Source organism: Nyctereutes procyonoides, unplaced genomic scaffold, assembly GCF_905146905.1.
Source record: "Nyctereutes procyonoides isolate TBG_1078 unplaced genomic scaffold, NYPRO_anot_genome, whole genome shotgun sequence".
In the NCBI taxonomy this organism is placed as follows: domain Eukaryota; kingdom Metazoa; phylum Chordata; class Mammalia; order Carnivora; family Canidae; genus Nyctereutes; species Nyctereutes procyonoides.
The window spans coordinates 16,784,928-17,028,720 of record NW_026575135.1 but is presented as its reverse complement, the minus strand read 5'-3'; the positions used below and the strand labels follow the sequence as shown (position 1 = coordinate 17,028,720).

The 243,793-nt window shown below is 40.1% G+C and overlaps 2 protein-coding genes across 4 annotated transcripts; both read left to right on the top strand.

Annotated features, from left to right (window-relative positions):
• Positions 1 to 11,989: 11,989 nt before the first annotated feature.
• TMEFF1 (transmembrane protein with EGF like and two follistatin like domains 1) lies at positions 11,990 to 130,777 on the top strand. Of its 3 annotated transcripts, none has more exons than XM_055302522.1 (10): positions 19,105 to 19,555; positions 72,840 to 72,949; positions 79,906 to 80,035; positions 84,150 to 84,176; positions 86,496 to 86,592; positions 104,903 to 105,051; positions 107,076 to 107,141; positions 120,799 to 120,922; positions 127,012 to 127,170; positions 130,642 to 130,777. In XM_055302522.1, the coding sequence occupies exons 1-10, from the start codon at positions 19,138 to 19,140 to the stop codon at positions 130,724 to 130,726; spliced, it is 1,365 nt and encodes a 454-aa protein (XP_055158497.1). In that variant the 5' UTR covers positions 19,105 to 19,137; the 3' UTR covers positions 130,727 to 130,777. The 3 variants fall into 3 exon arrangements, with proteins under 3 accessions (XP_055158496.1, XP_055158497.1, XP_055158495.1); XM_055302520.1 differs by lacking the exon at positions 19,105 to 19,555 and adding an exon at positions 48,686 to 48,998; XM_055302521.1 differs by lacking the exons at positions 72,840 to 72,949; positions 79,906 to 80,035; positions 84,150 to 84,176; ... (4 more) ...; positions 127,012 to 127,170; positions 130,642 to 130,777 and adding exons at positions 11,990 to 12,090; positions 26,324 to 27,379.
• A 243-nt stretch (positions 130,778 to 131,020) lies between these two features.
• Positions 131,021 to 140,378, top strand: CAVIN4 (caveolae associated protein 4). The gene is made up of 3 exons (XM_055302523.1): positions 131,021 to 131,080; positions 132,223 to 132,678; positions 138,006 to 140,378. The coding sequence occupies exons 2-3, from the start codon at positions 132,271 to 132,273 to the stop codon at positions 138,681 to 138,683; spliced, it is 1,086 nt and encodes a 361-aa protein (XP_055158498.1). The 5' UTR covers positions 131,021 to 131,080; positions 132,223 to 132,270; the 3' UTR covers positions 138,684 to 140,378.
• Positions 140,379 to 243,793: the final 103,415 nt, after the last annotated feature.

Here is a 243,793-nt window from a genome sequence, read left to right as displayed (position 1 = left end):
CCAGGCTACCTCTACCATCAGAAAGTGGACTACAAATACTTTTAATACAATTTATCCTGATATTTGGTTCAGAAAGTATGATTTCAGTGCATCTACCCATCCATTCTAGCTTCCCACAGATACCCCACTCTCAGTTCCTGCCATGCTGGGTGATGATTTTTGTCCTGGATGATACCTCCCTTTGTATCCCATAACTGCTGATTGAGTCAGAAGTGGACTTCTAGTCCCAAAACAGTCAATTCATAAGCTACCAGCTTGTTTCCTGGCATGAAATGAGATGGGCCAATCACATATTTTTGCATGGGTAAATATGAGCCAAGAGACAAGGAGGAGGTTTCTACCATAGGCCTGGTTTAGCCATGATCGTTAAGTACAGGTGAGTAAGCAGAGAGAGCAGCCTGGGAGATACGGGAGAAGGAGCACAGGTACAGAGGGAGGCAAGGGTGGAACAGGATAAAGAGAGGGCACTTAGAGACAAGAGAAAGTCAGAGAGGCAGAGACACCAAAAGACACACCTTGACATGCCTGAGTGGCTCAGTGGTTGAGCATCTGCCTTTGGCTCAGGTCATGATCCCGGGGTGCTGGGATTGAGTCCCACATAGGGCTCCCCTCAGGGAGCCTGCTTCTCCCTCTGTCTACGTCTGTGACTCTCTCTCTCTGTGTCTCTCATGAATAAATAAATCATATCTTAAAAAAAAAATAAAGACACACCTCAAACAAGAGAAAAAAATGGGTTCTTATTGGCTTTTAAGTTCCTGTGAGGAACTTAACCTGCTCAACTCAGGTTCCTGTCTTCTAATTCACCTACAATTCAATGAACATCTTTTTCTTTAGCACATTTGAATGAATCTATTCCTTGCCACCCAAAAGCCAGATGAAAGTTGTCTCTATGTCTATACTTAATTAAATTTTAGGGAGATTGGATATGGCCGGTCAAAATCGTGACAGTCACATGGATAAACCAAACACCAGAATATTAGTTTGCAAAGATAACTGTATTTTCTTAGGACACTGGAGTGTTCAGGTTGGATGATCAGTCTATTTTTCCTCCCGTAAGAAAACTTTTGACAGAAACCAACTCCTGTGTCAAGACTGCTTGGTGAGACTGGATCTGAGCAAAAGGTAGATCATTTTCAGAGTTGTTCTCAACAAGCAATCAGAATGCAATGCATCGTGCATCTCCAACGCGGGGATGAATTGCATGAGACAAGCATGGGGAAGGGATAAGTCAGTCACATGAATGTGTTTTCTCTATGGCTTCCTATTATTAAACTCTGTGTGGTCTCCACTCTCTTGTTCACATTTTTAAAGATTTTATTTATTTATTTATTTATTTATTTATTTATTTATTTATTTATTTATGAGAGAGAGAAAGATATCACAAGCAGGAGGGAAGGGCAGAGGAAGAAGTACTCTTCTCTGAGCAGGGAGCCCAAAATGTTCCAGGATCCTGGGATCCCAGGACCCTGGGATCATGACCTGAGCCAAAGGTAGATGCTTAACTGACTGAGCCACCCAGGTGCCCCTGTAACATTTTCTACAGAGAAGTCAGAACAACTTTATTATTAATAACGAAATAATAGTTAACATTTTTGAGTATTTTTTAATGAAGCTTGCATTGTGCTAAGCTCTTTACAAATATAACGTGTTACTGAATCATCAAACAACCCTATTAAATAGGTATTGCTACTTTACTTTCTAGAGAAGGTTCAGACCGGTTAAGAAGCTGGTTCAAGGCAAGGAACATGGAGAGCTAAGTTAGGAACAAGGAGAGAGCTGAGGGGGTAGTGACCATGTTACAGGTCTGAGTAGATACCCCGGTCATGTTAGTTTTGGAGATTGTTTACTCTCTTGATTCAAGGAGGAGACTCGCGATTAAATATGAGTTTTCTGTGTTTCCTAAGCAGCATTTTGGTGTGTGTGGCACATGTCAATCATCATTATTTTAAATAAACAAAAATAACAATAATGATATTGATCATTTACTGAAGTGAAGACTAGTCAGTTAATCTACCCTGCCAGGTAGGTACTATTATTCCTACCTTAGAATGTGAACACTGAGGTTCAAGGAATTTAATTCAGTTCACGAAGATATAGGCAGCAAAGTCAGGATTCAGACATCTGTTAAATCCACTGCTTTCCCCATACTGTCCCACCTATGGATCACATTTCTAATCTCAATTGGTTTTCTATTTTCACACACCAATAGTTTCCCCTGGACAACAGCCTCATTTAAGAAGGAAATATGCATGAATGTCTTACATGGCACGAGGGTGCAAAACTATGGGTAGTGATGGCGTATTGCCTTGGGTTCCAGTGAGGTGATTTTCACAGAGTTTGTTTGTCAATAGCAACTCCCTCAGGATGGTCTCAAGGCTCCAGGTTCTCTGGACCTGTTTATCATTGTTAAGGTGATAAACAAGGCACAGTTAAAACTCTTAGTTACAGTGTCTTTATTTTTATTGGTGCTTCTGGTCCTGGGAAGCATTTGGGTATTTCTTTGTAGTCAAAGAGCCTGGCTCAGCCTCTGTTCTAGGGCTAGAGGTGATGGGAGCTAGGAGAACATCCATAGCCTCAAATCTGTAACAGAAAAAAAAAAAAAAAAAAAAAAAAAAACCCAAATAGTGCATGTTACTGGTGGTGTGGAGAATATGGAACCCTCGTACTTTGCTGGTGGGACTGTAAAATCATTCAGCCAAGAGGAAAAGCTTTTTGGCAGTTCCTTTTTGGCAGGTAAACACAGAACGACCACAGGATGCTCAGCCCTGGGTATATGTCTGGGAGAACTGAAAAGCGATACTCAAGACAAATACATTCCCAGGCATGTTAAGGACAGCACTATTCACCAAGGTTGGAAATAACGCAAATGTCCACCAACGGATGAAGGTATTAACAAACCTTGGTATACAGACAATGGAATATTACGAGTCGTAAAAAGGAATGAAGTACTGATGGATACATGCTGCAAGAGGGGATGAACCTAAAAATATCAAGCTAAGTGAAAGAAGCCAGACATAGAAGGCCACATATTGTGATTCCATATATATATATATATATAAATATATTTTATATTTTATATATTTATATATATATATAAAATGTCCAGAATAGGTTATATATATACACACACATATATATGTATATATATAAAATGTCCAGAATAGGTAAATCCAAAGAGACAGAAAATAGATTGGTGGTTGACAGCGGTGGTGGGGGGTGGGGGGGTGGGGGGTGGGCAGGGAATGGGGAGCCCCTGCCTCATGCCACCAGTTTTCCTTTTGGGGTGATGAAACTGTTTCAGAACTAAAGATGCTGGTTGCTCAACGTTGTAATAAATGCCACCGAATCATTCATTCTAAAGCGGTCAGTTTTATGTAATGTGAACTTCAGCCTAATCACAACGGAAAGTTCAACCGCCCCTTCGGCCCTTCGGAGCTGGGAACCCCCCGCAGCCACCGTCCGGGGGCAGGCGCGGTAACAGGCCCGGGTCCCGCGGGGCGATCCGCGGCGCGTCCCTCGACCCCCGCAGGTATCTCCAGTGACGTCAGCACCGCGCGGAGGGGGGGCCGCGGGGAGGGGGCGCCGCGGGGAGGGGGCGCCGCGGGGGCGGGGGGCTGCGGGGGAGAGGGGGCCGCGGGTACCGCGGGGAGGGGGGGCTTCGGGGGAGGGGGGGCCGCGGGGGCGGGGGCCGCGGGGAGGGGGCGCCGCGGGGAGGGGGGGCCGCGGGGAGGGGGCGCCGCGGGGGCCGCGGGGAGGGGGGCCGCGGGGGCGGGGGCCGCGGGGAGGGGGCGCCGCGGGGAGGGGGGCCGCGGGGGCGGGGGGGGCCGCGGGGGCCGCGGGGAGGGGGCGCCGCGGGGAGGGGGGCCTCGGGGAGGGGGGGCCGCGGGGGCGGGGCGGCCGCGCGCCCGCCCTGCTCGGCGCCGCCGGACCCGCAGCCCGCGGGCGGCCCGCGAGGGGGCGGCGGCTCCCAGGCTTTGTGGCCGCGGCGCGCGCTGCGGGGCCTGAGCGGCCGGGGGCGCGCCGCCGCCGCCGCCGCCGCCGCCGCCGCCGCCGCCGCCGCCGCCGCCGCCCGGCGCTCGAAGCCCGCGGCCCGCCCGGCCGCCCCGCCTGCGACAGGAGCCGAGGCCGCCCGCGCCCGCGCCCCGCCGGCCCCTCCCCCGCCGCCGCGCCGCCGCTGCAGGTAGGAGGCTCCCCCGCCGCGGGGCCGGGGCCGGGGCCGGGGGCGCGGGGGCCGCGGGGGGCGCGGGCGGGCGTGCGGGCCGAGCCGCCGCGACCCCTGCCCCGCAGGCCGGCCTGCGCCGTACAAAGCCCCGGGGCGCGGACCTCGGGCGAGTCGGCGGCGCACCCGGGGCGGGGGCGGGGGCGGGGGCGGGGGCTCCGGCCTCTGGGGCCCGGGGAGCCGCCGGGGAGGGGTCGGCGCCCCCGCGGCGCCCGGGTCCCCCCAGCCCGGGGGCCCCGCGGTCGGCCGGGCACTGCGCTCGGCGCTTCCCCTTACTTGTGCCTAAGACCCCCGGGGCCCCGTGCGAGGCTGCGGTGCGAGGGCCGCCGGGTCGGAGGCCGCGCGAGCATCACGCCGGCGCCCGCCTGACCTTGGGAGAGCTGCTCGCCCCGAGCTGGGCCCTCCGCGGCTGCGGGGAAGTGCCCGGCGCAGCACCACCCCCCGGTACTATTGTGAGAGAAAATGCACATCGGTGATCCCAGAGCCACATTCCGAGCACTTTCTGGGCACCAGGCCCCGGGCACTAGACAGTTGGCCTGAGTTCCCGAGATCGTCACCCCGGCGCTCGCAGGCAGTGGCTACTGTGAATGGCCCGAATCATCTTTATTTCGGAGTAGGAAACAGGGAAGGATTCAGTTAGCCTCCTCCCTCTTCCGATCCAGGAGATAGGTCGTTTCTTGGATGTGGTGACATTTGACGTTACAAATGTTCCTGCGGTGCAGGAGAGGGTTAGGGGATGCAGGGATGTCTGTTTGTCACAGTTAAAAAGGGGGGGGGGGAGTAGAAAAATATCGGGCCGGGACTGTGGATTTTAGCCTGTCGGATGGGAGGCTGTTGTGTTACCAAGGAAATTGTTGAATATGAAATTCAAAACCGTAGTTCCCCCGAGTTAAGATTGAGGGCTCTTGTGGGAGTTGGGGACCGTGGAGAGAAAGGAGGGGAGGACCTGGAGAGGGGGAGACAAGGAAGACTTCTGGAGCTCTGGAAGAAAATGTTGAGGGAAGGGATCAGGGTTCACCACCCCAGGAGTATTCCGGACCGGGATTCCATCCTGTCCTTAGAGACCAGGCACCCTGCCTGGGGGAGGGGAGAGGGATGCTGGGATGAGATCACAGGTTGTCTTTTCTTACTCCCAAGCCACCCCAAAAATATTTGTATGGGTTGAGAGTCAAAAGATTGGTCTCCCCAAAACGTTGTAGACCCTTCTTGTGATTCCTGAAATTCTTTTTTTTTTTTTTTTTAAGATTTTATTTATTTACTCATGAGAGAGAGAGAGAGAGAGAGAGAGAAGCAGGTTCCATGCAGGGAGCCCGATGTGGGACTCAATCCCAGGTCTCCAGGATCACACCCTGGGCGGAAGGCAGGTGCTAAACTGCTGAGCCACCCGGGAATCCCCTTGAAATTCTTTTCAGGTGTTAAGGAGATTGGGGTGCTCATGGACCCTAAAGGTTGGTAAGACTCTTAAGATACAAAGGTCTGACTGATGCAGTGAAGGAGTGTGTTTTGAACACAGTTCACTTGTTTAGAGGAGCCATGGGCATGAGGAGATTATTTGGGGGTTTAGTTTGGAAGGCTTTCAACCCTGAAGAAGTCAGAGAAAGGCAGGAAGGGCCTAGGGACTGTACCCCGGAGAAAGGGACTGGAAAGGGGAGCTGAGGACCTCCCAACACCATCTGCAGAATATTATGCACCCTTTCCTCGCCCAATTTGTGGCCATTCCTTACTTGAGTGTTGTGGAAGGTCTGGGCTGGATTCAGGCTGACTTTTCTCCTGAGTAAGTAGGAAGGGCTTCTTGGAGAAGGGTTCTTTTAAAACCAGACCTTGCAGGAGGGGGTCTTTAGGCACATACTGGTGGTGAGGGTAGAGAGCCTCCTGTGCATAGCAGAAAGAGCAGTTGCTTTGGAGAGATTGACAGTTTGGGGTTCCAGTCCTGGCTCTGCCATTTCTCAGCTGTGTAATGTTTCATGAATATAAAATAATGTTATTTCAGACGCCTGTTAAGGAGCTCAAACAACACTAGTACCTTCTTCCCTGTCCATGGTGACATTCATTCAACAAATGTCTGCTGAGCACCACTTGTCTGCTGAGTCATATGCTTCCTGCTGGGGATACAGAGATGAGTCAGAAATGATGTATTCCCTTATGAATTTCCCAGTCCAGTGAAGGAGACGGACACAAAGAACAAATTACAAAAAATATAGGAAGTACCATAGTATAGTCGTATACAACTGGCAGGGAGCTCACAGAGGAGTAACTAATTCATTCTGGATAGAAAATTCAAGGCCAAATTACCTCTAACAAGAAAAGTCTGAGACATTATGATGGAGATTTTGAATGCTACACCACTTCATAGCTTCTTTTTTTATCCTTGCTTTACCTTTGCCCTGATATTCTCTCTCTTAAAAAAAAAAAGTCAACAGTGTGTGCATCCTTTGTAAGCTACCTCAAACTCATTTTAGAAGGCAGCTATTGTAAATAAACAGCTCAGGCATTAGTTGAGGGGTCATCATAAAAATGTCCTAAGAGTTGGATCTTGAGGTATGAATATGAGCCCTTTGGGGGAGGGGTGGCACATGTGACTCTTGATCTTGGGGTTGTGGGTTGGAGCCCCATGTTGGGTATAGAGATTACTTAAAAATAAAATCATTAAAGAAAAAAGAAAGCATTTGGCAGACCTTGGAGTTAAGGATTTCAGCCAGAGGAAGCCCTGTATACAGAGTCATGAGAACACAGCAGGTTCAAGGCCATGATGGTGAGTTTGGTCTGCTGGGGTGAAAAATATATGGAAAGAGGATTTGGGATGGGGTGGAGGGGGCACCGATCTGGAAAGGCCTTGAATGCTATGGCCGAGTTTGAACTATATTATTGAGGATGAGGGAGATCTAAGAGGATTACACACAGGACAGGGACATGATCACTATGTTTTAGGAAGAACCCTCTGGTAGCTGTGTGAAAGAGAAGCTGGAAGTTGGGAGATCATTTTGGGATACCAGGGCCTGATATCAGAAATATAAGGCAATTAAGGATGAGAGAAGGAGTAATAAATACTGAGGTAAAAAGTAGGAGGTCTTAGTGATTGGTTACTTGTGATGGAAGTGCCTGCTGAGTTTTCTGCTTTTGAGCCCAGTTAATTTCTGAGTTTTCAGAAATCATCAGAAATCAGGAGGTTTGGAAATGGGAATAATTTGTTTGCTTTTGGCAAGTGAAGAGTTGGAGATTTTGGGGCACCTGGGTGGCTCAGTCGGTTAAGCAGCCAACTCTTGGTGGCTCAGGTCATGATCTCAGGGTTGTGGGATTGAGCGCTCCCCCTTGGGCTCTGCGCTCAGCAGGAGTCTGAAATTCTCTCCCTCTGCTGCTCCTTCCCTACTCTCTCTCAAATGAATAAGTAAATCTCAAAAAAAAAAAAAAAAAAAAGAATTGGAGATCTCTGAGGTGCCCACTATGGGCAGTTGGACATGGTTGCTGGTGGACAAGTGGGGATGTGTGTGCTGCTGAGGAGAGAGAACGGGGCCGGGAGAGAGGATCTCCCTGACACCCTTGCTATCTTTTGAACAAACACTGAAAATCTGCTGTGTGCTAAAAATACAAATAAAACGTAGTTCCCAGCCTCAGGAATTCACCCTCAGACAGTGGCAGCACTTGAGAATACAGATAGATTGCGGTTCAGAGTAATTCTGAGCACTGCAGAAGAAGTAAATACTTGGGACCCCTGGCCCAGAGATCGGAGGGAGCACCCCAGGTTGTTCTGCAGCAGTGGGAGGGGAGGAGGGCTTACAGGCAAGAAGTGGGCTGGAGAGGGAACTTTATTATGAAAGTACTTTCTATAGAGAATACTTTAATGAAAATGATTCCAAGGGAATTTTTGGGGAGCTTGGGGTGGGGAGATGGTTTAGGATGGAGCCATGGGGGAAGGGAAGAAGCGTGGGAACTTTTAAGAACCTTCATCTGGTCTATAGAGGAAAGCGTGAGGGTGGAAGGACAGGAGGTGAGAGCTCTTGCCTTAAACACAAGGCTGGTTCTGGTCACAGTCACACTCAGACACAGATGGTAAAAATAAACACTTCCAAGTTACAAGGCCGCCTGGGGTGGGTGGTGAAGGGAGAGAGGAGGGAGAGCATTGGAGGAAGTTCAAGTTCATCTCAAGGTTTAAGACTGCAAAGCCCTCTGAGGGAAGGAGAGATGATGGAGAGGGCACAGGTGAGTGGCCATCCTGGCTGGTCAGGTTTGAACTTGCGAGGGCAGGTATACAGTAAGGTGGGCACAGGCACAGTAATGTCCGATAACTCTTCCCTCTGGATAAAGTGAAATCATGAAGCCGTCATTGTCATAGTGTGGCTCTTAAGAATTTGGTATATGGGGGTGCCTGGGTGGCTCAGTTGTTAGGCCTCTGACTCTTGGTTTTAGCTCAGGTCATGATCTTGAGGTTGTGGGATCGAGCCCAGAGTCGGGCTTTGTGCTCAGTGCAGTCTGCTCTCCAGATTCTCTCTCTCTCTCTCTGTCTCTCTCTCTCTGTCCCCCTCCAGCTCACTCTCTCGCTCTATCAAATAAATAAAATATTTTAAAATTTTTTGGCCAACAATACAATAGCATTTACAAGAAGAAGCCAGGAAACCATTTCTGTTATAAAATCTTGGTCAAAGGAGAAGTTTTAGATAGAACTGTTGGACCCTGGCTCACGGGTGCCAACATGGCCCGGTGGACGCCCCAGAGACCCAGACCCCAGACAGGCAGATGCAATTAGCAAGAGGGTTTGTTGAACGTTTGCGCAAACGGGCTCTCCGCCTCCGAGGAGGAAAAGAGCCCCGATTAGCAATTACAGGGATCTTTTAAAAGGCAAAAGGAAAGAAACTGCCTAAAGACAAAAGAAATGCGGGAGTCGCATGGCATCCAGGTTGATTTCGGGGAGGGTCAACATGAACCTATTCAGGGACATTCCAGTCAGGGTGTGTGTGTGGGGGGAATGGTTTTCTTATTGTAAACAGAATGCTTTTAGTTGCTAAAATTTCAGGAAGACGCCTGGATGGGCTGCCTCTGGATTAGGGCTGGCCCTACTTACAAGGGGGGAGGTTTCTTCAGAACAACTAGATATAATTAGTAAAAAATGCAAATGGCAAGCAGGTTAGTTTCAACATATATTCCACAAATATTTATCAAGTGCCTTCTGTGTACCAGGGCCTCTTCAATTTGCTGGGGCTGCAGTAATGATGAGATGTGATCACCTGCTTTAGACATTTCACCTGAAACTAACCTATAGGTTAAAGCTGTGTGTGGGCCTTACATGGTCTAAAGTGCTGAGATCCCTTTATTCTGTTGCAGCGTTCTCTTTCATTGGCCAGTAGGGCCACCAGCTTCATAAATTATCAGAAGATACCATCTCTGCGTATTTGGCAGAGATCTGTGGAAATTAGGTTGCAGAAAAACCATCACAGCCGCAGAGTTCTACGAATTCCCCGTGCTGGATGGGGCTTTAGAGAACACCCACTTTAGCTTTATAATTTAGAGATGAGAAATCGACAGTCACGGAGGGAAGGGGACTTGCCTAATGTCAGAGATTTAACATCAGAGTTGAGAGCAGGGCCCTTGGGGTTCCCAGCCGGGATAGTGGGGAGGGCTTGAGGACACCTCACAAGAGGGCATCTTGACTGTGAGAGGATCCCAAAGGGGAGATGTTGAAAGCAAATGAGGAAGCTTTGCTTTTAGGTCCTCCTTTGTTGCTGGAATCCCAGGGAGCCCCTGATTTTGCTCTGAGCCCCAGTTTCCTCATCTGTGGGAGGATTGGACTTTCACCATGCTAGGATCAGCGTTGCCTTGAGAACAAGGTTGTTTTGGGGATGCTGAGTCAGGGAACAGTCAACAGGCCAGAATAAGAAATAATCTTTCATCTCTTCAGAACAAATAATCACCCATAACGTGTTGCCAGGCCCGCCTTCGGGGAATGGGTGCCACGTTTCCTTGCGCTCACTCATACACCGCCGTGCATTCTTTCTTTCTTTCCCAAATCGTGGTCTTCCTTTTGTTGGGGCCAGGCGGGAAGAGAAACTCCTCAAGATGGCGGATACCCCAAATGGCTGAGGTTCCTGTCACCACCTCCACCTGGGACGCCAATGGACCAATGACCTGCTGACAGCTTGACGCAGACCCTTAGACCTCTCCTTTGAACTTACCCAACCAGACCCAATGCCCTTCAAACCCCAGAGGAGGAAGTCACCTTTGACTGGCCGAACTGCAATCCTTCCTTTGCATAGTAAGGGTCACTCTGACTGGTTGGATTGCAATCCTTCCTTTGCATATGAGCCGACCAATAGGAAACCGTTCAGCCTTACAACGTTATGTAAACCCCCTGCCACCTTGTCTTGGCGCGACTTCCCCGACTCACTCTTCCCCTCCGTGAGTCACTCACTCTTCCCCTCCGTGAGTCGTGGAACCTCGCCCGAGGGCGCCTGCAATAAAATCTGTTCTTGGACCCTCGCTTGCCTTGGCGGTCTCATTTCCATTTAGTTACCAAAAAACCTAACACCTTTGCTGCTGTGCTAATTCTAATTCCAGTCTATTCTAATAGGAATTAAGGTTCTTAATCGAGATCCTCCCAATCCCGGAGTAGTGTCCCTGAGCACATTTCTGTCACTGTGCTTGTCACCCTGCCTTGTCACCAGCCTGCCCTGCAATATCCTATACTGGGTTAGGTCTTCGTTGGATTGTGACCTCCTCGATCTTAAGGAATACCCCCTCTCTCTGCCTGCACAGAGTGAGAGTGGATGCTCCTGGGTCCACTGCTTCCTCTTGATCCCCCCACCCTAGTGTAGAGACACGCACACAGATTTCTCGCTTTGAAGTCTCTGGTGCGCACCTTCTCCTTTCCATTAGCATCATCACCACCACTCAGAGTGTAGGGCCTTATTGATTATCTATTTGAATGGTCTCCTTCAACTCTCTGTGTTCATATCCTCTACTTTCTTAAAGATCTAGCTCAGATAGCCTCTTGTTCATGAGAATGCAAATGAACCTCTTCTCTCCTCTGACTGCCCAAGGGGCTTTGTCCTCCTTCATAGTATCTGTTTCTGTGTGCTTCTCTTTTTGTTATCATTTTGTGCAGGCCGACTCGCTTTCTAGGCCAGAGGGTCTGGCTTGCTTTTGTGCCTCCCACACAGTTTAGGATACTACAGAGCCTTTGGCAGGTGTTCAGGACACATTTGTTGAATCCTATGTCTATGCAGTAAGAGAACCAGTAAGTATCTGAGTGTCTTGTATATAGCCCACTCTTCTATTTTTGGAAGCAGTTTAATATGGGCCAGGTGGGGGGGAGGGGAAAGAACCGAGATTTATTGAAGCTTTAGTCTGTGCTGCTTCATTATACTCGTTGCAGAGTGGTTGTGCAGATGGAATGAGGTAGAGTCGGGGGTTTTAGCCCTGTGTTACAGATGAAACGCTGGAGATGAACTGACGTGGTCGAAGTCACACAGCTCAGTGAGGGCTGAAGTCAGGATTCGAGGCCAGGTTTTATGCACTCAGTGTCTTGCTTCACTTCACTTCACGAGCAGTCATTCATTAAAGTTTAAAAGGTCCTGACGCCTGTCCCAGATCTCAGCACTACCAATCTCCAGTCACGCTTCCTATTCTGAGTATTGACTTCAAAGAGCTCCCTTCCCTTTTCCATGAAAGGCAATAGAAGTAAAATCTGGCCAAGTTTCTCTAGTCTTTGCTCAAATTTTAGGACTTAGATTGACCCTTGGGGGACTTGAAATGTCATTAGATGGTGTGTTAGCTTGGACTGTCATAATAAAATACGGCAGACGAGGTGGCCTGAACATCAGAAACGTATTCCTCACAGTTCCGGAGGCTGGGGAGTCCACGATCAAGGTGGTGCCAATGAGGTAAGTTTCCTTCCGAGTGAAGCTGCTTCTCTGGGCTTGTGGGCTGCTGGTGCCCAGTGTGCTCATGTGACCTCTTTGTGAGCCCTGGGGAAGATAGGAAGCCTGGGAGAGGGGAGGAAGGAGGGAGGGACGGAGGGAAAGGGAATGTTGTCTCTCATGTCTCTTATAAGGACAGTAAATCCCCTTGAATCAGGGCCCCACCTTTATCATCTTCCTTAACTTTAATTACTTAGTCTCTAGGTACAGTCATCCTGGGGGCAGGACTTCCACCTAAGAGTTTTGGGGGTAGGGCAGCCCAGGTGGCTCAGTGGTTTAGCTCCGCCTTTAGTCCAGGGCCTGATCCTAGAGACCCGGGATTGAGTCCCACAATGGGCTCCCTGCATGGAGCCTGCTTCTCCCTCTGCCTGTGTCTCTGCCTGCCTCTCTCTCTCTCTCTCTCTCTCTCTCATGAATAAATAAATAGAATCTAAAAAAAAAAAAAAGAATTTTGGGGGTGTATAAGCATTCAGCCCATAACAGATGAGTCTTTGTTTTAAAGTCATATTAAATGTACTTATTACAATCTTCTGGTGCTTTAGTCAGTGTTAGTGTTTGGGGAATTGTGCCGTTTCCTCTGTTCTTGTTTGGTATTCGATTCATGCTCTTTTATTTAGTCCTGTCTGCGAGTCTTCGCCTGGCACAAGGGGAGTTTTTGTTTGCCATTTTTTGGACGATTTTTACTTTATTTTTTTTTAATTTTAAAATTTAAAAAAAATTTATATTTTAAAAGATTTTATTTATTTATTCATGAGAGACACAGAGAGAGGCAGAGACACAGGCACAGGGAGAGAAGCTGGCTCAAGGACTGGACCTACGACCCTGGGTTCATGACCTGAGCCAAAGGCAGACACTAAACCACTGAGCCACCCAGGTGCCCTGACCATTTTTACTTTAATGCAGCTTTTGATGTACAGTTTCATGTGTGACACTCATTGTGTGCCTGATGGTCAGTTTTATGCCTATATCAAAATGTATTCACTCATTAAATGTTTAATGAAGGTGCACTGTTTTGAGGGTCCCTTGGGCTGCCAGTTGAAGTACAACCATGCATAAGGACCAGGAGCTGTATCATCTTGCAGAATGCCAAAAAATGATCTGTATTGGGCATCTGAGTGGCTCAGTGGTTGAGCATCTGCCTTCGGCTCAGGTCGTGATCCCCGGGTCCTGGCATCAAGTCCTGCTTCAGGCTTCCTGCAAGGAGCCTGCTTCTCCCTCTGCTTATGTCTCTCTCTCTCTCTCTCTCTCTCTCTCTCTCTCTCTCGGTCTCTCATGAGTAAATAAAATTAAAAATCTTAAAAAAAAGAAAACAAAATGATGATCTGTATTGAGCAGAGTGTTGAGGGATGGGCAAGGCCTGTCTTTTCGCTAATAAAAGCTGATGCAGGGATCCCTGGATGGCGCAGCGGTTTGGCGCCTGCCTTTGGCTCAGGGTGCAATCCTGGAGACCCGGAATCGAATCCCATATCGGGCTCCCGGTGCATGGAGCCTGCTTCTCCCTCTGCCTATGTCTCTGCCTCTCTCTCTCTCTCTCTCTCTATCATAAATAAATAAATTAAATATATATATATATATATATATATATATATATATATATATATATATATATATATAAAAGCTGATGCAGCCGGAAAGGCTTATTCTGTTATCATCTGTAACCAGTTATGGACCTCGCTGAGTAGTTTTAAGCTAGAATATGCTTTCTGTCCTCGAAGTTCCTTTTAACAAGCTTTGCCTGGAGATATCTTACTTTGAGAAGTATTTGTTTTCTTAGGACTGTCAGGTGCTCAAGCAGAGTGTCAGTGTTCCCCTGAGGCGTGGACCATTTTAAAGCTCCCTGTCTCTACGGATTCATTCTCATCAGATCAACAGCAGAAATTATTTCAGAGCTCTGGTTAGAGTGAGAGTGGTTCACCTTGGGGTGGGGTGGCTGTGGGCCTTAGCTTTGAGACATGAAGGCCCAGGTGATGGGGGGATGGGGGACGAAGAGCCACCAAAAGGAGATGGACAGAAGCAGGAACAGCTCCTCCCGAGGAGTAGCTCTGCCCTGGGAACTTTCCCTGCTGACCCTTAGATTGCTCGTTGACATGTAATTTGAGCAGGGACCCAAGTAGTCACCAGGTCTGAAAGATGGAGAACAGTGAGGGCATTGGATCTGGGTTTGAATCCTGGTTCTGCCACTTACTTTTTGTGTGGCCACAGGCAGGTGACTGAACCTCACTTTTCTGATCTGGGAAATGGAATTGGTTAGTGGGAATGAACAGCTTCCCTCATGAGGCTGATGGGAATCCATAGGGGACCTCTAGGGGTACATTGACTCATACCAGAATTCCTTTACAGCCCTGCAGAATGCAACCACATGGCCCAGGGAGGCCTGCTGTTCTACAAAATTAAGCAAAGTAAATTGGTAACTCTGGATTTACTTAGCTAGTGATTAAATAACAGTTTAGTTAATAGGCTATTAATGGTCCCCAGGTGTTGGTAATTCTGAGTATTTGCTTTTGAGAGCAGTTGTATAATTTCTTCCGGTACTTTAATAAAGTTTTTTTTTTTTAACAGAAAATACTGTGTGTAACAAATGGTGGTCTCAGGGGCTATTTTTGGGAGGATTAAGTGATATGGTGCATATTAAGCCCTTCCTATAACGTCTAACCCACACTAAGTACTCAGTACAGGTTATCTGCTACTGTTCCGACTGAGACTCAATTGGTCACACAGGTCAATAGACTCCACACGAACTCACCACCACCTAGTGGCAGCTAGTGGTTCTGCATACATTGTGAGGTAGAGTCATTTAATTGCTTGAAATTAATTCCTTGTAATTTGAGCTCCATGAAGTATCACAGAGACTTTTTTCAGAGTGTGACTTATTTGCCTGAGAGCAGGAATTTATGTTTCATTAAACAGTGAACTGACATTTTTCAGCTCCACGGTTGGCATAGAATAAAAAAAAATGTTAAGGGCACCAGTAAATGAAGTGGGGAAGCAGAAGTGCTCATGTGTTATTAGTAGGAATGTGAATCAGTGTACCATTTCTGGAGGAGTCTTCAGTGTTTTCATCTTTTGTGGCGACTATTCCTCTTCTTGGAATCTATCTTGAAGAAGAAAAGTTAGAGGGGCACCGGGGTGGGGTGGGGGGAGGTGCTCAGTCAGTTGAGTATCTGCCTTTGTCTCAGGTCATGATCTGGGGTCCTGGGATGGAGTCCCATGTCTGCTCAGCGGGGGATCTGCTTCTCCCTCTGCCTGCTGCTCTGCCTACTTGTGCTGTCTCTCTCTGTCAAATAAATAAATAAAATCTTTAAAGTTAGAAAAAAATCTATGTAGGAAGAAAATGTATATAAATAAGTACATATAAATAAGATAGCATTACCTATAATAGAAAAGTGTAGGGAACAATTCCTTTCATTTGTTAATCAGATTTCTCTCTCTCTCTCTCTCTCTTTTAGATTTCTCTATCTTTATAGCAATGATTCTTCAAAAGAGTGAGGGTGTAAGGGCAGGTAGGCATATTGACATCTGGTGCAGAAGAGCTGGGATGAGGGATCAAAATCTGCTCTAGGAGCTGTGTAGTTTAAGAACATGTAGTTGGACATAGATATCTTGGCAGCTAGAGATAATACAGAAGAGCTGTATTGTAGTGGATATGTGCTAATAGATTTCTGTTTGGGGTATGTTGGTTAATAGGGAATAGGAATATTGATGAAGGCAAAAAAATTTTGGACCTTTGAGGAGGAAGGGGCCTGGACTGGGTTATTTTAGGGACATTAGACCAACATGATTGAAATACAGGCCTGGGAATTAAGGGATACAGAGACACATTCCCAAAGGTAAATTTCTCCTTGTTTAGCTTTGTCCAAGACCTGAAGGTCAAATTGCCTTGACATGTATCTAAATCTCTTGATCTCTGATGCTGATATGCCCACAGTGAATGTGGGGCAGGGAACCTCGTACGTGGAGGCACTAATCACACTAGTGATTAGTCTTTCTGACCTTAACTTTGGGGATGAGGTGGTACATCACGAGAGAACCTAATTGGGTTCTGTTGCCTTCATGTAAAGCTCTTTCTCCTTGGCCTCAATTGCAAGGCTCTCTGATATGGCCTGGTCCCTTCAGGTCTCACAGATTTCAGCTCTTCACAACTATAGTAACCCCTCTCCAAGCATAGTGTGTGAATAGCTGGCTTGTAATCATGTAATTTTAAATTAGTATACCATTTATTTAAAAGTCACAGCCTTTTTCCCCATAACTTCTTATTGCAGAACTTTTTCAAACATAAACATACACGGAGGTGGAGAGAATAATTTTTTTTTTAATTTTTTTTTAACTTTTATTTATTTATGATAGTCACAGAGAGAGAGAGAGAGAGAGGCAGAGACACAGGCAGAGGGAGAAGCAGGCTCCATGCACCGGGAGCCCGACGTGGGATTCGATCCCGGGTCTCCAGGATCGCGCCCTGAGCCAAAGGCAGGCGCCAAACCGCTGCGCCACCCAGGGATCCCTGGAGAGAATAATTTAATGAATCTTTGTGTACCTGTCACCTTTGTTGATTTTCAGATGTTTCATTCCTTTCAAGTTGGTTCCTAATTCTTTTGATCAGTTTTAAATGGACTACATTATCATCTGATGACTGCATCATCAAGAATCTTGATGCTTGCCTGTTATTCCAAAAAATCAGAGGCTTGGAAAATATAAAGACTGAGGTGTGTTGGTCCTTCCCACAGAGGGAAACATGCAACACTCAATTGCTGTATTCAGTGTTGCTTAGCGACATTCTTGCTCTAAGATATTTGAGTGATTAATTGTGTAGGAAACTTCCTATGATGAAGAGATGTCACAAATGTGTGGGTTGACAAAACACACCTAGGTTCAGGGGAATAAGACATTTACTAAGCATCTTTTGCATGAAAGAATGGTGGTTCAGTACTGGGGAGGATGATAAGATGACCTATGGGAGTCATGGCTACTTGTAGTTTGGAATCACCCAAGGTGAGAACCCAAGACATAGTTGTGAAATGATACTAAGAATACTAGACTGGGGCGCCTGGGTGGGCTCAGTTGGTTAAGTGTCTGCCTTTAGCTCGAGTCATGATCTTAGGGTCCTGAGATAGAGTCCCGTCTTGGCTCCCTGCTTAGCAGAGAGTTGGCTTCTCCCTCTGCCTCTCTCTTCCCATGAGTGCTCTCTCTCTTTCTCTCTCAAATAAATAAATTCTTTTAAAAAAATACTAGAGGGGATCCCTGGGTGGCGCAGTGGTTTGGCGCCTGCCTTTGGCTCAGGGCGCGATCCTGGAGACCCGGGATCGAATCCCACGTCGGGCTCCCAGTGCTTGGAGCCTGTGTCTCTGCCTCTCTCTCTCTCTCTCTCTCTCTCTCTCTCTCTGACTATTGTAAATAAATAATAAAAAAAATAAAAAAAATACTAGACTATTTAACTCCTAGCAGTAGATTATAGAACACAAGTTACCAGGACTGAGGTTAGGGGTGGGGGAAATGAGAATCAACAAAAGGTACAAAGTTGCAGGTATGTGGAATGAACAAGTCTATGTAATACTGTATTAAATACTGGAGATATGCTGAGATAGTAGGTTCCAGGTGCTCTTAGGGCACACACAAAGATGGTAACTGTTGGGCCGCCTGCTTGGCTTGTTGTCAGTAGAGCATGCGACTTTTGATCTTGGGGTTGTAAATTCAAGCCCCATGTGGGGTATAGAGATTGCTTAAAAAAGAAAAAAGGTAACTATGTGAGGAGATGATATGTTAATTAGCTTGACTGTAGTAATCATTTCATTATGTATATAGCTATCAAATTAATATGTATTAAATATATAGTTTTCTTTTTTTAAGATTTATTTATTTATTTCAGAGAGGGGGTGGGCAGAGGGAAAGGGAGAGAGAATCCCAAGCAGACTCCCCACTGAGCGGGAAATCCAACTTGGGGCCTGATCTCATGATGCTGAGATCACGGCCTGAGTGGAAATCAAGAGTTGGACGCTCAACTGTGTGAGCCACCCAGGGGCCCTTAATATATATTTTTAAACTAAATGTATAAAAAGATATGTAGACTTATTCTTAAAAGATAATAGAGATATAAAGTATTTCATAAATTATAAATAATATACAATTGATAAGTTATTATAATATCTGAACAAAGACTTTAAAGGAATATCCATAATAAAAATGAATATTTGGTGTGTTAAAAAAAAAAGAATGCCAGATTATTAGGACAGTCCAGGTTCTTGATTTCCAAAGGCACCATCTTTGTGATTTTGAGCAATCTACTTGCTGGCCCTTGGTTCCCTCAATTGAAAAAAGGGCTGTTGGCTCTTTCACCTCTGAAATTATATGAATTATTTATATCAGACTGTACACTTAAAAGTGACCCTCAGACCTTAAGAGATCACAGACTCCAAGCCCTCATTTTAAAGATGAAGAAACTGCGGTTTCTTTAGGAGCATGCCCCTATCCAAGATCACAGACATAGTGATGGAAATGTCGAGTCTTTTGGGGTGATTTCCTGATGATTCCGAAATCTCAGTGTTTATGTTACCCATTCTATTTGGTTACACTGTGGCTTTTCTTGACTTCAGCTGTTACAAAACTTTGAGAAAGTTGTTTAGTTGAAAAGCTGCCTAACATTATGAAGGTGGGGGAGTGATCAGTTCCCCCACACTGAGCAGAAATAAATGAACAAATTAAGAGTACCCCTAGATGTTCACTTTTCTTTTTTTGCTGTTACAGACAAGATATCACAGAATGGCCAAGACCCTCAATTAAGGACCTACTTGAAAACCTTCTTTGAAGTAAAGCCCCACTCCTAGTGACCTTCTGAATGTTTTCCTGAGACTATCCTAATTCACTATTAATGGGAGAGAAAGTACTGTATCTCAGGCAACGGGATCAAGCCCGGGATTCAGCTTAAGTGGCTTGCAGACATTTTCATTGCTGGAGTTAGTAATTATTGTTTCAAACTTCCTTTTACAGGATAGCTAACAGCCAGAAGAAATATAGTGGAAAATGCAAAACAACGAAATTATAAAACCTGCCAAATACTTCTCGGAGTTGGAAAAGAGCATCCTACTTGCTTTGGTAGAAAAGTACAAATATGTGCTGGAATGTAAGAAAAGTGATGCGCGAACTATTGCACTCAAGCAGCGTACCTGGCAGGCGCTTGCCCACGAATACAACTCTCAGCCAAGCGTGTCACTGCGGGATTTCAAACAGCTGAAGAAGTGCTGGGAGAACCTCAAGGCTCGGACCAAAAAGATTATGGCCCATGAGAGGAGAGAGAATGTGAAACGGAGCGTCAGCCCTCTCCTGAGCACGCACGTCCTGGGGAAGGAGAAGATCGCCAGCATGCTGCCGGAGCAGCTCTACTTCCTGGAGAGCCCTCCAGAAGAGGAGCCCGAGTACCACCCGGACAACGCAGCCCAAGGTATGGCTTCCAGCAGGCGTGGTCTCTCTGGGTGCCTGCTTGATGTTTTAGTTTTAAGATCTTTAATTTTAGGGAGTTTGTTAAAGATAAACTTTTCATGTCAAACTTGATTTTCCCAATTCGAAATCTCCAGATTGCATAGAACATAAAAACAAGAGGACCAGGATCCCTGGGGTGGCTCACCCTGCCTTTGGCACAGGGTGTGATCCTGGGGACCTGGGATGAAGTCCAGCGTTGGGCTCCCTGCATGGAGCCTGCTTCTCCCCCTGCTTGTGTCTCTGCCTCTCTCTCTCTCTCTCTCTCTCTCTGTGTGTCTCTCATGAATAAATAAATAAAATATTAACAAAACAAAACAAGAGGACCTGTTGATATCCTTGTTCTAGGGTCTCTCTCATCTTTATTATGAAGAATAAGGAAAAATAAGGGGCTCTATTAATACAGCTATTAATAAAGTACCTCAGTTGTTTATCTCAGCCTACGTCATCCATATTAAAGAAAAATTATTTGAGAATTTATAGTTATTCAATCTTATTTTTTTTTAAGATTTTATTTATTTATTTGACAGAGAGCACACACAAGCAGAGGGAGAGGGGAAGGAGACTGTGCTGAGCAGGCCTCTCCTTCCCTAGGATCCCAGAACCCTGAGATTATGACCTGAGCCAAAATCAAGAGTCGGAATTTTATTTATTTATTTATTCTTAAAGATTTTATTTAAGATTTTATTTAAAGTTTGCAGAAGACACACTGTAAAGCAGAGAAATATTTCTAGGGAGGCCAGAGGGCTGCTCCCAGGACCCAGCAAGCGCTGGCCTAGGAAAACTATGATCTTTGGCTTGCAGGATGAGAAATTCACTTATTAGCGTTCCCAGACTAGACTGAGTTCTGAGGGAGTGGTTAATTATAAGTCACAAGAAACTGTCTAAAACTATTTTCCATGTGGAGTGAAAAAGATGGTAACCAAGTGAACTGAATACATGTTTTCAATTAGCACATTTTTTCCCACTATAGGCAGATCATCCTGGGGATAATTAAAAATTTGTTTGCTGATCATTTGACCAAGATTAAGTCCAGGGAGCCATTTGGACAGCCATAGTGTCATGAACATCACATATTGTTTTCCAGTGCAGAAACCCTGTATGAGTTTTGATTCTTGAGTTCCCAAGCCAGGGTATCCCCCAGCAGATAGTGTTTGGGTGGACACTGCCAACTTTCTCTCTTACCCCTCCTTGTTAGCATTTATTGTGGATGGAATGCACTGCTAATTGACAGTGTCTGTCTCCTGGCCTCAGAGCCATTCACTCTCCGCAGGCAGTGAAGGGAGTGGTGCTGAGGGAGGGAGGCAGGTGAATCAGCCCGGCTGCTTTTCAAATTGCTTAGTTCCTTGAGAGATGTTGCTGAAGAGGATGCTGGTATAGACTGCTTTCACTTAATGTTGCAAATCTTTGATCTTAATTATTGTGTATTGACTCATAGGGTTATTCTAAGGGGACAGTCGTATTTCCCCACTTTCAAATTCTAGAGTAGGATCTGGAAAGTTCATTCCAAAAACTTTTTTCTTTCTTTGCAGAGGAAATGATGTCATTCATTTACTCATAAACACAATTTATACATTACCAGTGAGAAGGGAACAAATATGGATTCTCAGTGTCCTTCTGTAGTGACATTTCTAGGGATTCACACTTGTAAAAAAGATTGATTTTAAATTGAATGTTTGTACCTATATGACATGGGAGACTTCTCTTTTTGCTGGTGACGATCAAAGTACAGCCTATGCTGACTATTCCTGTTTCTAGGTCACATCTGGAGGTCAGTGGAGAACCGTGGTGCTTTGTCAGTTGGGAAGTGTGTCCAAAGTAATGTGTTAACACTAGTAGATAAGGTACTGGAATTCTCTTTATCCATTAAAACAGCCTTGAGGTTACCTCATTTTGTATTTCAACTTATTTTCAAGAAAGAAGAAGAAAGCTATAATTGTCATTTATCCCTTCTGGGGCTTGGTGGGGAAAAAGTTGAAAACTTGCATTAGGATATGGCTTTCATTTTGTGGTGTGTATTTTGTTTGACACATAGATTGTGTGTGTGTGTGTGTGTGTGTGTGTATGTGTGTTTTACTGTAGTCTCTCTCTCTTTTTTTTTTAATGTAGTCTCTAACTCTATGCTATCTAGTACAGTAGCCCCAAGAGGCTAGTAAACACTTGAAATGTGGGTAGGCTGAATTGAGATATGCTCTTGCATATACACTGTATCATCAAGACTTAATACCAAGAACAGAATGTAGAAAATCTTACTCATAATTTTTATTTTGATTACACGTTGAAATGATAATATTTTATATTGGATAAAAATATATTATTAAAATTAATTTCACCTCCTTTTACTTTTTTTAGGTGGCTATGAGAAAATTTTAAATTACACAAGCAGCTCGTATTATAGTTCTATGGGACAGTGCTGTTCTCACACCTTACAGAGTAGTGCCTGTTACAGAATTAGATGATTAGAGATTTGTTGAAATTTGTTGAACAGGATGGAGCCTGGCAGTATTCCACTAGAGGCCTCCCTCCAACTGTTTCTTGTGTGAGATGGTTTCGGCTGTGTCATTTTGATCACCATCCCCTGGATATTCTTAGCTTTGTCCATGACTTACTTGAGATGTGCATCTGTATTTGAACATGGTAGTCTTAAATTTTAACTGTAAGGAATGTATTTGCAAAAAACCCCAGCATTTTCCCCCTTAAATATATTGAAACAATTTGTACCCTATAGATTTATAATATGTGATCATTTGACTGTGATACATATCTCTTGTTATCGTGGGGGAACAGGTTTGCAGAACAAACTAAGGGAGCCAACAAAATGTGCTAGAGGTAGAAAGGAGAATAGGATGACCAAATGTCAAATACATTTAAGAAAACTAAGCTTTCAAAAAAAAAAAACCAACTAAGCTTTCAAGTAGTACTCAACTATCTTAAGAAAACTGATATTTAGTTTCATATGCTGTTATATAATAGCTATTATTCTTCTATTATAAAGCTATAAGTGAATAATGCAAACATAGGTACACAAAGCTATAATTAAATAATGCAAACATTTATTAGTAAATTCCATGATTAATCACTTTTTAATCTAATCCTCTTCTTTTGGGGATGGGAACTCTAGTACAGGGACTGAGTTATAGTTCTAGTCATGGCACATTAACATCATTGGTCTGTGTAAAGCCCCCCTTTTTTGTGTTATTTATGCATTTATTCCCTTGTTATTATCACCATTAACCACGTTCATTCTTTTCTTCTGCCTTCTAATCATTCCAATGTGCTTGTGTATTCTCTCACATGTCCTTGACAGCAGGCATTTTGTATGCATGTATTTTAAATGTGCAAAATCTGAACTAAAATCAAGAGTCAGATGCTTAACCTGACTCAGCCAGGTCTTCCTATCCATTTTGCACAAGATTGAGTTGTTTTCTACTTCGGGTGACTTTGTTTTACCTGGGAGAGAGATTGCATGGTGTGTGTTTGCAGCAGGTTGCCATTCCCAGGATAGCCTTTTTCCAATTAAGAGAAGATTCTCCCCATCTGAACACTAGCTTCCATTCATTGGAGCTAATATTTGTGTGAAAGTTAATTAACTACTCCATCAGGCTCTTCTAGTTTTAAGCTTCACCTTCTGCCAGAGTTTTCTTAAGAGGCCTGAATTGTTTTTTCTTTAAAATTTATACGTTAGCACACATTTAAACTAAAAAAGGACAGTTAAAAGTAGAGTCCTTTCTCTGCTCCCAGACATGACCATACTGGTCTTCGTGTTCACAGTTCTATAGAGACAAATTTGGAGATCAACATTTTAACTGTGTGCTCATATTCTTAATAATAGAGCATTTTGTAGTAAATACAACGTGGAGGCAGCATTTTTAAGATGCATGAGTGATCAGCTGAGCAAGTGAGGCAGGAAGAAGCTGGGTGTTGTAGTAGTCGAGCTTGGATTTTGGAGTCACACAAACCTGGATTAGAGTCCTGGTTCTTTCAATTAGCCAAATGACTTTGGATATTGTGTTTGGTTTTCTTTTTCTTTTTTTTTTTTTAAGATTTTATTTATATATTCATGAGAGACACACAGAAAGAGAGAGAGGCAGAGACACAGGCAGAGGGAGAAGCAGGCTCCATGCAGGGAGCCCGATGTGGGACTCAATGCCAGGTCTCCAGGATCACACCCTGGGTTGAAGGCGGCACTAAACCGCCGAGCCACCTGGGCTGCCCCGTGTTTGGTTTCCTGTAATACCTCCCTCAGAAGATTGTTGTAACAATTAAGTGAGGTGATGCTGCAAAGCACTAGCCTTGTGCCTGGTTAGCTACTCAGAAAATGGTAGCTGCCTTCATCATCATCATCATCATCATCATCATCAGGCCCCTAAAGCCTGGAATAGTTGAGATAAAAATTTAGAAATGGGGAGAGATGAGCAGCATCGTGAGGGCATGAACGTTAAAGACTTAGAGGATTGTGCAGAACTACCCTCTGGAATGGAATCAAAGAAAAGAAGAGGCTAGAGGTCCCGAAAAATGTCTCTGTGTCCAGCCTTCAAAGAAGACACTTTCAGATCTCATAGTAGATGGGAAGCAGGTGAGGTAATCCTCTTTACAGTTGTTCATATCTGAGGGACCCTATTCTCGGGGGCAAAGCCTTTCCCATTCCCTCGTCCTGTGCCTTGGCTCTCCACTCAGAACACGGTCCTGTCTACCCCGTTGTGCTGAGTTGAGAGAGATGTGACCCCCTGCAACCAGTTCATTCCCATACCTTTTGGACATGGCAGGCAGTGTCCAGGCCATAGTGGGTTCTCCTCGAGGACGAACAATAGACAGTTTCTGTCTTCACAGTAGGCAGAGACCTGAGGGGGACATAGTTAAGCCACCAGTTTTAACAAGTGCCGTGCCAGAGGTAGGCTCAGGAGGCAGCAAGAATATGAAGGCAGGCCATCTAATTAAAGCCATAGCCCTCGGAGTTGGGAAAGATTCCTAGGGAGACATCTTCACTATCTCTGGATGACACAGAAGTACTTTTAACCTTCTCCTTCAGAAGCGAGACATCTACCTTTCCTTTCATCTTAATTAGGGACCAGTTATGGTAGTTGCATAACCCCTTGGAGTAAAATAAACCAAACAGAAGCCATTTCCCTTTTATTAACAGAGTATTACGAGTTAGGTTTCCCCCAGCAGCCGTTAACATTCCCGGCATCCCATCTTCTGGAATAATGGAGTGGACTTATAACATAATCAACTCTGTTAATAAATTGATATTATTTTTCTCCAAGGAGACAATTCTCATTATTGGAAACATAAAGCATCCCAAGAAAGCCTTGGAGTCACAGCTGGAAAACTCCATAGGTTAGTGGAGTTATTGTCTTCCTTATTGAAACTCCTTAATTGATAAAATGTCATTGCCCTATAAAACTACTAGTGCAAATGTGGCACCAGCTAAAATGGCAGCCTTTTGTATCCATAAGCTCTTCTCCCTTTGTGTTCAGAGCTTCAGCCAATAAATATTTACTAGGCATCCTCTGTGTACCAAGCAAAATAATTGGTACCCAAGGATAAAAGAAATGAATAAGCATGGTCCCACAGTAATACTAGGATGTGGTAAGTGCCTTAACAGTAGAGTACTCATAGAGAAAGGAGAGATCTGGGGTTTCACAGGTGCTGGACAAAGTAGGGGTTGGGGAGAGGTTAAAAGGGAGAGTCTGGAGTAAATGCAGGTTTAAAGGAGCACAGGGCCCCGGGTTGGGGGAGAGAGGGGAGAGATGAATAATTAGCCCAGCTTTCAGCTCAGCTGAAGGAACAGAGGCAGAATTGTGAAAAAGAGCTTGGCTTTTAAAGAATATGAAGCCTGTAGTAGGATTGCAGGGCGCCCAGGGTATTTTTGAATAAAGGAAGCCCAGAACAATGAAAACAGAGCCAAATATGGGAACCCCAGGGGGATATTAAAGGTGAAGAGTAGATGCAGCAAGAGGCTTGAGAAGGAGCAATCAGAGAGGAAGTGTCGAAAACTGATCAGAGAGCCATGGTGCAGAAGCTAAGGAAGACATTTCAAGGATTGTTAAGTGCTAGGGAGAGGTTACATAAGAGGGGCACTGAAAAGTATCTTTGAGATCTGGATGTTGCCCCGCAGATGGCAGTGCTAGAGGTAACAGCCAAATGTTAGAGATTGCAGAGAAATGATGTGCTAGGATGTTAGGCCGGGGAATGTAGACTCGCCTTTCAAGGAACATCCGTGAGGTGGCTCTCCAGGGGTAAGACCCATGACCAGGAAAAGGAGCAGTGGCACCGTTGTGGAAATCGAATGTAATAAGTGTTCACGGTTGGATGAGAGCCCGAGATGGGGAGATCAGATGGAGGGAGAACTTAATCTGAAAACCCACTGTTGGCCTCGTGCCGTGGCCTTCTGCTCCCTCAGAGTTGTGCACATTCTCCTTTAGAACTTAGATCAACATAACAGGGTCTCCACTTCTGGATCAGCATAGTCTTGAGCCACTGTTCCCATAGTTCACAGTTCTATAAGTGACATGACAAAACTCTTTATCATTACTTCTGAAGGGAACGCTGGTTTTGACTTGTGGGTTTTTCAAAAGTCAGGCATGGCAAGGGTACCCATAGACACGCAGGCTCATGCAGACGCTGTTTCCGCTACATCCTGTGACGGGGGACCTGTCATTTGAAATAGGATTAATTTACTCTTTGCCTGTAAAATCTTTGAATGTATATGTTTTCTGCTACTGTTTTTCAGAATCATTTGCTGTTTCAAATAGAGAACTGTGCGATGATGAGAAAGAGTTCATACATTTTCCAGTGTGTGAAGAGACCTCTCAACCTGAACCCTCATGTTCAGCTGTCAGAATCACAGCCAATAAACACTACAGGAGCAAAACCTCTCAGGAACGTGCTTTAAAAAAGATGCATGAGGAAGAACACCATCAACAAATGTCCGTCTTACAGCTGCAGCTGATACAAATGAACGAGGTGCATGTGGCCAAAATCCAGCAGATAGAGCGGGAGTGTGAGATGGCAGAGGAGGAGCACAGGATAAAAATGGAAGTTCTCAATAAAAAGAAGATGTATTGGGAAAGAAAGCTACAAACTTTTACCAAGGAGTGGCCTGTCTCCTCATTTAACCAGCCCTTTCCCAATTCACCCTAAGACTGCGGGGGTCGGATCCCTTGTAACCAGCCCATGTGGGCAAAGAAAGCCTGGAACGTGAACTTGCGGTCAGGAACTTGTAACAGAGCTACAACTAGGAAACTTAGAGCGGTAGTAGTCGCGTATTTAAGAGTACATTCAGGTAAACAGCCAGCCGCACCCTGTGTACCCCTTCAGTGGCAAAGAAGCTGTTCCAGTCTCCTGAAGATGATCACTACGAGTGCTATAATTCTGAATGTAATGTCTCTTAATTAGAATTCATACAAGAACCATGTGCGAGTGTTGTTGTTGTATTTTTTTAAATCAGATCGCAAGTGTGACTATAAAGAAGTGTGGCTGATTTTTTTTTTTTTTAAATAGACAGCAGAACTTTTCTATCCAAATGAACGCGCTCCTATTGAAAGCAGCACAAAGACCCAGGAGGCCACACATTGTTTTTGCAGTGGTGGTGCTGTTGCTCAGAACTTGAGGGAAGTCGTTAGGGAACCTCCCTGAGAGCCGCACACAACACCTCTCTCATTGTTTTTTTGTTTTGTTTTGTTTTGTTTTCTTATCAGTGTCGTTTTTTGTTTTTTGAGTGGCTTTTCTGATTTTAAACAGTCCAGCATTTGGAAGGATATTTTCTAATGTGGCTCATAAACTGCCTTTTAAGGCCTTTCCCCCAAAGAGGAGTTCCAAATAGCAGCTCCAACCATGATAGTTTTGTTGGAACTAAGGATGTAACTGCTTTGAGGGAGAAACGTTCATTTAGATTTCTACAATCTGTCTTGTCTGTTTTATTAAAAGATAAGACTTGCAATTTTATAGTCACACTGTGTATGTTTTTTAAAGGTGCTGCCTCCCCCCCACTGTGCTCGTCTTTGCTTTTCTTCTGTAGTGTCCTCCCAACTTTGTGCTACTGAGTTCATGGGAGCCCTGTTTTTAATCTCTAGCCACCTAGGGAAAGGCCCTTTGGTCACTGTGCTCATGGTGCTAGCTGATAGTAATGCTTTGTAGTTTGCATTGCACGGGTAGCATTGGGCTTTTTAAGAACCCATTACCAACATATTTGGAAATATGGATTGGCAAATGGATATTTGGATTGGGTTGTGATATAACTTCTCCTGTAGCCTAGTGTTGAAAACATTTCTGGGATGTTGGACACAGCAGTAGCTGGAACAGTCAAAGTGACACTTACGTGCCAAGGCAGGTCAGCAATTTCTGAGTGTGAAATATCAAGGCCATGTGATGGGGAAAGAAAAGAATGTGTGGCAGAGGCTATGTAGGGAGTGTAAGGCTAGGACTCAGGGCCTGAATTCTGATCGTGGCCCTGCCTCAAAGTACCATGTGACTTAGTGTAACTCCTTTTAATCCAGGCTCTGGTCTTTCCTGTTCATACAGCAAGGAAGTTGGTCTAGCTAATGTTCAGAATCTGCTACAACTCCTCGACTATAATAGTCTGTAGAGTCTTGGATGGGTACTGCCAACATCATGGTTGTCCAGAGGGCATGGGTCAACAGGCAGTAATTGACGACTTGCATTGGCTCAGCTTCCTGCCTTCATAATTTTGGGATTTGGGTCCTGGGAGCTATAAGTTCAATAAGATAAACAGACACTTGTTAGTGATGCACTGCATAAAACTTGAATGGATATCAGTTTATTCTCTACCCTGATCTCTTAATATAAGGAACTAGTTATTTGAAGGAAAGCTGTGAAGACTAGTCTTTGAAAGGAAGGATCCTTTTGGAAGAATTTGTGTTCTTCATTTCGTTTTTACCCAATGGACTCTTCAGATAAGACACATCTGGATAAAGTCCCAAGCTTAAATGGTTTATGGGAGACAGGACTTGACTCTCCATGCCCTCTCACCCCCTCAGGATTAGGGCAGGGAACAGCAGGCCCTCAACATGGATGTCAACTGAGAGAAGTGTCACTTTGTTTCACCTACTGATCCATCTGGAAATCTTGTTAATATGCAGCTTCTGGAGTGGGACCTGAGATTTTGCATTTCTTACAAACTCCCAGGTTATGCCAGTTCTGCCTGTCTGATCATCACACTTCTGTGTAGTAAGGTTTCAGAGGACTCCAAGAAGATTTTACTTATTTCCCACCCCCTACCCAGATTGGGTTAGGTACACTTTGTGTGCAGCTTTGTGCTGGATATTATCCTCTCTCAGAATTTATCACTTAAGCACACAAACAACCATTGCAGAACACAACACAAAAAAATGCTCACACATAATGAAACTATAAAAACATGGAACTAATTCCTAACCAAACAAAGGATAATGAAACCAGCAGCCTAAAGCAACTTGCTCTACTGTTAATGATATTTATGAGTTTTTAACAGTTTTCCACTTGGGCTATGCATTAGAAATAGTATTTTATAAATAATTAGTCTCACCTGGTTCCATTCTCAAACGATTCTAATTCAGTTGACCTGGGTTGGGGCCTGGTCCTCTACATTTTTTGAAAACTTTAATGGAGATTATAATACGTCACTGGGATTGAGAACCAATGGAGTAGAGCTCACAGATATGTCTCATTTGATCCTTAATCCTGTGAGGTCCTGCAGAAGTAAGAAAATGATGCTCAGAGAAGAACCATCTGGTACCAGACCAGTAGCTAATAAATGGCAAAGCAGAAGCTCAGTTCCCAGCCTCTTGATTAGAAAACAAATAGTCCCACCTGCCTGCCCCTGCCCCATCCCTCCAGGTTATATCAGAGATTTGTTTTATCCTGAAAGCCAGATCATGCCTATGGTGTACTTTGGTGTCTCCATTCATGGACAGGTATATGTTCATTTCACCGTTGAGTAGTTCCCTAACTGAGGTGGAAATGCAAAAGCATTTCTTGATAGATGTTGTAGGGAACAGACAAAATTTAAGACAGTTCACCATCGCCCCAGCCAGATCACAGACACAGCCCAGTAAGGGAGGGAAGACTTGTACACAGCTGTCATGTACTCCATTAGTGCATATCTTCAAGTGCATTTGTAGCTCAGAGCAAATAACCACCTCCTCCAGGAGGAAGGAAGCCTTCTGGAGGAGGTGGCATCTGAGCTAAGTCTTTAGAGTTGGCATTTGGACAGGTAGAGATTCAGAAAGAGGAGAACCTTTGCTGGATGCAAGGTCCTGTTGAAGATTCAAGAGGATGAGACACATGATTGGGAGGCAGTGAGAACATGGTGGATTTCCAAATTGGGCAGTAGCATGATCAAAACTGTGAGCCAGGAGAAAGAAGAGAAGGTGAAACTGAGTGTAGAGAAGATGAGTCTGGGAGATGAGGTAGGAGGGTCTGGCACTGGTTAGGACGAGATGATAAAAGGATCTAGAGGAGGCTCTAGTCAGACTGGGGGAGACCAATGTCAAGAGCACTGCAGAGGGGGACGCAGTCAGGTTTGGCGGTGGATTGCTTTTGTTGGAGAGGAGGGGTGAGGTGTTAGAGCTAGCTAGATGCCTGAAAGAATAATCCTGCCAATTGAAATGAAAGTAGAAAGAATGCATTTCTGGCTCTGACTCAATGCAGGAGAGGTCGAGAGATGAACTAATGCTGTTGCCTGCCACTCAGCCTCAAACACGAGCACCTGCACCCATCTCTGCTTTGATTGTCCCATCTTCACTCTGGCTTTTGTCTCTTCTACCTGTCTGTCAGACACAGTAGCCCCTCTTTGGGTCTTTGTCAGCCCCCTTGTTTTGTGCTGCCTCTGCCCCCCAGTACCTCCAGTGCAGCTAGCAGTGCATGTCACCATCTCTTATCACGGTTTTCTGATAGAAAGTTCAGAAAAGATTCTTTAGCGTGCCATGTTGTGTAAAAGGGCATTGGCGGAGGGGCTGGTAATCCCCATGTAGGCCTATCACGGCCCCTTTACAAAAGTCAAACATGGAAACCTGCCCTCTTAAGCATCAAAATTTTAGGGAATGTTTTATGAATTTTGCAGAGAATCTTAAAATGCATTGGCTTTTTTTTTTTTTTTTAAAGAGGAAAGAATAAAGGAAGAGAGGTGGCATGGTGGCAGAGTGCGTTTGAGTTGTCAACAGCTTCTGCAGTGTCAGGTCAATTACATCAGCACTTGGTCTGGAGCAGGGGAAAGAAATGGCTCTGCCTTCTGGGAATGTCAGAAGGACCTGATAATTATATTTGGCAAAGCCACAAGGAGCGGTTCCGTAATGTCATTGCTAAGAATTACCCTTTTAATAGCATTTCTGGATGTCTGAGCTTTTCAAATGAAGTGACACTCTTTGCTGCCGTGGCTTTCCTCTTTGTTGGGCTGCTTCCAACTGGTCCTCCTGTTCCTCCTCGCCCTTGCTTTGATATGAGTTCATATTTTCTATCTTCTGCCTTCCCAGCCCTGCTCCTCCAGCCCCTCCTTCTGCACCCACAACAGCTCCCACTCTCCCCTATTTTAGAGGTGGAGTCAGGTGAGAGTGTGTGTGTGAGGGAAAGGGCAGCACATTCAACAACATCTGGTATCGAGGTGAAGCGTAGCCTTAGACTAGCCAAACCGTAGACAACCTGCTTCCGTGCTGCATCTGCCACCTTGGTGTTGGTGGGACTCAGAAGTCATGGGAAAGATCACCAGTGATCCGTGACAGCAACATATTCTTTTCCTAATCGTGCCATATATTATGCCCTTCAACACAATTTACTCATCTTTGCCTCTGTTTCTCCATCCGTGAAAGTGGTGTAATACTTATCTACCTCCCTTAAATGTTGTGAAGATTAGTCTATGTTAGTAAAGCACTTTTGAAATAAAGAGTGATGTAAAGAATTTTAACATTACTGTTGTCATTGTGATATGGACGCCCTCCTGCAGAGAAGCTGCCTTATAGGGGAAGTACCCCAGGTACACTGTGGTTTAGGAACACCCAGTATAGAAAACTTCCATAACAGATACAAGAGTGGGATTATTTGCTTTGTCAAAAATTTCAACATGACATTTTCTTAAACAGCCTTTTGATGCATTTAGAATGAGATTCAATTTATAGGAGAGTAAAAAAAAATTTATAGGAGAGTGATTGAAGGTTTTTTTTTTTTTTAAGATTTTATTTATTCATTTGAAATAGAAAGGGGCAGAGAGAGAGAGAGCCTGAACAGGGGGATGAAGCAGAGGGAGAGGGAGAAGCAGACTCCCCACTGAGCATGGAGCCCAATGTGGGGCTTGATTCCAGGACTCTGAGATCATGACCTGAGCTACCCAGGTGCACTTGAAGTAAGATTTTTAAAGAGCATATCTATTGAATCTCCATACATACTGTCTAACTGTTGGGTTTGCAAGCTGATTATTACCCTAACAGTGCAATTTATCATCACTAGGTGGAAAAAGTCTAGTCCTACATTATCCAGATATCCAGATTATGCATGAAGGTTCTCTCACTGTTTTCACTCATTGGAATGAACAGAATGGTGATCCTGCTACTTCTGAAAGAGGATCAGAAGCTCTAGTTCTATTTACAAAATGCCCTTACAGCACTGCCAGTGTGTGTGTGTGTGTGTGAGTGTGTGTGTGTTGTGTGCGTGTAAGATTAATCATGTACCTTCATTAAAGGGCTCAGAGTGGGGAGCACCTGGGGGCTCAATGGTTGAGCATCTGCCTCTGGCTCAGGGTGTGATCCTGGGGTCCTGGGATCGAATCATGCATTTGGTTCCCTGCAGGGAGCCTGCTTCTCCTTCTGCCTATATCTCTGCCTCTCTCTCTGGCTCTCATGAATAAATAAATAAAATCTTAAAAAAAATCTTTAAAAAAAATAAAGGGCTCAGAGTGGGACGTTCTCTATCCATAAACATGGGCTCTCTTAACTCCTGATGACCGTCAAGAGATTTAATTGGGTTCTGGTTTGAGTCTTCTTTTTATGGGTTTGTTGGGGGAAAAAATTCCAAACCCTATTATTTAAGAAGTTGTGTTTTTTTGATAAAAAGAATATTTGTTACAGAGAAAATACTGTAAGTAGACATAGAAGTTAAGGTTTTAGTTTTTTGTCCCATCATCTGTTCAGCTTCCGGAGTAACGAAGAAGGAAGCTCAGAGGTTGGTGCTCTGCTGGTGAGGTGCATATGGATCTAGATTCTTATCCTTGAGTCTCAGAGAGTGTCTTTGGATGGGCTAGTATTAGATCTTCTGAAGGATGGGAGGGTGGTTACTCCAGCCACTCAACCACTGGGAAGTCTGGGGGTAGCTGGGCAGATGTACTCAAATTCTTGAGCCCGAGGCTAATGGGCCAGGAACTATCATTCAGTTGAAGCTCTTCTCATTGTGACAGCAGAAGTACAAGAGGACAACTCCAGGTGCAGAAGCACATTTCAAATTTCAACATTAAATCTGCTAATATTGGGAAGGCAGCCCTGGTGGCTCAGCGGTTTAGTGCCACCTGCAGCCCAGGGCGTGATCCTGGAGACCCGGGATCGAGTCCCACATCAGGCTTCCTGCATGGAGCCTCCTTCTCCCTCTGCCTGTGTCTCTGCCTCTCTCTGTCTCTATGAATAAATAAGAAAAATAAAAAAAAAATTAAAAAAATCTGCTAATATTTCGTTGGCCAAAACAAGTCTCATGGTTGAGCCCAACATCAAGGAGAGGGAAGTAGAGTCCTCCTAAGAAGGTCTGGGGCTTGATCCTAGGACCCTGAGATCTCGACCTGAGCTGAAGGCAGACATTCAACAGACTGAGCCACTCAGGTGCCCCAAAATAAAAAAAATCTTAAAAAAAATTATAACACACAGTTTTTCTATTCAGAGCCTGAGTTTAAAGCTTAGTTTTTAGGGAGACCTGGGTGTCTCAGTGGTTGAGCATCTGCCTTTGGCTCAGGACATGATCCTGGGGTACTGGGATCAAGTCCCACAAGAGGCTCCCTGAAGGGAGCCTGCTTGTCCCTCTGCCTGTGTCTCCACCTCTCTCATGAATAAACAAATAAAATCTTTTTTAAAAAATCTTAGTTTTGCAAAGAATGTGACCTCCTGAATATTAGACTATCATCTGTATAATATCTACTTCCTAAGATTGCTATAGTGATTCTATGAGAATACAAATATGGAAAAGCCATATAAACTATAAAATAAAAGAAAATTTTAAAGGAGTCCCTAAAATTCTTTTCTGATATTCTGTGTTACAAGAGAATCCCAGACTCTCTTCTGACATCACAGAACTTCATTTTAATCTCTTCTTCCAGCCTCCCCTTTCTGACATTCCCTGTTTCAGAGCCTGTCTCTGTACAATTACTTCCATTGATCCCTCTGGCTGGAGTGCTGTCGGCCTCTCCACAATCCCTTCCCATCACCTATGCTGCTGAAGTGTCACCCATTCTTCAAAGTCAGATGACACCAGAACACACTCCTGGAACCTGGGCTCTGGTCCCAGGTTTGCTGGTAACTCATGAGTAACTTGTCATGGGGACAAGTTACTAGGTCTTTCTTGCTATTAATTTCCTTATTTGTAAAATAAGGAGGTTGGAGGAGAGGATCTCTAAATTCCTTTCCCCTGTTCTCGTTAGTCTAATTCTCAAGTTAAAGTAATCTTTTCAATTTACTGCACATAATCCAAATATTCAATTTAGCATTCTCTTTGACAGATAATGTGCACATAAATGGAATTCAAATATTACATCCAAATGGATCACTCCCAAGGTTGAAAGTCCCATTTGTAGAAGCTAATGATATTGGATCATTATTGTACTTAAATTGTTTCTAAAACAATCTAAATACAGTCAAATAAGAATTTCTGTATAATGGGGGGATCCCTCGGTGGCTCAGCGGTTTGGCGCCTGCCTTCGGCCCAGGGCCTGATCCTGGAGTCATGGGATCCAGTCCCACGTCGCTCCCTGCATGGAGCCTGCTTCTCCCTCTGCTTGTATCTCTGCCTCTCCCTCTCTCCCTGTGTCTCTCATGAATAAATAAATAAAATCTTTAAAAAAAAGATGATTAAAGAATTTCTGTATAATGGGCACAAAAGATTTGCTGCTTCCTAAAATATAATTTTCGCAACAAAATATAACTGAGTACTGTTTCCTTTAGCTGTTTCAAATTGTCCAATTCTATAGATTATAGGATACTTCTATTTTACAAATTGCCCTGTTCTAAGACAATAATGTGTAGATTTTTTGCATATGTTTTAAAAAATCTTAGCAGTTGATTTCAGTAGATGATATCTGTTATAAAACCAGGGGGGTCTGAAACCTAAATCAAGTGAAGGAAGAAGGAAGGGAGTTAGCATTTGTTGAACATCTTTTGTGGTCCTAGGCATGTTTGTATATATTATCTAATTTAATTCTTAAAATATTCTGTAGGAATAGGTAATATCATGTATATTTTATTTTTTTAATTTTTATTTATTTATTTATTTTGGAATATTTTATTTTTTTAAAGATTTATTTCTTTGGGATGCCTGGGTGGCTCAGTGGTTGAGTGTCTGCCTTTGGCTCAGGGTGTGATCCCAGGGTCCAGGATCGAGTCCCACATTGGGCTCCCTGCGAGGAGCCTGCTTCTTCCTCTGCCTATGTCTCTCTCTCTCTCTCTCTGTGTCTCTTGTGAATGAAGAAATCAAATCTTTAAAAAAATTAAGATTGATTTCTTTGAGAGAGAGAGAGTGTGTGTGTGAGCGCGGTGGGGGCGGGAGAGGGAAAGGAAGAGAGAGACTCTCAAGCAGACCCTAATATATGTGGAGTCCAACATGGGGCTTGATTTCAAGACCCTAACATCATGACCTGAGCTGAGACCAAGAGTCAGATGCTCAGCTGACTAAGCCACCCAGGTGCACCTTGTCTATATTTTAAAGATAGTGAAATGAAGACTTGAGAGGTTAAGACTTGTTCAAAATCATATACCTGAACTGTACACTTAAAAATGGTTAAAATGGGGGATGCCTAGGTGGCTCCGTCGGTTAAGCACCGGACTTTGGCTCAGGTCGTAATCTCAGGGTCCTGGGAGTCCTCTCATAAAGCAAATTCTAGGACCAATTCAGACCTCCTGAATCAGAATCCCTGCAGGCTGGACTGGAAATTTACACTTTTAACAAGCTTCCCATTTGCTTGTTAGGTATCATAAAGTTCCGGAACGACTGTTACTAGGATGTCCCCATGGCATGATAACAAAAATGACTTCACTTGCATGCTCGTTTCCAGGTGATAAAGCTTTTTCACATCCTGTTTCTCCTGTACCTGTACAGCAGGATGACGAAGGCAGTACCATTAGCCCCACATTGCTGACAAGGAATTTAATCTCCTGTGGTTAAGTGCTGGACCCAAAGGTCTTCTGACTCCTAGGAAAGTGTTCTTTTGTTATTTTGTGGCTCTCTCTCCCACTTTACTATTCTTCACTTATACTCCTACACAAATTAGAAGTTCTTTTATGTCTAAAAAGCTTTGCAGAACAATTTTCTTGCTATGATGCTTTTAAAGATTTCAATCTAATTTAATTTAGCACATTAAGAAGTACAGTTTATGCTTATAAGCATAAAGCTATCCAAGGTCATGGCAAAAGAAAAATTAAGTAATGAAGAAATAGACTGTATTGAGTTTTTTAAAAAATCTTTTTTTACTCTCCACCTAGATTTACCAATTGTTAACAGCGTTTCTCTCTTTCAAGCGCTTGAAAGCTGCAGATATTATGACACTTTGCCCCTAAATTATTCAGCATGCATGTGCTAAGAATAAGAACATGCTCCTCCATCACCACAATCCCATTATCACACCTAAGAAAACTGATATTAATTCAATAATATCATCTATGTGCAGTCTACATTCAAATTTCTCCGGTTGCTTTAAGAATGTTTTTTATTGCTGTTGATTTTCTCAGATTCAATCAGGGTTATTACATTTGGTTGTTTTTGTCTTTTTAGTCTAATTTAATCTAGAACAAACCTCTCCTTTTTTGTTTTTCATGACATTAAATTTCTTGTAAAGTCCAGGCTTTGTCAATGTGCCTCATACACTGGATTTATTTACTTCCTCATGATTAGATTCAGGTTAACCCTCTTTGGCAAGACTATCATGTCAATAATGTCATGTACTTGTAATTACATAATTTTGGAAGTCACGTGGTCAAAAGCTGCCCCACCATTGGGGAAGCTAAATTTCATCACTTGGTGAAGGCAATATCTGCTAGCTCTCTCCATTATAAAGTTACTTTTTGGGATGCCTGCGAGGCTTGGCAGTTGAGAGTCTGTCTGCCTTTGGCTCAGGGCATGATTCCGGAGTCCTGGGATCAAGTCCGGCATTGGACTCCCTGCATGGAGCCTGCTTCTCCCTCTGCCTGTGTTTCTGTCTCTCATGAATAAATAAATAAATAATCTAAAAAAAAAAAAGACAAAAGATTTTACTTATTTATCACGAGAGACACAGAGAAAGAGAGGCAGAGACACAGGCGGAGGGAGAAGCAAGGAGCCTGACATGGGACCCGATCAGGGGACTCCAGGATCACGCCCTGGGCTGGAGGCAGACACTCAACCACTGAGCCACCAGGGATTCCCCCATCCAATGGTTTTAGCATCCATTAATGATCATCACTCTGATTAGTTATTTCATAGGGATTGCAACATTATGATTAATCAGTCTTGATAATTTGCCAGCATTCATATGGAAAGAAAGTATGCCAGACCTGAGAAAAATCTGAATTTAGTTCACATTGATTACTCAGAAAGCAAAGGGTCCACTTTGTCCCAACCTTCTTAAGGAGCTACCTTAGAACTCCTCTGCTGGAGGTATGTAGTAAGAGGAGTAGTTTCTCCCCCCACAACAATATTAATAAATGCCCACGTGAGAGAAAGGGCCCCTAAATTCCTTCTCTTAAGCACTCCTGCTTCAAATTGCTTCTCTGCTCTCTGCCTCTGGTGCTATGGATCGATCTCTCCTGAGCTCTGCTGGGAAAAACACATATTTTCTCTCCCTTTAACATCATTGACTACTCTTCTCAAATCTGACCAAAATTTCTCTGTAGTAGGGACTTGGGCAGTAATCTGGCTAAGAGGGAGGGCCAGGGTACTGGCTATGGTGTCTATTACATATATTGCATATTTTATTTTATTTTATTTGTAATTATTGGTGTAAGTTTTTCTTTTTTTCTTTTTAGATTTTATTTATTTATTCATGAGACACACACACACACACACACACAGAGAGAGAGAGAGAGAGAGAGAGGCAGAGACACAGGCAGAGGGAGCAGCAGGCTCCACGCAGGGAGCCTGACATGGGACTCAATTCCGAGTCTCCAGGATCTCGCCCTGGGCTGAAGGTGGCGCTAAACCGCTGAGCCACCTGGGCTGCCCTATATTGCATATTTTAGATCACTTAAAAACAAAGTAATTTTGTATACAAGGTAGGATGCAACTGCCCACATCAATGATGGTGATGAAGATTGGGGTAGAAAAGCTAAGAGGGAGCTGATAGGGATCACAGTGGGGCCATAGCTACCTTAAGCTACCTTTTGACCTAGCCACTCCCCCCACCCACCATCCCCACACCACCCCTTTCTCTGTTTCTCTCTGGAAAATATCAAAGCCAAGATCCAGGAATTTCCTTGGTATCTCAATACCATATCTACAAACCCGTTTGAGTCAGCCTCCATCTCTCTACCTTCCCTCTAATTACAAAGAAAGTGTCTTCTCTCAAGGTAATCCTTCCATCTACGCTTTGAATTCCACCCTTTCCTGTCTTCTTAAGTTACTTGAAATTATCCTCATCCTACTACTGATTTACTGATTATCTTTTATCCTGTATTGTGTATTCAACTCCCCCACCCCACTGGATCTTTATCATCATCAGTTTTTTGTTTTGTTTTTTGACGGGGGGGGGGGGGTAGGGGGAGAGTGTGACAGGACAGGGAGGGGCAGAGGGAGAGGGAGAGAGAATCTTAAACAGGCTCTGTGTGAGCCCAACTGTGACACAGGACTAGATTTCATGACCCTGAGATCATGACTTGAGCCGAAACCAAGAGTTAGACGCCTAACTGACTGAGCCACCCAGGTGCTCCATCATCATTGTTTAAATATTACACAGTCTCATCTTAAAAAGTCCCTCTTCCACCCATAGTTACTTCTAGCGTTGTTCCTCTTCTCTTTATAGCCAACCTGTCTAAATGATCAGTCTCCACTTCCTACTTATGTCTCAACATGCTCTAATCTGGATTCTACTCTTACCACTTTACCACTTAACAGGCTCTTGCTAGGATCGCTGATGACTTCAAGTGGATATATACATTGGACACTGTGTAGTACTCATCTTGCTTGATCTTTTTCAGCAGCATTTGAGCAGTTGACCACATCTTGCTTCTTGAAACACTTTTTGGTCACAATGACATTGTTTTTTTCCCATTTTCCTCCTAAATTTCTGGCAGTTCTTTCATAGTTCCCTCCATTGGAGTTCCTCAGGGCTTCAGCCTAGGCCCTCTTCTCATTGTTGGTCACTTTTAAGTCATCACACCTACTTCTGTGACTTCAATTAATTTATCCTTTGATGACACCTACACTTCTATGTCCGGTTTAAATCTCTCAAGAACACCAGACTTAAAAATCCAACTGGCTCGATACAGATGCCTCATTGGCCATTCAGACTCAGTAAGCCTACAACTGAGCTCATCATCCTTCCTCCAAACCTGCTTCTTCTCCAGAAATGGTTATTTTAGTAAATGCCACTAAACCAAGGGATAACCCTGGCTTGACAGTTTCTCCCTACATCTAGACAGTCACCAAATTCTGTTGATCACTGCCCCCACCCCTACAATCTAATTCATTTACTTGTTACCATCTTCCCTAGTCCAAGCCACCATCATCACTCATCTAGACCACTGCAATAGCTTTCCCACGGTTTCCTTGGGTGCATTGTACCTTTCCAATCTACTCTGTAGATTGCAGCCCAAGTGATTTTTTTTCAATAGCATCACTGAGATATAATTAACATACCTTATGGTTCACACCTTTAACTAAGTGATTTTTAAAAAAAAAATTTTTTTAAGATTTTATTTATTTGAGAGAGAGAGTGTACCAGCAGGGTGAGCAGCAGGCAGAGGGAGAGGGAGAAGCAGGCTCCTTGCTGAGCAGGGAGCCTGATATGGGACCTGATCTCAGGATGCTGGGATCATGACCTGAACCAAAGGCAGATGCTTAACTGACTGAGCCACCCAAGCACCCCTAACTAAGTGATCTTTTATTTTTTTTATTTTTTTTTAATTTTTATTTATTTATGATAGTCACAGAGAGAGAGAGACAGAGAGGCAGAGGGAGAAGCAGGCTCCATGCACCAAGAGTCCGATGTGGGATTCGATCCCGGATCTCCAGGATCGCGCCCTGGGCCAAAGGCAGGCGCCAAACGCTGCGCCACCCAGGGATCCCTAAGTGATCTTTTAAAAACACAAATCTGAGCAGGCAATTTCCTGTTTATAATTTTAGGATGGAATCTGAATACTTATTCTGGCTTGAGAGGCCCTATGTGATCTGGCCTATGCTTCCTGAAGTCTCCAACCTCATTCTTTATGTCATTTACCTGCTCACTTTCCAAAGCTTTAGGCACAGCTGGCTTCTCTGCTTCTAATCTTGCCATATTCTTTTATTTTTACATGTTGAACTTTCTTCATGGAATACTCTTCCCTTTCTCCTCCCTCCTAACTCTTCAATCTTCCAGCCTTAGCTTACATATGACTTCTTTGGAGAAGCTTTATTTGATACCCACTGCCCCTGGGATGTTAAGGATCCCTGTGTGATGCTTTCACACATGCTTTGCAAAAATCTTTCACAATTATCATTGTTTAAAGTCTGACTCCCTCTTGGACTATAGGACAGGGACTGTGCCTATCTTGTTCACTCGTGCATCCTCAGTGGCTAATGTGGTTGCCTGGCACATAACAGGCAATCTCTAAACACTTGTGGATGAATATGAGATGAATGGTGCTACTGTCACCACTCTCCATACCCTGCCCTGACCCTTGCTCCCACTCCCATCGAAACCACCATAGCTGTCCTAAGTCTTATCATGATTGTTCTGTGTTGGGAGAAACAGCTTTAGAATGTGGTCTTTGTTTCAACTTTATAAATTCCTTAATTAGGAACCCAAACTAAGTGCCAAGTCTAACTGTATTGATCCTGATGCTGAGTCCATCAGACTGTAGGAAATAATTTTCAACTAACAGCCAAGGAAGGAGAATTAGAAAATGGTTGACTCAATTTAAGCTCACATGTACACATATAGATGAGTTGCTATATACAGTGCATGGATACATACATGTAAATCTGCATGTACAAACACAGAGCCCAGCTGTCACACTCAAATATGCATACATACACACTCTCAGAGAGGCAACCTGATATATACTCACTCATTCCCTACATATGTACACAGAGAGTAAAATGACATATGCTTGCCACTTTTGCATATGTACAGAGGCAAGCTGACACACTCATTACATATGTACACACACAGGCAAATGACATATGTTCTATACGTATGTATACATACAGAGGCAAGCTGACATACTTAAATATACAGTGGTAAAATATAATTATTTAACTCCATTGGGCTCACTCTTAATTCCTCTATGTAGTTAGCTTCTTGCTTTAGCTCTCTTTCATGATTCTTGGCTCAGTGGATGCCATTCTCAAGTTCCTAGACTCTTGGCTATAACCTCGTGTCCTTCCCTTTGACCCACCTGGCTGTTTGTCACCACTTTTCCTGCCGCTCAGCAGGCTGCCCTCCTGCAGGTCTCTCTAGCAACCTGTCAGCTCACATGAACTGTTTTGACTGCTGACTTTAACTCTTTGAGTTTTGTCTTAGACCATAGGCTTTCGAGTCAGACAGACCTTGATTCAAGCACCAGTCCTGCTGCCTCCTCGCTGTGTAACCACAGGCAAATTATTTAAACTCTCCAAATCTCAGTTTTCTCAGCTACAGAATGAGGATAATGATAGCACCCTTCCCCATTAGGTTTTTGGGAACATTACATTAGATAATACACGTGACGCTCTTAGCCTAGTATATAAATGCAGTTAATGGCTACTGCTACTAATAATAGTTAGCAGTTATTACGTGCTTACTTTGCCACTACTATTCCTAGCTAATTATTTATTGAGTACTTATAAACTAAGCATTACTCTAGGCATTTTACCCATCCAAACCCATTTTATCCTTACAATAACACTTTGAAACAAATAGAAATTTTATCTTCATATTACAGATTATGAAACTGAGGCATCCAGAAGTAACTTGCCCAAGGTCATAGAGCTATAGTGGCTGGCAGAGTTAAGATGCAAAACCAGATGGTTTGGTTCCAGAGCTTACACTCTTAATTACTATGCTATACCTCTTACTACCATTTATGTGTGATTGTCTTTGTCAGAGAAGCTGTTTCTTTGGTACAATCCTTTAGGAGTTAAACCCTTGGAGAAATTTTTGAATTGCAGCTGAAAATTTCCATTTGCTGAAAGATGGAGAAAAATCTTACTTCTGTATTCAGTGCAATACCGAACAATTGGAAGACAAGAAGACCTGCAGGAAGAACCCAGAGATGCCTCCTCAGTCTCCCTACCCACTCATGGGGACTGTTTGGGTGGGATGCTTTTCAAATTGACAAAATTACAGTGGTGAAGCCTGTTCTTCTCTAGGCAGAGTGAGGCTACTTCTCTGGATCCCTATAGCACTTTTTGCTCAGATATCTACAACCCTTGCCTCCTTGGCTTCTGCCCATCTACGTAATTGAGGACCATTAAGGGGATGTGGGTAACAATCATAGTGCTTTCAACCAGAGTTGTAATTACAAGCAATGTAATCACATTACTGTAATCCCTGCCTGATCACAAGAAGCCCCAACAAAAGTCTCCTGACATGCTGGCAGGGGGCTCAGGATTGTTTGTGCACACTTTGTGGTGGCTGCAGTCTTAGTGGTGCCAATCTTTGCTCCGTTTTGTATCAGACACTGCTGCTGCTCTGTCTACTGGCTCATGTGGTGGAACTCTGGCATCAGAGTCAGGTGATTCCAAATTTGTAGCTTTGGGGTTTGAGTTGTCATTTAACCTCATAAACCTCAGTTTCCTACTTATAAAGTGGAAATAATGCCTACCAACAGGGTGGGTGGGAAGATGAGTGATGTAAATACAAAGTGGCTGGCAATACATGGCATGCAGTAGGTCTTTGGTGAATTGTAGTTGCTGTTGTTGTGGCCTGATCCAACAATCATTCTCCCCCACCAGGATTACTCTGATGGGGTCTCCTCACTAGACCCGAAGTTCCATGAAAAGCAGGGACTTTGTTTTGTTCACTGAGGTTTCTCTGCATCTAGAACAGTGCCTACATCACAGTAGGTACTCAGTAAATATTTGTTGAGTCAATGAATGAAGTTTAAAACGAGCTGACTTTGTCTTTACTACCCTGGCTGGCATTCAGACCCTTCTTACTCACAGGCATTTGCTCACGATGTCCCCTCTGCCTGGAATACTTTCTCTTCACTTGGCCAACTTCTACTTAGCCTTCTAATCTTAGCGCAAGCATCACTGTAACAGGTAAACCTCTGACCTTTCCCTTCATAGCATTTATCAACATTGTTGCAATTTCACTTTTATTTGTATAATTGTTTGATTAATCTTTGACTGTAAACTTCATTAGGGCAGGGACTAGGTCTGTTGTGCTCACCATTGTGTTCAGCAAGGAGTAGGCCTTCAGTACAAACTTACTGAATGAATGACTGAAGAGTGAGTGACTTCACTCACTCTTTCCATTTTTTGAAAAGACTGCTTTCTCTAGGAAGGGGGCTCTAATTTCCCAAGATGGGCCAGAGGTCAATCTCAGGCTTGTGTCAGTGCTGCATCATAAATCATTCCAGTGTTTCTGGACTGAGCTCAAGTGCTGTGACTCTCTCCTACCAGGGCCAATTTGTCAGTCCCAAATTGTCTCATTACCATTTATTAGGGCTTCATTATGCAGCTAGACCCTGCAGCAGGAGGTCCAGAAAAGCCAGAATTTTGGCCAACCTGGGAGTGTGGAGTAGGATTTGCCATTTACTCCTACCCCTGCCCACATGCTTCATTTCTATTTAGTGTTTATCACACTGAGTTGTAATTGTTAATTTTCAGATGTCCTCCCACTTTCCCCCAAGACAGCAAGGCAGAATGATCACTTGCCCCTCCAAGGCTACTGTGGTGCCTAGTACACAGTGGGTGCTCATAAAGATTTCTTGAAGGACTGCAATGTTTTAAACATGAGAAAAGCCTTATTGAGGACAAAAACCAACTCATAAGAGAGGGCACTAGCTTTTGCTTTTTAAAAATTTAATTTTAAATCTGAGCCAATGAATCTCCTCTTCAGTTAATTTGCGTTGGTTTTCTGTTACTTGGATCTGAAAATATTCTTTTTTTTTTTTTTTAAGAGAGGGAAGGGTAGGGTAGGGGCAAAGGGAGCAGGATAGAGAGAATCTTTTTTTTAAAATTTTTTATTTATTTATGATAGTCACACACACACACACACACACACACAGAGAGAGAGAGAGAGAGAGAGAGAGAGGCAGAGACACAGGCAGAGGGAGAAGCAGGCTCCATGCACCGGGAGCCCGACATGGGACTTGATCCCGGGTCTCCAGGATCGCGCCCTGGGCCAAAGCCAGGCGCTAAACCGCTACGCCACCCAGGGATCCGGATAGAGAGAATCTTAAGCTGGCTCCACACCCAGTGAGGAACCTGACCTCACAACTCTGCGATCGTGACCTAAGCAGAAATCAAGCTTAGAATGTTTAACCAACTGAGCCACCCAGGCACCCCAGAACTGAAAACATTCTGACGGAGAATAGATAATGGCATTCAAGTATAGGATTTATGATAGTTCATTGTTCAAAAATACGCACCCTGTAGTCACTCCCTCTCTCAATCACCTCCAGAAGAATAGAGTTCCCTTCCCCCTTTCTTTGGGTTCAGCTATGAGACTTGATTTAGTCAGTGGGATGTTAGCAGACATATACAAGCGGTATGAAAAATGCTTACACAGTTGGGCATGCCCCCCTGCACCAGTATCAACTCCATAAGAGTTCCCCCTGGGTAGCCTGCTGCCCCTCCAGCTGGGGCCCCCCAAAAGCATAATACTGGAGAAGATCAGAGCTCAACCTGCACACAGGAGTCAAGCCCAGCTGAACCTGCCGCTTGAAGCAGAGCCATTCAGCCAAGCCTAGCCTAGATTAATCAACCCCCAGACCTATGAGAAATGAATGCTAATTGTGGCACACTGCTAAGGGTTTGTGGTTGTTTGTTACAGAGCAGTAACTGACTGATTGAGGTTAGGTCAGTGTTTTCCAAACTGGCAGTGCATCTGAGTTACTAGAGAACTTTAATATAAATAAGGGATACTTGAATACCCACCCCTCAGCATGTCTGGTGTGGTGTTCAGCAATCTACATTCTTTTAAAACTCTGGGTGATTTTCATTTAGCAAGTCCCATACTCTTGCTACCTAACACTTTGGGGTCACCAATATTAAAGCATGTGATGGGGGTTGTAGTAGATGACCATTAAGACCTTTTTTCCTCTCTGAGATTGGATGATTGAAATCGGAGAAATCCTATTTCTGTAGTAGAGTCCCTTTTCAACTTGACAACTTTTGAGAAATCTATGCTGAATTTTTCCTACCTAATTTGAAGAAAGATGTAGATGCAAATTAATTTGTGATTTATGGGCACTGGGGTTTTGCGTTTTATTTAAGGGTTGTCTCCTCTAGTATTTCTGCCTAGGCTATGGTTAGCAGTCAAATGAAAATTAAATGCACAATACTGGGGGTGGGAGAGCCAAGACAAGAGGGTGGGAAAGAAGCACAAGAAGAGGTCAAGACTAGCAGAGAAGCTGTTGAAGGAATGCTCTGAGAAGGAGCCTTTAGCTGTGGCTTAGCAGTCAGAAACCTGGGATCACACTTGAAACAGAAGCCAGAAGCTGGATTTTCATTTTACCAATATCCATGCTAGCAGTTTAAAGGTTTGAGGCAAATCTTAACAAAAAGTTAACATCTGAATTTACATAAAAAGCCCGTGGAAAATATAATTGAAAAGAAAATAAGAGTTTTAAATTATAAATGTAAAAATTTTCATTGAAAAACAATTCAGACAATATAGAAAAATATAAAGGACAAGTGTCAATTACTCATAAGCCCCCTTTCAGAGATAATCACAGTTAATATATAGCTGTATATTTTTCTTGACATCTTTCCTAGGGATGTGTACACACACATGTATGTTTTAGAAATATGGGATTTTCTCAACTCATCAATATTTTTCTTTTTTTTTTTATCAATATTTTTCCATGTTATCATCATAAATAAAATCGCAAAATACTTTGCCATACAAAGAGGCACCATACTTTATTTCCCACAGATGGACATTTAGTTTATATTTACTACTACAAAAAAGTAATGAACATCCTTACATACATATTTGTGTGCTTGTACAAGGATTTCTTTTTCTTTTTTTTAATTTTTATTTATTTATGATAGTCAGAGAGAGAGAGAGAGAGAGAGAGGCAGAGACACAGGCAGAGGGAGAAGCAGGCTCCATGCACCGGGAGCCCAACCTGGGATTCGATCCCGGGTCTCCAGGATCGCGCCCTGGGCCAAAGGCAGGCGCCAAACTGCTGTGCCACCCAGGGATCCCTGTACAATGATTTCTTTAGGATAAATTCCGATACCCGGAATTCCTAGATTTAAAGGGTAAACAGGGGGTTCCTGGGTGGCTCAGCGGTTTAGCGCTTGTCTTTAGCCCAGGGTGGGATCCTGGGGTTCTGGGATGGAGTTCCACATCAGGCTCCCTGCATGGAGCCTGCTTCTCCCTCTGCCTGCGTTTCTGCCTCTCTCTCTCTGTGTCTCTCATGAATGAATAATCTTAAAAAAATACAGGGTAAACATATTTTAAAGGTTTTTGATATAAACTCAAATTGCCCTCCCAAGATGTATAAATTAATAGCACTAGATTTTGTTAATTCTTTTAACTATTGTTAATTATGTTGAGGGAAAAAAACCCTTGTGGTTTCAATCTGCCTTTTATTGCTAGTGGGTTTTTAAAAAAATTTTTTTATTGGAGTTCAGTTTGCCAACAAATATAGCATAACACCCAGTGCTCATCCCGCCAAGTGCCCCCCTCAGTGCCTGTCACCCAGTCACCCCAACCATCCCCCCCCCCACCTCCCCTTCCAGTACCCCTGTTTATTTCCCAGAGTTAGGAGTCTCTCATGTTTGTCACCCTCACTGATATTTTCACTCATTTTCTCTCCTTTCCCTTTATTCCCTTTCACTATTATTTATATTCCCCAAATGAATGAGAACATATAATGTTTGTCCTTCTCCGATCGACTTACTTCACTCAGCATAATACCCTCCAGTTCCATCCACGTTGAAGCAAATGGTGGGTATCTGTCGTTTCTAATGGCTGAGGAATATTCCATGGTATACATAGACCACAGCTTCTTTATCCATTCATCTTTCGATGATCACCGAGGCCCCTTCCACAGTTTGGCTTTGCTAGTGGGTTTAAATATGCCTTCATATATATTGTCGTATTTTATGTTATTTATTTTTAAAAATACTTATTTATTCATGAGAGGCACAGAGAGAGGCAGAGGGTGAAGCAGGCTCCCTACGGGGAGCCTGATGCAGGACTTGATCCTGGGACCCCGGGGTCACCACCACCTGAGCTGAAGGCAGAGTCTCAACCCCTGAGCCACCCAGGCATCCCTGTATCTTAAGTTAAAAAGACAAGTCAGCTTCTCATTTTTCTGTTATGTCAACGTTTTCCTCTTGATTTATATTCTTCATATTGAGTATATTATCTCCTATTCACACTGAAAATATTTTCCCCGATGTGGCTTTGCTTGTGGTGGCTTTTCGCACATCTAAAAATTTTGAGGCATATTTATCAATTTTTCAACGGGATTAAAAAAAAAAAACCCCACAAAAAACTCCAAGGCGAGAAGCCGCATAATGTACGGAAGAGGCAGAGGACCTTCGAACAATCCAGTCCATAACCTTACTACCCTAGGTCTCCTCTACCAAGATGTGATGGAGAGAGCACCGACGGGGAGGCCGACCCCATGGCCTCTCTGGGGCCCAACTTCCTCATCTATGGGATGGGGATGAAAATGAAAACTCCCTTGCAGGGCCGCAAAAAAGAATTGGGGAGAACGCTCGCTCGTGACAAGCTTCGTCCAGGTCTTGCATGTGGCAAATTGGCAAATGCATATGCAATATGAGCTCTTATGGGGAGTGGGAGAGGGCAATATGGATGTTTAAAAGGGTCTTTTAAATTCAGTTGGTGTTTGTGGGGAAGGGGTGGGGGTGAGCAGCCTGGCCGCTCCCCGCATCTCTAAGAACTGCACAGCGGGAGTTGGAACTTGGGTCCCAGTCCGTGTGCTGTCCAATTCTTGGGGTGCGACCTTGGGCCAGTCACCTTCGCCTCTCCGCGGCTCAGTTTCTTTGCCTAGAGCAGAGATGGGTGACGGACCACCTGCCCTTCCTTCGCAGCCTCGCTGCTGGGCCGAGGCAACGCTCGAAAACCGCTTGCAAAGGGCGGCAAAGGCGTCCGGCCGGGCAGCGCCCCCCGCGCCCCCGCCCCCGCCCCGGCCCGGGCCCCGGCCCCCCGCGCGCCCGCCCCGCCGCAGGAACAATAGCTCCCCCGGAGGCGGCGCCGGCCGCGGGCGGGGGCGGGGCTGCCGACGCGGGCGCCGGGGGTGTGCGCGGGGCGGGGTCGCAGCCTCCCCTCCCGCCCGCGGCTCTGTCACGCGCCCCTCGCCGGGCGGGCCGGGGTCTTTGTGACGCGGTGGCGCCGGCCGCGGACACAAAGGGAAGGCGAGCGGCGAGCGAGGGGCTGCGCCCGCCCGCGCCCCCGCCCGCCCGCCCGCCCGCGCCCCCCGCCTCGGGCTCCCCCACGCGGGCGCGCACCCCCGCGCGCACCCCCGCGCGCACCCCCGCGCGCGCCCCGCGCCCCTCCGACTCCGTCCCGAGCGCGGCGGGCCGGGGCCTGGCGGGCGCGGCGGGCGGGCCCGGGATGCCGAGGGGCTGCTAGGAGGCGCCGAGGCGGCGGCGGGGCTCCCGGCGCGCGGCTGGATGCCCCGGGCCTGCGGCTCCCTGCGCTTCCCGCCGTCCAGGGGCGCCAGCCATGGGCGCCGCGGCCGCTGAGGCGCCGCTCCGGCTGCCTGCCGCGCCCCCGCTCGCCTTCTGCGGCTACACGTCGGTGCTCCTGCTCTTCGCCTTCTCCCTGCCCGGGAGCCGCGCGTCCAACCAGCCCCCGGGCGGCGGCGGCGGCGGCGGCGGCGGCGGCGGGGACTGTCCCGGCGGCAGAGGCAAGAGCATCAACTGCTCAGGTAGGAGCGGCCGGAGCCCGCCCTTGCGGCCCCTCCCTCCCTCCCTCCCGGTCCGGCGGCCGCGCGGGCAGGGCCGGGGCGCGGGGAGCGGGGCGCGGGGCGCGGGGCGCGGGGCGCGGGGCGCGGGGCGCGGGGCGCGGGGAGCGGGGCCGGGCGCCGCGTGCCTTGCGGGCTCGGGGCCCGGCGGGGTCCCGGGGAGTGGCCGCGCGTGTCGAGCGTCTGCGCGGGAGCGGCCCGGGGCGCCGTGGGCTGCGGGGACGGGGCCGGGCGGGGGGCGGCGGGGGGCGGCGGGGCTCTTGGTGTGACCGCGGGTGTGCACGCGGGAGCGTGTGTGTGTGTGTGTGTGTGTGTGGTGAGGGCTCCGGGGAGGCCGGGTGCGTGCGTGTGTGTGTGTGTGTGTGTGTGAGTGTGTGTGTGTGTGACGCCGAGGGGCTGCTGCGGGGGCGGGGGGCGAGCCTCAGGGCCCCGGAGTGACCCCGGGACCGTGGGGTCTCGGACTGTTCGTGCGGGCAAAGGGAACGGGCGGCCCAGAGGACGTGGATCGACGCTGTCCAACTGACTGTGTGTGTGTGTGTGTATTTGTCCTTTGGGTTCAGAGTTGCCGTGGGGGGGGGTGGAGTGACCGCGAGGTCTGTGGGTGTCTGCAAGGAAAAGTCCTGGGGCGCAGGAAATGACCCTGTGCATTCGTGCGATCTGCGGGGGGCTCTGGGATATACCCTGGGGCTTGCACGGAGGGGGAGGGATGGGTGTCCTGGAGTGAACCCCGTGGGTGTCCATTCAGAGGGAGGGAGCTCTAGGGAGTCATCCTGCGCAGGGTTTGGGTCAAGAAAGCTAGTAATTGGATTTCAGGAAGTGCCTCTCTGTAGCTAGGTGTGACCCTGGGTTTTAAAGGTGGTGTGGGAAAAGAGGGAACCGGTTCAAAGAGCATGATCCCTGTGCGCGTGTTTGTGTGTTTTGCGGGAGGGCCTGGAGATTGGCAGCAATGGGAGCAAGGGAGTGACCTCTCCCCTTCTCCAAGGCCTTCCCCCTCCCCCCACCCCCCTTCCCCAGGTCTTGGAAACAAAGAGCTTGCTGGGGCTCTAATGGAAGAGACTGGAGATGAGGGTATCTGGGCTGTAAAGTTCCTTCTTCCTTTCAAAAGGGGTCCCAGAGGAGCCCTGGGGCAAGGAGAAGCTTCCAGGTCTGATTTAGGGGTGGGTGCATCCTCCTAGAGCTGGCCTAGCGGATGGTAGAGATCGTAAGCCACAGCCTTGCTAACTTACCTTTTATCAATTCTCAATTCTCCACTTGTCTTCTCTAAACCCAGAGGGCGGGAGAAGAGGCTTGGTGGGGGGGTGGAGGGTGGGGGGAGGGAGGAGGAGGGGAAAGGGAAAAGGAGGATGGACTTAAGGCCACCCGGGGATCCACTGGCCTGTCTGCCAGACAACATTTGTACCTTTGGGCTATTGAAGGGGCATTGTTTCTGGGGGAGTGAGGAGGGACCAAGGGGGTCTCAGCACAGATGCTACCCTCCGTGAAGAAAACCTTTGGCCTGCTGTTTAGATTTCAAGGTCTAAAATCCTTAGTAATTTTCATAATGGTATGTTTTATGATGGGGGAGGGATTTTGAGCACCGTAAACAATGGCATGTCCATTAAAAGCTTTTCCATCCATGTAATAACTTTCACTTTATTTTTTTAATGTTAAGTGGGATATGGGATAATGCTTTAATAAATAATCACACATTCATGGTTAAGAATAAAAACCATTTGTATATTGGAGTGCCTTTTTGTAGCAAATATCTGTTATTATCAAACTTGTAAGTGATCACACCATGTCAAAATATTTTACTGGCTAATGTGCTGTGATTATTTGTTCTTGCTAAGCTAATTTGTCCTTAGGAAAATACAATGTGTGTTGATGGATGTTTCTGTGTATGTTTTCTGACTCTTCAGTGCAAAGTACAACTTTTAAGTAAGGACACGGGGCTGGAAACCCTCATGGTGTAGGAAAAGGGGACTGATTTGGAGATCCAGGCCCTTGCTAAGGAGCTGGGCTGTTTGGAGCAAGTTACTTAATCTTTCTTAATTTCCTCTTCTGTTAAAAGAGTGACTTGGATTTGATAATATCTAGCCATCTTTCAAGGATATATTGATATCCATGTAAATAAATTAGGCTTCTCAAATAAAATGTTTTCTAATGCTAAGATCCATGTGAATAAAGCTATTCATGTGAATAAAGCTGGGTCTAAAGCTAGAGCTTTAACTAAATGATATTTGTAGATTCTTGTTATAACTTTCTAGAATGAAAATCTGAGAATGATTCATATGGAAAAAGGTAATTTTTTAAGAACTGTAGCAATCCGATCTGGGCATAGGCATCTATTAATGCATCTTGAGATTTTACATAGATTTTTTTTGTAGTCACTTTTATTACCCAGGCATTTCCCACATAAACTGAAGATTATTCCTTCCTGTATTTTAGTTTCAAAATCTAAATGCTGGCCTTGACTTCCTGTTACTTTTCTTTTTAAAATTTTTTTTAAAATTTAAATTCAATTTAATTAATATGTACTGTATTATTTGTTTCAGAGGTAGAGTTTAATGATTCATCAGTTGCATATAACACCCAGTGCTCATTACTTGAAATGCTCTCATCCCCCACCCACCGCACCTCCAGCAACCCTCAGTTTGTTTCCTATAGTTAAATCCCTGTTAAGGGCAGCCAGGGTGGCTCAGCGGTTTAGCGCCCACTTCAGTCCTGGGTGTGATCCTGGAGACACCAGATGGAGTCCCGTGTCCGGTTTCCTGCATGGAGCCTGCTTCTCCCTCTGCCTGTGTCTCTGCCTCTCTCTCCCTATCTCTCTCTCTCTCTGTGTGTGTGTGTCTCTCATGAATAAATAAATAAAATATTAAAAAAATCCCTGTTAATTTTCACTTTTAATTTTGGATCATCATTTCAGCCAACTCTGACTGTTCTGGAATCTGATTCTATCAGGCTTTCTGTATTTTGGTCACTCACAGTATTGTGGCCTTTGCAAATCTGAAGAACAGGTCTGTGGCTTTATTAAGAATAAAAATCAGTTTTTATTAAGAATAAAAACCTCTTAATAGAAGTTGTCTAGATCATGGAAAAGGATGCAGCTCTGTGATATTTTACTGGAGACTTCCTTCCAAATTGGTTGTTGTTGATACATTAATCAACCAGATGTTCAGCCAGCTATGCATCCTCCTTGTAGAGTTTAACAGATTTTTGAACTTCTGCTGTCCAACATTTTCCCATTTTGTTCACTAGCCTATTATTTAAAGATTCTGTCTGATTGTCTTGTTAGAATCAGTTATGTATATGTGTGTATCATTCTCCCTTTTTCCGTTTTAATAATCCTATCTGATAGATAATGTTGTATAGCCTGCCCTTAATTAAGATCCCAGCTGGCTTTTGCATTTTATCATGTTCAGAAACATATTTACCCATTTCTAGACTTTTTCAGGGGATACGTGGCATGTTTACCCATAGATGTTTTTCTGGATTGGCATTTCTCCTTTTTTTGAAAGTTGAGCATACATTTCTGGTCTTCTGGCATTGTGTCAAGATAGCTTAGATAATCAGCAGTCAGATCTTAAAGTTTTTTCAGTATCACGGATTGTGATTTGTTTAGATCAGAATGCAGATTCTTTTGAACTAGCTGTGTATTGTTATTGTCCTTTCTTCATGCCACTTACCTCAGATGTTAGCTTCCTTTTATGAGAGTTCTTTTCTTCAAGATCAAGCTCCTTGATGTTTACCAAAGCAAAGAAGAAACTGAATGGGTCTGTATTTGTCCTTGTCATCTCTTGATATTACAACATCTTCCCAAAGCACTGGGTCCTTTGTTTATTTCTTCTTTTTCTAAACAAGCTTTTTTTTAATTGTCTTCATGCCTCAGCTCTCCAGTCATTCTGGACTTTATAATTACTGTTTTGGTGTTTTGGATCTTCTTATTTGTACTTATTTTTAAAAAAATAACTTACCAGAAAGTTCCCTGTCATCCAAAGAGAAAAAAATTTGGAATTACATGACTTCACATTACATGTGAAGAAAGATGAACTTTGAACCTAAGGGACCAGGTGATGTTAGATGTGGCATTTTATCCTCATTTGTAATATGAAGATAATGACGATGCTTCGTTTTGACTCTAGGTTGAGAAGAACAAATGAGGCTAACTATGTGAGTATTTCTATCTTAGGAATGCGGCTAAAGAAGTGGAAAAACATAGTGAGAGACCAATTAGTGGCATTTGGTGATAGATATAAAGGTGGAGAATTTGAAGTAGGTTTTAAAAGTCATGGAACTGCTTTATTCCAAGAGGTTATTTAAAAAAAAAATAAATAAAAGTCATGGAAATTAGAAGTGGGTCCTTTGGACTGTGACAGAGTGGTAAAGATGGTACAAATGGATGTTATGAATTTCATATTAAGAGATGTGTCTTATTAGTGGCAATTCAGAATTTTGGGGACTAAAAAGTGAATTTTTAAACATCTGTGTGGAATCTTGATCAGGACTTCTAGATCCTTGGTATGTAATATGTGGGTCTTTATTAATTTATTTGTGAACCTTGATTGAGTACCTGCTTAGGGTACTCTAGTATGCTAGATGTTAAGGGAAATAAATGAGAGGCCATCGCTGCCTTCAAGGGTTTTATATTCTAACAGAAGTAGTTAGCCTTTTATAAATCTATATAAAGAAATTTCTGTTTAATACGTCTGTGCTTTCTCTCAACATTCCCCCTATTAGTAAGCATTTATTGAACACTGACAGCACTGGAGTTTTTAAAAAGTGTACAATTAAGTATATTCACAAAATTGTACAACCGTCATGACTATCTAATGAGCGAACATTTTCATCACCCCGAAAGAAACCCTATACTTATTTTTTTTTTATTTATTTATGATAGTCACAGAGAGAGAGAGAGAGAGAGAGAGAGAGAGAGGCAGAGACACAGGCAGAGGGAGAAGCAGGCTCCATGCACCGGGAGCCCGATGTGGGATTCGATCCCAGGTCTCCAGGATCGCGCCCTGGGCCAAAGGCAGGCGCCAAACCGCTGCGCCACCCAGGGATCCCCGAACCCTATACTTATAAACAGTCACTTCATATTCCTCTCTCCGCACAACCCCTGGCAACTGCTAATCTACTTTCAATGTCTGTGGATTTATTTTTTTGGACATTGCATATAAATGGAATCCTGCAACAGGTGGCCTTTTGTGATTGGCTTCTTTCAATTAGTGTAATGTTTTCAAGGTTCATCTGTCTTATAGCATGTGTTAGAACTTAAGTACTTTTTATGGTTGCATAGTATTTCATTGTATGGACCACATTTTGTTTATCCATTCATCAGTTGGTGGACATTTGGGTTATTTCCACTTTTCATCTATTATGAATATGCTGCTATGAACATTGATGTAGACATTTTTGTGTGGACATATGTTTTCAGTTCTCTTGGGTGTATACCTAGGAATAGTTTCTGAGTCACATAGTAACTCTGTGTATAACATTTTGAGGAACTCCCAAACTGTTTTCTAAAGCAGCTGTACCATTTTACATTTTCACCAGCAATGTATGAGGGTTCCGATTTCCCCACATCCTGGCCAACGCTTGTTCTTGTCTTTTTGATTATAGTTATCCTGGTGGGTGTGAAGTTATGTATCAGTGTGGTTTTGATTTCCATTTAACTAATGACTAATGATGTTGAGCACATTTTTATGCATTTAGTGGCTCTTTATGTATCTTGTTTGGAAAAACGTCTATTAAGACCATTTGCTGGGTTTGATTTTAGCATTTTGGATTAGACATTCCCTTAGTAAACATACTAACCAATTCCCGTAGCACCCAGATGCTCAAGCTGGTAAGTTAGCTCTTGTTTGCCTGTGAATCATATACTTCTCTGCTTACCAAGAAAGAATCAGTTGTGTTTGTTCTCAAAGTTATACGAGCGATCCTTTGAGTATAAAATAACAAAAATTACTCAAATTGGTGCAGTATTAATCCAAAAAGTTGTCTTTTAATGAAATGCTTTGCAAAGACTTGATAAAGGTTAGAGAGAGAGAGAGAGAGAATTGCCTTTCAGTGAATTAGATTGTGGTCAAGACAACTGAAACAGTTTGGGGAAACCTTATAAATCTCTGAAAGGATTCTGCTCTTAGAAAAATTTGTAAGTATTTTTAAGTATCTCTCTTCGTTATCTCTACACCCAATGTGGAGCTTGAACTCAGGACCCTGAGTACTCTCCTCACTGAGCCATCCAGATGCCTACGTCTCTTAATTTAAAGGAAAGGAAAATGGACATTGTAGTTAATAGGTTGTAGGTGTAGCTTACCTAAGAAAGGAGGGCACTGCATTTGGTGCTATACAGGAAATGAATGAATGTTTGTTTAGATGTGTGAAGTTCAAAATGTGTATATTTCGTTTCTTTTTTTTAATTTAAAAATTTTATTATTTGAGAGAGAGAGAGATCACAAGCAGGGGGGAGAGGGAGAAGCAGAAGCAGACACCCTGCTGAGCAGGGAGCCTGATGTGGGGTTCCATCCTAAGATCCCAGGATCATGACCTGAGCTGAAGGCAGACGCTTAACTGGCTGAGCTGCCCTGGTGCTCCTTAAGTCTCATTTTTAAATTATTTCCTCCTTTACCTGACTCTTGATTAATTGCTCAGTGGTCACTCATACATGTTTAAAAAGAAAGTTTTTACTGTAAGGTGCCCTAAGGAAGATATAAGTATGGTGTTGAGGGAATGAATAATTCTGATTTGTAGGAATCGAAAAACGGTGTCTCTGAGTAAGTGGCACTCAGTTGGGCCCAATAGACAGAGTAGAATGTCAGCTTGAAACAAGAGGCACGCTTTTGCCTGAGGGCTTTGCTTTGATACTCCTTTTGCCTGGAACCTTCTTTTCCCAGTTATTTATCCCCTCAATGCCTTCAGGTCTTTAATGTCACTTTCAAAATAATGCCTTAAAATTGCAGCCTTTTCCAACTTCCATCCTCTCTGCCCCTCTCTCACCTTAATCTTTCTTAATGCTTTTTTTCCTGTTTCCAAGCAACTTTTCCTGTGTGACCTACTATACTTGTTATCTGTCTCCTCTATATACCTCCACGAGGGCAGGGATTTTTGTGTTTTATTCACTGCCCTATTGACTGTGCTTAGAATAGTGTCTGGCACAAAATTAGGTGCCTCTACATATTTATCTGTAGAATGAATAACTGAATGGACATAGAAACTGAGGAGAGCTGGGAAGGGTAGGTATTCTAATCAATTGTTTTTTTTTTTTAATTTTTTATTTATTTATGATAGTCACAGAGAGAGAGAGAGACAGAGACACAGGCAGAGGGAGAAGCAGGCTCCATGCACCGGAAGCCCGATGTGGGATTCGATCCCGGGTCTCCAAGATCGGGCCCTGGGCCAAAGGCAGGCGCCAAACCGCTGCGCCACCCAGGTATTCTAGGCCGAGGGAATGGTGATGGAAAAGGCCCAGGGGTGCTTGGGTGGCCCAGTGGTTGAGCATCTACCTTTGGCTCAGGTTGTGATCCTCGGGTCCTGGGATCAAGTCTCCCTCTGCCTATGTCTCTCCCTCTCTCTGTGTGTCTCTCATGAATTAAAAAAGACAAATCTTAAAAAAAAAAAAAAAGAAAGAAAAGAAAAGAAAAGAAAAGAAAAGAAAAGAAAAAAACAGGGAGGGGGAATCTTGGGATATTTGGGGTGTGGGGATAAAAGTAGCAAGTGAGTCACATTGCCTCATTAGTGGAAGGCCTTGAAGGCTGAGGTTTGCTACTTGCTCTGAAGACAGAGGGAGACTTTAAGGATTTGAGCAACATCATGGTTTTAGAAAGCAAAGGCTGGAATTGGTGAAGGCGATCTGGAGAAAAGAAACTGGGAACACAGTGATAGAGGACAACTGTGGACATGGGGAGAACTAAGAGCATTTGTTTGGCCTGCACAGTTTTAAAAATTTGCATTGGGAGTGCCTAGGTGGCTCTGTCCATTAGATACCTGCCTTTGGTTCAGGTCATAATCCTGGAGTCCCAGGATGGAGCCCCGCATTGGGTTCCCCGCTGAGCTGGGAGTCTGCTTCTCTCTCTGACCAACCCCCCTCCACCATGCTCTCTCTGTCTCACTCACTTTCTCTCTCAAATAAGTCAAATCTTTAAAAAAAAAAATTGCATTGGTTACTAACCATTAAAAATCTGGAGGTTTTCCTTAAAAATCTGGAGTTTGATCACCCTTTCTAAACTTGGGAGGTATTGGTAACATTGGGCTCTTGTTTCTAGATGGCAAAAGTCACCCAGAGCTGTCCAGTGGGGCATGAGTACTTCTCTTTGCCAATCCTTGCCTAGCTAGGCTTTCATTGATCTTTTTCTCCCTTGGCTTCTGGATCTTATGCTGTAGGAGGCAGTGTGAACTGTGTTGCTTTTAATTTGAGATGGAGAGCCTGTTTGGAAGAGAGTCAAATTGGTGCATATATTTCTTCCCTCGTTCCTTTTATTCACAATGACCAAGTTAGATGCAAATCCTTATTTCTGCAGTGCTCAGCCCTTCCTGGCTGGAGACCTCTCCTGCCTATGCTCCTTGCACCTCCCACTGTACTCTATTCTTTTCCTTTTCAACCCTTTCCTTGAATCCACCTTCTACCTCTTCATATTTGAAGGCTACCCTGCTTCTGATTATACTGTTTTCCTTGAAAAGCTCTTTGATGATGTTTTTATCATATCTAGTTTTCCTTTATTAATTTTATATCTTAGTATTACATCTTTTCCCCTTCAAGTTTCCATTTTTTTCTCTTTCAAGTTCTTTAGGTGAAAACTGATCATTATATGTCTTTTTCCTTACCACAAGAGCATTTCAGATAAAATTCCTCTTGTCATTCTTATAAAACATGTAAGTGTAGGTATGTTACAGATATTTTGTTTTGTGGTTTTGCATTATGGTTTAAGAATGTGTTGTAGAGGGTCACCTGAGTGGCTCAGTGGTTGAGTGCCTTCGGCTCAGGGCATGATCCCGGAGACCCGGGATCGAGTCCCACACTGGGGTCCCTGCATGGAGCTTGCTTCTCCCTCTGCCTGTGTCTCTGCCTTTCTCTCTCTGTGCCTCTCATGAATAAATAAAATAAAATCTTAAAAAAAAATCTGTTGTAGAATTTGTAGCTTTTGGTAGGAAAACTAGGTGTCTGTCTGCATCCCAGCAGGAGAACAAATTTTGTGTAAGATCCCTGTAGTCCAAGAAAGAAAGTGTTATATCCTTGGCTTCTTGGTCCCCTATTATATAACTATTAATTTTACTTAACATTTTTTATTTTGAATTAATTTCAAACTTAGAGAAAAGTTCAATAATATACCCAGATTTCCCAGTTAAGACTGTAGCATTTGCCTTATCATAGTCTCTTTCTATATCTATCTGTATGTATCTGTCTGTCTAAATCTTTTTTCTTGCCAGATTGGGTCCTACCAAGGAGAATAGTTTATACTTTGTCAGTTCTGTGCTTTTTAATTCTTTGTTTTGTTATCTCCTGTTAATGAAATAGTGAAGCCTCCAATTACAATGATAATAGGTTTATTTTGGATGGTTTTTCAGTTTTTCTTATATTTTTGTTACTCTGGGATATATACATTGAATTTTATTTATTTCATTTTTTGTTGTATTTTTATTTTTGTAGAGTAGATTTAAAGTATCTCCAATAGCGGTGCCTTGGTGGCTCAGTTGGTTGTCTCTGACACTTGATTTCAGCTCAGATCATGATCTTGGGGTTATGGAGTGGAGTCCTATCTCAGGCTCTGCACTGAGTGTGGAGCCTGCTTAGGATTTTACCTCCCTCCATCTTACCCCCCACTCACATATGTATGCATGTGCTCTCTCTCCCTCTCTCTCAAAAAAAAAGACCCTCCACAAAAGTATCTCCTGAAGTCATGATGATATCCATCCTTTCTGGATTTGTGTTTGTCTTTTAGTTTTTAAATGTTAGGACCATTCATTTTTTATAAGCATCCACCCACTTCTACTAAATGAAGTAATTATGTTTGTGCCACCCTCCATCATCATCATTTTTTAAAGTGTATAATCCAGTATTTTTAGTAGAATAGACACAAGATTGTACAACCATCACCACAATCAATTGTAGAACATTTTTGTCCTACTCCAAAGAAACTTTATAGTCTTCAGCATTCCCCAAACCCCAGCCCCCCAGCTTGAGGCAGCCACTAATGTACCTTTTGCTGTATATTTGTCTATTTTGGACATTTCATATAAATGGAGTCCTATAGTATGTGGCCTTTTGTGATTGGCTTCTTTCATTTAGCATATTTTCAAGGTTCATCCGTATTGTAGTGTGTGTCAGTGCTTCATACCCATTTTATGTTTCAGTAATATTAAAATACATGGATATATATGTATACCACATTTTGTTTATCCATTTCTCACTTGATAGACATTTGGGTTGTTTTCTTCTTTTTGGCTATTACGAATAACGCTTCTCTGAACATTCATGCACAAATTTATGTGTGGACATGTTTTCAGTTCCCTTGGGTTTATACTGGAGCAGAATTACTCGGTCATATGGTAAACCTTACATTTAACATTTTAAGAACCTGCCAAACTGTTATCCAAAGTGGTTGTGCCATTTTACATTTCACCAGCAATGTTCTAATTCTCCACATCCTGGTCAACACTTATTACTGTCTTTTTTTTTTTTATTATAACCAATTATTTCACTTTTTTTGATCCTTTATTTCCCTTGTATATGTAGTTTCTTTAATGGAATTTATATTCTCAGTTTCTTTTAATCTGGATTGGGAGATAATGTCAACCCATTTATCCCCTTCCTCTTTCTCCCCCCTTCCCCCTTTTTTCATTGTTAGAAACATTGTTTTAACAGAACTATTTTCATTATTCTTAAAATTAGTTCCATTATTAGCTTCTCTCATGGGATAAATGAGCATTTAGGAGTTGGCATACATTCTCTTCTCATACACTTTGCAATTCTGTTTAAATCTTAAAATTCTCTCACTATTTGCTTTGAGTTTATTAGATGCTTTACTGTTATTCCTTTGTTACTATTTGAATAGATTTCTTTTTTACAGGTGTCATGTATTTTTCATGGCTCAGTTGTCTCATCATTTTTTGAAAAGTCATTTCAGGTTCTAAAGTTCTTAACACATTCTTCTGCCTTCAGAAACTTTGACAGGTATTATGTTTTCAGCCACAGCTCCATTTCTCTTATTTTTGTGCAGATATTCTGAGTTTTTCTCTTCTATGGTTAAAAAGAAAAACTCACACCTTTTTTTGTTGTTATAAAGGCAGTATTTGTTTGATGTAAAAAACTTGAGGAATATAGAAAGATACAAAGAAGCAATCTGTGATGATTGCCATTCTCCTGTGTTTATGCTGTAATTGCTTCATTTTATACCATAAAAAATTTGAACTTTTTTCTTGATATTCATATTTGCTTTGGCATTTTCTGTTTAATCTGGTGATCTTGTTCATAAGTGAGATCACCTTTTGGGATTAAAAAAAATTATTTATTTGTGGGGGAGGCAGAGGAAGAAAGAGAATCTCAGGGCAGACTCCCTGCTGATCGCAAAGCCTACAGAGGGTTCCATCTTCTGACCTCAACATCATGGCTTGAACCAACATCAAGAGTCTGATGCTTAGGGACTCCCATCTCCTGACCCTGACATAATGACCTGAGCCAAAATAAAAAGTCTGACAATTAACCAACTAAGCTACCTAGGTACCCCCAATTTTTTTTTAAAGTGTTATTTATTTATTTTAGAGCGAGTGTGAGCGCAGGATGGGCAGAGGGTGAGGGAGAGAAATAGACTCCCTGCTGAGCAGGGATTTTTTTTTCCCCATGTGGTACTCGATTACATAATCTTGAGATCATTACCTGAGCCCACATCAAGAGTTGGTCACTCAACTAACTGAGCCACTGAGGTGTCCCTCTTTTGGGAATTTTTTAAAAATTTAAGTTCAATTTGATAACATAGTATAACATCCAGACTTTTGAGATTTTTTTTTTTAAATTTTTATTTATTTATGATAGTCACACAGAGACCGAGAGAGAGGCAGAGACACAGGCAGAGGGAGAAGCAGGCTCCATGCACCGGGAGCCCGACGTGGGATTTGATCCCGGGTCTCTAGGATTGCGCCCTGGGCCAAAGGCAGGCGCCAAACCGCTGCGCCACCCAGGGATCCCAGACTTTTGAGATTTTTAAGTTTAGTTGGTCTTGTTAGCTTTCATCTAATACTGTTTTGCAAGTGAATCTGTATTACTGATATTTCTCTATCAGTTCAGTTGTTTATAGTCTAAATGATACATTTAGATTCCTCATTCTTCACAAGTCAGTTTAGTCTGTGTGTAGTGTCCTGTGTTTATTTTTTTCATATATTTTTCTCTTTAAAGTGGTTTAAGGTATTTTTTAGGTGGTGCTATGTGTTTACCATTATTGGTCCCTTCTTTTTCAGATTGTATTTCGTGATTACCATTTAATTAGACCTGGGATTGTTTTGTTTTGTTTTGAATTCTTCACTATTTTACAACAGTCCTGGGGTTGTGATTATGTCTTTATAAAGTTTTGGTTTTGGGAGTGGCTCCGGTGGCTCAGTCAGTTAAGTGTCTAACTTTGCCTCAGGTCATGATCCCAGGACCCTGGGTTGGAGCCCCATCCGGGATCGAGCCCTGTGTGGGGCTCCCGTTCAGTGGAGAGTCTGCTTGTCCCTCACTCTCTGCCCCCCCGCCCCCCGCTTGTGCTGCTTCTGTCTCTCAAATATATAAAATCTTTAAAAAAAAAAAAAAAGGTAAAGTTTTAGTTTGGGTTGTTTCGTCTAAAGAGGAAAAGTATCCTGTATAGTTTCCATTGCTCTTTTGTAAAGATCTCATTTACTCCTTGAAATTCTATGAGAGATTTTTACTCCAGGGAACTGGAGAGAGATTTGGTGCTTGCCCAATATCATAGCGTTATCTAATCAAATAATTGGAACTACAAGTCTGGAACTCTTCCTAATGCAGCAGAGTTTTGTGAAATCCTTTTTAAATGTGCTTTTAAAATAATTTTAGGTTTTCCTTTGCCAACTTGTAGCTTGTTTTGTAGATTTTTGTCTTTGTGGGTGACTTTCCTGGATTCTGGCTACCTCCTATTTTACTTAGTGTTGCAATTCTAAGGAATAGTGGCTAGAAATTGAACCAGAAGGTGATATTGTTGTGTTTAGATTTATTTATTGATATTTAAAATTTTTTGATGGAGAAAATGTGTTAATTTTACTTGCAAAAATCCTAAAATATGGGACGCCTGGGTGGTTCAGCAGCTGAGCCTCTGCCTTTGGCTTAGGGCGTGATCCCAGAGTCCCAGGATCGAGTCCCACATTGGGCTCCCTGCATGGAGCCCACTTCTCTCTCTGCCTGTGTCTCTGCCTCTCATGAAAAAATAAATAAAATCTTAAAAAAAATCCTAAAATATGTGTGTAAATATGTGTATGTTGTAAAATATAAATTGGATTATAGCCCTGTAGTTTTATAACCTGCTCTTCTTTACTTCACCATGGATTTTGGTCTTTCCATATCAGTTTATGTGTTTCTACTATATACTTTAATGGCTACTAGTATTTCATCAATAATGTATTTAATTAATTCCCAACAGATGGATACTGAGGCCGTTTTCTACTTTGTTATAAAAAGTGCTGTTGGGATCCCTGGGTGGCGCAGCAGTTTGGCGCCTGCCTTTGGCTCAGGGCGTGATCCTGGAGACCCGGGATCGAATCCCACGTCGGGCTCCCGGTGCATGGAGCCTGCTTCTCCCTCTGCCTGTGTCTCTGCCTCTCTCTCTCTCTCTCTGTGTGACTATCATAAATAATAAATAAAAAAAAATTTAAAAAAAAGTGCTGTTAACAATCATGCATCCATACACATGTTTTTTCTTCTCTCCTTATCGTAATTTCCTAGAAATAGAATTATTGAGTTAAAGGATAAATATTAATAAAATTCATTATATACCAACACATTATTTTGTGAGAGGTTCTACTGATTTACACTTTTTTTTTTTTTTTTAATTTTTTTTTTTAATTTTTTTTATTTTTACGATAGTCATACAGAGAGAGAGAGAGGCAGAGACACAGGCAGAGGGAGAAGCAGGCTCCATGCACAGGGAGCCTGACGTGGGATTCGATCCCGGGTCTCCAGGATCGCGCCCTGGGCCAAAGGCAGGCGCCAAACCGCTGCGCCACCCAGGGATCCCTACTGATTTACACTTTGATGGTTGGTTTGAGTGCTCATTTCCCATAGCCTCTCCAGTGCTGGTGTAATAATAATAAGGAAAGCTAACAGTATAGCACTTATGATGTGTCATGTAGTGCTGAGTGCTTTCCTTATCTTTATTTAATTCTCTGCCAACATTATGAGATAGGTACTTTTATTATCCCCATTTTACAGGTGAGAGAATGGAGGTAGAGAGTGGTTAAATTACTGAGGCACAGAGCTGATCAAATTAGTGAGGCACAGAGCTGATCAGTGCAGAGCCAGGGTACTGATCTAGGCAGTATTGTCTTAGGGCGGCCTGCCTCTTAGACATCAAATTATAATGCCTGTTCATTTTTCTTTGTTTCATGAAAAAAATTTTAATAGGATTGTTTTATCTGATTTTAAAAATTATGTTTTTTGAGATATAATTCATATAGTATAAAGTTTACCATTTTAAAGTATGTAGTTCAGTGGTTTTTAATATATTCAATAAGTTGTGTAACCATCACTACTGTCTACTGTATAATTATAGAACATTTCCACCACCCCAAAGAGAATTTCCATATCTATTAATAGTCAACCCTAATACTAATCTGCTCCTATCTGCCACAGGTGGCAGCCATATAGACTTTGTGTCTTTATGGATTTACTTATTTTGGACATTTCATATAAATGGAATCATACAATATGTGGCCTTTTGTGCCTGGCTTCATTCACGTATCATAATTTTTTCAGGATTCTTACATGCTATAGCACATATTTATTTTATCTGATTTAAGAAGTAATACAAGTTCATTATAAAACTCAGGCAGTTCAGAGAAATATAGAATGAAGAAGAAAATTCAGATTCTACCAAGGGATAACTGTGCTTCATATTTTTATGTATATACCTTTCAGATTTTTATATATAGACATTAAAAATAGTTTGTGTCATACATTTAAAAAAACCTGCTTTTTAAAAAACTTAATGTGTTATATTAGGAAGTACGGAGATTCTTCATCATTCTTTTTAATAACTGAAATATAACAGTTTATGGATCTGCAAGAGGGAAAGCACGCAGGCTTGCCAAGCTAGTCAGAAAAAGGAGGAGAGAGTTTTCCAGTTTGGAAACTATAATTAGGACTCTGGAAAGGCCCAGAGTACCTTTAATACCTGGCTCAGGATCTGGTTCTTTTCTTCTTTCTGATCCTGTAGTAGACTGTCCTTCCCATCACCTTGCCTGAAGCAGAGGCATTAAGAATTGAGGCAGCAGGGAATGATTGTAGGTGTTGGGTGGAGGATTGACACTTTCAAAATGGTACTTAACAAAGGGTGGTTTGGCAGTAATATGTAGAATGGGATGAAAAATACCAGTCAGATAATTGTGTGGCATATGTGAAATTTCTTTTGTTAAATATAGCTTAGAGAGTTTTAGTCATCTCTATCATTGATACTTTTTAATATTAATGTAAACTACTTTTGGTTTTGTATCATGAAATACTGAGTACAGTTTATTTTCCCTCTTATATTTTTATGGTAGAAGATAACTATCATAATATGGTTAATAAACAAGTTGAAGAGAATTTAATTTCTAATTTATCTCATTTGCTTGGTCTCAAGTCAACATTTACTAAATCTATTATTTGATTTTTACCTGGAAATGTATTTTCAGTGATTTGTGTCATTAGATTGGTCTGGAGAAAGGAAGAAAGAAAATTTTTATTGTATACCTACTTGTTCTAGGCACTGCTGCTTTTTAGTACTCATCTAACCATTACAATATCTAAGGAAGGGAAGATGTTATTATTTTAAAGGTGAAGAACTAGCATATGAACCTGGCCCTTCTCTACATTCAAACTAGTGCTTTGTCCAGAATAGCAGACTCTCTTCTGGGGTTGGGTTTGAAATCACATGGAGTTTTTTTCCCTGTTAAATATAACCAGTATAGAAACTTGAAGAGAGTATCATCCATTGCTCAACTGGTATAAACACAGTCCCTTAACCATTTTTGTTTTTTTCTGGCTGGGTTTTCTTATATGTGTTTTTTTATACATAATCATAGTGCATGTGTATAGTTTTGTCTTCTGCTTTTTCACTTGACATTTATGAACATATTTCCATATTACCACATAATATATACAGCTCTACAGTATTCCTTGGCTGTACCACACCGTTTTCTGGTGTGGGATATTTAAAGTATTTAAATATTTCTACTGTTTACAGTGTAGAGATTGTGGTTTTTCTCAGAGAAATTTTCTCATAAACAGTTGGATACGGGGTCAGGAACATTCTTGCCTTGTTTTGTGAGTGAAACCATCCAGCTGGGGATCCGGTCAGTTTGGATTGGTGTGTTTTTCCAAAAAAGGAAATACTGTTAACATCTAATGTGTATAAACCCATTGAAATGAGGTTATTCTTAAGAAATAAGAACAAGGTAAAGAGTTTGAACATGTCCTGTGGGGAGTCAATAAGGAATCAACTAGAGATGAACTAAAGATGCCCACATGTTGATAAGTACTTCGCATTCATTATAGGACATCCCCCCTGCGGTGCTCTGAGGACTGGAAATGGCAGATGAGATGGCTTTAATGCAGTTGGAGACTGAAGTAGTGCAAGTGGATGAGAATGCTGAGAGAGATGAAGCAAGATGAGAGGGTACAGTGGGATGACTGAGGGCAGAACATTTTTATACCTAGTAGGATCCGCCTTGTCTTGGTGCCTGAAGATTGTTGTAGTTAGTGGTTAATCAAGAAAGTTTTTAAAGTAGACAGTCAAAAAATGTTTTATAAATTCATGCAACATTTTATTTGAACTTAAAAACGTAATATAGATTTATTAAATACTATTTTGTTTTTGTTTTTTTATTTTTTTATTTTTATTTTTAGAGAGAGAACAGGGGGCAGGCAGAGGGAGAGGGAGAGAGAGAATCTTAAGCAGACTTCCCCCAGCATGGAGCCCAACCAGGATCTTGATCTCAAACCCTGAGATCAGAACTTGAGCCACAATCAAGAGTCAGATCCTCAACTGACTGAGCCACTGAGTTGCCCCTATTAAACACTATTTTGAAAGAGGGCCCAGAATTTATCTTTGAGAATAGTTGGGATTTTCCCTTTCTTGAATAAGCATACATTGGTTATAAATTCTAGTTTTAATCCCTTTAGAAGAACTTAAAGACTTGTGGATGCAGAATTGTAGATTTTTCTCTTGCCTATACATAATGCAATAGCATCTCTTTAAAAGCAACTCACCTTAAGTCTTTCTATAGCATTCAGTTTTGTTTTCCTAACAGTTTATTTTATTTATCTATTTTTAAAAAATATTTTATTTATTTATTTATTCATGAGAGACACACACAGAGAGAGAGAGAGGCAGAGACACAGGCAGAGGGAGAAGCAGGCTCCATGCAGGGAGCCCGATGTGGGACTCGATCCCAGGTCTCCAGGATCACACCCTGGGCTGATGGCAGGCTCTAAACCGCTGAGCCACCCGGGGATCCTTTCCTAACAGTTTATTTTCATTCTTATGAAATGTTGAAACTGTGTAATTACAATAACAAACACATGGGCTGGATGAAGCACAAGACAACTCTCCTGGTTGGAGCTAAAATACTTATGAGTCCTCCAGTGAACAAGATGGCCCCTGCAGCAAAGAATTATCTAACCCAAGATGTCAGTAGTGTTGAAGTTGAGAAGCCCTGAGTTCTGTTGTAACATCTTACAAAGTTTTTTCAGTTTTGGCTCTTTACTGGTGTTAGCTCTCTCACAAGATTCCACAGACTGCCTTCTATTTAATGGAGGGGTGGTAGAAAGGTCGTACCATTCTGGAGGGCTAAAGGGTCTCATTTTGAACTGTAGCCTGAACCTAGTTACTGCTGCTGATAGTTGGGGATTTTGGCAGCTCAGGTTCACAGTGAGTAGAGTTCCTTCCTCTTTTTTTTTTTTTTTTAAGATTTTTATTTATTTATTCATGAGAAACACACACACACACACACAGAGAGAGAGAGAGAGAGAGAGACATAGGCAGAGAGAGACATAGGCAGAAGGAGAAGCAGGCTCCATGCAGAGAGCCTGATGTGGGACTCGATCCTGTACTCCAGGATCATGCCCTGGGCCAAAGACAGGCACTCAACCGCTGAGCCATCCTGGCTTCCCAGAGTTCCTTCCTCTTGTGTATATTGTTTCCTAGCTTTGAGATCTTAATAAAAATTGAGATGAATTTTACATTTAGAAAATCGTATGATGGGCACATTTGCAACCAGAACAAAATATTTTTGTTTTGAGCCACCGTTCAGAGTGTTTCTTTGTGTAAAATATTTCTATTTGAAGAATTGAAGTTTGAGGGCCTTTATAATGGCTCATCTGTTTTGCTGAATTTCCATTTTGGGTTCAGGAAGGCAGCTGTGTAATCATACTCATCACTGACAGGTAGTACAGTGCCCTCTTGATGCCTGGTACTATATTAAATACTTGAAAAAAAATAATATTCAGAAGATGATCCCAAAATAGAATTCCTTCTGTATTGAGTTTGAGCTAAGGCATTGGTTTTCAGTTTGTGAGAGAAGTAAGAATATCAGGAAGTCAGATGGTCTTGATAAATTTATCATGTGGATGATGTAGCACCAAATTATTTAAGACTTTTGCTTAGAAGTATTTATCTTAATTAAATTTGTGTGCAATCAATATGTCAGGTTTGTGTTTTATTACATGTATCAGTGATCTGACCAATAAGTGGCTTAAATGATAAGGGCTTTTTTAATTTATACGTTTGTTTATTTCTTATAACAGTTAAGTCTGAATGGGTGAAATCCAGGATAGGTGTGATGATTCTATAATTATTCTCTCTTTCCATATTCTTGCTGTTGTCCTGGTCTACCATCTTTAGCTTGTAGCTTTCATCTTTGTACATGTAAGATGACTACAACCTTGGGCAACGCTTTTACTCTCCAGGCAGGACAGAATGGAAGAATGAAGGAGGAAGGGACAGTGCTTATGTATGAACTGTGATACATTGCAAGGGAGTCTGGGAAATACAGATTATTTAGCTGAGCTTGCTTCCCTGAACAAAATTGAGGTAGTCTATGAAGTAAGAATAGATACAGGGTAGGCAGTTAGCTGTGACTGCCGCAGTACCAAAACAATTTAAAATGTATGTTTATGAGCTTGTGGGATTCGTGATCTTGTGTTCTCATGAAACACTTGGATTTTTTCTATTAATATTCTTTACTTATTTGTGGACCATTAGTTTTGTTGTTAACTAGCAAGGAAGTAATCTCAGATACTGAAGGTTTAAGAAATATGTGAAAGAAAACTCTTAAAATGAGAAAATTCTTTCCATTGACTTTTTTTCCCTTGCAAATGAGAAAATGAAGTTCTTATTTGATTTTAATGAAGGTACACTCTAGGACACCAGTTTTCATAAGGGGCATAATTAGGGAACCACTGATATTAATATTTATGTGTACTATTTATTTGTGTCTACTTTCACTTCTATTATTTTTCTAGATAAGAAAATTCTCTTTTAGTTTTATATGTTGTAGGCAATGAAAACATTCCTTTATTTTTATTTTACCTTTTTAAAGATTTTATTTGAGAGAGAGCAAGAGAGTGCATGTATGCCTGTGCATGAGTGGTGGGGAGGGCAGAGGGAGAAGCAGACACCTGGGAGAAGGAAGCCCCATGTGGGGTAGATCCCAGAACCTCAAGATCATGATCTGAGCTGATGGGAGATGCTAACTGACTGAGTCACCCAGGCGCCCCTAAAACATTCTTTACCTTTTAAATGTTGTTTCTAGGGCAGCCCCAGTGGCTCAGCGGTTTAGCGCCGCCTTCAGCCTAGGGCTTGATCCTGGAGTCCTGGGATCGAGTCCCACATCAGGCTCCCTGCATGGAGCCTGTTTCTCCCTCTGTCTGTGTTTCTGCCTCTCTTTTTCTCTCTGTGTCTCTCATGAGTAAATAAATAAAATCTTAAAAGAATAGTTTTTTTTAAATAAAAAAATTTAAAAAATTGTTTCTAAATTCTGTATAGTGATCCTATATTAGTTTTTAAAAATATTCTATCAGTTTTATAATCAGCCAAAATGTTTTACTAATTTTTCAATGTCAGTGCAAGTCTTGCCATCTTTGACACTGTATATTCTGCTTCAAATCCATTTTTATCTCTATCTCCTACTTATTGAAATTCCTAGAGCAATCATAGCCTGTAGAACAGCATTTTCTCCTTTAGACTTTATTGAATTCATCACTAATTGTTCCATATGTTAGCAAGAATCGTAGACTCCATTATATATTTTTCTGTGTCCCAATTTTTTTAGCATAGTGTTAGATATATAGTAGATAATTGTTTCCTGATCAACTAAATAATCACATTTAACACGTCATACACATGAAAATAGCATACATTTATTAACAGGATAGGCATAAAATAAAACATGACTAATAACCAGCGCAATCAGAATTTCATGACTTTTACCTTTACCTATTAATGTAGGATCTCTAGCTCCCCAAATTACTCCCCCCTAAGTTTATTCTTGGAGTCACCAAAGGGTGTTTGTTTCATGTGGGCTCACTAATGTATTCTGGCCACTACCACATAGCACATCTTTTTCTTCCTGCCATGTTTGCTGCCCCTAAATAGCAGAGGTGTATCTCTGTGCCTGATTATCTCCTTGGCCTTGTGCTGTCCTGCTACATATAATGCTGATGCTGGGGCTGGTGAAGTATCCCATCCTCTATTCTCCCCTGCTATTATACCTTGTGTGGACATCAAAGCAGAACTCTTCATATCTGCTGTTTCAAAGCTTTTAGTGAAAGCTGTTATTTAGTTTCTCATTATGGCTCTTCTGATGATGAACTCTTGGGGCTGGGCTAGGGGAGCAGTCCAAGTGATAGACACCAACCTGTGCATGGGACCACTCCTCCTATTCAAGCTTTGTTTATTGGGCCAAGCTTTTCTGCCTCTCTTTAGTAAGGATGATTATTGTGCCAGAATGTTTCTTAGTACCTCATGCAAACAGATGCTTTGAACAAACTCAGTCTTCAGAGATGTGTGAATCTTAGTGACAGGGATGATTTAGGTTCTAGACTGCAATCCCATCATACTTTTAAAATACAATAGGTACAATACCTTAAAGTATCTCAAGCCCGAGTAGCAAGTCAGAGTAACTCAGAGCAACTCAGAGCATAATCTTGGCCCATAAACAGAATAAAAACTACTTATTCTTATTTTATATGTCTGATTGTATTGGAACCCAGTTTGAACTTTAAGGGTACAAAGAAAAGGAGGAAAAATGTGCTAAATTTTATTTCTTGAGTTGTACAATTATTTTTATTTCTGTGGCCCCTAAAACTGGTTAAGCCTGTAGTTGAACAAAGATATTATGCATTCTTATTCTCTTCCCCAGAGCAGTTCTTTATTAATATTTAGTTAATCTTCCTTAGGTTTCAAGATGTACATATATTAGATAGTAATTGGAACTGGACCTTGTGCAAGTTCCCAGTAGGAATGTAGGTAGATAAAAAAAAAAAAAAAAAGCAAATCCCACACCTAGGATTGAGCCTCAAGTGCTAATGCAAGTCATCAAGGGGAAGAAAGATAAGCAAAAATTGGGAGATATGGGAAACCAAGAGCATAGAGCCTCCATAACCAAATGGCCAAGATGAAAGAATAAAAGGATGATCATCTGTGCCTGAAATAGTTTGTGAAACAGTGAGAACAACAAAATAGCTCTAATAGTTTCCTCCTAAGTTTCAGCTCATGTCTTTTTTTTTTCAAATACCTTAAGTTTCATTTAAGGAAAAGAAAAAAATTTGTAACCTGTAGTTACATAGATGTATACTACACCTAGTTGTGGTATAGTATTTGGTTGAGAGTGGTTTTTCCGATAGGTAATGTTGACTTAACTCCCTTGGGTATTTAGGTACTTGACTGCCAGTACCTCTGAGGGTCAGCTAGGAGGAGTGGGAGACCCAAGACACTGTTGCAGAGCAGTGAGAACAAATGGGGCAAAGAGAGGCAATGAAATGTCACCAGGACAGATGTGACTAAATACAGAACCTTCTTTTTTTAAAAAAATTAAAAAAAAATTATTCATGAGAGACTCACAGAGAGAGGCAGAGACATAGGCAGAGGGAGAAGCAGGCTTCCTGCTGAGAGCTTGATGTGGGACCTCGCCCCAGGACCCAGGATCACAACCTCAACCAAAGGCAGACACTCAACCGCTGAGCCATGCAGGTGTCCCTAGATACAGAACTTTCTTGACTCAGTCCACTGGGTCCTCCTTTGAAATCTAGAACTAGAAAATAACCAGGGATGGGGGACTGCTGGAGAAATGCTCTCTGAGATCTGTTTGCCAAGACCTACCTCATCATGAGCCACAGCTGCAGGAGACCTTGTGCTCTTCCTAGAGTCCCTCAGCTACTGGGTGACGGAGTCAGAACAAACTGAGGCCTTCCTGTCCCTAGTCTCATTTGTTTACCTCTGCAATGGGCTGAGTTTTTAAAATAATCTTTTGTTTTTTGTTTGCTATTGTTGCTGTCATTTTATTGTTTATTGTTTGTTGTTGTATCTCTCATTCCCAATAGGGAGGATATAAAAATTGCTTTATGGTGTTTTCCACTCAATTCTGTGTGATTCTAGAAAGCTTAATTTGATAGATCCAGAGCAGGACCAATGGTCTTGGAGCAGGAACGAAATGACCACAGAATGCTAGTATTGTTGATTGGCTCTGCTTCCCCTGGTAGAGTATAATTAAATTAGTCATTTAAAAATTTTAAGAGTAAGATTTTTAATCTTTTAAATTCTGTGCACATAAATGTTCCATATGTATCTGTATTGTGTGAAATTCAAGTTTACTTTATAAATTCTTTTATAATTTGTTTGTCTAGAGTGAATTATGATCATCTGAAATTTATTTGGGTAGCAAAAGAATTAAAATTTCTTTTAGTTATCCTTATTTGTTCTCCTTAAAAGTAACTTAATCCTTAGAAAAGTAATCTAAGGGAGTGTCTGGCTGGCTCAGCCATAGAGCACACAGCTCTTGATCTGGGGGTCATGAGTTTCAGCCGCATGTTGGATATAGAGATTATTTTTTTAAAAATCTATTAGAAAAATAATCTGTGGGGGATCCCTGGGTGGCGCAGCAGTTTGGCGCCTGCCTTTGGCCCAGGGCGTGATCCTGGAGACCTGGGATCAAATCCCACGTCAGGCTCCCGGTGCATGGAGCCTGCTTCTCCCTCTGCCTGTGTCTCTGCCTCTCTCTCTCCCTGTGTGACTATCATAAATAAATAGAAATTAAAAAAAAAAAAAGAAAAATAATCTGTGGTATTAAGACAATAGTAAGAAGACGGTCTTAAGCTTTTGGCAGGCCAAGTAGAAAAATTCTGTAGATTTACCTTTGAGAATTCTGTGGAATCCTGAAAATTTGAGTTTTATTTTAGTTTGGATTACTGTTAGGCATACTATTCTGCAAGATTCTCCTTGGGGGAATTTTGAACATTTTGTGTCCTATGGGACTTGCTTTTTGTATGTTATGTCATATTATTATACTTGTGAGTGAGGTTATCAACACATTTTAAGTTTTTTTTTTCCTTTTATATATGTACATATATGAAACATTTTTTCCCTTCTTTTTCAGAATTAAATGTGAGGGAGTCTGATGTAAGAGTTTGTGATGAATCGTCATGTAAATATGGAGGAGTCTGTAAAGAAGATGGGGACGGTTTGAAATGTGCATGTCAGTTTCAGGTGAGGAAACTTATTGAACAATTTTACATTTTTAATATTTTATTCTACATTCTTCAAATTAAAAAAGAACCCTGGAAAGAAGTTGGGTTCACAGTCTACTGAGTTTTTTTTGTGGTGAAGTACTATTGATGAAGTACTATTATTTGTACCTTCCATACTTCTTTCCTTGGGTTAAGAGGACAGACTGGCAATAAATAGGTGTGAAGATGCTTTGGAAAAAAATTAAAGTTCTATTCAAATATAAGTTCTAATTTACACTGAAAGGAAATGAATTTCTTATTTAAAATGTTGACATTTTTGGGAGGGCACCTAGGTGGCTCATTTGGTTGAATGTCTATCTCTTAATTTCAGTTCAGGTCATGGGATCAAGCCCCACATGGGATCCATGCATGCTTAGCAGGGAGTCTGACTGAAATTCTCTCTCTCCCTCTCCCTCTGTCTCCCCTCCCCAAAAAGTTTGCATTTTCCCTCCTTTCCTTCTCTTTGTAGTCTTTTTCCTGTTCATTAAATTTTTTAAGTATAGTTGACCCACAATGTTACATTAGTTTCAAGTGTGTATGTAACAGAGGGATTCAAGTTCTTTGTGTGTTATGCTCTTCCCTTCCTTTTTTATTTGCTGCTGTCTCATCTTTTTAGGCCAAAGAATATGGCTGACTTGGTGCCTCAGGGTAGGTCAGGGTTAGAGATAAATTAGACAGGGGAACCTCAAACCAACATCTTTGCTTTTAAGATGCTCTTTTAAGTTGTGATTCTGTTTCTTAAAAAAGCTAAAAAGAAAGGAAATGTGTTACATTCAATTCTTCCTTTTTACTGTAGTGATTAAATTATAATCTGGCTTCAGAATATTGCTCAGGAGAGATGGTCCCTGATTCAGGATTTGAGATGAAACAAAGAAGAAACTGGAATTTTTTCCACTCATGATCTTATTCTAATTGTACCCACCATTTTGGATTTTAAGGGAAGGAAAGGATACAGAGATTAGGGATAAAAGCATAGGACAGTATTTCTAGTAACCCTATCACCTCAGGAAGTTCCTGTATGATCCATTTGAAAAGAGAAGGCATGTTTTCTATCCTTTTCTATGATATTGTAATGAAAATCAAAATTAGAGAGCTTACATATGAAATCTCTTTGAAAACTATAAACTGTCAGAGGAAGAGTAGGGAGTTATACTATTGTCAGGGTAGACAGGCTCTTCTTAGTCAAAAGGGACTTTGCAATCCACTATTTACTCACAATAGTCACCTTTGACATGGCTTTAGCCGACCTTGTGCCCATCCCTACATGGTTACTCATGCAATGAATGTTTTGGCTAGTGTGTTGTGTCTGTCTTCCCTCCCTGCACCCCAAATCCTCTTAAAAGGGATAGCAACTAAAGTGGCTTTCTTTCCTTAAAAGAAGGTATTGGTGTACATAGTGTATATAAGCCCTTGTGGACTTTTACTTTTTTCTGTTCTTCACGTTAGATAATTTCTTATGGTCTGTTTCCCTGATCCTTTCTTCTGTCCTCTCCATTCAGTCCATCCAATGAGTTTTTATTTTCAGATTTTTTTTTTTTGAGAGAGAAGGAGGGATTGGGAGGGGCTGAGGAAGAGGAAGAGGGAGAGAGAGAGAGAGAGAGAGAGAGAGAGAGAGAGAATCTTAAGCAGGCTCCATGCCTGGTGTGGAGCCCAGTGTGTGGGGCTCGATCTCATGACCATAGGATCATAACCTGAGCTGAAACCAAGAGTCAGACACTCAACTGACTACACCACCCAGGCACCCTATAATTTTGATTTCTTGAGATTTCCTGTCTTTTCACTCATTACAGGAATATTTTCCTTGAGCATAGATGCTATTTCTGCTTTTAAATCTTTCCTAATTTGAGCATCTAGGACATCTGAGGGATCATCTCTGTTGATTTCCCATTTGAGAATGGATTATGTTTTTCTTTTTCTTTGTATTAGAGTAATTTTGAATTTATCCTACACATTGTGAATGATATTTTAAGGTGTTTGAATTCTGTTAGATTCCCCTGAAGAGTATTGTCACTTTTGAAACCGTTACGTTGGCTGAACTCAACTGTCGTGGGAAGCAACACAAATATTAGTTCATTGCTTTTAGCCTTAGCTGGGCTACTTGGAGTCAGCCCCATGAGTGGTTTGGGAGTCAGCCAGAAATTTGATCTGAATTTATAAACAGAATCTGGAGTCTCTTCAGACTCTCTCCTTTCTGAGTTTTTCTTTTTAGTGGCTCTGATTGCCCTGAACTCTATCTTTTGTTTTTAATCCAGAAAGATTGTAGATTTATTTTTTTTATTTTTATTTTTTTATTTTTTTTTTTATTTATGATAGTCACACAGGGAGAGAGAGAGAGGCAGAGACACAGGCAGAGGGAGAAGCAGGCTCCATGCACCGGGAGCCCGACGTGGGATTCGATCCCGGGTCTCCAGGATCGCGCCCTGGGCCAAAGGCAGGCGCCAAACCGCTGCGCCACCCAGGGATCCCAAGATTGTAGATTTTTAATCCAGAAAGATTTTTTCTTTTTTTTAAGATTTTATTTATTTATTCATAGAGATGTTTGTTTCTTTTTTTTTTAAAGATTTTATTTATTCATGAAAGACACACAGAGAGAGGCAGAGAGATAGGCAGAGGGAGAAGCAGGCTCACTGCAGGGAGCCCCATGTGGGACTTGATCCTAGGACCCCAGGATCACGACCTAAACCGAAGGCAGACGCTCAACCACTGAGCCACCCAGGCATCCCAGATTGTAGGTTTCTTATTGGTGTTTTAGTCACCCATGTATTGGGAAGACTGAAGCTGTTCCTTCTTCCAACTGTCTTAAATTTCTTTAGGTTAAATTCCTTGCTGTGAAAATTGTTGAGCCAATGGGATGCTCATGTGCAGATAACATTCTTACCAATAGCAACATATCTGACTGCTTGTTTCCCCTTGGCCTCTTGGTAGTGGATTTTGTTAATCCTTTTAAGTTCTGTAAATCAGTAAAACAAAAAAAAAATTAAAAAAATTTCATTTGATTATTAGAGAAGTTGAAAAAGTGCTATATATTTATTGATCATTTATTTGATGAATCAGTATTTCATATTCTTTGCCCATTTTTTGGAGTATTTTCTTTTTCCCTTGTTTGATTTGTAAACATATGTACTTGAGTATATATGTACATATATACAGTACACTATTTGAGTACTTACATGTTGCTTATGAGGAGCATTATATCCATTAACAGTTCTAAATATATATGTACAGGGACGCCTGGATGGCTCAGCAGTTGGGTGTCTGCCTTCAGTTCAGGTTGTGATCCCAGGATCCAGGATCGAGTCCTGCATCAGGCTCCCTATGAGGAGCTTGCTTCTCCCTCTGCCTGTGTCTCTGCCTCTCTCTCTCTCTCATGAATAAATAATCTTTAAAAAAATATATGTATATATGTATAAAAGTCTCTATAACTCATAAACTCTCATGAGAACCTATGATGTAGGTACTGTTTTTATGTTTTTCAAAGAGTAATAAATGTCCATATTAAACAAGTTGAACATTATATAAGAAGATATATAATACAATGAAAAAATGTCTTCCTTTCACTCCAGACTATTGATTACTCTTCTCAAAGGCAACATAAGTTAATTGTATTTCCTTCTAGAAATATTGTGTGTTATATAAGCATATATGGTTGACCCTTGAATAATACAGGCTAGAACTGTGTGGGTCCACTTATACATGGATTTTTTACAGTACTGTAAATGTATTCTCTATTTTAAATGATTTCTTAATAGCATTTTCTTTTCTTTAGCCTACTTTATTGTAAAAATATGATACATAACACATCTAACATACCAAATGTGTGTTAATTGACTGTTTATGTTACTGATAAGGCTTCTGGTCAACAGTAGGTTATTAGGTTATTAGTAGTTAAGATTTTGGGGACTCAAAAGTTATGCATGGGTTTTTGACTGTGCAGGGGTTTGTCATCCCTAACAACAACCTTCATGTTGTTTAAGGGTCAATTGTAGGTGTTTTAATTTCTCAATCAAGTACTAGATCACTCAATAGTATTTACCTTAGAGAGTGTTTTTTTTAAAATAGATTTTATTTATTTATTCATGAGAGACACACAGAGAGAGAGAGGGGGCAGAGACACAGGCAGAGGGAGAAGTAAGGCTCTATGCAGGGAGCCCGATGTGGGACTCGATTGTGGGACTCTAGGATCATGCCCTGGATCGAAGGCACATGTTCAACTGCTGAGCCACCCAGGCGTCCTGACAGTGTTCCTTTATACAGATCATAAAAATGTTAAAAAGATTAGTGTCATTTTCATTTTATTTATAATTTTTGATATAAAGAAGTTTTAAATTTTCATATCATATTTATTTTTGTCTTTATGGTTCTGCTTTTCGTTAATTGAAAGTCTTTCCCTGCAACTCTGAGATTATAAAGAAATAGCCTTTTTGACCTGTTTAATGTATTTGGACAGCTAGAAAATCCTCTCATGATCTGTCTGGATTTCTTGCATTCTTACATGGTGGCAAAGCCAGAAAGAGAAATAAAAGTCAGGAGTTGAGATCACTAGACGTTTATCCAGTGCTTGCTTTGTGCTCAGTGCTAGATGCTGAGGATATAAAGATGTTTGAAGACAAGTTGCTTGCCCTGTAGGAGCAAACTGCCTAAGGGCTTACAGCATGATTTGATCCTGCTGCTGAACGAACCTTCCTTTGACTACTCTGCCTTCTTATAATTTATAAATCTATTCAAGTTAGACTTAGGTTATTGCCAGTTGAAGAAAAATCACCTCATATGTCCATTAAACACTTCTCTGCTGGGCGGTTTGGCAGTATTTTTCAATTCATTTAAAAAACTTGCTTATGATTCAGCATGCTTTTAGTGTTAATATGAGCTTTCTGGCATATAATTTAAACACATTTTAACATCACAGAATTTTAAATAAAGTCTAAAATTGTTTTTTTCAGTCTGCTAATAAGAGCTATTATATCTTACCACATTATATAAACAAAGCTACTTTTATTTTGTAACAGTATAAACGATCAAAATTGCATCTTTCCATTAAAACTTGGGTTATGGGGGTAGCGTAGTTGATTATGCATCCAACTCTTGGTTTCAGCCTTGGTCATGATCTCAGGGTTGTGAGAGTGAGCCCCTCGTTTTGTTCTATGGTCAGCGTGGAGTCTGCTTAAGACTCTCCCTCTCCTTCTTCCCTTCCCACTTGTGCTCTCTGTCTCCAATAAATCTTTATTTTATTTCATTTTATTTTATTTTTTTAAAGATTTTATTTATTCATGAGAGACAGAGAGAGAGAGAGAGAGAGAGGGAGAGAGAGAGAGAGAGAAAGAGGCAGAGACACAGGCAGAGGGAGAAGCAGGCTCCTTGCAGGAGCCCGATGTGGGACTCGATCCCCAGACCAGGACTACGCCCTGAGCCGAAGGCAGATGCTCAACCGCTGAGCTACCGAGGCGTCCCTCCAATAAATCTTTAAAAGAAAAACAAAAACAACAAAAATCTTGGGTTATGTACAATGAGGAGTTCTTATGACTTTTCTCCTATTTTCTTTCTTCCTCTTTGATTTTCTCTTAGAATTCTCTGGATTATGTCTTTTTTCCTGAATTTATCAGTATCTGTTCTTGCTAGGTGTCATGCCCTCTTATAAGATCTTTGTATTAGGGTTCTCCAGAGAAATAGAACCAGTAGGAAATAAATAAATAAATACACACACACATACACACACACACATAGACACACCCAGGATGAGGGGTAAGTGGAGCATGTTTATATTATAAGGGATTGGTTTGCTTGATTATGGAGGCTGAAAAATCTCATAATCTGCTGTCTGTTTGCTGGAGGTTGAGGAAAACTGGTAGTTTAGTTCCAGTCCAAGCCTGAAGGCCTCAGAACCAGGAGAATATGCATGTCCAAAATCAACAGGAAGGGAGACCCAATTCTCCTTTCCCCTGCTTTTTTGTTCTACTTAGGCTCTCAGGGATTGGATGATCCCATCAACATTGGAGAGAGAGCTTACTCAATCCATTGATTCAAATGAAAATTCATCCAGAAACACCCTCATAGAACATCCAGAAATAATGTTTAATCTGGGAACTGTGGGGCCTAGTCAGGTTGGCACATAAAATTGACCATCACAACCTTGTTATTATTTTCTTATTTATTGTATTCAGCACAGTTCCTGACTGTATTAAGAATTTACTGTGACCAGAAATAAATGCTAAAGATGGAGTTCTCTTATTTCTCACAACAACTTTAGTAGGTAGATGCTTATTATAATTACCATTTTACATGTGGGGAAAATGGTGATGATGCTAGTCCACAGTCATATGGATAGTGTGTGGTTTTTCTTGTGTGTGTTTTCTATAGTGTTTACCTTGGGACTTTGCATTCTAGAGGTATTGAATAAATGAATTTTGCTAATAATAAAATGACATTATGGGGCACCTGGGTGTCTCAGTCGGTTAAGTATCTGCCTTCAGCTTAGGTCATGATCCCAGGGTCCTGGCATCTAGCCCCATGTTGGGCTCTCTGCTCTGCTTCTTCCTCTCCTTCTGCCTGCTGCTCCCCCTGCTTTTGTGCGCTCTGTCTCTGTCAAATAAATAAATAAAATCTTAAAAGGAATAAAATGACATTATATAATTAGTGTGTCTTAGCTTATTGCAGACATTGCCAAGAATTTCCCTCTTACCTGTCTCGATTTTTATAGGAAGCAAATGAAGTAGATAGCATGAGATTTTCATTCTCATTTTAATGGTTAGTTGATAGTTATTTTCATTATAAATGTGAAAAAAGATGTGATAAAGTGATAGTTTAAAAAAAACAAATAAAAGAACAAATGATTCTGTAGTGGAAGTATGTCATAATACTATGGTATTACATTCATGAATATGAAGTAAGCTATTAATATTCATGCCTAGTTTTGAGAATTTATTTTTGTTTCTTTTGCAGTGCCATACAAATTACATTCCTGTCTGTGGATCAAATGGGGACACTTATCAAAATGAATGCTTTCTCAGAAGGGCTGCTTGTAAGCACCAGAAAGAGATAACAGTAGTAGCAAGAGGACCATGCTACTCTGGTATGTGCGGTATTTTTCTGAATAAATGTTAGAAATGATTCCACCATGATTTCTAAAAGGAAATTTCCAGTCAGAGGTGTATTCTCAGAACTGCTGTGTGGATCAGATGTGTGGGGAGTGAGGGAGCTCTTCCTTGTTTGCATTTCATGTTGTTGCTTTTTAACCCCAGATGGTCTAATACGTTACTTCTCTTACATTGTTAATGTTTCCTGCCATTTTCGTGGGGACTTTGCTGCGTATCTTTTGCCTTATGGTTTGAATATTAGAACAGGATTTGGTGTGGGAAATGATATCGGATTTGTTTTGTTGATTTTTATTTTCTTGGCATGGGAAAGGGTGGAGAATATCCGTAGAAAGCCATTAGTGGCATTTCAGGATGTGTCTCTTTCCAAGCTTGTCTCTTTTTATATCTTTTCTATTCTGCCTGCCAATCCTTGTCACCTATCTTCCTCCAGTTTTTCTGCATTTCCTTCCTTCTCTTTTCCTTCCTGAATCTGTAGTAGTTAATTTTGGAAGGCACTGATGTAAGTTTCTTACTTGCATTTGTATTTGGGGACAGGGATATAGGTGAAGTATTATAATTAGAATTACTGGATGGAGGTTAGTAGTAAAGGTGTAGACACTTCTTATATACTGTATTTCTTTCCCTATATATTATAGTGCCCATGTTCAGAATTTTTACTGGGGCTCCATTACATAAGCATGAGGGATCTATTGTCCATGTGGTTGATCTCCAACTCCAGGTCCGCTAATACCATGTGAATGAGAGCTCCCCACTCTAAGGTTGGTCCTTGTGGTGTGCCCAGGCTTCACTCTAGGACTGTTGAGTGTGGCCAGCCTTCACCCTAAGATCTGATATGGTCAGCACCCTCCTTAAACATGACATTTCCATTAGGTATGATATAAAATAGATTACCCTTCCAGAAGTTAAGGGCAAAGACCAGACCTGTCTTTGGACAAGGCCATATTCTTTTCCTTATACCAAATAATTAGGTGCTTGGTGAAATGATTGTGTTCTTAGGCCAATAGGCTATCATTTGTTGTGATTCTTATATATTTCTCTAAGTACCTTGTGTTTCACAGACTTGGTTTAGAAACTAAAAAAGAACATAGACCTCTTTATAATTATGTATCCCTTATACCCTTATGAGGAGCATGTATTGAAGACACAAAGTATTTTGATAGGCAGTGAACATTAAACAATAGAAGAAGGTGGTAGATTGGAAAGAGCACTGCACTGGGGTTGAAAGACTTGATGTTAACTCCAGCTCTTATTTACTATATGACCTTGGACAAGTCACTTAGCCCCTCTGAGCCCTAGTTACTTAAATTATTAAATTGGATATCATCTCTTGGGATTGTTAAATGAAGATTGAATGAGTTAAACTGTGAGGTGCTGTATTGATCTCATTAGTTGCTTGGTGGGCCAGTGTTGTTCCTCTCATTTGCTCTTTTTATTGGTCCTGGTCCCTGTGCTAGAAATAACATTCTCCTTTGTTTACTTGAAAACTCCTTTCTTTTGCCTTAAGATTGAGGTTTAGCCTTTTTTCCTCTGAAATTTTTTCTTCTGTGGTATCTCCTGGCAGAGTTTGTTCACACTTTGTGCATATCTCTCTGTATATATCATACTGTATCTCATTTATCTGACACGTGTGCCTCCTGCCGCCAGAGCAGTTGCTTCTCAACAGGAAGGCAATTTGCCTGCTGAGGGAGGTATATCATAGTACCAGGGTTGCATGGAGTTGCATGGATGGGGGAAGACATGTGTGCAATGAAAATATAATCTACAAGAAGAACTCAATCTTATCAGAGTAGTCACAATATTTATTTATTTATTTTTTAGAATTTTAAAGGACACTAAAGGAAGGTATGAGGTATTATATTTATTAAAATTGGGCATGGGTTGAAAACAGATTGTGAGTAACTCATGCACTGGGATTTTCTTACTTATCAATTTATTTGTGGAATTTATCATGTTGCCTAGCACATAATATGTACCCAGCCAATGTACATAGAATAGAAGGAAAAGTTTGGTCATAAAACAATTTTAAATTGAGTTCCTTTCTTTCTTGTCTTTCTTTTTCTGCTCTTCCATTCTTTTCCTCCTTACTCAGATGTAATTATTTATGGTTGATCAATCAAAACTGAGTGCAATTTAAGACTTTATAAAATCCTATGAAGATTTTATAGTGGATATTACAAAAAATATGTATTCTTCTAGTTCCTTCTGTTTCTACCATGTTTTGGGGATTTGATTATTGTCCGAAGTATGTTAAAGGGAAAGGAGTGATATTGTGAAGGGTGTTGTCTCTCACTCTGGGGAACCATTTGAAATATTGGAGTGAGTTCCTGAGCCTGTGTCTCCCTCATCCCCTGAAAATGCTGGGTAAAGTATGTCAGGTTCTTCACTTGCCGTCTCTGCTTTTTTTTCTATACCATGCTGGTGATACTATAGCCTTACTCCCTTTGTAACGTGCTCTGCACCATATGTTGGCCTTTTTAGGATTGATAGGGTAAATACTTGATATTAATTACATTTTAGGCTGACTTCTTGCTGATAATTTTGAGGCAGCCTCTTTAATTTTGTTAATAATGAGTGTCTCACCTACCCTGGTCAGAGTCATTCTGGCTAGGTTTCCTAGAGAAAGCTAATTTTATCAGTAACATGAAAACCTCAATTCTGAAGTTCTTTCCTTTTAAGCCTTTAGGCTTTTTCTTACCTTTTGGCTTTTGGCATTTATCCACAGATTTCATTAAGATTTTTGGAGCAAGACCCAAAGCTCTTTTCCTCCCTTTCTAATAAAAGTAGCTTATTCATTATTCCTCTCAAGCTTTGACAAAATTAAATTTTTTTTTTACCTCTTAAGTGAGTTAATTAAAATTATTTTTATATAGCCATTTACTTTACAGTATTTATTGTCCTTTACTCTGTGCAAGGCACCTGCATGTTTCCTAAACGGGCTACAAAAGTTGTATCAGGTATAGATGAATTTATGTCCAAGAAATTTTTATTTGGAGAAAGACATGGAATAGGTAGATAATAGTAATTTAGTTTAGTTCTAGATCAAAAAAATGAGAAAAACGCTACATGAGAATTGCTATCACAGTTTGATTTTTTTTTAAAGATTTTATCTGTTTATTCATGAGAGACACAGAGAGAGGCAAAGACACAGGCAGAGGGAGAAGCAGGCTCCCTGCAAGGAGCCCGATGTGGGACTTGATCCTGGATCCTGGGATCATGCCTTGTCCCGATACAGTTTGATTTTTTTTTAAACACAAAGTATCTTTTTATTTTTTTTTTAAAAGATTTTATTTATTTATTCATGAGCAACAGAGAGAGAGAGAGGCAGAGACACAGGCAGAGGGAGAAGCAGGCTCCTGCAAGGAGCCCATGTGGGACCTGATCCTGGATCCTGGGATCATGCCCTGTCCTGATACAGTTTGATTTTTTTTTAAACGCAAGGTATCTTTTTTTAAAAAAAGATTTTATTTATTTATTCATGAGTGACAGAGAGAGAGAGAGAAAGAGAGAGAGAGAGAGAGAAGAGAGAGAGGCAGAGACACAGGCAGAGGGAGAAGCAGGCTCCATGCAGGGAACCTGACGTGGGACTCGATCTCGGGTCTCCAGGATCACACCCTGGGCTGCAGGCGGCGCTAAAACACTGCACCACTGGGGCTGCCCCTACAGTTTGATTTTTTAAAAAAGATTTATTTTTTTAAAAAAAGGTGAGCAGTGGGGATAGAGGTAGGGAGGTAGAGGGAGAGAGAGAGAGTCTTGAGCAGACTCCCTAATGAGTGTGGTGCCCAATGCTGGGCTTGATCTCACAACCCTGAGGTCATGACCTGAGCCAAAACCAAGAATGAGATGCTCAACTGACTGGACCACCCAGGCACCTCTTCACAGTTTGACTTTTGATAGGAAATTTTCCTGTTGGGTAAGATAAAATTTTCAATGAAAATGTTTTCCCCCAGTGAAAATATTTCTTTCTTTCTTTCTTTCTTTCTTCTTTCCTTTCTTTCTCTTCTTTCTTTCTTTCTTTCTTTCTTTCTTTCTTCTTTCTTTCTTTCTTTCTTTCTGAAAATATTTCTATTCACTGTTTGTTTTTCTTCTCAGATAATGGCTCTGGATCTGGAGAAGGAGGTGAGTTTCAAGTACCCCTTTAAAGGACATTTGTATTCTGTCATTTTCTGTTTTTAATAGCTTTATTGAGTAAAATTCACGTACCCTACAGTTCACTCATTTAAAATGTACAATTTAGTGGCTTTTAGTATAGTCACAGAGTTATGCATTCACCACCACAGTCAACTTTAGAACATTTTTGTTATTCCAGAAAGAAACTCTTAGCCATCACTCCCAACCCCTCTGTCCACTAACCCTAGGGCACTTTGTTTAATGCAGTTATTTTTCACTAAAGTTTTGTTGACACACAAAGTGGAAATGTTGTACCTCCCATTAAACTGAGATTGCACAAAAATGCCTTCTCCTTGGGGATCATCCCCACAAGTGATTTTGGATTGGACCAAAGTATTGGTAAATCTCTAACCCCTTGCTTACAGATTTTTGCTCATAAGGAATTTTCAAAAGGTACAGGGTTATAAAACTCTGAAATGATTTGTACACGGCAAAGAGAAGGCTAGCAGAGAAACTATAGTGGAATCTATGTTCTTAATTTTATTTTACAAATATATAAATTACTTCTGTTTAAAAAAGTAATGACTGGTAATAGCATTTAACAAGAGTTTATTCTAAATGGTCAGAATTAAGATTGATGATTTCAAGTCTAATGAAGCTGTAATACTGTCAACTGTATGCAAAATAATGCTGGAATTACCGTGGGTATACATACACTCAAAGAAAACTTACTCTTGTTAAATTCACATTTAAACAAATGAAAATTTACAGTCACGATCCTTCCAGTACTACCTGAAACCTTACTTCAGATTTCCACATTTCATAGAATCCTAAAATGTCAGAGTTAGAAGACACTTCAAAGGTCACTTTAGAGAAATGGAAGAACCATCCTGAGAAGTTTAGTGATGACAGTTTCAGGGGAAAAAAAATTAAAGCTTTCCAACAATTAAATATGATTTAAATGGACATGTTCAAGCAGAAGCTTCAGGATCACATGTGAAGGATCAGACCATCAATTCTAGATCTTAGAGCTGGAAAAGATTTTAAGAGAGATCATGTAGGCTAGTCCCTGTGGTCAGCCACTCAGTAAGGAGATTGTCATTGTTTTTATACTAGGGAAGTGGAAGTTGACCTTAAGATTTGTTTATTTAGTGTAAATACTGGATGTCTTGCTCTGAGGATGTACATGGACAATTTTTTTTAGGGAGTATGAGTTTAGAAAGGCAAAGGGGTTTGCGCAGATAAGTACATAAACTTAAGTGAGCTTGTGGTGACTGTACAATTTCCTGATGTTTCTGAAGCCTCAGAAATACATAGAATTGTGATTCCTGGTATCTGGGAATGTTCATGAGAACTTGGGAACGATTTCTACCTAAAGTGTAGACAGACACTAAAAATGGAAAGTTCGGAAATATTACCAAACAGGCATATTAGGTTTATGGAGTCTTCCTTTTAATATCTTCTTTACTGAGTGAATAATAAAAGGTATTCTTTTCCAAACCAGAATGAGAGATCCCTTGAGTAAGCTGAATCCCTAAATTGGCCTCAGAACACATCTCCCTGCCCAGTTTGAGAGTGTCAGGCTAGGATTCATTCTAGTTGAGCACCACAAATGTGTAAGCCCTTAAATGTCAGATATGAGTTGGCGACTTAGTGGTATGCAGTTTTGTTTTTGTTTTTGTTTTGTTTTGTTTTGTTTTGTTTTTTGTTCTTGTGTGGATGATAGGAGACCACACACTTCTGCATTCTGGATATTTCTGGCTGTGCTAAGTGACAAAGTAGAAAAAGAGGCAAGTCTTTTGTAGGGAGACCCCTTTCCTTTTACAGATTTGGAGATAATTTTTTTTTTTTAATTCTGGAATTTGTTATGTAGTAAGAAAGGCAGGTATAAAACTGATGTGTGAGGAAGAAGTGGTTATACTCTATTGCATTTAATCATCTATTTGCTGACCAGCATCACACAGGCAAATATTTCAATATGGTAATCACTGGACCAAATTTATTATCCATGTTTTATTTTCTCTCTTATTTAATGTTTATGTGGTAATTCTTAAAAAGGCAATTAATTATCAAAACCTATATTGCACCTCTATACATAGGTTAAGGGATTATTTTGCTAGCACTAATACTTGTTTTCCTCATAGAATATGTTGTACTCTGTATTACAACATTTTTGGGGCACAAGCATTGATAGATTTTGAAAGTGATTGTTTTCAAGAACTCAGGTACATTTTCCCTAGAAATAAGATAATGGCTGCTGCAAACGTGAAGCTTATCTGGAAAGGAACCCAACTTTTGGTTGAAAATTTAATTTTTCTTTTTAAACAGAAGAGGAAGGGTCAGGGGCAGAAGTTCACAGAAAACACTCCAAGTGTGGACCTTGCAAATATAAAGCTGAGTGTGATGAAGATGCAGAAAATGTTGGGTGAGTTGATTGAGGGAAAGGGATGCACTTACTTGGAGGTTAATCATCAGCCCTATTATATTGTAGGACGTTATCTTTGAACCTGGTTCTATATATTTTGTGTGTGCCTTCTATATTTTTTTGTTTATTGTTGGTCTATTAATTTTTCTCTTATGTTGATATAATATCATAGCTATTTAAGTTAAAATGTTTGTAGTTTTAGAATGAGAATCCATGTTTTTTTTTTTTTTTAGGTTTACCTCTGCCTTTATTTTTATTGACAGTTTTATATATTTTATACTAAGTGGTAATTTTATTTTTCAAAAATACTTTTATTCTGAATTATCCTACCATTATACTTTCTACTAGTATCAATAAGTTTCTCTTTTCTTGCATTTTTATGCAGAAACTTCTCATATATTTCAGTGTATTAAGAAAAATCCAACACTACTTCAAAATTTAAGAAACAATAATTATTATGTGAGAGTACAATATTTTTAGAAATCCCAGTTGCACAGACATTATGTTTTATTTTCTCACTCATGTTCAGCCTTCAGTAAGGTGGGTTTTGTAGGTGACAGCATTGTCTGTTCAATTTTCAGATGGTATGTGGTGAAATAGCAGCAATATTGACATCATCAACACAGTCATGTTTGTTTCTTCCTTTCCCCAGGTTCCTGTTTATTTATTCCCAGTCTTAACCTCTCATTTCTGTATGGTGGTTGCTTTTGTATAGTTGATTCTAAAAGCTTTAATGCTGACTTCAGGACCTTATAGCACAAATGGATCTTCACTCCCCCAATTTCCCCTTAGTGTGTATTTTTAAAGCACTCATTTCATAGAGATTTGTACTTTCTTCCTTACTCATATTTTTACTGTGTGTTTTCTGGTCCCATGTTTTATTCAGCCCTTAAATACATAGGTCTTTCACTGAACAGTAGTAATATGGTTCAAATAGCTCAATGCCCAAAGTGAGTTTTTACAAATCAGGATCACACTATTTTCAGGATTATGGTTGAAAATCAGCTATTTGGATAGTACATGGTGAAATTAATGTCTGATAATTTACTTTGTATATATTTTAAAGTTGGTGAGAATTGGCACAAGATAAGTTTAGTAAAAAGTGAATTTAGCAAAACTTTAGTTTGTTCTGCGCCTACATTTTGGTCACTTGGATTGATATGTGTCCATCCATTTCAGTTAGAGTGATTTGATTTGGAAGTACATGTTTTCCAAAGTAGATATGGGTCTACAGAACAGGAAAGAAATGAGTCTATGGACTGGCAGAGAGAACAGTTAATAGTTGTTATGTTCTCTTCTTATTTTTGCTAGTTATATGGCATGATGAAATACTGGGGTGTGTGTGTGTGTATGTGTGTGTGTGTGTGTGTGTGTGTGTGTATTTTTGTAGAGATTTAGTACTTTTTAGGGTTTTCCCTCAGGACTGTTCTATAAAGATGTTCAGAGTCAAAGTAGTTGTCAGTGATTGATTAACTTGGTCTGTTGATCTGTTTTTATTCCTTTGATGGTATTTCTATCTAGTCCTGCTTTAGACATTTCTCTGCTCTCATTTTTCATCCCTTCATTGAAAGAGATAAAGATCTTTTACTTAGAAGAGCAGATTTAGGGGCAGCCCCACATATGATATCTGTATGGTAAAATATACATCTTTCTATGAACACCACCTCATGATACAATATGTACTCTATGCTCAGTCACGGTAACTTCTTTGTTAGGTACTCAGTTCATCTTGTGTGTCTGTTTGAGAGCTTGCAACCATCATTTTGGCAGATACAGGCTTTAAGCACGAGGAAGTGGACACAGACCAGGGAAGAGCTTACCAGTAGAAAGGAGCAGGCAGGCTGAGGTGCCAGCCGGGGAGCATATAGACAGGACAAGCAGCCAAGTCCAGGCGAGGAAATTGGTGCAATGATGGGAAAACACTATGAAAGCAGTTAGTAACTACCTGAAAGTAAGTGATGAAGCTAAAATGGCTGATCCTACTATGAAAGGAGACAGAAGGGAATTTTAGGAATATTAATCTTTTTTTTTTTTTTTTTTTTAAATTTTTTTAATTTTTTTTATTTATGATACTCATACAGTGAGAAAGAGAGAGAGAGGCAGAGACACAGGCAGAGGGAGAAGCAAGCTCCATGCACTGGGAGCCCGACGTGGGATTCGATCCCGGGTCTCCAGGATCGTGCCCTGGGCCAAAGGCAGGTGCCAAACCGCTGCGCCACCCAGGGATCCCGAATATTAATCTTTTAGTGTATAAAACACTTATTACTCATCAGGCATCCCTGCAGGGAGCCTACTTCTCCCTCTGCCTGTGTCTCTGCCTCTGTGTCTCTCATGAATGAATAAAACACATATTACTGATGATAGTTGAGTTTAACAATTAGACATACCTCAGTGGTTGCTGTAATTTTTTTTTTTTAAATTTTTATTTATTTATGATAGTCACAGAGAGAGAGAGAGAGAGGCAGAGACATAGGCAGAGGGAGAAGCAGGCTCCATGCACCGGGAGCCCGACGTGGGATTCGATCCCGGGTCTCCAGGATCGCGCCCTGGGCCAAAGGCAGGCGCCAAACCGCTGCGCCACCCAGGGATCCCGGTTACTGTAATTTTTAAAAAAACTTTTAAATGGGCCATGGTACCAAGGAAGCTATATGGATGCTATTTAACTCCTTCAGGTCTATGTGCTTTTCATAATTACTTCCAGGTGAATAGTGGCATGATTGCTGATGGGTAATTGTGACCCAGCCAGCTAGACCTTTTCAGATGGAAAATTGAAAGATGCTCATATGTGGCAATAGTTATGATGCCTTGGTTTTTATATATAAAAATCTATCATTTATTAGGAAGATGTTATATATTTTTTTAATTAAAAGATAAAACTATAGTTATTAAACACAGAAGGTTAACAAAACAAGTACTCATGTCAAGGCTTAATTATTATAAACTCTACCAGAATCAGGGAATGTTAAGGTTGAGTAGGATCTTAAAATGTATCTTCTAGTCTAGTCCTCTCACTTTACAGATGAGAAAATTAAGGATTACAGTCAGAGGGTTTTTATGGGGCAGATTTTCCTAAATTCTAGTAGAGCTTTTTTTTTTTTTCCTATGTTGGCCTTTTTTATTCCTAGAAAGAGGCTGTTATCCTTTTCCCGCTTGAAGGGCTGCTGCTTGATGACTTTTTTTTGTATATTTTTTATTGGAGTTTGATTTGCCAACATATAGTATAACGGCCAGTGCTCATCCCGTCAAGTGCCCTCCTCAGGGCCCATCACCCAGTCACCCCATCCTCCCGCCCACCTCCCCTTCCACTACTCCTTGTTCGTTTCCCAGAGTTAGGAGTCTCTCATGTTTTGTCACCCTCTCTGATATTTCCCACTCATTTTCTCTCCTTTCCCCTATAATCCCTTTAATGACTTTTTATATTCCCCGAATGAATGATGAATGCTTGATGACTTTTTAAAAAACACTGCCCTCTTCCCCCTGGTCCAGCTGAGATTTCTTGACTTTCCTTATTTTCTTCTGGTCACTCTGATTACTAGCTGCTTTTAAATTCCTTGTTTACTCCTTAGCTGCCATCGAGAATGGCATATGCCTATCTGTCTGTTTCACAGCAGTGACTTTCAAACTTTTTTTAACTACGATACCATGTAAGAAATAAATTTACTGTGTGACCTACTTGTGTATGTATACATATGATAATAATACATATTAAATAAAACAAAATTCTGTGATGTAATACTTACTTTTGCTAAATGCAAGACACTCTAATATTTTCTATCCTACTTCCTTAAAAATTGCTGGAGTTGACTTCTTTCTCCACTAGTGATTATGACCTACAGTTCGGAAAATATTCTTCTATAATATAACTGTAATGAATATTGTATTTCATGTTATATTTTTAGGTATGGGTATTCATTAAAAAATACTTTGCTTTTTCTCATTTTGAAATGTCTTTTCTGTTAGAAGAAATGCTTATAACCTATGTGGTTTCCAAAGGGCAGCTAAAATCTTTCTTTTGCTTTAAAGCTCTCTTTTTCTTGTTACTAGTTAAAAGAAAAACCCTGGCATTTTGCTGGGGGGGATCAGTGTTATCCCGTAACTTGATTTTTTTGCTATTAAGAGAAGTGCTGTTTTTTAATTTAGCCTTTTAAATGGAAATGTATTTAAATGTATTGTCCTAGTGTTACATATGGTATACTGTGTTACGTTTTGCAGATATTGTTACATAAATTGTTTTTTCAGCTCTTTGTGGCAGTTCTGTCTGGTGGCAAGATTATCTTGATTTTGCAGGTGAGGCTGAGCTCAGAAGAGACTGAATGGCTGGCAGTTACACAGAACACGGGTCCATTGACAAGGGATTTATCCATTGCATTGTGCACACACATGTGTAAATACCCTGATGTTCTTCAGTGGTGGTTGTTTCGTTCCTAAGCTCAAGGTTCCATTCTGTGCTGTGTTTTGAGTTCTTTAAAAATAATTTTTCTTTTCCCATCTCAGGCTCTTAGCTGATGCTTCTGGGTGCTGTCAGCATGCCTTGATAATGAGCCTGAGTGTAGATGACCCCAGCTTTTAAATTTGCTTCTCTCCTTTCCCAGAATCTGAGATAATACACCTGTAGGAACTGTATCTAATGTAGGAATAAATTCTAAATGTAAATTCAGAGTAAATAGGTTCTTCTGAGTGAAGTATATGAACTTTATTTATTGCATGTATTATATTTCTTATCTGCTCAGTGGCTGATTTATTTTTAATTAATTAATTAATTTTTTAAAAATTTTTATTTATTTATGATAGTCACACACACAGAGAGAGAGGCAGAGACACAGGCAGAGGGAGAAGCAGGCTCCATGCACCGGGAGCCCGACGTGGGATTCGATCCCGGGTCTCCAGGATCGCGCCCTGGGCCAAAGGCAGGCACTAAACCGCTGCGCCACCCAGGAATCCCCTGATTTATTTTTAATTTAAATCATTTTTAGCTTCTGAAAGACTTTTCCCCCTTCCTTCTTTATATATATATTTTTTTTATTGGAGTTCGATTTGCCAGCATATAGTATAATACCCAGTGCTCATCCTGTCAGGTGCCCCCATCAGTGCCCATCCCCCCATCCCCCCACCCACCTCCCCTTCCACTACCCCTTGTTCCTTTCTCAGAGTTAGGAGTCTCTCATGTTTTGTCACCCTCTCTAATTTTTCCCACTCATTTTCTCTCCTTTCCCCTAATCCCTTTTACTATTTTTAATATTTCTCATATGAGTAAAACATATAATGATTGTCCTTCTCCAATTGACTTACTTTGCTCAGTGTAATACCCTCCATTTCTAACCATGTGGAAGCCAATGGTGGGTATTTGTTGTTTCTAATGGCTGAGTAATATTCCATTGTATATATAGAGCACAGCTTCTTTTTTTGTTTGTTTGTTTGTTTAAAGACTTTATTTATTCATAGAGACACACACAGAGAGAGAGGGAGGCAGAGACACAGGCAGAGGGAGAAACAGGCACCATGCAGAGAGCCTGATGTGGGACTTGATCCAGGTAGACCACAGCTTCTTTATCTGTTCATCTTTCGATGGACACCAAGGCTGCTTCCACAGTTTGGCTATTATGGACATTGCTGCTATAAACATTGGGGTTCAGGTGTCTCAGTTTTTCACTGCATCTCTAACTTTGGGGTAAATTCCCAGCAGTGCAATTGCTGGGTCTTAGGGTAGCTCTATTTTTAACATTTTGAGGAAACTCCACACAGTTTTCTAGAGTGGCTGTACCAGTTCACTGTCCCACCAACAGTGCAAGAGGGTTCCCCTTTCTCCACATCCTCTCCAACATTTGTTATTTCCTGTCTTGTTAATTTTCACCATTCTCACTTGTGTAAGGTGATATCTCATTGTGGTTTTGATTTGTATTTCTCTGATGGCAAGTGATATGGAGCATTCTCTCATGTGCTTTCCCATGTGAAATTTCTGTTCATGTCTTTTGCCCATTTCATGATTGGATTGTTTGTTTCTTGGGTGTTGGGTTTAATAAGTTCTTTATAGATCTTGGATACTAGCCCTTTATCTGATATGTCATTTACAAATATCTTCTCCCATTCTGTAGGTTGTCTTTTACTTTTGTTGACTGTTTCTTTTGCATGCAGAAGCTTTTTATCTTAAATCCCAGTAGTTCATTTTTGCTTTTGTTTTCCTTCCCTTCATGGATGTATCTTGCAAGAAGTTGCTGTGGCCAAGTTCAAAAAGGGTGTTGTCTGTGTTCTCCTCTAGGATTTTGATGGATTTTTATCTCACATTTAGATCTTCCATCCATTTTGAGTTTATCTTTGTGTATGGTGTAAGAGAATGGTCTAGTTTCATTCTTCTGCATGTGGCTATCCAATTTTCCCAGCACTGTTTATTGAAGAGACTGTCCTTTTTCCAATGGATATTGTTTCCTCCTTTGTAGAATATCAGTTGACCATAGAGTTGAGGGCCCATTTCTGGCTGGGTTCTCTATTCTGTTCCATTGATCTATGTGTCTGTTTTTGTGCCAGTACCACACTGGCTTGATGATCACAGCTTTGTAGTACAACTTGAAATCTGGCATTGTGATGCCCTCGGCTCTGGTTTTCTTTTTTAATATTCCCTTGGCTATTCAGGGTCTTTTCCGATTCCACACAAATCTTAAGATTATTTGTTCAAAGTCTCTGAAGAAAGTCCCTGGTATTTTGATAGGGATTGCATTGAACGTGTAAATTGCCCTGGGTAGCATAGACATTTTCACAATATTAATTCTTCCAATCCATGAGGATGGAATATTTTTCCATCTCTTTGTGTCTTCCTCAATTTCTTTCAGAAGTGTTCTGTACTTTTTAGGGTATAGATCCTTTACCTCTTTGGTTAGGTTTATTCCTAGGTACCTTATGCTTTTGGGTGCAATTATAAATGGGATTGACTCCTTAATTTCTCTTTCTTCAGTCTCATTGTTAGTGTATAGAAATGCCACTGATTTCTGGGCATTGATTTCGTATCCTGCCACATTGCCGAATTGGTGTATGAGTTCTAGTAATCTTGTCCCCCTTTCCTTCGTGAAGCACATTGTGCTTCTCCAGTGACACTGGTGTTTGCATGGGTTTAATGATGGCTGTCTTCATTGATGTTTACCTTTTGAATTTATACCTAGGGCTAGGTACTGAAGTTCCAAGAAATTTGACTCCCACCTGGGTGAGGTTTCAGTATTCCATTGTGAATTATAGTGGATAGGCACTCTACTTAGTCTTTCTTTGGGGGGGTTGGTTAACAGAAGTTTATTTCTCATTCCCATAAAGTCCATCACCATACTGTGGGACTCTGCAGAACAGCTGCTCTCCACGTGGGGGCTCAGCATTCCAAACTACTTTGTGTTTCTGGCCCCTGTTTCTGTATGGGTTTCGGTGACTGAGGAAGGAAGAGCACTAGCATCTTGCACCAACAAAAAGGCTTCAGCCCAGATCTACTCAGTCTTAAAACTTAGAAACAGCATCTGCTTTATAGCACGTCATATTTCTTAAACCATGTGTTTGCAGCAAACCTCTCTTTTTCTAAGCAGTATTTGTAATCTGACCACAGCTAAAGTTACTGCTGCAAGATGGCCATCAACTGTTTGCACAGTGGGGCCAAATAATCCTAGAACTCCTTCACATCAGTACCCTTTATATTCCTGACCTAAATCTCTGCCCACGAATGGTTTGAGGATTCAGTAGAATCATCAGACACAATGTCAATGGAGGTGAGTTAGCAAAATCCTCGAATTATTTCTTTTGAACTTTGTGGGTGATGCTTTTTATGGAAAATAGCCCCTGCTCTTCTGCCTCTTTGATGTCAGTCTTTTGGAGATGCTGTTTGATTGAGTGATAGGAGATTTCACAGTTTCTCAGAGAACCATTGTAGGTATGCAGTGTGACAGACAACATTGATAAACAGTTAATCTACCTGCTTGGACATCTTTGTCATTTGTGGGATCATTTTCTGTTTGACACAGATGGCTGGTCAGTGTCACAATCTGATGAGTCTGTCGCTTAGAATGAGCAGAGAGTAATGCTATACGTTGTGTGTTCTCCATTATGTTCTCCTTCCTGATGCCACATAGACTTTTTAAAAAAAGAACCAAAGGAAGTTCCTTTCCTGTTGTTATCTATTCTTTATTTCATCCTAATCAGAGACGGGAATAAGTTTAACAAGTCATTTAATAAGTCATTTAACATTGCCTTACTCTGGATATATAATACAGACTTTTGGGCAGCCCTGGTGGCTCAGCGGTTTAGTGCCGCCTTCAGCCCAAGGTGTGATCCTGGAGACCTGGGATCGAGTCCCACATGGGGCTCCCTGCATGGAGCCTGCTTCTTCCTCTGCCTGTGTCTCTGTCTCTCTCTCTGTATCTCTCATGAATAAATAAATAAATAAAATAAAAAAATACAGACTTTTAAAACTATTTAGATTTAATAAATTCCTATAAGGTCCCTTAGATATAATGGAAAAATAATTGTATGTTGTTCTTTTTCTTCTGATCACAGGAAACAACACTATTAAACATTATTTTATACAAAGCATAAGCCGGAGTTAGCAATGAAAGGCTCCTTTGTCCAGAAATATTTTCCTGTAGTGCTATATAGCTGCTAGTAAACGTTTCTTTTGAGAGGTCTGTTTTTAAAATGCATAACACCATATCCCCATAACCTTTTGCAGTTTTCTGAATGCTCTGCTACTCTTTGATAGTTTGCTTCTTATTCCTTCTGCCTGGAGTCCCATTCCTATTTATCTACTAGTTTAATTCTTACTCTTTCTTCTCGACCTGGATGAAGTATGACAAAAGTCCCAAGTCAGTGCCTCTTCCCTAAAGCCTCCCTTGCTCTCTTCCACAGTCCCTATGAATTTGGTGACCCTATTCTGTGTTGCTTCTTGTTCTTGAGAAATACCTTCTGTGTTGCACTTATGCTATTGGGATCACTAGCAGATTGTTGGTCCCTAAGGTCAGGGACTTTGTCCCACTGATTTCTAGACTGGGTGAACTTGCCATAAGGTTAGGTTGTAGTATCCCTCTATAGGTCTTTGTTGAACTCATGGCTGTTCACAGTAGGGCTGTATTAATCAAGTAGAGCTGCACACAGGATCATTGTATGGATTTAATATACGTGAAAAAGACGGATATAATACTGAACTTTTTGCAGGCTTCATAGGTGTTTTTTAATCTAAATAACGTCACATGAATTAGTTTAAACCAGTGTTTTCTTAACTGCTAAATAAATTTACCATATCAAGAAGGAATTACACTTTCTTTATGGAGTAAGGAGAAGTAAAGAGAAGTAAAGATTTTTTTTTTCAATAATAATACTACTATCTTCAGATGTACATAGTATTTTATTTCAAAGGGCTTCCTTTTTTTTTTTTTTTTTTTTTTTACAAAAGCTTATTTGGTTCTTTAACCAGTATTAAGAGGTATTATCCCTATTTTAAAGACTCAGAGTTGTGATTTGCAAAAATCATAGAAGCCATTGAATTTATTTATGTATGTATGTATGCATTCATGCCTTTGAAATTTGCAGTGTTAGAAACTCAAAAGCTTTAAAAGGTTCTACAGTAAAAAGTCTGTTTCCTAATTCTGTTCCCCAGCCATTCAGTTGTCTTTACTAGAGGCAGTCACTGTGATGTTTATTTAATCTCTCAGCAATTATTTTATGTATGTACAATCAAATGTGTACATACATTCTCTTTCTTTTTTAAAACTAATGGCAGCAAACTATATTGTTTCACATTTTATTTTAGAACATGTATTGTAAAATGTATGTTTGCATTCATATGTATGTAATTTAAAGAATACTACATCTGTGTATCTAACACGTAGGGTACAAAATAGAAAATTGCCCTATTACCTGAATGGAGCATTAACTCAGCCATGGAAGGAAAGGGCAATAGTGCTATGATTATATGAAGGCTTACAGAAGAAGATACATTGAATGTTTTTTTTTTTAATTTTTATTTATTTATGATAGTCACACACAGAGAGAGAGAGAGGCAGAGACATAGGCAGAGGGAGAAGCAGGCTCCATGCACCGGGAGCCCAACGTGGGATTCGATCCCGGGTCTCCAGGATCGCGCCTGGGCCAAAGGCAGGCGCTAAACCGCTGCGCCACCCAGGGTTCCCCCACATTGAATGGTTTTTGAGTCAGAGTCCAGCTTTCAGGTTCCCAGAGAGTTTACAAGATTCCCTTCTGGGGACATCAGTGGACAAGAGCATGACTGAGTCATGAGGAACCTAGAGCTCATCACAGTTGAGACATCTGCTAGGATTCTAGTGTTGCCAGGTATGGATGACTAGCAGGAAAGTGATCAGAGAAGGGCCTATTGTGTGTTTCTCCTTACCTCGCCATAGTTGACCTCTAGCTCTCAGGAGTCAATTAAATGAGTGTGTTAATTTGGGTCAGGCAGTAGGACATACAGGGGAGAGTGGGGGAACTTCCTCACTATACTAAGACAAGCCAAGTATCAAAATCTGGATCAAGCTTACCTGGGCATTCTGTCCCCTGGCTAAAAAGAGCATAGTGGCACTAGGCCTCTTAGTAATCAGTAATTACAGCCATCAACAGGACTGTCTACAGAGTGAAACTATTTCAGTGTGGACTGTTTGCAGTGTACATCTTGTATATAGCTGTCACCCTGGGATCTTTCTTTATTGTTGTATCTTTTTCAACAACAACCAGTTCTCCAGTTCTCCTATACCAACCACTTCCACTCTGATACTGTCTACTTGGAGTTAGCACAGATGCCATAGAATGAAGGCACAGACCCACAAGACACTACTTGTAAGTGAGGCTCCCTGCATTTCCTCTCAGCACATTACTAATTTGGAGATTCCCACAACCTCGCCTCAGGTTTGATAATTTTCAAATAATGATCCACAGAATTTAGGAAACTGCTATGCTTACTCTTAATTATAAAGAATGCAAATGAAGAGGTGCAGAGGTGCAGGGTCTGGAGGGGTCTTTGAGGAGTTTCTCTTCTGTCTCCATGGTGTCAGGTGTACCACCTTCCCAGCATTGGATATGTTCACCATCCTGGAATGCTCCTGTTTGAAGTTTTTTTTATTGTAGTTTCATTTTTGGTTAAATTATTGGCCATTGGTGATTGAACGCCATCTCTAATCCCTTTTTCTCCCTTTCCCCAGAAGTCAGGTGGGTTGGTGGGGTGGGGAAGTGGATATTCTGACTTTAACATGGTTGGTTTTTCTGGTGTCAAACTTGTGCCTCCTTGCCTTCCCTCAATGAATCATTTCCTTAGCATACAAAATATTCTCCAGTCAGACAGTTTCAAGGGTTTTAGGTGCTCTGTGCCAGAACAGGGGACAAAGACCAAATGTATTTTTTGTTATAGCACAAGCATCCTAGTTATTCATTTACCTCTCTTCTATGTAGGATAGTCTGTTTCTTGTATTTTTGCCTTTAATTTCTTGGTTTTATTCTCCCATTTTAGTCTATTTTTCAGTAGCTTCTTGAAAAAGGGTACAAGATGTTAAAAAAAAAAGGCCAAGAACTTTTGAGATGTAATGTTTGAAAGTGTTTTTGTTTTTTTAATATTTTATTTTTAAGTAATATCTACACCCAGCGTGGGGCTCAAGCTCACGACCCCGAGATCAAGAGTCACACACACTCCGCTAGCTGAGCCAGCCAGGTGCCCTGAAAGTGGTTTTATCCTATACCTAATTTATCACTTGATTTATCACTTGTCAAGCACATGATTCTAAATGGGAAGTAATTTTCTCTCAGAATTGTGAAAGCATTTGCTCTCTTGTCTTCTAGCTTCCAGTATTGCTTGTAGAAGTCTGAAGCCATTCTGATTCCTCATTTTTTGTGTTATAGAATCTTTTGATCCCAGTAGTGGAATTTCACAATGTTACACCCTTTCTTAGAAAGTTACTTATTTCTGATTTGAGAAATTTTCTGCAATTAGTTCTTTTTTTTTTTTTAATTTTTTTTTTTTAATTTTTATTTATTTTATGATAGTCACACACACACACAGAGAGAGAGAGAGAGAGAGGCAGAGACACAGGCAGAGGGAGAAGCAGGCTCCATGCACCGGGAGCCTGATGTGGGATTCGATCCGGAGTCTCCAGATCGCGCCCTGGGCCAAAGGCAGGCGCCAAACCGCTGCGCCACCCAGGGATCCCTTTTTTTTTTTTTTTATGATTTTATTTCTTTTAGTAATCTCTACAGCCAGTGTGGGGTTTAAACACACAACCCTGAGATCAATCATCACATGCCCTACTGACTGAGCCAGCCAGGTGCCCCTTCTTCAGTTAGTTCTTTTTTTTTTTTCAATTAGTTCTTTAATGATGATGTCCTTTCCTGTCTTTTCTGTTGGTATTTCTGTTATTTGGTTGTTGGACATCCTAGACTAGTCCTTTAATTTTCCTAGATTTTCTCTCATTTTCATTTTATATATATACATATATATATATATTTTTTATTGAAGTTCGATTTGCCAACATATAGTATAACACCAGTGCTCATCCCGTCAAGTGTCCCCCTCAGTGCCTGTCACTCAGTCACCTCATCCCCCCGCTCACCTCCCCTTCTACTACCCCTTGTTCATTTCCCAGAGTTAGGAGTCTCTCATGTTTTGTCACCCTCTCTAATCTTTGCCACTCATTTTCTCTCCTTTCCCCTATAATCCCTTTCACTATTTCTTATATTCCCTGTGTGAGTGAATCATTTTCATTTTTTAAACAATTTTGCTGTGCCTTCTGAGATTTCTTCACTTTTGTCTACCAGGCCTTTTTTGAGTGTTATATTTCTGCTATAATTTTCTTTTTTTAAAGATTTATGTATTTGAGAGAGAGAGAAAGAGCGGGCAAGTACCTTGGGAGGCAGAGGGAGAAGGAGAGAATCTCCAGCAGGCCCCCTGCTGAGTGAGGAGCCTGCTGCGGGGCTCAATCCCAGGACCCTGAGATCATGACCTGAGCTGAAATCAAGAGTTGGATGCTTAACTGACTGAGCGCCCCTGTAATTTTAATTTCTGAGAGCTCATCTTTGTTCTCAAGGTGCTCCTTTTTTCAATCACATCCTATTGTTTTATGATTGTGATATCTGTGCCTGTGCAGTATTAGTGTTCTGCCATAACGATGAATTTTTCTTTTATTCATTTTTATTCAGTGAGTTATAACCTGTTACTTTTGATGATTTTTTTTTTAATTTTTATGTGGCCTTAGAAAGTGAGTTAAGGAGTGTTCCTTCTAGTCTCTGGATGACTTCGTGAAAGAATAGAATGATTTATTTATTGAATGATTGTAATGAGTGTGTTCATAAATTTTCTTTTTAAATAGCGCTTGGTTCTGAAGCTGTCTGAAGGACTGTTTTTGTTTTCAAACAGGTTAATTTCTTTAATGCTTAAAATACCATTCAGCTTCTATGTCTTTTTTGGTTAAATTTGATAGTTAATAGTTTTAAAAATTACTCATTTTACCTAAGTTTTCAAACTTGCTGTCTTAAAGTGGCTTATAATAACCCTTCATTATCTCTTAAACCATAATTCCTGCCAAGTCTAGTCTTTTTCATTCCTGATATGTTTTTCTCTTTTTCTGGATTTATCCTCCTTTGTAGATTCAAAAGTCTTTTCAAAGGATCAGCTTTGGCTTTATTGATCTTTTATGTTGTAACTTTGTTTTCTGTTTCTGCTGAGATATATCTATATATCCATATCTATATCCCCATGTATCTGTATCCATTCCTTTGTGTATCCCCTTCTTTTTTGTTTTCATCAGATTTATTTCATTGTTCTTTTCTTAACTTCTTGAATGGATACTTAGTGCTTTATTTTTCAGACATTTTTTTAAGACTTGAGAAAAAACTTGAAGTGAGGGATCAAATGTGCTGCGTGTCTGAGGGTAGTGTTCCAGGGAAAGGGAAGGCCCTGAGGAGTGTCCATGGTGTGTTTGAGAGAAAAGTGAGGCCCATGTTGTGAAAGGGGCACCTGGGTGTCAAATCAGTTAAGCATCTGCCTTTGGCTTAGGTTGTGATCTCAGGGTCCTGTGATCAAGCCCCGTGTTGGGCTCCTCACTAAGCAGGGAGTCTGTTTCTTCTTATACCTCTGCCCCTTCCCACCATTTGGGCTCTCTTAAAAAAAAAATCTTAAATAAAATCTTATTAAAAAAAGGAAAAGATTAGCCACATCAGGGGTACCTTGGTGGCTCAGTTGGTTAAACATCTGCCTTTGGTTCAGGTCATAATCTCCGGTTCTTGGGATTGAGCCCTGCATCAGGCTTCCTGCTCAGCAGGAAGTCTGTTTCTCCCTCCCCCTGCTCATACTCTCTCTCTCTCTCTCTAATAAATAAAATCTTTAAAAAATACTAAAAAAGATTTTAAAAATGTGGAAAATTCGTGTCTCCTTTCATTTGTCACTTTCTGTGCAGAGATCTATGTTTTACACAACAGCTATAATGAGTAGAGAGAACACCATCCCAGCCACGTTATGTTTTGTGATCTTGGGCTTTTTTTTTTTTCTTTTTTAAAGATTTTGTTTATTCATGAGAGACACAGAGAGAGAGGCAGAGACACAGGCAGAGGGAGAAGCCAGCTCCCTGTGGGGAGCCTGATGTAGGACTCGATCCCAGGACCCTGGAATCATGACCTGAGCCAAAGGCAGATGCTTAACCACTAAGCCACCCAGGTGCCCCTAAGCTCAAATTTAAATCACTCTATTTTTAAAAAATATTTTATTTATTTATTCATGAGAGAGACACACACACACAGAGGCAGAGACACAGGCAGAAGGAGAAGCAGGCTCCATGCAGGGAAGCCCGATACAGGACTTGATCCCAAGACCCCGGGATCACGCCTTGAGCTGAAGGCAGATGCTCAACCCCTGAGCCACTGAGCCTAGGTTCTCTGATCTTGGGCTTTTTAACTTTGTTCTTATTCATCTTCCTTTTTTATAATTATTTGTTGTCAGGATTAAATAAGGCAAATGTGAGCATTCTCACACAGTAGGTGCAGAGTAAATGGTCGTTAAATGTTTTGAATTTGGCATATTTACTGAAGTGATTTCTTTCCACCCCGGTGCACACTTCTATGCTTTGGGCATCCTGCCCTCTGTGCCGTTGACAGTGTGCCAACAGCTGTAAATGCTATAATCAGGAGTAGCAGCCTCTAGAGTCTAATATTTTCCTCCTCTGCTTATAGTTTCACTGAGCTGGACTTTCCTTGGCATGGTAATTTCATTTTCTTTCCTCATGTACCATTGAGGACAGTAGCTGTGGTTTGTTCTCAGCATTGTTAGTCTGACATGCAGTGGTACCATCACACTGAAGAATGCGGACTTTCTCCTACACTTGGTCACAGTTGTGCTCAGTGCCCACTGCCAAATCATTTCCTGTATTGCTGTGGTATCTTCCCTTTGTTGTTGGGCCTTTTCTTGTTCCTGAAATATTTCTATAATCTTCCCTTAGCCACGTTTTCTCATTTATTGTTATTCCAGTTTTGCTCACTTTATATCCTGTCAAGCTGGGGTCAGCAAGGATTTTCTTTCTTTCTTTTTTTTGAAGAATTTTATTTATTTATTCATGAGAGATGCAGAGACATAGGCAGAGGGAGAAGAAGGCTCCCTGTGGGGAGCCCAGTGTGGGACTCGATCCTAGGACCCCAGGATCACAACTGGACAGATGCGTAGCCACTGAGCCACCCAGGCGTCCCTCAGCAAGGATTTTCTGTAAAAGTCCAGTTGATCGATATTTTACACTGCAGACCAAATGTGGTCTCTGTCACATTCTTGTTTTTTTTTTTTTTTTTTTTAAGATTTTATTCATTTATTCTTGAGAGACACAGAGAAGGGCAGAGACACAGGCAGAGGGAGAAGCAGGCTCCCTGCGGGGAACCCGACGTGGGACTTGATCCCAGGACCTCGGGATCATGCCCTGAGCCGAAAGCAGACACTCAACCTCCGAGCCACCCAGGCGTCCCTCTGTCACATTCTTTTGCCCCCTCCCCCAAAATGTAAAAGCCATTTCTGACTTTAATAAATACGAATTTTTAAAATTTTTTTCTTGCTTTTTCTTAAGTTTTAAATTGTGAAATGAGTATATATTTAATTCTGTCACTTCTGTCTTCATGTTTCTTAATCTTTCTTTCCTATGTTCCACCTCTTTGACTCTCTGCTATGGTCTGAGTGATTTCCTTTGACATATCTGCCAGTTCCCTAACTCACCTTTAGTTTCTTAAATCTGTTAAATTTGCCTATTGAATTTATTAATTTTTAATTTTTAATTATTTTTTTGAGAGAGAGTGCATACATCATGGATAGGGGGAGGGGCAGAAGGAGAGGGAGAGAGACTCCCAAGCCGGCTTCCCACCCAGCACAGAGCCCAATACACGATTTGATCTCATCACCTGGAGATCATGACCTGAATGGAGGGCAGACGCTTAAAATGAACCCAGGTGCCCCAAGCTTTTTATTTCTAATAACACATTTTTTATCTATTAGAAGTTCTGTTTGGTTCATTTTTTCCCCCTTCCTTCTTTTCACTTTTTTTTCTTTCTTTTTTTTTAACGTTAATTCTACCCCTGATGTGGGGCTCAAACTCATGACAGGGAGATTAAGATTGCATGCTTCACTGGCTGAGCCAGCCAGGTGCCCTTGCTTGGTTCATTTTCTTTTCTTTTTTTTTTTTTTAATTTTTATTTATTTATGATAGTCGCACAGAGAGAGAAAGACAGAGAGAGGCAGAGACACAGGCAGAGGGAGAAGCAGGCTCCATGCACCGGGAGCCCGACGTGGGATTCGATCCCGGGTCTCCAGGATCGCGCCCTGGGCCAAAGGCAGGCGCTAAACCGCTACGCCACCCAGGGATCCCTTGGTTCATTTTCAAATCAACTTGTTCGATTCATGGTATTTTTGTTTCCTTATTTGTTGTAAACATGACTGAGTGTGTGATCTGCTTATTTTTCTCAGAAGTGTATCTTGGAAAATGTTTGAGGTCAAGGATAGCAAAGTTGGTTTCTCCAAAGGAGATTGCATTTGCTTCTGTCATTTGCTTAGGGCCCCTTCTAGTCCTTGGCTCTTAAAATAAATTCTGGGTTTGAGGTTTTTCAGAACACCCAAGTAGTATTTTAAGTTGTAATTACCCATGTGAGGGTTGGCTTGTGGTTTTTAATTCTCAGGGGAGATGTTTTTCTTCCCTCTCTCCAATGCCGTGGCTCAGGGCAGCACTCCCTTACCCCCTTTAAATAGTCCCTGTGGAATATAGAAGCTCATTTCTAGTTTATCTACATGCTGAGAGTTGTAGCTTTTTGAGGTACCAGCTTTTCAAGGGTCTTCAAACTCCCCATCTTAGGTAGGTCAGTATTGTTTGTCTTCTATTCCCAGGGGCCTACAAGGCTAAAAGAGTTGATAATTGAATTTATCCAATTTGGTAAACACTTTCAAGGTGAAAATCGGCTTTAGCCAATGCGATTGACCTTTCTGTTCCTGTCTTCATTTAACTTTTGTTTAGCTTTTGTTCTGAATATTCCTTTATTTCTTGTCAACTTATGAATGCCTTTGAGAGAATATTTTAAAATACTTTTCCTGTATTTTTTGTTGTATTCAATGGGAAATTTAGCTTCTGAGTCTACAGTGTTGCTGGAAGCAAAAGAGTCTCTATTTTTTTTTTAAATTTTTATATTCCCAATTAGATTTTATCGTTCTTGGTAGGAGTGACCATGCCTAGGACTTTCTTATGCAGTCTCAGTGTTCAGTGTACACTCAACGATATAGGTAGATGTTCAGCTAAAAACGCTTTGGAAGGCCTTCATTTTACATGGCTTATATCAAATTATGTTTTTTCATCTTCCCAGTTATTTGTGGGGGTCGGTATATTATTATAACCTCTATCTTACAGATAAGTTAACTAAGACTTAAGGGAAGAATCGGCACAAATCTAGTAATTATTTGGACTAGGATTTGGATTCATGACATTTGACTCATAATTTTGTGTCCTTTCCACTACACCATGTTGCTTTTTAATTAACATTGTTGACATTTGACATCTCTTGATTATTGTATATAGATGATAACAATTCTTGGGAAACCAAGAATAATAATATATCTGGATGAAATTCACTGGTTAATAATATCTGGATGAAATTATCTCTAAATTATCACCTGAAAGAAATTGTTAGACGGGTGTTCGGGTGTTTGCTTTGCTTAATCTTTTATCATAGTGACTTAAAACGAGATATTGACTTCTGTTAACAGAAAGCAGAAAAGAAGAAAATGAAATACAGCATTGTGAAATACTTTTTGTTGTAAAATATAGGTAATTTTTGTCTTTTCCAACAGGTGTGTATGTAATATAGATTGCAGTGGCTACAGTTTTAATCCTGTGTGTGCTTCTGATGGGAGTTCCTACAACAATCCTTGTTTTGTTCGAGAAGCATCTTGTATAAAGCAAGAACAAATTGATATAAGGCATCTTGGTCATTGCACAGGTAAAACCCATTCTACTCATTGAGAGATCTGTCTTTAATATTCTATGTCTGAAATCTTATTTGTCATTTTGGTAGTGTTCCAAAATTTGTAAAATGAGAAGTCTTTGATGTTCTTTTTGTTTCTTTTCTTTATATTTTTGAATTTCTTTGTTTGGTTACTAATTTAGATTTTTTTCCATTTATTTTCATTTTCTCAGTACTCGAACCATGCTTTTTTTATTGATTATGTAGTTACTAAGCTCTTCCTAACATAGACTTGTAGATACATTTATAGTTCTTGTAGATACATTTATAGTTCTTGAGTTCTTCTCAAATTTAAAATGATTATAGTTGTTTAATAGTTAACTTATCTTAATTATAGTAAAACTACAAGCATTGCCATATATTCATCTTTTTTTTAGAGCATAAAAGTTTACTTTATTTTCACATTCTCACTGTAGTTTTCACCCCTACACATTGTGTACTGTTAGAGATTTTGGTGTGAGGTTATAGAATGTAAGGAAAAATTATTACCTTCAATTTAAAATTCTTTTTGCTCTTCTGCTTTTTTTGTCATAGTTCATTTATTTTTTAAAGATTTTATTTATTTATTCATGATAGACATAGAGAGATAGAGAGAGAGAGAGAGATAGAGAGAGAGGCAGAGAGAGAAGCAGGCTCCATGCCAGGAGCCTGATGTGGGACTCAATCCTGGGACCCCAGGACCACACCCTGGGCTGAAGGCAGGCGCCAAACCGCTGAGCCACCCAGGGATCCCCTTGTCATAGTTTAGAGCCATGATACCAAGTAAGAATTTGATCTTGTTTTCCATTTTGACTAGAAATATCCAGTCACTATAGGCAGAAATTCTCTATCTTCTTACCTTAGTAATATACATATGAGCTAGGATAATATATCATTTCCTAGTAATATACAGCGTAGAAGAGCCAACACATTTTCATGGACTTGTAGATCTTTCCTGCTTGTAAGGTCCATCCCTCCTACCTTTTTTGGACTTACTAAGAGATATATTTTTATTTAAGCTAAGAGAAAATGTTGTAAGCCAAAGTTTAGTACTTTATATTGTAATAAATTAATTGTGAAATACTGCACAAGGGATTCTAGTACCCTGGTCTAAGCTACCAGAGGATATTCAAGAAGCTCATTAGAGGATTTCCAGGTGGAGGCTAGGAGAGCAAACCATTTGCTGATAGACCCTTTTAGGTAGATAGTTCACTTTGCCTTAATCTTAAAAAAATTTATAGTTTGTTTTTCTTTCATAGAGTGGCATTTAGAGCCTAAGTTGAAACAGTAGCTTAGAGAGATAATACTTTTTATGAAGAACTGGTTCATCATTGAATGGTACTATCTGGAATTTCAAACTTCAAGTTGGTCAAGCTTGAGAATTTTGTTAAATTGAAATTCTATGTAGAATCCTTTGGAGTAGTTGGTCCTTAACTTTTATCTTGGTCCTCTTGATAATACTTCCATTCATACCTAACTATACCTTTGCTTTCCTCCCTCACTATGTAGTAGGAAGCTGAAGCTTGTGCTCCCAACAGGCATTTGTGGTTCATTTACAGTCTTCCCAGTCCAAATACAATTCACCAGTCTGGGGTCATTTCTGTCCTAAATTTTGTCTGATAACATAGCCGAGATTCTACCTTGATCTTAAACTGATAGGTTTCCAGGGAAACAGTGGTAGGAGAGGTAAATCCTGAGACCACTGTCTCTTGGAGAGAGGATTAATCCTTTCCCTTCAGGGTAGGTGTTATTTTAGTTTGCACAGGGAAGACTTTTTAAGGAGATGACATTTGAGCTGAACTCTAAATGAAATTAGATTGTTCATCTTGCAGAACATGTATATATTTGGGATGCCTTGAGGCCTAAGATAGAAATGGCACAATAAATCAAGAGAGTGGTGGGAAACGTGAGCAGGATAAGTGGGCAGAGTTGGGAAGGACCTGCAGCATTTGGAATATTTGTGAATTTCATGGTATGACTTAAACGTCCTATGTCTTAATTTGAAAACTCTTCTCTTATAGACACAGATGACACTAGTTTGTTGGGAAAAAAAGATGATGGACTACAGTATCGACCAGATGTGAAAGGTATTGAATCATGATTTTCCAAATTTTGGCCAACTATTGAAATATGGTCACTAGCTGTCCTTAGTAATAGTGATCCTTCCAATTTTGCTCTCTATGAGAATTTATAGGATATATTATTAGTAATACTATGAAATGAAATAGGTAAGGTGCTTATTCTCAGTTTATAGAATACTCTCATGTATGCTTTTTTTTACTTAAAATTTTTATTGAGATAATTGTAGATCCACATGCAGTTGCAAGAAATTATACAGAAAGATCCCTCATCTTTGCTATTTAAATCGTCCTTACTTCTTTAGAATCTACTATTAATGCTTGCCCTCTTTGCACCAGTCTTTGATCCTTCTGCTTGGAACTTTTCCCTTTACTAGTATTCATCCTTAAAACCTTAGCTTAGAAGTCATTTCCTCTTGGGCAGTATTCATTGATTCCTTAAGTTTAGATTAGATGCCTCTCTATATACTCTCCTATCCAAACACTTACCCTATGTTAATTATAATTCTCTTTTTTAACTCACCTGTATCTCCCTCTAGTACCTGGGTTTTATGAGGACAGGAGACTGTATCTCTCTTGTTCACTTTTGTATTCCTAATTCTTGGCAGAATGTTTGGCACAGATGTAGGTGCTCCATACTTGTCAAAAGAATGGATACAGCTCAAAGAAACTGTAGGATTTATTTGTACAGAGTGTTACATGTAGTAAAGGTCAGAGTAGCAGGGATTGAATTCCTTGACCTGAAGTCCAGTGCTCTTTGATTAATTTGATTCTTACAACTACGGTGAGGGCTAAGGATCAAGGGGAACATTGAGGCTCTGTGAGGTTCTATCTAGAGAACTGAAGCAGGTCTAGATCTTGAGACTCTTATTTTGAGACGTAAATATAATTGCTCTTTCACACATGCATCTTCTATCCATTTGTTGGGTTATAATAATGAATTGTTTTTAGATGTGTAATCCACCTTTTCTGCCTAATTTCTTTCTTTTTTTAAAAGATTTTAAAGATTTTATTTGATGGAGAGAACACACAAACGGCGGGGAGTGGTAGGCAAATGGAGAGGGAGTAGCAGGCTTTACATATTACATATTTACATGTTTATATTTTACATATAAAAAATATGTAAGGGACGCCTGGGTGGCTCAGTGGTTGAGCGTCTGCCTTCGGCTCAGGACGTGATCCCAGAGTTCCGGAATTGAGTTCTGCATCGGGCTCCCTGCGATGAGCCTGCTGTTCCCTCTGCCTGTGTCTCTGCCTCTCTCTGTGTCGCTCATGAATATATAAATAAAACCTTAAAAAAATTTTTTTAAATGTAAAATGAGAATAATAATAGTACCTATCTCATAATTTTATAAAAATGAAATAGTACAGGGGCGCCTGCCTGGCTCCTTTGGTTAAGTATCCGACTCTTGGCTTAGGCTCAGGTCATGATCCCATGGGTCATGAGATGGAGCCCTGTGTTGGGCTCCGTGCTTAGTTCGGAGTCCGCTTGAGGATTATCTCTGCCATTTTCCCTCTGCCCCTTCCCCCACTTCATGCTTACACACTCTCTCTAAAATAAATAATTAATCCTAAAAAATTAAATAATACATGTCAAGTGCTTAGAACAGTTTCTGACATACTCATAAGTGCTTAATAAATGGTAGCTGTTATTATCATTGAATAATTTGTTATTTCCCTCACTAGAATCATGTCACACCTGAATCATTTATATCTCATGAGCTCCTGAAATATCAGTTTCCTATGTTGATACAAGTGCTGTATTTAAAATAGAAATCTTCTGTATTCCCGTAGGAGACATAATAGATCAGCCCCGGTTTTATTCTCTATACTGTTAGTACATGACCAGAATATGAAGGCTGTTTTTCAGTAAGTAGAAACTCATACTTAATATTTGGGAAATTGTGTATGCCCCAAATACTTATCTGCCTTTGATAAAATTACAGGGATAATTTAGTGGCTAGGCCACTCTTGAGATACTGATAATTCTTTACACATGAGAATTGATCCATAGGGGCACCTGAGTGGCTCAGTTAAGTGTTTGCCTTTGGCTCAGGTCATGACCCCAGGGTCCTGGGCTCACCCATGTTGGGCTCCTTGCTTAGCAGGGGCCTGCATCTCCCTCTCCTCCGTGATCATGCTATTTTTGTTGCTATCTCTGTCTCTCTTTCAAATAAATAATATCTTTTTTTAGAAGAATTGATCTATAACTCATAAAATTATCATCAATAGATATAATTTATTATGTGCCTACATTACACTGGTCATTTCATTAGACTGTTGATGGATAGAAAGATATCAAATACATGACATTCATCTTTAAAGAGCTTTTGATATCATAAGAAATGAATATAACGTAACAAAGTAGAAATTGGTTATTGTCATCAGTGTAGAGTGGTTAAAAGTGCAATGGGCATTCAGAAAAGAGATTACTATTTGGTGGACGATAGTGAGGATCTGAGAAACTTAATGGAAGAAGTAGATTTTGGACTGAACCTTGAAGGATCTTTGGATTTAACAGAGGTCAAAAGGATATTTAAGGAGAGTAGAAGAGTATGAGCGGAGGTGTGGATGTAAATGTTATGATAGAATGGTAAGGAATCCTTTTTCGGCTGGAGAGTAGGAGGCTTAAGAGTAGAAGTAGAAGGCGAGAGTAGACTAGAAAGCTTAGGGCCAGATTGTGTAGTATCTTTTTTTTTTAGATTTTATTTATTTATTTAAAATTTTAAAATTTTATTTATTTATCTGAGAGAGAGAGAAAGCATGAGTAAGGATGGAGGAAAGGGGCAGAGGGAGAGGAAGAGGCAGACTCCCCACTGAGCAGGGAGCCCAGTGTGGCTTGATCCTAGGCCCCAAGATCATGACCTGAGCCGAAGGCACCCAGGTGCCTCAGATTGAATAGTGTCTTTTTTTTTTTTTTTTTTTAAGATTTTATTTCTTTATTCATGAGAAACACATACAGAGAGAGAGAAAGCCATAGAGACACAGGCAGAGGGAGAAGCAGACTCCATGCAGGGAGCCTGATGTGGGACTTGATCCTGGGTCTCCAGGATCAGGCCCTGGGCCGAAGGCAGTGCTAAACCGCCGAGCCACCCGGGCTGCCCAGTATAGTGTCTTAAATGCTATGTTGTCCTAGGAAATTTAAACTTTATTTGTAGGCAGTGGAGAATCATTAATATACTTGACAAAGACAAGGCTGCAGTTACTAGTTGAATGAATGATACCTGGCAGGAATGTTGCAACATTATTATATATACTGGACTGGAGGCAAGGACATCAGTTATGTAGATTCAAAGGGAATAGACTCGGCTTAGATCAGAGGGACAGAGAGTTCAGATGACTTGGATGACAGATTCGATTTATAGAACTAAGGATGTTGGGAGGGGAAGGTGTTTCAAGTAAGGTAAGGGAGGAGTTGATGGTGGAGGTGATTAATTTTGGAGTTTGAATTGCTTGTGGAATTCTCCAGATGACTTTATTTAGCATAAATTTACAAGTCAGTCCTTGGAAATAGAGGTGATAGGTAACTAAGTCTTGAGAATGAGTAAGAGACTATAGAGCAGATTGTTAGACTCTTGCACACCTGAAATAAGGCTAGCATGATCAAGAAACAAAACTTTTCATATCATTTCAATTCATTTATTTTTATTTTTTGTTATTTATTTTTTTAAAAAAGATTTTATTTATTTATTCATGAGCGACACAGAGAGAGAGGCAGAGACACAGGCAGAGGGGGGCGAAGCAGGCTCCATGCAGGGACATGGAGCCTGACGCGGGGTCCTGGATCCCCAGGATCACGCCCTGGGCCGAAGGTGGCGCTAAACTGCTGAGCCACCGGGGCTGCCCTCATTTCAATTAATTTAAATTTAAATAGCCACATGTGGACTGTGGCTACCATATTGGACAGGGGAGACATAGAGCATAATGAGAGTTGCAGAAAGTTCTATTAGAAAGCATATTACAAAGGAGAGGAGGCTTAACTTAGGATGAAGCAGAAGAAACAGGATCCAGAGACAAACAAGATGACTAGGGTGGCACAGAAGCCAAAATGGAGAGGTTGCATAAAGATATCAGAGGATGAGCTTGAATCTAAAGAGAAGGAAATCATTGGTAATCTTGGACCAAGGAGTTTTTCTTGAGTTATAAATATGAAATCCAAATTGTGAAAGAGTTAAGACATATTCTAGTAGTGAGTAGAGGTAAAAGGTAGTTGTTTTGTATTTCCCCCCATTTGCTTCAATTTTTTTGTCCTCACAAGCATTTATAGGAGGCCTTTAATAAGTAAGTATTTGTGTCCCTGGTACACAAACAAGACTAGGTAGGTAGGGATCTAGGGATGGAGGTTACAAAGTGAAAAGCAGGAATACAACATCAGCAAGAAACTGGAGAAATTGGAAGATCATACTCGGTAGGGAAGAGTTTTTAAAGTCGATCTCTTGGAGAGTAGTGCTCATGAAATGGAACATTTGAATGTCCATGGTGGCTGAATTAGTGCTCTTCTTGAGCTGTTGGGAAACCTGTGGTTAATATTGAAATTATAGTCTTGGAAACTGTATTGTAGATATTGAAGCCATACAGGGTATGATGGTTGAGCATGAGGTATTTAGGAGATGGGTATGTGATATTTAAAAAAGTTGACAATAGAAAATTTCAAACACCATATAAACAGAATAGTGTAATGAACCCTCATGTACCCAATATCCACTTTCAACAGTTTTAAGCATTCTGTCATTCTTATTTTCTCTGTATACCTCTACCCACTTGATTATCATTATTCTTATTTTACAGGTGTTTTTTTTGAGGTCTAACTTACATTCAGTGAGATATACAAATGTTAAGGTATCAGTTTTGAAAAATGAATACACCCCATGTATACTACATTTTATCATAGTCTCTAACATTCTGTCTATCCAGGAAGTTCCTCTGTGGGATGTGACATTTCAACGTGGCGGCCACTTTTATCCAAAGGATATCTTCATACAGCCTAAAATCTAACCTTAACAACCTTTTTTATTTCCAAGACATTCTTGCTTCATTCCTGAGCTTCACTTCACCCCAACCCTCATCCCCTGTTTGGCCTCATCCTCTAAATAGCCTCTCTTCCTGCTGACCAGCGCTACCAGAAATACTGAAATACTGATATTATTTTACCCATTACTTGGTGACTCTTGTTTATATGTTTTAATATTCTTTTTTTTTTAAAGATTTATTTATTTTGAGAGAGAGTGTGTGCGAGCAGGGCGAGGGGCAGAGCAAGAGAGAATTCTCAAGCAGCCGCCCCTCTGTGAATGTGGAGCCTGACATGGGGCTCGATTCCAGGACCCTGAGATCATGACCTGATCTAAATCAAGAATCAGATGCTTAAGCTTAACTGATTGTGCCACTGAGGTGCTCCTTATTTAAATATTTTAATACAGCTCTTTTGATAAGCTCTTTCTGAGGTGGTCTTTATAAATTGCCCTCATTGAAAGGTAAGACTGAGCCAGTTGCTAGAATCTTGGAATTCTGAGAGTGTGTGTTATGGAGCAGGTAAAGGGTGGGATTGATGAGGATTGATGAGCATGATGAGGATTTTTAGAAGGCCGTCTGGGTAGATGGCACAGATGCCTAAGAGATGAAGGTCATTGGGAGAGGAGAATGGAATACTGATCTGGAGATGACAGATGGGAAGCACATCAAGGGAAAGTGGAAGGGAAGGGGATATAGGAAGTAATGTGATCCTTGGTATGTCAGGGAAAAGAAAGGAGTACTTCCTAAGGGAAGAATGGCTGAGGAGGTGGATGAGTTTATTTATATCAGAAAATGTATTTCACTGGGCAGTGTGGAAAGGGTAGGAAAGGAGGAGTTAGGTTTGTATGGAAAATAGAGGGATTTAGGAATGACAGTGGGAGGTGTTGGAGGGTAGGCAGGCTTTTATACTTACATAGGTAGTTTAACCCCATAGGTTGATGGGGTCTTGGGAGACTGGGGTTAGGGAATGCTGTATGGAGGAATAGTTAGTGACAGAGCTTGGAGTGCAGGGTAGTATAGGGGAAATAAGAGAGAATATACTGAATTACTTAACTGTAGGAGTTTGTAGAAATGAGCCAGAGAGTTACTGATGTAGTGGTGATGTGGTTGTTGTGGCCTCAGCAAATGATCTACCAGGTGCATGTCTTGGTTGTTAATAGCAACTCCTTATGCTTTATTTAGGTTGTTCATTGATGCACCAGGACAGCCAGCCAGTGGAACATGCCTTTTGCAGATAGGCCATCTGGTGCTGGGTTTTCATATAACATCATCGCTTAGAACCATACTCTCCTTTGTATTTGAAAACACTGCTGCTGGTGGTAGATTTGTTTCTGAATGCCTCTGTGGGTGGAAGGAGCCACTGGGTGACCAAGTATACTTTTTATATCTCACACACACAAACATTGTTCAGAGTCGAGCAATTGCAGCTATTGTTCACGGAGCCTGTCACCACTTGCCTAAGGGCATTGTTTGGAGAAGGCCATTCTGTGCCCAATTCTTGCTGTGCGAAGCTACATCTGTGCTCTGGTTTCTGAAACTGTGCTTTATTACATCTTTAAAGCTTTTTTTTTACATTTCCTTTTTGAAGTTAATCTAATTTACTTGGTCCAGAGAGCAGGTGCTTGGACATTCTGCTTTTGTCCATTCCCTATACATCTCCCAACGTAGTTTGGTGAAATAATAGTGTGATGGTTAAGAGCTTGCTCTGTGGAATCAGACTTGGTCTACACTTAAAGGCTGTGGCTTGGTTTCTCAGAACCTCAATGATCATGTCTATACAGTGGGGGGACACTAATATTTACTGCCTAGGATTACTCTGATTTTTAAATGCTATATCTCTTTTCGATGTTATTATGATGATTGTCAATATTTTTGTTTTCTGTTTTCATTGTTGGTACCTGGCTGTGGTCAAAGGTCCCACCATTGGTGAGTCTACCTGTAATCTACATCATGTTTAATGTGGCTAATAAGTGGTATCAGTAGGGTATTCATCCATTTAATAGTTATTCCTCATGCGCCCTTCTTGTGTTAGGTACTTTCACATGTTTGTGTTATTATTTGATCCTTATCACAACCATGTTATTCTCATTTTGCAGATGAAGAAGCTGAAGCTGTGGGTTTGTGGCACGTAGAATGGCAGAGCAAGGACTAGAATTCAGGCTTTCTCACTCTAAGCCCTGCTGCTCTTTTTCTTATATCACAGCTATTCCAGAATACGCTTCTGCTCCTTTGCTTTCTTTCTTTACTTAATTTCCTTTGGAACTTTAATGTACTCTCAGCCATCACCTTGGTGAACATTTGTTCTCTAGCCTTGATTTAGAGCTTAATCTTAAGTGTTTGTTTCATATATTCATATGTAGTGCCTGGAATATAATAAGTGCTTAATAAATACTTTGGATGACTAGAGGTCTCAATTTGAACTCAGCTTACTACATTTGCTCTACTGAACCCTCCTGTCTTTAGACTCATATTTAGAGTCATTTTTTGCCAATTTTTAAAATTCTGGTAAAATGTATAAAACAGAATTTACCATTTTAACCATTTTTAAATGCACAGCTCATTACTATTAAATGCATTCATGATGTTGTGCAACCACCACTACCATCCATTTCTAGAGCTCTTTCATCTGTGTTTTTTAAAGATTCATTTATTCACTTCAGAGAGAGTGCGTGCACATGGGGGCAGTAGCAGAGGCAGGAGAGAGAGAGAGAGAATTCTAAAGCAGACTCCCCACTGAGCATGGAGCCCCAGCTGGGGCTTAATCTCATGACCTTGAGATCATGACCTGAGAAACCAAGAGTCAGATGCTTAGCCAACTAAGCCACCCAGAGGCCCTAGAGCCCTTTCATCTTGTAAAACAAGCTATACTCAATAAATAATAGCTTCCCACTTACTCTTCCTCTCAGCTCCAGCAGCTATCGTTCTTTTTGTTTCTATAATTTTGGCTACTCCAAGTACCTCATACAAGTTGAATCCTATAGTGTTTGTCTTTTTTGTGACTGACTTATTTCAGTGAGCATAATGTTCTCAAGATTAATCTGTGTTATAGCATAAGTCAGAATTTCCTTTTTGAGGTTGAATAGTGTTCCATGAAATGTATGGACTGTGTTTTATTTATCCATTCATTCATTGATGGACATTTGTGTTGGTTTCCACATTTCAGCTATTATGAATATTGCTGTGAATATGGGTATATAGTTGCTCTTTGAACCCTGCAGTTCTTTTGCGTATATCCCCAGAAATGGAATTGCTGGGTCATATGGTAATTATATATTTAATTTTTTGAGGAACCACCATACTGTTTTCCACAGTGGCTATGTCATACATTCTCATCAGCAGTGCACAAAGGTTTTAATTTCTTTACATGCTTGCCGACACTTAATTATTTTTATTTTTTGATAATAGTCATCCTAATGGGTGGGGGTGCTGTCTTGTAGTTTTGATTTGCATTTGTCTAATGATTAGTGATATTGAGCATCTTTCATGTGTTTATTGACTTTATTTTCTTTGAATTCATGCATATTTTCTTTCCTTTTGCATAATTCTGTATTAAAAGCATCTTCAATGAAGATAGTTCTGTTCTGCTAAATGCCTAAAGTACATTGAAGGAGTTAATGCTGGATACTACTTGTAAAGATGGTTGTTGCAAACTATCTAAAGAATGGGCTTGGGGAAGTTTGACCTTAAGAAAAAAAAAATTGTTGGATGGGGATGTTATGGGGTAAACAGATATGGGGAAATCAGTAGCTAAAGAAAGATTTCATTTAACATAAGGCACATTTGAAAATATTGGAATTGTGTTGAGTTCTTTACCTCCAGAAAGTGGTAAAGTAGAAACAGGATCTCAGGGTTGTAACTAAAGGGATTCCTTTATCAGACCAGATGGCCCTCAAAGGCTCTTCCAGTTCTGAGTTGCTGAGGGCTCATTCCAGAGCACCTTCAAGCTGAATTTATTTTTTCTCTATCTCTAGTATTATTCTTACTGCTAAGCTCTAGCTCAGCTTTTCATTGCCACAGGTTTGGATTATGTAGTAACTTCCTAATTGGTCACCTGGTCTTTCTAGTTACCCTGCCTCTTTATCTTGCATGCTTTTATACAATTACATTTTTGAACAGCTTTTTGATGTATAATTTTCATAATTTTCATGCCACTAAGTTCACCTGTTTGAAGTGTGCAATTTAGTTTTTTTTTAAGACACACAGAGAGAGGCAGAGATATATTTATTTATGAGAGACACACTTTCTGTGTGAGAGGCCGAGATATAGGCAGAAGGAGAAGCAGGCTCCCCACAGGATCACACCCTGAGTCAAAAGGCAAGTGCTCAACCACTGAGTCACCCAGGCATCCCTGAAATTCAGTTTTTTAAAATTAAAAAAATAAAAAATAAAAAAATCTCTACACCTAAAGTGGGCTGGAACTCAGCCCCCAACTCTACGGACCCGGCCAGCCAGGTGCCCTCAGTTTAATTTTTTTTTAAAAGTATATTTAGAATTACATAAGCATCTCATCAGAATCAAATTTTAGGCCATTTTCATTATCCCCAAAAGAAACCTGACACCCATTAGCAGTCACTCCCCATTCCACCTAACACCAGCCCTTGGCAACCCCTCTCAAATGATATAAAACATGACTTTCATTGTGTTATTCTCCAGCTAGGCGGCCTTCAATATCTTCCTTGACCATATGACTGAGAACACATTTCTCGGGGTACCTGGGTGGCTCAGCTCAGTTGGTTAAGTGTCTGACTCATGGTTTGGCTCAGGCCATGATCTCAGGGTTATGGGATCAAGCTCAATGTCCAGCTCTGCACTCAGCAGGGAGTCTGCTAAAGATTTTCTCCTTCTCCTCCCTTACCTCAAATAGATAAATCTTTAAAAAAAAAAAAAAAGAAAACATTTATCACCTGGCATTCATAATTTTCCATAATCTGATTTCAGCTTATTTTTCCAACTTTGACTTACACCCTTCCCCAATTTGAATATACAGCTCTGGACTAAAGTTCATCTACTTCCTGTTTTTGTTGAGAATGCTGTGTGCATTTTACCTTCTTTTTGGTTTCCACTCTTCTATCTAAATAAATCTGATTATATAAATTCCACTCTTCTACCTAAATAAATCTAAATATATGTTGAGACCTTACTTGAGTCCTATCCTTTCTATGAATCCTTCCTTGAGTAATATCACCTACAATAAGCTCTCTTTTAAACTTGAACCTCTCGTAGAACCTCTCGTAGAACCCTGTATTGTAAAAAAAAAAAAACCTTTTGTCATTTAATGTTAACTATCATATAGGAACTCTTACATTGTATTTTTCAGCTTTGTGTGTGTATATGTTGATTCCCTGAATTGATGATAAGCTTATTAAGGGCAGGGACCATGTATACTTTTTCTTTATATCTTCTGTAGCTTAGCTGAGCATATGGCTGTGCACAGAAATAGTATGTAAGAATAATGGAATGAATAAAGCCAGCATTGAGCGGAATGCTAAATTTGGACTCTGTGACAGCCACAGACTTCACATTCTTACTGGATATGTCTGTGTTTTTACCAGCTGAGCTATCTGAGCTCACCTATGTCCATGCTTTTACATGGCTTTGCTTTGTCTAGAGCCTGATGCCACATTCCTTCTACTGGTGCTATACTTTGTTTACTAATTTCTCAAAATCCTGTTCTTGATTTAGTTAACTTTCTCTTATTCCTGTGATGTAGCCGCATTCTCTGATAGCTTTCAGTTCTGCATTCTTGAAATTTCCTGCTGTTTATAGGGCTTTCTTATGGTAGCTTAGTGCACTACCACAGCCTCTATAGACCTATAGAGTACCATTATTATATGCATTGTAAGATCTTATTATTATAGGTTGGTACATAACCTTAGTCTCTGTAGTCCTATTATTATGTACTTGTGGTGTAACACACCATGAAAGTATCATGTTCTGAGAAGATGCAGGATGATGAGTGCTATGGGAGACAGTTGCATTCCTCAAGTCACTTATGGGTTGATTGCAAATGTAGAGCAGCACTTTTAATTTGAAACCATGGCAAGAAAAGTACTGTTTTAAGTGTTAGGAGTTATACAGAAATGAATAATACAAACATCTAGATTCTTAAGGCGCTCACAGTCTCATGGTGTAGAGACTGAGTTTAAAAACCCAAATGGCCCAAAACAAACAAACAAACAAACAAACAAACCCAAATGGTTGTAAGACAATATCACGAGTATTGTAGTGGAGAAGTGGATGCCCAGGATTATAGCAGCCCCAAAGGATGGTTTGATTTCTTCCGCCAAGGCAGAATTAGTTTGGGAGCAGGAGGAGACCTTATGAGCCCTTCAAGGGCAGGATATTTTTCTGTCCCCAGCGCCTAGCGGAGTGCCTGGCATATGGAAGACAGTCAATAAAGGATAAATGAGTAGTCATCTGTACTGTTGCTGTCTTATATGGTGGCTACTAGCAGCATGTAGATATCGAGTACATGAAACATGGCCAGTTGAAATCGAGATGTGCTGGAGTGTTAAGTACTCATCAGATTTTAAAGATTTAAAGACAATGTAAAAAGAAATCACAATTTTTTATATTGATTATATGTTGAAATGATACTTATTTGATATTAGATTAAATGTATGATTAACATCAATTTACCTATTTTCTTTTTACTTTTAAAAAATATGTTTACTAGAAACATATTTTCATATCAGACAATGCTGATCTTAGCTGCCTTAGAGAAATGATGTGATTTGACCAAGGTTGCAAAATAGCAGAGATACCTTAAAGTTGAGAATTTGCATGTTGGATTTCTTGACTTCTGGTTCAGCTTTCTTCATAGCCATAAATTAGTACAATGTAAATATATAAATTTTGAGGTAAAATGGCATCAGTTTGGTTTTGTTAGAGATGACCCAATCTCTCTGCTTTAGTTGTCCTATCATTGAGCCTAATAATTGTTAGACATTTTTTTTTGTTTGTGTGTACATTTCAGTCTCCAGAAAACTTGCATTTTTCTGTTTTATTCACACTTGGTACCTCTATTCCCACTTCTCCCTTGTTCTTCCCCTTTTCTACACATATACATTCACACAGCCTCCTATTGTATTCCTTCTTAATTTGTTTCCATTAGTATTTTTCAAATTATATCAATACCTTTATTTATATTTGGGGAGATAGCCTTTGCTCTTACAAGATGTGCTTTATAGACAGCTGATTGTTTTAGTGGTCTTGTACACGCATGAATTATCTCACATAATCCTCTCAACCCCATAAAGTATAGGTCCTGTTATTATCCTGACTTTATAGTTATGGAATCTCAGTCTTAGAGTGGTACACTCAAGGTCACACAGCTAATAATGCACAGAATTTAAGCTAGAACTATGAGAAACTGACAGGAAACCTGGGAATGTTTCCTACAGAAGGACAGGCCTATCAACATGGGGGACTCTTGAGTCTGTAGAGCTGAGGATAAATGTATGTATGTATGTATATACCAGAAAAAAAAGTTTAAAAATCCATTGCAGAATGTGTGAGTATATGAATGAGTGAGTAGTATGTGCGTATGCAAGTACAAGAGGGAGACAGACAGAGGGGGTGGGGAGAAAGGGATAGAATGAATAAATGAAATTGATTTTGAGGACTAGGTCTTCATCCTTCCATCTTTCCTGCTCTTTCTTTCCTGATTCTTAAAATTTCCTTTCCTTCCCTTTTTCCTTCTTTCTTCTTTCCTCCTTCCCTCCCTTATTCCCTTCCATCCTCCCTTCCTCTCTTTTCTCTCTCTCTTTTTTTTCTTTCTGCGAGAAAGACCAGATGGGGGAGGGACAGAGGTAGAGAGAGAATCCCAAGCAGGCACCACGCCTCAGCCTGGAGCCCCACTCAGGGCTCTCTCTCATGACCTTGAGATCTTGATCTGAGTCAAAATAAAAACTCAGATGCTCAACCGACTGAGCCACCCAGGCACCCCTCTCCTCCCATTTCTGACATTGAAATTACTCACCATACTCCCATTTTCTTTATTCAGCTCAGCTCAGTTCAAATTGATATACCTAAGTCTGAACAGATGTTCATCCACCTGTTTACAATGGTTCTCTTTTGATAGAGGGGTTTCAGGTGATTTAGTTTTATTTATTTTCTATATTATTTGAATTTTTTATACAATAACATATACTAAGAAAACCCAGATTAAAAAAACAGCAAAGCTATTTTTCATTTTGAAGAAAAAAATCAATACACCTGATAATTTTCATTCCAAACATAAACCTTACATCCTAAGATTCCCATAACCCACTCTCTGCCATTCCAGTCTTTTTGGCTTCTATTTCATAATCCTCAGGTAAATGATTAGAGTAAGTCTCCAAAGACCAATGCTGTAATATTCTTGGTCATAGAAATGAGCTTTCTTGTAGAGGTAGTATTTATTTCTTTAGCCAAGATATTTATGTTTTCTGGGGACAGATTGTAAACAACAGTAGCTCATCCTGCAACTGTTTTTAAATGCTTTAAATCTAAATAGTGTATTTGCTGTGTTATGTCATAATGAGACCTTGGCCCTATCTGATAATTTTCTTTTCCAAATTACCCTGCACATTTATTTGTTGTCAGAACTTCCAAGAAGTCCCTATTTTTCAGTTTGCTTTTCACTGTTTATTGACCCAGTTTATGTTCTTTTAAGATGCTAGTGATCAAAGAGAAGATGTTTATATTGGAAACCACATGCCTTGCCCTGAAAACCTCAATGGTTACTGCATCCATGGGAAATGTGAATTCGTCTATTCGACTCAGAAGGCTTCTTGTAGGTAGGTCAACACCTCAAGGTCAGAGGTGAGGAATATTTTCCTTCAGTCACTGCCCTGTAGAAAACCATGAAATATGGATTAAATATTACCAAAACATAATATTTATTTGCAGTTGAGTCAAAAAATAAATTAGCATCATTTGGAAAAAGGTGGCAAGTATATGCAAAATCAAAACCAGATGTCATATTAGGGTTTTAAGATTATAGGCTTAACATTTTTAATACATTTTTTCATATAAAAACAGGCCATATTCCAGCACTATTTTGGTTTTTAGGCAATCTGTCACAAGGTGATTTAGGGACTAAAGAATGTGTTAAGAATAGAGCACATGTAACTCAAATAAAACATATACGAAAATAGATTTCTAAAAATAAGGGGATGGGGATGTGGAACCAGGTGTGAGGAGAGAAGTGAAATTGGGAAGAGTGTAAATCTTCTACTGTCTGATGCCATAGAGGTTATGTGACTTGTTCAAGGTTAGCCCCAGCAAATCTAGATCTCAGATTTCCTAACTCTCAGCCTAATGATTGTAATGCTCTTTGCTGTTCGGTGTCTGTTTGCTGGTAGTACTTCTTGGCTGCTGTTGGGAGCTCATCCCCTACCAGGTTGGTCTCATTAGCCAGGTAATGTTTCCACAGACAAGGGGAGATTGTTGTTCTGCTCACTCCTGCCTCCTGCAGTTTGGCCAGAATCTGTTTTTTTCCTTTTTTAGTCAAAACATCAGTGATGTTTATACTCAAAGTGTGGCCTACAAGCTGCCTAGTTAGCATTCTGCACTGCAGTCCATTCATTCTCCTTCTGTCCTAGATGCCTAGATGCCTTTTCACTGCCCCTCTTCTTTTACATTGTCAGTACCCCCCCATCTTATATCTGAGTTCACAGAGAACACTGAAGCAATATGAAGAAAACTCCCACAGACTTTTTACTCTCACCTACCAGAAATACTCCCCCCTTTTCTGTGTTTCATATATTCTTATATAAATACATACCTATATATATAATTTAAATATATTAATATTTTCATTTCTTCTATCTTGGAAAAAAAAAAAACCCTCACTCTCCTATAAGCCACCATCCCATTACTTTTCTTTGTAGAACTCAAAAGAGTTGTCTGTGCTCTGTTTCCAGCTCCTGACTTCCCATCTGTCTTGAATCCATCCGAATAAGCTTTTCAACAACCAGTAACAATTGATAAGGTTGGTTGCTCTCTTGTGTGTTGTGATATGCATTCTTCACTTGGCTCTAGGGATTGCAGTCTCTCTCCGTTTTCTGCTACCTCACTGGCCATTCCTTTGCATCTTCTTGGCTGGTTTCCCTTTGCTGCCTGACCTCAGAGTGTTGGAATGCCCCAAGGTCTAGCCTTGGTCCTCTTCCTTAGTGATGCTATCCAAGCGTTGAGGCTTTCCATGACATATGCTGATGGTTCTACTTTGCATAAATCCCAGACCTGTGTCCTCAACTTGAGACTCATACATTCATAGACTCTCCCTCCTTTTCGTTTTTGTGTGGATGTTTTGACTCAACTTCAATAGGACCTAAGCTGATCTCCTGCTCTGCCTTTTCTCCCCTAAATCTGTTTTATCTGCAACCTTCTTCATGTCACTTGATGCCAACTCCACTTTTTCCTTTGTTCAGATAAAGCACTTTTTTTTTTTAAGATTTTATTTATTTATTCATGAGAGACACACAGAGAGAAAGGCAGAGACCTGGTCAGAGGGAGAAGCAGGCTCCATGCAGGGAACCCGACATGGGACTTGATCCCAGGTCACCAGGATCAGGCCCTGGGCTGAAGACAGCGCTAAGCCACTGAGCCACCCAGGCTGCGCCAGATAAAGCACTTCTGATAGATCTTTGACTTTTCTCTCTCATACTCCATACCCAGTCAGTTGAGAAATCTTATTGTCTATATTTCACAATATATCCAGAATTTGAGTTCTTCTTATGATTGCCCCTGCTATTCCTAGTCCAGGCCACCATTTTTTTTCTCTCTGGCATTATTGCAACAGCCTCCCCAGTTGTATTCTACAGTTCATATTCAACACAGCAGCTGGATGGAGACTTTGCAAACGAAAGTCGTTTTAGGTCATTTCTCTGCTAAACCTTCTCAGTGGCTCCTCTATCTCACTGAGTGCAGAAGCCTTACACAATTTGGCTCCTTCACCTCTGTCTTGGTCCCCTGCTTCCCTTCCTCTTGCCCACTCCATACCCACCACACTTTCTATTCTTGGACATGCCTTGTGTTCATGCTTCCTCCTCAGGGTCTTTGCACTGACTCTTTTTTTATCCGATATGTTCTCCTTCCTGTTGTCGACATAGCAGATTGCCTCACATCCTTCATATCTTCACTCACATGTCACCTTCATAAGGAAGAATATCCTGACCATTTGTTAAAATTGCAACCCTCCCTTCCTAGCCTATAACTGGCACTCATAATTTCCTTAACTATCTCTCTTCTCTCTCTCTGTGTAGTACATATCAGCTTCTAAGATAACCATTACTTATCATGTTTATTGACCCTCCCTCCCCCAATTAGAGATTAACCAGATCAGGGTTTTTCATTTGTTTTGCTTACTAATGTATCCAGGTACCCACTACAGTACTTGGCACATGTCAGATGCTCAGTAAATGGATGGGTGGATGAATCAGCACGTAAGGCCATAGTAGTGAATGAGATTATTATGGAGGACCTGTGGATGTAGAGGACCAAATGCCTGGATCTGCCTTTAATCAATAACAGAAGAAGTAGTAATAACCTAGAAGTTATTACTTCAGATATTTGGAGAGCATAATCCAAAAATCAGTTGCAGAAAATAATATCCAAAAGGATTGCCTGAATGATATATGGCCTATGCATTCTTCTTGATATTCTGATTTTAATCTTTGGATTAAACTAAACTGTCAGCTGCGTATCTAGGACACTGTTATAGCTCCCTTTAGAACTGTTTTTATTTTATTGAGCTTTGGCTTTTCACCATTAGCCTACCACAAAAGACATTATTTCAAAAATCCTATAAGACTTTATTATATTGTTGAAATTATTATACTTATATTATTGAGGGTGATGTTCTATGTATCAGAAAGTACTCTCTTTAAATCAGGACCAATGAGATAAAATCTCCTTGAATCTAATAATAGTAGTCACTGTGATTTTTTTGAACAACTGGTTTGATTTTATTTTGTGGAGATTGTATTTTATGTTAATAAGTTTACCACTTTTTTTCATTTGTTATTTATTTATTTTTAGGATTTTATTTATTTATATGAAAGAGAGAACATTTGCATATGTCAGTGGAGGGGGGCAGAGAGGAAAAAACAGATTCCCCTTTGTGCAGGGAGCCCCACTTGGGGCTTGATCCTAGGACCTCAGGATCATGATGTGAGCTAAAGGCAGTTAGATGCCTAACCTGACTGAGCCACCCAGGCGCCCCTCATTTTTTTTTTTTTTTAAAACCAGTGGTTTTAGGCGCCTGGGTGGCTCAGTGGTTGAGTGTTTGCCTTTGGCTCAGGTCATGATCCTGGGGTCCTGGGATCGAGTCCCACATCAGGTTCTCCATAGGGAACCTGCTTCTTCCTCTGCTTATGTCTCTGCCTCTCTCTCTCATGAATAAATAAAATCTTTAAAAAAAAAAAACAGTGGTTTTTTTAGTTTTTAGTATTTTTTTCAGTTTTGCAGTCACCACAATCAATTTTAGAACATTTCATCACCCCCAGAAGAAACTCTGTGTCCTTTAGCTATTACTCCCAAATCTCCCTATCACCCTTCGTCTTAGACAATCACTAATCTATTTTGTCACTGTAGATCTGCCTGTTCTGGACATTTCATTTAAGTGGACTTGTATAACATGGTCTTCTGTGTCTGGCTTCTTTCACATAATGTTTTCAAGGTTTATCCACATTGTAGCATGTGTCAGTATTTTGTTCCTTCTAATACCACATTTTGTAATCTGCTTACCAATTGATGAGTGTTTGGATGGTTTCCACTTTTTTGGCTATTAATGAGTGATAGCCCTGAATAATTGTTTGCAAGTTTTTGCATGGAATTGTGTTACTTTCAGCTGGGTAAGTGTCCAGGAATGGAATTGCTGGGCCAAATGGTAACTCTGTGTTTAACTCTTGAGGACTGCTAGACTGTTCTCAAAAGTGGCTTGGCCATTTTTCATTCCCTACAGTATCTTTGCCAACCGATATTATCTGACTTTTTGATTCTGGCCATTCTAGTGGGTATGGAGTGGTATCTTATTGTGGTTTTGATTTGCATTTCCACAATGAATAATGATATGTTACTTTCTTTTCATGTGTTTGCCATTTATAGTTCTTGGTTGGAAAAATGTCTGTTCAGATCTTTTGCCCATTTTGTAATTTTTTTCTTTTTGTTAATGAGTTTGCAGTAGTTTTTAATTGTTTTAATTTTATTTTTTTCCTAAAGATTTTATTTATTCATGAGAGAGACAGAGAGAAAGAGAGGCAGAGACACTGGCAGAGGGAGAAGCAGGCTCCATGCAGGAAGCCTGACGTGGGACTGGATCCCAGGTCCCCAGGATCAGGCCCTCGGCTGAAGGCAGCGCCAAACCACTGAGCCACTCGGGCTGCCCTGCAGTAGTTTTTAAATATATTCTAGATACAAAGCTCTTATCAGATAAATAATTTGCAAAAACGTTCTCCTGTTCTTTTGGTTATCTCTTCATTTTCTTGATAGTGTTCTTAAACATAAAAGATTTTAATTTTGATTTAATCCTGTTTGACTTTTTATTGTTTCTTATGCTTTTGGTATCATATCTAAGAAATCATTGCCTACTCCAGATCATGAGGTTTTACTTCTTTATTTTTTTCTCAGAGTTTTATAGTTTTAAAAAGCTCTTATATTTAGATCTGTGAGCCATTTTGAATTTTTTTGTGTATGTTGTGAGGAAGAGGTCCAACTTCATTCTTTTGCATGTGAATGTCCAGTTGTCCCAACAGCTTTTGTTGAAGAGATTGTTTTTTTCATTGAAGGTCTTAGCACCTTATAAAAATCAGTTGACCATAGATGTATGGGTGTATTTCTGGGCTCTCAATTCCATTCTATGATCTATAAATCAACCTTACTACTTTTTTTGTCCTTTTTTTTTTGTCTGCTAGTAAACTTAAAAGCCCAATGCGAAACTTTCTGGCAAATGTGTAGGAACCTCAGGGATGGGATTAGTGTACTCACGTCCCCCTTAGCTACCTAGTTCCCTACTGGGTTTCTTTCTTTCTTTTTTTTTTTTTTTTACTTCTGGGTTTCTTTACATGTGCTCTATTAAAAAATCTTTTTTTTGAAATGAAGAGTGGGATGTTAATAACTATGCTATCCTTACACTTCAGGTTTTATTAATCAGTTCTAACTGAAGGGTGGCTAATTTATACATTACACTTTTGTCAGCTAAAACATGTGAAATTTCTGTTAAATATCATAAATGTTTCCCCCTGTCAAATTATTATTATCAGCTGATGTTGTTGCCTTTTTATTTACTTTGAATTCAGATAATTTCTAAGATTAGCACCTATTTGGCTGCTTGGCTGTTTCTGTCATTAAAAACTTTATTTCCCCCCTGCATCTTAAATGATTATATTTATGTATACTAAAAGTGTGTTGAATATAATTTGGTGCTATGTTCAGAGAACTGTAAATGTTTATACCTATTTATTCAGTCATCCCATTTCCAAGTATCTAGCCTAAGGAATAATGCTAAATATAGAAATGTGCACACTTACCAAAAGTTTACCACACCTAATTCATAATTGTAAAAAATAGAAAATAATTGGCATGTCTTAGAGTGAGGAATAGATATTAGCTATATTATGGCCACTGAATGTACTATTCTGTACCTGTTTTTTAAATGAAGGTAATAATGATCATTTAGTGACTTTAAAATTAATGTCTTATAATGATAGGTAAAAGAAGCACTGTGTGAAACAGACGTACTAAATAGAGTTTAAGAAAATACACAAATGGCAATTGTGTTTAAGTATAAGTGTATCATTCTTTTGTATGTTTTTGGTTTTAAAACCTGGGATTATTGAAATTTTTAATTCTCATAGGAATCTTTCTCTCCCCCTCCCCCTTTCAGATGTGAATCTGGTTACACTGGACAGCACTGTGAAAAGACGGACTTTAGTATTCTCTATGTTGTGCCAAGTAGGCAAAAGCTCACTCATGTTCTTATTGCAGCAATTATTGGAGCTGTACAGATTGCCATTATAGTAGCGATTGTCATGTGCATAACAAGGTAAGTAATGACCTAAGAAATACCAACCTTCAGTTAGAGATGTGTAGCTATTAAATTAAAGAACCTTGAAGCACACTGAAAATGATAGATGCTTTAAGTCCTCCAGTCTATTAGGAAAAAAATCCTAGAATTAGTTCCCTAAGGTTTCTGTGTAGAGGTCTGGCCTCTCCTTTTCTTGCTTCCTTAGAATATGGGCACAAACTCATTCTCAGGGTTACATGGATAACTAGGCTGCAGGTAGAAGGAGCATGAGAATATTCAGTGGCATGCAGGAAATTAGGGATCTTAGAACTGCATGAGGGATGATGATGGTAGTAGCAGAAGGACCATGCCCAAAATTTTTAAAGCTCTGAAGAACTGGAAGGTGTTTATGCCCTAAGAATATACTTTATCCACAGTAAATATAATAAGAAAGGAAGAAATCAGAGATAAAAGAAAACTACTTTTTTTATTCTATCATTGTCTTAACATTACTTCATTTTCTGGAATACAATCGTAAGGAACCTTTAAAATTTTCCATCATAACTAAAACCATTGGTGTTTATTGTAACTAAACTCCAAATTAAAAGACATATTTGGATTACAATGGGTGTAAAATGGGTATTTTCCAAACTGAGTGGAAACGTGTAAGTCAGAGATGAACAGGACCCAAGAAGAGTCAGACTAAATCCAATTCATATTGTTCTGCTTCCCAGTGTCATGTCTTTTCATCTTGCTTGGCTCTTCCTATCCCCTTTAAGATTTGGTTCAGAAGTTCCATAAACATCATCTCTGTACTTTTCTGCATTATTCTGGGCAGAGAATTGGAGCATATCAAGCACAGATATTGGCAGGCCATCATGGATTTATGGCTCTTCTATCTAAGATCTGGATAGAAGCCAGACCTTCAATACTCCAAGCCATCTGGAGCTGAAATGATAAATCTAGAAATGATTAAAAAAACGTTCTCTGAGTAACGGGTATTTTTCATAAAATTTAGGTGCTAAAGTCAGTGGCTTTATTCCACAGAACAGATGATCTGCCCTTAGGCAAGACTACTGAGAATAAAATTGGGCAATAGATTAAAATAAGGATGTAGTGATGTGAAAAATAACAGTAGAAAGGGAAAATAGAAGCAACCCATGTAACAGCTGAGCTGCCTGTGGCCATTTAATATAGGCTTAGAGGTTAGGTAATTTGCCTGTGGTCATCTAACTAGTAAGTGGAAGTGCCTGGATTTGGATTAAGTGCTGCCTCATTTCCAAACCATTCCTCTTTCCACGGAACCATCAAGAGGATGGTCCATGTTGAGTCTTTTGAGGAAGTATATTTGCCAAGTATGACCATGGGAGCAAGGTTCAAACTTGATTTTGTTAGTGACAGGGCTTTTGGATAGAGTTGAGGAGATAACTTGAAATGAATCCTTTTTTTCCAGACCATTGATCTGAGTGTCATCTGCAAGATATTACTGGAGGAGAGAAAAAGAGAAAACATGATGTCAGGGGAACCATATAGGTTAATTATTCTAGTAAAGCAGGAGTTGAGTAATAAATTATATGGAGGGTGAGAGAAAGAAATAAGGTAAAGATGAGGAAAGTTTTTGAGGTTCAGTGAAAGTGCCATCTTTAAGAAGATCAAAGGATGTTCGAATCAGCAGGAAGCAACTTTGAGTCAACCCCTTCCATTCTAGAGAAGTAAGGAAATTTAAAGGTCTGGATGGGGGAAGTACCTTACTCTAGATCATGGAGGTAGTTAAGCCGTTTTACAAATCCTAATCCAGCCTTTTATCCTGCTCTTTGCCTCTGTTCTCAGTGTGCTATAATTTTCTACATTCTAATTCTACTAAGTTAAAATTACTGACAGGAATTTTTTCAAGTTCATGCCTTCTAGCTGATATCCCAGATTCATTTACTGCCTTCACAGACACTTCGAACGTCAGAATGTTTTTGCAAACATGTTACATTGTCTTCACTGCCCACTGCCTCTGTGACTGAAGGGGGTCATCTCCCTGAATTTTATCATACATCTCTCCTTGAGGCCTGTCTTTTTATTGTGTTGTTTTTTCCCCTCAAATGTTTTGCTTCTTGACTTTAGAATATTATAATTATGTACTTGGACTTAGCTTCACTGAATTTTTAAGGAGTGTCTTTCCCACACAGTCCATTATGGGACAGCTGTTTTATCCCATGGTGGCTGTTACATGCGAGGAATCTCCCTTTCAAAGGATGTTCCCACTGACTCACTTATCAAGACTGCAAGAGTAAAACTTTGTTCTTTTATGCTTGGGATCTTCTTTCATATTTTTAGACACTTAGAATGACAGAAGAGCAGGGACCTCAAACATTATCCTAGTCAAACCCCTTTATTTTATAGATGACAAAACCATGGCCCCAGGAAGTTAGAACTTTTCCAATGTCATGGTGAATTGGTGACAGTTAAAGAGGTTTGCTTGGCCTCTCAACTGTGAAATGGAGATGATTTCATCATTGTCTACCTCAAAGTGTTTTTAGGAGGATTAGTGAGATAAAATTTATGAAATACAGTGTGTGAAATGAAAGTGTTACCATCAAGGCTTTCAGGTCAAGGCAAAGCAGTGCTCTTTGAAACTGAATTAAAAACATGGAACTCTAGGAGTACTCCATGCCACAAGACTTTCTTTAGATTAAATTATAAATTCCTTGCTGGCAGAGATTTTAGAGGCTGGTTCAACTTTTAATATTTCGCATACAGGAAATGGATGTTGCACAGCTAGTTTTTAGCAGAGCTTAAGCTCAAAATTACCAGAATCCATCTCAGTGCCTTTGCACCACATTACGTACCTCAGCCCTTGGTGCGTAATAAGATCTCATAAGTTTGGATTCTGATGGACAGGCATACGAGCAGTTACAGCAAGTGAGATTTATACTACCATGGAGAACAAGTACAGTAGAACCAAGGACTGTCCCTTACCCCCAGCATGACAGTTCTTTATCGAGTTCTGTGGTCAAGCAGGATGTGGAATGACTTCTTTTGAGTCAGTGTCTAAAATCACTAAGCATTTCTTGTGTGTTTGTTCCTGTGCATGCACACCTCTTCCTAATTACTCCTTCATCCAAGCTGTTCTTGTCACTTTGCGGGTGTCGTCATGCTCAGGAGACATATATAGGCCAGAATCCTTTCAACTGTCCAAGGTTTATGTGTTATTAGTCACTGTGGCTAGGGAGCTGCCAGGCCAGAGGAAGGACAAGGATTCCTCTCAGGGAGGCATAGGCAGCAATAGAGACCCGGTAGTGAACTTTGCTTGTGCTCACACCTGCTGTACCTAGCCCTCTCACCTCCCAGCTCTGTAGGGAAGAGAGCAGTCTGACATGTTGGTCCTCAGCTTGTCTTGCATCAAACAGCATCCTGTTTCCCAATATGGCTTTGTGTGTGAAATGTGTATGACTTTGGAAACATTTAAAATACCTTAAACAAAATGATGTTTTTCTTTTTTTTTTCTTTTATTTTCAACAGAAAATGCCCTAAAAACAACAGAGGACGGCGACAGAAGCAAAACCTAGGTCATTTTACTTCAGATACGTCATCCAGAATGGTTTAACTGGTGACTTTTATATGTACACTAACCATGTGATGTACATTTATTATGTCTTTTTTTAAAGAATGGAAATATTTATTTCAGAGGCCTTATTTTTGGACATTTTTAGTGTAGTACTGTTGGCTCGTATTTAGAATATTCAGCTACAACAGTTTTGGACTGTTTAGTAGTCTTTGTTTTATGTTTTTAAATACAGAAATTGATTTCACGAATTTATACCACATGGTAATTCTAAGACTTGTTCTTTACCCATGGAATGTAATATTTTTGCAAAGAAGGACCACTTCACAAATGGTTATAAAGTCATACCCACTTCTTCCACAATGACCACAACAAATGACCAAGCATGAACTAAAGGTAAAGATGTTTACAGATTACTTTTCTTACAAAAAAAAAAGATAAAAAATCTAGAAGACACTGTGTTTAAATAGACATTTAAATGTTTTTGAGATTTAGTAACTGATTTTTTAGACACTGCCTATCGCATGACCTGTAAAGCTGTGTGTGTTAGATGTAAAATATTTATAAACTCTATGGATTGGAATTTGATTATTCCTCTCTTTGAAAAAATAATTCTGATAATTTGGAAAAGTATCTGGTAGCAAAGTTGGAACAGATCATTGGAAAGTAGATTTAGATATTGTGAGAATTGTCTGTTTAACAAACAGATTGGAATAAAGCCTACTCGATCAGTTAAACTACTTTAATACACATTCATTTTTAAGAAATATTTGTTTTAACATAAACAAATTGTATCAGTGTTCGTGAATAAAATACAAAAATGATTGTTAATGATTGGTGCTCTTAAGGTGAGCTTAAAAATTATCTAAGACCTCTATCCAAATTTGTTCTGTAGTAATAGCTGTATTAATAGATTGTTGGTGTTTAAAGATCTGAAATGTGAGTAGAATGTATTCAGCTGTTTAACATGTAGTTTAGATATTTGGAAGTATGCATGTAGAATTTAAGAATATGTTCAAAAATAAATATTAATTTTAATATTTTGTTTGGAAAAGCATGTTATAATATAATGTTTTCACTATATGGCCTCTGTTTTGGTGTATTTATTTACCACATTCTTTGATATTGATGAATCAGTACATTTAATATGTGAAGTAGAGAAAGATTTCAGTTCAGAATTCCCCTTTGCTTTTACAAATACTGCTTGAAATTATCTAAAGGCAGAAGCTTCCCTCAACATGCAGCATTTGGTTTTTTGGTCATTTGGCTCCTCGGCTTATTACTAGTAACATGGTGGCTTTGGGGAACTTCTTTTTTTTTTCAGCTTTCCTCTTCTCTCCACACAGTCTTATTTGAGTCCATTAGTCAGTCACCAAGCATGTTTGGAACAGTACCCAGTGCTCTGCAAGGGTTCATATTGCAGAACGGTCATGTGTGGGTATTTGTAGTTATAAATACTTGACCAGTCTCCAGGGGTGGGGTTTCCAACCCTTTAAACAACCCTGTTGCCTGTTATCAAGCTAACTTTTTACTCTTAGTGCCAGATTTGATTGTGGTGGGACATCTTTCACTGAGAAATAACTAAAATGGAACATAATGAGTCTGCTTCCAATGCTGATAAAATCCACCAAAATCGCCTGTCAAGCATTACAGAAGACGAAGACCAAGACGCCGCTCTTACCATTGTGACGGTGCTGGACAAAGTAGCCACCATTGTGGACAGTGTGCAGGCAAGCCAGAAGAGACTAGAGGAAAGGCATAGGGAAATGGAAAATGCCATAAAATCTGTCCAGATTGACCTGTTGAAGCTTTCCCAGTCACACAGCAATACAGGCTATGTCATTAACAAGTTGTTTGAGAAAACTCGAAAAGTCAGTGCTCACATTAAAGATGTGAAGGCCCGGGTGGAGAGGCAACAGGTTCATGTGAAAAATGTTGAATCCAAGCAAGAGGAAATAATGAAAAAAAACAAATTCCGTGTGGTGATCTTCCAGGTAAGCTTGCCACTTTTGCATTTGGCTTGATTCCTGTAGAATCTTAATATCCTTGAATTGCCAACCATTCGTATCAGAAGTTTCTGGCATCACATCATAACTATTGTATATATTCATGGAGTAGAGTTCTGTATTAACGAGAATCCCAGGATAAAGCCATTTCTATGTTCTCTCATGTACTATATCCTATCAGTATTTTGAGTTTCCCAACCATTTTGTGTAATATAAACTTAGGCTATTTCTTGACTTTGAAACTTAATATTGGTAAGGCTCTTCCAGCATATTAGCCATATTAGCATGATGCCCTTTCAAAGACTGAGAATGTTAGTTCCAGAAGAGATCTAAGAAGCTTCTAGTTTAAAACACCTCTTTGTTGTATAAAAAAAGAAACTGAGGACTAGGAGTCCCACAGTGTGGTTTTCCCCTTTATTATGGAGAGAGCCTGGAAATCCTTAAACAGTAAAATGTAAACTTTTCAGAATATTGTTTGTTGGCATTTTTACATGTGATTTTATATGTAAGTTACAATCATAGTAAGAAAACTATTTCTTAAATAATCAGGCAGTTTTTATAGTTGTTACAGTTTTACAGATGTTGGAGTCATATAAGTGATTGCTTATATTTGATTACAAACTCTTTTGACTCAGCTTATTTAATATAGTAGTTTTAGTGTGACATTGCGTATTGTGCTAATAAGTTCCTATGTTTCTCTGCATTTGGCATTCATATTTTTTTAAATAGGAACACATCCATGGCAAAATGCATAATATCTATATTTTAAAACTTACATATCAAAAGGAAAAAGTTGAACACTCTTCCTGTGGTAGAAAAATGGGAAAGTCATTATCAGACCATTTACAAAAGACAAAATAAATGATCAGAATTCCACTTGTGCCCATTTGAGTATTTTCAGTTATTAAAACATATACTCAGAGTTTAAGGGTAAAAAAAGCCAGGTACTTTCATATGCTGGTGGCAGTATTAACTGGTATAACATTTCTGGAGGGAAGTTTTGGTGGTATGTTATTAAGAACCTTTACAAATCTTCTGGCCCCAACATTCCATGTCAAAGGATTTTTCTAAGCATAAAATCAGGAATGTATGCAGGGATATTCACTTTTGTACATACATATATATATTCAGTGTTATCACAGTATATTTTAAAAATGGATGGATACCCCTGTGCATAGGAAAAAAACCTCGAAGAGTAAAAACAAAATGAAATAGGAATGCAGTTGGATTACGTAGGCAGATATTTGTAAGGCACTAGAGATATGGGCCACAGCTCCCCACAGCATTCTTCACATGTTAGACAGTTTTCCACAGTGGTCTGTTGACTGATGGAAGTTACCCTGGGATGGCAGAGTAGTATTTTGGATCTGTTTTTAAGAACCTTGTTTTACTTAAGAAAAAGAGGCCAGTCCCAGTATTAGTGTATGTAATGGGGATCTATATTTGGTACTAGAGAATGTAGGATCCATTCTTCAGTTCCCTTTCCAAGGGCATTAGCTGGAATGGGTTATGTCGCACCCTTCACTTGCACGGGGCATGCCAGGAAACATTCTTGGTATCTGACATTTCTCCTATGAACCAGTTACCAATCAAAATCTACAAAGGCTAGAAGAAAGAAGTTTCTGAAATGTTCTAATTGACTCTTGTCTATTGACAATTTTTTTTTACAGTTAAGATTATTTTCTATATTCACCTTTTTATTCCCTGAAGCTTGTTATTTTTTCTCTTTGATTTCCTATAGTTTAAAAAGTTGAAGATAGTATGAAAAAGCTACTTAGAGGTGCTAATTTAAGTCAGATCTCATTCCTTGTAAGATACAATGCTGTGAAGTTTTATGAAATTAGGTTGTTTGGAGGAAGCAGTAGTTTGTCAGTAAGCAGCTGCTATTTTTTATAACGGTAGAGCTTGTAGAGAAAAGATGAAGGTAAAAAACAATGGATTTGATGATTCATTAGCTGTTAGAGCACTATACAGTATGTACATGGTTATACTTAGTTAAAATTAGTTCTTATACTTCATTCTCATCATTAATGTATATAAGTGGTTATACTGAGATCATTTGTCCTACTGAAATTAACTGGAAGCTGGGATAATTCAGCTATAGTGTATTTCCATTTCTATTTGGGTTTTTTTCTCAAAAAGTTTTCCCTGGATACATCTTTATCTCCCATAGTTGTATATGGCTTAGCTTTCACCTAATCCTGGATATTGGCATTAAAAAAATTATCTGCTCTTTTTTATACAATTGTGATTTCTCTTTGAACATACTTTTTCACCTCGATAACCTTCTCATTGCAAGCCAGCAGTCATACTGTCTCTTCTAACAATTTTGCTTACAAACCACATGCTTGTACTTACCAAATGAGATATTTGGCCATTCCCTAATGATAAGTCCTGGACTTCTATATATTCAAAAGTCCCTTAGCTATGTTTCTTTAATAATCAAAGCCACTCTGATTACTCTGACCATAGTACTTGTTTTGTTACAAAAATGATTTTACCTGGACTTTTACATAAAAATATATATAACAATTATTTGGAAATAACTATAACTCAATCCCATAATCTTTGTGATCACTATTTATTATTATTATTATTATTATTATTTAAAGATTTATTTATTTATTCATGAGAGACACACAGAGAGAGGGGTAGAGACACAGGTAGAGGGAGAAGCAGGCTTCATGCAGAGAGCCCGACGTGGGACTTGATCCCTGGTCTCCAGGATCACGCCTTGGGCTGAAGGCAGCATTAAACCGTTGAGCTACCAGGCTGCCCTGATCATTATGTTTTAAAAGATTTTTTTTTTTATTCATTTGATAGCACGAGCAGAGGGGAGAGGCAGAGGGAGAGGGAGAAGCAGACTCCCCACTCAACAGGGAGCTTGACTCAGGGCTTGATACCAGGACCCTGAGATCATGACCTGAGTTGAAGGCAGAGGCTTAACCACCCACGTGCCTCAATCTTCAATTATTATTATTATAGTATATTCATCATTAACTCATGGTATCTCTGACTTAATAGGAATTGCGACAAATATTTCCATGTAACAAGTACTTTCTCTGATTCTACCTGTGTTTTGTTTTTAAGCATGATTTTGTTTAATTCATGCAATTGAAGAGAAGGGTATATGATTCCTGAGTTAAGCTATATCTGATTTCTTCACACTAAGATTGTGAGGTTTTCCCCCCTACTAAGCAGTAATTATTCTTTGGCTCCTTCCTATTCTAATTATACCTTCTCAGGCCATACCAACTCACTTGGTGTTGCTGAGCTACTCCCTGCAGCAGGTGTCAGGAAAGGAGAGGAATAATTTTGCTGCTTCACACTGATTCATCAGAGAGCTATGAGACGCCCACCTGCCTTTTCTTCCTTTTTTTTTTTTTAACTGCTAGACTTTCCAATCCTGTAGCCAAAGAATTTGATTTTAAGCAAGTATCCAAAGAAATGAGGTTCTAAGGACCTTCTTGACTGTCAAGCTGATGGGTTTTAGAGTAAACCTATTTCTTACATACTTATTAATATTTTTGATTGAGCAAATTTAATCTGGATCTTAAGTAGGAGCATAGTTTCTTTTAGAAATTTTAGCTCATGGATTCCCTTAAAATCTCATGATCCTTAAATTTTGCCTGTTTAGTTTTGGAAATAATCCCTAAATAGTAAGATGGGTTTCTCTAGCAGCTGTGTTTCTGGGCTGGTTATCAGGGGTCCCCAGTGTCTGTCTAGATTGGTTCCCAAATCCAGTCCTCATCCTTATCCTTTTACGCATCTGACATTGTTAGTCCCTCCTTCTCTTCTTAAAGCTTCTTTTCCCTTGGCTCCTTGAGGTGCTACTTTCTCGGATTTCCTCTTGCCTCACTGGCTGATAGTTCTCCTTTTTTGTTCTTTGACATCTTTTCCTTTTTATCTAGAGGTTCAAAAAGTGTTGTATATAGAGGTGTGTACCTATCATTCTGGTGTAAATTGGAGAAAGAATTAGCTTCTTGGGGGGACGTTGGGGACATTTAAATTGATTCTCAAAGATTTTGTTGACAGAACTGAAAAGAAGTGAAAGGCATTAAAAGTAATGAAAGAAAAAGGTAGTAAAAAATATACAAAGGCATGAAGAGATGAAAACATTGTGTTTGAGGAGCAGAGAGCGATTGTGTGTTGCTAGACTGGAAAGTAAGTTTAGCTCAAACTGAAGAGCCTTCTAATCTTACTATCTTTCCTATGATGTTGATAAGTTCCCAAAAGTTTTACAGTAGAGAAAGGATGTGTTCAGAGCTATACTTTAGAAATATTTCCCAGGAAATATTTAGGTGATGCTTTGGATGTAAATGTATTATTTCAAAAAGTTCAGGCTTGAGATGACAGGGACCTGAACTAAGACATTGGTAGAGGCAAGGAGGAAGGAGGAGGGGGCAGGAATTATTAAGCAGGGTTATCACCAGTGCTTGGTGACCCATGGGATATGGGTTGAAAGGAGAGGAAATACTTGGGTTGAAAATTCTGAGATTTCTATTTGGGTGGCACCTGGAGGGGGTTTGGTGCTGAGAGGCCCAGGAAAAGAAGCAGCTGTGGAGAGGATGGAGACGATGCTGTGTGGACCTCAATTTTTAGACATGTTAAATTTTAAAAAAATTGTATTTATTTAATCTAATCTAATTAATGAATTTATTTATTTTAAAGTAGGCACCACATCCTGCATGGAGCCCAATGCAGGGCTTGAACTCACAACCCTGAGATCAAGACCTGTGCTGAGGGCATCTAGGTGACTCAGTTGGTTAAGCATCTGGCTTCGACTCAGGTTATGATCGCAAGGTCCTGGGATCAATTCCAGTGTCAGTCTCCCTGCTCAATGGGAACCTGCTTCTCCCTGTCCCTCTGTCCCTCCCCTTTCCCCCACTTGTGTTCTCTTGTTCTCTCTCTCAAATAAATAACATCTTTATTTAAAAAAAAAACAACAAGAGTTGGATGCTTAACGGACTGAGGCCCCCTGGTGACTCTGGACGTGTTAAGTTTGAGGTGTCCCTGTTACTTCCAGGTGAGGTCTGTCTGTTATATAGAATTGTGTCACCATCTTAGGAGAAGGGGAGAGGTGAAAATATTTGTGAGTTTGCTTACTATTGGATCTGAGGGGAGGAGTGGGTCAGGTTGCTCTGGTTGAGCTTGGGAGACGAAGCAACAAGAGATAAGGAGAGAGAAACCCTGAGAAAAACCAACAGTTGAGGCACAGGCGGAGGCTGCATAGCCTGTGGAGGAGATGGAAAAGGTGTGGCCAGGAGGTAAAAGAACTGATAACCTAATGTGCTTTTTCTCTTTCTCTCCTTCAGGAGGAGATTCGGTGTCCAACATCCCTGTCTATTGTCAAGGACAGAAGCCTAACTGAGAATCAAGAGGTCGAGGACGATGTCTTTGACCCTCCAATAGATCTATCTTCAGACGAAGAATATTATGTGGAAGAAAGCAAATCTGCCAGGCTTAGAAAGTCAGGCAAGGAGCGCATTGACAACATCAAAAAGGCATTTTCCAAAGAAAACATGCAGAAGACACGGCAAAATTTTGACAAGAAAGTGAACAGAATTAGAACTAGAATAGTGACCCCGGAGAGGAGAGAAAGGCTAAGGCAGTCAGGAGAGAGGTTAAGGCAGTCAGGAGAGAGGCTGAAACAGTCAGGTGAAAGGTTTAAGAAATCAATTTCTAATGCAGCTCCCTCAAGGGAAGCTTTTAAGATGCGTAGCCTTCGGAAAGCGAAGGACCAAACCGTGGCGGGCGACATGGAGGAGGTCAGGGAGATGGGTGTGGACATCATTGCCAGGAGTGAGTCTCTGGGTCCCATCAGTGAGATCTACACTGATGAGCTCAGTGAGACAGACCATGAGGAGGCCAGGGCGGCGTATCCTCCCAGAGAAGGGGGAGAGATTTCGACCCCTGAGCCTTTAAAAGTTACTTTTAAACCCCAGGTAAAAGTGGAGGATGATGAGTCTCTTTTGCTAGATTTAAAGCAGTAATCATTAAGAGGAACTAAGCATATTATAAATATAAATCTCCTTAATCACAGGTTCTAGTTTAAATGATATAGTCATTTACATTGATAGCATAGTATAGTCATTTACTTTTACAATAGTCATGTTTATGTGTCTATAGGAAAACATGGATGACACGGCTGGTTTCATTTCTGATGTTTAAAATTTTAAAGGTAATACAAGTATTCTCTACATTTCCTTATAACTTCCTTTTTCTCCCCTGGGCTTGTATGATTCTATCAACTCTCTCTTTTATGTCATTCTTACGGCAGCTGTGGATTTTTAAGTTCTTTTCTCTTACCCAGCAGGAAAGTAGTTTCCTAGTGAGGGCCAATTAGGTGTTTGGTGTCTAAAACATAGGAAGGGCAATTTGTAGCCATCATTTGCAAGTGAACTTTCAGTTTTGGTCTAGATGGATGTTGTGGCCAAGCTCCAAGGGGAATAACCCATGTGGATTATATCATCCATATGTTCAAATAGATTCATCAGTAAATTAGTAGTCATTTCTTTTTGATGCTTTTGCTTAAAAAAAAAAATGAAGTTCTGGACTTGAGCATTTGATCTGGCATTATAGCTCTGTTATACCAAGCCCCTCGGCAAGACACCTGCTAATACGCTCATCAGTAAAATGGAGAGTGTTAGTCTATCCCATCTCAGAAGACTGTTGTGAAGATCAAAGGAAATGTTATACATTCTGGGGGTACAGGGAGCAAGCACATTCAGAGAAAACAAACCCCACTGGTTCCTCAGGAACAGAATTGTAATAATTACACCTTCTAAAAAAGACTTGAGCACCAAGCATTGAGGACCTAGGTTGGACAGAAGCTCAAGTTGGTCTTCAGAAGCCTTTTCATAGACTAAGGGATAAAAAATATTTGAGTAGCATCTTTTTTTTGTCAAAGACTAAAACCCAACCTTGGGTAGGGTCTTAAAATGCTTTCTGGAAACTCCTTTTCTAATTTTCTGTTGATTTAGATCTATGGTAGACTAGAGCAATCTTTGGGCAGCATGAAGTGTAAAACTATGACTGTGTGCTTTCAAGAGGATTTTCTAAAATCTTTCCTGATGAAATGGGTTTGGAAATGGCCTCATGTTTCTTTTTTCCAGAGTGAACCCCTCAGGGCCTGCCTGTCCAAAACAGTGATCATAGGAATTCATCATTGCTGGTTTGGGAGGAAGCCAGATTGCACTTAACCATTAGCTTTATATCTAGCCAATCTGGAAGTAGATATTATTGCTGACATGAAAAATTGTCATACTGGTTCTACACTTCTGGTATGTTTATATCTCCATTTTTTTTGTAATGGGGAAGAAATGATGGAATTGTTGAGTTTGAAGAGTGTAGACAAGCAGCTGTCATCAATTTTGGGTGCTCATAGCGTATTTAAAAATTGTAATCAACTTACACAGACAGATACAAATAAGCTTAGAGTATTTGACTTGGTTACCCAGATATTTGGTTTTGGGAGTTTGATTCAGTATCATTTCCTTCTTCACTCTACATGAATACATAAAATCATGAATTGTTCATCTCGATTATCTTTTTATATTGAAAACTAAAGCGTTTATAACATTCTTTGAAAAGAATAATTTAAAAAATGTTATAGTGTAGAAAGAGCTTGGATGCCTAGTCACGTATTCCCTTAAAGCCATAATAAATTTGAATTTTAAAAAGGTAAAGTTTGATGTTGGTATCCTATTTATAAATATTTTTACTAATAATGCAAATAACATGGCATGAATTTGATATAGTAACCCTTCTTGTTATAGATATGTTTTGAATTTAAGAAGAATATGAGAAGTTATAAGCTTTTTCTTTTTTCTAGCCCTACACAGAGTAAATATCATTGGGGCTAAAATATTTTTCTGCAGATATTACTACCAAGGAATTTTTATAAAGTTTGTTTGCTTACTGACCTTATTATGTCACCAGACTTAACATTATGGAATATATAGATACATTTGCGTTTTGATGTGGAAAACATTATAACCTGGTCAGCTCTTCATCGTGGTAGACTTCGTACAACCCCAGGAACACAATTTTATGTAACTAGAGATTCATTGAAACGTTATACTGCTTTCTTAGTTCCAGGATTTTCCCCTCCAAATCACTTTTGTATCTTGACATTTTTCACCATATAGAGTATTTCTCAATTCCACATTCATAATTGTTTCTCTTTTCACCTTCTGTTTTCTTAATGTAAAGAATGTCTATTTATTATAGGCTATAAAATCATGCATTGCCATTTAATGCAAAGAATATTCTAGTCAATGTTCCTTATTTCAGAAGTTTCAGATGACACAAAATAGATATTTTGCTCATTTTACTCCTGTGTTTTTGAAATTATATGTTAGATTTTAAGCAATTTATTCAATAAAACCATGACCAGGATTTATCTTTTTTTTTGCTTTTATGAGGCAAAATCGTGTAACACCATAGACACTGAGGGCGTGGAGTCTTGGTAGTGCGGCTCTGTTTTCTATGCATGTTGGATCCAGGGGCTTTTCCTCTGAGAGTTTATGGTGGCCTGGTTCTGGCTTTGTTTGTTAAAAAACAGGCCAAATGTGAGATAGTGATAAGAGAAGCGTGAAAATCCAGCTTGCTGAGAGTATATTGGTGTGTGTATGTGATCTCCCTTCAACAAGTTTTCATAAATTAAAAATACAAATATTTTCATTTTGACTTCATTCTTTGCCTTTTGTACACATTTAAGGGTTTGGTTTAGAACAAAGCCTGAAGTTCATTGTGACTCCATCAGCTAAAGAGCATGGGTTATGTTACATAAAATATTTCACAGAATCATTGTTAACTGTAAAATTCTATTACAGTTCCATTCCAGGCCCAGATTGCTGGGCCTTTTTTTCTTTTGAGACATGTTTTCTATAGCTTCTTTTATTGAACCCTACTAAAAACAATTGCAGTTTACATTCCCAAAATAAATTGCTCTGGCATATTTGAATCAAGACTTTGGGGAATGATGATTATGGTCTCCTCCTCAATTCTATTTGAATTTTGGGCATGCTAGTACCTGGTCTGTAGTGAATGAAAAATGAAGAAGCCTTAGTGCTGAATTCTGTGTGTTATTCTTGTGACCAACTACCTCTGAGTTATGTGATGCATGAGGATTTATAGCTGTCCTTACCCGGTCAGAATTCTTTAGTGTATTTCATAAGTAGATAGGGGACCTAGGGTAAGGTGAGTCTCTTAGAAAATCCAGGGATCCCTGAGAGGTTGGGGGTGGAATGATAGAATGTACTTGGGCTTTGAATTTACTTTGGGCGTCTTTCTAAAATCAGCTGTGCATGTCCAGCCCCTCCCCTCCCCCAACTGCTCTGCCTCTTGATGCCTTTGCTCATGCCACTTGTCTCCCTCTCATTCTGGGAGATGACTTTCAAGTTCAGTGATAATGTCAATTTCCTCATTTTAGCTTTCTTTGGTCACCTCCCACTCCCCAGGAAGGGTATGATTAATTACTTCATATATTCAATATATACAGCACCTTCATATGCCAGCTTCTATGTTAGGCACTGTGGATTCCAAGATGAATAGAACACAGTCTATGTCTCTCCTCCCCTCCACTTTTCCAACCCTTATCTTGGGCTTGTCATGTTCTGGGAGATAGTCAAGCAAAAATTGAGCAACGTGACTATTGCTGTGTATAAGATGTTAGAATTGTAGGGATGGAAGATGCTTTTTATAGAATTCAGATCACACATCTGTCATAGCACTTACATTGTATTCCAGTTTACTTAACTGCTTTCTAGACTAGACTGTTTTTCAAGGGCAAGAACTGTATTTTATTCGTCTGGGTCACCAGCACTTGGAGAACCTCCCATGTGCTAGCAGTCATTAAATATCATGAAGTACATGGCCCTGCACTAAAGGAGTTCTTTCCCTGGAAAAACTTAGGGGAGGAGTTAGGTAACCCAGTATCGTTGTGATAGGAGCCTCAGATTTAACAAAGGATGATGGGACCACAGATGAAGAGCATCTAACAAGTTGGCTAGGGGCTGCCAGGGAAATCCAGAGAATATTTCAGTTACCATTTGAAAACTAATGAGTCAGCTAAATAACAGAATTCAAGGCAAGGTTGAGCTGTGGAGATTGTGTGAAGGTGTTTTGGGTTTTATGTCAAAGGCCATAGCCATTGATGGATTTTAAGCCATGGAATACCATGACTTATGTTTATGAAAGGATGTTCTTATTATCATACCAGAGGCAGAGAGACCAGTTACCGGGGCCCTTGTATTTTCCTAGGTGAGAGAATAGCACCTACCCTATAGCATGAACAGAACTATGAATGGGTTAAACTTGGCTGTGGGTTGTGATGGGGAGAAAATGATAACTGGAACTTGGGCAAGTAGCTATGCAATTCATTGAGATAGGAAATCTATTCTGTCCAGGGATTTTTTTTTTAATTTTTATTTTTTTTTATTTATTTATGATAGTCACACAGAGAGAGAGAGAGAGAGAGGCAGAGACATAGGCAGAGGGAGAAACAGGCTCCATGCACCGGGAGCCCGACGTGGGATTCGATCCCGGGTCTCCAGGATCGCGCCCTGGGCCAAAGGCAGGCGCCAAACCGCTCCGCCACCCAGGGATCCCTCTGTCCAGGGATTTTAAGACCATATTCTCCTGATGGCTTTTTACTCTTTGCTCTGATGATAGCCTTGGTTCCTGGTCTCTTGGGATAGCCTGAATACCAAAGGGGAGCCATGCCTGTACTCCACATAAGTTCCCACACTACAGGTCTTCCTAATCTAGCCATTGTGATTCTCACCGATGTTTGAAGAAAAGCCTGATTTGAAGTGGCTCTAGCACGTCTGTTGTCCTATCCACTAGGACTCCACAGAGTCCTTGAGAAGCAGCATTGTCTTTAGGTTCATGGCCACCGTGAGAGCTTCTCCCATCTATATCTTTGCTCAAGGCCAGATTTCTGCTTGCTCATTGTATAGTCCGAAGAAAAGCTACTTCTCATTCTTAGATGGATATTTTTTTGTTACTTTTTTCTCTAATATCAGTTGTTTGGCACCTAAAGATTCCAGTTAGAGCTGTGATTGACAGTACAGTGTCAAAGCAGCTGTCATTATTGTAAAAGCTGCTATAATCTGGTACTGACCAAGGCCAGTTGCCCAGTTTTATGTAGCTACTCCTATCAGCTGCCACAGTTGTAGCAAGAGCCTCAATTTCATTGTGGGTACTGTGATTGCAAATCTAATTCCCTGGTGTCTCTTGTGTTAGATCTGACTCATGGCATTGCAAATGTATTAAGGGTTTAAAGATAGGGTCTGATGCAACCCATTTTATCTTCTCCAAGGTTCTTGCTGATAGAAGAGTTTGTATGAGGATTGCCAGCAAATGGGGACCAATGTATCATTATTACTGACTAAGCAAAGGTCCAGTAAATCTCCCAAATGTAGAACGTCTGGTAAATTGTCTTGGAAAATGTGGCTTAGAGCTAAGACAGGAGATTTCTGTCTCCCTGCCTGCTCTGGGGTGTCAGCAGGGAGAGCACAAGGTTTGTGGAGTGGAAACAGCTCATTTTATCAGCTAGTAGTGAAGACCACAGGCTTGCCTCACATGCTTATCCAGACGGAGCTGCAGGAATGGAAGACCTCCCCTCAGGTGAGCAGGTAGCAAGGATTCAAGAGGCAGAGAAACTGGGGCTCCTGGGCCAGAAAACCCACCACACCAGTACATATGGTCCAATTGGAAGCCACAGCCTGCTTTGTGCTATTGAGGCCTCACGTGCAGTTAAACAGCCCAGTGAAGGTGGCTGCTACTCCTTGTAGGCCTCATTTAGACACATTGAATTGAGGTGCTCATCTGCTTGATAGGACCAAGGAGGGTGGAGGGTCTCAGGCAAGTAGCATATTATACATCATAGCCCAGAGGGTAGGGCTGGAGAAATACGGTTGTTAGAGAAGTGAAATTCTGTGTTTTCATGAGAAAATTGGGGCAGTTGGACTTTGAAGAAGGAGTGGGTAAAGAAGTTGGCTCACTTCTAAATTAAGCTATTTTCTGAACAATTCTTGGGCTCTCATTTCAAGAACAATTTTCTCCTGACATTCTGTGATTACCATTACTTTTGTAAGAGCAGGAATTCTTTATCCTCAAACATTGTCTGGTTTCCAAACCTTCCTGGTATCATTCACTCAAAAATAAGAGAAACAATAAATACTGTTATAGGCTTAAATTTAGACCCAGAATGAGCACTATGGTCTGGGGGGTTTGGTTCATGTTCTTGCTGTGAATCCATTAAGGTATTATTCCTGGCTGAAGTTTGCCTACAGCATAATGCTGTAAAGTAGCCAAGTTATCTTTAGAATCTTATGGGCTAATATTTGTAACTTACCAGGGCCTCATTACCTTTTATCTAAAGCTTTAAATTCTCAACAAACTGGTTATTTAGATGTTTTAAGGTAAAATGAAATCCATTGAAATGAGTTTGTTGTTTTAATTTTATTAGCACCTTTCAAGTGGCCACATTTATTCGGAATGTTTCCATAAGGAAAAGAAATAAATTAACAGGATTATGCTTGGGATGTGCTTGGCTGTAGTTCAAAGCAATGGAGATTTCAGAGGGGGAACAATCACATGCTTGTCAACTGTAAAGAAACAGGACTAAATTTCCTTCAACAGGAGAGAAAATATCCAAATAGACCATAGGTTGTAGATCCATAGGAAAGTGCACCAAAATGTTCTCTACTTGAAACTCCTACATCTTTCTCCTATTAAACCATCTGTAGCATTACCAGCAAACCTGTATTGGAGAGTAAAATCACTTAAGATTTACTAGTTATTGGGATCCCTGGGTGGCGCAGCGGTTTAGCGCCTGCCTTTGGCCCAGGGCGCGGTCCTGGAGACCCGGGATCGAATCCCACGTCAGGCTCCCGGTGCATGGAGCCTGCTTCTCCCTCTGCCTGTGTCTCTGCCTCTCTCTCTCTCTCTGTGTGACTATCATAAATAAATAAAAGTTAAAAAAAAAGATTTACTAGTTATTCTTCCATATTTAAAAAAAATAATCTTCTGGTAATAATTTGCTTAAGCATCTCCTTCCTTTTTTTTCCCCCTTGCTCCAGAATGACTGCATCTGTGAAGGGAGAGAGGCTGAGAAGAGACTAAATTGGGTCCAGAGGAGTCTGAATTTACTCCTAATGGTTTGATGGAACCCAGATCATATGCATATGGTGTATTATTTTTCTTGGCTTCCACGTTTTTGTTTTTGTTTTCCAAAAAGGACAATGATTATTTTTTTTTCCCTAGGGCATGAGGTGTAGGAATGAGAGAATGGACATGGAAATCATGAAACTTAATTGAGTCTTCTGGGCAGAAATACAATATAGCTTCAAATTAAAGATCAAAGGCAGGAACTCCTTTAAATAGTGCATATTGAATAACCTGGAGAAAGGTAACTGGGTAGTTTTTATTGTCATTAAGGACAAAGCAAAATAAATGGATTTCAAATGCAGGGGAAGGGAATTGGGTTACTCACAAAGAAATCCTACTCTACAGAAAACATCTCCCAGGGAGGGTTTAAGAATTGAACAGTCTAGGGATCCCTGGGTGGCACAGCGGTTTGGCGCCTGCCTTTGGCCCAGGGCGTGATCCTGGAGACCCGGGATCGAATCCCACGTCAGGCTCCCGGTGCATGGAGCCTGCTTCTCCCTCTGCCTATGTCTCTGCCTCTCTCTCTCTCTCTCCCTCTCTCTCCCCCCCCCTCTCTCTCTCTCTCTGTGTGACTATCATAAATAAATAAAAATTAAAAAAAAAAAGAATTGAACAGTCTATGTGGAGGCAAGGTAGTAAAGATGCCTAAAGATGAATGTAAGCATCATGTTTTTGTTCCATAGTTCCCCACAATTGGCACCCATGATTGTCATTGTTTTTTTTGTAAAACCTTTTAAATATTGTGTATGCATTTTCTGAAATGTTGTAAGAGCAAGAGACTGTGCTTTTCATCATTAAGAGGTTTCTCATATTTCCCGTAATTCAATGCCTTCTTTATATTAGGTATTTAATAAGTATTTACGAAATGAAAACAAACGACTCTTTGAAATATGAGATCTTTTCTATCTTTGAATCAAGTAATTCATTTATATGGCATTTAATTGAGCACTTCCTATAAGCCTGGTACCATTCTAGGCTCTGGGAATAAAGCAGTGAATAAGACAAAAGTTCCTGCCTTCCGAGAGCTAACATTCCTGAGAGAGACTGACAGTAAGTAAATGTAATATTTTAGGTGATAAGTATTATGAAAAAAAAAAAGTCAAAGTAGGGGGTAGGGCATTATGGGTGTTTGGTGCAGGCTGGGTGCCATTTTACAAAGGGTGTCTGGGAAGGCCTCTCTTGAGAAGGTAGCTACAGTGTCCTCATTAGGTGGGTTCAGGGAACAACGGCTGAATTGGGTGAGGACGGGAATGGAGGAGTGGGGTGTCAAAGGCTGCTGTGGTAAGGAGTTTTGTTTTTATTTTGAGTGAGAAGGGGACACATTGGAGCTTGTTGGCCAGAGAAGTGACACGATCTAATGTATTGATCTAATTATACTTGTTGAAAAATCAAACTAGGGTGTTGGTAAACAAAGAGCTAACTACAATTACATTGCAAAAGAAATCACCTGAACTCCAAACGTCTTCCACTCCCTGTTGCCTCCTTGTTTACTCCTTGGCCACGGCCCAGTAAACTCCATTGCAGCTCAAAGCTGACATCTGGTGGATACTTTCATAACTTTATAAACCTGCCATTTGGAATAGCTCTCAATTCGGAATAGAGGGTGAGGGTATCCCGGTGGCTCAGCTGGTTAAGCGTCTGAGTTCAGCTCAGGTCAGGATTCAGGTTCTGGGATCAAGCCCTGCATCAGACTCCCTGCTCAATGGGAACCTGTTTCCTCCTCTACCCTTCACTCTGCTCATGCTCTCTCAAATAAGTGAAATCTTAAAGAGAAAGGAATAGAGGGTTAGCTTTAACATAGAAAATAAAAAACAGGATAATAAAATAGTTATTAGGACAAGACTACAGCATATTTGTGGTCTTGTTTTTCTTTGACTGATATTCAGGTAAGTTTGTATTTTTTTAGCAAATAGTTTTTAAAGTTCTCGGGTTTAGCTGCCAGAAGATTAGGGCATCGAAATCATAGGCTGGTGAGGAGGGAATAAGTCAGGACCAGCGGGATCAACCAGGTGAAAGTGCTTTGGTTCTAGGGGTGGCTCTCAAAAGGTAGCCCGTGGTTGGTTGTATTAGGTTTGGTGGACATTGATTTTAAATAGGTCTGATCTCATGAGTTGGGCATGATGGGAGGAAGTTCAAGGCAGCGTGGAAATACTCAAGTGAGGTTGGGTGTTTACAAAGCTTAGGTAGGGTATTTCAGGGTATTAGTCAAAAGCTTTAGCTTTCTAATTAGACATCTGGCTTCATGTCGTAGTCTGCCATTTACCGACTATGAGAACTTATACAAATGGCACTCTGTATCTCAATGTCTAAATAGTACCCACTTCATAAAGATGCTTTATTAAGTCATTTAATTTATGCAAAGCACTTAGCACACTGGCATTTAGCAAGCAATAACAGCTAGGTGTTACTGTTCAGAGGAAGCAAAGTAGTCCTGAGAGATAGGAAAGCAGACTATTGTAGTAGTAATACCGTCACTGAATATATATATATATATATATATATATATATATATATATATATATATATATTCCCCAGCACTTAGCATTACAGAATTTAGCTTTTAACAATTTTGTGTATCTATATGATCCATTTTATCTACATTGATTGGAGTGGTTGAATTTTTTGCATGACTAGGTATATCATTTTTGTGACAGATTAAGGCTTTTTCATTGGCTTTCATAACTTTTAGGAAGAAAGACCCAATGTCTAGCTCCGGATGGCCTGGCTCCTGCCTGTGTCCTCATTTTCATCTCTTACTGCCCTTGCCTCTCAGTTTCTGCATTCCAGACGTACTGGCCTTTCAGGTCCTCCAAATCCTCGTCCCATCTGTTAACAAAACTTTGCAAAGGCGGTTTCCTTATCTTGTTCACACCTCTCCGCTCCCATTCCAGTCCAACGACCAAGCACACAGCTAGTAAATCCCCATTCCACTTTGACACTTCTTCAGGGAAACTTTTACTGCCTCCACCCCAGTGCTCTGCTGGGCAAACCTCCTTGTAAGATCTCACAGCATTCTGCGCTTTTATTTATTTTATAATGGTGATATTGCACAATTCTGGAATTCTGTACTTTTGATTTTTCTTCAGAATACTTATCATAGTTTTAAAGTATATATTTGAATGATTATTCACTTCCCAGCTAGATTGTAAACGTCTTGAAAGCTGAAACTATATCTGCTTCATCCATTACTTTGTTCCTGTCATGGTGCCTGGTGCATTTGGACTCTCATATATTTTTTGAAGAATGAAGAGAGTAGCCTAAAGAAGGAGGGATCTTCAAATTAAAATGTAGGAATAGGTAAAACGCTTGGTGACTGAGTATGGGGATGTAGTGGGTACTGTGGTGTGATGCCCAGTTTTCCTTTTTTTTTTTTTTCCAGTTTTCCTTTTTAGACAAGCACTCATCCCTCCAGATGCTGTGAATTTTGTTGGCTAATGCCTCTCTCAGCCTAGACCCCCAGCACAGAGAGCCACCCCACCTAAGGCACACCCCTTCCTGAAAGCAGCTCACATCCAGTGACAGGTTTTACTTGGGGGGTATGTGCTCTATTCTTTCTCTCAGTGTGGAATAATTTTGAAAGGCCATTCCAGGTCGCCATAGGATTGGCTGAGGGCACTGTCTGAACTGCATCAATTGTTCAGGTCCCTCCACCTCATCCTCCCTCCCTCAGTCCTCACAGGTGCTATTCTTGAGAGCACTCCCCTTCCCCCAAACCACCTGCACTCAAGTCTCAAGAGTCTATTTCCTAGGGAACAGACCCACAACTGGGCGTGAGGGAGAGGAAGGAGTCTAAGGTAACTGCTCCATTTTTGACTTGAGGCAGCACATGATGCCATCCACCGAGATGAGGAGCACAGAAAACTGATAAAGGTAGGTTTTAGAGGTGTTGAGTCTGAGGTTCCAAGAATCTGAAGCTCAGAAGAAAAATCTAGGCTAGAGGTATGGATTTAGGGTCACTGACATTGCAAAATCATGACACGAAAGAGCTCATCTATGAAAGGAGAGTTTAAGAAACAGGACTAGTGTGACCTGGGAACCAGAACAGGGAAGCAGGACAAGGGGAAGGCAAATTTGTGGCTGATAAAGAGTGATCATCAGTAGGAATACGAGTGTGAGCACTATGGATTGGATACCAGTGGGAGTGCAGAGGGGTTTACAGTGGCTACAGGCAGACGTGTCAGGTGTGGAGGGCGCAGCACACAAGTGTTTGTTCGTTGTATCTAATGGCACTTGCTGGGGACAGTATTAGTGGAGTGGGCACAAGAAGCCAGATTCCAGTGAAGTAGATGGGGTGGGAGGGACAGAGAGATGGATATGGGTAACCTTTTACAGATCTCATGAGAGGTAGAGAGAGCCCTGAGGATCCAAGGCAACGGGAGGGTATTTACATGATGTGGGACATGGGGCTGAAGGAGAATGTCCAGTTAGAAAAGTATAAAGTGGAGGCCACAGGAGTGACAACTAGTGAGAAGTTCTTGAGAAAGAGGATTGAACATACAAGATTAATCTTGGAAAAACAAAACAAAACAAAAAAAAGATTAATCTTGGAGAAGTGGATCCAAACTACTACTAACACCGTTAGGTAAATGAGTAGACATGGAGGCAGGTAAATAGCTGCACGGTATTTATACTCTTTAAGCAGCAGGAACTTTGAGTACTTTAACCCTCACAACACATCAAGTGGAATAGAGCCCACCTGTCTGGAGCAGGTGGGGCGGAGGGGGCGGGGCCTCGGTCCTGATTGGCTCCCTGCCTCCCAGGAGCCCTGCCCGGCCCCAGGTGGGCGGGTCGTGGAGGGGCGTGCTCTCTAGAACCGGGTTTGTTCCAGAAGCGCCCCCCCCCCCATCTTGCCCCAGGTTCCGCAAGGAAACAGGAGGGGTGAAGACTGCATTTCCCGCAGGAGGCGACAGGAGTGGGGAAGGTGATGTGGCTTACGGGGCTGGGTGACGCATGCGCGCTGCAGGCGCGAGGGAGAGGAGCCCGCCTCAGTGCGCAGGCGCGGGGTGCACCCTGGGGTCTGTCTCCCGGGCTTTAGGGTCCTGGTCCTGCGCCTGAGCGGAGCCCCACGTGATCCGGAAGTTTGATTTGTAGGAATTGTATTAAAACAAATGGGTCGCGATCTAACCGCCTTCCAAGAGGGAATTCGTTAATTAAATTACGTACATATGAAATATGAGGTGCCACCCATGCAACCCAGGAGTTTAGGGAGAGTGTGTGTGGGGGTCTGTTGACCATCTAAGTACCAATATTCTTTTCTTGAGCTGTTGCTTACGGCTGGCAGCCACGCTGTTAATAAACATGAGCTTTGGGAGTGGGCAAGTGCAGTCCCCTTCCCATAGGTGGCATTAGAGGGAACCAATGGCAGTGAGGAGGAGGAGGGCGATGATGGATGAGTCCCGTGTGCACCAGGTAGGTCTGCAGAAGGGAGCCGGCGTGGTGGTCTCTCGGAAAAGGACTCTCCTAAGGGGCCCTTTTCAGGGTGAGAGGACCTCAGCAGAGGGGGCAGGAGCTGTCCTGGGGGATGCAGACGTTGAATCAGCCCTGACGATTTGCCACACCTGCGAGGCGCCGTTGATTTCCATATTTCCCAGATGGGAGGCAAACAGCAATCCACTGCAACTCCTCCATGCAAACTCTGGGAGACCCTGAGGAGGTCCCCTCCGCTAAGCTTGAAGTTAGAGGTGGGCCGCTCATACCCACCACCTTTGGTTGGGAGATCAGCAGGGCTCCAAAGAAATCCTCCATCCAACACCTCTTCCAAACTGCACTCTTACCCTTTTATATCTTCTTTATGGGCAGGATGATGGATTTAAGGTTTTTAGCCAAGTCCTCCTTTCCAAACTCACCACCAGGATGGTCTGTTTCACTACTGGCTCATGCCCCCCACGTAGTTCGATAGATTGATTAATGCCACCAAAACAAGACTTTTGGTTTGATGCTACAGCATTATCAAAACCAATCTGCGGGGACCAAGGAAAACTTTCATGGAATGAAGGAGCTTGGTCAACTCTATGTCAGAAACCAAGGCTACCCCTAGATTCAGACTTGTCCAAATCCCAGTTCCCCTGAACAAGCAGAGCTCAATTCTTTTTTTTCTCCCACATGTTTATTATTTTATTTTTTTGTTTTTAAAGATTTTCTTTATTCATGAGACACACACACACACACACACAGAGACCAAGAAAGAGGGAGAAGCAGGCTCCATGCAGGAAGCCGGATGTGGGACTCAATCCTGAGTCCCCGGGATCATGCCCTGAGGCAAAGGCAGATGCCCAACCGCTAAGCCACCCAGGAGTCCCTCTCCCACATGTTTATTTAAATTCCAGTTAACATACCATATAATATTAGTTGTTAGCTTCAGGTGGAGAATTTAGTGATTCATCACTTACGTGCAACACCCAGTGCTCATCACAAGTGCCCTCCCTACTAGCAGAGCTCGATTCTAAACTAGCTCTTTTTCAGCACACTTCCTGTGGGTGCCCTTACACTGAGAGAGCTGAGATCAAAGAAGTGGCGGCAGAGGGACACTGTGTTCTTTTCTCACAGACCATCTCAGGCATGTCTTAAAACTTCTTCAGCCACTCTCGAATAATAAAAAGTCCTTGAGTTGCTTTTAGACCCAACAGTAATCTTTGAGTAATGAAAGTTCCAGTCCAGTGTTATAAGGATATAATGACTTAACTCATCTGAAAGTTTCTCTCCACTTTTATTTGAGGGCTGATTTAAAAAATACCAAACCGCATAGAAGGGTTTATTTAAAAATTACTGGCCCACTCCTCTCCCTACCCTCAGTTCACTATTCAGAAGGAGCCACTCTAATTCTTGTTTGTTTTTGTGCTTAGTAAATTTTAATTGTTGACAAAGTTACTTTAACCCAGCTTCTCAAGCAGTATTCAAGTTCTGCCAGCTGGTGACTCTAATGCTTCGGAGAAATGAGGGGTGACTTCTTACAGACAAGCTGGGGCACTTTACCCCCTTCAGCTGGTCCCTGACCCTCTGATGATCTTGAAACGTGGGTGAATTGAAAGCCTGTATGAAGCCCCAGAAGGCCAGGGCTTGCTAGCAAAGTCCTGAACTCCCCAGTGGCTTACAAGTGAGGGTTTTTGAGGGCAAACTTTGAGGCAGGGGTCTCCAGAGAAGGTGGACGCTGTTGGCTGGAGGTCCATATAGTCATGTTAACAAATGTTGCTTAGTTACAACGGGTGCCTCTTCATCAGGCCTGTTCTATCTCAAGAGACTTGGAATCTGAAAAATATCTTTGCTTCTTATGGTAGAGGTTTTATGAGGTACATCTGGTGCGCATGTGTTCAGGACAGTGCCGATTAGCTGCCTGTACGTGCTCATAGTAACCACTTGTGTGTGTGTAAGCTAATGTGATTGCATTTCTTCACGTTCCTTGGGATGCTAGGCCAGCATTACTGTCTCTGAGGCCTGGATCTGTATCCTTTCTGGCCATGCCTGGGGATGATGTAACCTCTAATGTTCTTTCATCTGAACTAACAAGATGGATGCTGGCTTCAAATTGCCTGCTCTGCTGGGTCCATTAAATATTTTTCCTCTGCCAGCTGGCACGATGCTAAACTTTGTCAGTAGAGGGCACTGGAGAGACACTGGAGGAGGAAGGGCTTTTCTTTCCACGTTCTGTTGTCCCGCTCTGCTCAGGCTCCTGCATTGTGCATGGATTTTCCAGGGCCAGCTTCCTCGAGCCTGCGTTCCTGAGCCCAGCTTTGGTAGTGCACTGCGGCCAGCAGTGCCCAGCACCCAGAAGCTTCTCATGGGGGCCCCCCTTAGGTGGTCTCATAGTGGAGTGCCTCCAGAGAGTTACCTCCCTTTGAAGGGTTTCCCCTGGTACCCAGAGGGGGCATTTGCTGCAAGTTGCAGCACTGTGACTTACTGCTATCCAGGGAGCCACAGAGGTTCTGGTTCTCCAACAAGGTCTGGGGCTCAGCTCTGGGAGTAGGGAGGCCCTTGCTTGGAAAGTAGCTGCTCCTTATGCTGCTGTGCTTATATATTTGAGAGTCTTGCTTATGTCTTACAGGCCAGTCCCTCATTACTTCAATCTCCTATTAAATATAGTTAGTAATTCTTGATTTAAAATTTCCCTGTTCAGGGACGCCTGGGTGGCTTAGCGGTTGAGTGTCTGCCTTTGGCCCAGAGTGTGATCCTGGGGTCCAGGGATCGAGTCCCACATCAGGCTCCCTTCATGGAGCCTGCTTCTCCCTCTGCCTGTGTCTCTGCCTCTCTCTCTCATGAATAAACAAATAAATAAAATCTTTAAAAAAAAACTTTCTTCCCCTGTTCAAATTACTGTATAGTTTCTGGACCCTGACTGATACACAGTTCAATCTTTTTGAAATGTAAATCTGATTTTGTCACTCCTCCTTGTTTAAGATCATGTTTTGGTTTCATTCTGCTTATAGGATTAAGAAAATCCCCTCATTTTCATGGTTTCTGAGGCTCTGCCCAGTATGTCCTCCTCTTTACCTCCTTAGCCTCATCTCATACCAGAGTCCCCCTTGCTTTCCTCCTGCAGTTTTTTTTTTTAAGATTTTATTTATTTATTCATGAGAGACAAACAGAGGCAGAGGCATAGGCAGAGAGAGAAGCAGGCTCCCCTGGGGGGGCCTGATGTGGGACTCGATCCTGGGACTCTGGGATCAGACGCTCAACCGCTGAGCCACCCAGCTTCCCCGTGGCAGTTTTTTATGGACACTGTTCCCTGTCTCGGAGATCTGTCTTCCCTCACTTTCTCATCTGGGAAATCCCTGTTCATATTCAGGCCTCATTTCAATCACCTCATTTCAGTCATCTTCAGGGAAACTTTCTCCACCTTCCCTGTCTAGGTTGAGTTCCATTTATTCACTTTCAGGGCAGCATGTAAGGCTCCATCAGACCATTTTCCATGGTTGTAACTTTACATATGTTTGTGCAAAAACAAATTTTTTTTGGGGGGGGGAAATATCTCCAGTCCTACAAATTGTAAACTCTGTGAGGACAAGGGACTGTGGCTTTTTTTTGGCTCCCTGGATAGCCCTTGCATCTAGCACATGTTACAGAGTGCCTGTTTTACAAAGCAGGCATTCCACCTGGTGTCGAGGTCTTGGTGCAACAATTTTCCTTTCCTTACCCTATCTGCCACAAGATGGCAGGCTAAGACAGTATGGTACCTAATTTCCTTTTGAGATAAGTGGTACTCCAGGTTAAAATGACTTTCTGGCCAGAAGGGGATCCTTTTAAAGTGAGATTGAGTCACATCTTACAGATTTCTCTGAAAATATCCTCTGCATCTGCCCTTCTTCACTGAGTCTGAGGAACAATCTGGAATACTAATTAGCAAGACAAAGGAGAGATTCTTGTTCGCTTGCTTGAGGTGCTATTTTTCTAGAGAGCAATTCCAGAATATGGGACCACTAAACTGATTCATGTGGGAAGATGGAGTGGGGGGTGTTTACTGTTCCTTGCCTCACACTGTTTCTCATTAGCTCTGACTTCTAAGGGTCAGCAAACTATGGCCCTTGGGCCAAATCTGGCTCTCTGCCTGTTTTTGTAAATGAATTTAATTGGAACCCAGCCATATCCATTTGTTGACATATTGTCAGTCTTTAAATGACTATGAATAGTTGTGACAGAGAGCATATGGTTAGCCAAGCCAAAAATATTTACTATCTGGCCCTTTAAGACAAAATTGGGGAACATTTGGTCTAGAGGAATGTAAATATTTAGAAGCCTTAATATCTGGTTATCATTTAGCTGATTTTTCATAAAAAGTAGTGATTTGATCTTTTGGGGGGAGATCTATCTTTTCTTTCCAAGAAGTCAACATTCTGGATGGGGATAATATGTATTCCTTGAAGTTTCTTAGAAGTTGTACCTCTAAGAAATGTAATGTAGAAGAATTACACATTTAAGTGTGCTATATCTTTTTTTTTTTAAGTAGAAAATACAGGCATATATAAGGTGAATTCTTTGTAGTTTCTTAGCATGCTTTCCCATAGGAAGACTAAGAGTCATTGTTATACTAATTATTTCATTTGTCAAGATACCAGTCAAAGGCCCTGTAGCTATTTACTTTTCATTCAATAAATATTCTTGTGATGGATGGTGTGGCTTAAATTGGGGAGGGAAAATTTTCTTTTACCCTTCAAGTTCTTTTGGCTGATGTAGGAATTAAATTGACATGAGATAGATTAATAGGAAAAAAAATTTAATTACATATATATGGTGAATCCACATAACAATGAGATTGCAAAGACAGTCAATAAAATGAGGTTTGTATGTCGTTTGGCCTAAGGAGAAGGGAATAGGGGCCTGGGGTTTCTTAGGGAAGGAATGCAATTCACAAGAAGAGAAAGAATAAATATTCGGTAAACACATTTGTTGGGCCATACAGAAAAAAATGGGACATAGAATGGATTCAGATCAAGTGGCCCTTGCTAGGTTCCTCTGTCTACCATATCTAGTTCATATTACACTATAAATGTCCATGGTGATGGCTCCCTCTGAAGCAGTTACAAGGGAGGCAAAAAGGAAAAAAAAAAAAGAAAAAAAGAAAGAAAGAAAAACTTTGAGTCTTCTGTTTCTTAAAAGTAACCTAAAATAATCCACATGCCAAAGAGGTATGTGTTGGGATAGCAAATTTTGCCCCCTACACTTATTTATGAGTTTGTAAGTGCTCAGACATTGCTGAGTCAGAAGCACGTAAATTCATTTTACAAGTTCTAAATAGTAAGATACATTTTTCTACAGATCTTCTTTCTTACAAAACATTTTGGGTCAAGACAGCAGATAGTCCTTACAGTTTCTTAGTGTTCTTATACTTACAAAAACAGGCACATTAGAACCAAGGTAATTAGTTTTAAGCTTACACAGTTAAGAGATTAGCTGTCCCCTCTTAGATCTCTTTAGTGTAGGCAGATGATTGCTATGGCCTAGAGGGGAGACCTGCCAAGGTTTGCAGAAAGGAACTGCCAGAAGGGAACATTCTCTGCTTATGAATATTATTGGAGAACAAGGCAGGTAAGCTGTCCACCCTCCTCATCACTGTACCTTTTTTGCAGAAAGTTTTTCAGGCATGTATGGGAAACTCATCTTTATGGCAAGGTAATTATGGAATGGGATTTCCTCATCTACTTAAGAAGGGAATTGAGGGAGCTAGTGGTAGGCCTGGCTGGCTTAGTTGGTAGAGCATGTGACTCTTGATCTTGGAGTTGTGGGTTCTAATGTAGTTTTTGAATGTAGGTGAGACCTGGAGCCAATGGCCAAGAAAGAATTCTTGAGATGTCTTTGCGATAAAAGGTGATTTTATTAAAGCATGGGGACAGGACCTGTGGGCAGAAAGAGCTGCTGCACTGGGGGCATGGGGAGTGGCCCATTATAGACTTTCAAGTTGGGAGGGGATTAGGGATAGTGTAAGCCTCTCAGGTATTTAGGAAACACTTCAGGGATCCTGAGGGGGCTAGTTATTGTTAGGAAAAGGTCATTTATTACTGTTTAGTAAAAATTCAGCCACGTATATGATACACTAATATACTCAGCCACGATGTATAGTAGTGGATCATAGACTTGGAGGATGATTGCCAACATGTATGGGGAGCAGTAGGTAGAGACAAAGGAAGTTTCCAAAGTATTTTTATATGTTAAAATAGCCTGACAGGGTCCTGGGGGTTGTGCTAAGAGTGCCTTTTGCCCTTAGCAAAGTAAGCAAAGTATTAGTATCAAGATAGCTGAGTTCCTAGAGGAATGTCACTCTGCCTGTTTCAAGGACTTGTCAATGGGCTATAAGTAGTAAGGAAATATAATAATTTTTCTTCTGCCTTTGTTTCCCACATCAGGTTTGAGACCACATTGGGTGTAGAGATTACTTTTAAAAAATGTTAGAGGCACCTGGGTGGCTCAGTGGTTGAGCATCTGCCTTTGGCTCAGGTTGTGATCCCAGAGTCCTGAGATTGAGTCCTGCATCAGGCTCCCCACATGGAGCCTGCTTCTCCCTCTGTCTATGTCTCTGCCTCTCTCTGTGTGTCTCTCATGAATAAGTAAATAAAATCTTAAAATTTTTTTTAAAAAAAGACGGAAATTGGGGATAGGAGGTTGTCAGCGTCATGCATTGTATCACATTTCCTTAGAATCCTCCCTAGATTATGCTAGTTTATTTTTAAAATATTATGTTATTTTCAAAACATGTTATATGACTTATATTTAAGGAATTTCAGTGTTTCACTTCAGTTCTTGCTCTTCCAGATTTCTTAATGTTGATTTATGCTTCAGTATGCTGATTTCTTTAAGCACTTTTTATAATGAAGGTATATGTGTTCTATGTTTTATAAGTGTATTGGTGCTCTTGCATATGTGAGAATACCCTTGTGTTGTTTCCCTATATAAAAGAAAGTAGGCACAGCATTTTTGACTCACAAAAGTTTCCTTTTTTTTAAACAAAAACAGAACACTATAATTAGAGTGTTGAAGCTACTTTAAAAAAGTGGAGTTTTGGGCAGCCCAGGTGGGTCAGTGGTTTAGCGCTGCCTTCAGCCCAGGGTGTGATCCTGGAGACCTGGGATCGAGTCCCATGTCAGGCTTCCCGCATGGAGCCTGCTTCTCCCTCTGCCTGTGTCTCTGCCTCTCTCTCTCTCTCTGTGTCTCTCATGAATAAGTAAATAAATAATTTTTAAAAAAGTGGAATTTTGACTCATACAAGCATAAAATGAAGATATATGAGAGATTACATTTATTTATTTAACTAATTAATTAGTAAGAGAACCAGTAAGATGTATAGTTGGTTCAAACAGAAATTCAAAGAACAACCACACACTATCTAGGCAAATATGTAATGTTGGAATACTTTTACAAATAGATTCAAAATAGGTCTATTTATGCGGCAATAATCAATTATATTCCACTAGACACAATTAATTTGCATTTTTATGGATAAGGATAATTTACATTATTTCCCATGTTCTAGAGTTGTGAAATAGCCCAATGACAATGAAAGGTTGATAATAACCTGAATGGTTGTGCTATGTGGGATTACACTCAGTAATCTCTTTGGTCCATTTCAATATCTTTCACAATTTTTCCCTGTGGTAATAACATTTGGTAGTGTTATTATGCCTGATATAGTTATAAATACATTATATACCTGACCTCAGTAAACTCTCACAAAATTAACTTTATTTTGGGGCACCTTGGTTGAGTGTCTGACTCTTGGTTTTGGTCATGATCTCATGGGTCATGGGATCGAGTCCTGCATCAGGTTCCATGTTCAATGGGGAGTCTATTTGAGTTTCTCTCTCCCTCTGCTCCTATTCCCTGTGTGTTCTCTCTCTCTCTAAAATAAGTAAATAAATCTTTTTTTTTTAAATTAATTTTTTACTGGTGTTCAATTTACCAACATACAGAATAACACCCAGTGCTCATCCCGTCAAGTGCCCCCCTCAGTGCCTGTCACCCATTAATCCCCACCCCCCCGCCCTCCTCCCCTTCCACCATCCGTAGTTCATTTCCCAGAGTTAGGAGTCTTTATGTTCTCTCTCCCTTTCTGATATTTCCCAACATTTCTTCTCCCTTCCCTTATATTCCCTTTCACTATTATTCATATTCCCCAAATGAATGAGAACATACACTGTTTGTCCTTCTCCGATTGACTTACTTCACTCAGCATAATACCCTCCAGTTCCATCCACGTTGAAGCAAATGGTGGGTATTTGTCGTTTCTAATGGCTGAGTAATGTTCCATTGTATACATAGACCACATCTTCTTTATCCATTCATCATTCGATGGACACCGAGGGTCCTTCCACAGTTTGGCTACTGTGGACATTGCTGCTATAAACATCGGGGTGCAGGTGTCCCAGCGTTTCATTGCATCTGTAACTTTGGGGTAAATCCCCAACAGGGCAATTGCTGGGTCATAGAGCAGGTCTATTTTTAACTCTTTGAGGAACCTCCACACAGTTTTCCAGAGTGGCTGTACCAGTTCACATTCCCACCAACAGTGTAAGAGGGTTCCCCTTTCTCCGCATCCTCTCCAACATTTGTGGTTTCCTGCCTTGTTAATGTTCCCCATTCTCACTGGTGTGAGGTGGTATCTCACTGTGGTTTTGATTTGTATTTCCCTGATGGCAAGTGATGCAGAGCATTTTCTCATGTGCATGTTGGCCATGTCTATGTCTTCCTCTGTGAGATTTCTCTTCATGTCTTTTGCTCATTCATGATTGGATTGTTTGTTTCTTTGGTGTTGAGTTTAATAAGTTCTTTCTAGATCTTGGAAACTAGCCCTTTATCTGATGGGTCACTTGCAAATATCTTCTCCCATTCTGTAGGTTGTCTTTGAGTTTTGTTGACTGTCTCCTTTGCTGTGCAAAAGCCTCCTATCTTGATGAAGTCCCAATAGTTCATTTTTGCTTTTGTTTCTTTTGCTTTCGTGGATGTATCTTGCAAGAAGTTACTGTGGCCGAGTTCAAAAAGGGTGTTGCCTGTGTTCTCTTCCTAGGATTTTGATGGAATCTTGTCTCACATTTAGATCTTTCATCCATTTTGAGTTTATCTTTGTGTATGGTGCAAGAGAGTGGTCTAGTTTCATTCTTCTGCATGTGGATGTCCAATTTCCCCAGCACCATTTATTGAAGAGACTGTCTTTCTTCCAGTGGATCGTCTTTCCTCCTTTATCGAATATTAGTTGACCATAAAGTTCAGGGTCCACTTCTGGGTTCTCTACTCTGTTCCATTGATCTATGTGTCTGTTTTTGTGCCAGTACCTACTGTCTTGATGACCACAGCTTTGTAGTACAACCTGAAATCTGGCATTGTGATGCCCCCAGATATGGTTTTCTTTTTTAAAATTCCCCTGGCTATTCGGGGTCTTTTCTGATTCCACACAAATCTTAAAATAATTTGTTCTAACTCTCTGAAGAAAGTCCCTGGTATTTTGATAGGGATTGCATGAAACGTGTATATTGCCCTGGGTAACATTGACATTTCCACAATATTAATTCTGCCAATCCATGAGCATGGAATATTTTTCCATCTCTTTGTGTCTTCCTCAATTTCTTTCAGAAGTGTTCTATAGTTTTTTTTTTTTTTTATAAATTAATTTTTATTGGTGTTCAATTTACCAACATACAGAATAACACCCAGTGCTCATCCCGTCAAGTGCCCCCCTCAGTGCCTGTCACCCATTAATCCCCACCCCCCCGCCCTCCTCCCCTTCCACCATCCGTAGTTCATTTCCCAGAGTTAGGAGTCTTTATGTTCTCTCTCCCTTTCTGATATTTCCCAACATTTCTTCTCCCTTCCCTTATATTCCCCTTCACTATTATTCATATTCCCCAAATGAATGAGAACATACACTGTTTGTCCTTCTCCGATTGACTTACTTCACTCAGCATAATACCCTCCAGTTCCATCCACGTTGAAGCAAATGGTGGGTATTTGTCGTTTCTAATGGCTGAGTAATGTTCCATTGTATACATAGACCACATCTTCTTTATCCATTCATCATTCGATGGACACCGAGGGTCCTTCCACAGTTTGGCTACTGTGGACATTGCTGCTATAAACATCGGGGTGCAGGTGTCCCAGCGTTTCATTGCATCTGTAACTTTGGGGTAAATCCCCAACAGTGCAATTGCTGGGTCATAGAGCAGGTCTATTTTTAACTCTTTGAGGAACCTCCACACAGTTTTCCAGAGTGGCTGTACCAGTTCACATTCCCACCAACAGTGTAAGAGGGTTCCCCTTTCTCCGCATCCTCTCCAACATTTGTGGTTTCCTGCCTTGTTAATGTTCCCCATTCTCACTGGTGTGAGGTGGTATCTCACTGTGGTTTTGATTTGTATTTCCCTGATGGCAAGTGATGCAGAGCATTTTCTCATGTGCATGTTGGCCATGTCTATGTCTTCCTCTGTGAGATTTCTCTTCATGTCTTTTGCTCATTCATGATTGGATTGTTTGTTTCTTTGGTGTTGAGTTTAATAAGTTCTTTCTAGATCTTGGAAACTAGCCCTTTATCTGATGGGTCACTTGCAAATATCTTCTCCCATTCTGTAGGTTGTCTTTGAGTTTTGTTGACTGTCTCCTTTGCTGTGCAAAAGCCTCCTATCTTGATGAAGTCCCAATAGTTCATTTTTGCTTTTGTTTCTTTTGCTTTCGTGGATGTATCTTGCAAGAAGTTACTGTGGCCGAGTTCAAAAAGGGTGTTGCCTGTGTTCTCTTCCTAGGATTTTGATGGAATCTTGTCTCACATTTAGATCTTTCATCCATTTTGAGTTTATCTTTGTGTATGGTGCAAGAGAGTGGTCTAGTTTCATTCTTCTGCATGTGGATGTCCAATTTCCCCAGCACCATTTATTGAAGAGACTGTCTTTCTTCCAGTGGATCGTCTTTCCTCCTTTATCGAATATTAGTTGACCATAAAGTTCAGGGTCCACTTCTGGGTTCTCTACTCTGTTCCATTGATCTATGTGTCTGTTTTTGTGCCAGTACCTACTGTCTTGATGACCACAGCTTTGTAGTACAACCTGAAATCTGGCATTGTGATGCCCCCAGATATGGTTTTCTTTTTTAAAATTCCCCTGGCTATTCGGGGTCTTTTCTGATTCCACACAAATCTTAAAATAATTTGTTCTAACTCTCTGAAGAAAGTCCCTGGTATTTTGATAGGGATTGCATGAAACGTGTATATTGCCCTGGGTAACATTGACATTTCCACAATATTAATTCTGCCAATCCATGAGCATGGAATATTTTTCCATCTCTTTGTGTCTTCCTCAATTTCTTTCAGAAGTGTTCTATAGTTTTTAGGGTATAGATCCTTTACCTCTTTGGTTAGGTTTATTCCTAGGTATCTTATGCTTTTGGGTGCAATTGTAAATGGGATTGACGCCTTAATTTCTCTTTCTTCAGCCACATTGTTAGTGTATAAAGATGCCATTGATTTCTGGGCATTGATTTTGTATCCTGCCATGATACCAAATTGCTGTATGAGTTCTAGCAATCTTGGGGTGGAGGCCCTTGGGTTTTCTATGTAGAGTATCATGTCATCGGCGAAGAGGGAGAGTGACTTCTTCTTTGCCAATTTGAATGCCTTTAATGTCTTTTTGTTGTCTAATTGCTGAGGCTAGGGCTTCCAGTACTATGTTGAATAGCAGTGGTGAGAGTGGACATCCCTGTCTTGTTCCTGATCTTAGGGGAAAGGTTCCCAGTGCTTCCCCATTGAGAATGATATTTGCTGTGGGCTTTTCGTAGATGGCTTTTAAGATGTTGAGGAATGTTCCCTCTATCCCTACACTCTGAAGAGTTTTGATCAGGAATGGATGCTGTATTTTGTCAATGCTTTCTCTGCATCTAATGAGAGGATCATATGGTTCTTGGTTTTTCTCTTGCTGATATGACGAATCACATTGATTGTTTTACAGGTGTTGAACCAGCCTTGTGTCCCGGGATAAATCCTACTTGGTCATGGTGAATAATTTTCTTAATGTACTGTTGGATCCTATTGGCTAGTATCTTGTTGAGAATTTTTGCATCCATGTTCATCAGGGATATTGGTCTGTAATTCTCCTTTTTGGTGGGGTCTTTGGTTTTGGAATTAAGGTGATGCTGGCCTCATAGAACGAATTTGGAAGTACTCCATCTCTTTCTATCTTTTCAAACAGCTTTAGGAGAATAGGTATGGTTTCTTCTTTAAACGTTTGATAGAATTCCCCTGGGAAGCCATCTGGCCCTGGACTCTTGTGTCTTGGGAGGTTTTTGATGACTGCATCAATTTCCTCCCTGGTTATTGGCCTGTTCAGGTTTTCTATTTCTTCCTGTTCCAGTTTTGGTAGTTTGTGGCTTTCCAGGAATGCGTCCATTTCTTCGAGATTGCCTAATTTATTGGCGTATAGCTGTTCATAATATGTTTTTAAAATCGTTTGTATTTCCTTGGTGTTGGTAGTGATCTCTCCTTTCTCATTCATGATTTTATTAATTTGAGTCTTCTCTCTCTTCTTTTTAATAAGGCTGGCTAATGGTTTATCTATCCTATTAATTCTTTCAAAGAACCAACTCCTGGTTCTGTTGATCTGTTCCACAGTTCTTCTGGTCTCAATTTTGTTGAGTTCTCCTCGAATCTTAATTAACTTTCTTCTTCTGCTGGGTGTAGGGTCCATCTGCTGTTTTTTTCTCTAGCTCCTTTATGAGCTAGAGATATAACTGATAAACCGCGTTTTGTAAGTTTACGGTGTTTGACAATGTGATGATTTGATATATGTGCATATTGAGGAATGATGACCACAATTAGGTTAGGTAGCATATTCATGATCTCATATATTTACCTTTCTACGTGTGTGTGTGTGTGTGATAAGTTTTAAGATCCACTGTCTTAGCAACTTTCAAGTATGAAATATAGTGTTGTTAACTACAGTCACCATGCAGTGCATTAGATCTCCAGAATAGACCCCATGTCTTGATGGGAAGAGCTGTAATGTCCTACAAAAGAGTGTGGTTACTGGGGTAGAAAAATTTGTGTCCAGTTTTGCAATTCACCACATTCTGTTCATCCCATCTTTCTCTATTGTAGTGTCAGAAGGTCTTAGACCTCATGGGAGGGTCTTCCTGATGTTTTTCCATGTTAACAATCACATTTTCTACCTAATAGTCCTTTTCTATTGTTGGGGAACACATCTACATGAGCATGAAACAAAAATGCTTCCAGAAGACACTTTTTCTTTCACTTAATCTGGGAAAAATATCATATTATTATTTTGAGGATTTTCTAAGAAGGTGCTTATTTAATTTCTAAAAAATATTTTATTTATGCATTTGATAGAGAGAGCGAGAGCGAACAGAAGGATGGCAAGCAGCAGGCAGAGGGAGAGGGAGACACAGGCTCTCTGCTGAGGATCCTGGGATCATGACCTGAGCTGAAGGCAGTCACTTAACCACCTGAGCCACCCAGGCGCCCTGGAAGGTCCTTTTATTTATTTATTTATTCATTCATTCATTCATTTAATTTATTTTTTTTTATTTTTTAAAGATTTTATTTATTTATTCATGAGAGACGAGAGAGAGAGAGAGAGAGAGAGAGAGAGAGAGAGGTAGAGACACAGGTAGAGGGAGAAGCAGGCTCCATTCAGGGAGCCCGACATGGGACTCAATCCCAGGTCTCGGGGATCACACCCTGGGCCAAAAGCAGGTACTAAACCACTGAGCCACCCAGGGATCCCTGGAAGGTCCTTTTAAAAAATATATTTATAGACTTAAAAAATAATGATGGAAGTGATACATATTTAACTTAAGAAACCCAGAAAATAAATTAAGTGCAAAGGAAAAAAAAACTTCAACCAAAAACACACTAGTGAATGTCCATCTGGTTGAGAGAGAGAGAGAGAGAGAGAGAGGGAGGGAAGCAGCATTATAGAATAGACATTAAGGGCATGGATTCAGGAGTCACATTGCTTGGGTTAGAACTCCAGCTCTTCTGCTCCCTATCTGGATAGGACAAATTACAGAATCTTGTTGTCCTTCAGTTTCTGCATTTCTATATAATAACGTCCCTTCACAGTAGTTTAGAGGATGAAATGCACACATGTAAAGAGTGTAGAACAGGACACAGCTCAAGGAAGCGCTCTGTTAAGTGTTTGTGTGAGTGTGTATGTGTGTGTGTGTGTGTGTGTGTGTGTGTATTCTATGTTCCTCAGTTGTCCAGCCTCAAGGCATGGCTTTTCCCTTTGAAGCCCAAATATTGAGTCTGTGCACTCATTCTGCTGAATGCTGCAACTGCAGTCATTTATGAGGTTCACCTCCCCAAGTCTGGGGCTTTAAAGGAATTGTTACAAGCACCAAATCCATCTTGGATGTTGCTTATCACCTTTATCTGCCCCTCCAGGGTTGCAGGGCTTCTGGCTGGGACCTGAGGCTCCACCAGGGACTACTGTGTTACTGGCCGCCCTCTGTGGTTCTTGGACCATGGTCTCCTAAGAAGGGAGGCTGCATAATATCCCTCCCCAACTACAAATACATTCACTCTCTTAATTTCTTGAATCCTAGTTAAATCAAAGCTTAATGTTTAATACAAATGTACTAAAGACTTTGAAACGGAGAAAACAAAGTGTCCCCCTGTCACTCTTTGGCTCAGTGCAGTTTGGCTTCTGTCTCCTTTCCCTCAGTTTTTAAGAATAGACCAAAGTTAAAGAAAAGTGTAATGAATTGCTGTGTATCATCACCCAGGCTCAACAATTACTTATATTTTGTCAATCACATTTCATTTATCTTGTTCCCTTTCTAGATCATTATAAAGCCAATCCTAGACTTCATGTCATTTTACCCATAAATGCTTTAGTATACATCTCTAGTAAATAATGATATATAAATATATTTTTATATTTAAAATGTAAAACATTATCACAACCATGAAAATGTTCCCGTGTCATTTATTGCACAGTCCTTATTCAAATTTCACCCTTGTCTTAAAAAGATCTGCTTACAATCTTTGGTCAAATGAGGACCGGACAAGGTCACATGGGTAGAAGATAACATTTCTTCTTTTCTCTTCTCCTGTTCCAACTTCTCCTTTTTTCTCCCTCTCCTCCTTCACCTCCTCTTTTGATGCATATATATTTGAATGAGAATGCAAATGTACATTTTGAAAAATAAGAGAAGTCATAGTAAAGAAGATTAAGTGTGCATCTGATAGGAACTTCAGATATATATTTGGAAAGAAAGGAAGTCACAATATTTCCATGATTTAGAACTTTAATTTTAGTTAATTAATTAATTAATTTTGTAAAGATTTTATTTCCAAGTAATCCCTACACCCATCATGGGGCTCAAATCCATAACTCCTATATCACGAATAGCATATTCCACCAACTGAGCCAGCCAGGCACCCCTATAACTTTTAGAATAAGAAATATAAAACTCTTTTGATTATGGCCATGCTTTTTCTCATTACTCTTCCCTCCACATAAGGTCCAATCTGCATACTTACAGCTATATATTTACTAGGCTATAATTATGATGTAAAATACACTTGAGGGAGGTTATGATAGTTTGACAGTTCTACACACATTCACTTTGACCACCCCCTTCTGCTTTGGCTACACTGTATCCAGAGTAATCTTTTAGGGTAAATAATATAATCACCTTTCATACATGGCTTCAAATTGCACTCAGAATAAAACCAACATACTTTAGCTAGGTTTACAAGGCCTTGGATGGTTCACCCCCACCTGTCTCTCCAGTTTTATTTTGGACCATTTTTATTTTCTTTCTTTTGCTTTAGGCACAATGTCCTTCTTGTAGTTTCTACAGAATGCCATGCTCCCTCCTGCTGCAAGCCTTTGCCCAGGCCATGTTTTCTGATTGGAATACTTTTCTCATCCCCTACCTTCCAGTTAAGTTGGGTGACTTCTTCGGCAGAGAACCATATTCTTCTCTTACAGAGCACTATCCAAGTCTGAGATGATTAATTCATTAATGTGATTATTTGGTTATATTTATATTCCCCAGTTAGGTTGTGCGTTACACAGTGTATATGAGTGGTGGCCCTTTCCTGCTAGACCACAAACATTCAGAAAGTCAGGGCAATGTCCGTATTTGTGCACCAGTTTTATACCCAGCACATAGAAGAACTCAATATACATTCATTAATTGAAAAAATGAATAGCTACCAGAGATGGACCTTATTCAAGCTCATTTCTCTAGCTGAAAAAAATTTAAGTTCTTTAAGTTTCTGTTCCTCATTTTTATATATAAAATAATTTTGTTATTTGCTGGTAGTTACATTCTATAAAGTTGCCTTGAACGCTCAATTAGCCAGGATTGCAGGATCGCTCACAGGGCAAATGCGGAGTTAGGTTCCTGTGAACTTCTGTTCACATTTTTGTCAACCAATCAATATATAACCTTGTTTTATATGTGTTTCTATTTAAAGACACTATTTAATATCATTGTTGATTTGTTAATATTGAACTCATGGCTAGCAGCACTATAACTCAAGCCTGAATGATGTTTGGCTAATACATGTCTTTTCTGCATCAGGCACATCACAGCCTTCTCGCACTTAGGAACACTAGACGGCACTTCAGCCCTATGTTTGGGTTCCATGTAAAATCACCAACAAAAAACACAAAAATGTGAAAAAGATGGCACTAAGTAAACCATAAGCAGGACCTTTATTTGTCATAGGAGAGCTAAAACAACAATGCAGAATGTTGCCTGTTTAACCTCATCTAAGAACGTGAACATTGGGCAACTCAAAATTTTCCCTGTTTTTTGAATGTCAGTGAATGACTCCAAGAGTTCCCTGAGTATTGGTTTGGGGTTACAGATAATTTTGGCAAATAGACAAATGTGTAAATATGGAACCTAAGGATAATGAAGATCAATTGTATATGTGTATATAAAAACAAAATTTATACTATATAAATGTGTTTTACACATGTTTAGATATATAAGTAAGTAAAGAAATAAATACTATATAAAAGTATATAAAATACCTAATAACACAATTGTTACTATCTTATACATAGTGTTGAGCTACTTGTCAGTATACTGTATGCATGTTAACAAACATTCTTTTATAAAATATATTCTAAATGGTGTTTCCCAGACCAAAGCTAAATGTGCACTGGGTTCTAAGGATTCTGTGGGAAATGCTGATGTCAAGAAATTCTCTGTCTGTGGTGTTTGAAAAAAGCCAGTGCCTCAGACTCTTATGATATGCTTTGATGGGAACAGGGTTATGGTGCCAAAATAGAGGCTAGAATCAGTCTCCCTTTTGCAGCTGTATATTTTGTCTATTGTTTGTTACTTTGCTTTTCCAAGCTCTCAGAGCTGGACTCTATAGTGGTCCCCCTTATCTGCGGTTTTGCTTTTGGAGGTTTTAGCTTCCCTTGGCAGTCCGACCTTGTCTGGAAGCGGATGCTCCTCCTTCTGATGTAGCATCACGTTAATTATGTCAAAACGCCAGCATCACTCACTGCTCTTTATCTCATTACACGGCATTTTATCATCTCACGTCATTATAAGAAGGGTGAGTATAGTACAACAAGATGTTTTGAGAGAGAGAGACCATATTCATATAGCTTTTATTGTTATAAGTATTTTATTGTTATGTGTATAATGTAACAGGATATTGTTATGAGTGTTTTATTAGTTATTGTTGTTAATCTCTTACTGTGCCTAATTTGTAAATTTTACTGTATAGGTATGTGTGTATAGGGAAAAGCACAATATATACAGGATTCAGTACTATCAGGGGTTTCAGGCACCCAGTGGGGTCTCAGAATGTATCCCTCATGGATAAGGGGGACTATTGTACCTCATTGGTTGGGGCACAATTTGATCTTTTTTTTTTTTTTTAAAGATTTTATTTATTTATTCACGAGAGACACACAGAGAGAGGCAGAGACATAGGCAGAGGGAGAAGCAGGCTCCATGCCGGGGGCCCGATGCGGGCCTCGATCCCAGGACCCGAACTGAAGGCAGAGGCTCAACTGCTGAGCCATCCAGGTTTCCCCAATTTGATATTTTTGATAATTAAACATTGCCAAATATGATTGAGCAAAATCAGGGTTGCCTGTTTTTCTCATATATTGCACATATTTTACATGCAGCTTTCACCTGAAATGGTATAATGTAAAATTCAGTAAAAACCTTGGTTCAGTTAATGTCTATGCATCAGTTCATCAAATTTTGCGTCCCTACAGCTTGTTCTGGGATTCTTCATGGTTTGTGTCTTGTAATAGGAGCTTAATTTGACAAGAAGCCATGGACTGTCCTCAATTCAAATAATTTCAAAATCTCTTATCAGATGACTCTTTTGGAAATGTCAATAATTTCTAAACTGTCAGTGCTATAGTATAAACAGTGCTACATACACTATTAATCATGAAGGTAATTTCTGGTTCTAGTCAAATAGACCTCAGGGAAGTTTGCTATGGTGACATGTTTTTCGCTTGACAGCACTCCACTGCAAGCCCATGCTGGCTGGTCTGCAGCCTGGCTTTGGTTGTTTTCATTTCCTGAGACCTACGTATTATGGATCACATCTGGTATGTTAAAGCATTATCTGATCATGAGTGCAACGTCATTTTAATCTCATACAACTTCTGACAGTGACTATGTAAAAATTTTGCCTTTTAGAATTTGTATTCTCTCCCTGCTCCCATATTTTTTCTTTAACCTTTGAATTGGAAAAAAAACCAAACAAACCTCGATTACTCTACTTGAGCATATCCTCATGGTTATGGTCTTTATGTGCTTTGTTTAATATTCGATAACTATTCAAGAGTCAAAACCTAACAGGTAATGCGAGTTGGTCATTGTGCCGTCCTGATTTTGTTTTCTCTTCTATATTTATGTACTAAATCTAGGTGCAAAGAAAAATAAATCGCAGATGTAAAAATCGATTACAACAACAAAGAAACTCCCTGTAAGAACCCACAGGATATGACCAAAACTGCAGAGACAAATCTATGGCCTTAATACTTCCCTTATTAAATGAGAATGAAAGCAAATAAACCTAAACAGAATTAAAAGGCAAACAACAAACTAAAAGGCTCTTATAAATCAGTATGAAAAAGTACAAATATCCCAGAAGAAAAGTGGATGAAAGAAGGGCTGTCAAGAAGGTGGCCTCTAGGCAAACAGTTTTTAGGTCCCCAGAAAGGAAAGACTATCTAAGACATTTCAGATGGTACTATTGGAGCAGGTCATGCAAGGACGTGACTGCTGGTTGATCCATGAGCTGGATGTGGCAATTAGAGGCTCCTCACCAACTCTCTTTTCCTTGGGTTGTAGGATCTGCCCATCATTCCCACAGTGGGAGCCATTTCCAAGGCCGCAGCCTTGAGACAGTAAGGTGCTGTTGGGACTGTCTGATAGTATAAGGGAGCGGAACCCTGTTAAGGCCTCTGTATAAACAAGATTCTGGTGGGCTGGTGTTGAGATCTCTTTACCTTGTGGCTGCTAAGACAAGTTCCCTTGCTTTTTTTTTTTTTTTTTAAATTTTTATTTACGTAGGATAGTCACAGAGAGAGAGAGAGAGAGAGAGAGAGAGAGAGAGAGAGAGGCAGAGACACAGGCAGAGGGAGAAGCAGGCTCCATGCACCGGGAGCCCGATGTGGGATTCGATCCCGGGTCTCCAGGATCGCGCCCTGGGCCAAAGGCAGGCGCCAAACCGCTGCGCCACCCAGGGATCCCCAAGTTCCCTTGCTTTTTAAACCTGCCACCCTTCAGTCTGGACTGGCCTGTTTCTTTCCTCTGTCTCTCCTCACCCTGTGTTTGAGAACCAACAGGTACTTACTTTGGAGCGCCTTGACCACCAGGACTGTGTGATTTGTGCCAATTATCCTCTTCTTCTGCTCTGCTAAAAGATGCCAAAGGACAATTTATGAAAAGACAATTACTGATGCCAATAGATCTAATAAATGTTCATACTTACTAAATCATAAACATAATGCAAAATAAATGGAATACTATCTTTGTCCTACCAAATTGGCAAAAATATAAAAGGATAATATCCAAGTGGCCAAGGGTGTAGGAAAATGAGCACTTTTATGTTATCTGTGAAAGTGTTAGCTGATTCAGCTTTTCTGAAGGACACTTGGACCCTATGCATCATGAATCTCTTGATCCATTAATCTCACATGCATGATTTTGGCCTGAGGAAATTAGGGATGTGTGTAAAGGCAGATAAGGATTTCTTGCAGTATTTTTAAGAGGGGAACATAGGCTACCATGCAGTTATTAAACATACTCATTGCTGTCATTCTCAAACATTTACTAGATCCAAGATATTGTGCTAGGTAAATTTAATATCTCACCTATGAGGTCAGAATTTTTAAAATTGTGGTATAAAGAGGTAATATAATTTATCACAGATCACATGGTTAAGAATTAGTAAAGTTTAAATGAAATTCCGATCTTTACTATAATGAATGTTCTCTGTCACTGAACAGGTATACTTAATGACACAAGGAAATTTATTTAATATATTGCTATATGAAAAAATACCAGGCTGTATTTAATTTCTCTAATAGATATGAGACTCTTCAGACTTTCTGATGCTTTTGCTAAGTTACGTTTTCCTAGGAATTAGTCTATTTATTATTTCAAATTTTTTGGCATTAATTTCTTAATATTTTATCCTTATGTTTTAACGTCAGTAAATACTGCAACTGATGTCCATTTTTATTCCTGTTTTTTTTTTTTTGCCTTTTTTCTTGGTCTTGATGGGGGTTTGTTAACTTTCTTAGGGCTTTCAAGGAAGCAACCTTTTGCTTTTGCAATGTTCCTATATGACTGTTTTTATTTAATTGATTTCTGATCTTCATTTTTTTCCTGTCTTCAGCTTTTTCGGGTTTAATTTTATATCCTTTCTCTTACTAACATCATAAGATGAGTGCTGAGAGCATTGATTTTTTAGCCTTTCTCAATTTTCTTAGGTGCACATTTAAGGCCATGAATGTCCTTCTAAGTGTGGTGTTAGTTCTTTGTCTGTAAAAAATGAATATGTGGCTTAAAAATTATTGTCATTCATCTCAAATATTTCTCACTTTCATTATCTTCTTTAACTGAGCTATTTAGAAGGGCATTGGTTAATGTCCAAATATAAGGAGATTTTTTAGTTATCTTTTTGATATTAATTATTAGTCTAATTCTACTGCAGTTAGGACATGACATGTATTACTTAAATCTTCTAAAAATCAAGTTAAAACTTGATTTTTGCCTCAGATTGGAGACAATTTGGTAAATTTGAAAAGAATGTGTAGTTGACAGTAATTGAGGTGTTCTGTTCTTGATCTGTCCATTAAGTTACTTGTTAATCTTGTCCAAACCTGTATCCTTACTGATGTCATATTTGTTTTTTCTATGAGTTACTGAGAAGGATGTGTTAAAGTCTCTAACCATGATGTGGATTTTTCTATTCTTTTATTTCAGGCTTTATGTATTTTGAGGTAACGTGCTTAGATTCATAATACAAATTTAGGCATTGTATTTTCCCTTTAGATCTATGCTTTTATCATCATAAAAACATCCTTCTTTCCATTTGAAGAGTAGTGCTTCTGTCTTGAAGTCTGGTTTATCTTATGGTAGTGAAGCTCTACCAGCCTTCTTTTATTTTTATTTTTTTTTAATTTTATTTATTTATTCATGAGAGACACAGAGAGAGGCAGAGACACAGGCAGAGGGAGAAGCAGGCTCCATGCAGGGAGCCTGACATGGGACTTGATCCCGGGTCTCCAGGATCACACCTTGGGCCGAAGGCAGGTGCTAAACCGCTGAGCCACTGAGGGATCCCCTCAAATACTTATTAAAGTATTGTATGTATTACTACTTTTACCACTTCTGGATAATGCAAAGATGGTAGAGCAGCCCCCTGTTGCCTTCTGTGCTACTAATGTTAAGGTTATTAATGATATATTTTAAGCTCCATACGATGTTATTCCTGTTATATCCTCATCAATATTTACTTAAATATACTGACGTACTTTACCTTTCCAATTGCTTTGCATTCTATTCTGCATCTTGGCACTTCTTTCTGGGATGATTTTTCTTTCTCTCGAAGCACTCCCTTTTGTGTTTCCGTGAGTATATTTGTGCTAATCACACACCCTCTCAGTTTTTTGTATTAAATGTATTTTGCTTAAAACTTTGAAGGATATTTTTGATAGATATAGAATTCTGTGATAGGAGGTGTTTTCTTTACTACATTAAGGTTATCATTCCATTGTCTTGCTTTTTTTTTTCTTTCCTGTTGAGCAATCAGCTGATGGTTTTAGTGTTGTTCTTTTAAAGGTGATATATCTCTTTTCCTCTGGTTGACTTGAAGATTTTCTCTTTATCTTTGTTTTCCAGTTTGAGAATGCTGTGGTCACAGTTTGGTTTTCTTTGTATTTACCTTTCTTGGAGTTTGTAGCACTTCTTGATGTGTTTGACATTTTTGGGGGAAGAGTTTTGCCATTATTTCTTCAAGTATCACTTCTACTTTTTCTTATTCTTGCATACTTTCATCATATCCCATGTATCTTTTAGAATCATTTCTCTACTTTTTCATTTTGATTTTCCATGCTTCATTGTATATATTCTTCTCTGATGTTCTCTTCATCAATTGTCTTTTCATTTGTATGTCATCTCCTATTGTCAATTTACCATGTTTTATTTTTCAGTTCCAGACTTTTGGTTTGATTTATTTTTTGCTTTCCAGTTCTCTGAAATTCTCCATCTTCTCAATCAGTTATTGATTGAACATAGTTTATCTGTCTTTGATACTTCGATATTTGTATCACTTGTGAGTTTATATCTATTGTTTTTCTTGATTTTCAGATAAAGCTTATTCTTTTTTTTTTTAAAGCTTATTCTCTTATCTGTCTTATCTGCCTTTTTTTTTTTTTGAGGGGCAAGCATTGTTTATGAAAAATCTTATTGATCATTTGAAGGCCTGGGTGATGTGTTTTTTTGTCCTGGGAAGATTTCCTTAGGCTTTTATATACAGTTCATCTGGACAGAGTCAATGTCATCCCATCAGAATCTGAGACCAGATTCAAATTTGAGCTTCAGTTCTTATGAGGGCTAGTCTGTTCCTAATTTACTCTTATGCTCTTTCAGAATCTCAGAGAAAGTGCAGGGTGTTTCTGAACCCCTCCTCTTTGGCATGCCTTGAACTCAAATTTTTATTCCTCTAGTCCTGTGAGAGTGAAGAAAATTGTGCTCACCTTCTCAGCCTCTCATTTGTTGTTTATCATTTTCAGAACTGGCAGTTTGCCCAGAGGGAAAAGCGCCCCGAGTTCTGGAATTACCTTTCTTGGTTTCCTTCTTCTCTTAAATCTTGGTCCTACAACTTCTCACTGCCTTGGCAGTTCTTTGAGACCAATGTTTATTTCAAATATATATTTTAAAACACTGTGCCCATCTTTTTCTTTTTCTTAATAGGATGGCTATTCTGAAATTATCTTTGAAGTGGAAACTCTGTTTTTTCCCCCCTCTTTTTTTTTTTTTTTAAAGATTTACTTATTTATTCAGAGAGAGAGAGAAAGAGAGAGGCAGAGACACAGGCTGAGGAAGAAGCAGGCTCCATGCAGGAAGCCCCATGTGGGACTTGATCCCAGGTCTCCAGGATCACACCCCGGGCTGCAGGCGGGGCTAAACCCCTGCACCACCAGGGCTGCCCTCCCCCTCTTTTCATATAAATATGCACGACAAAAGACTCAAAGAATTTGGAATTTTTGTAGGAATACAGATGCTTCTGTTTTCTTTTTCACTCTCATGTGATGTATGTTTCCTGAAAAGATCATGGATTGCTTAGATTTACTAAAAGTAACATATAAATAGGACATTAAAATTAGTATATAATAAGATACTAGTAGTAGCATTTATTTGTAACAGTTTAAAAATATTATTCTAAAGATAAAAGATACATAAACCAAATCACCCATAATCCCCCTGTCTAAACTTACCTTTTTTATTTCTAGTTTGTGCCTTTATTTCATATACAGATATAACAGTGCCCATGTTAAATGAATGTTTTATAGCACTGAATTTTATTTATTTTTATTTTTATTTTTATTTTTTTTATAGCACTGAATTTTAATAATGTACTTCGGAAAAAAATAGCCATCATATATTTTTTTCTAATACTGTATTTCTAATTCTGGCCCAACAGCTTGTCATTCTTTGCCTAGAACTAAAAAGTTTGGCACATTTATAGATTTCTTGTTCTATTCAACATTTATATAGTTAAAATATTGAATAAAATGGTTAAAAATATTAACATCACTATAAGATATAAATGGTATCTTTCTACATTTTTTTTCAAAACAGAAGAGGCATAGGAAAATTTTGCTTTAGAATATTATATTTCATTTTGCCAGCCTTTAAAAGCTTTCTTTTAGCCTGGATAGATTATTTCTGCTCTTTATTTGAAATCCATTTATCAAACTCTAGATGTATTTCCTTCCCAGAACAATGCCTATGTCTCATTAATGGTGACAGTATTGATCTTTAATAATACTAGACTCTAATGACTTGAAATCTTTTGATGGTATCTCTATTATCACTTACAAATTTTGGGTAAGACAAATTATTAGTCAGATTCACATAATTATCATTATGTTTACAGGCATCTAAAATTCATGGCAATATAAAAGGAGCAATTTTAAATGAAAATTGCCATTAAAAATGGAAGAATTCCGACATTTTTGGTAGTTGGGTAATAAGTAGGTGAATGTAGGAACTAAAAACGGATTTGTTCTCTGAAATAAAAAGTTTCAAACATTAGTGAACATTAGTGAACTGGGAGACAATTTTCTCTGAAAATGGTACTAATAATTCTTGGTACATTAAAACATCAATCATATTATGAAAAAAAAATAGGGTCAGATATCCACTCTTGACCAGATATCTTGGCCAGATATCTACTCTCTTGAAAATGCAGTGACTCTAAGTTGTATAGTGAATCTTACTTTTCCGAATGGCTCCAGTAAGGAACTCATACTTGAATGCCAGCTCTGGAAACTTACTTAGAGATCATAGAACCTAGCCTTTCATTTTCTAGATGAGACTCAAAAGGTTTTTTTTGGGGGGGGAGGGCATCTGATTGGTGGCCAATTTCCTGAAAACTCCTAGAATAGCAGTTAGCTTTGAGCAAATGTTTTATGTATGTTCCTTTTTTCCTAGAACATGGAAACCCAGTCTCCCCATTCTTGGGATAAGCACATCATGACTTGTTTGTTGTATTAATCATCTAATCTGTGATAAAAAGCAACTCCTAAATCTCAGTGGCAAATAACAATGAATATTTATTCTTTGTCCCATTGCATGTCCTCTGTGGATGAAGCTTGCCCCTATTGCTGCCAGTTGCCTCTGGTTGCAGCTGTAGTCAGGGCTCTGTTCCATATGGTTCTTTTTCCATGAATCTTCATTTTGGAATCCAGGCTAATGGAGCATCTCATCTAGGATATGCTATTCTTTAGGCAGAGATCAAAAAGCTAAAGCAGGCCTCTTAAATAAGCTCCTGCTTGGAGTAAGCACGCTGTCATTTCTGCTGACATTCATTGGCCTGTCAAGCCCATGGCTAAGTCTGACTCTGGGCAGTGAGATGTGCTCTGGCCTTGCAGGTATCGCAGCAAACAATAAAGATGTGTAATTCTCTTGTGGGATAGGGGACAAATAGTTGTTAACAATAATATGAGCTATCCCACAATTGACAAATATTTTATTGTGGTACCTTTATTTGATCTGCTATTCTTTCTCAGTTCCAGCTCTGTAGAAATGCAAGCTACTGGCTCTTGCTACATTTTCTATGGCAGAACTGAGTTCTAATTTTTTCATATTAGACTAATCATTTTCGGTTACTTGGGAGGAATGTTTTCCAAAGCTGCAACAGAATTTGAGGGCCATCTGCAGCAATCAATTCTCCTTTGAATAAAATTGTTTTTACTAAACTTGAGGATGTTAATTTTCTTATAAAAAAATGCTTGATGGAAGAGGGACATTATGTGCAAGAGACTGTTGTCTTTTATATTTTAAAAGAAGACTTGCAAGCCTTCAACTTAATCCTCAGAGAAAGTTTAAACTTTAGGTGGTTAAGTATTACTGGTGGTTCTCATATGAAGATGAAAAGCCATGGGAACAAAAGGTATGTGTACACACAGCCTTTAAAAAATGTTTAAAAAAATGAAAAAAAATGTTTTAAAGGTCAATTTAACAATCAATAGGGTATTACATATCCTTCAAGAGCATTCTTCAAAATTTATTTTTAAGGAGAGGAAAGCTCTGTGTAAAGTGGGGGTAAGGTGGGGTAAAGGAATGGAGAGGGAAAGGGGATTAGTTATTTAGGGCCTACTGTTTTTCTCTTATAACTATCAAAAATGCATTTAAAAGTCAAAGCAAACCTTTAATAGATGGATGGGTAAAGACAGGAATTATAGTGAGAGAGAGGGAAAGGGTCATCTTTCTCATGCCTGATAATTGGATGACTCTTCAGATTCTTCATGGTAAAATCTATCATGTATCTATCTGTGTCTATTAAGTGATAAGTACATTCACGTTTTCCAAGGCTGAGAGAGGGAATAATAGAACTTCAAAGGATATAAAGGGACTAAGGAAGGGGCTCATAGAGGTGGAAAGGGCCGAGGGTGGCAGAGGAATGATGAGACAGGCAGACAGGGCCAGAGATCTGTGTGGTCCCCTAGAACATTCACCCTCTCTTTCCTTATCCTTCACAAGAGCCATATTGGTAGAGAATTTGCTGTCATTTTGAATGTAAATGGGAAATGCGCATCTGTTTGGTGTGCTATTAAAAGAAAAATCACATCAAATTACAGGGTATGAAGTGGTAAGTCATTTCAGTGAATTACCTATTAAATGTCAGCCATGACCTAATAATATGTTTTCCTTTATATGGAAAAGCAATGCCATCCTCTGCCATCACTAAGACTATTTCTTCCTCTGTCTTGCTTTGTTCCCCTTGCCACCAGCTGAAGCAAAGGTTCAGGTGGCAATCATGAAACACAGTGACCCTGAATAGCCTTTGTAAGAACTAACCCTTAGCCGTGGCTTTATTTACGCCTTGTCTGGTGTTCTGAGATCAGTCAGCCTCAGGTAAGAGTCTGATAGTTTAATAATTACATAATGCTTATTTTCATAATACTGAAGACCATGAGTTATTATTAAAGAATGTGTACAGTTTTTTTCCTCTTAGTTTTTCTAGGTAGAAATTTTACAGATGGCAAATTGGTATAAACAATTAAAATGAGATTTTTCAAGGCTAACATTCTATTCAGATGTGAGAATTTTACTCTATCCCATTTAGTCTGAGTTTTTGAAAATACCTTTTCTTTAGAAGAGGTTGCACCTGCTAGTAAGTGGGCACAAGCATCCTTGATGTTTGTTGGCACTGACCATTTATCTATCTAATTACTTAAAATTACCATGCAGCAGCTCACTCAGTCTCTTTACCCTTAGCTTCTCATGCTTTCAACTCGACAAACCCTCTTCTGAACTTGTCTTTGTTTAAAATCCAGAAAATATAAATTTTACAGAGCTGTGTCCTCCAGACGCAGGCAATGGCATTTTCAAATATCATAGCACATTGTGAAAATCCTGATGTCTTCATCCTTATAAAAATGATGGGCTTTCTTCAGCACATAAGTGAACTTTGGCCTGACCATACTGGCTTCTGTGCTTTTATGCCTGCCCCTACCACAGAGTCTCCAACTTAATTTTCTCCCTCAACTGTCTACAACTGGATATCTGAAAGCCCGGGATTGTTGCAGCGGGAACTGTTCCAGTGGGGATCAGGGCGTGCAGCAGACTCAGTCTCAGTATTCCATCTAAGTTGGAATTAAACTTTACTTCAGACCAAACCTTGGGTGTGTCTTCCATGAGGCTGATAGGTTATCTACCCTCTGCCCATATTCATGTACACATGAATGAGAAACCCTTGGATCTCAGTGTAGTCCCTCTCCTGCTGGCCTTACATTGTTACTTTTGCTTCATGCCTGAGCCAGAGTGCTTTGAAATTTATATGTGACCGTAATTTAGCCTAGAGGTAAGAGTTGGGTTCTGGAATCAGGATGACATGATATTAAATTCTTGTTCTACCATTTACTAGTGGAGTAACCATGGGGGAAATTATCAGCCTCTCTATAAGCTTCAGCTTTTCTCATCTATAAAATGAGGATAATAATAGTACCTCCCTTAGAGGATTGTTAAAGGATTAAGTGAAGTAACACATATCAGATACTTGGCATCCAATGGGTTGTTCATTAAGTTTTAGCTGTTATTATTATGACTAGGATGTTGACTATTTGACTCAACTTGTATGGGTAGCTGTTACTTTAAAGCTCCTTATGGGTAGAGACTGATAGGTCCACCTGGCATATTAATGTTTATTAATGAGTAAATTAGAGAGAGTGATAGCAAGAGAGAGCACAAGCAGCGGGGAGAGGAAGAAGCAGGCTCCCCACTAAGCAGGAAGCCCTACTCTGGGCTTGATCTTAGGGCAGATGCTTAACTGAATGAGCCACCCAGGTGCCCCTTTTTTAGAAGTATTTTTTATTGCTTTCTGAATATAAGATCTTGTTAGTGATACAATAAGTTACAGTTCTTTCCCTCCAGGGAAGTCACATTCTTCTGTGTGACAGCATAGTGGTGAACAAAAGTAATACAGTGGAGGCAGAAGGGGAAAAGTAGATCTAGTAGGATTATGAGATTCTAAACCATAAAGTGATTAAAGCGGAGTATGTTTTCCTAAAAATGGAAATAACATCATTATAATTTACTTGTCAAGTTATTGAAGTAAATTTAGAAAACATGGAAAAGTATAAAGGCTAAGATTAAATCAGATAATTACTACTTAACATATGGTCATCTAGAAACTTGCTATTCACTGTGTGGTTTGACTTCACCTTGGAGCTTGTTAGGTCCACTCTTTTGCGTCATCCAAGACCTAGAATCAGAATGTGAATTTTATCAAGATCCTCAGCTGATTTTTATGTAAATAAAAATCTGAAAAGCATTGATCAGTAGATAGTATAATATATACCAAATTGAATTAATTCTCTACATACTGGACTTCTCTTTTGGCAATTTAGAGATTAGATAACCTGAAAACTTTCTTGGTATAGAATGCCTGGGGAACTAGGTAAAATATAATAGATATCTATTTGAAGGATAACTGAGTGCAAGAGAAAAAGAAATTGTTAGGACCAAAACAAAAATTAAAGACAGGAGTAGTAGATGCTGAATTATCTGAGTTGCCCTGAGGGAGGTGGCTGGTAGTCAAGGAGCTTAGGTTCAAGTAGCTTTGGGGTTGGGACAAGAGTTTGTGCTGAGGATATGGGCCCCATAGAATGGAAGAAACTCACCTCTGTGTTACTCCCTAGGTGCCCTGTCTTCCCTCTCTGCCTTTCAGAGTCTTTCGTTTGTTTCCTGTATAATGTCCAGGGTTTTTAGTTGTACTTAGTGGGAGAGACAGGGAAAAAGGTCAGCTCCATCTTCCCAGAAGTAGAAGTTCATATAACTGTTTTTAATCACCCGTTTTGCAAGTTCTCAGCAAAGCTTTGCACTTCAGTGGGGGCATAGCTTTTGTATCTCTGTACTTTAGCCAAAATATCCTATTAACATTTAGTTATATACATGTGAGGAAGAAAGGATTATAAATGCATTCTCAGTAGCCATGATTGTGAAAAGCACCCGTGTTCTTACTGTTTTAGGAAGAACACATAAGCATGTACCTACATTTTTTTCCTTCTTTTTTTTGGCTTTGGGGAGATTATTCTAGAAAGATAGGTCTTGGGAAAATGATTAAAGTGACCAAATTCCATTGTTGAAAAAAATGTTATTTTGCATCCTTTTCTACCTGTTATAACTTGAGGACTATTTATGACTTCTAGTAAGGTGGCAGCCAGCTTACTAGAGTATAGGTTAGATAGTGGTGGACTGGGGTCAGTTTGTACTGGCCTGTGAGAGGTGATTGTTCTCAGCAATTCTCCAAGGCAATAAACATAGCTATTGTTAAAAAAATTATATAAACTTTCAATAAATTAGATTAAAAACAAAGGTAACAATCAAAATGTACTATTTCCTAGTTTTTTTAAAAAATGTGTTCTTGAGATTATGTCCAAATTATCTATTATCTATGCTCTTGAGATTACATACATCTGTTGTTTGTGTGGTGTAACACTGTGTATTGGCATCTCCTGTGCCCCTCTTTCTACCTCTGTGTTCAGTGAGGTCACCTTGATAGCCTGACATCAACCACAACGAGGGTATTTAACTACAAAAGTCCCAAATGTTACAAATCAGGGCTTTCCTCCTAGATGGCCTGTTGTTAAACATTTTCCAGGACACCACTGAGTTTAGGTCATTTCCCCAGATTCTCTCTATTCCTGAAAATAATTTTTCTCATTCTCCAAAAACTTGCCCTATTTTAGGAGCTTTTGAGTTTCCAAACTTAAATTACTTGCATTTTATGTAATGTAATAGTGAGATAAGAGCAAGTGTTTCTTCAGCCTTCACAATCCACAGTGGGAAACAGATATATGTTTCCTATTATTCTGCCTTTTGAAGGATCCTTGACGATGGAGCTGATGCTATGTTCAGATTAACTATGTGAGCAGAAGGGGTGGGGGAAGGGAAAGACAAATGACTTGTTTTTTCAATGCAGCTGCTCTGGCTATTGTCTTTAATTACACTCTGCTGGACTGATAAGGAAACTGGCTTCTGACAGCTGTGAGGAGCTACTATGCCGCAAAGCCCTATCTCTTTTGGGGTATAAGCAATGTCTCCTGCACTGAGCAACATAGACATGATTATTTTTGGTAACTGTAATTGGCTATATTTCTATGTTTAGGGCCTTAATTTTCTTAAAGCGACATGACCCCCATTTGGAAGTTTACCTAATGCATGTAGTGAGGCAGGAGATATTAGTGGTTAAAATGTAGATGCGTTTTTAAAGCTTTTCAACTTACTACTTACTCATATTATTTGGCATTTAAAAATATGCTGATACCTGCATGAAGACATGACTGATAACTATATTGGTGCCTTTTCCTTTTCAGTTTGGCCAGAATTCTCCTAGTTTGGCTCTTCTGAATATTCCCATAATGTGAACGCAAAACAAAGACGCACGATATAGAGACCATGTGTCTTAAATTTTTGGTGGGAAAAGACACATTTCTTTTATCCCTGTCATCTTCACCTCCTTTGTTGTAAATGGACAAACACCAAAGCAAGAAAGCATTGTAGGAAGACAAATGTATTACTGTATGACCCAAGTGCCAAGGGAGTGTCGTTTGAGAAAAGGTACACCTGACTCTTGTGCACTGTAGGGTGGAAAGTACCTGTGACTTCATTTATTAATGTGTTTTCAATTTAGAATCTACAAAATGTGATTAAAAAGCCCTGCTCCCTATTAGAGTATTTTAGAATAACCTACATAAAATTGGGTGTGAAATAATTAAACATTTAATGTGGAGCTGTTAAATGTATTTCCTCCAGAATGTCATTCCCTCCAGGTTTCTGTCTGATGAAGGAGTCATTTTAACTTTCCACTTCAAGCAGATATATATTCTTCGTGTCAAAGAGACTTTGAGATATGTTAATCCCGCTGCCAGTGCTCAGCTACAGCACAGGGAACACTGGGGCCAAGAGAACCAGCTGTAGAGCACTCAGGTTGGAGAGCCAGGGAGCTCCAGCACCAAGCAGCCGTCACAGCATTACCCAGAGTCTGTGGGAGACAAGCAAAGCCAGATGTGTAGGGATTTAGGTTATGATGAAATCAGTCCTTTGAATTCGTACTTAAGCAGAAACTCAGGTCTTTATATTAAGGGTCCTGAAATACACATAAGACTTCTAGACATCTCAGCAGAGGACTGGGTGGGAGCCATATATGCTGAGCCATTCAGAAAAGGATGCAGAGAGAACCATCTGAGAAAGTCTGACTAGTCTCTGAGCCTGCTGGTTAATTCAGGCTAGTGCTGTGGTTAAGGGTATGGGCTCAGGAGTCAGGTCTCCGGGTTTGTAGCCTGAATCTGCCGTGCAATAACTGTGTGATCTTGTGTTCCTCAAACTCAGTCATGCTATCTCTAAAATAAGAGTAATGATAGCACACCTCACCTCATGTAAAGCTCTTAGCAACGTTTCTGGGTCCTAGTAAATTCTCCATAAATGTTTGCTGTACAAATACAATGCAATTATATTGTTATTAGCTCCATAGTAAAATGAGACACATCAGAATCCACTCGACATTTTTTATGGCTTTTTAGTATATTAGTATTATCCATGAACTGTGTTTTGTTCTCATTACAAAATTAAGGTTTAGGAATCCCCCATCAATCTTTTTATATTCTTCATAATGTTCCTAAGCAGAGAATCCTTAGGGTATTATTCTACATTGAACTTAGTTCAGGGGGACCTCACCTATTAGGCTGACCAGGGTGAACACTGGAGTCATATAAGCAGGACCCTCACAGAATGTAGGCTTTCCTAAGTTTAATTTTGTCTGAATTTTCTGTTAATTTAGTTTGTATCTTGAATGTGCCTCTTGTGTGTGGTGAGGCAACATAACATCTGAGGATAGAGTGAGGCTACTGTCCTCTTTTACTCATTGCCAGGTATGGGACAAGGTCTACAGTGAGGAAGCAGGAAGAAAGTCTCTAAAAGCCAGAGTGACATTTATTCTAAGAGCAACAAGATATCATTGATGTTTCTTGGGATGAGACAGGACACAGGGCTGCCGTAGAGTCATTCCAGAGCTCCTCTTCTCACTCAGGAATTCATTTCTCCTTCCTCTTGCCTCCACTTCACATTATTTTCTTTCCTTCCCATTTACAGATAAACCTGACCGGAGCCCCCAGGAATAAATGGTTTTCTCAGGCTTCCTCCTTGTACCTGTCTGGGCCCAGGCCTCTGGTTCTGACTCTCATTTTTTTTTAAAATTTTATTTATTTATGATAGGCACACAGTGAGAGAGAGAGAGAGAGGCAGAGACATAGGCAGAGGGAGAAGCAGGCTCTATGCACCGGGAGCCTGATGTGGGATTCGATCCCGGGTCTCCAGGATCGCGCCCTGGGCCAAAGGCAGGCGCTAAACCGCTGCGCCACCCAGGGATCCCTCTCATTTGCAAACCAAGAGGACCACAATGAAAAAGTTGTTATATTTGGATAATTATTAAAGCATTCCTTGTGCAAAGAAAAAAAAAAGCAGAGGAGTGATGTGGTCTAATTTACATTTAAAAATGTACTTCTGGCTGCTATGTAGGGACTAGGTTGTTGGGAGGTGGTTGTGGTATGCACATGAAGGATGGCAGTGGCTTGGATTGCAAGGGAAGCAGTAGAGAGGGAAGATGAGAATGCATTTGGGTGTGTTTTGAAGATGGAGTTGACAGGATTTTTGCTTATAGGCTGGATGCACAAAATGAGGGAAAAGGAATGGGTACAAGGTAAGCTCTTAGGTTTTTGGCATGAGCAACAGGGTGGATGATGGTGCATTTTTTACTGAGATGAGGGAGCCTGGGAAAGGAGCAGAGTGTTTTTTGTGCAGAAGGGGAGATGCTGTGGGATGAGCTGGGTAAGTCAGGGGTTCTTCAATGGCTGTGTGGAGTTTGGGATATCTATTAGATACACAAGAAAGAACATGCCTTATCCACTTGGGGGACTGGCATGGCAACTGGCACATTCTAGGTTGGGTCATTAACCATATTTGGATGAGGGAATGAAGTAGATAGTGATCTACTCTGTCACTACATCTTCGCTGTTTTCAGATGCTGCTCATCAACACCTGTGGGGCACAGAAAACTAGATTAATTCAACAAGTAACACATTCAGACAAAAATAGGCTCAGATAAGTCTGCATTTGTAAAGGGCTACTATTTTTGTTTTTTGTGCTTTACAAGTATTAATTTGAATATACAAATCTGGCATCCTAGAGTGAGGTGAGATTTGCTGAGAAAGATTTGGAAACTGTGGAATGTAGATAGTTTTTAAAGCCACAGGATGCCTTGAGGTTTCTTAGGAAGAACATATAGATAAAGAAATGAGACCTGTATTAGCATCCCATTGTGGCTGTAACAAATCACTTCAAAAGTAGTAGCTTAAAACAACACAAATTTATTATTTTATATTCTAAAAGTCAGAAGGGGTCTCACTGGGCTGAAATCAGGCATTGACAGGACTGAGTTCTCTCTGGAGACTCGAGCGCAGAATCTGCTTTCTCACCTTTTCAGCTTCTGGAGGCTACCTGCTTTCCTTGGCCCGTGGCCCCTCCTTCTGTGTTTATAGTGTGTCACTCAACCCATTTCCATCATCATAACTTTTTCTGACTCTCCTGCTTCCCTCTTTCCCTTATAAAGATCCTTGGGATTTCATTGGGCCCACCTGGATAATCCAGGATGATTCCTCATGTCAAGATCCTTAATCATAGCTGCAGAGTTCCTTTTGCCATATAAGATAGGATATTCGCATAATCTGAGGATTAGGATATGAACAATTTTGGAGGCCATTATTTTGCCTGCCAAAGAGCCCAAGACTGATCTCTGGAGTGTTCTGTGGAGGCTGAGCAGAGAAGATCCAGCAAAGGAGAAAGAGGAGGAGGGGATAGTGAGAGAGGAGGAAAACCAGGAAAATGTGGTATCAGAAGAGCAAACGGTAGACAGTTTTAAGAAAGAGGGAATGCAATTGTATCAGTGAGTTTAACTAAAGAAGGGCTTTATTTCTGTCCTATAACAGTAAATCTAGAAGAGTCTATCCTTGACTGGGGTACTAGTACAAGGTGCCTGTGTCTTCCTCCTCTGTTATGTTTAGTGTGTGACTTCCATTTTTTTTTAAAGATTTTATTTATTTATTTGAGAGAGAGAGAGAGACAGAGGTAGTGACAGAGATAGCCAGAGAGGAGATCAGGAGTGGGGAAGAGAGGGAGAAGCAGTCTCCCTGCTGAGCGGGGAGCCCAATGTGGGCTCAATCCCAGGATCCTGAGATCAAGACCTGAGCTGAAGACAGTTGACCCATTGCGCCACTCACGCACCGCTAGTGTTTGACTTCCAAGATGGTGGCTACATCTCCAGGGTTTGAATTTGCCTTTTGGTTGGAAGAGTTGGAAAGGGTAAAGAGCAAAGGGCATAGGGTTAGAGGAGCATGACTGCTGAGTCTGGTTCCTTTTTGTAAAGCTTCCTCAGAAGCTCCTTTTCAGTCACTTTTTTTTAAAAAGATAAGCTCCACACTCAGCATGGGGCACAACATAGGGCTTGAACTCACAACCCCGAGATCAAGACCTGAGCTGAGATCAACAGTCATGCTTAACTGCCTGAGCCCCTCAGGTACCCCTGCATACATTTCATTAGCCAGGTTATATGGCCATGTCTGGCAGCAGAAGAGGAGTCTGTTGGTCAGGAAGAGGGAAGAATGGATATTGGGTAGGCAGTTAATGGTGTCTGCTGCTGTAATATTGGTTAATAATAGAATTTTTGTGAAGGATAAGGCATCAAGAGGTCTTTCATTCAGGATCACTTCTTCCAAGAGATTGGGCTTTAAAAACAGATTTATCTCCTTTTTAAAAGAATTTTGATGATTGGTGTTCTACAACCTTTATAGAAACCCTTGTAACATTTGATTTATACACTTAAGAAGCTTTTTCTTCCTGTCTCAGTATTTCCTCTCAGATGTGATTTAATCCCATTTCTTTTTGTTCAATCTTCTGGAGAGATCGAGTAATACCAGTCAGCATCAATCAATTATCTGGGCCCTTGCAATAGTTTGGACTAGCAATCCTCCAATGAATTAGTGGAAAATTCTCCACTAGAGAGAAAATATAGGTGTAATTCTGTTAGAACTTACTGAGAGAATTAGTGAAATACAAAGTGAGGAAAAGTGCACTCCATTTTTATTGGAAACAAGCTGGTTGAATTAATTTTCATACAAATTGAAGGAGGTGTTATATATGGTTTTTATTGATGAGGAAGGAAATATGAACACTTACAAAAAATGGAAATATAATAAATATTCCAAAAACTACAGACAAATGACTGCAAGGAAAGAGAAGATGATTTGGCTGTGAAGTGTCCCCCACAGGAGGAGGGACAGAAGAGAGCATGGCACTTCAGTGAAGGCATTTCTGTGCCTGAATTAAGTGAAGTTGCCATGTGCCAGTCTCTTCTGACAGCTGGTGTTTTTCTGGGTTGGTGGTTTTATTTCCTATTTGCGCTCATTGGCAGGGTGAAGGCTAGTATGGGTAACCATTATAAAGAGAAACATTTTAAAATGTCATCTTTTGGTAAATTTCCCAACTATGGCTTAAAAGATGGAAACAAATGTCCTTTGAAGTTCTTTTTACCCCCCTTCACATGCTATTTTTGGCCTATCTATCAGGCTAGAAAATTGCTGTTCTCTCCTCTTCTCACCACCAGTGATCCCCACTTATATTTTGCAACTCTTAAAAGTGATATAAAATGGTCCACAATCCCAGAAATTCCTTCTAGTCAACATGTGTTACCCTCCCTTATCCCCCAACATATACATGCACACATACTGCAGAGTGTTGGTTACATTAATCCTGAGTCTAAACCTTATGTAATACTCTCTCTCTCACCTTCCTGTCAGGATGGAGTCAAGTGAAATTTGCCAGGTAAAATGGCTATCTCTCACTAATGAGACGTGATCATAGCAGATCCTAATTAGAAGGCCAATGAATATTAGATACTTTGATTTTTTTTTATTGATTTGATAGCAGAAACCACACCTGGTTATTTGTAAATGTAAAAGGGCTTTAATCTTAGGCATTCTATAGACTGTCATCACTGATCATATCTTCATAGCCAGAAGTTTTGGTTGGTGTTGAAGGATTTTGACAAGAGGGAGGGAAAAGAGCATTTCAAGCTAAGGGCACAGTGTTAGTATTGGTAGGAAGGCAAGACATGACAAATAGCAAATAATCTGGGAAGGCTAGTGCACAGGGTTTGGGAATATTATAATGGGATATGAAAGTAGAGATATACTTTAGAATTGAGTTTTGGAAAGCCTTGAATGCCAGACTAAGGAGTTGAATTTTATTCATTAGGCCAGAAGATTTTTTGATGAAGGAAATGATCTGACTCATACATTAGGAAGAGAATTTATAAAATAACAAAAGTAATTTTAGCATATAGAATTTTCATATGTATATAGAGTTCTTGAGTTTACAGAGCTTTCTCACCTATTTTAAAAACATTTGGTCTCGCAGAATGAAGTAGATAAAACTGTATGTAGGTTTGGGAATACATGTCATATAGAATTTGTTTGAAATTGCTGGAACTATTTGGAAGATTCTATATAGAAAGGGTATAGATCTGTTCTGCATTATCTCCATATGCAAGGCATAAATCTAAGATAAATTCAACTCCTCCAAAAAGTTTTTAAAAATTATAAGATGGAAGATATAATTAAGTAAAGAACAACGTAGCACAAAAAGTTATCTCCCAAAGACAACCATTCTTAGAAAAATGGTATATTACATTCCATTCTTTTTGGAATAATTATTTAAATTATTTAATTATTATTAAATTATTTAATAATTTAAATAATAAATTATTTAAATAATAATATTTGGCTCACATATTCATCTCTCCATCCATTCATTCACCCACTTATACAACAAATATTTACAGATATTATGGTAGGTTATATAGATACAAGATAAATAAGAAAAACATGGTTCCTTACAGGGCTTGTGGTTTACAAAGTTATAATCACATATTCACATCCTGCTTTTTCACATTAATGTTTTATTTTAGTTTTTATTTTTTTTAAAAGTATTTATTTATTTGAGAGAGAGAGAGAGAGAGAGAGAGAACATAAGTGAGAGAGCAAGAGTGCAAGAGCAGTGGGGAGGGAGGAACAGATTCCCTGCTAAGGAGGGTGCCCAACATGGGGCTTGATTCAAGCATGCTGGGATCATGACCTGAGCTGAAGGCAGATGCTTAACCCACTGAGCCACTCAGACACCCCTCACATTAACATTTAAAATTTTCATTACATCACATGCACTTGCCATGCCAATATAGATGCATCACTTGCAAATATTTTATCTTGTGGATACCCCATATTTCTTTTCTACTCTTAAAGATTTAGGTGACTACCAGTGTTTTTGTTATTATAAACAAATTTAAATAAATACTTATTTTTCCTACATTTTAGATAATTTTCACAGAAGAGATTTCTATAAGAATTATAGAGCCAAAGGGAATAAACATTGATGAGTCATTTGATAGTAGTTATTGCTTAGCAAGAAGTGCCTACATTTATTTATTCTCTATGCAGCAATGTAAGAATCAGTCTGTCTTATAGCAGCCTCACCAAATGGGTCATTACTATGAAAAAATTAATTTGGCATGAAGAAAGGTAGCTAATATCTTTAATCTTCATTAGAAAGACTATTAGATGACTCACTCCAGCTGTCAGAAAATGCAAGGTGCTATCTTGTGCTATGGCGGGTGTCTTGTGACTGGAGGTGTGCAATCCTTGACTACCCAGCCATGTGGTCATCAGTCTAGAATCACTCTAGAGTCTCAATTATCCCCACGCATTTTGATTCTCTTTAATGACGGTGGTCCAAAGTGGTCATGAATGAAAATAGGCTATTTTGTTGAAAATGGAGAGAATGTCATTGCATAGGGAAACATGGAGTATGTGGGGAAAAAAAAGAAACTTTAAATAATCCAAATAATTAGAAACAGTCAAGAGGTTTGTAAGAATTAGTGAAAAAGAAGCACAACAAAGGGAAAGGGAAGCACCTACAGAAGCAGAAAGGAAGGAAGCCGAATGCTCAGCAGTTCCAAGAGACAGAACAGGTCACCAGGGCTTCGATATGGATATGCCACAAGTATTAATTGCTTTGTTACAAGAGAAATGGCCTAAAAATATGTGAACAAGGCAGGGCCCTAGAGGTACTAATGGCAGTGGAAATGGTTGCCATGACAACGGCAAGGAAAAGTCAACCAAAGGAATTACTAATACATATGAGTGTAAATGTGTCTGACATTGAATAATGTGAGCTGATTCCTTGGCAGATTCCAACACTATTTTTGAGCCTGAAAAAAAAAAATGTTTCAGCATTTTCATGTGCAGGTTTTATTTTATGGTTGTATGTATGGTAAGCAGTAACTAACTTTTTCCTAAGAGGTGGGCTTCAATTGTAAAATAACTTTTATTATTAGAATAGCATAGGAATATTAAAGGGTATTTTCTAAACAAAAGAAAAACAAATTGCTTCTCATCCTTTATCAAAACAACAGCTTGTCGTCTTTCTTTACATCCAACTGCATTTTTACATATCGGTAAGCTTAGTACGCTGACGGTTTTGTATTCTGCTTTTATCATTAAATCCTATATGTAAAGCATTTTCCATATTTTAAAATCGCCTTCATAATTGACAATTAAATTTTTTGCACAGTTCATCAATTGCATTGTATCATTTACTCAGTCATTCACCTACCGGAAAGAATTATGTATTATTCACAAGTTGTGTTATAGGCAATGCAGAGGGAATAGGTAGGGTTCAGATTAATGTTACTGATATGCTGGCTCTTAGCATTACCTAGAGTTGAGCCATGGGCCATGGTGCATTATAATACACAAATATCAGCTAACTCAAGGGAGGGGTCAGTAATTCTTGATTAGCAGGTAGGGCCAACAATTAATAGGATAGGGAAGACTGCTTTTCTCATTATGCCTCATATTGCTTTATAATGCACATCTGCTCCTGGGCTCTGCTGCAATCCCCTCGTGTTTTCCTGAAAGACCATTTCTTACCCTAAATGAATCTGTCAATAATAATTCTTACTGTAAAGTAAAAAACCCAGCTAACAGGACTGACAAACATTCCCTCCTAGTCTGCAGTGAAGAAAAGTAGGTGGATATCACAAGATGTCAATGGTCTCTTGGAGTCATAGTAAATCAGGTGTCTTTTTCATCTGGTACTGGAAGGGAGTATGCTTGGCCTCATGTACTATACTATTCATCTTGTTTCGTATACATAATGGTACTACTGGCTCAGAATGACTGTCAGGGTTTCAGGTTGTTAATAGAGCTCTTTGCTTCCGTGAGGATGCCTTCTGAATATAGGACTATTCTATCAGCCTGCATGATTAGCAAATCCAAGGGCAGCTCCATAAGTCACTTGTACAAGTTCTGTTTGAGCCTAGGAAATTCAGTGCAAGCTTATTGCCCCTGATGATGGATTGATGGCAGATTGAAAGTGGGAACTATTTTTACCAAAACTATGGTTTTGATGACCATTCAATTACTGAAGGGTTGTACTGATTTAAATCAACTAAAAAATACTGGTTTTATGTAATTGTCATTAAAAATACTTAATGAAGAATTAAAATTAGCATTTTGCATTCCAATAGGCTATTTGGCTAATAGGAAGAAGGGGATTCGAAGAGATAAATAAGCAAGAAGGGTTCAGGAGAATGGAATAAACACAGGAAAGCCAGAATGAAATAGGATAAGGTCATTGATCCCGGTTACCACACACACTTGGGAAATTTTTTGGATACTTAGAGTTATTAATAAGCTACTTGGTCAGAAAACTGTTGGGCTTCTCTGTGTCGAGCTTCCATGTCCAGAGATGCCTGTGGGATAGCTTGGAGAATCAGACTAAGTATCTGCTGCTTACCTGAGGACACTTTGAAGGGAAAAAATTCTTGGTTTATTTTTCCCAAATCAGAAAGGGCCAGTTAAGAAGAGTTTGTTTTCTTGTGGTGACTATATTCCTTATGTCTGTGTGGAATAAATTCTAAGGAAAAGAAGATTCCACTTCTCATTGCAAGAGGCAAAAAAAGAGGGTGTAAAGGAACCCCAGATATCTCAGAGGAAAGGTTCGGAGCAGGAGGGTTAGAACAATGGCCTTCAAACTTGGCCCCCAACTCACAGGAACAAACACATTTTATATGGTGACCCAGGAGGGTGTGCATAAGCACACAACATCAGACAAACATTTTTAGAAACATTGCTTATCTTTACTATGTCAGGCTGATCTCTTTTCATAAAACAATCACCACCAGTCTACTGACAAGACGACATACATGAATTCACAAAATTTATCTTCATAATAACCCTGAGCAGGTATTATTTTGCTGTTTTCTAAATGAGGAGATAGGACTCCAGGAAGTGAAATCACATGTCCATATTCACAAGGCAGTTAAGGGGAGGAGCTGAGCTATGGGCCTGTAGTGGACTGACCAGGGCTGAGCCATTCTCCACTATGCTAAGTGGCTTTTCCCCAGGAAGTACTGAAAATTGATCCTGACTTTCTTATCAACCAAAGAAGGGAGAAAAAGATGATCAGTTAAAAGAACTGTAACATCCCAGGAATGGCTCAGAAACCTAGACCTTAAAAGTCAGTATGGCTACAGCAGAGCCCTGTGATTCAGAGCATGGGCTCTATTAGATCGCCCAGTTTGACTGTTGCTGCCCTATACTGACCAGCTGTTGTATCTTGGGCAAGTTAAAACTCTCTAAATACCACTTATTTCAAAGTACTAAAGTTAGTAGTAGCCTTCATGTAGCTTTGCCATAAAGGTTAAAAGAGAAGATCCATGGAAGTATTTAATACGGTATTGAAAACAGATTTGGCATTTCATAAATGTTATTAGTCATCACCCTGGACATAGGAAAGGTGTATGAGCATGTTAGCAACCTCTTCATTTAAGCCAGACCCCTTGAGCTATATAACTCAGTAACTTGTGTATGGCACTCTAAATCCTACTGAGAAGCCAAATGTATTATTTGAACCAATTAGGGCTAGATGGAATCTCATAATAAACATTTGCTAATCATGCAAAGACCCCCTAAGCAGTTACTGAAATCATGGGACCAAATTGCTTCTAAGTCATTACTTTCATTTTTTTTAAAAGATTTTATTTATTTACTCATGGGAAACACACACAGAGGGAGGGAGAGAGAGAGAGAGGCATAGACAAAGGCAGAGAGAGAAGCAGGCTCTATGCAGGGAGCCTGATGTGGGACTAGATCCTGGGACTCTGGAATCACACCCTGAGCCAAAGGCAGGCACTTAACTGCTGAGCCACCCAGGCATCCCTAGGTTGTTACTTTCATTACTGCTCCTATAACTCTGACTAAACACAGTCAAGAGTTTTCTTGATGATAGCTTCATTTATCAGAATTAGTAGCTTCAGTTCAGTTTTCATTACCCAGGTCTCTCAATCACAAAATTGTATATACCAGAATTTGAAACTCACACTTTAAAATGAATGGAGTAAACTTAGGAAGCCTGGCAGAAACTTAGAATCCCTGTTCTGAGTATTTGCCACTAGGATCTATTCCTAAAATGTGCTGTTAAAATGATGTGGGTGGCATTCTTTGATTTTGATGATCACAAATACCTTATCAAACAAGGCACTTGGTGCTAAGCATTAGAAGTGAGGACAATATCTTTCTCTCTGGTTGAAACAAACCTTCAGTTTTGTAAGCTAGTGACAAGTCAGCCACAGGTATGGGAGTCATCATCAAAACCTGATGAATAATATTGTCCCTGGTCAAAAGGAGACCAAGCTATTCAGATAACTTTATACACGAGTTTGATTTTATGAGTTAGATCTTATCAGATAATATTCTCACCTCTGGGGATGCCTGGGTGGCTCAGTAGTTGAACATCTACCTTCAGCTCAGGGTGTGGTCCCGGGGTCCTGGGATTGAGTCCCGCATCAGGCTCCCTATGGGGAGCCTGCTTCTCCCTCGGCCTATGTCCCTGCCTCTCCCTCTGTGTCTCTCTGAATAAAACAAACTGGGTGGCTTAGTGGTTGAGCATCTGCCTCTGGCTCGGGGTGTGATCCCGCAGCCCCAGGATCAAGTCCCACATTGGGCTCTCTGCATGGAGCCCACTTCTCCCTCTGCCTATGTCTCTGCCTGTCTCTCTCTCTGTCATGAATAAATAAATAAAATCTTTTAAAAAATGAATAAAACAAACAAAAAAATTCTTACCTCTGTCTCCCTCTCAATAGCTGAGATACTTGGGTGAGTTGTGTAAAGCTTAGGGAAGTTTAGGCCATGATCCTCTCAAATTCTTGGAACACATTATCTGGAACGGGTAACTAACTTCACTGGTGAGGCAGTGCATACTATCTAGAATGAATTGGAGGAGGACAAGTGAAAGACTTAACTGATATAAGCAGTTTGAATCTTATTATTGCTGTCTTGATTTCCAGAATATGTTCTGTCCCATTTGGATGCTTTCTTTGCAAACACATACTGCGTGGCATTGACAGACTCTTAAAATATCAAGAATTGCAATATTGATGATAATAATGATTACACTTTTGAGTGCTTACTATGTGCCAAGCTATGCTAAGTTTTCTAGATTAAAAATCTTAGTTCCTATTCTGTAAGGTAGGTACTATTACTACCTCCACTTTACAAATGGGAAAACTGAAGTACAGAAAGTTTACTCATTACTCAAGGTCATACAACCAGCACTATCTCATGCTGACAAGCTATTAATAGTGCTTTACTTCTGTTTTTTTTTACGGCCTTGATTCCCTTTAATAAATCTCCTGAAAAATAACCACATATTGTGGTGGTTCCTAGTCACCCAAGAAGTCTTCTAAAATATATTTTATCTTTGCTTTATTACTGGCACATGGGTATCACTAACAGTTGTGAATGAAAACCACAGCCTGAATGGAGCCATTGGTGCCAGGCCTCCTGTTCTATAAAGCGTAGTATCTGGGGATGCCTGGGTGGCTCAGCGGTTGAGCATCTGCCTTCGGCTCAGGGTGCGATCCCACGGTCCTGGGATTGAGTCCCACATCAGGCTCCCTGGATGGAGCCTGCTTCTCCCTCTGCCTATGTCTCTGCCTGCCTCTCTCTCTGTGTCTCTCATGAATAAATAAATAAAATCTTAAAAAAAAAATGAAGTGTAGTATCTGTTGACATGAGCTCCTGCCCCTGGAAGAACATCTCCAATTCTAGAACCCAGAATTCACCAGGTTCTTACAACAATAGGCCTGTGTGCACAGTCATACCTCAATGGCCTCTGTACCCACCAGGACCATATCTGGAATGGCTTTCATTTCCTTTTTTTCTTTTAAAATATTTTGTGTATTTATTTGAGAGAGAGAGAGAGCACACACACACATGAGCAAGGTGGAGGGAGGGGCAGAGGGAGAAGGAGACTCCCCACTGAGCAGGGACCTCAGTCTCAGGATCTCAGGATCATGATCTGAGCCGAAGGCAGAAGCTTAACTGAGCCATCCAGGCACCCCTCACCTCCTTTGTTTTAAGACCCAGACAAGGAACACTGCCTCTGTGAAACCTGCTCTGACCTCTTCATGTCTTCCCCAGGTGGGGTGCAGCATGCAGTTTGACAGGCCCATTCAGAGTGGCTGTCTGGTATACCTGGACCAGAGGGTGCATGGGGAGGAGTACCAGCAGAAGGGGAGCAAACTTACAGATCAGAGAAGGCCTTGCATGCTCTTCTGGGGAGTTAGGATTTTATCTAGAGGGCAAGAGGGAACCACTGATGGCTTTTTAGCAGGGGAATTGATGTAAGTGTGACTAATTGTGGAGCCCAACATGGGGCTTGAACTCACAACCCTGAGATCAAGATCCGGGCACTTAACTGACTAAGCCACTCAGGTGCTCTGACATAAGCATATTTGCATTTAGAAAGGTCATTAACAGAAAAGGAGGCAAGACTGGGGCAGGAGATAAGTTAGGATGCTACTGCAATAAAGTAGTAGTAGTACTCATTGAGTGGGCATTGGAACCTGCCAGAGCTTAGTAAAACAAAGACTGCCTGGTAAGCCTCTGACTCTTGGTTTCTTTCCTTCTCCCTCTGTCCCTCTCCCAGCTTGCTGGCATACATTCTCTTTTTCTCTCTTCCTTTCTCTCTCTTTCTCTTAAATAAATAAATAAAATCTTTAAAAAAAAAAAAAACAGCCCACAGACTGCTGGAAGCCAACCCGAGTGTCGGATATAGTGGGTCTGGGGTAAGGCCTGAGAATTTGCATTTCCGAGAAGTTCTCAGTTGATGCTGGTGGTAGTGTTCTGGGAGCCCCACTTTGAGAACCACAAGGACAACTCTTGCAGAGAAACTGGTGATTTGAATCAAGGCTGTGGGGGTGAGGTTAGGGATGAGAGGGCATGTTTTAAGAAGTATCTAAGACATAGAACTTGACTGTGCTGGTGATGAGTGGAGGGAAGTAAGGAAGCGAAAGGTTTTGAGCTGGGTAGCTGGGTGGGCAGAAGTGCCATCAGCCACCTGGAGAGTTAAGGAGAAACAGAATCTTCAAAAGTACAGTTGTCTTAGGGTTAATGCATTTTGCTTTACCTCACACGGTGAGTTTCCTTTTAAAGAAGACTCCATTTTTCCACTTCAGCGACTTCTACTTTACTGAATATTAAGGAAATATTTTATGAAGGCCTTTCGATAAATTAAGTGGCTTCTGTGGATGGTTTTATGTTACCAAGTAGGCATGTGTAAGGGAGAGGAATTCATGGAGAGATGAGTGAGGCTGCCAGAGGGTGTGTGTTTGGGGCTACATCATATTCTTTTCTCTTTGCTTGTCCCCTGCAATGCTGTGGTTACAGCTGCAGAAAGAAACACCCACAAACAGATTCTCCTGGTTGGCAACAGTTATGAGTATTATCACTCAGCAACCATGGAAGTTGTTCACCATTTTTAAAAAGGACTAACAATGTTTATTGTTCAAATATGGCACAACAGAAATAGTGCTTGAATGGGGAGTCCCAAGTGGGATAAGTCAGCAACAGTGGGATTTCCCTATGTTTGCAACCAAGCAGGAAGGAGAGAAGATCCTCGTTTGTCTTGGCTTTGAGAAAAGAACATAAATTTACTGCCTGGTAAACTCTCAGGCAAGGGGTTGGTCGGGAGATGCAGGAGCCACTGGTGTGTTCCGATACTGAGCTCTTTTCACCCAGGCAGCTCCACTGGAAGCAGTACCATGACCACAAATGAGAAAGGATGTGCTCGTGGAAAGATGCTTGCCGGCCAAGCTGGTCTTAATTCATGCTCCAGTGATGCCATGCTCGGGGGAGGGAGAATGAAACATTTATGAAAATGGCTCTGTCTCGGTTGCACATTATGTTTGTCAAAGGGAAGAAGGCAAAGGAGCGGGAATCATGTCCAAAGAGTGGCCATGCTTGTTTTGATTTTTGTTTGTTTGCATCTCTCGGGCTAGACTGTATATGTGAGATTTTGAATGTGAGCCCACTAGGTACTTCATATCCTTTACTCTGCTGTTTCAGTGCATTGCAAAACATCCTCCTAAAGTACCCATGAGGGTAGAAGAGAGTGGATTTGATCGCTAGAGGGTGGAGGTATAGCCTGAAGCATCCGCCTAGGAGTGAGAAATTTCTTTGCAATGTCATTGTAACACTAAAAGATAAAATAAAATAAAAGCAAGCGCGTTTTGCATTTAATTCCACAATATGCCCACATTTGTTGTAATAGTAACAGTTATCTGTACTCTCACATTGGAAGCATAAAATTGAAAAAATTCTCCCTAGATGACACCAAGGCAATTTAACATCCTGTAATTCTTCCTGCCACTCATTAAGCGATTAGGGGCGTTTTCTCAAATTCATGGTGATTTTGTCCAAGGAGAAGGGCCCAGTAGTTCTCTGGAAGGAGTAGAATCCAGCTTTGGTGGGAATATAATGAGGTCTGTTTTGAATAAGAACAGAGGCTTAATCAGCATGGGCCCTGTGCTCATACAAGTTTTGCTGACATTTTTTTTTCCCAAATAATTTTAACAACACTCAAGCTTTCTGGGTTTCTCTATTATCTGAGAATGTGTGGAAAGAGCACTGGGTTGGCAAATGAAACACTGTTATGATGAGCCTTGGTGCCCTCAGAGAGCCACTTCACCTTGGTTTCCTCACCCATAAAATGAGAAGCTTAAGCTCACTCATCTCTAAAATCAATTCCAGCCAAATCCCTATTTTTAATGTAGGGAACAATATCAACTAGTCCCTACACCAAAGACTTGGTGAAAACAACTGGAGGGAAAAAAGTGGGCCGAAGAGTCTGAATTTGAGCTGTATTTTCTTCTCTCTTGAATGATGTGGTACAGGTTTGAGGCTTGAATAATATTTATTCTCCAAACAAGTATTTTTAAACAAATGTTTATTTAGTTCCAGGTGCTTTTCTAAGTTCTTTACAAATACTGCCTCATTCAATCCTCATGATTTTGCTGTCAGGTGGGCGCTATTATAATTTCCATTCTGCAGATGAGAAAACTGAAGCATGGAGAGGTTTTTAAAAATTAATGATAGTCACACACACACACACACACACACAGAGAGAGAGAGAGAGAGAGAGAGAGAGGCAGAGACACAGGCAGAGGGAGAAGCAGGCTCCATGCACCGGGAGCCCGATGTGGGATTCGATCCTGGGTCTCCAGGATCATGCCCTCGGCCAAAGGCAGGCGCTAAACCGCTGCGCCACCCAGGGATCCCCCTGGAGAGGTTAATCAATGTGTACAAAGTTGTAACTGGCAAGGGCAAAGCCAGGTTTTGAACCCAGGCAGTCTGGCCCCAGAGTCCCTGCTCCTCACTGCCATACTGTGCCATCTCACCGTGGAACAATAGAGACACTGTATTTTTCCCCGCCACCAGGTTATGCTACAAATGGTGCCATGGCATTTATGCTGTCAGTATGAAGATGAACATGATTGGCCCCTACCCTCTTGGAGTCCACAATCCAAGGGGGAGGAGAGAGATACAAAAACAGCCAACTACGGCAGGAGGCTAACTACAGCTTTCAGAGGCTAAGTGAAGGAGGTGGAGGCAGTAGTCATTCTGTCTGGGTAGGGGAAGGCGGGAGCAAAGCGAAGGCTATAATGAGAGCCTTGAAGGAAATTTGGACTAAGAATTTTAGGACGTTGGGCAGCCCTGGTGGCTCAGTGGTTTAGCATCGCCTTCAGCCCAGGGTCTGATCCTGGAGACCCGGGATCGAGTCCCATGGCGGGCTCCGTGCATGGACCCTGCTTCTCCTTCTGCCTGTGTCTCTGCCTCTCTGTCTCTCTGTGTGTCTCTCATGAATAAATAAATAAAATGTTAAAAAAAAAAAGAATTTTAGGACGCTTATAAATTTACCAGAGAGAGAAAGGGAGTGTGGATGAGTCTGGATGGGAATTCCAGCTGGAGGGAACAGAGGGTACAGAAGTGCAGTGAGACCTCCAGTGGGTCTAAAGCTTGGGGATTCCCACCTGAACTGAGCATTGCCATGAAGTAGGAGCAAACGGTCTGTATTATTTGAACTTTTTTTTTTTTAACATTGAACATGTATTTCTTTTACAAAACCAAAAATAAAGCTATTTTATTTTAAGGCACAATTGTTTGCCTTTAAAAACAACTTGTCTCTGTTCTTTTTGAGAAATCAAAGCTATATTATGTACTTGGCTTCCTTAAAATAATGAGGTTTGAAAACAAATCCAAGCCCTTACACTCATTGGCTGTATGTCCCTGCCTTTTCTGGGCTTCAGTTTACTTTTCTATAAATTGGAGATAGTCATAACTACTCTGCTGGCTTGATGGAATAAATAAATGAGACAATGAATATCAAATATATAATAGCTACCAGAGCTTGGCACAGAGGAGATCAGTAAATATTATTTTGCATCTCCTCACCTTTGTAAAATAGTTTTCACACATATAGGCTTAAATCTTAGGTAGTTAAGTGGTTGAAGAATGCTGAGAGAACAACATCATGGCCACAGATGAACTTGTCATTGTACGTGTCTGGTGCCTGTGGTTTCAGGATGGACGGTGAGCAGGTGCCTGAGATGAAAATATCTTATGTAGAGTCTAATTAGCCTTCTCAGCTTGGTATAGCTGTAGGAGAAATCTTGGCATACAGCCAGGAGCACTTCTCAACAACTTTTCTCAGTACATGGAGAACATTCCTGAACCCCATGCAAGGCAGTGACATATGACAGACATCAGGGCACAGATAGATAATGATCTTACCTGCTCTATCAGAGGTGTATATACATCTCTCAGCTTTCTCACTCACAAGGAATCAAGGAATGCCCCAGGTTTCTGTGCTTGTTGACTCAACTTCTATTGTTTTTTTCCCCAAGGTTGTATTGCAAAAAGATGTTTTTGATTTCCTATTTGTAATTATCCACTTTTTTTTTTTTTTACAGTCAGTTTTCAATATACTCTTAGGAAAGATCAGCATGGTCCAAGCCATCCTCACAGGCTTCCTTCGGTATTCCTCCTCTTCCCCTACAAGCTGTTCTCTACCCGACAGCCTGAGTGATTTTAAGAAAGCCCTACTCTGCTTAAAGCACTCCAGTGGCTTCCCATGCACTAGAAGAAAATTTGAACACTTTACTCTGCCTTACAGAGTTCTTACTGAGTTCTTATAGCATGATCATTTGTGAACTTGGAGCAGGACAGTGGTTGATTTTCTACCTTGTACAGTAACAAAATACAAAGGTTTATTTTTCTCCCAGAGTAGAGATTGTTTTATGAAGTGACACCTTTTGTCTTGAAGAATGTGTTGTTATATTGGACAAGCAGAAGGAAGCTCTAGACAAACACACACACACACACACACACACACACACTTTTTTGACATAAAATTATTTGTGAGGTTCTGTTAGGATAGCCTTATAGAAGATGTGCAATTAGAATATATTACTGAAGTGTGGCTTGTGACTTAGTAGAATGTGTGTTTATGAAGTGCCAGATGTGAAGGCTGAGAATCAGAGGACTGTATAGATTAGCCAAAGAACTGCTAAGAACAAAACTGCTTTGAACGTAAGCAGATACATTGTGAAGCGTGATCTTTGAACACCAAATCATTCATTGGATTCTTACTATATGTGACATGATGTGACTTAGGGAAATCAACATGGGGCAGTGGAAAGAATTTTATTCAAAAAGTGCATCATAAGTAGCTTAAGAACAACTAAAGGGGAGACTAGAGATGTCAGGGCAACTAGCACAGACCTAGTGTGTATGTGCTGAGTGGTGATGATAATGGGGAGGGATGGTGGGTGCCTTATAAGAGGCATAGTTTGAGCTGGGACTCAGATTGTTGTGAATAATAAGGAGGTCGTCTGAGGAGGAAGTAATGGCTTGAACAAAAATAGAAGAATCCTAGGAAAATACATATAAAACAAAGGTCAGAAGGACAGAAGCTGAGGAACTATGTTGGCAAAGAAAGCTGTACTTTTGTAAACTACTGTCAACAAATATGAAAACAAATAGAAATGTGCAAGAAATATATGGTCATTAAAAATAAGCCAATTGCTTTGGGCTCTGAGTATTTGGGTATATAATTCCTGGGAAAGAGATTTTGAGTTGCTTTGCTGGAATATTCATTCCTTCAGCATCTGTTGGGTACTGTGTTCCAGGCATCAGGTTAGATGCTCCATCCTAAAATATAACATAAACACAAATCTTTTTTTGGAACAAGTAATGGTACAAAAGATAAATGAATACATACATACCCAGTTGTTGATAGTAAGGCGTTCATTCCCAGAATAATACGATGCCTGTGTGAAAAAGGAAGAAAGATATTTTTAGAGAGCTTCTCTCCCTATTTTGGAATATGAGGACAACACCTGCCAAATTTGGCACAAAATGATCATTGCTCCCAAGCAGAGATACACATGAACAACTGACTCAGCCATGATGGGTAGTTTCAAAACCAACAGCAGTTTCTGGGCATAGGATTTCAGCTCTCAGCGCCTGTTGTAACTCTGTGCTAATTCCTTCAATATTTTTAGTAACTTGTAGTTACAAGTACAAAATTGTTAGTAGCAAGAGCATAAAGGACAGATTCATGACCCCTGGAAACTAAATAGTGCGCTTCACTTATTAAAGAATTGAATCAAAAATTTGTTAGAGAATGCTCTTTCTCAGGCTACACTTAATTAAGCTCTAATATTTCACCAAATGACCTGGAAGAAGTAAAATGCACTTTTTTGTTCATTGCATTTGGCTCATTAGTGAATGATCCTCATCGTTTAATAGTAAATGTTAATTTATAACCCAGATCATATTCTGCTCTCTCAGCATTCTTTTTATTTAATTAATCTTTTCTCTAGAAATAATATTTAGGTAACATATTCACCTAGGAAAAGGAATGCTGAACATGGATATTAGTTATTCTATTTTTCTTCAAGTTCCCTTGATTCAAGTAGAGAATTATAAAAAGCTCATACAAAGATAATTACAATCAGCAACCAGAAAAGAACTGAGTGACACTAGGTCTTCTCTGTCACCTTGAATGACATGCTCTGAATAATCATTCCTTCAGGTTAGAGGAGGTGTTTGGCCTTATGACAAAACTCATTCCTAATTAACCTCAAACTAATGCATAGGGTATTTTAAAAATTGTGGCTGAGTGCTTGTAGCCAATTTTCTCCACTTAACCTATGTGAGTTCTCAGGATCATGGTTGTATCACGCTGGAATGGGCTCATGTGTAGGAGAGGAGTGGGAAGGTCTGTGTGCACCATGTATTTCACTGGCTCACACAGACTCTCTAATTGGGCCTAATGATAGAAAATTGCAATGTTTAAAACAGTATGCGGTTAGCTGTCTCTGACATAATCTTTCCCAAATTTGCATGGAAATGTCTGTGAGGTGCAAGGAAAATCCTGAAACCTAAGAAGATTTAATAAAGAAAAACTGATTGGCAGAGGGTGGATTAAGAAATACCTCCTCATCTTCCTTGTCTGGCACACCCATGCTTTACCTTATGGAACAGACCCATTTGAAAAAAAGTATATAGAAAAATACTGTGATTTCTTCTACTCACCATCTGTCCTGTCTTAGGGACCTAGCTCTGATCTTCTTTTCCTTAGAATCAATGATTTTTAAGATGACAAAAGGGCAAAATTCTACCTCCCTATCTTTTAATATTCATTAATACAAAATGTGGTTTCTAGAAAACACCAGAGTTGGAAGAAGGGGCACGTGGCTTGGTATAGAACAACAAATGAACAGATGGATCAGGGCTAGACTCCTACTTCTTCCACTTAATAGCTGAGAGGCTTTTCCCAAATGTGACTTACTCTTCCTGAGCTTGTTTCCTCCTTTGCTCTTAATATGGAAGCAGTAATATTTATCTTGTAGAATTATTGTATATATTTGAGATATAAAGTGTCCTAATCAGTGTTGGCACATGGCAAGCATTCAAAACATGATAGCTGTTGGTGATGATGATGATGGTGACGATGATGATGTATAAATTCCAACTGGTAAAGCATTATGGTTAAAGGAGGAGACTGGAAGATAGATGGTTGTTTTAGTTCATGTTAGGGGAGGTGGTTTTTATTCATTGGATTGGTTCAGTATGTCAGAGATCCAGGTGTGGGGGCAAGGAGAACCCTTAATCTCAGAAAAGCTGCCTGTTAGAAGCCAGGGCGGAGACAGTATAATCCATTGCTAACCTATAATCTAACCTACTCATTAGCTATAGATTTTTTTTTTTAAAGAGATGATTTCTTTTTTTTTTAATTTTTATTTATTTATGATAGTCACACACACACACACACACAGAGAGAGAGAGAGAGAGAGAGGGAGAGGGAGAGAGGCAGGCTCCATGCACCGGGAGCCCGACCTGGGATTCGATCCCGGGTCTCCAGGATCGCGCCCTGGGCCAAAGGCAGGCGCTAAACTGCTGCGCCACCCAGGGATCCCTAGCTATAGATTTGAGTAAGACAGATCCAGCACCCAATCAAAAAATGGGCAAGAGAAATTAATTTACCTGATTTTTGGTAAATACTTAATTAAAAAAAATCTCACAATATCTAAAGATAAAAGTCCAAAACTCAACATGGGACATTTGGAAAAGGATTAAAAACAGGGAAGAGTAAATATGATCCTGAAGACTCAGAAGAAGAGCACATTTCTGAAAATGAAATACTGTGGGATTAAGAAGATTTCAGGTATTTATTATATATCCTTCATAGAATTTTTAAGAAGATTTTTGGACTGAGAAAAGAAATAATAATTAGAGAACAGATTGAGATGAAAGGATAGGGGGATAAAGCGAAGAGGAAAATAGATCTGATTAAAATATAATTGTAAAAAAAGGAAGTACAATAGTAGAATTGATAATAGCTAGTAGGTTTTGAGTGTCAGCTTTACATGTATTAACTCACTATATTCAACTCTATGAAACAGTACCTTTCATTATCTCTATTATACAGATGAGAAAAACCAAAGTATGGATAGGATTAGAAATGCAGCTAAGGTCACAGAGTTGGTTAAGAGAAAAACTCAGATTTCTAATCCAGGCAGAGGGAGTGCTCTATACTAGTGTGTCATACTTCCTTGGAGAGAGAGCAGAATTAGCACTACTAAAGACTGAAACAGGAGAGGACAAACCTAGGAACATTCATAAAATATACAGCAAAAGAAGAGATGAAAGAAACAATAGAAAGGAAAGATGTAGAAAAAAGAGATTGATGAGCAAACATAGGAATTATAGATATTCTTGAAGGGAAAAATAAACAAACGGAACAGAAACAATTATCAGAGTTATAATTGGTAAAAATGCTCCTGAATTGAAAAGGTATCTTTGTATGGAGACAAGATCGGGCTCTAGTACTCCAGACAAGATCGAAAAAGAAATCTACACTTAAATAGAGACCAAGAAAGTTCTTGAATGAAAGGAAAATAAATTCTCTGGCAGCCCCTGGTGGCTCAGTGGTTTAGCGCCGCCTGCAGCCCAGGGCATGATCCTGGAGACCAGGGATCAAGTCCCACGTCGGGCTCCCTGCATGGAGCCTGCTTCTCCCTCTGCCTGTGTCTCTGCCTCTCTCTCTCTCTCTCTCTCTCTCTCTGTCTCTCATGAATACATAAATAAAATCTTAAAAAAAAAGAAAGGAAAATAAATTCTCAAGTATTCAAGGGGAAAAAAGAAAGAAAGAAGAAAAACCACTGGCTTCGGAGTTCCATTTTCTGTATCATTCATTAAATGTCAGAAGACAACGGAAGAACATTTACAGCATTTTGAGAGAAAGAGGTTGTGACCAGGAAATTTATAGCTAAATAAGCAATTTTCCAAGCGGTGGAGTCAACAGAAAAAAAAAAAAACATAAGAGAACAAAACTCATGTATTAAAGGACTCAGAAAATATTTTACTTTTAAAATAATTTTTGAAGCCATATTCTAAATAACAAATACATGAAACAAAATAGTGACTTGCAGTGATAGATGAAACAGAAAACATAACTGGCTGGCAAAACAGACTATAAAACACCAAATGCAACACTGAGCCCAAACTGTTCTCATACCAGTTCATTTAGACCCTCAGACAAACGGATAAGAGCACAATTTGTTTTCACAGTAACTCCACACAAGTAGACTTGTGTTCCAAAGATAAGACCACTTATTATTTCAGCAACTGGCCCAGTTATAAATTCTGACCAACTCCTGCCTGGACCATACGTACTTACCTCCACTTGAGACTCTGTGACTAACACCAGCCTCTGAAACTTTGAAACCTTCCTCACTAAGCTCCTCTTCCCTTTAGGAGACCCCATCAAAACCTCCTTAAGAGGATGCTCTGTTCTGCTGAGCAAGTGTGATCAAACCCAGCTTTGTATGATCAACAGTTTTCCCCAGTGCCGGTAGGAATATGGGAAGTCTGATAGTGAGGACTAGAACATATTAAACATAGCTAAGCAGATTATAAAGCTGAATGCAAATGTCAAAATAGTTTTCATGAAAACAAAATTAAGGTAAAAATAGTAACAGTAAAGAATGGAAAGTTAGATCATTAGAAAAGTAGCAATATGTAAAATTATGCTAAAATTTTAATTACAAGGGACTCTAAATATAGTTTTTAATTTTGATATTTAAAATATTTTTAACACTTTTAACAGTTTTAATATTTTTAACAGTTTAAGGTATTTTTTGAAAAGTTAAAGTAACTTAATAGAGCTATAACTAGATCAGTCCTTCCAGGATACCAGTGATAATCTAGTCAAGCCACATGCCGTCATCTCCCCACCCAACCCCTCTCTGGTAACCATCAGTTTGTTCTCTATCCTTGAGTCGACTTCTAGGCTTAACTCTTTCTCCTTTTTCTTTGCTTATTTGTTTTGTTTCTTAAATTCCACATATGAGTGAGATCATACGGTATTTGTCCTTGACTGACTTACTTTGCTTAGTATTATACTCTAGCTCTCTCCATGTTATTGCAAATGGCAAGATTTCATTCATTTTTATGGCTGAATAATATTACATTGTATATATATGCACCACTTCTTCTTTATCCATTCATTTGTTGGTAGGTACTTGGGCTGCTTCCATAGTTTGGCTCTTGTAAATAATACTGCAGTTAACATAAGGGTGCATATATTCCTTTGAATTAGGGTTTTTGTGTTTTGTGGGTAAATGTTCAGAATTTGTGATTGATGGATCATAGGGTAGTTCTATTTTTTTGAGGAACCTCCATACAGTTTTCTGCAGTAGCTGTACCAATTTGCGTTCCTGTCAACAGTACAAAAGGTTCCTTTTTCTGCATATCCACTTGTGTCTCGTGTTGTTGATTTCAGCCATTCTGACAGGTATGAGGTGATATCTCATTGTAGTTTTGGTTTGCATTTCCCTGATGAGTGATGTTGAGCATCTTTTCATGTATCTGTTGGCCATCTATATGTCTTCCTTGGAAAAATATCTGTTCATGTCTTCTGCCTATTTTTTAAATTGGATTATTTGTTTTTTGGGTGTTGAGTTGTATCAGTTCTTTATATATTTTGGATACTAACCCTTCAGTTGATATATCATTTGCAAAAATATTTTCCCATTTAGTAGGTTGGTTGCCTTTTAGTTTTGTTGATTGTTTGCTGTGCAGAAGCTTTTTATCTTGATGAAATCCAAATAGTTTATTTTTACATTTATTTCCCTTGCCTCAGCAGACGTATCTAGAAAAATATTGCTACAGTCAATGTCAGAAAGATTACTGCCTGTACTCTCTTCAAGGATTTTTATGGTTTCAGGTCTCCCATTTAGATCTTCAATCCATTTTGAGTTTGTTTTTGTGAATGGTGTAAGAAAGTGGTCTAGTTTCATTCTTTGGCATGTTGCTGTCCAGTTTTCCCAACACCATTTGTTGAAAAGACTGTCTTTTTTTCCATTATATATTTATTCTTCCTTTGTTAAAGATTAATTGACCATATAATTGTGTTTATTTCTGGGTTTTCTGTTCAATTCCATTGATCTATGTGTCATTTTTTTTATGCCTGTACCATACTGTTTTAATTACTACTGCTTTGTAATGTAACTTGAAATCTGGGTTGTGATACCTCTAGTTTTGCTTTTTCTTTTTCAAGATTGCTTTGGTTATTTAAGGTCTTTAATGGTTCCACACAAATTTTAGGATTGTTTGGTCTAATTCTATGAAAATACTGTTGGCATTTTGATAGAGATTACATTATGTCTTTGCATAGTATAGACATTTTAACAATATTTGTTTCCAACCCATGAGTATGTCTTTCAATTCCTTTGTGTGATCTTGAATTTCTTTTATCAGTGTTTTATAGTTTTCAAAGTACAAGGTTTTCACTTCTTTGGTTAAGTTTATTCCTAGATATTTTATTGTTTTTGGTACACTTGTAAATGGGATTGTTTTCTTAATTTCACTTTCTGCTGCTTTATTGTTATTGTATGGGAACACAACAGATTTCTGTACATTGATTTTATATCTGGTGACTTTACTGAATTCATTTATAAGTTCTAGTACTTTTTTGGTGGAGTCTTTAGGGTTTTCTATGTATAGTATCATGTCATCTGTGAATAGTGAAAGTTTTACTTCTTTGCTGAATTGGATGCCTTTTGTTGTCTGCTTAGTCTAGGACTTCCAGTACTATATTAAATGACAGTGGTGAGAGTGGACATCTAACAATATATTTTAAAAATCATATACCACAATAAAATGGATCTTATTCCTTGGAAACAAAGATGGTTTAATATTGCAAAACAGTCAACATGATATGTCATATCAATAAAAGAAATGATAAAAACCATATGATCATTTCAATAGAAGCAAAAAAAGCTTTTGACAAAATATAACGTCCATTGATGAGAAAAAGCCTCTGCAAAGTAGGTCTAGCAGGAACATATCCAAACATAATAAAGGTCTTATATGAAAAACCCACAGTGAACATCTAACTCAATGGTGAAAAACTAAGAGCTTTTCCCCTAAGGTCAGGAATAAGACAAGGATGTCCACCTACACCACTTTCATTCAATATAGTATATAATTTTTAACATAGTAAGAATGGCTTACTCTAATAATCCATAAAACACTATAAAATTATTTCCTTTAAATAAGCCCTTTCTGAAGGTCATTAAAGGGTGACTTGAAAACGTGTACAGACATAACAGATTCTTGAATGAGAATTTCAGTTGTTTTCCAAATATTGAGGGAAACTTGATAAAGCAATGATAATTTAGATGGGTGTTTCCTCAATAAAATATTAACATGTATTTAAAATTAGAACATGGCTTTGTATTTCCCTGATGATGAATGATGTTGAGCATCTTTTCATTTGTCTTTTAGCCATCTGTATGTCTTCTTTGGAAAAATGTCTATTCATGTCTTCCGCCCATTTCTTAACTGGATTTTTTTTTTTTTTAGTGGTTGAGTTGTTAAGTTCCTTATAGATTTTGGATACTAATCCTTTAATAGATATCTCATTTGCAGATATCTTCTCCCATTCCATAGGTTTCAGTTTTTTTTTATTGTTTCCTTCACTGTGTAGAAGCTTTTTATCTTGATGAAGCCCTGTAATTCATTTTTGCTTTGTTTCCCTTGCCTCTGGAGATGTGTCTAGTAAGAATTTGCTACGGCTGATGTCAAAGAGGTTGCTACTTGTGTTCTCCTCTAGGATTTTGATGATTTCCTATTTATAGCAGTATTATCAACAATAGACAAATTATGGAAAGAACCCAAATGTCCATTGACTGATGAATGGATAAAGAAGATGTGGTATATACATACAATGGCATATTACTCAGGCATCAAAAAGATTGAAATCTTCCCATTTGCAATGATGTGGTTGGAGCTAGAGTGTATTATGCTAAATAAAGTAAGTTATTTGCAAGTGAAATAAGTCAGAGATAGACTAATACTATATAATGTCACTCATATGTGGAATTTAAGAAACAAAACAGATGAACATAGGGGAAAGGAAAAAAAACGGGGAGGCAAACCATGAGAGACGCTTAACTATAGAGAAAAAACAGCGTCCCTTAAGAGGAGGTGAGTGGGGGCAATGGGCTAAATGGGTCATGGATATTAAGAAGAGCCTTGTGATGAGCACTGGGTAATATATGTAAGTGATAAATCATGAAATTCTACTCCTTAAACTAAAATTACACTCTAATGTTAATTAATAAAATTTGAATGAAAATGTGAAATATTAAAAGAAAAATTAGAATATGGAAAACAGGGGCAGCCCGGGTGGCTCAGTGGTTTAGCACTGCCTTCAGTCCAGGTTGTGATCCTGGAGACCCAGGATCGAGTCCCATGTCAGGCTCCCTGCATGGAGCCTGCTTCTCCCTCTGCCTGTGTCTCTGCCTGTCTCTCTCATGCTCTGTGTCTCTCATGAATAAATAAAAATCTTAAAAAAGAATATGGAAAACAAAAGAGTCCTAATCCGAGACATATTGATGGAATAGGAGTAAGAGTCCTGAAACAGATTTGTGTGATAAAGGTTACATTTAAAATCAGCAGGAAAAGCTTGAATGTGTCATAAATCAAGTAGACAGCAGAGTAAACAATTTTGGAAATGTTACTTCATACTACATCAGAATAAATTCCACTTGAATAGAGATATAAATGTTTCAAAAGAACTGAAATAGTCTATAGGATAAGTAAATAAATGTAGAAGTACTGAAATAAATATAGTTGACTTTATTTACATATCATCTAGAGGTATGAAAATCTAAGTATGCCACTATAGGCAGAAATCATAAAATATACGATGGAAGATTTGGTACATACAGAGTAAAATGTTTCCTTCGGTCAGAAACACTATAAATAAAAATGAAAGACAGATGATGAATGACATATTCATTTTGTAATCTGTGCTAATTTTTCCACAATGAGAATGGTACTTGGTTATCTTTAAGAGGACCTGATGTACATACAGATAATGATGGAGAGGCAGAGAATGGGGGTGGGGGTGCTTTGGTGCCAGACAACATCCATTCTAATCCTAGAATATTTTTTTGTGACATGGATAATTTACCCTAACCTCTCTGTGCCTCAGTTCCCTGATCTTTGTAATGAAGATAGAACCTACTTTAGAGTGATTAAATGTGTTAATTTGTGTGCATGACTCTTAGAATAATGCCTATTGTATGGTGAGTACTCTGAGAGCTATATTCTCTAAGACCTTTTGAGTTCCAACATGCTAGGATCTATGCCAGTAGTCTCTGCCAGTAGGATTACTGACTTGGAGAGAGGGCAACAGATCCTAATGAATGTGTGCTTTTAGTTCAAGATTTAAGAGAAGCCTGTGGTTCTGGGTGCTGGTCAAAAAGGGACAGTTGATAGGGCTAAAATTACATTACTGACATAGAATAGGAAACAGAACAAGAAATAGCATGTCCCTTTTATTTTCTGCATAAGCAAAGCTAATGTACAAAATGATAGCACAAATTGTACTGTGGTGGGAAGGAGTAGATGAGCAAAGTTCTCGTTGTTTATTCTAAAACATGGACAGTAAATGCAATTCCAATTTTCCCCTAATTGTTCTCTCTACATGAAAGCTGAAACTTTGGATATACTGGCTATAAATGGTTCCTTTTCTCAACTTAGTTTTTTATTTCCTGTTGACTCTGGCAGTGTTGATTAGCTGCATCATTGTTTTTCCATGTCTGCCCATGTGACACAAACCTACTAGAGTTGTGATGAAAATAATATGTTGAGCAGAGGACAAGTAATTGTAAATCCACCATGTGTCCACATGATATCTGCACCAGGGAAAAGGGAAGAGAAGTAGCAGTTGATGAAATACAACTGTTTTGAAGCTGATTGGGAAGAAACATATGACGAAAACACATATTGGGTTTGGAGGCTCACTCTTTTTACTTTTAAAATTATTATTTGTTTTCTTGGTACAAAAGCAACATATGCTAATTGTAGTGAAAAAGGGAAACAGATAAGAAAAATAACATGATCTATAATCTCAACCCCGAATCTGGCAGAGGATTAAAGAACGAATGTGGACAAGGAGCAAACTACTCTTTTAAGAGTGGAACATTTTGGTATATATCTTCTGATCTTTTACTCTATCTTTGTGCAAAAATATTGTCAAATGATTTTTGGTGTTTTATACTTCTTTTTCACTTAATATATTACAAATATATAGCAATGGAGTTGTAAAACATCTATGAATCAAATTTTAAAAGCCATATAAAATTCTATTATAAAATCTATTATAAATGGCATAATTTATTTTACCTATCTCCTGATTTTGGACATTTTAGATTACCTCTATCCTGTGACCATTGTTGTACAGAAATATTTGGGCACAGGAATTATTTCCTTAGCATAAATTTTTAGAAATTATATTGTTAGTTCAAAGTTTATGTACGTTTTAAGGAACTTGATACTTTGCCAAATTGCTCTGATGGAAGGTACTACCGAAGTATGATTTATGTTTATACAGCAGTTTGTATAAGAATGCCTCATTCTCCCTATTTTTGGAAATTTTAGGCATTGCAATTGTTGTTTATCTTCTCATTCTAATTGGACTAGTCTTGCCGTAACAAAGATTTCAGTCTAGTGGTGCTAGAACAGCTGATTAAACATATAGAAAAAAATAAACTTTAAGGCCTACTTCACACTATAAATAAACTTAGAAACTGGTGTCCTGGGATTAAGCCCGGCCTTGGGCTCCCTGCTCAGCAGTGAGCCTGCTTCTCACTTTCTCCCTGCCTCTTCCCCTACTTGTCCTCTTTTTCTCTCTCTCAAATAAATAAAATCTTAAAAAAAAAAAAAGAAAGAAAAGCACTAGCCATAATTGAAAAAAAACTGGTGAATAGACTTATCAAAATTAAATATGCCTTCTCATTGAAAGACATTGTTAAGAGAACGAAAAGAAGGGCACCAGTCTATTAAGCATCTGCCTTTGGCTCAGGTCATGAGCCCAGAGTCCTGAGATGGAGCTGCATCTGGCTTCCTGCTCAGCAGAGGAGCCTGTTCCACCCTCTCCTCCTTCACCTCCCCACACCCTCCTCCCTCCTCTCTCCTCCCCACTCCTTCGTCTTTCCTCCCGCTCCCTTTCTATTCTCCCTCTCTCCCTCTCTTCGCTGGTGCTCCTCCCCCCTGGTGCTCCCTGTTTCTCTCTCTCAAATAAATAAATAAAATCTTAAAGAAAGAGAGAATGAAAAGAAAAGCCACAGGTGTGAAAGACTATTCTCAATACATGTATCTGATGAAAAGATTGTATCTGTGCTTTTCTCTCTATGTGAATTTTACCTCAATAAAAATATACTTTTTTGATATATTAAAGATTTCAGTGTAGAAATATAGAATAATGAAATTTAGGAGAAAATTTTCATAAGCTTGGGTGGGGAGAACTTCCTAAACAAGAAACCCAGTTGCAATAACAGACTAATCTATTAAATTTCAAAAAACATAAAAATATGTATATTTAAATATAAGGAAAGCAAAAGACAGAAGACAAGAGGAAAAAAATACTTCAACATCTATGATGGACAAAATTTAACAAGCTTAATAAACAAAGACTTCCTATAAACGGGTAAGAATCAGGCAAATGACCTATTTTAAAAATGGGCAAAGTATATGCATGGATAATTCACAGAAAGAAAAGTGCAGATAGCCAGTAAAGTCATGAAAAGATGCTCTATTTCACCAGTACTCACCAGTATAATTTTATTTTAATTTTAAAATAAACATTAAACCATTAGCATGGTAAAAATGGGAAACTTTGGAAACACTAAATATTGGTGAAAATATGAAATGGGTAGCTGTCCATTGCTGGTTGGAATTTGAATAACTAGAACTTTTGAAGAAAACATTCAGCAATATCTATAAAGGTTTAAAATACATATAATTTGATCTTGTAATCCCTTTGGGTAATTTACACTAAAGAGCAAAAGCATAAATGTCTAAGGATGTACGAATAAAGATATTTATTTAATGTTGTTTGCATGGGCAAAAAGCCAAGCTGGAAACAACTTGAATGAACATTAATAGCAGAATAGTTGGATAAACTATAATAATCTTTACCACAAACTCTTATAGCAAAATTAAAAAGAAGAAACCAGATTTACATTTAGTGAACTGCAAGGGTTCCAATGATATATTATTACATGAAAAAAATTAAGTTGGAGATTAATGTATAATATATCCCATTTCAGATTAAAAAGAAAAATGCTAACAGAAATTTACCTTATTGGAGCATAAACATGTAATATTTCTGTTTTCTTCAATAACTGTCACTTTCATATCTTTTTCACATTTCTTCCCTGCTGAGTAATAGGAATGCTTAGGGATATTCAGCAAGATCCATAACTTTTCCATTTTTAGAATCTCATGTTGGTTCTCAAGACTCAGCCAAAGTTCTGCATGAGCTGTGCATTTTATCCCAATTTCAATAATTAGGTAAATTGCTTCTCCTCTCTTCCAGAGGAGCAAGAGGGTGGAGTTGTTGATGGAAGTTCCTCAAGAAGGTGGACATGTTGGTGAAAGTTTCTATTTTATGAATCCAGACAGGACTTTATGGGAAGAAAGAGATTGGCTTACCCTATATTGATTCACATCCATCTTTGATAAAAGATGGAATTAATAGACTACTGTTAGTGATCATTTCACTTGTTTTCTCACTATATCTATTTAATTAATTCCTTGTTAAACTGAGATTATTTAGAGTAGTAAAGTTAAATATCTAATGGAAAACTAGTTTCCAATGTGCATGATACGGAAAAGACAGTATTTTCTTACAGTAGAAAGAATGTCTAAGGGGCTAATATATTAAAATTTAAAAAAACACATAAAAATGTTTATACATATCTAGTGAAGTTAAAATGCCTTCCTTAAAAGCCCACATAGAAATTATGACTCCTAATGTCCAAAGTCTGTCTAGTAATAGGAGTACCTTTGTTCACTGGGTTTTCCCAAAGAATCAGAATTGATCTAATTATTGTATATTTATAGGTCTTTCTGAGGGCATTTGGACTATTTGCAAGTGAGTTAGGCATTAAATATAGATGCAGGAAGTCATATATATGCCTACTACCTTTCCTTCATTTTTCCTCTGGTTCACATGAGTGTCCTTATTCCCTCTCCCACTGTTTGTACTGATTGTCATTTCCCACTTGACCTCTATTTGCATACCATTGTTTGAGATTTGATTCTCATAGCATCATTCCCACTTGACCTCTATTCTCATACCATTGCTGAGCTTTATCTCTGTTGACTTCTCTTGGGTCTGTTGTTTTTAACTTAGTCCAAGGATAAAATCTCTTCTATCCTAGGACTTTGTTTTTATTCTTTTTGTCCATGGTTATTCAATCTCCTCTCTTCCCCAATATCCCCATCCCCAATATTACTATTCAAAGGAGCTGAGAACTTGGCACAGTAGTTGAAATCTCCACCAGATACTGGCCCTGGCCATGATACTGATTTCTAAGAGTGGTCCATAAAGATGGCAAGTTATGCGGTGCTCGGATTTGCTTCTCTGTAAACAAAAATCACATACAGGGCATCTCTATGTAAGTAGCTGCTTTCACTCTTGGCCTGATCCTTTTGACAAAATAGCCACTGCTGCTGCTGGAGAGAAAAATCTTGAAATGTTTATAGAAAGTCATGATTCATAACATGCAAATCATAAAGCAAAGACATGTAGAGCTGGAAAGGACACAAGCCAAACCCTCTCATAGTCAAGAAAGCACAAGCTCAAGAGAATTATCCAAGGTCACACACCTGGTTTAATATGCAAGCTCAGACCTAAGAGTCAGGTCTTGGTACTTGTGTTGAGTTGTTTATTTGTGAAATGGAAAACAAACAGGGTGGGAACGTAAATCCTGATAACCTATGTTTCTTCCTACTTACTTAAAAATTCCTCCCTGAACAACCCGAAGGCTTTAAATTGTGTGGTTAGTCACACTGTCTGTTTTACCAATTTGAGAATCTTAAGAAGGAATCCCCTTGTAAAATACTTGTCTTTTGTGTGTTAAGGTCCAGTAGGTTTTCAGAGATAATTGTAAATTAGTTCATTAACATTTCTGTCTTCCTAACACATTGCCATTGTCATTTAGGGAATAGAAGGTAATTTCATAATGTGCAGATATCTGGTTGCACATTAGAATTACCTGGGGAATATATTTTTTTTAACATTTATTTGTGAGAGAGTACATGCATACACGCAAGCCCGTGCATGCCAGGGGAGGGGACAGAAAAGGAGACTAGCAGAAAACCTGCTGATCGGGGAGCTCAATGACAACAATGACGACGACGACAATGACATAGAACTCCTTCCCAGGACCCTGAGATCATGACCTGAGCCGAAACTAAGAATCACTCGCTTTACTGGCTGAGCCACCCAGGCGTTTCTCTTCAAATCAAATAAATCTTTCACCTTTTACCTTGGGGAGCTTTTAAAAAAATACTAGTGCTGTCAGGCCCCACCTTTAGAGATTGTGATTTGTTTGGTCTGTAGTGAGACTCAGGGTATTTTAAAAAAGACTCCTAAATAATTCTAACGTACAGCCAGAGTTGAAAACCATAACTCTAGAATAGTGATTCTTAAATTGTGATTTCTGGTCCAGCAGCTTTGGGCTCACCTGGAAACTTGCTTGAAATGCAAATTCCCAGACCCTTTCTTAAACCTAGAGTCAGAAACTCTGAGAGTGTGACCCAGCAAGCAAGCTTTAACAGGCTCCCCAAGTGATGCTAATGAATCCTAACATTTGAGAAACCACTGGTCCAGCCAAGGATAGGCAAACTATATGGCCTGTTTTTGTAAGTCCTTTCAAGAGAACACACTGCACTCATTCGTTTTTATATAACACAATGACAGACTTCAGTAGTTGTGACCAAGACTGGATGACCCACAAAGCCTGAAATATTTATGATCCAGCCTTGTAAAGAAAATGTTGGGCCTCTGAACTGTGCATTTCAAAGTGTTTTTCATGTAATGAGAATTTTTTGAAGTATAGTTGACACACAGTGTTACATTAGTTTCAGGTGTACAACATAGTGATTTGACAATTCTCTGTTATGCTGTGCTCACCACAAATGTAACTACCATCTGTCACCATTCAGCGCTATTATACTACCATTGACTATCATCCTTATGCTGTACTCTTCATCCTTATGACTTTTTCATTCCATAACTGGAAGCCTGTGCTTCCCACTCACCTTCACCCATTTTGCCAATACCCTATCCTCCTTTCCTCTGGCAATCACTAGTTCTCTGTATTTATGGGTCTGTTTCTGCTTTGTTCATTTTGTTTTTTAGATTCCATGTATAAGTGAAATCATATGGTATTTGTCAGACTTATTTCACTGAGCATATTATCTGGGTCCATCCATGTTGCTGCAAATGGCAGATCTCATACACACACACACAGGCACAATTTTCTTTATCCATTTATCTATTGATGGACACTTGGGTCGCTTCCATATCTTGGCTATCGTATATAATGCTGCGGTAAACATAGGGGTGCATATGTCTTTTTGAATTAGTGTTTGTGTTTTCTTCGGGTAAATATCCAGTAGTGGAATTAGTATTATATGGTATTTCTGGATCATGTAGTATTTGTATTTTTCATTTTTTTGAGGAACCTCTGTATTGTTTTCCACAGCCGCTGCACCAATTTACATTCCCACCAACAGTGCATGAGGGTTTCCTTTTCTCCACATCCTCACCATTTCTTTTTGATTCTAGCCATTCTGACAGGTATAAAATGATATCTCACTGTGGTTTTGATTTGCATTTTCCCGATGATTAGTGATGTTGAGCATCTTTCCAAGTGTTTGTTGGCCATCAGTGTGTCTTCTTTGGAAAAATGTCTATTCTGGTCTTCTGTGCTTTTCAAACTTCAAGGTAGAGATGAATCACCCAGCGATATTATTAAACTGCAGACTCTAATTCAGTGCACCTGTGATGGGGCCTGAGCTCCTAATTTCTAACAGCTTCCAGGTGATAGTCAAGTTGCTGGTCTGTGAAGAACACTTTTTTTTTTTAAGATTTTATTTATTTATTCATGAGAGACAGAGAGAGAGAGAGAGAGAGAGAGAGAGAGAGAATGAGAGAGAGAGGCAGAGGAGAAGCAGGCTCCATGCAGGGATCGCGGGACTCCAGGATCACGACCTGGGGCCAAGCTGGCGCTAAACCACTGAGCCACCCGGGCTGCCCTGTGAGGAACACTTTGGATAGGAAGGGTCTAGAACAATCCTGTCTAATAGAAACACATGTGCTGAGACACCTTGATAAGGACTCTTCAATTGTTGGAGAGATTTTTGTAGAGAAGTTTCTAAAAGCCCTGAAATCTTTGATACGGGTGGTTAAAGTTGCATTAAATCTGGAAAGGACCTTATATAGGCTGACCACATAACGTACATTCCTAAACTAGGACACTTTTGAGAGTGTAAAGGGATGTTATTAATAGCCAGGAGAACAAGTGTAAATTGGGACCGTTCTGGACAAACTGGGTGCGTGGTCACTTTGCTTACAAAGAATCTAATCCAGTAGTTCTTGAGGGGAACAGACCTCACAGTATCCTGTGAGGAACTTGTTCCAAAATAAACATGCAGGTGGGGAGAGGAGGCGAGAGTGGTGGAGAGGGCAACTGTGTACCAGAATTCAGTGATAGGAAGGGCATGTAGTTTACAACAAATAGCTCTCCAGAGGACTGTCCTGACCCTGCTTCCGTATCCCCAAACCCACACTGATGGGCGCAGAGGTATTAGGGTCACGAGGCAGCTAGGTCAGGACTGGAAGCCAGAGCCTAGCACTGAGCCCGGCACAGAGAAAGTGTTGACCATGCACTTACCGACTGGCCGCCTCCCAGCACGCACAGGCCTTGACCTCCCAGTCACGGCTCTGGAGCAGCCTGAAGCTCGCGCATGCGCAGGTGCCTGTGCGCCTGCGCAGACCCCAGGGGGCAAGAGGGGGTGTGTGCTCCGCCTCATGCCACCGTGTCACCTTGCCGCTCACCTGTGTAAGTTGCTGAGGGGAGGCCCACAACCCCCGCCCCCCAGAACCGGGTGGGTGGGTGGCATTTGTTAGAAATTGCTTTGCCCGCAGAGGCTGTGAGCACAAACCTAATCACCGGCTCGTATCGGTGGCCTTGCGGCTGAGGTGCTGGAGAGATGGCCTGAGTGTGAGAAAGAGGGCGCTGGAAAGGGAGGTGGACTGGGTGACGGGCCCTGAGGGGGGCACTTGATGGGGTGAGCGCTGGGTGTTATGCTCTATGTTGGCAAATTGAACTCCAATAATAATAATAATAAAAAACTAAAATAAGTAAATAAATCCCATTGGAGCGGGGGAAAAAAAAAAAAAGAGGGCGATGGAGGCAGAGGCCCGCGGAGCAGCGCTTCCGGCCGCCACCCGCCGCCCACCGCCCACGTGAGGCAGGGCAGCGGGAGGAAGAGGCGCCATGTTTTCTGGGTCTAGTCTGTCAGCAAAGAATAGGGCGCAGATGTTGCTGAATATTTCATGGTAAACTTGCCCCAGGGGTCTCTAAATGTTTTATAATTTCTGGGTAAAGAAAGCATCTAGGGCTGTGTATTCTTCGTAGCAAGTTCAGCATCATTCTAATGCCTCCTGCAGGCCGTTCCTCCTCACCCTGTTAGAAGGTGGCAGTAGCCAGAGGTTAAAAGCTTCCGTTTAATGTGAACAGCGTGAACGCAGGGAAATAACATCTGATCGAAGGGGGGCGGACACTAATGTCAGGACCTCGGTGGTGATTCTGTGCCTTGAATTCGGACAACGTCTCGAAAACTAGGATGGGTGTCTTTTGCTCCTTTGAGTCGAAGCCTTCTTTTGGGGGAGCGTGTTGCCTTTATGAGCGGGAGATACAGTTGTTTTGTTAATAAGGGACAAATGCGTCTCGTTGTAAGGAGGCCCTCTGATTGCTCCCTGGCCCGGTCTTAACCCCACATCATTTTTTAAATTAATTGATTTTTTGTGAATTTATTTTTTGTTGGTGTTCAATTTGCCAACATATAGATTAACACCCAGTGCTCATCCCATCAAGTGCCCCCCTCAGTGCCCATCACCCAGTCACCCCCGCCCACCTCCCCTTCCCCCACCCCTAGTTTGTTTCCCAGAGTTAGGAGTCTCTCATGTTCTGTCTCCCTCTCTGATATTTCCCACTCATTTTTTCTCCTTTCCCTTTATTCCCTTTCATTAATTTATATTCCCCAAATGAATGAGAACATACACTGTTTGTCCTTCTCCGATTGACTTACTTCACTCAGCATAATACCCTCCAGTTCCATCCACGTTGAAGCAAATGGTGGGTATTTGTCGTTTCTAATGGCTGAGTAATATTCCATTGTATACAGAAACCACATCTTCTTTATCCACTCATCTTTCGATGGACACCGAGGCTCCTTCCACAGTTTGGCTATTGTGGACATGGCTGCTCTAAACATCGGGGTGCAGGTGTCCCGGCGTTTCAATGCATCTGTATCTTTGGCCCCACATCATTTTAAACAGCAGAGGGCGCCCTGCTCCAGCGATCTGAGGGATCGTCCCAGAGTGAGGCCCGGGTGGCAGGCTCCTGCGTGTGTCTACTCCTACTGCACCTCTTCACATGCTCGGAGGGAACCCAGAGTGGAATCCTGCTCCTCACGTCACGGTAGAGGCTTCGAGGGTTTGGGGGGTATGGGTGGGTGACAGGATGTGATTAGAGGGTAAGGAGGAATGGCCGTACCTTTTGGGGTGATGATGGGAGGACCGACTTGGATTCAAAGTCTAGCATTGCTTCTTACCAGCTCAGTGTCCTTGAGTGAATTATTTTTCCTCTTTGCAGTTTCCACATTAATGGTGATAAATACTTGTTTGTAAAGTCCTTGGCACAATGCCTGGCCCGTAGGAAGCACTCAATAAAATATTAGCCTTGGAAATAGGCAAGCAAGCAAACAGGCGACTGTCTTCAGGTTCAGGCTAGGGAAAGAGAGAGGCAGAGAGTGAGTAGGGAGATGCTTTCCTACCAGACTGGAATAACTTATTTTGGACACTTACACAGACTAAGGTTTCATGTATATGCATAAAGCATTAAGTTGCTTAACGTATATGCTTCATTGGCTGATTGATGAAAAATAATCCTAAGGTGTGAAAAGGTTTTGCTATGATTTCATATAGTTTTCCATTTGTTTAGGGGGTGTTGGTAAATTCTTTCACATCTAAATGATTCAGTAGTGTGAAATTCTAAAATAGAAGTTTAAAATCGTTCTCCGAGATAATCCTGTGGTTTTTCAGAGAAAAGCTTGATACGCCTGAGAGTAAAACCCAATTTAAAGAAGAAGAGTGATATAAACTGTTTGGAGGTGCTTTCCACATGTTGTTCCAGATTTGGGGTCTGAAGATACAAAGGAAACCGCTTTTTACCACACTTCACTTTGGATGGTAGGAACTTTCTTTGACGTAGAATTTCAGAGTGAGAAGAGTTTCTGAGGTTTTTACACTTAAGAAAAAAATACCCGTTTCTTCCCCTTCAGTTAAATGAAATCTCTTAGCTTGAGGCTAGGTGGGTAGCACTTATACAAGTTTTTCAGGTGATTCTAATATGCAGCCAGCAGCGTGAACCCTCGTTCTACACCAACTTATATTACTGATGGGGAAAGTACTTATCCATCTTCTGTGCAGCCTCCAGAGAGACTGAAAATAGAAATCCAACAGGTTAAAAATCTTCAGTGACCCCTCCCCCCTCCCTCTACCATCTCTTTTCAGTTTTCAGGACAAAGTTCAGGATCTTCAGCTTCGCTCCCAACTCCTTTCAGTATTTGTCTCTTGCCATTATGCCTCTCATCTCCACTTTTCTATTCCCTTTACTTCTCCCCCTACCTCCCTGTCTAGTCATGCCCAACTGCTTGAATCTCTGCAACTTGGCATGACGCTTCTCAGTGTCATACTTTAACATACTTTTCCTTCCTCCTGCTGGATTGCCTTTTTCTCTTTCTTCATTTTCAAAATGCAGCTCAGGCTGAGATATTCAAATAGGGAGAGAACACAAGAATATGTAGTTATGGCTGCCTGGGTCAAAATCTGTAGGGTTTTTTTAAGATTGGGAAACTCTTTGAGAGTTTTAAATTTCTAGCTTAAGTGCTTTAGGGCTAGGTTGGTATCATAAATGTGTAAAGGAGGATCAGATATGAGATGAAAAAAAGTAATGGGCTCTGGTTGCCTAGACAGCATGTGCCTCATATAAAGATCATTAAATTAAACTTTTTGAAAAAACTCAGGACAGTCAGCCCAGGGGCTGCCAGTTCACAACTTTTGAATCATTTTATTTTGCAGATGAGGAAACTGAGAGTTAGAGATGGCGCTGGGAATGTAGTAGTATATGGCAGTGTGCTAGAGCCCAGGTCTTCTGAATATAGGTCCAGTCTTCATAGTACACCATACAACTTTGGCACATTTCCCTTTTAAGTTCTAGTCTATTTATTCCAGATGGTAATAATATTCATTAATATTTGGTCAATGTTATACAATTAGAAAAAAAGCACTAATTCTATTTTATAAACTGCAGCTCAGGAAGGTGCTTTAGAAATATGTGTCTTGCTTCCCGGGTTTAGATTTCCTGTGTTCTGAGGCAGAAATCTTCTCAGGTTGGCCTGGAGTGCCCTACACTATGGAATGCAGTCCAGCTCCCTGTGATATTCTAGTCTGAGACCATGTAGGGGGCAAGTGAATCCCTGCCATGCTTCTCTCCCAGCTCACAGTTACTATAAAGTGAAATCTTAGCTCTGGTGTCTGATTGATTTCCCTCTCTGGGCTGCCTGGGTGGATTTTACCCCTTAAGGGTTTCTGAAAATAAAAGCATTTCCCCCCGGCATTCTTTTCTAGAATAGAGGAATTTATTCATCCAGACAAAAGCATACACTTGGCAAAGATTGAAACTGGACATTTCCTTTGGTCCAGTGGACAGCTACTGTACTGGCTGGGTTCTGTAAAGCTTCCTTGCTAGGAGAAAGGTAACACTTTGTTCTGACACAAAGAACTGCTTCAGGGGCTATGGTACAACCCAAAGTATAGAGAGCACCTGGGTCTGCTTTGGCTTTTTTAAACAGAGCTCTCCTAACTCCCAGTTTCTATACATCTCAAGAGAACTAAAGAAATAGCGGTGTTTGCCTTTTTGCCAAGAGACTACTATTGGGGATAGAAGAAAGTCTTACATACATGATACCATCAACAGGAATAGGAAAGAGCAGATATAATAACCTGTGAAGGGAGTAGAGTATAGGATAAAATCATGCCTCTCAGTTGGTAGGGAGATGGCACAGGTTTAGAGAGGAGAGGATGGGTATTTGGGATGTCCATTGGTTGTCAAGAGGACTCCCCTTGCCCCCTATATGAAAGCATCTCACAGTAGATGGGAGGTTTCCTTCTTAGCGGCTGGACACTTGCCATTTCTCTGTCTTGTTCTTATGTTGTGGTGACTCATAATGGTTTATGAGATGCAGGCAACTTCCTGGCCCACTGCTGCTGAATGGCCAAGTGTGTCCTCTATGCTGTGGTCACAGGAAGGGTAACTTTCCTTGCAAAGCAAAGTTAATTCACTTTATTACCTTCAAAGTCTTGGTTGAATAAATGGAAATACAATAAAAGGAAAGCATAAGTTAAAATAACAGAAACTGAAGAACATTAAAAAGGGAGGGGACAAATAGGTTTATTTTAAATAGTAAGATTGCAAGTAATTTAATAACCGTTCCCTTTCTATACAACTTTAAAGAAACAAAATATTAATTTGTATTTTTCACTATTAATTTTATTTATTTATTATTTATTTTTATTTTTTTTAAAGATTTTATTTATCTATTCATGAGACACACAGAAAGAGAGACAGGCAGAGACACAGGCAGAGGGAGAAGTGGGCTCCATGCAGGGAGCCCGATGTGGGACTTGATCCTGGAACTCCAGGATCACACCCTGGGCCAAAGGCAGGCGCCACGCTGCTGAGCCACCCAGGGATCCCACTACTGTTTATTTTAAATACACAACTCATTTTGGGATATATAGACATATATAAACATAAGCCTTTTTTTTCTTGTTTTTACATAAACCGTTTTTAAAGATGAGGAAGTTCATATTTATGAAGGCCTTTCCATTCTGATTTCATTATTTCATAATTATAACCCGAGATTTGTTATGTGTTATGGTTACAAGTTTCAGATTTGTATCCACAACTTGATAAATTTGTATGTAGACATTATAGTTATGTGTTAGAGTCCCCATATTGCAGTGTCCTTACGTATCTGACATTATGACAGTGGCATTTTCTGGATTTACTGCTGGAGATACCTGTCCTCACAGTCTAGTTCTTAGAAAATTCTTCATATTGAAAAGGAGCTAGTGAGTGGGAGGCATCACATTTGTTCTTTAAAAGATTTTAAATAAGAAATGAATCCGTAAAACAATCTATAAGGAAAGCCATCTCAGTGGTTTCCATATTCTTAAAATTCCCCAAATGTGCAGTTTTTCTTTGGTAATTTAATTTCTGCTGCAGATGTCCATCCAATTTACTTGTGATTTATCATAGATTTTAATTTATAGTGAAAGTGCTGGGTCATATTTGCAGAGAGATAATGTAGTTTTTTCTTACCTCATTCCTCATTCCAGTTTCAGTGAATAATTGGTTTTTCCAATTATTATGAATTTATCTTTGGATATTAATACTCTAGTGACTAGTTTCACGAGGTTCTTTTCCAGCTGTTGCAGTGCGAACCTGACACACCTGGAACCTTCTCATGCCAATGTTGCCCTAAATGTATCTTAATAAAAAGTTATTTTAGTTTTAAGACTTTGAGGCCCTCTACATTAGAAATGAGGTTATAGAGTAAGTAGTTTGGGAAAAAAACCTCAGAGCCACATAAAGCATGTAATTTATTTGATTCATAAGTGTTATCTGTGTTATACCTGGGAAATAATCATCTTACCTTGTTATGATCTTCAGAGACAAGGAACTTACTCCTGGACACCCCTGGTTACCATTTAGGCCTAATTTTCACCAGTACAACTTATGAGTACTTAAACAAGTTGGTTACCTTTATATGACTCAGATTATCCTCATGTATATAGTAAAAATGTAATAGTTACCCTGCCTACTTCAGAAGAAGGCAATATAGCCTGATGGTTGAGAGAAATGAGCTCTGTGGTCAGACTGGCCAGTGTTTAAGTCGTAGCTATTTAGTTCAGTGTTTTTCTGGGATGATTCCTGAACCTTTCTGCATTGAGACAATGGGGAAAATAATACCAACCTGTGGTATTGTTATGAAGACAAAATCCAACAATTTTTTTATGTGCTTAGTTAAATGCTGGGCATATTGTGAGTTTCCTCAATTTTTTATTTATTTTATTGTAAAAAATTGTAGCATATTTATGCATCTGTAGGTACATATTTGTGAAGATCAACTAAAATATACATATGTAGAAGTGGTTTATAAGTGTTAAGGAGCTATTCAGATGTGTCAGCATCATTAGTTGAGAATTCTGGTATTTTTTAAAGACTGGGCTTTGAGTTACAAACCTCCTGAGAACCTGAATGAAGCAGCTGCTGAGCCATAGGAAGGCTGATCCTTGTCCACCTTCTGTCTCTGGCCTATATAGGACCTACCATCTATTGGGCAGCCACTATACTCCAGGTCCTGTGTTTTGCCTACTTTAATTATTAACCCTCACAACAGTTCTCCAGGGTAGGTATGATTCATATTCTACAGTTGAAGAAACCAAGCTCAGCAAATTTAAATAAATTTAATAACTTACTGAAAGTTTATCTTAAACACTAAACAACCCTTGAGTTGGGGAATTAAAAAAACCCTCAAGTTTCTCTGGTTTTAAAATATGGGCACTTTTCACTATACTACATCTCCTGGTGGGAGTGTAACAACAGTTGTGAGTCAGACAGATTGCTACCTTGCCCTGGATCTGCTGCTCGCAAGTTCTGTGCCCTTAGATGGCTTGGCTTACTACTTGAACCTAGGTTTCTTCATTTGTAAAATGGCAGTAACAAGACCTACCCTACAGGAATGTTGTGAGTATTAAATTAGAAAGCACATTGTAAGTGATAGTAAATAATAGATGTTTGTACTTTATCGTGTCTCCGGGTGCTTTTCATCTCCCATGGGGGTGCTGGAGATCTGCTCCTCCCCCTTCAGCCCAGCAGGGGGCAGTAGAGACCATAAAGGATGCTACCAAACCAGGGCGATAGTCTCAAACATCCCCAGCTGGTGTCCACCTACCAGTCTAGGAATCTCTGAATCAGATCAGATCCTTAGTAGTCTTTGCTTATGGCTCCTAGAAGAAAAAAGAAAAAAAAAAAGATGTTACATACATTAATAGATAAAACCAGCTACAACAGTAGTAATCCTGGTGTTTGGATAAGACTCAGAATGGATGGTTTTATATTATATATGAAGCCATTCACAGTTGACTCATGTTAGCAGTTTCATTAACCTCATGAAGACATTAATATCGTTAGGAAAACAGAAGGAGAATACCTCCAGCTCCTCCATTAGACCCAATTAGCAGAGCGCTGCAGCACAAAGATCTGTGCCACGCCTGTCTGTGCTCAGGCTTGCAGCCACGGTGATCCCCATTAGACTGCTACTCGCCAGTCATTAAATCAGCCTCATTTGTGGTAGGGAGCCATCATTCCCAAAGTAGGTTGCTTTCAAGAAATGAATATTGTTAATTGATAATGATGACAAATTAACACAAGATGATAAAATAAACAAGATGCAGATAGGACCCAGCATTGATAGATGGAGTGGGGGTAGTATATCCGAGTTGCTTTGAAATATTCTTTCTTCTTACAAAAAACACTATGAGATCCTTATTATGTTCATTTTTACTCTGGTTTCTCTGGCTTTTTCACACTTGCTGTCATGAGTCCCTGGGAAGTTCTCCTATGTTTTCCTGGTAGTTCTCAAAGATGGCAATGGTGTGGGGTGTCTCATGTGTATTGAGAACAAATACAGTGGGCACATGCAGTTTTGTTCCTCCTGTTCTCATGTCCCCAAATGCTGAGGTCAGTTTCTTCTCCTGGCCATGGTTTTCTCTACTATCTATTTAAGATTTTATTTATTTATTCATGAGTGACCAGAGAGAGAGACAGGCAGAGGGAGAGGCAGGCTCCATGCAAGAAGCCCGATGTTGGACTCGATCCCAGGACTCCAGGATCACACCCTGGGCTGAAGGCAGGTGCTAAACCGCTGAGCCATCCAGGGATCCCCTCCTCTGCTCGTTAATGTGGCAACTGTTTCTGCTGGTTATTACATCAGGATTGGTGTTCTCCAGCTCCAAAGGTGATAAACTTACGGTGTTTTATGTTCAACTGTGTATATGAAGGTTATACTTTTTTCCTCTTAAAAATAGTCATATCTTGTTAGACACTCTTAACATAATATCTAGAGGCCCTTGGATTCTTTATGAAAATAGGCATTTTTGGGTGCATCCTGCCAATTTCTTATCTTTTAAGACTGAGCTTAGATATCCTGTTTTCCAAGAAGTCTTCCCCAAATCCTAGGCGCATATTCTCTCTGAGCATTCTCCACTGCTTTAATCCCAGAACACCCTGCTTGCTGTCTTGGCACACTACATCTGCAAAAGTCTAGTGAGGCAGATGACGAATAAATCCTCATTTGCTCTTGAATCCCCAGCACCTGAGGCAGTGCCTGGCCTATAGTGGGTACTAAAGCCATGTTCACAAAGTGAACCTAATTTCCTCTTTGGTTTTGTGATTATTCCTGGTTCTGTTCCTTCTGCCCCTTTAACTTTCTCTGACTACTTCTATTTGGTGCCTGCCTTCTTTGACAGTATACTCTGAGTGCCTTTTTACCTAGGCTTCTGGATTAGTGGTTTGGTTTTGAATGGTCCAACCAGGTTTTAAATCAATACTTTCTTTTGATGACTGTATATTAGCTTCCCGGGGCTGCTGTAACAAAGTACAATAAACTCGATGGCTTAGACACCAGAAATTTATTTTCTCAGTTCTGGAGGTTAGAAGTTGGAAATCAAGGTGTCAATAGGGTTGATTGCTTCTAAGGGCTAGGAGGGAGACTCTGTTCCATGCATCCTTTCTTAGCTTTTGGTGGCCTTGGTGGTCTTTAGCTTGTTGATGGTGTTTCTCCCTGTGTCTTTGCATCGTCATCCCTCCCGTGTTTGTCTCTGTGTCAAATTCCCCCTTTTTATAAGGACACCAGTCATATTGGATTAAAGTCCCATCTTAATGACCTTGTCTTAACTTGATCATCTGCAAAGACCTATTTCCATATAAGGTCACATTCACAGGTATGGGAGGTTAATATTTCAATATCATTTCAGGAGACACAATTCAGCCCATAACAGGTACATCATCTAGTAACACCTCAAGGATAGATGGTGCCACACAGCCAGCCTAGGTTTGGCCAAAGCTTCCTACAGTGGCTTTTCTTTTCTACGAGAATTATTGCTAGTTCACTTTCCTTTTCTGCCTTCTCCAGGAGAGCACAGAGCTCAGACTAGGACCAGTTTCTTATGTTTCACACTTGAAGTAGACTGGGCTTCATATTTATTTTGGGAAATTAAAAAAAAATTGCCCAGGCTAATCAGAATTGCCATTGGCACCCAGATGAAACCAAGTTTAGTAGTATTCTGGAGGATTAAGGGCTTCTGTCCCTACAGCCCCTTTTTGGGAAGGCAGTGTATCATTAACTGGAGTTATATAACAGCCTGCTGATAATATATTCCAGCATTTTTTTTTTTTTTTGGTTAGCTACCTCTGAATGGATTAGGAATAATCTCACTGAGGCTGAGTAATCTTATAAAATGTCATAAAAACAGTGAATCAATCAGATTAAGCTTGTTTGGCACAATCTACAAGGATCACCCCTAAGAAGAAAAGAAGGTCAAGACAGCAGAAAGACATGGAAGGGCACATGGATAGTTCATACACTGAGCATCAAAATGATAAAGAAAGCAATGAAAGCACCTCCAGAAATACCACCTCAACCAAGATTAAGCCAGTGATTCAAATCTAAAATAGAAATTGGCTGATTCTTCAACTAGATTAATTTCTTCCACTCAGCTCTTTCTCCTTATCTGGAAAGCAGAAACAATTGTTCTCTTCCCTTCTACTATTATGAAGTGAATATGAATATTCTGAGCTTGCAGAAATTGTTTGGAACTCTTTTCCTCCATTCTCATCAACACATTCCCATTCCCTTTGTGAGCCTGGATTTTCCACCATAAGAACATAGGAACAGTTTATATATGCATATCTCCTTGATTGTTGTCAATCCAATTGAGACTAGATAAGTTAACAGAGAAGCCAGTTCATGTATCATTCAGAAATGTAAATATTGATGTGCACTGTATTGGTTCAAAGAGTACATACAGGATTTTAATGTGGAGAATATTTCATGAGGACTAATAAGATGATGCCTGTGACTGTACCAAGCACAGTGCTTGCCATTGAACAGGTGCTCAATGCATGTTTCTTTTTTTTTATTTATTTTTATTTATTTATGATAGTCACACACAGAGAGAGAGAGGGCAGAGACACAGGCAGAGGGAGAAGCAGGCTCCATGCACCGGGAGCCCGACGTGGGATTCGATCCCGGGTCTCCAGGATCGCGCCCTGGGCCAAAGGCAGGCGCCAAACCGCTGCGCCACCCAGGGATCCCTCAATGCATGTTTCTTCATTCGTTTATCAACTCCTGTACCAAGACTCTAATTGGGTGAAGGCTTCCGACACAATATGCTAAGATCCTTGAACATGTTTGTAAGGGAGAGTTATAGTTTGTGATGATGAAAAGGTTCTGGAGATGGATGGTGTGGTGGTGATTGTACAACATCGTGAAGGTACCCAATGCCACTGAACTGCATGCTTAAAAAGGGTTAAAATTGTGAATTTTACATATGTTTTACTACCCTCTTAAAAAAAAAAAGACTACCTATTTCACTATACCCTATGGAACAGTAGTGGCTCTCTGAGGGGGAAGAAAAAGAAAAGCAGTATTTGTAGCATTTGCTGATTTCTTTGGTGTAAATGCTTCCCCCAAGGCCAATTTCAAGCTATTGACCTGATGACTTTGGACTTGGAGTTCAAAGAGAAAAGCAACATTGGCTCTTCTGAGCCCACTCCTGTGTTTGGGAATTGAGAAACTTACTATGCCTTTACTTCTTCCTTCCTCTCTCCACTTACTGCTGTTTATTGTAAATTGGTGTTTTAAATCCAAGTTATTAGACAATTATTGCTTTTTACATTGGGCAACATATAGCCTTTTATTGATAATTTGACATTCACATTAATTTTTTTAATCCATATGTTAACTAGACTATATTTCACTAACCACTTTCTTTTATAATATCAATTTTCCCTTTCTTGAATTTTTGGTTTATGTCATCTTTTGGTTATATATATATACTCTAGATGATGTTTTTTTCATGAAGAGTACGTGAGTGTTTTAATTTCAGAAATTTTTTTTGTCTTTAAAGATAACTACTTGAGTAGATATATTATACTTTTTTGCCTCAAAATTCTGTTCATAAAGATTGAGACCAATCTGATATTTGCTGTCTTGCACACTACCTTTATTTCTGATTGTATTCTTGCATATTTTTTTCACTAATTCAAAATTTTATCTAGGTTACATCTAAATAATTTTGTCTGGTACTCTTTTAAGCTTTGGGATTTGCAAAATGAATTCTTCATCTTAAGACATTTGCTTCTAATTTTAAAAAGTTATTTCTTCTCTCTTTTTTACATCTGACATTACTTCTATAGATAAAATCTTCATCTCTCCATATATCTTATCTTTTCTTTCATTAAATTAGCCTATTAATCAATTTCTTCTGTATTCTTGGGAGACTATTTTGAGCTTGACTTCTGTAATCCTGAATACAGTTTAGAGGGATCTAATCAGTTACTCATTATTATCCATTGTAGTATTTTCAGTACATGTTTTTTATTGCAGTGTGTTTGTTTGTTTGTTTTTGGATGTCAGGCTATTGTGACTTCGTAATGGTTTGTTGTGGTTTCAGTGTGAGCTTTTCTCTCCGCTCTTCTTTTGAGAACACATTGGGAAATGTCTAAAATTCTCTCCTGTTTTTGGTGGTGACATATGTGATCACATATTATTCTGGTTCCTCAGATTGTTCCCTTCATTTGATTTACTTTATAGCTTTACATGTTCAGTTAATTCCCAACCGTCCCATTTGCTTTTCTTATAGAAGAATGCCAATACTTGGCCTCTACTGGTAGTTGAAGTGGGTCTAATGGAATATGGATTCTTGTTAATATTTCAGACATAAATAAGAAAGAGAAAAGGAAAAGGTTAGGTTATCTGAAGCTTTGAGCTACCAATTATTTTAAAGATTTAGCATCCTAATAGAAAAAGAATAGCATTTAATTTCCATGTTTGTTGTGGCAATCGGACTGCAAGGGCAATTGCATATTTTTTGCTGTGGCAGGCTTGCTCTCCACGTGAGCCAGCCATGGCAGTACCCCCGTACATGGACAAGCAGAGCAGTCTCCCCTAGATGGGAACTAGGAGGAGTAAGCCCCTCCTAGGGTCCTTGCTTGATGTGGTTTCCAGTACCCATGCTTTTTCCAGAGGCTCGGGGGGCGGGGGAGGGGTTTAAATGTGAAAAGACCACCTTGGCCTCCCTCAATCCCTTGTCCCCTTCAGTGGGTTCTTTTGAGCTCTCTTCCACTTTTTAAGTAAATTCATCCAATACGTTAGGTCATGGGAACGGTCAGCCCTAGCTCCCTTTGCATACCTCAGTGTTTCTTGTGTGAAGATATTAGATACTTTTCATACTCTTATAATTTTTAAATAATTTAAGTTGGCACCAGGAATGGGATAGTTCCAGATTTCCACCTTATCTGGAAATCTAACAAATGAGACAATAAACTAAATGAATGGTTTTAGAAGGTGGCAGTTCTCTGCTGCTGAGAGATTGATGTATGTTTGCTGCTGGCGCAGCTGCTTCTACAGGCCAGTGCTTGCTCCTTTTGCAAGTTGGGCTGTGTGGATCCTGCCTTTGCAGCAGTGTAAACAATGTAACTAACCTTATTAATGTGGGGTATAAATATGGTCATATCACCTTAACTTTGTCAAATTAATTATTTAAGACCTCAGGTATTCTCGTAGGAAGATACCTAGTGTTTTTCTAAGAACTTTAGAAGCTTACTTTGTTGAAATTGAGGAAAGGGTTATTTCTTCTTTTGATGCCAGAATTAGAGGGAATTGAGAAACCTGGTATTTGCTTCATATTAACTTATGGCACTGCTGTTGAAGCTGGGTGCTGTAGTATCCCATGAATGTTGGCATTCCCCTTTGCAATATGGTAATAGTCCGGGTTCTTGTGCCAACCACTGTGGTACCTTACAATTGGGCTCCAAGATCATATTTAAGTCTGTAAATTCAAATGTTCTTTAGTATATAGTGTAATGTCCTTTACACATAACATTGTGCTTGGATGGCTGGGTCCCAAGAGACTTCAAGGTGTGCATTGTGTTATTTCTATGTCCCCTGACTTCGGAATCTCAGGTCTTTTGAGCTCAGATTGCTAACCATTCCACAGGTAATTTTATTCTAGAGGGCTTTCTTTCTCTCCCATGGGCCTTATTCCAGACCATTCTGGTCTATTACTGATTTTCTCCTTCTGTCTTGGAATATGTAGTATTGGTTCAGCTTTTCACCTAGAAGCCAGCCTAGTTGCCAGTGGGTATTACGAGGGGTCTGACTTGGTAAGGCACAAATGTTCATATCATATTCTCCCAGAGCAAAGGTGCATGCTCATCCTTTATAAGAGAGACTACTCAAATGATTCTGAAGAACAGATGTCTACTAGTTCATGGTGCCACTCTGCCCCTGCCTATATTGAAAAGCAGTGACTTTCAGTGACAGTGCTTCAGTGGCAGGGACTGTTAGTACAAAAGCAAATGTAATCCCTGCTTTTCTTGCTGTTCTTTCATTGTTCTGTTTATTTTATAAGACAGCATGATTAATGGGGGTATATTGAGTCACAGTATTTGAAAAGGCAAACAGGTACTAAGTGTATCAGCTGGAGAACAAACCCAGGCCTGGCTAGCTCCAGGGCTATAACCAGAGCTCTTACTACCATGCTCTCTCTATTGCTGGAAGTTTGAGTTACTGGCATATAGCAGTATTAATTACAAGTGCATGAAAATAGACTGGGGGACATTAGGCAGGTGTGACCATAAAAACTGCTCTGTTTCGGTAGATTTAATTGTCTCCCACTATTGATTTGAATTGGTTGTGAGCACACTGATAGAAGGTAATCAGAGAGCTGAATGAACCTGGCAGTTGTAAACGGAAGCACAGGGTCCCCTTCAGTCCAGTACAGAAGTGAATGAGTTCATTGTTTTTAATAGGCCAAATATTTCTCGCTTGTTCCCTAGGAGGCAATTGGAAGAGACATGCTGATAGCTCCCCTTGGGGCATTAACTGGAATCAGATTAGTGAAGTGAAGCTTAAGTTGGTCATTTTATTCCCAGTTCACAAAAACAGGAAGTAAATGGTAGTGGGATCAAAGACACATTTTCTAGTTCATCGAAGATTACAAATCGTATTAGTGGAGTATTTTCATTGTAGTAGTTACTTCATGGACAGAGCAATGTAAAAGTAGCACTTCAGATAATTTCCTTTTTTTCTGCTATGGTTCTTCTATAAAGCAAGTCTTTTCTACTATAATGAATATCTTAATAACCAACATGGACATTAGTCTTTGCCTTGCATACTGATTCTTCAGTCAGTGATATAGTTCATGATCTATATTTAATTTGTGCCTTATAGGTGATAAATACAGCTGCCCTGTCTGCAGGACATGGATAGCCTCTATGAAAGCAAAGTATGTACACCCTCATGAACTTCTGGCCCGTGTGTGTGTGTGTGTGTGTGTGTGTGTGTGTGTGTGTATAAATGTTTCAAGTTTGTTTTATGTTTCTAGTTTGTTAATATATAGTATAATATTAGTTTCAGGAGTAGAATTTAGTGATTCATGACTTATATATAACACACATTTCTCATCATAACAAATGCCCTCCTTAATACCCATCACCCATTTAACCTGTCCCCTTTGCCTGTCTCCCCTCAAGAGACCCTTAGTTTGTTCTCTGTAGTTAAGAGAGGGAGGCATGGTTTGCCTCCCTCTCTCTCTCTCTCTTTTTTTTTTTTTGCTTTTCCCCTATGTTCATCTGTTTTGTTTTTTATTTTTATTTTTTATTTTTTTTATTCATGAGAGAGAGAGAGAGAGAGAGAGAGAGAGAGAGAGAGAGAGAGAGAGAAAGAGGGGCAGAGACACAGGTAGAGGGAGAAGCAGGCTCCATGCAGGGAGCCCGACGTGGGACTTGATCCTGGGACTCCAGGATCATGCCCTGCGCCAAAGGCAGGCACTAAACTGCTGAGCCACCCAGGGATCCCCTGTTTTGTTTTTTAAATTCCACATATGAGTGAAATCATATGGTATTTGTTTCTCTGACTTATTTCGCTTAACATAATACACTCTGGCTCATCCACATCATTGCAAATGGCAAGATTTCAATCTTTGTGATGGCTGAGTAATATTCTATTGTATACATCACATCTTCTTTATCCATTCATCAGTCAATGGACAGGTGGGCTCTTTCTATAATCTGACTATTGTTGATAATGCTGCTATAAACATTGGGGTGCATGTGCACCTTTGAGTCAGTATTTTTGTACCCTTTGTGGCCCATGTTTTGAGTGCCTTCTGACCATGACATAATTTTTAAGACATCATTTGAGGAGTCAAAGAAAAATATAAAAGGACTATCCCATGTACTCCATTAACATTTTCTCAAGATAGAAACAGAAAAATTGGAATGTCCTAAATCAGAAAAGAAATTTTTGGGCAATGGGAACCAGTATGGGGATACTTTCATCCTGGGGGTTTAGAGATGTTTGATATGCCTGTTTCTTGGAGAATCAAGCTGCAACTGTAAGTAAACCTCTAAGGATCCATGTAGACAGAAGCCTGAGAAAAGAACAAGGCAGGCTTTTAGTGCCTCAGTGCACTGTGCTTTTCTCCTCATCCACTAAATTATGAATGTAATGAAGTTACTCCAATTCCTGTGAAGTCAAATGAGAGTTCAGTGTATTTTCAATTGAATTGCCCAGCTTGACTATTGACATGTGCAATGTTTAATTTAATTTATTGCTGCTTATATAGTTATGGACACTCAATATAAATGAAAACAATCTGGTTCATTTTTAAAGCAGTAGCCCCACCTGGGAATATGAGCAATAAATGGATGTGGCAGATTTCAAAAGAAAATAAACTTAAAAAGTGCATCCCTTTTCATATCATGATAATATCTAAATATGACTATTTAATTGAGCAACCATTCAGTTTTAGAGCTATTTTCATGTTCCTGGCCTTATGTTAGAGTCTGAAGTTCCTGAAATGAGTGAAATAGTCTCTTGCTTTCAAAAAATAGCAGGTTAAATTATTTTTAGTAAGTTGAAATGTGTTTTAAACCTGTGAATGCAAACAATGAATTAAAGCCCTGTAAGGTAATGTATTTTGTAAATAGGGATTATTTTTGTTCAAAGATAAGTTACTATAAATTGATCTTTTTATATCCTGTTTCTTAAAGTGGGTGTCTGTTTCTAATGTGGCTTCCCCTTAGAATAGGCATTTAAAATAAAAAGATGGGGAACTTGAGGCTTGCTGAGCTTTTAGTATTCTGGTCCCTCACCTCCCACTTCTCCCCGTTTCAGCCCTCCACACCAGGGGCTGCTCCCCTTCCCTGTCCTCGCACAGCTCATTCTCACTTTCCTTGACAATTTGTTTGGTATGTTCCTTTCACCCAGAATTTCTTATTTTCTCTGATAATACAAACCTTTCATTGATTTTAAGATTTGATTCAACTTTCTCTCCTTCCTTAAAGCTTTTCTTACCCCTATCCAGAACTCTTTTTATTCACTGAATTCTGTAAATAATGTGAGGCCAATTAGCACTTGATCAATTTTTAGTGTTGTCATAATGATAAAAACAAGAACAACTTTTACTAAATGTTTACTGAGTGCCAGTGTTACCACCACCTAATACACACGTAGTAGTATTATCTTCATTTTATACATGAGAACATTAAAACCTAGAGAACTTTACTAACTTAATCAAGGTCACACAGCTGGAAACTGGTAAGATTTGGACTATTTGACTCCAGGGCCTGAGCTCTTACTCACTGGTGTTTTTCAACATGTGGTCTCCTGACCATGTAGATTTAGTTAGAATCTTATAAACTATATTTTGAAAACCACTGCACATACTTTGCTGACTTTTCAGTTTTATATTTATCTCTGTAATAAGACTTAACCTTATTTTTTGTTTAAAATTTTTAATTCTAGTATAGTTAACATACAGTGTTATATTAGTTTCAGGTGTACAGTAGAGTGATTCAATAATTCTATTATTACTCAGTGCTCATCATGAAAAGTGTACTCTTAATCCCATCACCTGTTTCACCTGTTCCCCCATCTTCCCTCTGATGACCATCAGTTAGTTCTCCATAGGTAAGACTAATTCTTGGTTTGTCTCTTTCTCTCTTTTTTCTTTGCTCATTTATTTTGTTTCTTAAATTCCACATATGAATGAAATCATATGGTATTTGTCTTTTTTTGAGTTATTTTACTTAGCATTATAGTCTCTAGCTCCCTCTGTGTTGGTGCAAATGGCAAGATATCATTCTTTTTTATGACTGAATATTTATATATATATGTATATCTATACATATACCACTTCTTTATCCATTCATTGATTGACGGACATCTGGGCTGCTTCCATAATTTGGCTATTGTATATAATGCTGCTATAAATATATGGGTGCATGTATCCCTTTGACTTAATTTTCTTTGTATTTTTTTGGTGAATATGCAGTATAGACTGTGAACTTTTTTTTTTTAAAGATTTTATTTATTTATTTGAGAGGGAGAGAGCACACAAGTATGGGGAGAAGTGGAGGGAGAGGGAGAAGCAGACTCTCCACTGAGCAGGGAGCCAGACATGGGGCTCAATCCCAGGACCTCGGGATCATGACCCAAGCCAAAGGCAGCCGCTCAACCAACTGAGCCACTCAGGCACCCCAAACTGAACTTTTTAAGGTCAATGATTGTTTTATCTACTAGCTTCTGAATCCCAAAGTTTGCAATAAACATTTAGATGTTTACTGCATGCTTACTCAATACCTGCATTTTTGATGTAGACGGCAAAATTAAATGTATTCATACAGCATTGGGAAAGATTCAAAATAATGGAACTTCCAGTTAAAGCAACTGGTAATAGTCAAAGGCCCTGCAGAGTTAGAACCCAGAGTTAGGGCCAATCTTATGAATACTTCTCTAGTTTCTGACACTGACTACATCCTCATTTCCTGTTTCAATTGGCCTGCCTTTAAATTTGAGGAGATTTTAATAATAAAAGAACAGAGATATTGGTGGGAGTTAATAATTGTAATTAGAATATTGAATTTTAAAGATTTTAAAAACTTAAGTTATATATTTTAGAGAGAGAGAGGAAAGAGCACATGTGCGTGGGGGGAGAGAGTTAGAGGGAGAAGGAGAGAGAGAAACACAAGGAGATTCTGCACTGAACTCAGAGCTTGCTGGGGGCTCGATCTCATGACCCTGACGAGATCAGTCCTGAGCAGAAACCTAGAGTTGGTCCCTTAATTGACTGAGCCACCAAACACCCCATAGAATATAGTATTTTAAAAGTGATTTTTTTATTTTTATTTTCATTTTTTTTTAAATTTATTTTTATTGGTGTTCAATTTACCAACATACAGAATAACACCCAGTGCCTCCGTCATCCCCATCTCCTCACCCATCCCCACCCCCGCCCTCCTCCCCTTTCACCACCCCTAGTTCGTTACCCAGAGTTAGGAGTCTTTATGTTCTGTCTCCCTTTCTGATAGTTCCCACCCATTTCTTCTCCCTTCCCTTATATTCCCTTTCACTATTATTTATATTCCCCAAATGAATGAGAGCATATAATGTTTGTCCTTCTCCGATTGACTTACTTCACTCAGCATAATACCCTCCAGTTCCATCCACGTTGAAGCAAATGGTGGGTATTTGTCATTTCTAATGGCTGAGTAATATTCCATTGTATACATAAACCACATCTTCTTTATCCATTCATCTTTCGATGGGCACCGAGGCTCCTTCCACAGTTTGGCTATTGTGGACATGGCTGCTAGAAACATCGGGGTGCAGGTGTCCCAGCGTTTCATTGCATCTGTATCTTTGGGGTAAATCCCTAACAGTGCAATTGCTGGGTCGTAGGGCAGGTCTATTTTTAATTCTTTGAGGAACCTCCACACAGTTTTCCAGAGTGGCTGCACCAGTTCAGTTCACATTCCCACCAACAGTGTAAGAGGGTTCCCTTTTCTCCGCATCCTCTCCAACATTTGTTGTTTCCTGCCTTGTTAATTTTCCCCATTCTCACTGTGTGAGGTGGTATCTCATTGTGGTTTTGATTTGTATTTCCCTGATGGCAAGTGATGCAGAGCATTTTCTCATGTGCATGTTGGCCATGTCTATGTCTTCCTCTGTGAGATTTCTCTTCATGTCTTTTGCCCATTTCATGATTGGATTGTTTGTTTCTTTGCTGTTGAGTTTAATAAGTTCTTTATAAATCTTGGAAACTAGCCCTTTATCTGATATGTCATTTGCAAATATCTTCTCCCATTCTGTAGGTTGTCTTTTAGTTTTGTTGACTGTATCCTTTGCTGTGCAAAAGCTTCTTATCTTGATGAAGTCCCAATAGTTCATTTTTGCTTTTGTTTCTTTTGCCTTCGTGGATGTATCTTGCAAGAAGTTACTGTGGCCGAGTTCAAAAAGGGTGTTGCCTGTGTTCTCCTCTAGGATTTTGATGGAATCTTGTCTCACATTTAGATCTTTCATCCATTTTGAGTTTATCTTTGTGTATGGTGCAAGAGAGTGGTCTAGTTTCATTCTTCTGCATGTGGATGTCCAATTTTCCCAGCACCATTTATTGAAGAGACTGTCTTTCTTCCAGTGGATCGTCTCTCCTCCTTTATCGAATATTAGTTGACCATAAAGTTCAGGGTCCACTTCTGGGTTCTCTATTCTGTTCCATTGATCTATGTGTCTGTTTTTGTGCCAGTACCACACTGTCTTGATGACCACAGCTTTGTAGTACAACCTGAAATCTGGCATTGTGATGCCCCCAGATATGGTTTTCTTTTTTAAAATTCCCCTGGCTATTCGGGGTCTTTTCTGATTCCACACAAATCTTAAAATAATTTGTTCTAACTCTGAAGAAAGTCCATGGTATTTTGATAGAGATTGCATTGAAACGTGTAAATTGCCCTGGGTAACATTGACATTTCCACAATATTAATTCTGCCAATCCATGAGCATGGAATATTTTTCCATCTCTTTGTGTCTTCCTCAATTTCTTTCAGAAGTGTTCTATAGTTTTTAGGGTATAGATCCTTTACCTCTTTGGTTAGGTTTATTCCTAGGTATCTTATGCTTTTGGGTGCAATTGTAAATGGGATTGACTCCTTAATTTCTCTTTCTTCAGTCTCATTGTTAGTGTATAGAAATGCCATTGATTTCTGGGCATTGATTTTGTATCCTGCCATGCTCCCAAATTGCTGTATGAGTTCTAGCAATCTTGGGGTGGAGGCTCTTGGGTTTTCTATGTAGAGTATCATGTCATCGGCGAAGAGGGAGAGTTTGACTTCTTCTTTGCCAATTTGAATGCCTTTAATGTCTTTTTGTTGTCTGATTGCTGAGGCTAGGACTTCCAGTACTATGTTGAATAGCAGTGGTGAGAGTGGACATCCCTGTCTTGTTCCTGATCTTAGGGAAAGGCTCCCAGTGCTTCCCCATTGAGAATGATATTTGCTGTGGGCTTTTCGTAGATGGCTTTTAAGATGTCGAGGAATGTTCCCTCTATCCCTACACTCTGAAGAGTTTTGATCAGGAATCGATGCTGTATTTTGTCAAATGCTTTCTCTGCATCTAATGAGAGGATCATATGGTCCTTGGTTTTTCTCTTGCTGATATGATGAATCACATTGATTGTTTTACGAGTGTTGAACCAGCCTTGTGCCCCGGGGATAAATCCTACTTGGTCATGGTGAATAATTTTCTTAATGTGTTGTTGGATCCTATTGGCTAGTATCTTGTTGAGAATTTTTGCATCCATGTTCATCAGGGATATTGGTCTGTAATTCTCCTTTTTGGTGGGGTCTTTGTCTGGTTTTGGAATTAAGGTGATGCTGGCCTCATAGAATGAATTTGGAAGTACTCCACCTCTTTCTATCTTTCCAATCAGCTTTAGTAGAATAGGTATGGTTTCTTCTTTAAACGTTTGATAGAATTCCCCTGGGAAGCCATCTGGCCCTGGACTCTTGTGTCTTGGGAGGTTTTTGATGACTGCTTCAATTTCCTCCCTGGTTATTGGCCTGTTCAGGTTTTCTATTTCTTCCTGTTCCAGTTTTGGTAGTTTGTGGCTTTCCAGGAATGCGTCCATTTCTTCTAGATTGCCTAATTTATTGTCGTAGAGCTGTTCATAATATGTTTTTAAAATCGTTTGTATTTCCTTGGTGTTGGTAGTGATCTCTCCTTTCTCATTCATGATTTTATTAATTTGAGTCTTCTCTCTCTTCTTTTTAATAAGGCTGGCTAATGGTTTATCTATCTTATTAATTCTTTCAAAGAACCAGCTCCTGGTTCTGTTGATCTGTTCCACAGTTCTTCTGTTCTCGATTTCGTTGAGTTCTGCTCGAATCTTAATTAACTCTTTTCTTCTGCTGGGTGTAGGATCTATTTGCTGTTTTTTCTCTAGCTCCTTTATGTGTAAGGTTAGCTTTTGTATTTGAGTTCTTTCCAGTTTTTGAATGGCTGCTTGTATTGCAATGTATTTTCCCCTTAGGACTGCTTTTGCTGCATCCCAAAGATTTTGAACGGTTGTATCTTCATTCTCATTAGTTTCCATGAATCTTTTTAATTCTTCCTTAATTTCCTGGTTGACCCTTTCATCTTTTAGCAGGATGGTCCTTAACCTCCACGTGTTTGAGGTCCTTCCAAACTTCTTGTGATTTAGTTCTAATTTCAAGGCATTATGGTCTGAGAATATGCAGGGGATGATCCCAATCTTTTGGTATTGGTTCAGACCCGATTTGTGACCCAGTATGTGGTCTATTCTGGAGAAAGTTCCATGTGCACTTGAGAAGAATGTGTATTCAGTTGAGTTTGGATGTAAAGTTCTGTAGATACCTGTGAAATCCATCTGGTCCAGTGTATCATTTAAAGCTCTTGTTTCTTTGGAGATGTTGTGCTTAAAAGACCTCTATCGAGTATAGAAAGAGCTAGATTGAAGTCACCAAGTATAAGTGTATTATTAACTAAGTATTTCTTCACTTTGGTTATTAATTGATTGATATATATGGCAGCTCCCACATTCGGGGCATATATATTGAGGATTGTTAAGTCCTCTTGTTGGATAGATCTTTTAAGTATGATATAGTGTCCCTCTTCATCTCTCACTATGGTCTTCGGGTAAATTTTAGTTTATCTGATATAAGGATGGCTACCCCTGCTTTCTTTTGAGGACCATTTGAATGGTAAATGGTTCTCCAACCTTTTATTTTCAGGCTGTAGGTGTCCTTCTGTCTAAAATGAGTCTCTTGTAGACAGCAAATAGATGGGTCCTGCTTTTTTATCCAGTCTGAAACCCTGCGCCTTTTGATGGGGTCATTAAGCCCGTTCACGTTCAGAGTTACTATTGACAGATATGAGTTTAGTGTCACGATCATATCTATTCAGTCCTTGTTTTTGTGGATTGTTCCACTGAACTTCTTCTTAAAGGGGAATTTTAAGAGTCCCCCTTAAAATTTCGTGCAGAGCTGGTTTGGAGGTCACATATTCTTTCAGTTCCTGCCTGTCTTGGAAGCTCTTTATCTCTCCTTCCATTTTGAATGAGAGCCTTGCTGGATAAAGTATTCTTGGTTGCATGTTCTTCACATTTAGGACCCTGAATATATCCTGCCAGCCCTTTCTGGCGTGCCAGGTCTCTGTGGAGAGGTCTGCTGTTACCCTAATACTCCTCTCCATAAAAGTCAGGGATTTCTTGTCTCTTGCTGCTTTAAGGATCTTCTCTTTATCTTTGGAATTTGCAAGCTTCACTATTAAATGTCGAGGTGTTGAACGGTTTTTATTGATTTTAGGGGGCGATCTCTCTATTTCCTGGATCTGAATGCCGGTTTCCCTTCCAGATTAGGAAAGTTTTCAGCTAGGATTTGTTCAAATACATATTCTGGCCCTCTTTCCCTTCGGCGCCCTCGGGAATCCCAATTAAATGTAGGTTTTTCTTCCTCAGGCTGTCGTTTATTTCCCTTAATCTATCTTCATGGTCTCTGAACTGTTTGTCTCTTTTTTCCTCAGTTTCCCTCTTTGCCATCAACTTGTCTTCTATGTCACTCACTCGTTCTTCCACCTCGTTAACCCTCGTCGTTAGGACTTCTAGTTTGGATTGCATCTCATTCAATTGATTTTTAATTTCTGCCTGATTAGCTCTAATATCTGCAGTCATGAAGTCTCTTGAGTCCTTTATGCTTTTTTCTAGATCCACCAGTAGCTGTATAATAGTGCTTCTGAATTGGCTTTCTGACATTGAATTATAATCCAGATTTTGTAACTCTGTGGGAGAGAGGACTGTTTCTGATTCTTTCTTTTGAGGTGAGGTTTTCCTTCTAGTCATTTTGCTCAGTGCAGAGTGGCCAAAAGCAAGTTGTATTGGGAAAAGGAGAAAAAGAGAGGAGAGAAAGAAGGAAAGAAAAGAGAAAAAGAAAAAAGAAAAGAGGACGAAAAAAAGAAAAAAAAAGAGAAAGAAAAAGAAAGGAAAAAAAGGGTGGGGGAAGGAAACAAAAAAGCAAAAACAAACAAACAACAGCAACAACAACAACAACAAAACCACGGGGGAGTATCTTCTGAATCTGTAGACTTTAAGTCCCTTGACTTCCCCTGGAACTTGTCCGTCCAGTTGGTCTTCTGGGGGAGGGGCCTGGTGTGATTTTCAGGTGTTAGCACTTGGGGGAGCTGCTCTGCCCCTGCCTGCTGCAGGGCTCAGTGGTGGTTGTTTACCCCGTGAGGCCCCAGGAGGAACAACCCCAGTGGCTGCGGCAGCTCTGGAAACCTGGATTCAGCCCCCGCAGGAACTCTGGTGCTCTCCGTCTGCAGGGCCTGGAGCTCCGGGGCGGGGCCGCTGATCTGCTCAGCTCGGGGCAGGAGCGTCCTTGCTGTCCTGTCCCCTCCCGGCCTCTGCCTGTCCTGGGGGAGGCCGGATCCTGGGCTGTGTCCCGGCGCCCTGTGCTCCGGGTCTGCGCTGTTGGATTCGCGCTCCCGCCCCGCAGCCCCCTCCGCGGAGCCGCCGCCCGAGCCCCTCCGAGCTGCTCTGGCCCCGCCGTGCGCGCTGCAGCCCTTAGGGAGCTCGGCGCACTCTCCTGCGCTCGCAGGTGTCTGTTAGTGTCCCCGGGAGCCCGAGGGCATCCCCGCCCTCCTGGGTCCTGCTCCAACTCCCTGCGAGCCCCTTTCCGCCCGCCCGGGAAGGTTGGTGCAGCTCCTGCTCCTCCGGGACGGGACGGGGCTCTCCTGTCCTGGGGACACTCGCCCCGGCCTCAGCCCGGCTCCTCGCGGGGCCCCTCCCCCTCGGAGGCCTTATGTTCCTTTATTTCTTTTTCTCCGTCTTCCTACTTTGATAGAAGCGCGGACTCTTCTCACTGTAGCGTTCCAGCTGGTCTCTCTTTAAATCTCAGGCCGAATTCGTAGATTTTCAGGATAATTTGAAGGTTTTCTAGGTAATTTGGTGGGGACAGGTGATTTGGAGACTCTACTTTTCCGCCATCTTGCCCCTCCTCCTAAAAGTGATTAGAGTTACATAAAATTTAGAAGTTTAAGATTATAAATGAAGTCATGACTGGAATGAGATCATATGGGGGCCCGAAAAGCCCACTTCTAATCCATTGTGACCAGTTTTCCACATCAATTTAATAGGTTGATATTAAGGGGCTACACAGAGTTTCCTATACTCTCTAACTACTCTTGACAATTGTTGGGCAGGCAACTAGTGGCCTGTCACTATTGTGTGGTAATGCGGTGTTCTCCTTCCTCCACACCATTCAGTCCACTTCATTTTATAGATGAGAACTTCATCCAATCCAGGCTCTTAGTGTAAAGACAAG

Coding starts and splice junctions, on each gene's coding strand:
- TMEFF1 (XM_055302522.1), top strand. CDS start 19,138: ATGCAAAACAACGAAATTATAAAACCTGCCAAATACTTCTCGGAGTTG. Junction 86,593..104,902: donor GAAGATGCAGAAAATGTTGG/GTGAGTTGATTG, acceptor CTTTTCCAACAG/GTGTGTATGTAATATAGATT. Junction 105,052..107,075: donor GCATCTTGGTCATTGCACAG/GTAAAACCCATT, acceptor CTTCTCTTATAG/ACACAGATGACACTAGTTTG.
- CAVIN4 (XM_055302523.1), top strand. CDS start 132,271: ATGGAACATAATGAGTCTGCTTCCAATGCTGATAAAATCCACCAAAAT. Junction 132,679..138,005: donor TCCGTGTGGTGATCTTCCAG/GTAAGCTTGCCA, acceptor TCTCTCCTTCAG/GAGGAGATTCGGTGTCCAAC.